We start from the raw sequence: 239,595 nt of genomic DNA on the forward strand, positions 1-239,595 counted from the left end.
CATATACGGTTAATACAACCATGTGATTTTTTTTTCCATAAATATTACATTCAACTCCATATTATTACAGATTTAGTTTAGATAGACCGCCTCTAACTAAACTTAATCTATACATTATGTAAATATATTATTATTAGGCAGTAAAATATCAGATAAGCACACCGGGTTTCTAATTCGATTCACAACGAGCTGGATCAAAAGTTATATTATTTATTGATTTTTCAATACAGTTATTTTTCAATTCGATGCAGAGACGTCCATAGGCAAAGTGCCGCCCTTAAGCAGACTTAAAATCCCTATTTAGCTGCATACCTACTTATTTTATTCTTATTTTTGTTATCTTCAAAAACCATCACGCCACACAGTGTTCTCTGCATGACATACACAATAATAATATCATCAACTGAGGATTAGAGCATTTTTACGAAACCTACTCTCAAACAGACTGCTGATGCCCTTTGTGAAAACTAAAATGTTGGTACTTTCTAACAAAGCGACCGCATCATCTGCTTCATGGAAAACCACGACTCCTTCCAAAAGTTGTAATGGTCGCATTCTTTCCTTCGTTTTCCGTCCCTAAGTAACGCATGATATGTCTACTCTCACGGGACTTTACTGATTCGATGCATCCGAATATAGGTTTGGGGTGCAAAATAATCCCATAAAATGTTCCTAGGTATATGAGTACTTTTAAACTAATGTATTTTTTTTATTTGTTTCAGGTAACTACTGATTTACGCGTCAAACAATGTTCATCAAGTTGATAACAGGAGTTACCTATACACATTTCAAGTTGGTAAGGTTGCTGATAATTAAATAGTGAAGAGCTTTCACATAATTACTTTTAAAAAAATCAAAATCTTCGTTCACAATAAAAAAAATGAATTTTCATCAAGCAGTCTCAGTCCATAGTATTCATTTTATATAAGAGGCGATTATATCCATAAACCTATAAGTCCACATATGATTATTGAGGTTAATAGTTTAAAAGTCGGTCACCACCATATTCCATCATTTTGAGATAATTAAAAAAAAAACTGTCAAGCACATTTAGCACTGCAAATCGAATATTTTATTTTTGCAAACATACTTATGAATAACTATTAAAAGCGAATTAAAATTTTTTCGAATTAAATTATTTAAAGTCGGTCGAAATTAAGGCTTATGTATAATATAATCAACCTCTAGTTTAATACTATTTTATTGACAAATAGAGCTGAACTGTATAGTTTAAGTACTTCTAGAACCATAATCAAGAAAAATATAAAAATTGAGGCTACTGACTTTGAACCCAATAGCCTCATATGGTTAAAATCTAACACAGATGAAATTTCACATAATATTTACAATGATCTATAACTTTCAAACCCCGGTAAAAGTATACGATTTTTTAAACATAATAACTTAATTAAATCGATTAATAAAAATGTTATAAATATTTTTAATTTTATTTTGCGTTTAAGTGTTTGCAATAAAAGGTTTATTGGCTTATACAATAGAAAATGGAAACGCAATCGGTTTTTGAAAATTTACTCTTCAATTAACTCTTTATTTAGGCTATGTATGGCCTTGTTGGAATCTTTCATGATATAAATAATTAACTGCAATTTTTCATCATTATGTATATATATATATATATATCGTTGAACAAGCATTTATCTTCATTGGAATATACATAATATTGAAAATAATCCATTTGATTTACATCTTTGTCACTTTGATTTTATTATTATATCAATCAAAATGATGCAAAAAATATCATTCTATATTAACGTATGTATTTAACCCACATACCTTGTAAAACAAACTATTTAAACGTATCAACCAGAGTATTTGTCAAAATACCTTTGTAGCTAAAATTACCACAAATGAGCTCGTACTTTTTCAAGTATTTAAATTTTAATTACACAAGCAACGAAATAAATCGCCAGACCAACCTCGCCCAAGATATCTGAAAAACGAGGGACTCTCAATAAAAACTAAAACAATATAATTTAAAACTTTAATGCGCCCAGTATTTACGTATGTACTAGAATGTTTGGCACTTTTGAAGTTTGAAGATCGACGTATAATGAAAAGCCATACATATTTTATGGAAGCAAACAAATCTGGTACCTAGTTAGTATATAAAAATGCAGATACTGCGAAGTGCCACGTGCATAGAATGCCGGTGTAGTTACCACCAGACTGCACCACAATATATTTAAGAATGCTCTGCAACTGGAGAATGTTGGCACTAGGTCATCCAAGATAGAGGAAGTTTTTGAAAGAGGTCAAGACCGCTAATAGTTGTAGTGTCATGGATTATGATCCGGCATAGTACATAATATTAGTTTAATGTTTCAAAGGTAAAATTTTCATAAAACCGCATAAGGACTCATGATAATGGATGCATATTCAAGAATACTCCATACCAACGACACGTAGAGTATACATAAAACATTTAGATTCTTGAATAGCTTAGCTTGTATCATTATGATGGGCATGTGGTGTGAAAATCCATCCTACAATCGACCCATTCGACATACTTGCTCTACACAATAGCGTATAATATCAAAAATATTGGCTGCAGACCAATTAACTTAAAAAGTTTATTAGCGGATGTAAGCATTTTACCATTGTAAACTTATTTCAGCGCAGCCATTCTATACACAAGGCGTCTATCGACGGTAGTTTATCATATTTATGTATTGAGGCGATTAATTGTTACAATAAGTTAACCACACAGGACAGATAAAAAATAGAATACCGATAGGCTATTTTCAAGACGCCGCATGCTGATGCAGGCTTTTGAATGTGTGAGTGTCCTACGAAAATGAAGCACACATAAATAGAATTATGCACGTCCAATAGTGTGTGTAATACACCAACATTAAATGGGCGTAAATGCATAAACCGGGAGCAGTTTTCAGTATTCGACGTAAAACGTATTCTTGACACGTGTGTAAGTTTAACACGGATTCTTCCTTTACTCGAGTCGGTTACCTGCTATCACCTTACCCGTTATGTATTTCAGTTCCCATGATTTCTGAGTTCCCTGGATAATCGTCAAAAAAACTATATTTGAACAGCCTATCGTTTAGAGCGAGATAGAAAGTTTTGACAGTTTAGAAGGTTAACTTATTGTAACAATTAACCACCTCAATACATAAATATGACAAAGTGATAATATTTATCACGTTAACCGTCGATAGCCGCCTTGTGTACAGAATAACTACACAAGAACCAAGTAATTATTAGAAAGTTTAGTCTCGTGTTTCGTTCAGTAAATAGGTTGCAATTAACGACACGACGGGTTGTGTAGGTAGTGATAGGTATGGGTTTACGTAGGGTGTTGATTTATACTTTTCCACTTATTAAAAACACGGATTCAGGGACATTAAGTTATTATTAACTTATTAACTCTGTCGATTGGAGGATTCTTGATAGGGGATTTAGGCATTATGATATTTGATATCAGTAGATACTATAGAAACATAGACTATAAACACGTAAATTTTCCGTGGAGAAATACCTAGATGTCAATGATTTTTTTAAAGGTTTTTTGATTATATATGTTTCCAAGTTATATATTCGATCTAATTTTCATACCCACCTATATATCTTTCAATAAATAATAACGTGATTTATTCACATAATAAATTAATACACAAAGTTTATCGCTCACATCTGTTGGATTTGTCTGAGCATCTTTGTCATACTGTCATGATTGATAGTAATTTTTCATTTACAATCTATTTGTAACAATATTTTGAATGGGCGGCTGATCTCGTAAATTGAGATGTAATACAACCTGTCAATATTCCGCGTGGGAGATTTAATATGCAATTAAATAATACTGTTCGTAGGTATGACTTTATTAAGACATCAAGCTGTCACTGATATATTATATATTTAATTAATATTTGAAACTCTCACTTAATAATGTCGTTTTCAATTTATATGTATATTTTATATCCGAGCTGATTGAAACCAGAAACAATGTCGTTTTTATTACGAGAACCTACCATAGTGAATTTATTAACAGTACTTAACTTTGGTCCACCTGCTACTTCGACGGTTTTTTTTAATATGTGGGCCAGTTACGCCTATTAAAATACATTTAAATTTTGGATTATTTATCCCTATCTAACCTTCCCTATTCTGTCATGTCAATTCACGTTACACATATTCTTAATAATATGTTATAATTTAGATAAAGTATTCTCCACCCCTTTATATTTTAGCTATTCCTAAATTTTTGATAAAACAGATAACAAATAGTGATAAAAGATTACTTAATAAAATATACTAGTTACCCGGAAATGTTGTGGTGTGAGATTTTCTAATAAAAAATAAAATTGGTATAGTGGAAATTAATAATTTGTTTATAATATAACATCAAAGTTAAATAATTTAAATTATTTTTTAATATAGTTTAGCTTGCCCATTTCACACGCATTTTTATTAGACAGCAGTTATATTTCTACTGGCCAAATAACTGAATATAAATGTAAGAATATAAGTCGACACGGAAAGTAAATTTAAAACTTTCGGTGGGCACCCAAGTTATTTTTCTGAACTAATGACACCATCTCATGCCTGCAGCTAGGTCCAATCACTTCGATATAATTGTATATTATGCTGATGTAGGGCATTTGATTTTCATTGAAGCAGCTTGTTTATCTTCACCCACCCCACATGCAATTTTGTTAGATAAACAATAATTCTTAGATCTATTTAAGCTCGGAAAAAAACTGAGTGAAAATTTATCATTATTAGACTAAGTAGAGAAGTAGAAAATACTCATTATTATGGAGTTCAACCACATAAAAAACAGTTAAATATATAATATATATTTAACTGGTTAATTAACTTTTCTTGGTCGGTGCATTATTTGAATTCTCACTACTGTGATGTGATACCGACCATAATATATTCTTATGTACCTATATCTAGTCGAAATTATATGTACGTTCTAGTAACATAATATTCTATCTATGATCACTGATTATAAATATAACTATCGCTTCCAAATGAGAAGTCGATTTGATAATAAGTATAAATTTAATATTGTCTTTCGCAATATCACGTTATCTACATGCAATCAGTTACCTCCGAAATTGGCAAAGTGAGTATGTCCGTTTGGCAAGTTACCGTACCATATACAGTAACGACGTTTTAAAATACCACGTTCAAACTAGTTTTGTCCAAAAGTTATATGTATGAAGCATAAAAGTACAAAATTTACAGTCAAAGCGTCTATAAGAGTATAATATAATCAATATAAAACACTAAATAACTAACATAAGCCGATAAGTTCTTATAGCTCAGGGGTAGCCAAATTGTGAATCACCATTTTACTTGAAATACTGAGAATTTTCTAACCATAATAAATCCACGAATAGTGCAAATTTATATACATATATTGTTAAACTCAAAAAAACCGTTTTTATGTAAAATAAAAAAAATTTTGAATTCTATAGTACTTACCTATTCTCGAATATCTACCTTTGTGTAAGATTCTTGCAACACATAACATGTATAAACGTTTCATGGTTTTTAATGGTAAAGAATGGATACTTACATAATACCTAATATATTAAACTATCAGAGTAAATTACAAAATCATATGAAAATGTTACAAATTATATTTTCTATATTTTTTTTATTTAATATTCAAATTGAACAATATATTATAGTAAACGTGTTGACATATTAATAAATTGAGAAAGTGTTTTAACGATGGATTTATTCTCAATTTTAATACGACGACGTTTATTTACTTTATGGTATTAATAATATATGTCTCTTCTTCTTCGGCCATATCCTCCCCTTAGGTCCGTTTCAGACGGGACACCTGTGTCGCGCTCGTATATAATAAGGAGGCATTTGTAGTATGTTTATGAATGCTCCAGAGCTAAGGAGTCAACGCGTATCGGGTACACTTGTCTGTCGGCCGCTACATTCTCAAGCCGCCGATACACTTTTTTTATTACCGCAGCCAGTTTTATGCTCTAATTTATAACGCGAAATTATGCATCGACTCATTAGCTCTGGGCGTTCATAAACATAATTCAAATGCCTTCCATATTATATACGAGCGCGACACCGGTGTCCCGTCTGAAACGGCTCTTATTTGGAGCATGTGGACACCACACGGTGCCTCTAAGAATCCCTGTTACACGCCAGTCTACGTCATTCCATATTGTCATACCAGTTCCACCGTATAAATGCTATAGATAGATAGTAGTTCATGGTTTTACAGGACGCCATGATTCAGTTAGCTTGAAGAACAGGAAAGCCATGTTGAGGTTCTCTTCTGGTATCCGCAGGCACGTGACCGAGTCAGGTCCAAAGTTGCCTCTTCACTCTCAATATATTTATGTGATCATAAATAATATTAACTGTTCAGATTAGAAAAGACTGGGAATCATAATGGCATATACAGCCTTCATACAATGTCTACAGATTATTAAGGCTTAACTCCAAAAGTTATTTACAAAAAAAACCTTTCACGGCACCTAGGCTCTTAATGACAAAAGACACCAAGAAATTCACAATAACATTTTTTGTTAATTTTCTTATTATGAACAAAAAATGTCAAGTATAAGATTATATTCGAACAACTGTGAAAGGTTAATGTCCGAAGCCGCCGCCATCTTGGATTTAAGACGTCAGTAACAATCAATATGCCTCGATAAAATTACAAAAAAATAATGGTACAAGCAGGGTTCGAAATGGACCGGAGCGCACCGGAGCGTCGTTCCTGTTCGTGAAATCGGTAAAATTATCGTTCCGTCTCGTGGATGAAATAATTTGACTCATATAATAAAAAATCTAACTCACTTATTTTAATGAAATACACATACAATTTGATAACTAAGTAAGTAAATTTTAATATCTTCAGAAAACTGTCGAGCGCTCCGGTTCGTAAACTTTTCCATTTCGAGCACTGGGTACAAGTCTGTTTACTGGAAGCCAGGCTGGAAAAGCGGCAATTTCCATAGCCAATTTCGGCGAGAATTTATGAAATCAAGAATTTTAACCTTACCTAACCTAACAAATTATCCAATATATCAGATATTTTTAAATATTGTTGGCACCAAAAAAACTTATGATAGACGTATTATACACGTTGATCACGGCTGCAAATGTGTATATTATTATAATCGTTTCTCGTTGACCTCTGTTCAACAAGCAGTTTTTGCTACTGCTAAACAATTTCTAAAACAATAAAATATTATTACCGACTGCACTATTATTAGCGAGTTTCGTTTACTTAGCGACCCCTGCTATACAGTGCATTGAATAGAAAGTATATCTAATGCACTCTTGCGGTTAAAAGCTAAAACTGGTGAATGATAATTTATCGCCAATGCCATAAAATCTCTTTAATTACATGCCAATCCCTACTATAAGAACGATAACATTACTAATTGGGTACATACTTACTATTTTATAACATGTAAGTAACTAATTCAAGAACACTTATGGCTACTCAATAAAATGTGCTTTGTACGTTTGTTTTTTAATCATTATAACAAGTTATTATAATCGAAATAGCGTAGTTGAGGCCAACAATCTCAATTGAAGTTTATTTTTTGATTTTTACAACTTAAAAAATTGTAGATATTATATTAAAGTGTAATTGGTGGATAATTTTGGAGAAGAAACGGTTACTAAAACACTAAAAATATATGATATATGTAATTATTATTATTGTATAGGGTTATCAAATAAGAGATATATTTTTTTATAAATTCAGCAAAATTTCTATGCACCAAATCGTCACTCGGCTTAAGTTCTTGTATTTTATACGTCTTCATGTACTCATAGTTGCCATAAGAAAGTCCAAGTTCTCGAGAACGATGTGTAATTGATTGTTCTGGATTTTCATCCACACTTTGATTCACAACATTGATATTTTCAGCAGTACGTTAACGTTTTTGACGGGTTGGATTCTTAACGTCGGAAACATTACCATTTTACTTGAATTTTCTAATTAAATTACGAACAGTAAACTCTGTAGATCGAATATTTTGACCATAAATATATACCTATATACCCGAAATGTACCTCGAATATATTGAAAATCACAACCAAATATCATTCTATGTCACCTCTGTATCATTTTGAGTAAATCTATTTTTAAAGTTCCAAACTCTGAATACCTAATTGTTACAATTAATCTTTTACTATAATTTTTAAATGATTTTTATTTGTTATTATATTGCATAATAGGACATTTACTTAAAAATATTATATTTCCTGTTTCTGAAAAAAAAATCTTTTTCCAGTCAAGTCATTTTTTTGTTCCGTGTGGTGTTGTTGTGGTCAGATCACTAAGAAGAGTAAATTTATTATTATAAATCCTAAACTTCTTAATTTGCAGATCAAAATAATAGATAATCATGTCTAGATGTACCTTCTTTATTTCAAAAGTGTATTTATATATAAAAATCTATTTATTATGTAAAGTAAAAAAGTTCACATTGGTCAAAAAATACTATATATTAATATTGTTTATTATTCAATTATTATATTTTATTGAGACACAATAATATTATTATTATGATACATTAATCTTCATCAATTAATATTAGGTGACATGAAAATGTGATTAATATACACTTCCATATATTATATATAAGCATATCCGGCTGTTTGTAGTCCGCATGCGAAAATAATATTATCTATACAAAAAAAGTGTCTCAAACCGTTGTAGTATTCATAATATTTTTCTTCCATAAGTTGCCGCTCCCTAAAATGTGCCGCCCATTAACAACACGTGATCTGCATGCCCCTACAAGACTTCACTGTTGGCAAAGACAATTTAAAAATTAAGCCGCACAAAATATTATCAGTTTTATTACAACATTATTAAAATAAGTCGTTTTTTAGTTCTGTCATCGCTATGCTATTGAAATTACTGGTTAGTTTGATAACAGGTAAAATGGGAAATAATAAATTAGCAGTTATTGCTAAACATTGAATGCATTTTATGGCATTTTTTTAAAGTAAGCAGTGTTGCGAAAAATGAGGCCGGTGTCGATTGTGCAATAGTTCTTTTACGATCGTCGCGTCAGCAGTGGCAAAATTGAATCTACGAAAAAAATCTTCAATTAAAATAGAAAGCAATAATTACTCCAAATATAGATTGACTTTCTTTTATTGCAGGCATTATCAATTAATTGCCAAAAAATTTAGGTATGTGAACACCACAGCTGAAATAATAACTACCTGTAATTAAAAAATACATACGTAGCTACACACAAACTATTTGTGTTACTTTTACCACATTTTTTTACAATTCGTTTTATCGATTCAAGCTTGGGAGTGGGTCTATTGTTTGGCCACCGCATCATCGAAGTACGGCCTTATGGTGGAAAGAGTATAAAAGAACTTCACTTTTGGCTGTATGGATACTATCCGTAATTTTATACCACTGACGTACCGTTGGGTATGCTTATATACTGCAATTTAAAAGTCATCAGATAAAAGAAATCAGATAATATATTTGACTACGTACTTGTTTCGACTTATACGCGGTTTAAATGTGAACTCTGACATTATTCGTAATTTTTACCTGTATGTCCAATGAACATCAATTATTTGTTCTCCAAAGGAGCAGAACTAACATGTCATTGGTAATTCCAATTAGACTGCCAATAACTATGTTTAACCAAATCGCTTCGGATATTGATATATTCCACCTACGTGACTAGAGTTTATGTGGTTGTTGCTTTATACATTCCTAAAATAGGACCTACTTAGCTCATTAGTTGTACTTCCATGAACGTTATAACTTTTATGGCTACCTACTCTGTATACCAACTCTTTTTTAACTGCCACAAAAAAATGATTAAAATTCATTTGACACAAAAATATGGATATAATTTTCAAATTGTACTAATATCTCATTTATGCACATTTTAGAAATAGAGAAAGGTGGAAAAAAATAATAAAATCTTCATCAGAAAATGTATTTAATTGAATGTTAATATTAAAAGTAGATAGACACATATACCTACTATTTATGATGTAAAATCCAAAAATTGAATTTCATGAATCATTATCATAATATATAATTTAATCTACCGACATTTCAAATGGGAGGTGGGGTTACTCGCTGGGCTTTTTCATACGGGGGCTATTTACACTAAAGGTTATTGTCCGGGGGATCATTGATAATTTCCAAGTGGTTTTGTCCAAGGGATAATTGACCTGTTATCATAAACAACTTTATATTAGAAAGTTTCTTTTCTTTGAAAGTGAAAATTATCATCAATCAGTGGAAATTCACTCTCAGTGTTGTTACTATAGAAAACTTTCAACAAGAATGATTAGTAATACAAAAATCGATACGTTTCAAACGTTAATATGTATCTACCTACTACTATTCAAATCCCATATTACAATACAGATAATTTTCTTGGAAGTCTTGTATGGTACGCGTTTCGCAGAACTATACAATCAGCTGAACATCTTTATGTCTGCAAAGTGTAAGCTATCACTGAAATCATTTTCCAATGATGCTTTCTTGTCACGAATACGTACGCATCGATATTCGTGTTAAATTATTTTCAATCGTCAAAATAATGTTTGATTTATCGGTTCAACAACCGCATACGGGATATGGCTTACCTACTCTTAACTACCCGATCATATTGATAGATATAATTTGCAGTTTTACAGTGACTACTTTTAATCTCTATATATATAAAAATCTCGTGTCACGATGTTTGTGGTCGAACTCCTCCGAAATGGCTCGACCGATTTTTATGATTTTTTTTATGTATATTTGTTAGGTATGAGAATAGGTCAACAAGTATATTTCATACCGCTAGGTGATTAGGGTATCTCTATCCAGAAAAATTTTCTTTTATTTTTTTGACAATTTTTTTTTTGTATTTTTTTTATTATTTGGCATAAAAAAATACCTATAACCCCAAATTTTCACCCTCCTACCCCCACTCTCCCATTTTTTAATCGCGATTTTATTATTTTTGTATGAACAAATTTAACAGCCGTTCGTATTTCAAACAGAAGGAAATTATTTATGTTGTTGAATGACAGATGGCGCTACGTCCGAGAAGAATTCAAGAGAAACGTCGCGTCATTTTGACATTTCATTCGGCATATCACAACGCAGTGCGTGCAAAATTTTGTACGATTTATTTTAATTTATCTATTTTTATGTGCGTGTATTACAGTGCATAATGCCAGCAAGACGCAAGGGGGGCCATTTGGGCCGTCGAACGAATAAAGCAACAAACATGCAAAATAGTAGAGCATAAAAAACAGACGAACAAATCCAACAAGATAACAAAAACGTGCGTGTAAGCATGTCGCAATTGCGTGCATCTCAATCACAAGAGGCACGAGCTGAACGAAATCAACAACGACAATTGGAACGGAGCCAAACGCGCCGGTTTGTAGTCAACACACGCAGAGCAAATGACCGACAACGCCAACAAGTACATCGAACATTTACATCCGCTTCGTTCCTTCGTCTCGCATTCGAGTACGAGCCAGATATTGAATATTCCGCTCATCCGAAAATGCTGATTGGTGCTATGGACAAAGAATATCCCCATTGTCATGCGCTCAAATTCAAACATGAGTCAGCCGGGATGTGTTGCGCATCAGGAAAAGTGCAACTACCAGAAATTGAGATACCACCAGAACCATTGAACGGCTTGCTCATCGGCACGGTTCCAGATTCAAACCTGTTCCTGAAGTCCATTCGCACATTCAATTCATGCTTCCAAATGACTTCGTCCGGAGCAATAGAAATAGTTCACAATACTGCGGCAAATGGTCAACAATTCTATTCTACATTCAAAATCAAAGGCGATGTATACCACAAAGTAGGCTCATTGCTGCCAATGCCAAACGAACCACATACATTTTTACAAATCTACTTCATGGGTGCAGCGGTGAGGACATCAATCATGTGGATGCACGTTGCGGCTACAATAGCCTCAATTCGCCTAATACCAGGCGCATCGTCGGCGAACTGGACGCCCTGTTGAATGAGCACAATGAATTATTGAAATTCTTCAAAGCACACATGCACGAATTGCAAAGTGACAATCACGCTATTGTCATCAATCCTGATAAAACACCAGCTGGAGAGCACGTACGTCGATTCAATGCGACTGTTGTTGACGACATTGCTGGAATCATGGTTGGCGACCGCACATCGACGCGAAAAATCGTGATTCGAAGAAGAAACAATAATCTGGAGTTCATCGCTGACACACACCGTTCATACGACGCTCTCCAATATCCGCTAATTTTCTGGAAGGGACAAGACGGATATTGCATAAACATTAAACAACGAGATCCTGTCACAGGTAATTCATTCATTATGAACATCATTACTCATTTTGAATTGAGAAAATGATTGGTTGATGTTTTTTTGTTTTTATCGGCGGTCATCGTCTACAGCGCTCTATTCCTCTTTCTGTCATAGATCCCATCCCCACACACTTACGATACATTCGTTATTTTTTATTTAACAACCAAAATATTCACTAGAAACAGCGCTCGAAATGGAAAAATTTACGAACCGGAGCGCTCGACAGTTTTCTGAAGATTTTTACATAGTAAAGTTATCAAAGTTTATGTGTTTTTTTCATAAAAATAAGTGTTAGATTTTCTATTATATGGCCTATCTAGCTCAGACGGTCAAATTATCTATTCCACGAAACGGAGCGAAAATTTTACCGATTTCACGAATAGGAACGGCGCTATGGTGCGTTCCGGTTCATTTCGAGCCCTGACTAGAAATAATTTATATGGCAGAACAACGTTTGCCGGGTCAGCTAGTTATTAATATAAATCATTTGATTAATAATTATTTTGTATGTGTGTTTGAGACAAAGCCGATTATATTCACGCCGTGGCACTGAAATGCGAATTACGATGATAGTGCTAGTTATTGATTCTTTTCGAATGCAATGCGGTAATTTGTTTGCAATAAATTAAGTTTATACCTCAGTTGAGGCATGGTCTAAAAAGATCGTGGCTACGCGATGCGCGGATTGTGCAAATAACGCGTGCCGAACGAAATATAATTTGTCATATAAACCCAACATGCGTCCATTTTGTCTGTTTATTGTTCTATTCGTAACAATAATAATATATTCATTGACATGTTTTCTTTTTCAAGTAAATGGGTAACGTTTTTTAGTCATCTTTACACGATTTAAGAATTAATACCCCCGTCGCCACCACGAAACAAATTGACGTGTTCACATCTCGACGTTCGCTTTCCGATTGCCAGCGAGTCCAAAATTTCGACGCACCTATAGTTGAAAATTATTTGCCGTTTCACTGAAGTACCGTCTTAAGGTTTTCTATGGAAATTTAGACAATCATTTTGTTTCAAATAATCATTTTTGGTGTACTAAATCTAAATTAAATCTACTTATTTTAGTGTCACTTCCGTGCTGACACAACTATTGATCATAGCCAACGTATTTTTTGGGTATGCATAAAATAAAGTTTTCGATCAACTAAGCAATAAAATTCGACATGAAATGACAGTTAGGCCTTGTCCATATGGCGCGTGTCTCGCTGCGATTCGCCGCGAGAGCGTGTGGACACCTCAATGAGGTCACCTGTACCTCGACCGCGCGCGACAGTCGTCATGATGCGAGTTCTTGTGGACGGCTCAATAAGGTCACATGTACCTGGAATGCTATCGTCTTATTATCGATATCGATTATATCGAATATTAGTATTAGTCCTTGTCCAGATGGCGCGATTTGACTCGCGCGTAAAAACTCTCGCGCATTCCAGGCACATATGAACTCATTGAGCCGTTCACATGTAATCCCCGCGTGTCACTTCTCGCGCACGATTGAGGTACATGTGACCTCATTGAGCCGTCCACATGCATTCGCGGCGTATCGCAGCGAGACACGCATCATCTGAACAAGCTCTTACTTCGTTTGATTAATCATTACGCAATCATTCAGTGGAGCAAAAAATAATGCAGTCATATTTCAATTAATAATGTCAGCGATTAAATTTCAAAACGAATCCAAAAACAAAATAGTTAGCTATATAAACAATGCACACTTTTGATATGGCTTCTAAAAAATATATAAACATTGTATGATGATTAAACAAAAATTTAATTTTATTAAAAATCATATTTTATTTTATATATTATACGAAAAAGTATCTACGCAATATTTTCATTCCACAATTTATTATGATGATGTAATCAAATGAATTTACGGAATTTAAAGTCAGGTAAGTGCAATTTAAATAATCAATTCCATTTATTAAATGCATATAAATGGTCTTCAAAATAAATGAATGAAAAAAACTATTAGAATTCTACAATAATAATTACAATTACGTATGGGTCATCGTATTTTTTAGAATGACATTCACAACAGATATTTATTTGACATTCTAAAAATATGACGATTGTCATTCGTAAAGAATTTAATTTTACAATGATGTAATAATGTTAAATTAGACAATGACCAGGTGATAAGATAAATTTTAATTCATGGGCATTGTTTACATATTCTTTTAGATATATTGGCATTAGTGATCCTCTTTTGGTGATTACTGAATTAGGCATATCAAAATAGTATGAATGATAAAATTATTTTGGCAATATCTTTTGATATATTTTATTATAATAGGTGGATACACAAATAACTTTTGACATTTTTCCTTATGTGATGGTTGAACATTTACCACACAAATACGAATAAAATCATTATTATTAATTTCCTTGTTTTTTTTTTAATTAAATATTTCGATTTACGACAGGAAAAAACATCGTATCCAAAAATGTTTAATCATTTGTATCCAAGTGAAACTTTCTGTTGTTTCCTTATATAAAATCACTGGAGCATGTTCCAGTTTTTCGTATGTTTACTATTTTTGAGATATCAATGAAGATTAGTGGTGCTATAGATCCTTTATTATTTAGGCGTCATTTCTATAAAATAAGGTTGGTTTCAATATATTTTTTGTATCTTCCACACAGTGATGTCCCTACATAAAATGCCGCCCATATGCAACGGCGAAATGCCGCCCCTTTTTATATAGTATTTTTATCATCATTTCATGATGTCCAATATCTAAGAAATATATTGTATGAATACATTACTAACAAAATATCAGATTGCAATTATTTGAAAATCTGCACGTGTCGTTTCTGGTCACCAAGGACGTCAAAGGGCAACGGAAGTAAACTAGATATCGCAAACCCGACAAAATTAGTGAGTTGATTTTTTTAATTTGAAGATATTTTCGTTATTAATAAGTTTAGATAGCTATTTCTATATATTCCAAATGATTCTTCTCGATTTGCCGCCCTTCGGGTAACTGCCACCCCCAAGCAACGCTCAATCTGCCTACCTCCACGGGACGTCACTGCTTCCACGTAAAATTCAAATTCAAACACCAGAAAACATTGAATACCTGAAATATGTAAAGCACTAAGTGCCATAGAATTGAGATTGAATATAAGATTTTAATTATTGAAAATTAAGAAATAGGTATAATAAGTTAATTGAAACCCGTTTCTTCATTTTTTACAAGCGATCAGAGGACCCGGCACTATTTTATTGAGAATTTCATCATTGTAAATATAATCTTCTACAAAATACAGATAATCTTAAATGCCTTTTTAACCATGCAGATAGTCAAACTAGGAATATTACACACTATATTACTCTAATCACAATCAATTACCTAGTACAGTTCTTCCTAGGACACTTCCACCATAACTTTTAAATACTCACTCGTTATGCCACTGTATACACCCGATAAGGTGCGTAGCGGGTGGTATATTGTATAGGAATATGGCTTACATTACAATAACTTATACCTAGTGTACTTATGCATAACAATGAGAGGTTGCGTGAAGTTTTGAAAAAATTCAAGGAGTGCAATGCACTCGCATGATGTTGTAGCAGCCACCACTGGTGGAGAGAAAGCACGATTTTCACCTACACCCGTTAAACAACATGTGATTTTTACACAGTCACAGAATATGAGCCATTTTGTTTCTATTTTTAGACGCTACGATTTTAAAACAAAATCTTTTATTCACGTCAATTAACCTAATGTCTCATGTACCAAATGAGACGTGAAATCGAAACAGATTACATGGACTTATGACTTCTTATAATCATTATAAAACGATTATAGACATTTTGACGTTGTTTATTCAAAAAAATCAATGACGCAAAAGAGACTTACAGCGTGATTAATGTTGATCTATGGACGGTTGATTATTATTTTTAACACCTAGAAATATACATATTTTCAGATGATTTTTCAAAATCAATAAACGTCAAATTCATCGTGATCTATGCATTGTATTATACAACTACTGCGAATTAGCATAAACATTCTATTTATTTAAATAATATTTTAAAAAATTCGAAATTTGAATAAAAGTAAGTCTTTATCGTTTAAAAAAAACAAAATGTATTAATATTTATAATAAAAGCAGCATATTAAAAATGCAATAGTTATTTATGTTGGTAGGTATCTGAATAGTTTATTAGATTTATGACCGAGCTCATTGCGAATTGTGAGAAATTGTTGGCGTTGTTTGAATTCCTGGAGATTCAAGAGAGAATTTAAAAGTCTTCTATAAATCACGGATTACATACTTTATAGTTTATCCGATTTAACCTGACTAGATTAAAATCGAAATGAATTCTAGGGTGGTTCAGATATCCCAGAGCTTTAATTTTTTTTTTATTTAATTTCGCGATATTCTTTATTTGCCATTTGATTTTTAATGCATCAATTTGATGATCTGTTTATCATTCTTTTTTTTTCTCCTACAATAATAATTGTCCAAATGATTTACTTATGAAGAAGTTTTATCTAGTGTACAACATGTTTTCGGTCATATTTTAGACCATAATATTAGTGTCCTAAACACATATGAAAAAAGAGAAAAATGCAAACCCACCTACCAATTGAGAAAATAATTTAATAAACTATTTCTTTTATTTAACGAATAATTCACAAAATTTGAGGATGTATCATTCTATATATTGGACATCTCATGCATATTATACCCACTAGAAAAAATGTGTTGTAGAAAAAAAATACTTTATTAACACAATTTGATTACCATTTCATGTAAAAACTACTAGTTAAAATCGTCGTTATTAAGTAAGATGACAATAGCTTAATTTGGAAAAGCACACTGGCGCGAATCTAGTGGTTACAGAATTCAAGTCCCGTCGGGTGTCGTATTGTTTTCTAAAAAAGTGAACTCTAGGTACCTGCATTGTACAAAGGATCAATTTCTAAGCTACGTTAATTTATATAATAAGTCAAGTTTATCGTTCTTACTTTTATTTACATTAAAAAAATAGATATTGAAATATTATGAGATATTTTTTTAAGAGAATTGTTATAAATATAATATATTGTATACCTATACATAAAACTGAACTCTCTGAAATCTATATTGCTAAAAGAGTAATTTTTGAATATTTTTGTCTAATGTCTATAACCTCTTCTGGGAAAAGTAGTTTGATTTATTCTGTATGGAATAGTATATCCTGTATATATATATATCCTGTATATATATATATATATATATATATATATATATATCAATGACCAGGACATGGAAAAATTACAAATATACCAATTGTATTGATAAGGAGGCAGATCACTGTGATAAAGGTTGTCCTACTTACTTCACCCTGTCACGCCCCAGCAATAGGGCAAGATCAAATTCGCGCCACTTCCCTCGGTCCACCACCAACTCTAAAAACTAATATAATGGAAATTAACAGTTAACTGCATCTATAAATGGTCGAGTTTGGTGGAATTACGTGTAGCAAAAAAAAATAGAGACCAAGAAGAATAGAAGGATCTATGGAAAAGCCTTCATCCAGCAGTAAATCCACTTCGGTTGATCATGATGATGATGATATAAATAAAAAAGTACTAATAGTTAAACCAAAGACAAAATTACATTACCTTATTATAGTAATGGATATTAGAATTAATTTACCATTTAATAATATAAAATATTCTTCTGGTAGTAATCCTCGGTACAGTTAATTAAGTATAAAAAAATGTGAGTTGATAGAAAAAATTACCCGATAAATAGCAGGTAGTGAAAATAAACAATATAATTTAATTACAATAATATTAATTTTGAATCCCCCCCTAAAGCTATACACCAATGCATGTGACAGCAATAAATCAATGCAGCCAACAGCAGCGGTGCATTTCCAAGACTTTGAGACCTGCAAGTCCTACCGCCGACCACACCCACTCTTGCTTATCTCTCCCCAAGAAGTGGGTCAGCTATGCCAAAAGTCCATGGTAAACTTGCTGACGTGTAAAATTGTGCAGGTTTTTTTGCAAGTGCAAAAGCATTCTATCTACTTATATTGTTGAGCGTTTTGTCTCAGATGCAACATACGGTGTGTCAAGGCTATGCAATACGTTGGGAAACTAGTCAATGTAAGCGACGAAATAGTACATACGAGTGTATAAAAACTAGTCTAGTTTGTATGATAATTAGGGTTGCCAAAATTAAATTAACTTAGGTACATTATAGTTACATATTATTGACATACCTTGTTTTAATCATCATCGTTTAATGTAATTTAATCATTGATATTATCACAAAACGATCACCAAGTTATTTAATTATGTAAATCAGCAGATCTATTCCAACTACGTAACCCCATATCAAACAATAACACCGTCGCGTTATACTTCTGAATTCCGAGATAACCCCAATATGTTCAGGATGTATTCTGTGTGCAAAACGTGGTTATCTAAAACGCTAATAATATTTGAGTTGGTTCGTCATTCGTTCAATATTGTGCATGCTTCGTATTTCCTTCGACCGAGGTCATGCGATGTCGCTTTTGCGCGTAAATCTTCACAGAATATTAATATGTCTATGCAATAATACATCACCTTTAATGGGTCTGGTTACAGTTCAACCCCTTTGTACGGAACAGATATTATATGAGAAGTGTTAGAAAATAATTTTACCATGGTGTCTATTACGTACTATCGAATCCGGGACTGAAAACACATAAAATCAGTGGCGTCCCTAGATAAAATGCCGCCCTTAGGCAGCGCCAAAAAGCCGCCTCATTTTGTTTATACAGTATTTTATCATCATTTTATGAGTTCAATATCTAAGAAATGTTTTGTATGGATACATTACTAACAAAATATCAGACTAATTATTCGCAAATCTGCACGTGTCGTTTCTGGTCACCAAGCAGTCGTCGAAGGGCAACGGAAGGAAACTAGATATCGCGAACCCGATAAAACCAGTGAGATGATTTTTTAAATGGAGAGATATTTTCGTTATTACTAAGTTTAGGTAGCTATTTCTATATATTCCAAATGATTCTCCTCGATTTGCCGCCCTTCGAGTAACTGCCGCCCCCAAGCGACGCTCAATCTGCCTACCCCCACGGGACGTCACTGCATAAACTTTAACCATGCCATTGGCGCGGTCATAAAACGGATTATCTCAATTAAAAAAAAAATATTCAGCAATGTGTTCAGCATTGTCAACTATTGGAATTGGTTAAAAAAATTTGAGAAACTATTTAGTAGTGTTTGTATAATTATTATATTATATAAACAATCAATCTATTTATTTTACTAAATCTCGGGCACTAGTTTTAATTCGTGTGTAAACGTCGCTGTATAACTATATATTTTAGAAACCTTTTACTTTCATACATCCTGTGATAATAATTAGAAGTAATGATTCGGAAAAATATATACCGAGGGACCGATTTATGTTTGGCACTATATTATCACACCACTTTCCTTTCCGGCCGGATAGAATACCAACGCCTCTTTCCTGTACCAAAAGGCGTGGTCAATAGTGACTAACTACAAAACGCTTTCATACAATATCATACATTAGCATTTCTATAATACTTAGTGAATCGATAAACCAACAAAACGTGGCACTTAGGACCTATATTCTGTAAAGGACGTTATTCACATGTCGACTTACTGGGTTTTAATACATTTAAAATATGATTATATTCCCAATGGCGGCTCGACGACTTTCTAGGTGGTGGGGTTTAGCCATTAATTATTATCAAATAATACATATCTACCTACCTACATTCTCATATTATTAACTTATAAGAATAATGAGTAATTTTTCAGAATAAATAATATGATTATGTGAGTCGTAAAATCGTGCTTAAAAATATTATCTTAATTAAAATCTATTAACAATTATTATAGATTTACCATTATCAGTTTTGAACAACAACATACAACGAGCGTTTTTACTAACCTATGGGGTCATTTGATCGGTCCCTAGTATGCGTATAGTAACGCTAATGCATTCACATACTTTGTAGAAAGAGATTTGTACCGCAGCGACGGGATAGGACTGAGTCACCCCAATTAGCTAAAAATAAACGCCATAGCTTTCTTAATTTGTACATAGGTGTCACCGGGAAACAGGGCGTATTTAATTTAATAAGTTATGTTAATACCTCGTAATCAACATTGTGTTATCACATAATTCACAATTATTGCTTTATTTATTTGCATAATAATAATATATATCCCTCTAAAATTGCAACAGGTTTAGATAGATGAAATAAATTAAATAATTCATTTAATGATAAACACGTGACAAACACATGATAACGATGTGGGGATGGGATGGTCCCTTTGAACCTTTAAGGTAGAGCCGTCTCTGTATATTCCATTGTTCTTTCAAATTATTGATGTTTTACAACGGATCAGCTGTCGAGCTGTCAAACAAAACAATACATTTTTTTTAAGTTTGCATCACAAGTATCACATACCATTTCGCCGTAGCACTTTTCACCGTAAGCAGTGTTTTAACGGAAAGACGTATAGCATTGACATCAAAAAATGACCCATTATTCGTGGACCACTGCAGACAGTAATGTTCCAATTTTATTAGATTGATTGTATCACCTCCGAAGAAAAGGGAGGAAGCTTAGGTACTCCATCTCGCTTGGTGTTACTGTCAGATAACATCGTCTGCTGTTTGTGTATTTCGGGTGATAAAGACAAATATAATTATTATATTTTTGCTTTGACAATTGCTGCCTCGTAGTCAACCATGCTCACATTTCTATGAGTCTGCCCGATATTGAGTCCGGTCTCTCTAGGGTTCAATGGAATTAGATCCTTAGGGGATGACTGGATGAGTCATCAGTTGACAAGCCTGGCAAAACCGGTCCTGATTATTATTTAACTGAGTAGAATAATTACTACACATTATGTTTTATTTTAATTAATACACTTTATTATTAAATATCATCATTAGCCGGGGTCAGTCCACTGCTGGATAAAGGCCTCCTCCAGCTCACTCCACTCTTCTCGATCCCTAGTTCGTTGCTGCCACGTACATCCACCGAACTTTATGAGTTCGTCTATTCAGTGACTTCAAAAGTAACGAAATTTCAAAAGCCGATATAAAACTGAGTTATGAATTTACATTGTTTATAACTGAATACAACACGGAATAGATTAATAAATAGAATTCCGATAGGCTATATACCGATACAGTAAATTTTGGCGCAGGGTTTTGAATGTGTGAGTGTCCTACGAAAATGAACCACGCATTATAGACGTGCAATAGTGTGTGTAATACACCAATATTAAACGAGCGTAAATTCATAAACTGAGAGCAGTTGTCAGTATTCTTGACACGTGTTTAAATTTATTCCGTATTCTTCCTTAGACGAGATAGGTTGCCTGCTTCTCCTTACCCGTTAGGTATTTCAGTTCCCATCATTTCTAAGTTCCCTGGAATAAATGTATGTCATCGGTGGCAAAGTAAAATATGCGATTGTAAATTATTATACATAACGGTTTTTACCATTATGTAAATTAGTCTTATTCAATCACTTAATTCTCAGCAACTAATTAATGGATGACAATAACAATTTTTAATAAGTTTTGGTCGAATCGTCTGATTAGCTGTACCGATTAATTAAAATACAATAAAAAGTAAATTTATAGTAAATTAATTGTATTTAATTGCATGTTTCGTAATTCCATCACCGGATGCCCCTGTTAGCGTGAGAGGGGAAGGGGTCTGATATAATATGATGATTTGGAACAAAGGGTGTAGGGGCCAAGGTCTGAACAAAAACCAGTGACGTCTCGTGGGGGTAGGCAGATTGAGCGTCGCTTGGGGGCGGCAGTCAGTCGAAGGGCGGCAAATCGTGGAGAATCATTTGGTATAATATGTAAAAATAGGCACCTAAACTTAGCAATAACGAAAATATCTTTCCACTAAAAAAATTAGCTCAGTGGTTGGCAACAAAATGTATTAATTATTGACATAAAAGGTTTAACAGTTGTCAGGTGTATCTTTTAAGGACCTCAAGTGTCTAACTTAGTTATATTATATTTATGCGCTTTTAATATCTAAATTTAATTTTGTATGTTTTAGTGGTATTATTTTGTTAGTAATGTATACATACAACATATTTTTTAGATACTGGAGTCGTGAATGTATGGTAAAAAATTGGGCGGAATCTTGGCGCTGCCTAGGGGCGACATTTTGTTTAGGGACGTCACTGACAAAAACTAACCTTAAGTGCGAGTGAGAAAGCATTCGGCAGACGTATAATCTTCACAATATGCGTTGGAGTAATATATCGAATATATAGTTTTTTTTATGCGAAATATTAAGTAAGTAGTCAATATTTTGTGTTTATTTAGTAGATCATAATATATGGTTACTTAAATATGTTATATTTAAATTTATTAGCCGTACTGAGAAGCAAGATAAGGAATAACGTTTCATATTATGTAAGTTATTAATAATAAAATTGACGTTCTACTGTGCATCATACACAAAGAAAACGGCTTCATATAGCCGGACAATACCCTCTCTCTTTAGTATAATTGCTCTGAGGTAAAGGTTGTATAAAATGTGTTACAAAACTGACAAAAAATAGAATATTTTCGTTTTCAAGAATAAAATATTCCATAATAATTGTATACTTAACTAAATAGTTTTCATGTGACGTAGTTTATTTAGATAGGGGGTAATAGATTTTGTGACGAAGTTGACAATGGGGAGAAGGAGGGTCTAAACCAGGCATGGGCAACCTGCGGACCAAGTCCCATTTGAAGTTTTCAGCTCTCTCTATTTTGCATTTTGGTATTCATATGAAATAGATATAAAATCCTTCGTAACAAAACTCAAACTTTATGAAAATCAATTACGGTCAAATAATTCAATTCATTTTCCATTATTGAATGACTTTAATAGTGACCGTAAAGATTTTTTAAAATATTCTAATGAAGTCACAAAATTAATTAAAAAATTCGATACCAGATTCGTATTTATGCAAGAGTATAAGAAAATGTTCAAAATATTCTTAACTCCATTTAACGTGGAGGTAGAATCAGCGCCTCCAAATTTACAAATGGAGCTCTAATAGAACTGCAATCAAACATAGAGTTAAAGTGGATGTTCGAAGGGAATAAGCTTGAGTTTTATCAGAAATATATCCTCGAAGATAAATTTCCAAAATTAAAACTACTGACAATTTGCATTAGAGCAGCATTTGGGACTACATATCGCTACGAATCGTTCTTTTCGAAATTAAATGTAGTAAAAACGAAGTTTTAGTGTCCCAGCAAGTTGCTCGATGAAAACATGACCAATCAACTGCGATGCGCGTCGGCTAAATTACCAATCGATATGAAAAAGATATCAAACAAGTGTCACATTAATTATAGGGTAATAAAAAATTTGAATAAGTTCTTTGTTTTATTTTTTTATCTAAGCTCAGTAATATTTTTTTTGGCCCATCAAACGATTTGGGTTTTTTTTTAAATTCAAATTCAAATTTATTTATTTTACATATAATGAACATAACAAATTATAAATTTAAAGCGTTCACGACATGACATAAAATAAGTGTTAACAATTTTTAAAATAAAAATACAGAGAAATGTGAGTTAATAATATAAGTAATAAAATAAGAAATAAAATAAAATAACAAAAATAAAAGTATATGGAAGTTACACAGAGTGAACTTTGATAGACCCCATCTTAAAAACTTATAAAACAACGTCCACCTAAATTCACCCTCACGTAAGTGGAATATATCAATATCCGAAGCGATTTCATTAAACATGGTTATTGCCCTCCCAATTGGCATTACTAATGGCAGGTTAGCTCTGCACCTTGGGAGAACAATCAACGGATGCCCTCGATTCTTAAGGTACCTAGGTGGGTTGGGCACCCCTGGTCTAAACATACTGAAAATCGTATGAAGGCATTTATGAATTCTTTTATTATCTCTTGAATTATCTCAAAAAGACATTTTAAGAAACTGTTTTCTTATCGTGATCAGTGGGTCTATTCTATACTTATCGAACACTAAATTGATAAATAGTATCAAACTTAGGGTAGGTTTGTATCATAAATATATATGCGATATTTTAACAGCAGCAAGATAGGTGCTGTTAAAATATATCACTTATTGCAACAATAAAAACCAACTTCGTGTAATTGTTACAATAAGTGCTAATATTTTGATACAAACCTACCCTAAGTTTGATAATATTTATCACTTTATCACTTTAGCGGTCGATAAGCATAGAATAGACCCACAGGATCACGTCATAAAATTAAATTTATACTTCTCTTATCAATTGAAGTAGTTAGAAGATATTTAATGTAGATATTATGCGATATGAAAAAATATACCGTATTTATCTACAAAAAAAAAACAATAATCATCTGTTTGTTTTCAACTATGAAGATGTTAAACCGGTAAGATGGCGCTACGATTATTGTATAGAAGACGATTTGTCGACACGCAATGGAACAAAGTTGTTTGTTATTCCAGTCACAAAAAGATTTCCATGAAATTCAACTTCCGATTTTCGTTACTACGAATCTAATGTAGGGCTGCGAAAAATGTATTGCGACATGATTTTCCGTTATTAATTCTATAGTTGCAGAGTAAACGTTCGTAATGCGTCAATGACATTGAGCTAATTTAAAAGCTGATTGTTGGCGAATTTAAAAGCGGGCGATTCAGCTACTGCGATTGTGATGATGACACACAAAACTTTCCATTCGCTGAAAAGCCAACAAGCTAGTGACTATTTTGACAAAACGTAGTTCGTTTTTTACCGGGAGGTTGCTACTACGCTCTACTGCGCAGACGCAGTAGGCCCACACGCCGGCGTGTAGCGTGTGAAGTTGACCGGCTTTCAACTTTTCTCGGTATATTGTTTACAATCAGCTTGTTAGCTTGTTCGATGATGACACTGGGCGACTTTACAGGCAGATTGTCAATTCGCCAACAAGCAGCTCGTAAAGTAGCTCAATGTCATTGACGCTTCAGTCGCGTTTTTACGAGATTTTAATGCCAATGTGTGTAAAGAATTATGCTCTTTTTTGTGTACGATATATTTTGTCACATGAAATCAAAATAAATAGATATTTTAATTATTTATAGAAATAGTTTAAATCAGGGGTTCACAAAGTGTGTCCCGCGAGATTTATGTTAAATTTTGTTAATTTCAACATTTTTCAAGTTCCCTTTTCATGTAACCCGGACGCTGTTCCCGTAAATATACAGTTTGAATAAATAGATTTGAAAGATAACGTGGAAGCAAAAGCACCTCATCGTGATAAGAATTTAATTGGATTCTACAAAGGACTTTCACTTGAGCTATGTCCAAATATAGTTAAACATGTTCATCAAATGGCTTCTTTATTTGGAAGTACCTATATTAAATGTGAAAAAACGTTTTCTGCAATGACTATTAATAAATCAAACTTAAGACCAAAATTAACAGACAACCATATCGCATCTGTTTTGCGTATTCACACCACAAAATTTGAGCCTATATTGCAGGATTTAGTTTCAAACAAACGATAATTGCATATATCACAAAATATTATTTTTTAGTATATTAATAAGAGTAATAATAATATATGTTTAGTTAAAAATATAAGTTAACACAATAAAATAAAAAAAATATTGCCTTATGTTTTTTAAAAAACAGAAAATATTTACAAAAGAAAGGGAGGCCCGCCAAATATATTTGATTTCAAAATTGTCCCTTTGACGGAAAAGTTTGTGAACCCCTGGTTTAAATTGAGAAAAATATTTTTAAGTAAAAGTACTTTTCACAATTTCAAAAATTTTAATTATTAGTACATAAATAATATATAAGAAATAAAGAAAAGATACACCAATTAACTTCTAAGCAAGAGAATTTTGAAAACTGTAATTTATTTTAAAACCGAATATCTGAGCTGCGACAAAACTGACTTAAGCATTATTAAAAGCATATATTTTAGTCTCAATAGTTACGAGAGAATAATAGTCACGGAATGGTATGGGGTCACGACCGGAGTCAGACAATCTTGTATCCTTACTCCGTTTCTCTTCATCATCCTCTTTGACGTCATACTACATGAAAAACAATACTACCTGATCCAGGCATACCTATTGCTCCCACTGTGAAGCTATGCGACCTGGAATACGCCGATGATGCTGTCATATTCGACAACTCAATCAAGGGGTTTCAAGAAATAATCATGACAACTTATCTCGCGTTGGTCTGAAAATCAACCAAAGTTTTGTGGAATAGCACCTGTCCCGATCCAGATTTCCCTGTGATTAGCGAACGGCCATCGTCAGCGTCGACAGCTTTCAATACCTACGGAGCTAAGGGATGCTGGTATGACATGGAACGTCGCAAGAAGATTAGCTAGCTACAGAGATCCTTGAAGGCGCCATGTGTTTTCCACATGCTCCAGATAAGGGGCGAATATGACCGAAGAAGAAGAAGTTATGAAAGAAGCAAGTGGACTGTATGCCAATATATATTACCAATATTGAATGCATTTTTTGTTTACGTGACAAACTTTAATCCATATAATATGTATGTATCATTGATACATACGTAACTATTAAAATCAACATATGTTGAATTTAACCCCATAGTTCTGCATACTCAATAGTAATAAAATTGTACCTTCATACAGCCATAATCAGAAGGTAACTCAGTTCCCTTATTTTGGTGTTCCCTGAATACGATTATAATGTTAACCTTCACCTTCACTGTACACTGAAGGTCGATAACCCATTATAATTAACGACTCTATCACTCTAATCACTTTTCTAACCTCTCTAATCATTGTTCGTATAGTACAACCATCGACAGCTAATGGATCCACTGCAATTAATTCTATAACATGTTTTAAATTAAAGAACAAACTTTAAAAACTCACTCTAAGTCTCAAATGCGATAATTTTAATTACCCAATAATTTGTATTTAGATTCGAAAACCATGTCATGTACCTGTAGACATGGCCCCCACAAGGGGGACTGGCAGGGCTCTAGCCTGGGGCGCGGGCTCAGGGGGGGGCCGGCGTGTCGCGTCTATCTTATAAGTAAGATAAACACACGTCACAAATTTTCTCTAATGGTAAAAAAGTTGCCTGCGGCGCTATTTTACTCCGTCAGCATTAACATTTTAAAATATGCGGTTGTGTGATGCAATTTTCGACAACTGCATAATTAATGCGAATGCATTCAAGAATACAAAAACTCGCTAAATATCCAGTGGATCACTAGGTACCCCTTAATTTTACCTGGAACACCATTTGGAAACGCTTCTGAAGAGTGTCACACTGCCTTTAATCCTGCGATAGGTAGGGGGGCCCGCCAAATATCCTGGTCTAGGGGCCCGCTTCAGTATATGGGGGCCATGCCTGTAGATGTCAAATAATATAATACCATATAATTTTGAAATTATTCAATAAGATTATAGGAAATAATTCCTTCAAACCAATATTTCCGTGTTGTTTTATTACGTCATCATTATCGTTCTTCGGGTTTATTTATTCAATTACATGTTAACAAAAATTGGGCTGATCGATTATAAAATTTCCCGGGTTGATCACCACAGATCACCAATCCAATTCTGATGGAAACACTAAGTTTGTAGTACCGATTAGCCTTTGAATTTTAATACAATGAATTTCCATCGGGTTGGTAGGTGTGTAAAAGATTTAATGTACCTATCAGGTTTTTAATAGAAAGGGAGTGGCTAAAAATAGATACATATGTGTCGTTCATGTACAACTGACGAGATAATATGTGAGTCAAAGTAATGTTATGGCATATACATCCAGCCTACTTTTTCGTGAATGCTCCTGAAGATAGTAGCGTATCATTTCGTAAACACTGTGAAGGCAGGAGAGGATCAAAGTGTTATTAATGAACGCGTTGAAGATAGAAACTCTGAGCATTCTCAGTAAATGCGTTCGATGAGAATTTTTGGTCTTCGTGATTCAAATGACGAGACGTGACATGTAATTGACGCGAAGACTTCGATGTTCAATTTAATACAAGTGTCTTGTTTCCCATGACTGATAAAAATGTCATTGGTAGTTTAAACGGAAAGATTAATATACAGTATTATCTTGAGCCTGAGCAAATGTAATAAATAAATAAATAATTACAAGATAAAAAGAACTTTTTATATACGACGTTTTTAAATTTTCTGTTGAATCATATAAACTTGACAATTCTATGTATTAATAATTTAGGATAAATAAGGCAATTGTCAACTAATCATTTTTTTTGCTATTTTGCAACAAACAAACAAATATAGAATACTGAAATGTCATTTTGATTTCCATAGTAACGCACGTATATATTAATAATTTAGTTGCTAGGACCACCCCCTTAGCAACCAATAATAGTGGATTGGATTACGGATTTCTTCCGAAATAACTTTTCATACAAAACAGAATTAAATGAAAATGAATTCAATTCTACTTAAAGAGGGCTAAAAGTATTAAAAGAATGCATTGGCATCGTGTTCTGATATATTCTAAAAGTTTCAGATGTCTAGCTAGTCGGGAAGTTAGTTAAAAATCGATTGCAAGATTTATACTGGATAAAGAACCACCGGACAAACAAGAATACGAGCTAAGAAAAACGTGGTAATATTACTGAAAATAAGACAATACAGTATCAAATTTAAAAAAAAAGCTAAATAGGTATAGCACTACTGTATTGTTAAGTATATTATTTCAGTGGTTTTCTCATGCCCACACTATCGTTAGCCTCACTATAAAATGGTATACAAACGATTTTATGCGTTTAACTATTATACTACGGTTACAGCTTACTTACTATCAAGTTTACTTTATCGACAGGTTTAATGTGTTCATGAAAGTTTACAAGTTAACTACCTATTGATTTTAACTTTCGATAATAACGATTTTATTAAATACATATAAGCTACTTTAGGAAGCTTTTAATTAACAATAAAAATATACCTTCTACGTATATCATAAGCAAAGCCATATAGAGTAACAATATTTACAACTAAAGAACGCGTAGATTTAAATACCGGATAATAATGTAGATTAGTATATATTTATTTCGAAAATTCCAGTGTATTTTACGTGAGTTTCTTTGATAGTGTATTAAAACAGTTTTTTTTATTTATATAAAAATAACGAAACGTTAATGCAATACACTGAAAGAGTTAAGAAGCGTGTGGGCATATACGTGTAACGTGACTAGCCGATAAAGTGCAGCGCGCATGATAGGGATACGTCGTGTGTGTTCTATTTATGCGATCGTGCAACAAAGACGCAAACTCTTTAGAGTATTTTTTCTGGATATAAAATCATTTAAATTTTACATTTTATATTCGCAATATATAATACTTACCCAATAGGGAGCACTTTTCGAAATAAGCTAAAATCGTAATGGTTTTACTTTAAAAGAAAGAAATGAGTGGCCTGCGGCACTAATTTCGTATTATCTATCTTTGTTATGGTGCCTCCAATTTAAAACGCCTACCACAGAAAATTCATTTATTATTTCAAGTGGCAACTGCTAAATTTTTTTAACTCCGCCACTTTAAAAGTCAATAAAAAAATATTATAAACATTTTTTTCAAAATGAACCTTTTCCCCAAACCATATTTCTGTGTGCGAGCCTGTATCCATGCAACTGATACTATCGCAAAATTAATGTCACCGATAACCTTTCATACCAACCATATTAATTTGCATGCTAATAGTTGGTCATACAATAACAGCTCCATAATGCGACAATCATGAATTATTAATGCATTATAAAATTGTCTTTATATAGACTCCCAACTGATGCCATATTGTGTCTAAAACAAAATAATATTTGGCGATCAATAATTTAATAAATATTTAAATTTATCACATCTTTCCTACATATTTCACATTATATATTTTATATCAACACTAATATGAGCCAGTGACGTAGATAGAGGCTTGTTAGGTATTTGACGATTATTTAAATATTGTTTTTTTTTTTAAATAAAAAACAGTGGTATTCAACCTATTCGCTGCGGCGCCACGAGTAACTCTCGGGGGTAGGGAATCCAATCCCGAGCCAAAATTCTGATCCCGGAATTTCGGGATTACGATTTGACAATCCCGGGATCCCGGGACTGGTCCCGGGATTGGCATTTTGTTCCATTGATAATATAATTTTTTTATATTTACAAATAAAATCGTTCAAAAATAAATCTAGTATAATTTATACTATTTAAGACATTTATTGTTAATATTATATACGTTCAATCTTGGAAATACACAAGTTTAATGGAGTAAATAATATTGTAATATAAATAATAATGTGAATTTAACACGAGACTGCTGTTTCGGATAGTAAAGAATAATGAATGGATTAGCGAGATTTAAAATAGTAAAGCAAATAATCATGGCGTACTTATGGCCTTTCCGCTTCATAAATCTAATTAGTCAGCCAAATATGAAACTGCCGTAAAACGTATGATATCATGGTGGAATTACTTTGTTAAAAGTGCGAACCATTGTTTTTTTCTAATCTTTCTCATTTTTAATAATTTATGTGAAAAAATAAAATGAATCGGCAACCTACACATACATGGGTATAAATCAAACTTCATTCAAACTCAGTTTATTTCTAATGTACCTAGTTATTTTTTATTAAAAGTATTTTTTCTGTTATACGTTCGCTTTTATTTTATTTTCCATAAAAATTGATAAAAAAATCAATCCCGAAATCCCGGGATTATGTTTTCAATCCCGAGATTCATAGATATCGAAAATAGCTCGGGATCCCGGGATTGGAATCCCTACTCGGGGGCAACGCAGACTAATTTAATAAATTACAGACATGGGTAATTCAATGCGCTGATACTCACCACATGACAAAAATATTTATTGTTTACCGCGCCTCTTGCTGTTGGAAACCTGCAGCGCGTAGATAGCGTTGGTATCATTGCTATGCTACAAGATGAAGCATGGTCAGTCACGCTAACGAAATTCATGCCGCTATATATTTCACATATTTCATACGAGTAATCTATTTCACTTTAAGGGATCATCAATAAACGACATCACACGAGTTTCGGCCATTTTTGACTCACCCTCCTCATCATCGCATTTCGTCGTTCACTATACATTTTTCAGCTCTGTCTAAATAATTAAGTTAATATTTTTGAATATTATTTTCGACATCCCCAATAACCGTTACGTCACAAAGTGTCACATTATCATAATTATATATCAGCCCCTTGCCACCTCGAGGCATGGCATTATATATAGATAACCTTGATAAACCAATGGTGATTCAAATAGGTCCACCAAATATATAAATAATATGTGGGCTAAAATGCAGCAATCTAGCGCATGGACCCGATTAGCTGACCATGTTTACATGGGACACATGGGCAGTAACCATGTTTAATGAAATCGCTTAGGATATTGATATATTCCACTTACGTGAAGGTGAATTTAGGTGGACGTTGTTTTATAAGTTTTTAAGATAGGGTCTATCAAAGTTCACTCTGTGTGCTTCCATCTACTTTTATTTTGTTACTTTTTTTATTTATTTTCTTATTTTATTTCTTATTTTATTACCTATTCTATGTATTTTTATTTTTAAAAATTATTAACACTTATTTTATGTCATGTCGTGAACGCTTTGAATTTATATTTTTTTTATCTTCATTATAATATGTAAAATAAATAAATTTGATTTGATTTGACCAGTTATGTGCTCTCCCTAGATTGGTAATGGAGATTGGAAGGCCAATAATTGTATTCAAATAAGTCGCTTCGGATATTGATGTATTCCACTTGTGTGAGATGAGTTTGGGAGGATGTTATTTTATAAATTCCTACAATTACACATTATTAACGTTTAGGAAAGAGAGACACACCAGAAATGTATCCCCATTTTTCCTAAATTACTCCCATAAAAATTAAATTGTTTATTTTATCTGCAAGCTAAGTATCAAAATGTACGTTTTTCGAGATGCTGAATTTAAAAAAATGTCTCCCCGTAAAAATTATAATGGAATTCTGTTTATTATTTTTCGGCTTATTAGGCAACCTTTTTGACATATTTTAAGTAAGGGATGACTCCTAGTGATAGGATGTACAAAATGAGATGGCGGCCATTTTTATAGAAACGGTACTTAAAAAAAATATTGTTTTAATTGAAATAAGTAGGTATGGTATCATTACTATACAGTTATAATAAGCAAATTCAATGCGGGCATGAACACAAGCAATCCAGCGCATGAACTCGATTAGTTGCTCAATACTTGCATTATGTACGTTAAAATACTCGTTTATTGATCGTTTTTCTATGAGAAGTGATAATCTACGTTCGCTTGAAACCAAATACTATAATTCTGTCAGTGATTATTAATTCTTTCTGATAACAACTGTGTATTGATTATACCGTATGGACCGGAAATGCAATCATCTAAATAACTATTATCATTATCGAAATATAAAGTTCGATGATAACTTTTGCTTTCGCGTTTCAATTGTGTCAGACGGACGATAAAAAAATCAATAATCGAAATGCAATCCCGTCATTTCTTTGGAAGCGGTTTTATGTTTTATTGACCTCTGTACAAGATAATATGTTGGCAGTCACCACCCATTTCATAAAACCAGTGCGGTCCTTATAACATTTCATCGATTTACATAAATAAATAAATAATAATCAGATGTCCTCATTACTGTACTATTTTTGTAACAAATTTTAAACGGTTTAAATAATAATCACAAAGGAATACAATTTTATTGATAACAAAATGTGATGGGACAACAATAAAAATGTTAGTTTAATAAGCTGATAAAAATATATCGCCGTAAACAGGTTTTTTTTAATTATCTACCTGCTTACTACTTCAGTATATTTTATTGGAGATTAAAACAAACACGACCGTTATGATTAATGAAGGACATTTTCTTATCATAGAGAGATAATACAATTTAAAATACTCTTAAAGAATAAACCTAATCTTTTCTACGTAATTCTAATTTATTTAAATACTATAATATTATAATATGACGCTTTTCACAATAATATTTTCATCCGTTTAAATGAATCGGTGGAGTTTTTTTCACTCGTCCACGATACAGTAATCATGAATTACTTGGTATAGGTACTTCCTATGAATGATAAAAAATCCAGGAAATGTAACATTTTTTACAACACTACTGAGTAAAAAAGGGGTAGAAAAATACCTTTCTTTATTGAAAATACATTATAATAAAGAATTAAACATTCTTAAATGAATAAAAAAAATAAAAATAAATAAAAATATCAATTACCATTTTTATTAACTTTTCTTATGTGTAAATTAAGCCTTAACTACATGTAATTTAAATATCATTGTTTAATCACATAAAATATATTTGTACATATATTAACAAAAAATGTTTTCACACCTTTGAAGACAACCATTGGCGATTTTCCAAGAATCGGATAAAGTATGAGAATCTTAAAATGGTGTTTATTTTTTTACAATCTGACACTTAATAAAAGTTTATGAATATCAAAGGCAATTTATCGCATAGGAACAACTTTCGAAAGTAGGTCTCCAAACCTGTAAGCGACTCGGACCTCTACATGAGTAAAGCCACCGCTGATCATTTCAGGGAACACAGAAATAATGGGAAGTGGGTTGCGTTGTAGATGAGGCTGTAACGAACTTTAAATCTTGATTGTGGATAAATATGGGATAAACTTAAATGTAACTTAAATAATATAATGTTTTCAATAATTTAATCACATTATTATACATGAAAGTTTGTCGCATAAGGGAAACGCGCATTCAATGCCCATGTAATATTTTATTACACTCGACGCCTTATAATATGTTTCTTGCGATTTATGGTGTTATAGCCCCACAATCCGAGCTTATTACAACGTTTTTATTCGGTCGTATTCTAATTTGTCCGGTGGTTGTTTGTCCGATGGTTGTTTATCCGGTACAAATCTTGCAATCGATTTTTTACTAACTTCCCGACTAGCTAGATATTTTAAACTTTTAGAATATATCAGAACACGATGCCAATGTATTATTTTAATACTTTTAGCCGTTTTTAAGTAGAATTAAATTCATTTTTAGTTAATTCTGTTTTCTATGAAAAGTTATTTCGGAAGAAATCCGAAATCCAATCCACTATTATTGGTTGCTAAGTGGGTGGTCCTAGCAACTAAATTATTAATATATACGTGCGTTACTATGGAAATCAATATGAGTGTCACAATGACATTTCAGTATTATTTCTATCAAATACAATTTTTTGATCGTTTAAGCTAGTCAAGTCAAGTTTATATGGTTCAACAAATAATTTAAAAACGTAGATAAAAAGTTCTTTTTATCTTGTAATTATTTTTATATTATTCTTTTCGAATGTTAATAAGCAGTAGGTACAATGAATGTCTCGCAATGTATTTGATAACGATTTGGTTTATTGCCTATTATTTTAAACTTCCTTCCAACGATGTCGTTGTCTGAGAATTCCATACATCATATCAATGATTGTTTTATAATAGGGGAAGAGCTACAATTATTGGCCAGTTAAGGATTTTTTCAACTTTGTTAATTTTTTGTGGACAGATATCATTAGGAAGGTGAAATAAAAAAATATTGTGTGTTAAATTGTTTATTTATTTATAATAATCAATTATCAGAACATTTAAAAAAAAATATTTTACATCTTAAAAAAAATAATCAAAAAAAAAGGCAGAAATCTACAATTATTGGCCACTTTTTTCAATTATTGGCCACCAAAAGATGCAATTATTGGCCACCCCGAAATTGCTGTAATAACATTATTTAAACAAAAATTAAAAAATAGTTTATGTAATATTATGATCACACATCATTATTAAGTGTTCAATCAAGTACCTAATGCAACTTTATCGTCATTTTATTAGACATACGTAACATATTACTTAAAAATACAAAGAACACGTTCACATTGAGTTACAGTGAGATAGGCATATTTAATTAAATACGCAGAGCTTGTTGAAAATTGATTTCAAAAATTCAAAAGAAATCTAATACCTAGCTAATAGAAATAACAAACATCTTGACGTAGCATAAAGGATAAATGAGAATCATTCAAGTTTCAGTTGAGGATTTTTGCGGAAGGAATTTTAGTTTTGAATTTTAGTGTGCTTCTTGGTATTTCAAATCTTCTTGTTACTGAACGCAAAGACTCTTCACTATGGTCTTTCATATACTCTATTGCTTCTTTAATTCTTCAGTTCTTGACTATATTTCATTCGTTTATTTTGATGCATTTTTATTCTGGAACAATCAAGAAAAAAGTTTCTATTATCGGCCATCAAAGCTACAATTATGGGCCAGGTGGCCAATATTTATCTACGAATGTCGGAGAAATATAATAAAAACAAAGATGATTAATAATACTCTTAAAACACTATTTACCTAATAAAAATAAATGTAATACTTTACTAATTAGTCACATATTCTATTATTAGCAAGGCCGGCCGATAAAGGAAAATCGACGTATTTTGGAATCAGTTATTGGCCACCATCATAATATACCTACCCACATATTTTTTCCAAAATATATGTCTAATGATGTATACATAAATCAAATACATAGATACTTGTCAATTGGATTAGCATTTTGTATGATATTAAATGTTTAACATACCTTTTAACAGAAGTCATATCCTTGTACAATTTACAACAAATCGCACTTATTTCACGGTTTCGCTCGAACTGTCAGATACAAATGCGGTTTTGAGGTTGTTTTATAATGCTAAAAGTAACAATTATCTGTTTTACCAACGGATGAATAATTGACGAGATTTTTTAATAACTTAACAGATGGCAATGTTGATTTAATATCTTAAAAAACTAGATTTTATCTGCAAGTGGCCAATAATTGAAGCTGGCCCATAATAGTAGCTCTTACCCTATACATACTTAATCAAAATAGCTTTACAATTATTCTTTATTCAGTTTTAATCCAATCTTAGAGAAAGACACATAGTCTGCATTCACTATTAAACCATACTGTAACAAGTTGTCTAAAATGTAATGTGCTTTATATATTATATTAGGTACTTAATTAGCTTCAAATAAAATTAGTTTAAATATTAAAGGTGTTTATATGAAAATGATCCCTCCGTTCCATAACAATGGCCTGACTAATAAACCGAGCCTGGCTTTAAAACCTTCGTCCATGGCGACTGGTTATTACATGTATTATTATGGGGACAACACCAATAAATTCGGACAACGAATAAATGTGATCAATAAAATTAAAACACTTCAACAACATTGTTATTTTATTAGGTTGATCTGTGTGATTATATTACAGTGTTTTCGCCACATTCTCGTTGATTCCTCCGTCATCGGAGTGCCACTGAATTGTACTTTCTTCTCTTCAAAAATAAAAATGCCTGCGTCGGACATTTCTATGTATCTTTGTTCGTTGTGTAACGCGATGAATGAAGATGAAATTGCGCTGCCTTCACTTCTCACGATTCAATGTACGACCGTCTAATATCTTTTTTTTTCTTTTCTTTGCAGCGCCGTCAGTTATCAGCCGACCACTAGCGCGATAGGGCCTCAGGTGAAACAGCAAGAGAGAAACGGATAATCGCAATCGACAAATCTACCGCTCTCTGTCTACGCGGAGAGACGTCATTATAAAAACCCCTCCATTTGGCGAAGGGTCATTGGACGCACTTCACTGAAGATTACAATGATAACGTAAAAACTTCAGATCGGTTGTGATTTTGTTTATTTTCAAATATAGAACAAATTACGCTTTGCTCTGAATTAAATTTTAATAATATCTAGTGACATTTCAAACAAAATAGTTCGACGTTTAAATTAATAAATGTTAGTGTGTTCGAAGATGTAATTTATTTGTGTCAGTTTTATCTGTGTTCTATAAATAAATGTAAATTATATTTTCCATGACATTTTTTTTATCTCTCGTGTCGTCATTATAAATTGCAGTATTGTGTAGTCTGGTGTAGTAAAAATAATAATAATATGTGTTTGTTTTAAATAGACCGCCATTTTTTCAGATAGTGTTTGATTTGTTTTTTATTATTATTTAAAAATAAGTGATGGTTTTCTGATATGATGAGACCTAACGGGGGGAATGCCGAGAAGTTGGCAGAGAAGAGATTCTCGAGGAACAACTTCAACAACTACCGTTCAAATGACATGGGTAAGCCATTTTATTTTCATTAAAATATATACATATGTAAAACATCTTATAATACTTATATCGCTCTACAACAAGCTATAAAATATATAAAGTATCAAAGATTCCTTCATTTTGTGTATCCGAAAAGAGGGGGAGAAATAGGTCAAAATTGCACCCGCTACATCAGGGTCAGACTCGCTTATAAGAAACGACTGCCAAGAAAAATATACAATATCCTATTGTATTTATTGAAAGTTTACCGGGATGTAAATCGATACATTTTATTGGGGTGCATAATTTATTAGTATGCATGGAAGACACAAATATAATTATTATTTCGTCGTTTTTTTATATCTCATTCCAGAATATGCAGATATATTATATAACATTACTGTTTTTCGTTCGTTCACAATGCCACGTACAACTAATACGTTCTTCCTTTCTGAATACCTATATGTCTTAATAAAGCCGCGTTGACACGGTCCAAGTACGATCCAAGTACACTTGGACCGAGTGCCATCCAAGCGACATCTTCATACTAATTACTCCTATCCAAGCTAACTTGGATGAGTAGGACGCGGTCCGAGTAGCTTGGATAAGAATAATTAATATGAATATGTCGCTTGGATGGCACTCGGTCCAAGTGTACTTGGATCGTACTTGGACCGTATCAACGCGCTTTTTAGTACAGAAAATCGTAGTCTTCTTATTGTTATGTAATTCTTACCGTGCTCACAATTATAGAATTGTCACTGGGCTTTGCTTGAAGGATTGCCTATATCAATGAAAACCGGGATACATACGCAAGTAAAACAGGCGCGTACAAGAGGAGGGGGTGTAGTTCAGGACCCCCACCCCTAAATAACCAAGAAAATACAATTTATTTAGGTGCATATAATATTACTTATTATTTTTCTTTGTCGGGACAGGATGATTTGGCTATCGAACAACCTTCTCAACGTGTTGACCCTTTTCCCATTTGCCGAGGTATCTTAAGGTTTAATATTCTGACGCAACATGTTTAAAATACAAGACAGCGCAGACGATATAAACGGACACTAATGATCATAATAAGTATGACCGTTAGGCCACGCGTATTTGATAACCACTCGTAGATTCAACAGATTGCAATAACTCGTAGATAAGCACCTGCAGTTATAGCTGCATGCTATGTATTCATTGGTAAACTCAAAAACAAAGTGTCTCGGTATGATAAATGTACACGGAAAAGTTCGAGGGTCCGCGTTTCAAGAACGAGAATCATTTAGTTGAAAGCGGGGTGAATTTGGAAATCAATGGTACCAGCTGCTAGATTATATTAACACTGCCGCTCATAACATAACACTGTCGCCTTAAAAACTTATAAATTATTAAGTATGAATATTTTTTCAAAGTCAAATTCTTAGTTTGATCATCCCAGCGGTGATTTTTTCTTTACAATTTACGCTACCTATCATGACCAGTCGCCCAAAGGTATCACCTTTATAGTAATAGATTTTTGGGTTTCCACCGTGTGTACTTCTTTCCTCGACGTATCGGGCTCGTTGCAGGGGTCATTATCAACGAATCAAATAGGGCAACGTTTACATTCACATACCTACACTACACTTCATGATAAAATATATTAGGTATCATCTCTGGATAATGGTCTCTGCAACGAACCGTCGAGGAAAGAAAGAAGAAGTACACGCGGTGGAAACCCAAAAATCTATTACGATAAAAAAAAAACAACCATGAAAACCTCACATTATGTATCACCTCTACCCCTAAGTAATTTGGCTGTTAGATGACTAAATGAGTTTCGAGTCGTAACATAGGCTTAAATTAAACATATTTTATTCATTTATACGTATGTATGTAAAATATGTGAATTTACGGACACGGGAGTACCTATCAATATCTAATATTGGAACTAACGTAAAATAAGCCAGATTTTTGTTCCAATAATCAAAGGAGAAGTGACGCCAGATATGGCATAAATGCATGGCGTATTCGTCGGTCTGGCGTGCCAGTAATATTTGGGATACCCGTATAGAAACTATTATTCCCCAACTTGCCACAGTAAAATGACAATTTCAAACATTTCAGTCATTACTTAATATAACTAGGTAGTCAACAGAGATAATTAATGTGTAATTAAATACCACACATATTTTTTATCATCTTAATAATGAAATATTGTTGCCAAATTGGCACAATCTAACTGAATGCACAGGTGTAGTAACATCCTTTTAAAGCCGTTATTACATAAACACATTTTTCTTCTTGCTTCGCTCATTTTTCGGTATTTTTTTATATTACGCTTTCAGTTTCACCATTGCCCAGCCATGAAATTATTATTTACAATAAATTAATTTAATGATTATGCATGCCCAAAGAGAAAAAACCATTCTCAACTCTAATTTGGTAGCTATGCTAGTAACTGTTACTTTTTTTGTAGCATATCAATGCAGCTATATATTTAGCTTTACATGTATTTTAACACATTCCAGCTCCAAGAGCCGTGTCTAAATATGCGAATTTACTGCAAGACTGCAATATATATTTTTTAATTTAAATAATTTATTATTATTTAAATTTAGAGTGTTGCCTGTCAACAATAAAATGTGTAATTATCGTACTTTTTTTCGAATAATAGCTACTTAAATTATACATTTTGGTGACTGCTTTTATTATAACGGCTATAGATTTTTAATTTGTCGACAATTTAAAACTAGCTAGGTACAAAATTAAATACATAATAACATATTAGTATTATCACAATATGTGATCTTACATTGTCTATAGGTACCTATAACACTCAACGTAAATTTCACAAATTTAGATAATAGGTTTCAATTGTTTTATTATTTACTTCATATTTTACTAAATAACATTAAATATTTACGAATTCGTTTTGACAGCTAACTAAATTCTAGCCTATTTATGCATTTGACAAGTCTGCTTTACGAATAAAAGACAATATTTTATAATCTTCGAGAAAACCAGACATATATAACTAAGTTAGTGTTTAAACTTAAGCATTTTCAATCATATTTGAAAATTTTCTGCCACCCCCTAACGTAGGGCGGTCTTTGCTTTATCATCTGCTACCCGGAACGAACTGACAAATTAGGGAATGCTGTACTTTTATCCACGCAAACCTTCTAGGTCCTTTCGCATTTGTTTGAGAATAACAGCATTTGTCACCCGGTCAGTCCAGAGAATTTTATGGATGTGACTATACAGAGCATCACACATCTCCTTAATGTCTCTTGGTTTAGCGTCGATACCTTCAGACCATTGAAAATGATTAAGATAACATAAAAGCGACCATACTCGATCCAGATTTAGGCTCTCAAAATACTTTTGTCAAAATTTAATTGTGATCGGATATTTGTTTTTTCTAAAGCTCTACAATATGTATAGGTAAATCATTATATGTATTTGCGTTGTTTACTGCGATGTATTCTGTTTCAATCGAAAACAAAACTACTACAATTTCATGCCGCTTTTACCGTGCGCGTGCACACGGTGCCATTGTATAATGATTTAACTATAATATACTGCTTACTGACAATATCAAAATTAGATACTTTTAACAGATACGTGTTTGTAAAATCCTTCAAGGTTGATGAAATCAGTCCTAATTATTGATATATTAATATTTTAAATACATAATTATGTTGTTTTATTTCAATTAATAACATGTTCAATATTATATCTTCCCTTGTCATAATATTCATCCATGTGGAAAGTTATGATCATTGTTATGTCTAAATCTAAAACTTGAAAAAACCTTGTGTCTCTAACTTAAGTGAGTAGGTACCTCCATATTGTGATTACTGATTAGTGATTACTAATTTTAAATCAAGACATCAACAATGATTAATTGTTTTTCATTTGTATTTATGTCCGCTTCGCTGACTTGACAACTTTCTTCGTCATTAATAATGATGATGAGTGTTTAAAATTATAAACATTTAGATATGTACCAATAATTGTCAGTTTGATGAATTATGTGGTTGCTTAAATTCTAAGTAAATAAATGCCATCGCAGCAATATTAAGTAACATCAACACGTTGTCAAATATTAACTTTATTCTTTTCGACTTGAAATTTTTAATTAGCACAACAGGTTTTTAAAAAACCTGTTCGCTCAAAAGAATGCGCTAAATTAGTTATCAACTAGAAAAATGATCTCGGCTCTGCCAATAATTAAATTATTCAAAATACTTCAGGTTAAAGTCAACTTTTCTTTCTGGCATTACCTAATGATAGCTCATAAATCGACGACAAATCGTAATAGGAAGCCGTTTAACAGCCAGTTATTCATAACAAATAACCTTGTTATACAATTGATTTCATTAAACTTGTCAGATTTTATTTTATACATGGTTTTATAAGCTGTCATATTAGGTTTAACATCACTGGGACTCTTAAACATCATGTGAATTCAACATTATATTTTTATATTGTTTTAAATAAACTATAAATTAAATTTAACGCATTTCTGTTTTTATTGAGACTCCCCAACTTGCATAATTTCAAGTTTATCTCCTAGTAACAAATATAATCATGTAAAAAATACCCAATGAAATAATAAGTATATTAAATAGGTGTCTATTTAAAATAATATACATTAAGAAAATCAAGTATGTGCCCCAAGGTGGCTTAGTTGATGGAGCTCACGACTCTGATTAGTCATGTATTTATGCTCGATCCAGCAAGTAATAAAAATATCGCATGTTGTTTTTTTCAATATGTGTTCAATCCAAAGAAAGGGTACATAATAAAGTGGACGAATATCTAACAACTATCCATCATAAATAAATATGTTAATATAACCTCCGTTCTCCACTCTCCTGAGGTCCCCGCTTAGGAACGATAATGGTAATGACTAATGATATTTTGTAATGTAGTCTAAAACATATTTTATTTATTTCCTTGGTATCATTGTAGATTGGTACATATCGATTCCTGTGAGCCAGTGAATCGTATGTCTATAAATAACACTTCCGGAAAAATGCAATTTAAAGATCTTCAGTAGCTTAATGTCTAATGACATTGTGGCATTATAGTTATGAGAATTTCATGTTTATGATATGAATAGAGTCTAAAGATGAATAATTCATTGGTTGTGATTATTTTAGATCGGTACAAGATCTGTACTTAATTGTTAAAAATTGGACTTAAGACACATTAGCACTGAGGTACATTTTTTTCTTTAAGAATTTCAGGTTTCCGTTATGAATAGACTCCGAATTGACTGAGGTAGAGATATAGTATATTTTAATAAATCTTAGATAATAAATTTCAATTAAAAGCCATTTCATGTTAATATACTGTTTACTACGTGTATATCCAGTTTTATAACTTCATTTCATTTTCAAAATAGATACATTTACCTTGTCAAGATTGAATGTAATTAATAAGAATCATAACATGTACGTCCAACTTAATACATTATGAAAGTGTCAACCACAGATCTCGGTTAGTTGTTGAATAGTGTTAAAATTATCTAATACCATAGCTATATAAATTAGCTCTTCGCGAAATATTGCCACAAACTAATATATTATGCAGATACTACCTAAGAGATAGTGTGCCTCGAATCTGATCTTTACTACGAATTATTCAAATACAGATTTCGTACCTACGTGAATTGTTATTATTAATTATAGTATTTCCAAATGAATTGTGTTTTCCCCAAAGTGTTCTTTATACTGTAGTAGATTTTTGTGTTTCCACCGTGTGTCTTCTAAGCATCTACTACGATAAAAAACAACCGTGAAAGCCTCAAACATTGTTCTTTTTACACTGATCTATAAAATATTTTGCAACTTTATTTTTCTCTCATTATGCCCTTTGTCAATAATGAATACTATTTTTTTTTATAAATATGTGGTGTGAGTAAAAAAAATATTTAATGATGATCAATATCAGTTTCATACGCTTTAATAAGACATTCTCACATTGAAACGAGTGATAATCATTGGTAAATAACGCATTATATTATTGTGTTTTATTTTAATTAATACAATACCTTTCTACCAAGAATTAACGATAAACACCAGTTTTTAGTTTTATAAATCGATGAATTATGTTTAACATTTTTTTTCAGTTCAGTCATATTTTTTATTGTATGTAAATGGATTTTTTACAACAATAGAAATACACATGTTTTATAGGTATTGGAAAAATAATAATCCCGTATTTCCGTTATTAAAGTCCTATCCATGACTAAAATCCCTAATTTATTTTTCATTATAAATGCTAAAGTGTGATAATACCATAATATATTACCAAATAATTAATTACTGATATACTTCAATACTACAATACCTGTTAAGACATTTTAAGTCCCGCATACTATCTCGCCGAACTAAAAGCACTCTTTACAAGACACTTGTAAAGCCAGTGCTCGCCTGCGCATCGGAAACCTGGACATTAACTATGCGAAATGAACGAGCGCCGAACATTTTTGAAAGAAAAATTCTCCGCCGTATATATGGACCGATCAGGGACGGCACCAATTGAAGGAGAAGATATAATGCTGACCTCTACGGGCTGTACGAAGATTGCAGCGCAGTTCAATCAATTAAGATTGGGAGACTGCGATGGCTAGGTCATGTGCACCATATGAATGACAATGAACCGGCAAAGAGAGTGATGTCCAACAATCCAATAGGGCGTAGAAGAAGAGGCAGGCCAAAGATTCGCTGGTTGGATGGAGCTGCCAGTGACTGCCGTATTCTGGGGGTACCGAATTGGAAAGCGGCCGCACTGGATAGGGACAGATGGAGGGATCTGTTGGGGGAGGCCAAGACCCACACCGGGTTGTCGCTTCCCTGATGATGATGATACTTTAATGATAATAATAATGACACAATAGTAATTTTTTATAACAAATATACTAATTACAAAATTAGGAAATTTTACGCACTTCTCTGATTTAGTAGGCTGCTTTCTTTTGTCTTGATTTTAATTGATGATAATATCTGATTAGTGATTACACATTACCTAAATAGTGACCTATTTCTGTCTATAACATATTTATTGTGAATAGATCGTAAACAGTAATAACAGCTGTCAACTGTGAAACAAATAAGATATTTTTTATACACAAAGGAGACAACTTGCAAAATTAAATGCGATTGTTTGTCAATCTTTATTTTTATCTAGTATCTGCGTATTAATATTGCACGTTATAATGACAGCACAATGTGGCAGCACGCCATTATTGTATTGGATTAATTTCCGGTATCATTGCGACGATCATCCGGTGATTATTTTTAAATTATATTGTTACAATATTAATTATTATTTATTATTTGTTAATATTATTATATATATATATATATGAATAGACATTCTTATTGTTTTATTTATTTACTTATTTAGAAAAAAAATGTGTTATGGCATTACAGAGATTGGCCAATGCGCCGTAATACATAGTAAATACAAGAACTTTTTATATACAACGTTTTTAAATTTTCTGTTGAATTATTATGTTCAATATGCTCAAACTTGTACTTGATATGAAGTAAATAAAAAACAAACAAATATAGAATACTGAAATGTCATTTTGACATTTCATTTTGATTTCCATAGTAACGCACGTATATACGAGGGTGGGTCAATAATTCCTTAGAAAAAAGCATTAAAACAGTTTTGATTTTTGTATTTTTTTTTATTTCTCAACATAATCTCCTTGGAGCTCAATACACTTGGTTAGACGTTTCTCAATTTTTTTTAAACCGTCAGAAAAATAAGTTTTCGGAAGGTCCTCAAAATAAGCATTTGTCCGATCGATGACTTCTTCATTTGAAAAAAAACGTTGTCCACTTAGCCATTTTTTTAAGTTTGGGAAAAGGAAAAAGTCACTGGGGGCTAAATCTGGCGAATACGGTGGGTGGTCGACCAATTTGAACTTCAATTCTTCAATTTTAGCCATTGATCGTAAACATGTGTGAACACGGGCATTGTCCTGATGAAAGAGGATTTTTTTCCTGTTTAAATGAGGCCGTTTTTCTTCAATTTTGTTTTTTAGCTGGTCCAATAAAGATGCATAATAATTCCCTGTTATTGTTTTTCCTTTTTCCAAATAGTCAACGAAAATAATTTCACGTGCATCCCAAAATACAGTAGCCATAACCTTACCAGCCAATTTTACGGTTTTCGCCTTCTTTGGACATGGTTTGCCTTCGCAATCCACTGCTTTGACTGTTCTTTCGTCTCGGGAGTATAGTGGTGTATCCAAGTTTCATCTACAGTCACAAAGCGACGAAAAAATTTATCCTGATTGCGTTGCATGAGCGACAACAGGGCTTTAGAGGCCACCACCCTATTGCGTTTATTGTCGACTGTGAGCAAACGCGGCACCCATCTTGCAGAAATATTTTTCATGCCCAATTTGTCATGTAAAATAGAAATGACGCTACCTTTTGAGATCCCTGTAACCTCAATTATCTCACTCAACTTTAATCTTCGGTCACTTAACACCATATCGTGGATTTTATTGTTCATTTCTGGTGTAGTCACCTCTACAGGACGTCCTGAGCGTGGTTCATCCTTTGTTGATGTACGACCACGTTTAAATTCATTTAACCAGTTATAAATAGTTGCAAGTGAAGGAGCAGATATGCCGTGAACTAAATCCAACTCATTTTTTATTTCCTTTGCTGTTAACCCTTTTATATTAAAATGTTTAATAACAGCTCTAAACTCAATTTTCTCCATTTTCCATTTTTCCATTTTCCACAAGCAAAATTTTTTTTTAAATGTACGAGAAACACACAACAACCCGACCAATCTGATTGAAACTTCGCAGCATACTGAATCGGTAGTGCCGCTGCATGAAAACAAACCGCTTACAGTACTAGTCGCGCCACCTGTCGGCTTTTCTAAGGACTTATTGACCCACCCTCGTATTAATAATTTAGTTGCTACGACCACCCCCTTAGCAAACAATAATAGTCTTTTACTTTTTACGGATTTTTCTGAAATAACTTTCCATACAAAACAGAATTAACTGAAAATGAATTCAATTCTGCTTAAAAATGGCTAAAAGTATTAAAAGAATGCATTGGCATCGTGTTCTATATTCTAAAAGTTTCAAATGTCTAGCTAGTCGGGAAGTTAGTTAAAAATCGATTGCAAGATTTGTACTGGACAAACAAGAATACGAGCTAATAAAAACGTTGTAAAAATGATTTAATTCTAAATAACAACCAACATAATAAAGTAGATGAGAAAGTAAGATTCTTATATAAATATTAAAGTAAAATGATAAAAACAGAATTACCTAACATATTTAAGTATTTAACACATCCACGAATATTATATACTTAGTTTTAAAAAAATCAACATGTACGGTGCCATCAAACAGGTTAATCGCACGATACACAGCTTCATGAAACATCACATCCGTCCTGTGACGGGGTATGAAGACCACAGAGTTACGAGTGATATATTGGTGAGAACATTAAATTTGCCAATATGGACGGATTGTAAATGAACCCACAAAGCAGTAAAAAGAAATGCTTTAAAAGAGCAATCGCTCTTCGGGTGGACAAGTATTGCATTGATTTTGTTTTCCTTTCATGATTGTCTAGTTATAGTGGGGAATATTTAATAATATATAATACATTTGCTTTTTTTTTTGAAAATTGAACTGTACTGACATTAGGGCTGGTCCTAAAGAGTGCGAGGCACGTATATTATATTTCCTTGGTGGGTATGTATTTACATTGACTTAAATTTAAATAATCCCACCAAACGACGTCCAGTCTTAATCAGACGTATCACGTGACCCTATGGTTGGCTGGGAAGCATCAGTATTTTTTTATGACTGTGGATATCTCAGGAGCAGTTACCCAAGACTGAGGTTACCGTGCACTCAATTTACATGAGGCGAGAGGAGCACCTAGAGGCAAAATATTTTTTTACAAACACTAATACAAAACTGCCAATAAATCTAAGTGAAGAGATCATTACGTTGATAGTATGACATCGGAATTTTTATAAAAGCAATAAACTTTGTTTTTATGGTGACCAGGTTGGATGGTCCGATGGGCCAAAAACCTGACTGAACCGAGTTAAGTAGCTCTTCCAATTGCGTGCACGGTTTAGGACATTCCAATTTGGTTTGCATCCTGTATGTCCACAATATGCGTTAGAGTGAAATAAAATTTCTACGGCTGAATTAAATATTTGTTTGTAAACGTCGCCGGTAAATATAGATTTGAATGATTACGTTCATTTAAAAACTGCGAGAACGTACTGCTGATAATTATTGTTTTTGCGTTAAATATAAAGTTAGTGGCAATTATTTTTACTTATTACCTATAGTAGAAACTATGTTGGGTTAAATTTGGTAGCCTTACTGAGAAGCAACATGATTGTATAACGCTTCATATTTAAGTTGATAATAATAAAGTCGCGGTTCTACTCTACGTTATATGCATAAAACACAGCTTCATTTTGCCGAACAATATCCGCTCTCTATATATATTATTACTCCTGTCCTGGAATGTAGAGTCGAGAAAGAAGAAAATTATATTCTGAATGTGATCTGATAAAGTAGGTATCATTATGATAATTTGAAACAATGACGAATTATCCCAGTATAATATAAATATATACTTCATAATAAATTATTATGATTAAACGATTAATAAATAATAATGAATACATAATATTACAATTTAACAAGCCTTCTATCTTTATGTGAACATTAGTTATATTTTAATACAATTTCCAAAGATATATGTAAAGCATTAGCCCCAAAGCTAGAAAACAATACATTTTGAGCTTTTAATCGTGCGTAGGTGTTGGATATAATCACAAAAATCTACAAGTAATCTCCAAGTTAAATTTTTGATGGTCATTTTAAAGTCGTAAATGAGTTGAGAGGCGTTACAAGGTTAGCCTCTCTTGTGTATTTTTAAATTCATAAAAAAATGTTTTATTGCAAGTTTATTTCTTTTTCGTGCCATTATGATAATATTAAAAAAGATACGGCAACTTGTGTTGCCGTCATAATTTTCCTTAACTGGAAAAATCATGTTTTTTTATATATTATATTTCTCTTGTTACACAGTAAATATAATAAAAAGTATACTAAAATTATACAGAAAACACGATAAAAACATGTAAGGAAATAATAATTACTGCCTACATGTAAATTTAAAAGAAAATTATCCATAATAGGAACTGCACAATGTATATATATGTAAGCGAGGATTTCTCTTTGTGAAAAATCAATAACTTCGCTGATTTTCCGCCGAATCAATGGCGCGATATGTATTATCAAAGTTCCTATTAAACAATATAGGTACTTCATGGAGTTGCTTACTAAACAGATTCTTTGGAGCAGATACTACCGAAAAAGAATATCCATCCAATAGGAAGAGGAGAGTGTAGAGAGAAAAATATCTAAATTCTTGTTAATTATTAGTAACTTTATGCTGATATATATAATTTATGAACGTTCTTTATCTAAAATAGCAGAATAAAGTCCCCCTCCCCTATAAAGTTGATACCTAAACCATATCATTTTTACCATAGCCAAGGAAAATGTATTGCATATTATGTAAACGTATTATATTATTTCTTTGATTGATAATTACAATAGAACCTCCATTACCCGGACTAATTAGGGGCGAAGATAGTCCAAGATATCTTTTACTTTCAGAATGAAATATTTTTGAAAATTCATTTTTTTTTTATTACTAATTTTGCAATATTTTGAATTTTATCTTTTTTTTTCGAATTGAATAATCAAAAATCCAGATAATCGAGATCCGGATGGCCAGAATGTCTCCCAATAAATCTTTTCCATGATTTGAAAAATATTCCCCATTATTTTAAAGAAGCACTACATTAATATAATATGTATAGCACTTAATATGCGTGTATAATTTTATTAATAACTATTTTTCAAGTGCATAATGCGAATGACGACTGTTTTCACCTCTCATTGACTGCAAAATAATATTTTTAAATTAGACTGCACAGAAGGTTAACATTTTTGGGAATACGTAAAATTATATATAAGATTATCCGTACCACGATGTAGATAAACGTATCCCCTTGTTGTTAATATCAGGTTTAACCCGGTCATACCCTCAATATGTGTAATGAGGAGAGGGCCTCGTTAACTGCATTCCGGCGGCCATGTTATGCGTAGTAAGTCCGTGAAATCCCACCGTTGTACATTGTACTTTATGAACTGTCCATTAATTCAATAACAGTAGCTTACAATCAAAACTGGACATGTCTCATATATACCGAAAAATAATTATTATCGAAATATAATTATATCTGTGACTTTCAATTAAGTCAAAGAATATCTATTTCGTATTGGAAAGAGGCTTTAAAAATCGGTTGACTTTGAAATCGGGACATATCCAACGTTACTGACATTCACATTTCAGCCAATTACGTAAGCGTATAGCCACTATAATGTATGTATGTAAAATTGGTAAGTATATACGTTTATAATGTGTAGATAATTTATATTAAACATTTCTTTTATTACATCATTGCAGGCAAATCGAATTACAGAAAAGTTCATTTATTTCAGAAGGGTAAATAGTGGACATGCCAAGTTTTGATTGTAAACTTTCTATAAATTAGTAAACAAAATAAAATTCAAAGCCTTCGCCCAGAACCGCATTCGCTGATAAAACTTGGTTCTACGAGTACGTCCACAATCTCTCCATCTACATTAGCTAGTGAAACAGCCGGAAAAAAATAGTGAGATCGATACACTCCTGTTCTAGTCATTACTTACCAAATTTGATGTTCGGTAAACAAGAAACATGTTTTGTATTACAGAGTAATCAAATGGCTGTTTGACGTTAAATTTCACGTATATACGTATATGTTTATGTTTATACAAAACCGGCTTCGTGTGTACCAATGAATAATACACATTATGTATACACTGTGGGAAGGTCAAATAATACGCGGTGCATTATGACAGATTATGTAACCAGTTCTGACTGTGTAATGTAGGCGTTAGATCATCGCTATTTAATATTCGTACTGATCAATATGCAGTAAAACTTATCGGCAGGAACACAAATTAATTGCTCGTCAAGTAATGAATGATACAGAGAGGCTGTTTACAAATTATACATATTAATCGAAAGGTGTATGTCAATAAATTGTTTAATTGAAGTTGTTTAAGTGCGCATATTGTATTATATTAAATTATATATATTTTATTCGACCATGTCCGATCCTAATAAAATCACACGGGCCTCCACAGAGTAGAGGTTCGTATTAACAGATTTTGTTTTTACGAGAAATGGATGTCAGCCACTTGCTCAACCTATTAGGTCCATACTCTGACTCATACACAAATTGAGAAACAATATGTGTACTTGACAGGCCCAGGATTCGAACCTGGACCCACGACATGATAGGACACGCGGCCATCGTGGGTGTTAAGACTGCACATATACCAGTGTAGGCCCTTTGGCCTTAGGCCGATATGATAAAGATTTTTTATTTTATTAGCACTAGCATTAGATTTTTAAAAGCACATTTTTATAAAATGTTAGAGGTCATAATATTATTAGGTATCTACACTAAAGAAAAGCTTAATTTAAAAAAAAATACAGATAATCTATGTCAACTTATACGTTTAAGTTTTGTATGGTGAATATTATAATATTATATAGTAAGTATTTCATATGTTTCGTATCTTACAATCAATTCCAATAATAAGATTCAAATATGATACATTTGGAATCAAGTAAAATGCTGTGTGTATGAGCCTTAGGAGAGCGTTTAGTTAACACCAGTAACTTCCAATATATTTATTATTTAAAGTGGTTTTTCAATATGGTAAATGTCGATTGTATGATATTATTCGTTAAATAATTCTAGCTAAAATTCTATAAAAAACAACCGCCAATTTGATAGGTTATAAATTCGGGGTATTAGAGCTGTGATTCACCTATTTTTATGGAGGGTTCTTGAGTCAAAGCTTTGCCAAAAAAATAACTTATGTTTAGGTCGTATATATCTGACACGTAATAAAACTATTTCCCGAGACGGAAAAAAGTAATGGTTGGTCAAACTTCTTAATACTACTCCTATCGTAACAAATTATAAATGAAGATAAACAACATTAAGCCATCTTCTCAAGATGAGTTAGGTATCTATTTAAAAGCACTTCCTTGCATCAATATCTCTGATAATGCAAGGGTTACATATAAACTGTACATAAAACATTTCACCGTGACACAGTTCGCCGTGAGCTTTCTATCGGAAAGACATAACCGTATACTATACGATCTCCAATTTTATCAGATTCAATTTAATTTCCATAGCTGATTTTGGTAAAATTCATGAATTCAAGAATGAAAACCTAACCTAACAAATAATACAGTGTATCGACTATTTTTAAAAATTGTTTGCTGCTTGCTTCCTGTAAAGTGTAAACCGACAAGAACCGTGTTTTATTTACACATGACTTTTTTGTCAGTACTATACGACCCAAAGAGGTTGGACGGTCTTTAATATACGGCCATATATTTCCGATACAACATTTCACGATGAAGTGTGATACGGCGAACTGCATACGTACAAGTTTCCGGATACGGAATGCAAGAGGTTCATACTCGTCATGTAGCATTGTAAACAGATTGTGTCAGATAACAAAATATGCAGCTCTATTCGTTTTCAGATAAACTTTGTGGCAGTAAAAAATAATATTAGGTTTCAAACTTTGGTCGAAAATAACACGTCGATTTGTCATCTTGCATCGTCGGAAAAATACTAGTAAAACTTTTTTATCTTCCGTCAGATAGATGTCCGTTTATCTTTATAGGCAATCTTCTAAAACACAATATAATATTATATTCATAGATTCACAGGGGCGGATTTAACTATTAACATTCATATTTATATTTAAAACATCATTTAAATACATAAATATGTCGTGATATCCCATTTATCTTAAATAAACATAATCAATATCCTCTGACTAGATAAATTCTCTATTTTAAATTTGCTCTACCAATATTACACAATGACATAGGTACCTATAATTTAATATTTTCTGGTCTCCAATTGCATACTCAATGTATCAGAGATTGTATTCTATAGTGAGCCTTGTTGCAGACTGTTAATTATTGCTTCCACAGTATTTTTTTGTTTCCCATTTGGGTATCATTAAGTATCTTTTTATGTTTTATTGCACTTTGTATTTTGAATATTATTCGAAATAATCTATCTATTCTTGGTCCCTCTCTCATGGCCGAGGATCGTGACTACCTTGAAATTCCATCATCTTATAAGCGAAGAAGACTTTCCACCCCTCTCGATCGTCTGCTTCTCTCATGGCAGAGCGAAGGCTGCCCCCAATAAGCTCCTGCATTTACTCGCTCTAACATGCCGACACTCTTTATCTGCTTCACCTTCCTTGGAGGCTACCCAAAACCACCAGTCACTCCAGGTTATACCGTCCATGCCGAAAAATATGTCCAGAAAACAATAATTTTTGGGAGCTGTTCCTTTACCTATGGTGTCTGAATGATTGACCGGTTCGTCCTATGATCTGTTCCAAGAAATACGAAACATTCGGCACCACATTTTGAATGCATCATTTGCCTTCCGCTCCCTTGCTCCAAGGTCCGTGACTCAATATCATAAAAAATATAGAGGACATTAATGTTTTCACAAGCATAATTTTCGCTGCAATTTAAATTCTCCGATCCTTCCACATAGTGGTAAGACGTGTCATTGCATTTTTCGTAATCTATGTGCGTCTTCTTATCTCTGCTTCACATCCGCCTTTTCCACTATTGGTCGATCCTAGGTATACAAACTCGTCCACAGATTATCAATAAACTTTGTTAAAAACATTACATCCTTCCCAATAACCAAAAAATCTTCTTAACTTAAAGAACTCTTTCTTAAAAAACTTCAAAAAATACGCCAATATTTCATTAAATAGTTCTTTCAAATTCACAATAAATAAATTACAAAAATAACTATAAAAGTGCCAATTTCAACCACAGGACAAAAAGCATGTCGCACGCAGTAATGTTCCAATGACTTTCACACTCATTAAACTAAAAATTTGATAATACTTTACAACCAGCATTTTAATATTTTTCAAAAAAGGAATTTTCAATGATTTCGCAATATTGTTTGAGAATTTTGAGTTGGTTCCCCTTGCCAGTGACGTGCCCTACTCCCTGCGTGTACTTATAACACATAAATCCGCATAGATAAGCCTTATTTTCTCCAAAACTCCATATTATTTCAACTGCATGTCATTATGTAATAAAAAAAAACGAATTTCCAAATTTTAATACTCGAATCATTACTTGTAGATAACCTGGTAATAATTATTACCTACAACTAACTTTTTTTACAATAGTTTTAAAAAAGAGAATAATAAAAATACATTATAAATACAAAATAATTTATTATATCTAATAATAAGTCATTAATTATTTTAATATCAATATTATTCTAGTTTATTGATACTTTACCTGTATTTCAGAATGCAAATAAATCTTTAATCGTATACAATGTTACCGGATTAGTGAGGTTATATTGATATTAAAGTCATTGTAGGGTGGCCACTTTGCATTTAATATGATACATATTTGTTTTAAAAATAAATAATATGTTATTCTCAAATATTCGACTTCAATAACGAGCAATAATTTGCTTATCAAAAATATTATGCCCAGTGAAAATATGGCATCGTCATAGATGAGGTGTGCTTCTATTTTCATTGCATTAATGTTGACTAAATGTTATGATACGTACTTTCTGATTTGAATTAATTAAATACATGTATCTATAAAACTCCTAAAGTTCGGTGGATGTACGTGGCAGCAAATAACTATGGACGGAGAAGAGTAGGGGATTATGATGATGATGACCCATTATTTTTACGCGGACAGATTCACAAACTTTTTCAAAAACACTATTACCTAGTGCTTACTTACAGCTCCGTGGTATTAAACACTTTATCACATTTTCTTTCAAATCCATATTATGAAATGTTATTTGATTGGACTGTCCGATGTATATTTTAGTATCTGGTAAATTTTGATTCCCTACCAGTAAAAGTACGATTGAAAGCATTTTGTTAATTAAGTAATAAAAGGTTTAACTAGACTTTTTTTTTCAATGCAACATTTTGGAAATTTACCTTTTTAAGGGGAAATGTTATCGCAACAAAAAACGAATGAATAAATAATTACAAGATAAAAAGAACTTTTTATATACAACTCTTTAAATTTTCTGTTGAATTATTATGCTCAATATTCTCAAACTTGTACTTGATATGAAGTAAATAAAAAACAAACAAAACAAACAAATATAGAATATTGAAATGTCATTTTAACGTTTCATTTTGATTTCCATAGTAACGCAAGTATATATTAATAATTTAGTTGCTAGGACCACCCCCTTAGCAACCGATAATAGTCTTTTACTTTTTACGGATTTTTCTGAAATAACTTTCCATGCAAAACAGAATTAACTGAAAATGAATTCAATTCTGCTTAAAGATGGCTAAAAGTATTAAAAGAATGCATTAGCATCGTGTTCTGATATATTCTAAAAGTTTCAAATATCTAGCTAGTCGGGAAGTTAGTTAAAAATCGATTGCAATATTTGTACCGGACAAACAACCACCGGACAAACAAGAATACGAGCTAATAAAAACGTTGTAAAATTGAAGAAACTGAACATCATCGCTTACAAAATGCACAATACCTTTTGTTTAATGTGTCAAAGCGTTTAAAATCTTGCACGTCGTTATAATTATGGCAAAATATCGATTTATTGCGGTGGGCAGGTACTACATATTTATCTTTAAATGTGCTTTATATAATATATAGACTTGTCTATTAGATTTAGAAAATGTAGAAATATTTTTACTCATGAACTAAATATTATCAGATTTTTTTTTATTCCGTAGAAATTGCAAAAATCAGTATTTTTAAATTGACTGCAAGCAACATGCTTATAGGATTTAGGTACACAATTTTTGCCGTTTATCCTGTTGGACCTTTACATTATCGCATTGTCACAATTAAGTAGGGGCTCCTCATGATTTTACAAAGTGTTTTAAGGGCTCCGCTAATCAAAAATATATAGGAATCACTGGTGTTAGTAATTAAGATAGTTACATAACTGGATTTACCTTTCCTGTGTTAATTGTTTATGATGGCAAATTTTGCGTGAACTTCTATATCGTATATTAAAGATGATAGAAAATAATTATAATACAAATATATTATTACATTCTATTATTATCTATGGATTTGTTTATTGACACTTGGTCACATTATAAAGTGTCAAGTCTCCATCTTGTTTAATTGATGTCAAAACCAATCAAATGATTACTTAATCTAGTTCGTCATTCATGTTTTGCAGCAATTAAAAATGTTTCACATGATTTATCTACCTTAATGCCTACGTAATAAAATATATTGTAATCGATATTTAACTACTTTAGTATTAACTGCTGCCGTAATAATATTTAACTATGCGTGTATACACAGTTTAAATTAATATGTACTTACCTACAATTATTTGTCAAATAAGGTGTTCGTTAATTATAGTTTCAACATTAAGTATCACTTATCTAGATTGATAATCTATTTAGATTAATAACAGTGAAGTTAACAGTTACGTAAACACAATTTCTGAAGGAATAAACGATCTGTGATCGTGAAACGTTTAGTTAATTGAAAGACTAATTACCAGACTTAACCGGCAATTAAAACAGTATTAATTGAATGGATTTAATAAATAAAATACAATACTTGCAAAGCAATGGAAAGTTTTAGGGATATTTTATTAGTTGGTATTACTGGTTTGAGAGTGTGACGATTTTTTTGGGTATCGCATCATTTAAAGTAAAACCTTGTGGTGAAGAGGGTTCAGAGAAAAAAACTTAAACTTTTCTAAGCTTCTAGGTTTAAACTTAATTGGCTAGCTGCTAGTCAAACGGAGTGTAGGAAGATTACGACTTCAGTGTTTGAGAGTGCTGGAGGTAATTGACTAGAGAAGAAAGGCGGAGGACCATGCGACGTGGAGGAGTCTCACTGAGGCGAATAAGATCCACTCAGGACTGTAGTGCTATGGTAAAAGAAGAAGAGATCTTTTATTGGGAACAAAAGAACTCTGCCATTCTTACTAAATGTCTGAAAATCGGAAGCATCACATCTTGTTTCTTCTCCCAATATACAGAACTAACAATATGTTATTGGGTATGCTTATTGGGAGGCCAGTAGCTGTATGTTACACGTGGTATGTATATATTATCTATTTCACTTGCGTAAGCGTCAGTTTTAATAAATGTAAGGTCAGTAACTTTCTTATATTATTACTCGATGTCTCATTGTATTTCAATAATCTCACTTGTTTTCTCATGCTATATTGAGAATTTGTGCGTAATGTATTGGTTTCTGGTCAGGTTCGATTCCCAGTGAGGTCACAATACATTTATGTGATTTTCTCAAAACATGGGTGCTGTGTGATTGTTTCACTTCTACTACTGCAATATTCTATTTCACTACACTACTATCATACATTTTATATGGAGTCATTTAAACACAAGTCAATAGGCAGCACTCTAGTCACGTCGTGTTCCATAAACCATATTGTGCGCTAATCTTTGGGAATCTAATCACTAAAAAGATTAAGAGAATGTGGTAGCACAATCACCATATGCTACGCCTGCAAACAAATTAGAAAAAATATTAGTATTATAACATGAATCAAAGTAACGTTGTGATTAAATTTACTTTCGTTGGTTTTAACTAGATTTAAGATGCTTATTTCATTTTCGATGATTGTGACACAATGTTTTATAACACGTTTCGAAATGGCCAACTCTGCTAAAAAGTCGTCAGGCTTCGTCAATTTGATTCCGGACGGTTTCATAGGTAAGTACATACTAACTTGCTAATGATCTCAGGTAAATAAAGCATACCTGACTACTTAGAACTTATTTTAAGAATAATAGTGAACTCATCTTCAATAACGTCATCTCTATTCAAGAAGTTACTTATTATACTGAACGTAGAGGTATAAAATAATTTTAAGGAGACAAGTTCACAATAAGCACTACTACTAAGAATTTGTGGATCCGGGAGGTAAAGTGACTTGAATGAAAAAATATTTTTAAAAGCAATCTCATTTAAAATGCTTTCGCTAATATTTGAGCTAAATTTTATTGTTACAATATATAAAAATTTTAATAGCCAAATAAATGAATGGCGACCTTCACACTGAACCTTACGAGTACTTCTCGAGTCTAGATTTAGATATTAACATGGTTCCCGTTCTAATTTCAAAGTTAAACATACTTTAAACCTATACTGACTATAGCAGACATGTCCAGCTTGTCGATTGCAATCGACCGTTCGATCTCGAGATAGTTTCGTCGACATATGAATTTAGTCGTGGAAATATAAAAAATCATGTAGGTTCAGTTGTAATGGATTTTATTGATATTTTGAAAGGGAAGTATTAACCATTCATATTACTATATCGTTTTCAAAATATCTATGAGGAAGCTCGCGTGATCTCATCGCAGGAGTGAGAGAAAGAGATGATGTGAATTCACGTGCTTTAAACTGAGACATAGTTTAAGCTCACAGTCTCGCAGTAAGATCTTTACACAGGAGAAGAATTGTTTGATAATTATTAAAATAAAACCAAACCCTTCATTTTACTAACAAATTAGAAATTAAATATTTTTTACTGACGGTAAAAATCAAGTGTTATTTAATTTGTAACATTTTAGTGTCCTCATCCAAATAAAATTCGTTTGTTCAAACTGAAGAATGACAATGTGAAAGTGTATTAGATCACTATCGGTTTTGATACTAGATCACAGCCTACTTGTAATCGGACATGCTTGCACTATAATAATATAATGATTTGTAAATATAGCACTACAATGCCCTAAATATGAACTTCACAGAGTACAGCTGTGAATTGCGGATATCTATGAGAATGTCAACGAATTGAAAGGTGTCCTGGCGGTGGTTGAGACGGAAAAGCTAGGCCAAATTGTAAAGTTATTTAACAGAAAAGGAGTGAGGACCTGATCGGCGGATCCCCTTCTAGAAGAGAAGAGGCGATATGACAGCGAGTCGCAGTCAAAGCCTCGGTAAAATCGCAAAAAAAAATATAATGATTGTATGGAAGCTATACAGCTTGCAGTTCGTTTTGGTGGAGGGTAGCAGTTCCTATCATTAGTAAGTTGAGTAAGTCACATTATACACGACAACGGATAGTCTTTAATAATTGTTCAAACCATGTGGATATTGGATCCTAACTGCACAATGACAAATATTACCTGAACAAAACCCCAGGACATAAAAAATAACCGTTAAAAAATAAAATATTTGACAATATAAACATGCGTTAGCTCCCTGTCTTCCCAGGAGTATAACTTTAATAATGACACATAATATTAAATGATCCTGGAATATGGATTACTCAACACAGCAACACTCTACTGCGTTTACTAAGTCCATTTTACCACAGTTTTATCATTAGCATACCGGCAAAAACTTGTAAATTTTATTGGCTCATCATCTTTACGATGACCATTTTTATGCCCATGTGAGCCATAATATTAAAAAATGAGTTTCTAAATTTCAACATACCACTGACCAACTAAAAAATATTTCCTAACTTCTTGCTTTTTATACTAAAACCGTCCGATACATACGAGTATCATGTACACTACCGATAATTGAATATTGCCATATAAATAAAATAAAATATTTTGACATACGTGGGTGTAAGTTTATTGGAATACCTATAGATAAGCCTTGCACGATTCGTATCTCCTATTAAATGAAGTATTTTATTAGACAAGTAAACCTAGTCAATGAATGCAAGTTTTTATGTGGGAATAATAATATATTATAACCAAATTGAAAAATTGAAATTATATATAAAAATTTAACATGTTAAAAACATTAATGTTGCTGCATCGCTTTGTATGGCTATCAAAGATATTTTTACACATTTTTTTTGAAAAATATCTTAGTAAATCGTTTACAGTGTAATAGTCCATATTTTTGTAAAATATTGACTATAGAAAGGAAAAGGGGCATAACCTTCAGTTTTTTTTAATAGGTTTTATTGCACAATAACGTTGTACACGCTTAAATACACGTTACGTCCAAAGGATGTAAGCTGCAAATGCCGATCTATTATCTAAATTTAGCTAGCAATTAAGGATTAGGAAGTGACTGGGGAAAAACGACTTAACCATCATTTTTGTTGGTTTTTATTTAATTAACTCAATAATTAGTATCAGATTAAAGGTATACAAACCAAATTATCAATTATCATGAACTTCAAGGATATGTCTATTTTGTATTTTAACTTCGACCGAAAACCACAACAAAAACGTTTTTGTGCCTCCTGTAAAATTTGATTTGTGTGGATTGCGCCCTTTTTCCTTTCCAAAGTCGATATGTTTTTCATAAAAGATAATAAATAGCAAGACGTTATCGTTTATCAATAATTAGTGAATACAATGTGTTAAATATCCCAAATAAATCATTATATGCACAAATGATGAATGAGTTATGCGTCAATGACATTGACCTACTTTACGAGCTGCTTGTTTGCGAATTTACAATCTGCCTGTAAAGTCGCCCAGTGTCATCATCGAACAAGCTAACAAGCAGATTGTAAACAATCTACCGAGAAAAGCTGAAAGCCGGTCAACTTTACACGCTACACGCCGGCGTGTGGGCCTACTGCGTCTGCGCAGTAGAGCGTAGTAACGACCTTCCGGTAAAAAACGAACTACGTTCTGTCAAAATAGTCGCTAGCTTGTTGGCTTCTCAGCGAATGGAAAGTTTTGTGTGTCATCATCACAATCGCAGTAGCTGAATCGCCAGCTCGTAAAGTAGCTCAATCTAATTGACCCATTAGATGAACACCGCTGAATAATTAAATTATACACAGAAACATTGGTGTTCCCATACAAAATGGTCCAATAATCAATCTTCTTTTAGCTCTCATGAAAAGTAGTGATTTTCCGCATCAAAATTCAGTAAGTAGATTGAAAAAATATATATAATCAATGATTTTAGCTACTTGATTAAAAATAGATTTAAGATCTTCAAAGCGTGCTATTGTTACCTATAATCTCACAATTAATGTCTTCTAAAAATCACGTAAATTTAAATCTGTAATCGATAATAATGGCCCCTCAAAAGGGTTGGAGGGGTGAACAAGTCTGTAAACATAAACTTACAAGCCAACATACATTCGTTATACCAAAAAAACTTAACTTTTATAAAATATTTTAAGCGATGTAATATAACCTCCTATGTTTTATAAAATAAATGCTATAAAACAGTTGATAAAATATCTTTAATACTCTAACATTGGCTTTAGGCGGCATGTGCAATCTTTTTAACTCTATATGACCCGTCGTGTTTAGATATATTGTAACTTAGTAAAGTATAAATCGATGGGTTTTAATAATTGTGTTATAAAATATCCATACTTTACAGAAAACAAGCTATTATAGTTATTATACGTACACAAAACGCCCATCTGCATCACACATTCGTGCTGTATAAGATATTGTACGTGAATTTTTCTATTTGATAAAGCACATAAAAAACTTAATAAATATGTCATAAGTATTTCGCCTTCGATTTTAAAGCGATTTAAATTTGACATACGACATCTGTGCACTAATCCTATCGAAATAATATTATTAATACCTAACAATAAGGGTAGAGGGAATCATTTATATAAATAATAATATGGAGGTTGTGGATTTTTAATATTATTAAGCGTTAGTATATTGCGTCATCGGTCCCAGGTTCGAATCCTGGGTCTGACAAGTACACATATTATTTTTCAATTTGTGTATGAGTCAGAGTATGGACCTAATAGGTTGAGCAAGTGGCTGACATCCATTTCTCGTAAAAACAAAAATCTGTCAATACAAACCTCCACTCTGTAGAGGCCCATATGATCCTATTAGGATCGGACATGGTCGAAAGAAGAAGAAAGAAGAGGCAGGAAAATGTTTATTTTTAGTGTTATATTTTTAATGGGGAGATCACAAGTATAGCGTAATTAGGATTTAAAACTATATAAATAATTTTCAATGTTTTATTCTTGTTAATTTTTTTTTATTACTACTTATTAAACTAAACCATTATTTCAAACCGTTATATTTAATATTTTTTATTTTTTTTATTATAACTAGGATGTCTAAACCATTATTCTAAACCGTTAAACTGTTGCTCCTAATTTTGTTTCCATGGTGTCTTCATTAAACATTCCTCCCTCTCTACTCAATTGAAATAATTTAAATTTGATAATTTTCTAGCTGTTCTTTATAATATAAACTCAAACGTAAAATCTTTGTACCCACTTACACTTTATTAAGACTTGCACTATGTGAACGAATCACGTATCATATTATATTATATATTTTCTAAGTGTAGTTAACATCAGTTATAACGAATTGTCAAATTGCCAAACACCTCTTGATAAGAAGCCTATTATTTAGACAAAGTCATCAATTTTTAGATGCAACCTTTGGGAATTTATTAAAACCTCGTCGAATAATAGGGATGTTTAGTCCTTATAAAAATATTGATTCGTTTAATATAGGTACTTTATATGGAAAACGATTTTTTGAAAAATAATAAATATAAGTAAGTGTTTATTTTAAATAGTAAGTAGTCACAGAATTGATTCCAAAACGTTATACCTCTCTAAAAACGGTTAAAATATGGATATATTATCAATGATCATCACCAAAGGCGTTGAAGAGAACCAAAGTCAAAAAAGATTTCTGAGATCTCTTATTTTCATAATATATATACGGTTATCCAGCTTGGTGTCACTTTCTTCCATATAAAATGGAACTCACATAATTACGTTAAACTAACACGTACGTATATCCATTAAAGGCTCCATCAAGAAGAAGATTCAGCATGTTTGATAATCAATTTATCCTAATAATCCTAAAAGTATCATTGTAAGAGGAATTCAAATATCGTTATTCATTTTCGATTCTCTTTTCAAATAAAATCGATGAAATCGATAATATAATAAAGAATCGTTTCAAATACCGATTAAATTAATACTAAATAACATCTCCGCGCACAACTCTACTAAATATCGATTTATTTTTTCGTAATCATGTGGATTTTTTTTATAGGATCTTTATTTATTAGCCTGATGCCTTTTGTATTATATTCTTTTTGTGTAACTCTTGATTTATTGCATAGAATTAACACGGTGAACAAGTGTGAGTCATCGGAATATATACATAATTTATTGGGTGTGTTTTCACATAGTATGTTGTGTGTAGTAACAACAACTAGGCATGTAACATTGTAACCCAAATTGATAAAAATGGCAATAAAAAAACATGTGTCGCGCATACAAGGTTGTACGCTCATAAAAGTAGATACATCTCCATGTTTATTTTGTAACTATTTTTTTATTTGCACATAGTTGTTTTATAACAAGCAAGTAATGAAATGATCGGGATTCATCAAGCATATTCGTGTATATTTAATGCGTAAAAATCTCTATTCTCTCTCTCTCTCTCTCTCTCTCATGATCATAATTTATTTTATATTTTTAGTTGTCAAAAATCTACCGACACTATTAGTTTAAATTATATTAAATTCAAACTGAATTATCTCGGGTGTGATTTATGGTATTTAATATTTGACAGACGCGCGTGCGTTGTTGTTTCATTATTATTTAAATTAATTTTATCTCTTTTGAGATATAAAATAAAGAAATATTGTAAGCCAACAATTATCTCGAAAAATAAATAGACGACACTCAAGTTTTTTTGCATTTTTATCTGAAAACCGACCGCAAGGAATATATCAGTGAATAATTCAGATTGATTTCGTAATTGAAAAAAGTGTTTTTAGAAGATGGTTGCATTTGTTTACATAATTAATAAAGAGTTTTTTTTAAAGATTCCAAGCCATACCTAAAACTCCGAACGTTTCACTAGTTTTAGAATATTAACTGATTGATATCAGAATTCCAGCAATTTTTTAATTAATTACCTTCATTCTATGGTACCTACTCCATTAATGAGACATAAACTAAGCAAATCACCAAGTTGAGTACATCATCATATTGTGTTAACCATTTAGTACGTAGATAGCAGTGGCGAAGACTCCATACTAGGCGATTATTTAAAGCATACCTTCTTTAAAAAAAAGTATTATTCATTGCATATTTGACGTGCCAATAATAATCACTTTATTTTATAAAAATAATTTAATTTGCCAACGACATCTGTCGTATATGTTGGAAATTAGGAATGTATTATAAAGAAAGGTTTAAAAAAATATGCAACAGCATGACATATGTCTAACTATTTGCCGTGGATAGTGATATTATTTTTATATGAACTTTATGTCACGTGACCTCAGAATGTTTGGAGTAGTCTACAAAACGATATGCTTTAATGCGTAAGCCTAAAATATTTACGTATAATATATTAATAATTAGACTTTTTTTAAATGTGTCATTCAATCACATATAACTAATTAATATTCTTTTTTATTTTTTTAAATAAAAAATAATTTTGATTAATCTAATGATTTTTGATGTGTGAAAATGTTTAGGAAAATACATAATTTAAACTCATCGCTCAATTTTATGTCGTCAGCGAGTTATTGAAATTTAATCGAATCAAGTGTGTATCTCATCTGTACTCCGTAGAAATATCGTATTATCTTATTATTTCCCGAAAGTATACCTGACAAGTGTGTACTTTTTCTCTGATCTCCACAGCCTACCTCCACCCCTCGATACTGGTAGATACCAAGTTCAGCGCTTACATCGCTGCAGATTGAAGGTGGTTCAGTCATGACTAGGGAATCCAATCCCGAGCCAAAATTCTGATCCCGGGATTTCGGGATTACAATTTGACAATCCCGGGATCCCGGGACTGGTCCCGGGATTGGCATTTTTTTCGATTGTTAATATAAATTTTTTATATTCACAAATAACATTGATAAAATCGGTCAAAAATAAATCTAGTATAATTTATACTATTTAAGACATTTATTGTTAATATTGTATACGTTCAATCTTGGAAATACATAAGTTTAATGGAGTAAATAATATTCTAATATAAATAATAATGTGAATTTAATATGAGATTGCTGTTTCTGATAATAAAGACTAATCGAATGGATTAGCGAGATTTAAAATAGTAAAGCAAATAATCATGGCGTACTTATGGCCTTTCCGCTTCATAAATCTAATTAGTCATCCAAATATGAAACTGCCGTAAAACGTATGAGATCATGGTGGAATTACTTTGTTAAAAGTGCGAAGCATTGTTTTTTTCAATCTTTCTCATTTTTAATAATTTATGTGAAAAAATAAAATAAATCGGCAACTTACCTACACATGGGTATAAATCAAACTTCACTCAAACTCAGTTTATTTCTAATGTAGTTATTTTTTATTATAAGTATTTTTTCTGTTACATTTTTGCTTTTATTTTATGTTCCATAAAAATTGATAAAAAATCAATCCCGAAATCCCGGGATTATGTTTATCAATCCCGGGGTTCATAGGTATCGAAAATAGCTCGGGATCCCGGGATTGGAATCCCTAGTCATGACGACGAAACACGTACTGTATTAAATTTAAGCTTAATATGTATATAAAAAAAATCACATTACATCTTTGATTCTTAGTCCCGTTTCAGACGGGACACAGGTGTCACGCTCGAATATAATAAGGAAGCCTTTGTATTTGAATAAAGTGGCCTTTGTATTATGCTTATGAACGCCCCAGAGCTAATGAGTCAACGCGTGTCCGGTACACTTTTCCGTCGGCCGCTACATTCTCAAGCCGCCGATACACTTGTTTTTATTACCGCGGCCAGTTTTATGTTCTAATTTATAACGCGAAATTATGCGTTGACTCATTAGCTCTAGGGCGTTCATAAACATAATACAAAGGCCTCCTATGGTATATTGAGCGCGACACCGGTGTCCCGTCTGAAACGAGCCTTAAACATATAAAATCTGTAAATATTATAAAGGACATTCATCACCGTAACAAAGTTGAATCTGATGTTGGAAAGAGTCCTCTCCGAGCCGATTGAATTCATTATAATATAACGTAACATAATAATACAATACTGAGATAAGTAATACGATTTAGACACCCTCGTATCACTGTCATAGAAGAGTTTATTTTGAATTAGGAATTGTTTATTTTCTCAGTTCATAGATGTCTCATGAGAAATATTTTTTTAGTAATGAAAGCGACATGTCAATAATATGAAGGTATGATTTTTATTTTTTTCAGACTGTTTTCTACAGCAGCTAACAAAAGATTAAAAAAAAAATACAACTAATAAAATTTGATTGATTGATTGATTGGTAGATTGACCGACGAATGAGTGACCATACCCGCATGAAATGAATCGTGACAAAACAATTTAATATTATTTTAACCAATAAAAAAACAGATGCCAAATTTCATCTGTTAGAAAGTAAGAGTTATTTTTTAAGAATTGTTTTTAATTTTTAAGGCTACTTATTACAAATTATCAAATTAATATTATGACCAAAAGGTAGATCGAATTTATATTATTAATTGAGATATCACTTTTCTGGTAGACCCCCATTTTAAAATATCATATTTTTATAGTTGTTTCGATCAAGTTTCCATCAAGAATAAAAAAATAACTATTTTTCTACTGGTGATATTTAGTGACGGAATTTACGAAAGATACGAAATTACGATAGAGAAAGAAATAATTTCTTATAATTTACTGAAAATTTCCCGCAAAGTATTTAATTAGATAATTCTATCTAAAAACATCAAGGAAATTTATTTATTTTGTAAAATTCAAAGAAACTTTACAGAATGAGTGTTCTTTGAAGGCTTTAAACAGATAATTAATAAGTTCTATCGAGAGAGTAAAATAGATTTTTTAATATTAAATTTCATCGTTTATTTTATTTTAAGAATAACATATTATTTTCTAAAAAATAGAAATGTATGTAACTTGAAATCTTATTTATTTAGATCGAATCAAGCTTCAATACTGTGACAGTTATTTAACTACTATATGTACGTAGATTATAACCAAAGAATATGGACTAAATATAGAAGGAGTCTTTATAAATTCGAAATTATTTTGCAAGTACATGTACCACGGTTATGTTGGTCTCTTCTTAGCCGTTCCCTCGTGGAAAATTCAATCATCTTTTGGGCGATAAAGTCTTTCCACCCCTCTCAGTCCTCTGTTTCTCTCAGGGCTGAGTGAAGGCTGCGCTCAGTAAGCTCCTTCACTTGGTCGCTTCAGCGCGCCGATGCTCTTCCTCTACTTTGCCTTCCTGTAGGCTACCCAAAACGACCTGTCTCTCCAGGTTATCCGGTCCGCGCCGGATAATATTCTGAATGCGTCTCAGAAATAATGCCAACGTGTATTGGCTGCTTATCTATCTACTCATCGTGACGAATTGTCTTTTTATACGCTTTTCAAATTGACAAATATATGTCATTGTGACATGTTATCTATAATAAGTGTAACGTTGTCTGCAAGTGAACGTGTAATGCGAATTCACTTGTAGCTAACTTAATCAGTTAATTTTATTAAATTTCATATATTTAAGCTCCATCTCTATAGCTATAGAAGAATATTTTCTGAACATAATTGATTATAACACATTTATCTAGGCTTGAGTGTGAATTTTCATTCTTTTTATATTTCGTTATAATCGTTTGTATCCAACTAGCAGTTTTCGCCACTGGTTCTTGATGTATCGAAACACTTGGTTTTCGTCCACGATGTTATTTCGATACTAAGTGACAATTTTATGTGTTGGCCTTCTTCACCTTTCACAAAAAGTACTATACATATCAACAATAATCACTATGCACTTATTCTTGAAAGTGAGCTATGACACACTGCGAATATAAAGTAGGCAGGCAGTTAACAAGCAGACATACATTTTTTTAAACGCTTAGAATGTGCTAATCCAAATTTCCGGTTGGTCGTACTTTCACTTACGTCCGATTCTCTTCTCTTATCTTTTATCAATCACTTCGTTTTATACCTACCTACTTCAGCGTCATCACTTCAGTCGCTTTCGATCCACTGCTGGATGACGACCTGTCCATGCTCTTCTTCGTCGCCTTTTATGTAGGTATGCATATGTATAACAACGTATGTATAACAACTCCAATCACTGGATGATCAGATTTGTCCAGCGACGTGGCCTGCCAATCTCGACCTCAAAGACTCAACATTTTGTATCATGTCCAATAGTTTTGCATATCTTCTGCATACAATGTTATGTTACTATGTGTTTTTAAACCCCTTTTGAATTTATCAACAAAGTACACATACATTACTAATTGAAGAATACATTTTAAGGTGCAGAACCAACCTGCCACTGGTAATGCCAATTGGAAGGGCGATAACTATGTTCAACCAAATTGCTTCGGGTGTTGATATATTCCACTTGCGAGAGTGTGAGATTAGGTGGACGCTATTTTATTATATTTATTATAATTATATTATATTCGTGCCAGTATGCTTTTCCAATTAAGCTACGGGTATTTCAGTTAACTACGACGATTTTAACTAGTACCAGCAGATACAGGTTCAAGTCCTGTCGGGTGTAGTATTTTTTCTACAAAATATTTTTTTCTAGTGTGTATATGCATGAGATGTTTTCAAATTATGTATAATCAATATATAGAATATTACATTCTGAAATCTTGTGTCTTATTGGTTGAATAAAAAAAATAGTTTATTAAAATTATTAGCAAGTCTAAGTACGTTATGAAAACTAAATAATGGAATAATCCGCGACTTCGTTTAGTAATTAAGGAATTAATTAATACCTACCTTAATTTAATATACTAAAACCGATAGTCAATATTATAACGCAATTTGATAAGCAAGCATTTCACGTAACAACTACTAGTTAAAATCGTCGTAATAAACTAAGATGCCGGTAACTTAATTGAAAAAAGATACTGGCGCGAATCCAGCAGATGCAGGTTCAAGTCCCTTCGGGTGTCGTATTTTTTCTACAAAATGATTTTTCTAGTGTGTATATGCATGAGATGTTTTCAAAGTATGTATATTTGAAGAATACATTGCTTAAATACGATGCTTTGTGGATAGTGAAAGATCACTAATTGAGACATACAAAATATGTATTCCATTCCAGCTTTGATATCCGGGAAATTATTTAAGAAATCTCTCCATAAATTTGCATTTGATATCCGAGATAATATATACTTATATATAACTTATTCGAACTCTGTCTAAATAAACAGTTAAAGCAGAAGTCAATGAAATTGAAAATTTATAGGGTAATGAACCTTCGATTAACATATAAATAAAACTTCACAAAATGTGTTATTTAATAACTGAAACGAATCATGGACCAATTCATTAGTTTATAAATTTGGAATTAAATTCACACTAAATACCCTACCCTACTGAAATTATGTTGCGCTCTCATTCTACCAACAGAAGTTTTGTAATGGTTTATAAAAGCTGCTTTCTAATTACAAATTAATACTTAATTGTTTTAAGTTAAAATCGTGCCTCGTCCAATGTTATTTGCTCTACTTGAAAACAGATTTCGTTTAATTTAATCAAACCTATCATTCTGTCAAATATGCGCCATGGGGGATAATCCGACCGCTTATAATAATATTTATTTTTTTATTTATTGCGAAATTTAACTTAGTAATCATGCTTTGTTTGTTTTTCTGAACCACATATCAGTTTAATATAAACAAAATATAATTATATTTCATATTGGGTAAATTTCACCAAATACTTCTTAATTTTTTTGTTTACAATAGCATCGTAATGTATGACATGATTTTTTCGCCAATAAAAATGTTTATGCTATTAATATTATATTATATTTTTCTGTGTCTATTACAACAGTCATCGTAAATTATTTAATTGGTAACATTAACTTGTTATCTCATTGAAGGCAATTTGATTGAAAATATGTATACACTGGTTCTAATCAATGAATACAATATGTTAATACTAACAAACTGTAATAGAATATTTTTAATTAGGCTTACTATATTTTTTTAAGTTTTCTAAATCGGGATAATATGTTGGACGTTTTTTGCTTTCTTTATTTAAAAAAAAAAACGTAATTACGAACGGCTTTCCTCCTAAAAAAATCTGTTCAAATTAAAATTTGAGAGTGTTTTTTGACTGACTTACCTCCCAAAAGAAAGTTTTCCATATATGTATATTCAAAGTCGCGAGCTTTTTTAGCTTTCCTACCGAACAAAGTTTTCCATCCAAATAGCATGATTTTTTTTAAAACCACCATTTGCTCAAGGTGCTTTCACGAAATGCAATGTCGACTATATTCAGACCGTGACACTGAATTGCAAACTACGATGGTAGTGCTAGCTACTGATTATCTTCGAATGCAATACGATAACTTGTTCGCAATTAATGAAGATTTTCGATTTCATAGTTCGTCCAAATTAATACCATTTATTTAAATATGCAACAGTCATTATTATCTACAAACAGTTTACCATATTGTATCATGAACTACCATACATGCTTACAGTTTCATGTCATGGCCTGACTATAGTGTCTATAAATATGAAATGGCTAGTAGATAACACTAAAGATATCGAATATCCTTACAATTTTCGATGAGTTGATTGAAATGTGTGCTAAATTTCAAACTGGGGCCAAATAAAAAACCGATCGGAAGTTTAGGACGGTCCCCCAAACTGAAACAATCAAACAATGTGAACCATGACGTATGGCAAGTCTTTTTTAAGCATACAAAACTATTACCAGTTGCTATCGAGTGACAACGGTATAATATTGATGTAAAAATATACGAATATTTTCGCAAACTTAAAATAAAATAAACAGTAGCTTGATAATAACCAATATAAACAATATACTTACATAATTTAAAATACCTCGCAAATATTGGTACGCAGCGGGACATGAACTTACATTCGTTGGATTCTGGCCAACGTGTTTTGCCAATTAAATACGTTGTGCATTACTGCTATGCGACTAAAGTGTTATCAATTTTCCCGACACATATTTTTTTTAATTAAAAACAGTTTAAATAATAATATCTAATATAAACAATATTGTTTTATTTAATAATTAAAAGCGTCCTTCCTTTTTACTGGCTATATAATAATTAATTAATAAAGATGTTTTCAGTGATTAGCTAATGGTTTTCCTTGTACCACTTTGATGTACATAAGTATTCTACAAGAAAGCTTTGTACTTAAATCACTTGCAGTGAATTCAAAGCGACTTTATAACCCCCGGAGTAATATGCCTTTTTAAGGGTTATTATTATTTAACCCTAGCTGGTACGATTTATGGGCGCCGGCGCGTCGCGTCGACTAGGAACGGCGCTATCTATCGGCACATGGATATGGTTAGTGTTGCTAGATCTTGAGAATTTTCCTTCAAATAGGAAAATGTTTAGTTAACAAAAATAATATAGAGTAATTGTGTCAATAAACTATTAACATGTGAGAACAACGATTTATACTATCATTAATAATTACTAATATTCACATGTTTCAGACAAAGTATATGACCGTAACAAAGACTCGATAATAAGCGATTATTGAACGTTTACCGTAACTCATATAAATAATTTAAATACTTACGATAATTTCTAAATATGCTTTCAAGGATATTGCAACGATTGATGAAATTTATGTAAATTATTCCATAATATTATGTTAATAATGAAGTGTTAAAAAAGCGGGAAGATTATTGGGTTTGTACTCGTTGAAAATGTTTGTATGAACATATTATGTAATTTACGCCGCACTTTAGCGACATAAAAAATCATTTTAATAATATCTAAAAATATATTTAAAATTAACAGAAAAGATTCAGTAAAATTACAATTATATTAGTTTCTAAATGTGAATTGTTATTATAGTTTGTTATAATCGCGCTATTCCATCCAACAGGTAATCTACGCGACTAATATAATAAGTGATTAGTGATAACGATAACATAGTCAATTGAGCTTTGTGCAGCAATTATTTTTGCATGTGTGTTCCGTGCTTTCGATTTTGTAAGATGATTGGTTAAATCAGATGTCCAGTATATATTCGATTTGTCAAATTATTTGTTCAACTAGCAACCAAAATTTATAATTTTATTGTTTTTTTTTTTTTAACATATTGTGGACATTGCAAATTATAAGTTTAAGACGTTCACAACATGACATGCAACATTATTATAAAGAAGAAAGAAAAAAAGAAAAGTAATAAAAGGGATAAAAATGAAAATATTAAAAGAGAACATAATATAAACATACAACAGCAAAAGCAATCTTGATGATATGATACATTTAACAATCATCTATTCATTTTTATTACCACGTTTTTATTAGATCGTATTCTTGTTTATCGAGTACAATTTTTTTCTTGTTTATCCAATACAAATCTTGTTTAACTAACTTCCCAACTAGCTAGATATTTGAAACTTTTAGAATATTATATAGAATATTAGAACACGATGAAAATGCATTTTTTTAATACTTTTAGCCATCTTTAAGCAGAATTGAATTCATTTTCAGTTAATTCTGTTTTGTATGGAAAGTTATTTCGGAAAATATCGTAAAAAGTAAAACACTATTATTGGTTGCTAAAGGGGTCCTAGCAACTAAATTCTTAATATATACGTGCGTTACTATGGAAATCAATATGAAATGTCAAAATGACATTTCAGTATTCTATATTTTATTACCAGTATTTCTATTAAGTACAAAGAAAAGTATTTATTAATACATAGAATTGTCAAGTTTATATGATTCAACAGAAAATATAAAAACGTGGTATATAAAAAGTTCTTTTTATCTTGTAATTATTTACAATGAATTCAACATTATTTATTGTGATGGAAAATGTATTATTTGTAAAACCAAAATAACTTCTTCATGTCGAATGCGCAATTACTAATAATATTATGCTCATGATTGCTTTACATTTGAATAATCAGAAAGCGTTTTAATACAGTAAAAATAATGCGTTATTAAAATTACCCCTTTATGTGAGAAAGTTCATAGCGCCGCGTGGGAAAATTTATGAATGATTGCAACTGGCAATACCGAGCTCAGTTCTGTGCCGGTCGTTGCCTCCGACGCGCCGGGGGAAAACTCGGGAAAACTGTGCCAATGTTCCTTATTCAAATCTGACGTTTAACTTGTAAAAAATCAAATGTTAAATCTTGCCGTCTTTTACAATGTAAAATGAAATCACCTCTACTGATAAAGCGTGTAATTAATATAGATTATGTTGTTTTTGTGATTTGCAGTGTATTTTTTTATTATTAGTGATACTATATTTTGTGTTAAACATAACCTTGTTTTTGTACTATCTGCTATTGTTGTGTTTTTTGCTGTTTAAAATTGGTGTTATTTTCTTCACTGCGTTTCTTGCGTCGATATTTTTATAGGCAGTGCTTATAATAGTGTAGATTATTGATCCTTGTCTGTTGAACTAGGCTAAGCCTAGACTAAGCTAGTATTACATATAATAATATAGGCTAACGTTTCTAACTAAGACAGAGAATATTAATTACTATGAAGGACTGTTTCTTCGAATAGTTGGAATGTATTAAAGAAAGTATTCTTAGAATGCATATAACATTATATTTAAATTATTGTTGACTAATTTAATGTTGGTGGATAATAAACGCCTGCAATGTACTAATGGCAAAATGTCCACTTGTAAAACCGTGGGTCGTGGGTTCGAATCGCTTGTCTGATAAGTTTAGAAGGTTTTTTCTTATCTATTATTGGATACAGATGATTAACCTAATACGTTCGGCAAATTGTTAAGTTAAGTTAGTTTCACATATTGAAACTATCACCGACCCACTGTGGCTTGTAGATAGAGCGACCGTTGGTAAAGCTATGGGTCGCGGGTCCGATCCCGGGGCTGGCAAAAATGCGTGTTATTCTTGTTTGATTAAGCGGAATATCTCAAAGGGTTAGGCGAAAGGCGAACAACCATTTTATGTACCTTTTTTTACTTTATTGTACCTAAATATAAAAAAAACACAATAGATAATATAGTACTTATTTCAATAATTGGCGACCCGCGTAGTTTAGTGCGTACGGCGCTGGACTTTCATTCGGGGGCTCCGGGTTTGATTCCCGGTGATGTTACTATATATTTATGTGATTTTCTCAACGTCTAGGTGTTTGTGCTTGTTTCACTTCTATTAATTGCTGACTACACTACTGTCACTGTGCCGCATGGCCCATTGTAGTGTTAAAAAGAATATGTATAGGTATATATATATATGTATATACGTATAATTCTCATCAGTGAATCTATGCTATACGCAAGGTAGCTATCGACAGCTAAAGTGATAAATATTATTACTTTATCATAGTATGTATTGAAACGGTTAATTTTTACAACAAGTTAACCGTCTAAACTGTCAAAATTGTCTATCTAGCTCTATAAGTTGACACAGCCAAGAGAGAGGCTGTTAAAACATAGCACCTGTTAACAGTTTAGACGGTTAACTTATTGTAACAATTAACCGCCTCAATACGTAAACATGATAAACTACCGTCGATAGCAGCCATGTGTATGCAATAGCTTCGCATGACCGATTTTGGAGTATGTCAACTGAAATAAAAATAGCTGTAAGATTGTAAATTTTGTATTAGTTGATAATGTTCCATTGGAGCGGGCGAACTTTTAAATTTTTAAATTTCGAATTTTATATACATATAATCTATTTAAATCTAAAATTTGTCGGTTTTTACTGTCTCCCGGAAAAATTGTTTTGGGTTTACGTGGTTTACAAGATATACCGAATTCAATATAAAAAAATCTAATGTTTAATACAACTAAAAGCAGGCGATACTGTCTTGATAATGTTGTGTTATAAAGCAGTGTTGTTACTATATCCACTTGCAACGAGAACTAATATAAATTATCGATCGGCTGTCATTTTTTCAACCATACATACATGTTACAATTTCTCCAACACATAATGATAATAATATTAATAATTTGACCAAATCACTTGAACGTGTTCGCGGATATTAGTTTTTTTATTACTAATATTACATTCTAAAATGACCAGATGCAAAAATGTATTACACGTAATATTAAAAAACCATTTAGCTCTTATGATAGTCTTGGTCCGTAATTACAATATTATCCTCGGTTACAAAAATGTTACAATGTGAGTGAGGTTAGAAAACTCATTCATCATAATTGAGGAAAGTTCAGTGTAATATAGTCAGTGGCGTACATTTTTACGTTCTGTATTATGCACATAAAAACAATTAATATTAATTCGCTAAACTATCATTAAAACTCTCATCTTGTGCATTCTATTGCATGCCAATATAAGTTGGTTCTATATTTTTGTCTTTATAATAATATGTATTAGGTATAAATGTTTAAATAAAATGTGTCAGTCGCAATTTTGATGTGTACATTACTTTTATCTGCAAATGCAGTTAATTTTTGCGGCTGAATTTTCAATTACAATCATTTGTAGATATCTAAAAACAAGAAACATATTTTACCACGTAGGTGCTGTTTAACTCATTCGACGCGGATGACACGGCTGCCGTGTCCCCGTTAAGCGGCCGATCGATCCAATTAACATGTTATTTAAATACGGTAATTAAAAAGTAATTAAAAGTTACGCAGCGATTGTGTTAATCTAACATTTGTGTTAAGGCTAATACACACGGTTGCAGTAAATTAAAGATACATGTCAACCGGCAGCATCGTGTGTTTATAAGTTGTTCGCTTTTTGTTTTACCCAAATCTCTTAAGATGCCTACACTATTTAAAATCAATATTTTTCGTTAACACAAGAAAATCTTTATAATTTGTAATTGTAAGTCGCTAGTCTTTCATCCGGGGACCCCAAGTGCGACTCGGTGAAGTCACAATATATTTATGACGTACACGCGAAATTAAATGTATGGCACCCAATGGGACACTTATCATGCAATATTTACATATATTATGTAAATCGAACAATTCAACCCAGTTTTCCATCTAAAAATATACGAAACTGTATCGTTGTTATTATGCATTACAAAAATAATTAAATATTGATAAATTTATTGTAAAAAATCTTTTTTTTATATAAATTATTGTCTTGCTAAATAATTCTAATGGTTATTACCCCATTAACCTTAAACGCAGCTTGGTTAGAAAAATATATATTATTAAATAATATTTTTATTTAAAATAAAACTTTCTAAAATATAATATCCAGCTTTGTGCAGCCACTGTGCCGTATATTAGTGCCATAACACCCCGCTCGACCTCAACCGAAGTAAATTCGATTAGCGTCGATCGTTTGGCTAGAAGAACCGATGCTAAGGACATAAACACTAATGCAACCCTTACTTAAACTAACCCCATACCAAGTATCGACTCGAAGTTCAAGTAAATGATAGAACTACACGCAATTACTGTGTTACGTTAATAGCAAACACCTTTGATTACACTCCATTATGAAAGCCATGATAATAGAATCATTAAAAGTGTTTTTTTTATTATATCTGGAAATAACATATTTTAAATAATATATTATTATATGTAAGTACGCTTTAATTTCAACTTTTCCACGGTTTTCCACAGCAGACATGTTCAAGAAAGCATTTATATATCTAAAATTGAATTTGAAAAGGGGCTATAAAGAGAAAATTAGTACTATTGGCAATTGCACGCCATAAATATTATCACTTTATCATATTATTTATATATGAGGTATTTATACTTGCTACAATAATCTTCCGTCTAAACTGTCAAAACTGTCTATCTCACTATAAAAGTTAACACAGCCAAGAGAGAGGCTGTTAAAACATAGCACTTAGCATAGAGTTTAGACGGTTACTTATTATAACAATTAACCACCTTAATACATAAATATGGTAAACTACTGTCGATAACCGCCTTGTGTATAGAATAGCTTTGATGGAACCTAAAAGATTTGTAGACTTCTTTACGAAAATTTTACCTGTACGAAAAACTACCATTGAATTTTTAAACATAGCAATAGTCAAGTTGTCAAAATCTTTTATTTGTTTTGCTACTTCCTGACCAACTAACTGCCTCAATTTCTCCGTGGAAAACCGCCGTTAAGATTAAACATGGCAATCATTTCAGACTTATGCGCCATGTTCAACTTTTAGTTGTTATAATAGTGCCGCAAGTATTTAAGAAAATATATTTTTCTAGTTCGGCCATATCCGCCCCTTAGTTGGAGCATATGGACACCACGCGGCGCCTCCAAACATCTCTGTCTTGCATCGTTCCAGGTCATACCAGCATCCCATAGCTGTGCCGTATACACTATATAGATAGTATTTAACGGCCTTCCAGAACGCCGGAATCCGGTTGGCTTGAAGAACATGCAAGAAATGTTGAGGTTCTCTTCTGGCATCTCAGCATGATCAGAGGCTGCTTGCTGCGTTCTCTTATAAAGTCATAATCTGTCACAAATATCTGTTCTCGATGCTCAATACACGGTTGCCTTGAGCCTTGATCGCTACCATAAAGCAGTACCGTCAGAATGCAAGCGTCGAATAGGCAGCATTTGATTTTGACTGAGTACAATCGTACTCCGCATCGAGTTGAATATTGCTCCAGACATTCCTATTCAGATAGTAAGCTCTATTTAAATTCCATCTTCTGTGATGTGAACTCCCAGGTATTTGAAACTATCGACGCTCTCGATATTTTTCCCAACGCTAATCAGACAAAAATCTATATCAGGACTAGTACTTAATAATTTTAACCTATAATTCAGTTTTCGCAATTGAATGTTATATATTTTTTAAACAAGTTAATAAAAAAAATATGTTTTTTGGCTCCCTGAATCCTACCGCCCGGGTACTGTGTACCCTCAACACCCCCGATTGGCGCGTCCTTCCTTTCTTCAATCATTGTATACATATTGAATACAATTTAATTGTCAGACATCACCTGTGCTCGTTAATAAACACCGTCGCTACCTTCCTCACCCATTTGCTACAATAATTGCCTGTCCATAGCAATGTATTATAATTCTAATAAATATAACAACCATGATATTATTATAAATTAAAACATGGAGTTATCACGAATGGCGTGCTGGGTTGTTCGTGGTAATGTTACCTCAAATACTTAAACTCATAATTCCTGATTTCTCGCTCACGTCATGTTCTTGAACTTAAACTAACGCTCAATACTGAGGTGGAAAATGCTCGGAAAAGCACATTGTGGGGTAGTTTTATTTTATTAGGTTCCGCCTACTAGTAGGTGGATAAGGAAATCGTTGCTCAAGTAAATGCTATTCGATGTATGCGTCTGAAAATAATAGGCATAATGTGAATATTTTTTCTGTTGTGACTTGTTAAAAGTGAGTAAATTATCAATGTATAGACCTCCATAGAGTGAAGGTTTTATTAAATTACTAAAATAATACATCCAGCTTCTTGCTCTAAGTTAAAGAGACACTTAACAGTGTGTATTTTTTTCCAAACAATAATTAAAATAGCACAGTGCTTTTCTCAAAATAATCAACCTTTTAGCAATCGAGATCTCAACCTAGACCTCAGACTGTGTATGGTTTGCTGTTATATCCTTGCAATCCTGTTCTGTGGCGTGGACGCTAAACTAGAATATATCAAGGAGCGGCTTTCAAAATGTGTATAAATTTATCCTCTAAAATTCCTTGGACTGGCAGGGTGACAAGTGTCCTCAAACTAATAGGAAAAGTATCAAACTCAGAATACTACAATATCTGACAAAAATATAACGTTCCCCAACTTTTTATCCAAGAAAGGTCAACGGTAAACTTAGCAAAGAATGACGTCGCATTTCATGGCTAAATGACTTACGTCTGACGTGATTCAGCATAGCTCCATCTAGGTATATGTAGCAGAAGATAAACCAATGATCGCCGTTTTCTTCACGTATCTCTAATAGGGGATGTTACGACATTGTTTTTCAGGCGCGGGGTTGAACCCTCACTCACGATTTCTGATGCGCTACCGACTACGTTAACGTGGTTCTGGTTAAAAATGGTCGAACAATACTAACAATATCAAGAATCTACTTCTTACTTCACCCTGTCACGTTCCGATCAGCCTTGAAGCTTAGAGCATAGGCCAAGTAGAAGGTCACGCCATCTTTCTCCTACCCAGAGCGCTTAGTAGTTAATTCACACAATGAAATGTCATTCAGGACAGGCTTCTTCTGCTCAAACGCACATTGTTAACTTATCAGGTCTGGTCGATATCCAGTTATATGAATTAATTACTAAACATTTTGTTTACTAAACAAATGACATTTAACACCGCATTAAAAATATGAAAATATATTTTACCAAAGAGCCGGAACCCGGACAAGAAATTTTTAGCTATGTCAGGTATCGAATAGCGTTAAATTTAATGACATAATAACATTCCAGGTGTATTCTTTACGCGCTAGCGGTTTAATCCAAAGTGCTGGTTCTGGCAAGAAAAACGTTAAGTAGCTACAAGGATTACAATCCATTATATCACTCAATAATTATTATTAAAATGGAAGAGACAAGAAAGATAATAAACATGATATGTCCTTCATACTTTGTCCTCAATATCTATTATTATCAACTACTCATATTATTTTGTTTCTCGCAGAACAAAGTGTAAGCTACTTCCAATAAGCTTGAACACTCAGTTGCTTTACGTGTCCAAAGCTTTTCCTCTGATTCACCTCCTCTGAGGCCACACTAAATCACAAAATTTTTGAGATTTTCCAGTTAACTACAATCGACAATATGTCTGCAAAATTGTGAAATGCGTCACAGATATACTGTCAACAGCCGTTCCTTTATTATGAGTCTTTGTGTGACTGATCGGTTCGTTTCGTACTTACTTTGTACAAGGAATTCGAGACATTCGATGCCAACACCATAATCGAAATATATGAATGACCTTGCACTCTCTTGCTATCAGGCCACACAAATTAACACCATACTTTTGTGAAAATTTGCAATAAAATTCTTCAATTTTCCATATACAATATATGAGTTCGTATTGTATTATTTATTTATTTCATTATAATGCATTGTTAACCGAAATTTAAAAAAAATGTAATTTTATGAAAAAAATCTAATAAAAAATATATCAGTTATCTTCGAATTTCCTCCTAGATAACCGTGAGAAGAAACTGAAATAGTTAATTGCATAAAACTTAAATTACACTGGCATACTTTCAATCCGATCGTCTGCGCCGTTTACCCCCGATCGGGGAAAACTGTCATATTGGATTGTTTCCTGCTATCGGCGGTTATCGAGGGTAGTTTATCATATTTTTGTATTGAGATATTACAATAAGTTAGCCGTATAAACAGTCAAAACTGTCTCTCTCTCTCAAATTTAGCACACCCAAGAGAGGTGCTGTTAAAACATAGCACTTATTGTAACAGTTACAACTTCTTCTTCTTCTTGTACCATCCCCGAGCGGAAGTCGGCCACCATCAAGGCGATCTTATCTTTGTCGTCTGCTACCCGGAACAGTTCAGTGGAGCTGCACTCGTACCAATCACGGAGGTTCTTAAGCCACGAAATGCGGCGCCGTCCTCTGCTACGCTTCCCATTGACCTTTCCTTGAATGACAAGTTGGGGAATGCTGTATTTTTGTCCTCTCATAATGTGGCCGAGGTACTGTAGTTTCCTGGTTTTGATGCTACGTAGAACTTCTCGGTCCTTCCCCATTCGATTGAGAACTTCAACATTTGTCACCCGGTCAGTCCAATGAATTTTGAGGATGCGCCTATACAGCCACATCTCGAAAGCTTCAAGTCTCCGTGACATCTACAGTTACAACTAACTTATTGTAAACATTATAATATTTCAATACAAAAATATGAAAAACCACCCTAGATAGCCGCCGGTAGCGGTCTTGTGTATAGAATAGATGCGCTGGTGTCGTGGTTGAAATATAATAATTCCTGTTTTTCACGCATGATTCAGTCGACGATCGGTGACAATTGGTCCGATAATTACCGATAACGTACGATAATTGGCATGAGAGTCAGAGTATAATTTGATGTTAAAATTTACCAAATACGTAAAAGTGCGGCCACACCGGCAACAAGTCGCGCGACAACTCGTTAAATTTTACGATAATTATCATAATTGCTTAAGAAATTTTACGATAATTATCATGCTTATCGTAAAATTTAACGAGTTGTCGCGCGACTTGTTTTCGGTGTGGACCCGGCATAATACAATTATCGTTTCAACACTTTGACTGTATCATATATGCTAACACGTCGATCGCGTAATGGACGTTGGTGGATCGCACCATAACCCCATAAAATTAAACCGTGAAAATGCAAAAGGCGTGTACATTCAGTTGTAATATAATATGATTTCATTCGGATTTTGTAGGGGAAGCATTAACCATTCCTATGTTGAGATCATTAACCCGATTATGTAAAAGTCGTTTTAAAATTAACCATGAGGAAGTACGCGTAATCTCGTCTAATCACTTAATTCGTGTTTCACCAGTCACAGCCTGACGCAGGAGTAAGAGAAAGAGAAGACGTGAGTCACGGCGCTTTAAACTGAGGCGTAATTTCCACTTATCAAAGCGCAGTAGGAAAATAGTTTGACGATCAAAGATTAGATCAAAACTTCTTTGGGATTGTGAACCACAAGACGTGTTGTTGTCTATTTGTAATGTATCAGTACCTATCTTCAATTAAATATAATACGTTTGATTAAGTTGGTGAATAATAATGCGTATTTAGAATGGGTCTTTATACTGGATAGGAAATCAAAGCCTACTTGATGTTTGACATGCTGTTGTAAACCTATAGAAACATTCTCAATAGTGGCTAAAGGTCATAGAAAGTATAGGCTCTTGATTATTAAATATAAATATTGGTTTTCGTTATAATTTATAATATATATATGCACAACAATGTAATAAAGTAATGACGAATCTGATAAAAATAAACCTAACCCAACAAGGCACGGCATATATTATCCCACTGAAACATTATGAAGTACGTGGGCGGCCATAACAATAAAATAATTGAGTGGTCCACACCGACAGTTTAATTCACGAATGACATTCCGGTCACACCAGTGGACAGGTGAAATCATAATGCAGAATTCATTAATTTTATATTAATTAAAATAACAAGGTGAAAAATTAGGCTAGATTCTTTTCATTTTGAGCTCGCATACCGACCGTGAGCTGCATTTCAAATAATGCGACAAAAGAGGCCGCGTAAGGAAAAATTATTACTTAAATGAAAAACTATATGTGCCAAAAAACGATAAAACAAACTAGTGTTGAAAGTTTCACGCCAATACTTCAACAACTGAGGAGCTTTAAGTCTATGATATGTTTTTATATTAAAGGTACTAGGATATGCCACCTTACATCACTCACATTTTTTATTAAAATATGCAGTGGCGGCTCGTGGATAAGATATATGGGTGTGCTGCGGTTGATTAAAAATAAAAATAAATGTTTATTTGGATTATATTTTACTACATCAAAATTAAATATAAATAATTAATTATATTAATAAGTAATTAAAATAAAGAATTTTGCATAAATTGCTTGCAGAAATTAATTTTAACAATGTTAATAAATCATTAAAACTATATTTCTTTCCTCCGCATGCGCGCGGGCTCACGTACGAACGCAAATACGGCGACACACTGTCGAGCCTGCAGTACCGATCAAGCTCCCAGCTGCGTTTCCCGCTCCCCGCACCCCTCCTGCTCCTATTCGAGCATATTCGTTTGAAAACGGTACTGCAGTACCGTGGTATATGATAATTATTGGATATATCGGTGCGCGGGTGAGCTTAATTCACGCTTAAATAATATTGATATACTCATACAAAATACGTCAATTATTACAGATTTACTTTTCCAATAAAGTGATTATTTACGTCTTGAAAACTCTATTTCTCAATTTAACTGTTATCGCATATAGTTCTTTAATTAACGATTTTTAATTGCGATTAAGTGCTAACTGCCAATTAATGTAATCTAGATGTGTTTTCATTATTGCAATAGGGGGGTGTTATAAATCTAACTAATAATTACTTATTCTACTACTTTACTATATTCGATTCTTAGAGAATCTGCTAATACAACTTCCACTCTGTGGAGGCCCACAGAGTGGAAGTTGTATTAACAGATTTTGTTTTTACGAGAAATAGATGTTAGCCACTTGCTCAACCTATTAGGTGCATATTCGGACTCCAAACTCGATTGAAAAACAATATGTGTACTTGCCAGACCTACTATTCGAACCTGGGATCCGCGACGTTATAAGCCGTGATCATTTTTTTAGGATTACCAATTAATACTTGCAGGTTTTGTTCTTTTAAGAAAAATAGCTATTTTTATAATATATTAAACACAGAAGATGAAACTACGCTTAACGAAGCTTACTTAAAAGAACATTCTTGGTATCATGCGTTGTTAAAAATTCATATATATATTTTAATGGGCATTATCCATTGAGAATCTTGGTCACCTCACGAGGAAGTTCTTAAATGTATTTTTTTTAAATAATAAATGTAAAACTATGTAAGTTTGTCAGACACGGATTCGACCCAACGACTTCAGCCGCACAGCTTCAAAAGCAGATATTCTGCCACTCAACTGTTTTTTTATACTTACATATTCACTGTTGAAAATGCGTGTTAATATTAATCAATACACGTATGTAGTAATAAGGCAATGTTAGAATTTATTATTGTGTTGTGTTTTACACCTAATCTAGCTTTAGTTAGCAATATAATTTTAAAAATTGTAGGTTTATGAAATAAATAAGCATTAACTCGTACCTTTTAGAAAATAGTGATAGGTACCAACTAATTTTTTGGACACTTCTGAAAGCTAAATCATCAAAAATATGTTAAATGAATTTTATAAACACACCATATCAACGAATAATTTAATGCAATGAAAATAGTGATAAACACTGTTTAAAACGCAATACAATGTAGACCAAACAAACTAAATGATAAGTGTGTTTAATTAATTGAAATAGGGGTGAAAATCAGTGATACCCGAGTGCCTAAACAAACAAGTGTTAAAATTAATAATTTGTCATATTGTAAACAAACAAAAGTAAAATGAACGGGGGAGACAGTTTAAGCTCGAGTGCGTGCGGGGACGAACCTTCACCGTCGCAGAGCAGCCCTCCGGATACGATGGGTGACGTCTATGCGGCCTGGCGTAAGTGCTCTTGGCAGTTAAAGGGTTACTAATTAAAAATGAAACCCAATGTTCAAAAACAAATTATTTCTCTCTGTTTTGTTTTTAATTGAATGTAGGTATTTTAATTGCTGTGAATTGTTGAAAAATCAATCTTCATACGGCCTGTTCTACATTCACTGCAGGACTTAGACCTCTTCATGTTCTTCACCCATTCCGGTCCCATGCTGTTGTATGCAATAAATATATCCTAGTATGTATTATTGAGACCGGGCAATTAAGGCGAGTCCCGAGGTCCAATAAAATGTGAGCGGAGAACGTTGTTTATTTAAGAAGCTGAGTAAAATACAGCATATTTATTACGGTGAAGATTATAGTCAAGCATTTATATAATGTGTAAAGGTATGAGTCCAAGTGACTCGGCCAGGACACAGGTAATGTCCGAATGTCAGTTTGCTCTTGATTTTATATCGCATCAGTACAAAACCGCTCTAGCTAGGTAATTTTTGCTAGTTAAAGTTAACACACAAAAATAAACTTATGCCAACAATTTGTAGTCAACTCAGTTTAATTACTAGCCAAACGCTGGTTCTTGTTTTTTTTACAGGACACCCGAAATATTGGTAACTACCACCAGTGTTAAAAAATCATACTTATTGACAACAATTATAATCCAACAAAATAAGACACATAACCATTTGTGGCATATTATAATAGTATATATTATATACCCTCTGTTATATTCTTTTTTGTGCATGATGTATAATAATAAACCTTGGTGAATGTCATGTGAATAATACGTAAAGAAACAATAAGTACAAGTGTATAATACATTGTATTGTTTATTGAGTTTTATTTACTGAATACTAGTGGCGAAAAGTGCCCGTTGGAGCCATATAAGCCAGTGTCTGCCAAACTTTACTGAGTGCCGCAAGAAGTCTCAAGATGTGCCGCGAAGGAAGAAACCTCAAAACTCTTCATTTTAAATAATGCCAATTCATTCATTCAAGAAGTGCAGAGGACATTAGAACTTCTTTCTGCATCATTTTCCAAGTATTTTCCATCACTTGATTATCAAATGTACCGGTGGGTCATCAATCCATTCGCAAGATTTGACGGTACACACCTGATACTAACAGAAGAGGAAATTTTAATAGATCTAAAAAATGATCCTGTCCACAAAGCCTCATTTTCTGAGCTAGAGTTAGTTGTCAGCATTTTGGATGTCGCTTTGGAGTCAATATCCTCGATTGGCTACAACAACAACTAAATCTCTGTTGCCGTTTGGATCGTCGTATCTTTGCGAATTTAGTTTGTCAGCACTCGTGGAAATGAAATCAAAAAATCGAGAGCGGCTACAGATTGTAGACGAGGAGTTACGTGTTTGTTTATCTAATTCAGAGTCGCGTTTTGACAGAATTCTTTCTAAAAATCAATTGCATCCTTTTCACTAATAAAATTATCACCACCTATGTACATATATGTTGATAGAATATTAAAATATTAAAAATTGTTACCTACACTATGATTTCCTTTATTCAAATTAATAAGGTACATTTCGTTTCTTAAGGTGATGCATCAGTGAAACGCCAAATAATTTTCAACTGTACGCGCGACGAAATTTTGGACTCGCTGCCATTCACTGAGAGAATGTTGACCCGGGAACACGTCACTTTGCTGCGTGATGGCGACGGGTCAATTAATTCTAAAATCGTGTAAAGATGACTAAAAACGTTACCCATTTACTTTAAAATGAAAGCATGTCAATGAATATATTATTATTGTTACTAATAGAACAATAAACATAACATAAAATTGACGTATGTTGGATTTATATGACAATTAATATTTCGTTTGACAGGCGTCATTTTCACCCGCCACCCGCAATCCGCGCATCGCCTAGCGACGATATTTTTAGACTGTGCCTCAACTAATGCATGGCCTTAAGGCATTTTATATTTTAAGTAAAAAATGGCAGACACTGATATAAGCAATAGGTAACTGAAAAGAATATTACACACTTGAAAATCAGTCATACATTCGAAACTTTGTTTTACTAATTAGTTAGATAATACTAATACAATTTTGTTACATTTGATACATTCATGACTTCAAAATTACACAATGAACTTTAATTGTGCATTTTTTAAATAGCTATTTTTTCGACCATGTCCGATCCTAATAAGGTCATATGGACCTGCACATAACATCATTGGCCTCCACAGAGTGGAGTTTTGTATTAACAGATTCTGTTTTTACGAGAAACGGATGTCAGCCACTTGCTCAACCTAGTAGGTCCATATTCTGAATTATACACAAATTGAAAAACAATATGTCGACTTGCCAGATCCAGGATTCGAACCTGGAACCCACGACTCTATAGATTCTATATATTTTGAGTAATAAAAATACCCTAGTATTGACGAACATGAATTTATTGTCCACGTATTAAAACTGTGAACTAACAATCCCCTCCATGGCTCGCACTTCCGTTTTCAAATGCCCCCAAATTTCTCATTTCATTTTACGCTCCCGTCGTGTACGGATCTATCAATTTACGTAATAATTTAAAGCTTTTTATAATAAAAATATGTCTAAAATTATCAGGAGTGATGTTAGAATTAATATCTAATAGTAATTTTTTGGTTTATTGTGAAGAAGAAAAGGAGTCGCATCTAAAAAGAGAACAGACACATTATTTAAACGCCGTGCGCGCGTTGCTGCCGTGATAGGTACTTCACTGAGAAGTCTTCTATATGCGATTACAGCGATTTCCTGTTATCGTCGATTTTTTATTGTCGGAATATAGGTAGTCACACCTATTTACTATCGGTTATAGAATATAGCTGGTTCTATGCCATTTATTTAAAATTTCTGATTATACGATTTTCTTCAGCTGTAAAATAACCGTTTAATTGTGCGCTGCATTGATAATAATATCCGATAGATGGTATCGTCATTTTCCATGCAAAATATTTTCTCAATAATTACATACAGAAATATCACTCGATTTGCAGCGGCTATTATATTACAACGTTTTTCTTAGCTCGTATTATTATTTGTCCGGTGGTTCTTTGTCCGGTAAAAATCTTGCAATCGATTTTTAACTAACTTCCCGACTAGCTAGACATCTGAAACTTAGAATATATCAGAACACGATGCCAATGCATTTTTTAATACTTTTAGCCATCTTTAAGTAGAATTGAATTCATTTTCAGTTAATTCTGTTTTGTATGAAAAGTTATTTCGACACCACTATTGGTTGCTAGGGGTCTGGGGTCCTAGCATCTAAATTATTATTATATACGTGCGTTACTATGGCAATCAATATGACATGTCAAAATGACATTTCAGTATTATTTCTATCAAGTACAAATTTTTTTGATCGTTTAAGTTCTAGTTAAGTCTATATGATTCAACAGAAAATTTAAAAACGTTGTATATAAAAAGTTCTCTTTATCTTGTAATTAATGTTATATAAGTTATACATGTCACTAATTATACCTGTCACTTAAAGCGTTCCTAATTATTATAATTTATTTTTGTTTTAAAATAATTTTATTCTACGTTAATGTTTTACGTTGATGTTAAATTGAAACACTGAATAATCATATTTTAGCGAAGATGTTTCGCCACTGCTGTGTATACTAAACTCTAAAAAATAACGATATAGGAAATAAATTATTTACCTTTCGTTATTTTATTTATTTTTCTGAATGCCTTGTCATTGTGACAGTGACAGCTGTAGCGAAAAACACTCCACATGACGTATAATGCGTTCAACCGTTTTCCCTTTCGGTAGAGTTTCTTCCACTCTCATGGATGGATACAGAAGCGAAATAATGATCCTATTAGGATGGAATGATATATTTAATGGGGGAGAACGAAATAAATAATACACAACTCTTTCAAAGTTCCTCGCAGTATGGAATACTGTAGGTATTGATTTGCTCTCCTACAATGAATAAATATCGGTTAACTCCTTTTTTTGTCAAAATGGAGTTTGCAGAACTGTATTAAAGCTTTGAAAACCAAACCATTTTCAGGCCGGTATTAGACGCTAAAAGATTTTTGATAAATATCTGTTATGAAGAATATTTCATAAAATGATCTTTTATAATAGATAATAAAGTTTATACTGGGGCTAAGAACAGGGCACACGATGGACAAAAGATTTGATGTCCTCGTGGGAAGAAGCGAATCGCAGCTCTGCGATGAATGTCATGTTTTAGAGGACATTGTACATACTTATAGCACTGCAATGCCCCAAATATGAAATTCACAGAGTACAGCTGCGAATTGCGGATATCTATGAGAATGTCGACGAATTGAAGGGTGTCCTGGCGGTGGGTAAGACGGAAGAGCTAGGCAAAAGGCTAGGTTATTTAACAGAATATGAATGAGGACCTGATCGACGGATCCCCTTCTAGAAGAGAAGTGGCGATATGACAGCGAGTCGCAGTCAAAGCCTCGGTAAAATCACAAAATTTCATCATTGGTATTTTCTTAAAATAGTTTTTTTATTTATTAAAATTACGCATAATGAGAGGGATACAACGTGCGTATTATGTTTATGCGATCGCGCAACAAAGGCGAAAACTCTTTAGCATGAAAATTTACATAGTCAGAGAGAGAGATAACTTAAGCGTTACAGACAGGTAGATCAAGACAAATATACAATCACAATCGTGTCCGGAAATTTGTACGTATGCAGTTCGCCGTATCACACTGTTAACCGTAAAATATTCGATCAGAAATATATGGTCGTTTATTAAAGACCGTCCAACCTCTTTGGGTCATATAGTACTGAGAAAAAAATCGTCTAAATATAACACGGTTCTTTTCGTTATACAGGAAGCCAGCGGCTAACATTTTTTTTTAAATATCCGATATACTGGATTATTAAATTTGTTAGGTTAGGTTATGTTTACATTCTTGATGGAACATTATTGTCCGCAATGCTCCACGAACAACGCATAATTTTGACATCTTGGTGCTATAGAGATGACTGTATAGTACCTATATGGTCATCTCTTTCCGATAAGAAAGCTCACGGTGAACTGTGCAGCGATGAAATGTAATACGTACAACTTACATGTAACCAATCACAATATGTCAAAGTGACTAGACTTAAAAAAAATATATGGAATGAAAACTGAAACAAGTGCAATTTATTAATAACAAGCCACTGACAGAGCTTCATATATCTACCTTTCTCTTCAATTACAAACAGTTTTTCTTCTTCTATCAAAATATATTTTGGACGGCTTTCAATTCTGGTCGGGTCGGTATTTCGACTACAGGTTACCTGTGGTATTATTTATGCATGTCTTGTAGTTGTGTACCTGAAATAGATTGGCCAGGTCGTAAGGTGTTCATAATATATTTCGCTCGATGCAATGACTCGCCAGACGTGTGCGGGAGGTTAAATCGACCCAAATGGAAAACTCCTCACCAAAATGAACGAGAAACGACAGTACGAAATTTTCTGACAAAATATTACAAAATAATCAAATGTATACAAAAAGTTACCAACTGCTTTTTATTAAGTAAAATGTTTTCACGCCCGATATAATGAACTACGCTGATGTGTAATGCAAAAAAAGTCGTCACAGCAAACGGACAACTTGAAGTTAATGGCCCCACCAAACCACACTTGGTCTTAATCGGGCGTATCACGGGACCATACGTTTGGTGTTAAGCATCATTTTTTGATGACTTGGAATGTCTCAGGGGCGGTTACCCAAGATTCAGGTCACCATGCACTCAAATGTACTTTGACTGAATTTACGTGAATTAAGTTGAGTACCCATGGGAGAGATGAGCACGTAGAGGCAATATTAAATAATTACAAGATATAACGAACTTTTTATATACGTTTTTAAATTTTCTGTTGAATTATTATGCGCAATATGCTCAAACTTGTACTTGATATGAAGTAAATAAAAAACAAACAAACCGTTTATACAGAATACTGAAATGTCATTTTTACATTTCATTTTGATTTCCATAGTAACGCACGTATATATTAATAATTTAGTTGCTAAGACCACCCCCTTAGCAACCAATAATAGTCTTTTACTTTTTACGGATTATTTTAAAAATAAATTTCCATACAAAACAGATCTAACAGAAAATGAATTCAATTCTGCTTAAAGATGGCTAAAAGTATTAAAACAATACATTGGCATCGTGTTCTGATATATTCTAAAAGTTTCAAATGTCTAGCTAGTCGGGAAGTTAGTTAAAAATCGATTGCAAGATTTGTACTGGACAAACAACCACTGAACAAACAAGAATAGGTACGAGCTAATAAAAACGTTGTAAAATTGTAGCAATTAACATAAGGTAATACAAGAAACGGACAACTCTCGGGCATCAGCGGTAAGCTGCCGGACATTCCTGACAAGGCACGCATGCGGAATGCAACCCGCGTTACTACCTCTATGCAGTCCGCCGTATTTCAGTTCACCATAAGCTGTTGTATCGAAACAGATGACCGTATAGCATTGATATCGCATTGTTATTTATACTAACAAATTTACAGATTAAAACTATTTGTTGTAGAACACAGATGAATAGAACTAATTAAAGTTTTAAAAAAAGTAAAAAAGCACTAACTAAATTATACCGGTCCTGGTTATTATTATATGGTGTGAAATTAACGCTAGCAGTGGCGTGCGGTGACTTTTGCTTGCGGGGATGCAGTTGAGAAACTACATAATATATAGTCACTAATAATTGTTATATAAGGTTTTGTATCAATTTCAGTGTTGGCATGCGGACGATGTAGTATTGAAGTAGTATAGTGTGTAGAATTGCAGATGGCTAGGTCTACGATATTCTAAAAATATCAACTTAATATTACTAAATACTATAGAACCATTGGTGGAAGTATTGAGTATTAAGTATTATTTACGACAGAATCACACAATATAGGTGTAATTTTATAACATAGTTCTTTATAGATTATTTATGGGGATGCTCTGTATTTAGAGCATCTATGATCCGCACGCCGCTGAATGCTAAATATATATTATTGTACCTAATTAATACAATATTTTCTCACCAATTACTTTAGTTAATGTAACATACGTAGGTATAACTTTCACTAGGGTGCAAATCTCCACGAAAAACGCGATCTCAATACTATACGGCCGTCTATTCCCGGTACAACTGCTCACGGTTAACTGTGATACGATGAACTGCATAAGTACAATTCCGGACACGAGCAAAACTACATTATACTGAAATCAGCCACACAACGATCAAAAGAGTATCGCGAAAGAAAAGTAGACGATAGCGTGTACGGAAAAAAATAAATACAAAACCAAATCATTTCGCCGATAGATGATCTATCAGAAAGATATAAGAAAATATTTTAAAGGTACTTAAACAATATTTAAGATTTGTGGATGTAATGAAGGTTCATTGTTTCCCGTATGGGATTTGAACACAAATCTTTCATTTTTCGGTCGGGTGCTCTTTAAAACCCACATACCTTAATCAATGTATGTGTATAATGATGTCAACCAGTGACATACCTAGACAAAGTACCGCCTAAAGCAGACATAGAATACCGGCCCCTTTTATGTTTAGTTTCAAATTGTACTTACCTATTTTATTATTTATTTTCGGCCATCTTAAACAGGCAAATACTCCAAAGATCTCTAAATTGACATGCACATCATAAATTAATAATCAGAGTATTTCCACGAAACCTACTCTCAAACAGTGATGATTTTAGATACGTGAAAGCACCCTTCTGAAAATTTTGTAATAAACCGCCAATACAATAAATTAATACTATGTAGGTATTACAATGTGTATTATAAAACAACAATTAATTAATATTATGTTGTCAGCATTTTTGTGCTTATTTTTATTTTATTATTTTTAAACTAAAATGTCAATACTTTCTAATGAAGTGCCATCATCGTCTGATTCATTGAAAATCACCACTTCTTTCGAAAGTCGTAATATTTGTATTCGTTCCTTCATTCGCTGTCATTTAAGTTGTGATTATATTGAGATTCACATCGCGTGCTAACACGTCACGTCACATTAAGCTGCCGCTACAGGGAAAAAAGTGTGTAATGTCGCTTTTCTTGGTGTTGCTGCTCCCATCCTGTAGCACATTTTGAACCTTTAAACGAGCATTGTCAATTAGCAAAATCTGCCGAAATCACCAGAACAACAATGAGGTCAACTCACGTTGAACCGCACTGCGTCGACACCTGCATGACTCAATGAATGTTTTTTATCATTTTCTACATGCGTACACATTTTCGACTCATGTCAAAATCGCGTGTTTTTGTTTTTAGCGGTTGGCACTATGGGCGTAATGCTCAATTCGTACTTACCACAAACTTACAGTAAAATTGGTAAGTAGCCGAAATCCATCTGTTAACTATAGATTATAGAGATAAGGAATCCTTAACCATAGACTACTTTTGTTATGAACTCGCCCCCTTGCCCCCCTTCTGTATTACCATTTACCACTGACAGCTCCTGTCAAAATAAATTTACGTGTCTATAAAACGGCCCATACGCTCAAATTCATTTAACAATTGATCTCAATATGGGTATTGAACAACTATTAAATATCCGTGACATTTAATACGATATATTTTCCTTTACTTTCGTTGATTCTGTACATGTCTTAATTTAGTAAAGCCGATTATCGAATTGAAATGTCAGTGTCAATGAATTATGAATTAACTTTTCTTATTCGGATTTAGATATTTATGTAATATTAAACCAATAGATAGGTAGTTGAAATATATAAGTAATTAGTTACCTACACACCAACATGGTAATATTAGTTTTAATCACTCAATATAATTATTCACATCATGGCATATTTGTAATAATTGTAAATGACAAAATCTGACATTTCAACGGAAAGTGATACCGTATCGGGAAAAACATGGGTCAAAAAATAACTTATATTATTCACTAATTGCGGAGACATTTAATCATTTTAATTAAATATTAATTGTGTATTTATAGTTATTGAATTTATTTTATATATTTTTCATATTTTTGTCATCGTTTAACAATTACAAAATAATTTACCTAAATTATGAAAAAGAGAATTTTTATATATGGTATTATTTTCAATATAAAAACAGAACGAAGCTATTGCAGATCTGGTGGACCATAGACAACTCGATCATAACTATGAAAGGCTTTCTGGATAGTGTTTTGTTGTAATTAAATTTTAGTTATGACAGACGATTGTGCATAGGGCTCTAAGTGTTTTCTATAAGAATGTTATCTATTATCTATGGTCTGCAGGTTGGGTTCCGTTCAAATATTATCTATGGATACAATAACGCACACGTAGAAACTGTTAAAATTAATTGAAATTAGCATGAATAATGAATAATAATTCAAAATACTAATACATCAGAGTTGTGCATTCTCCATCATTGAATTTACAGAGATAGTGATCGTTCAAAATATTCTGCAAAATGACAAAACCATAGACTAAATTTGTCGCCGTGACAGCGTCACAGTACGCCACGTGCATCTCAATATAATCACAACTTTATAACGTATCGCTCCTGGGCAACGCATGACCTGCCTACCCACACGAGGCGTCACTGATGTCAACCCCAGTCAGGCCATTAATGAACTGCATAATTTTTTATAAGATGCACACTGTATTTTCATAAATTACAATATTTTTCTGCCAGGCAATAATAATTGTTTGAATAATCTATAATACAACAATACGTGGATAAGCGTTGTCATGATTTTTTTGAACAATACTGTATTTTCGGAATCAAAATCTGTCTTATAATAATTAAATTAATTGGCTATACAATCACTGTATTACATTCATTTGCTCGTATTGATTCACCCTTGGCACAGTATTACGATTACAAAACACTTCCATAACAAGTGATTGGTCGTCATTTTTTATATACTAAATTAAATTTAAATTTGATAGTTTAATAAAATTATTATATTTCGGAATATGCTCTAATAATACACATTCTGTTATCATAATTATTATTAACTTGATGTCAAATTTATTCGTACACAGTGTCCGCGAGAGTGTGTCCACTTTACGGTGTAAAATTATTATTCTGTAGAACAACAGGATACAATAATAATTATTAAATAGCAATCAATTGGATTATTATACTATATTCAATTATTTAATCCAATCGTGTTTTTATTGTTGTGTTTTAATTAAAGTTTATTCTTTTAAGAATTCGGGGTTTAGTTAATTAATTAATTTGTAATTGCAAAATAATTATTGCAATATTAGTTAGTGGTCGGTAGATGCCTGTCGCAATGAGTCTGTACAGAAAGGCGCTGCAAAATGTGCATTTGGCAAACGTCCTCAGTAGGTTTTCTTTTTTAATTATAATTACTATTTTATTGTCTTTGGTTACAATTTTGTAATCAACATTGTCCGATTTCAAAAAAGGAATAAGTGAACGACAATACTTTAACGAAAATTTCGTTTTGTAAGAAATTGTCACATACTTTAGACCTCGACTCGTAAACTTCAGCTGATAGAAAAAAAGTTTCCTTTGCTAAAAGTGTTATTTCATGCGATTTCATTTCAGAATCCATCAATCATTATTTTCAATTTGAAATTGACACTTTTCTTGTAAAATATAACGATGTTTGTATCAGTAAAATTCTACCCTAATAAAACGAAAAGCCTTAACTCACCTTTTTGTCAAAATGGAATTACGGTTTTGACGTTGACTGTTTTATATATTATGTTTATACCTAAGTATTATCAAGTTGAGTTATTGTTTACTAAGTTTACTTAATAGGAATCCATTTACAAAATTACTACATACATTATAAATAAAATTATCTAATTGTACACGGTTGTTTGTGTATTAGTCTGCAGCCATTTCGGTTGTGACATCATTATCAAGAATTAAATATTTCATACCAATATACTTATAATAGTATAATTATTCAAAATTGATCAAATAATTAGACCGATTTGACACTAATATTTGATTGTGAATTTCATAATAAATTTAATGAATTCAATTTAGTCTTTATTTCCTCTCTGTGTTTGAAATACTTACACATGGTATGAAATACTTACACAACTGAAATAAATGTCAAATAATAAGCCAACCTGTATAATTTATATAGGTAGGTAATCATTTTATTTACAGTATGGTTACCTCTTTTATTAATATTACGCGCGTTTTTACTGATTTTTTTTTTTAACTATTTGTGTAAATAACTGTTAGCCTCTTTCTATGCATATTTATCAAATTATGTGAATTACGTACTATGTAATGTTATTGATATAAAGTATTATTGAATAATATAATCTTACTGTATATTGAATATATATATATTATAGGTTTTAAAATTGGAATTCTGCTTATTCAATGAATAATAGTGGTGTATTGGAAAAAAAATTACCATTATCTTAATATGTCGAAAACTTTAAACCCCTATACCTACATGTTTCCTAATCACCAGTTTGAAATTATGCTCATATATTTTAATAAGGCATAATATACGTAAACATAGATCATATGAAGACAAAAAATATATTACTGGTGTGATCTTTTTCTAAACCTAAACCTTCAAATTCGCCATGTTATGATACCACTGGGAGCCATTTCGTGTCACATTACCAAGAATAAAAAGTCCATTTACCACCAAAAAATGTTTTCTAGTTAATATCAAAATAATGAATTTATAGCTACTTTAAAAAAAGAATATTTTCCGGTTTCTTTTTACTTATAGTTTTTTTTTTTTGTTTATATGACTTTTCTATTCAAAGTCATTTTTAATTGTATATTAAGATTATTGGTGCCTACCTAAGCATGTATATCATATTGGCGTAATCAGATTAGAAGACTATTGTTTGTTTTAGATCGGTTACAGATCAACTGAAACTTGTCAATTAACAATGCGCTGCTTGTATATAACAGAATCCTTTCGCGACTTGTCAGTAGGTACTGTTACCTCATGAAAAACCGATAAGCATTGACGCATCGTCTGAAGCTAGCTTTACACCGCATATTGTTGAAACACCCATTGATTATGATACCTATAAGGAGTTATGTTAGGTTTATATTTTACTTTTAGGATGTCAATATATTGTGCCTGTTGTCTTTTTATTAGTGAAACATCTATTATAAAAAAATCAACATATCATTTTATGTTCTGTAAGTTGTATCAATGATTTGCGTTACTCCATCTAAACCGCAATTTTTGCACGGTTGTCTTCCATGATGCTATAAACATGTCAGAATGAAAATATTTTAGTGCCACACTTCCTTGTCCAGAAACGAAGCTGCACGGGACTGATATAGCAACCATGTGCCTTGGTGCATAAAGAATGAGTTTAGAAAATCAAAAAATAATCTTGATTTGCTCTGCAGTCATTTATCTTTAGTCACATGAAGTGTCATCTGTACCCGTGTACTGAATCTCTGTCGAAACAGAAGAACCAGGAGTAAAAAATGACAAATCTGAACGGAATTATTCCGTCGTCCATATGACGCCTTAAATTTTTTAAATGCCTCAAAGTTGGCCTTAGTTGATATCAATTCGGCGTTGCCAATTGAGCCCGTGTGTGGACGGACCCTAGCAAAAAGCTCCGCTCGGACGGATTCCATCATCAGGCAGTCCCAGAGGACGTGTTCAGCGTCTTGATGGTCATGCCCTCATTTGCATTCCGTCCCATGTCCTATCAAACTAAAACCGTACTAGTCAGGGACTCGCTTACCCAGTGTAAATTGCATCAGTAAAATACCAAAAATAAAACCGAATTCGTGTTTTAGACTTTTTCGTAAGAATCCTTTTTCAGTTACCTACCTATTACAGCCAGCCTTCCTTCAACAGGTACCCTTCGTCACTAATTTACATATGTAATAATACTTACACGTTTCCGTAATTATTATGTTATAAACAACTATTATGTTACTAACGTACGAACAGTTTCAATTGGCCATCTAAATGATGTGTTTGTGAAAAAATAATATCATGTATTTACCTGTATCTTATTGTTCCTATTGTACCTATTGCATACACTATAATGTTATCTTTAATGTGTTTAAATGTATAATTTCAGATGAGATGTTGGAGTCGGAGGGCGAAGGCTTGCCCATCCGCGTCGGAGCTTTGGAGAGGAAGGCCCTGGAGCAAGGCGAACAGCTGCTCTGCATGAGATCTTCACTCGCAGACGCCCTCAGAAGACTGGCCATCCTAGAAAGTTCACATCACCAGTCACCCAACAGATGTAACAATATATTATTTAAACTACTACATCATAAACTAAAATATTCTTAATATTTACAACATATCTACCCAGTATCGAGTACCTAACTGACTAACCAAAGAATCGGACCAATTATTTATGGTTACTCGAATAAACTGCAGATTTTGTCGTTTAATAGAACTTTAAATTCAAGTAAATTCAGTTTTTCTTCTACTGTCATCCTAAGCGGAAGTCTGCCATAATCAGAGTGATCGTTGCTCTATCGTCTACTACACGAAAAGTTTGGTGAAGATGGATTTATAACAATCACTGAGGCTGTTTAAACCACGAAATGCGGCGTCATCCTCTGATACGTTTATCATTGATCTTTCCTTAGATAATGAGTTATGAAATGATACAATCTTTTCCTCTCTAATGTAGGCGAAGTTTTCTGGTTTTCACACTAGGTACTTTAATTCGAGGATTTATATAAAATTGAAAAATAATTCATTTTGAGTATTTTTAACAAAACTAATGTCATATATATTATAATAAACGTGAATATAGAGATACTTCATTGTCACACGCTGATTAGAAAACCATCACGTTAAAATAATATAATATGTTTTGAATATTGAATGCAATAACATTGCATTTTGTTAATACTGCCCTCATAAGGAAAAAGGCAGCTTTTCGACAAAAATCACAAATTGAGTTAGTGTACAGATAATGCTCTGCGTAAAATTTTGAACCATTTGACATAAAGTCAAAAGCGGTATAGAATTTATTTCAGTATAATAATCGACATATTGTTTTACGTTTTTTTCACAAAACGGTAGTTATTCTAAACAAAAATACATTATAAAGAGTTTCATAAGCAAAAACACAGCATCGATTGAAAATATACTGGTTTTTGCTTATACCATATAAATCAAATGATTCATCCACATTATTTAAAAAAAATATTAAGAAAAGTTGTAAAAATGTTAATGTCTCATTATCTCAAAATGTGACTTTGGCAAATAGCTGCCTTTTTGCTTATGGGGGCAGAATACGTATGACTTGCTCCATGCAAAAATCATGCATTATTGAATGTGACTATACGTTATTATTTCACAATAAAACGTGAGCAAGACTATCGTTATATGTTGTGCTACTTTTGCACGAAAAAGAATGCAAAAAGAGTGTATTAAAGTGTAGTCACCTTGATACCTTACCCTCTTGGGCATTCTTCGAAGATGACAGGTTGAAGATACATAATATTATTGAATTGAAACACAAAAGGTTGATATAAAGTGGCTGCACACCACACGTTTATTGAGTTATTAATTATTATACTTAGGTTAAAAAAAAATACTTTACAAACATTATTATGGCTAAAAGTGGTGGCATCACGATGCTTCGCGGCATCGGCTATATATTTGCATGCACTAATGACTAAAACAACTGGTAAATCCAGTTTTAAAACGCAAACTTTTCTAAAACTGTCATTTACATAATTGTGTACATTGACACACTATGCATATAATATACATAAATATGTTATGATTTAATATTAAACGTTTTTCAATTCTTTCATTGTTACCAAATACTGTCAAATGCTCTTCTCAATACGCATTATTTAAAGAAGTAATATTCTTGCACTAAGCATACATTGTTTGCTTATGGATAGAGTATTAAAAATATTATTGTATTTTCGTTTTTGCATCTAAAAATTAGATCACATAACCAAGCAGTCACGCGTTTGGGGAGGGTTATTTTTTTTTTAAATATCCTTACTATTTTTTTATTAATTCGAGGCGACGGGAAGGGGCTGGGTTAACAAAATCTTGCAGATGCCACTGACCTTCACATTAAATTTACTCCTCCTACATTCTCCATACACAGACTCTCAATACTTTGAATCTAGAGATAAGAACCTGACCTGCAGTTATAACTACTGGTTATAATTCACTTACACGTTATTGCGAGCTGTCGCATCCACAAGTGTATATCGGATGGGCATGTCATAACACCCACAACTGTCATAATTATTAGGATCGTTCAGTATCCATTTGTGTCATCCGCGACATCTTGTCTTGTAGTAATGCCAAATCGGAATATTAGATATAATAATATTATGTCCATCTTCGTCCGGAACCGGAAATATCTCTACAGTTAGTTTAAAAAAATCGAATGAGTCATATCATGCTAAGATAAAAATGAAATGATTAATTTTATATGGATTTGTATGAGAAAGAATGTGATCAACTCAAATTCAACATAGGAAGTATTTTATCACATAAGCAGTTTTAGTACCTATATTATATCTAACTATATTGCACTCGATATATTCACCTTTCCAGGATATTGCTTGTTCATTCAAATAATCACCATAGGTACTTGATTTATTATATATTTTATATAACAATAAACGGAAATTAATAGCTACATAAGAACAAACCGCAAATTTACAGTTTTATAGCAACGTTTTTTACTATCATTTTTTATTTATAATATTATGTATTGCGAATAGTTGTGGTTTGAAAAAATTATTTTAATGTTTTCCGTTTAAGATTATTTTAGTGAATTTCATATTTTACTTTGTAAGAAGTGGGTAATTTATTTTAGATGTTAAAAATATAACATTCACTTAGGTATTAGGCCCTCGTAGTGATAGATTACCGCATTCCGTTAGAAGTTAAGCAATAATAATTATAACCACCATCTTCTTCTTTAATCATGTCGGCCTTTCATTCACTTATGTCTTATATGGACCTTTACACTATGAAGGTATCTAAACCCATGTACATATGGAGAAAAAATTGACAACTTTATTTCTATGAAAATAATCATGATTTATATGTTTAAACGGCTTATTGCGATAACAAATTTAATGTGAGAATCGAGTTAAGTTGACGTTTTCATGATATTGTCAAGTTGTGTGTGAACACTCTTCAATAGACCGTTTAGATGTATTTTTTATTAGAAATTCGCTCAACATTGAAGAAACAACGTGTAAATTTTATCCAGATACATCGTCTAACACTCGTAATCTGCCGACAATGGTCCTACCGTCTTAACAAAATAGTATTATAATTTTCCGAAAGTGATGACTAATAAATTGTTTGTATTTTCAGCGACAACACCTTCACAGAGCAAAGAACCCCGCATCCGCCAGCCAGTCTACAGAACCCCAGATAGCACAACTCAAAATTCCTCCAGAAGAACCACAGTTCATGGAACCCCAAATTCTGCTAATTTACCACAAAGGTGTGTTTATTTACTATTTTTATATCCGACATATTTATTCAAAACATATCAATGGTTGTTTTTTTTTCAAAATTTTAAATTTTAAACCATCGCAGGTCAGTAACATTGGTAGGTATATTACGATAGTACTGATCTGGATCTTATTAGCCATACCACTCACCATTGTAATTGCGGTAAATACACCAAATTGGGCTGTCTTAAATGTTTTCTTGAATTACGAATGACAAAACCTAATATTCAGGAATCTGTAAGGCATAGAAAGATTTGACGGATTATTCGTTATATTTTCTGTGAGAATCGAATTTTATTCAACAACTTACAGTTCTCTGCAATAGAGAAAGTGTGCTGACAAAGCAGTTATAGTTTTTATTCACAGATGTCACTATTAATTAATAATAATAATACACATTAAATGTGATTGATTAGAAAAGTAATATGTACCTACATTAAAGGATTACCATCATGCATTTAAGGGTCAATAATTTGAGTTTAGAAATTATTTATTTTAATTTTCTTTGCCAAACATAAAAATAAGTGAATATTTTTGATGGGTTTTCATTTTTAAAATTAAATAATGTAAATTTCGTTTATCAATATTTTCGGTTTTCCACAAATTTGAGCCAAGTTGGCCAGTTAAAAATAAATTATTAGTGTGCTCTTCCATTTCCAATTAATTAATTTTAAGTGGATTTCTACTGAAAAAAACTCGTGTCTTGAAATTTGCACGTATACAGTTCGCCGTGTCGCAGTTCACCGCGAGCCGTTGTATGGCATTGAACTCAAATTCATGTCCAAATAAATCACAAAAATACGCATTAAAAATCATCGGATTTTTTTATATTATCTATATAGAGTCCTAAATGATTCAAAAGTAGGTTAACAAGTTGATGCTCGTGAAATGCTCTACGAACAACTCGTGGTTTTTTGAAATCATAATTCTATATGGCTATCTATTTTTCGTACAACAGCTCACGTGGAACTAACTGCATATATGTACAATTTACATCTAAATAAAAAAAAATACGACACCTGAACTACCTTTTGGTAGGCGAACAAAATCTTGCTTATAAGTAATTTAGTCTATCGATTTAAAATTAATACTATTAAAATTGCATGTTTACTTCCAGACGAGGAGTCCATTACCAGTCGACGGGATCCCTTCACTCGGAAAGTCCAAACAGTTCATCGAGTCTGTCCCCCGCCCCCTCGCCTTCACCTCGTGCCACCCCCCAGCCACAACCCCCTGCGCAGAGGTATTCATTGTATGTAGACGTTTGATTATAATTTTGTTTATTTCAACCTTAATTTATTTATTTATTATTTTAAGACGTTTAAGTAATGTTAAAATGGTAACTCTAACTTCAACAGAAGTATCACACTACCCCCCAGTCCGTTCGTATAATAAACTCTATAGAATTTTAATATCTCTTTACGAAAAATAATATAATATCATAGAGTCGGAGTTGGGGGTGTTTCCGGTTTTTGATAATACCTAAGTACAATATTTGATATCAGGGCATTGTTTATACCAGAGTAACTTAGATGCTGTCTTTGGAGTATAACTGATTTTTGTACGTTTGTCAGCTGAATGCAGAACTAATCTAACTCACATTTGAAATATTTTACAGAAGAGTTTTTTGAAACAGCCCACTTCAGTTATTTATTATTTATAAAGACAAGTGTATGCACCATTTTTTTCATCAATAATCCTACTAAAATAAACGATGCATTCATTTATCCATAAAAATAATAAATAATTTTAGTAAGTTGTTTCAAATGTAAGTTAGAATAGTTCCACATTCAGCTGACGCGTTGTTTTCATGGTTATAATTATTAGAGTAGAAAACATTTATTCACAACGTTCGGTTGTTGAAAAGGGTAGCAGTGATTTTTCCGCTTCCACATTTGCAACTTTAAAAGCCGTTGCTGGCATTTTTACGTTTTTATTAGGTCGTATTCTTATTTGTCCGGTGGTTGTTTATCCAGTACAAATCTTGCAATCGATTTTAAACTAACTTCCCAACTGGCTAGACATTTGAAACTTTTAGAATACATCAGAACACGATGCCAATACATTTTTTAAATACTTTTAGCCATCTTTAAGTAGAATTGAATTCATTTTCAGTCAATTCTGTTTTGTATGAAAAGTTATTTCGGAAAAAATCCGTAATCCAATCCACTATTATTGGTTGCTAGGGGTCTGGGGTCCTAGAAACTAAATTATTAATATATACGGACGTTAATATGGAAATCAATATGAAATGTAAAAATGTTTTTGATCGTTTAAGTTAGTCAAGTCAAGTTTATATTATGATTCAACAGAAAATTTAAAAACGTTGTATATAAAAAGTTCTTTTTATCTTGTAATTATTCATCACACGATTTTGCGATCAAAAAATCGAGCGTGATCTCAGGATTACAAACCCAAATACGCATCGTAGTTTTTTTTAAATGATATCAGCAAGTTGACATGATTATTTTCAAAAACCGATATCTACAGTTTACAAAAAAACAAATTATCAGAAACATACACATATTATTCTAGTGTAATTTCACACAATAGGTATGGAATGATGTATATCGTTCAAAACACACTAAAAGTATACGATTTTTTATACTAACGACTTACAGAAAGAAACAGATACAAATAAATGTCGGTGTGAGTAAATTTATTATGCTTAGAATTATATATTTATAATAAAGGAATTTCCGACTAAAAATGGCATATTAATCTAATTTGAACGCATACTAATTATATAAGCAGTATTGATGTGATCGTTTTATCCGTGGTACTTCCGAATATAAGCCCAGATAATCAAGATTTAAGAGTATGCTGTTTGATGTAGGGTGTTACCCAAATATGATGTTATTAAAATTACCAAAGTCTCCAATATGGAACACGTACAGATGTGTTAAAAGATTTTTTGCCAGGAAAATTATTAGTCATTTCCTTAGCCCAATTGGTATATTATGATATATATGCCAATTTGATCCAGCCGCAGGATCAAAACCTGTCACCCACAAATTTAGTAGCAGTCGTCATGTCAACTACTCAGTTGTGAATATTATGCGTTTACTTAATCTGCTTTTTTGTATTTAGATCAAGAAACAATTCAACTTCAAGTAACCAGAGTGGACCCGGAGGAAGAGTGTCGCCAGGATCCGGAAACCTCACCAAAAGATGGAGCTCGACTGGTGATTTCAATGCTCCCCAAGGAGGCATTGCTAACAATAGGTAACTACCATAAATTATTTATTATATTAATACTGTATATAGAAGATCAAATGGAAATGTCAGCTGCAATTGATATTTTTGTAAGTAGCTTCTAAAATTTACGTAAGTAGAAAATGCAAACTTTTTTTATGACATACACAATATATATTAACTGCTTTTACTACACATAGTATATAAGATTTTGAACACGTCCGTGTCTTAAATATATTTTAAAATATATATCACATACTTAAAGGAGATAAAACATAGTGCTAATAAGGGCATCTAGTGACAGTATATTATAAAAGATACAATTGAATACATTTTAAAGTGTTTTAAATAACTAATACGTACACTTGATTACAATTAACTTTTTTCACCAAAAAGTAGTTTAATGCGTTGTCTTCAATGTGCCAGATTTTTTTTGAATAAATCGTAGTTTTAATGTACCTACTTATTTTTTTATTTAATTTAAAAACATCGATTTCTATAAAATAAAAAATGTTTTCAGGTTGATATTTGAATTTTGAGTTATCCATCAATAATCATTGTTAAGAAATTTTTAACTAAATGTGATTTAGAAAACGTCGGAAAGTCGGAGAGGGAAGTTGATAAGAATTTTTAAAAACAACAACCCGGCCCCTCTGTTTAGCACCACACCACTGAAATTAACTAATATTCAAATAAATGCTTGACGGACTTTTTTTAGATTTTTTAGGTAATTTTCTTATTTATAATATGCTGCTGACCGTATTTATCTCATTTGACAGATTTTAACTAATATTTTGCAAGAAAATTTTATATTGTTTGCTTCTTTATATATTATCACATTTCCACCTAAAAACCTTCATGTAAAAAAAATCATTAGTGTTATCTTTGTAAAAAACTATTCACTTAATTAAGTCATAATTAGTTGGTTATTATGTTTATTTATTTAAATATTTTATTTTATTTTATTTACTTATTTATATCATTGCTTACTGCTGTTTGTTTTTTTTTTTTTTTTAATTTTGTTTTATATTTTATTTTAATCCCTCCAGATTTTCGACTAAATCCATGTTGAATTTGTATTCGAAACCTGCCCAAAATGGTCCAGTTTTAAAGCATGGGTGAGTTTTATTATAATATTCCTTTTCCTTTACATATTTTACATTATTTTAATTTCCTTCTATTTTATACTGTTTGTATGTGTTTACCTGCTGACTAATCTTGATATACAATAATACTATAATAATTATTAATTAAAACAATAATATATTATAACCTAGGCTAAATCACATGTTTAATAAATATTTAGTTATTAATTTATTAGAGAACCTAACCTACATAACATTGCAATTCCAACACACACACCAAACTATATTTTTCGGTTAATCTTTAAAATTCTATAACACTTTATAGTCCTTAATGTCCTTACTATTTACTGACCACGTTACTATTTCGTATAGATATTAATGTTATTTATTTAATAAAATAAAAATAACGTCCATCTTTGTACTCTGACATTTTCACAGAAGAAAAATTATAAGTATAAGTACTGAAAGGAAAACGATAAATTGTTGCGCATAAATTTACGTATTAACCTAATTTATTATACACCTACCAATTTTAATACGGCTCTTCTCGCAAAGATGGCACTCCATGCTAAAATTTTCAATTACAATAGACTAGGTATCGAATCAATTTAATATTATTATTATTAATTAAATATTTGTTAAAGTCATTATCTAATATGATTAATACTGATCAGATCCGGATTAGTTTGATTTAAAATTCCATTAACTTAATTATAAAATGTCGTCTATACATCTGCTAACTCTGTTATTATTTCATTAGAATACCTTTGGCTAATAATTTACAGCAATCATAATTATATTTCCAAAATCCGATATGTCCACAATTATATATCTGTGGTGAACTACTTTTTGTGTCGCAAATTACAACAATATTCACATTTTTGTTAGTCGATAAATCTTGACATTAATAATAATGTTATATATATCGGGATTATCTTTTAATTTATCTGTTTTTATATCTAATTGTATCTGTGTTGTTTTGTAGTAGGTCATTGATTTTTTTCTAACAATTTTTCGTGTGGTGGGGTTTTGAAGTTATAGATTATTACATATTTGTTCTATATATTTTCATTCTATATAGACTTATCGGTTTTTGGAAATAGAATAGTCTTATATAATCATTTATCTTCACTATTTTCTTCTTTAAAAAATTAAAAACAGTTACTTAACAATGTTTATTCAAATCAGCGACTACCAATGTGTACGACAATCCGATTTGTATTTGCGATTACTGCTAACTACACTACTGTCATTGGGCTTCATAGCCTGTTGTAGTGTTAAAAAAAGAATATTTTTTATATATCTTTAAAAAAAGATTTCGATACCTCAGGGTTTTCACTTGTGAGTCGTGTTTATCATTTTTAGAATATTTTAAATTCATAACAATAGTTCAGGTTTATACTTATAACAAGGCTCATAGCATTTAAAATGTTATTCGCCAGTATGTATAATTCTATATGTTTTCAAGTGATAATACGTGTGAGATAAAATCTCATTTTATCGGTTTATGAAATACCAACATATGTAATTTTATGATTTTAATGTGGTGATATGTTCTCCAAATATCATTGAGCTTTTTTATTATAATTTAATTGTCACTATCAAATTTTGTGACGTCGTGGGAATGGGATGATGATGTACAATATTATGTTCAAAAAGGGATCGGAACTATCGATAACTAACTACACTTCAATAATATTTGTGTTGTTAATCAAATATTATTCAGTTTTATTTTATAGTTACTAACCCATTTAAAACATTTCTGGTTTCCATGAGATCATTTCAACTCCATTATATTGTATATCATTCAAGTCTTAACACTTTGCAGTTTTGATAATAATATGGACATGTTTACTATGTATTCCCTTCTCGGGCCTCTCTGTAATTGAGCTATTGAGAAGTGATAAACATTTAGCAGTAAAGTATTTTTTTGTAACTTAGTGCAGATGCTGACTAGACTTTCGTATACATAATATTATGGTAGTCGCAGTTTCTTTATGATTCAGGACTCAAACAAATGTAAATTTGCATTCTTCCTGATATAATAATATATTGTCTATATGAATTATATATTATGCAAAGCTTTACGGCCGATGACGTTCGATATTTACGTATATTTACCTATCTGTATATCAGACGCATTAAATAAGCTTCTACGCAAATATGGGGAAAAATTCACACGCAATTTTTTGAACCCTTAAGTAGAGTTTGGGTACAAGCTCCAAAACAATTCCATGTTGTATCCAAGTTTTCGACTAAATAACAAGTTTCTTCCGATCTTAATAAACAATGGAAATGCAACATACTATATAGTAGGCAGGGGTGGCCACACTTTTGTTTTCTAGGATCGACTAGTTGAAAAAAATATTTATGGCGATCGACTGATATCACTTGTAATTATATCATGCGAGAACAATTAAACCCCATTTTTTATAATTCAAATATGTATTTTGAAAACAAATATTGTATACATATAAAAAATAACGATACATAAACGAGACAATAATATAGGTACTTAAGTAATATTATTATGTCTTTCACTTCTAAAAAAATTAAGTAGGTACACATTAACTGTAATTTCGACATAGTTACACAATTTACCTGTATATCGAATATAAGAAATTTTGTAGTAGCCAAGATTCAATCCTTCGCCAGGAAACATAGTTAAATAAATTCTATACAATATGAATTATCATTTAAGTACATCAATAATCATATCACATCAAATTGCATCGCACAGCCATGTATTTTAAAATTCAAATATTTCTTGAGGAAAATAGCGCCGCAGGCGACTTTTTTACTGTTCGAGAAAATTTAAGGCTTGTGTTTTTCTTACTTAACTGATCAACCCACTACGCCGGGCTCCCCTCAGGCTAGAACCCTGTCAGACCCCCTTGTGGGAGCCATGCCTGCTGGTGTAGGTATAATGCGATGATAACTGATAAAAGTGGGTACTGTTGCCTCATTTTTACATAAAGTAATAAACCCAACATGATTCCCAACCATAGCAGTAACTCCATCAGTCGTTACGCATTTTAACCCATTTTTCGCCAACAAGTACTTTCACGATTAATCAAACTATTATTTTTTTCATATGTTTGTGCTTCCCAAACTTTTTTATAGAACGGCTTTCAAAATCTGAAAAAATAATTCCTGACCCATTCCTACAGAAAAGCAAACCGTCATGAAGTAGTCTTCATATATATCAAAAACTATTAAATTTGAGCAATTTGTTATATTAGTAGATTCATGAAGCTGAATTTCAAAGAACTTGCTTCTGTTTAATTCGAAATATTAATTGACTTTTAATATTCTATCCCATGCATTCAATTTCATTTGATAGTATTATTTTCAGTCAATATAGATATTTTAATTCAAAGTTTGCATAATGTGTTCTTAACTGACATATTGAAATATATACACCTTTATAATTGTAAAATATATTAAATATAAGAAATACTTGCAGTTCTACTAAAAAATTTCACGACCCATGAGTTTGGGAATCACAGCATAATATTATGATATTAACATCAGCTAGAGACTTCACACACAATATAAATCAAAGTGTGTATGTCACGATACAATGCATACGAAATTGACGCAAATACGCAGTGGCATTAAAAGATTAAGGCCCGTTTCAAACGGGACACCGGTATCGCGCTCGATATAATATAGGAGGCCTTTGTGTTCGAATAAAGGAGCCATTGTATTATGTCTATGAACGCCCCAGAGCTAATGAGTCAACGCATAATTTTGCGTTATAAATTAGAACATAAAACTGGCTGCGGTAATAAAAATAGGTGTATCGGTGGCTTGAGAATGTAGCGGCCGACGGAAAAGTGTACAGGACACGCGTTGACTCATTAGCTCTGGGGCGTTCATAAATATAATACAAATGTCCCTTTATTCGAATACAAAGGCCTCCTATATTATATTGAGCGCGACACCGGTGTCCCGTCTCAAACGGGCCTAAGTTAAGGAGAGAAGTGGATCCAGGACCACTTCCGTGGCTGGCACCATGAGTTTCGGGTATACTATCGTCTCAGGTAAATGAATTACAAAAGATACCGCGTCTCATACTATGTATACTAATATATATTCAGCACCTGGTCCAAGTCTGACTTACCGGAAAATTGTTTTTTGTTTTCAATGCCAAAACGAATGATTCATCACGGAAATCCTCAAAATACGATTTGTATCGTTTCCCTTCTGTGGTGCGAAAAATACGCAGAAGCACTTTGTACTTGAAATTATAAATAATTTAAAATCATAATAATAATAATAGGTAATTGTTAAAATAATTACCTATATAAAAATTGCTTTGTCAGAGGTCGCGAAGTAAACACATTGCAAATAATATACATATACAATATGCCGGAATAATCCTTTAAAATATACATTTGGAACTATAATATAGGTTACACTGTGAACTGGAAACATTCTACAGTGGCACCATAGGTACGGCAAAAACCATTTATAATTGTAGTGGTATTATTTTCTAAACAAAATTCTGAAATCAAATATATTAACTTTCAGTGTTAAAATAATAAAATAATATACATGTTATTCATCAGCTGTCAAAGTCAGACTAGTCCTTAGTCCAAAAACCGGTGGTAATATCAATTTCCAAAAAATATGTAGCATTGATCCATGCATTACATTTGTAGAAGGTGTATTAATGCTACCTAGTGTATTATTTATCATTTAACTCATCTATCCAAATCAAACCATTCCCTGTGTCAAGACAGCTGGAAATATCGATTTGTAATAGATTTTTAATACTCATATTTTTATTAGCAGTATATCTATATATTATGAATAGTGTAGGAATATGTTTTTTGAACATAGAATGGCTTATAATGAATGAAACTGAAATCAAGTAAATCAAACGTTTGAAAATTCTATCTTCAAATTCTCTTATTATACTTATATGGGCGGAAAGGTAGGACCAGTCGTGAATGTATTGGCTTTCTCTTCAGTCGGAAATGGAATTGCCCATGGTGTCTCTTTAGAATGATTTCAGTATAGACTATAGGCTATTACTTAGAATTAGGGAATCCAATCCCGAGCCAAAATTCTGATCCCGGGATTTCGGGATTACAATTTGACAATCCCGGGACTGGTCCCGGGATTGGCATTTTTTTCGATTGTTAATATAAAGTTTTTATATTCACAAATAACATTGACAAAATCGGTCAAAAATAAATCTAGTATAATTTATACTATTTAAGACATTTATTGTTAATATTGTATACGTTCAATCTTGGATATACATAAGTTTAATGGAGTAAATAATATTCTAATATAAATAATAATGTGAATTTAATATGAGATTGCTGTTTCTGATAATAAAGACTAATCGAATGGATTAGCGAGATTTAAAATAGTAAAGCAAATAATCATGGCGTACTTATGGCCTTTCCGCTTCATAAATCTAATTAGTCAGCCTAATATGAAACTGCCGTAAAACGTATGAGATCATGGTGGAATTACTTTGTTAAAAGTGCGAAGCATTGTTTTTTCAATCTTTCTCATTTTTAATAATTTATGTGAAAAAATAAAATAAATCGGCAACTTACCTACACATGGGTATAAATCAAACTTCACTCAAACTCAGTTTATTTCTAATGTAGTTATTTTTTATTATAAGTATTTTTTCTGTTATATTTTTGCTTTTATTTTATGTTCCATAAAAATTGATAAAAAATCAATCCCAAAATCCCGGGATTATGTTTATCAATCCCGGGATTCATAGGTATCGAAAATAGCTCGGGATCCCGGGATTCGGGATCCCGGGATTGGAATCCCTACTTAGAATATTACGTATTTGTTATTACCTCGTGTCTAAGGATCGTTACCTGAAACAGCTTCTCCTCTTGGCATTCTACGGCAGGCAAAGTCTGTATCAATTGAATCCGTGCAACCATCTGAGGCATCCAATTTTTGCTTTAATACCCTGACGTAGTATGTCTAAAATACAACGCAGTGCGGACGACCCAAATTGACACTAATGACTCTAATACGTATGCCTGTTCGATTGTCATTCGATAACTACTTGTGGAGGAGACAGGTCGCAATGACTCGTAGGTGACCACACGTAGTAATAGCTGTAGACTAGGTGTTAATCGCTAGACCCAAAAATCGTATGATGTATCTATCCGGAAAAGTGAAAAGGAGATCCGCGGTTGTAGCTATAAGTAAGTAAGCGGGATATATACGGAAGTCAGTGCCACCTGGTTGATTTTGTTAGTGACTCAGTTAGACTCTAACAGTTAGTGACTCTCAGTTGAGGACACTCGAACCATTCTTCTGTGGACCCACATTTCCAATGCTTTAAACCATGCCTCAATCCCATATATATGATCCCTGAATTTCCCAAATGGTGTGATGCAAGATTTCATCATATTTCCTTTATTAAGAATGTAAGTTATTCTGATATAAAAAAAACGTAAGTACATAAAAAAAACTCACCAGCGCAATTTTCTTTGCTGTTTATTGACACTTTTTTCATTTGTATTTATTGTTTATTGGTAGTCTATCGCTTTTTGTTTGTTAATTTGGTTTTTTGTTTATAATTCACTGTTTTTTTTACGAGAGATGATTAAATATACCTTATTTGGCAACCTATGTAATATGATAAATAGATTACATGCAGCATTATGAAATTGCAGCTATGATGGTTTTACAGGATTAATTCCACCCAATAATTGATCATACCTAATTCAAAGATCAATCACTTTTAACATAACCACTGGGCTACGTTTGTAACAAAATAATTATAATCTGGTGATAGACTCAATAACGAATTTAATGATAACCCATTGATAGACCAATAAAACAGCTATCAAACACTACTTATATAGTTTTCTAATAGTTATTTTTTACGTTAATTATCGCCAATATGCCCATCAGACATCGTATTTCTTTTTGGATTGTCGATCTCTGATCAGATTATCCAATGTACCTATTTGTACTTCAGTGGCGTTCTTAGATATGTATATAATTATGTTGCGTGCAGTGCCTAATATGCTACAAAGGGCCAATCCACCTGTTGACACTCGGCGACAGAAGACAATAACGGAAGACAGTTAGGTTTATGAAATTGATTTATTTATTAGAAAATAGTAATTTAAAATTACAGTTATTTGCCAATGCGCCATAATACATAATAGAATACAATACAAAATTATAAACAGTCAAGAAATGAAGAAAAAGACAACTAGGTACTAATAACAATCAATATAAAACACGAAATAAAAGGAGAAAGAAAATTTTAATGTAAATAAATAAAAAAAATCAACCTTTATGGTGCTATAAAATACGTTGATCGCACGATACACAGCATCATGAAACATCACATCCGCCCTGCGACGGGGTATCATGAAGATCGCAGAGTTACATTTAGTGATATTGGCGGGAACATGGAAATTATTACTTGTCAGTATATAGATATTAAAGTAGTGTCATGATAAAACGAGTGTCACCAGGTTCAAACGGCTAACTTTACGATGACTTGATTTCACTTATACTGGAATCATTCTGCAATGTCACCATGGGCGATTCTCAGATGTATTGGGATCAGTGGCGCACCCAGAAATTATTTTTGGGGGGGGCCCAAGGAGGAGAATGTAAATTAGTCCCATAGGCTCATTTTCTTCTTCATATAAATATTTTTACATATTTTCACAATACATGGCGATATACATAACTAGTTGAAAATGTCCCTCTGAGGCGGACGAAACAGGTCCTAATCTATTTAATAAAAGTGGAATAAGTACTAAAAAAAAATTGCGTTTTATTAAATTAAAACAACAATACAATATTTATTCCGAATTCCACCGAAAAAAATGTTCTTTTGATTTACACCACCGTAGTGGGTGTAGTCGTTCTTTTCGCAGAATGTTTATCGCAGATTTTTCGTTTTTTAATATTGAGGTTCCAACATATTAATTGAAAATGGACAAAAAAAGTATTATTGCATTTAAATTATACACAACCTACTCAATACAACACAGCCTTATATCTCGTTTATCGGTCTTTTGTCTATTGCACTCTTTGTACCTACACCATGGCCCCCACATCCTGAAACGGGCCCTCAGGCTAGGGCAGTGGTCAGCAAACTGCGGCTCTTTGGCCCCTTGAGTGCGGCTCTGCTACAGATGCTCTCTGTCATATTTGACATGGCTACAAAGAAGGAGCAAAGAAAATGGAAGAGGATAACCGTAAATGTAATGTTGAAGAGACCGAGACTTCACGTTTATTCAAAACTTAAATGGCTTCCCGACCTGTATTTATGTGTCGGGAAAAATTGGCGCACTCAAATTTAGAGAGATCTACAACTAAAAACTCGTAATTTTGTGCTAAATATTCTGTCGATGATGCAAGGAAGAAAGCAGCTGAGGAGAAGTTCTGTATTTAATTAGGTACTGAATAAAATCTTTCAACAATGTTAATATTGCAAGTTTCGTGGTTAGTAAAAAGATTTCCAAGAGAGGAAATCAAGAGTAAATTGAGAAATCGATTTATTGATGAGAACCTGGAATCTTTAAATGGAACCTGGAAGCTTAAAATTAAATCAACAACATACGAACCTGACTTACCCAAACTTTACAAGGATATGCAAGGCCATTATTCACATTGAGTATGTCAGTCATTGTCATGATTCAATTTTATGGATACCTTACTTACAATTTAATTTTTATTAATAAATAAGATCATTATTACGTATGATATTCAGTTTTATTCAGTGTACCTACCTATAAGTTAATTAGGACTTTAACTAAAGTTTATTAAGTAAATTAGCAGTGTACCTACTTACTACCTACGTATATAATTTAAGTTTAAGAAATTTGGCTCTCAAAAGAAATCTCAACCGTTGTACTGTTGATATTTTTGGCTGTATTGACTAATGAGTTTGCCGACCACTGGGCTCGGGTATAAGACGGGCCCCCTATTCACCGCTTAGATTAAAGACAGTGTGAAAAACTACATCAACGTTTTTCAAATTGTGTTTTAGTTCAAATTGAGGGTACTTATACAGTGAATTATTGGCGATTTTCAATACATCTACTTTAATAATCGAGCTGTCGAGTATCGACACATAATAATCAGAAAATATATTGGACATTTATATAAATTAAAATGTTCATAGTCATTAAGTATAATAGCGCCGCAGGCGATTTTTTTTACTAATAAAGCTAATTTATGATGTGTGTTTATCTCACTTATCTGGTCAACCCGACACGCCGGGCCCCCCACAGCCCGGGCCCCCAGGCTAGATCCCTGTCAACCCTTCCCAGCCATGACCTATACCACTCCGGAATTCGGGTGGACACCGAGAATTTCATTAGGAAACGGGTTTCTAAAAAAACCTGACATTAGTGTTTCGAAATTTTTGTATTAGAAATTAAAATCTAAGAAATATTACTAAAAAGGGTGCTGGAGAATAACAAATCATTTTTTGCCGTGTTGTTTGTCTAAGCCCAAGGTATAGTTTATTGACTTTCGATTTCAATATGTAAAACCATTCTGATGATTTTCATATTATGGGGGGGGCCAAGGCCCCCTGCCCCCCCCCCCCCCTGGGTGCGCTACTGATTGGGATTGTTTATCAAGCAATACAAATACAACTGCGAATCGCTTTTGCCATATCCACGATGTCACTGTAAAATGATTTACCTATACATAGCGATATTATGCCACAACCGGTCGCTATTTTTAGGCGAGACGTCATCACGGTCTCCTCTTCCACGTACATCTCTATGCCCTGCTTACTACACAAATCCCCCATTTTCTCAATCAAATCATTTTTTCAGGGCATCGATATTTACATTTTTCTCTCTTTCATCGATTAACAACCAATTCTCGTAAAAAAATAGTGCTTCACGTGTATTTTTGACTGATAACAGTGGAGATAAAGAAACAAACTCAAGCAAGCTTTTCCCCAAACCATATTGTCCAGATCATTATTAAATTATGTAAATATATACCTAACTACTGTACAACAACATTATTTAGGCGACAACAGGAAGTCGCCCTTGTCGCGTATTGAATATTTCTCAGTGTTGTCATTTTTTGAGAAAAGAAATCCCGCGAAATTAGGTTTTAAGTTTATATCAATTCTATTCTCAGTAAGTTTATAAGTAAATTCATTTATACGTTTTTTTGAACGTCATTTCGTATTGTTTTAGAATCTTTCTTCTTTATTTAAAAATCTTCAAATTACGTAAATTGATAGATGCGTCCAATACGAAGTGTCAAAAATGTAATGAATAATTTGGGGCGTTCCTTATTTGAAACCGGAAGTTCGATTAGCTGTACTGGAGGGGATTGTAGTTCACAGATTTGCCACGTAGCCAAGATGAAGTTGCCGGACAATACTATATATTTTATTTGAAGTACCTAATTTGATGTATTTTTATCAAGAATTGACAGCTTATTACGAAATACTTGATGATAATCTGGAATACCCGTTACAATTAATGCTTAAAATCAAAAAATAAATTCCTAATTAATATATTCGTTCTCGCTCTGGAACCAGATTAAAATATTATAATACAATGGTTTTGTAATCGTGTAATCAAAGTCAACACTGTCAACATACTTACACCATCTGCGATGCAATCTAAGCACGCCACTGCTCCACAACTCGTGAGTATTATATTATTATTATTGTATAGATATTTTCTACGGTTGGTGATTCTACGGAAGGCGATTGACTTGATTAGAAGATGGTTTTTTTGTTGTAAACACAGCCAACAATCAAACTGGAACGTAAATTGTACAATAATTGTTACTAATAAACTTAAAACTCGTGCGTTGATAAAAATTATGGGTAAATACTTTTATTGACTTGAGCATACATGCTAATATATATTATATATACGAAGTCTGAAAAGATTTATTTTAATATTTGTTTTTTTTAATTGAATCTACAATCAGGTGTGGGGTGGTGTCAGGTAGCTGCCTCCTGAAGAAGTATTCTTTTTCACACCGTACCGTACAGTGGCGAAGGGTGGAGGTAGGCTGTTAAGATCCGACATGAAATTGCACATTAAACTTTGGCAGTAAAATGTACTGTCTAACAAGAACTTCTTGTCCACATGTTAAAACTGTGAACTAACAATCCCCTCCAGTGCAGCTATCACACTTCCGATTTCAAATGAGAAACGCCCCCAAATTTATTATTTCAATTTACGCTCCCGTGGTGTACGGATCTGTCAATTTACGTAATTTAAAGCTTTTTAAAATGAAAGTATCTTTAAAACTATCAGGAGTGGTGTTAGAATTATTATTAGTAAACTTTTGGTTTATTGCGAAGAAGAAAAAGAGAAATATCTAAAAAGAGAGCGATACATTATTTAAACATGCCTCTAGCATGCGTTGCCGCCATGACAGGTACGTCACTAGAAGTCTTCTATAGATATACCATCATAAATCGTCAGGTGCTCAAATTTAGAACTAAGTTCATGACAGTATGAAAAGTATTGAATGATATATCAAATGTTAGCATGTGGCGTCCTCACTCAGCTGATAACTTATACTGGTGGATCTATACATGCGATTACAGTAACTTCCTGTTATCGCCAATTTCCTGTTGTCGAACAATATTTGTTTTCATTGGTGTAGAAAGTGTTTGTTAGTTTATAAAATTTAATTAAACTCTGCCCAATCCAAGACATTCTAGAATCTAGATAATTGTAAAAAAATATTCGTTTATTTATAAAATATTTATTAGCCATTATGAAACCATACATCATTTTAGATAATATGCTATAGATAGAAGAATATTTTTAATGATTTGAGATAGGCAGGGCTTAATGAATTATAAAAACTAACCAACAGCATCTGTAATTTGTATTTTGAATTTAACGAAAACAAAGAAGTATAACTGAAAAAGTTTGCACTATTTTGGTCGGATCGCCCATAACATACCTAAACCATTATGGTTTGGTTTAGGCAGGACCTAATTGAATTTTGAAAACTAACCAGTACAATCTGCAAATTATATTCTCAGTTCAATGAATACAAATTAGTATGATTGACAAAGTGTAATGTGCACTATTAATGTCGAATCTTAATAGCCTACCTCCACCCCTTTTCCACTGGCACCATATCACTTTGGTCATCTTTTTCTACGTGCCTAATAAGTAAATGAATATTTCGAATAATATCACTTTCCAATAATTATCATCAGCTATAAATAGCCAATCGTAGTATTAAAGCACAAAGCCCACTGGCAGCGGAGAGGTGTGGGAGTCAAGAAAAGTTTTATAAGGCGCACACATAGCAAATTGGCTCGTAAACCCGCTCGCGATAACTACACCTCGCCACTCTACTGCCAGTGGGCTTTGTGTATATGATCTTAATACCACGCCCCGCTTGTAAAATTTATACTACAACAGCTACTATAATATTCCCGAAGCGAAAGCAATCCATATCATACATAATCTTCTTTTAGCCACCAATCCTTGGAAGAAGTAATTATTCCCGAATCTATATAATTCTGGGTTTATCATTACGGATCGCTTAAATGAATATTTATTGTCATAACTGGTATATTGTGAACTATTTTTAGTTTATGAATCGTACAATTTTAAAACAAACGATTCAATGTTATCATGTTGGCAATCAAATAATATGATAACACTGATAACAGTGATAACTGAGGACATAGATATGAATCATTTTTTTGATAAAAAGGCAAGACAATAAACCTGAGGCGGCTCTCGTTGTGTAGTGGGTAAAGCGCTGGCCATCCATCCGGGAGCTCTTGATTTGATCCTGGTGAAGACACAATATATCTGGGTATTTGTGATTGTTCAAAATTACTTACAACTGCCTTGTACAAGAGGACATGGTTATTAATAATAAATATAAACCTGATTATTTTAGTAATATTATTAATTATCAAACGTCAAACAGTAAAGTTTATTTATCTATTCACACTACGACCCCCTCCCCTCAGTCCAATTCAACAATTTTGAAGACGGATTAAATTTTTGCCCTATACCTAGAGACATTGTTCTAATGAGACCTCACACTTACCTATTAATATCGATCCTGCCTCCATTTACATGTTTTTTAAACAGCTACATATAATTTACAATCACATATTAACTTGAACGCTGTTTCACTTGTAATCATTCAATCCTCAGTTTCGATTATATTATCATAACCAGGGAACACAAAATTATTGGTAACCGACTTACCCTACTGGGTTTGGTATAACATGCTACATAATATCGCTAGTGTGTAAAAATATGGGATAAACTTGAACACGTGTTAAAGAATATATTATTTTCATTACTTACGTCTGTATCATAATAATAATATGCGTTAAAGTTTGTCACGTAAATGTATCATGACTGATCATTTTAAAGTACCCTGGTTATTGGTCCATGGCAATGGCTTTTACATTTCTATTTTATTAATCTGTTATGTGATCATAACATAAAAATCGCTACGTTTACATGATAAAAAATGATAATAAGCCTCTTCGAAATCATTTTGATGGTTATTTTAATCTTAAATACAACGACATTTATTATATCTCTATAAACGGTTCTGCGTTGATATGTGCATTTACATAATTGTTGCATTAACGTGATTCAGAGAAAGGTGATCTCATTTTCGTCGTGTCAACGTTAGGCAATCTTGTGATTTTATTAACATTACGTAAAAAAATAACATTCAGGTATTGTCATTATGTCGGTCACGAATTCATTTCTCTTTTTGCTCGAATTTCGTCGTTGCGCTTAAAATCCGTTCATTGGTTAATTTTTAAAGAATAAAAATGTTCTTTTTAATGAAATAACAACTTAAATAAATCGGCGCACACTCTTTTTATAAGTCGTCCTTGTTAGTTTTTTACCATTCGCGTCGCATCGTTTGACATCGCGATTTTGTATCTACTCCACCACATCTCGCTGGAACTAACATAAGTACACTGTAATATTACAGTGGCGTCTGGAAGGTCGATTGTGGGATCTTTTTTCGGTCAGTTGCGAGTAATCATCTCATTATTAGGAATGCGAACTCGAGATGAATTCTGCCCAGTGTCATCTCCAACTGTACGCTTGTGTGCACACACAAATGTTTTTAAGTGGTGATTTTACTTTTATGATGATCGCATTGTGTTTGAAGGCTCGGAATTTATTTACGTAAAATCTTGTACAAATTAATTATTATAGGTCTAAACCTAAACAAAGTTTTCTAAAATGTTGTATTAAAAAATATAATATTTAAGAATAGTTTTTTCAGAAATTATACCTATAAGAAAGAAATAAAATTAACTTGCCAACCTTTTACAAGAATAGAAACTACTGTTTTTGTTTTCAACGTTTTTTGTACCTACTCAAATGCGACTGCTGAATTAAATGTAAATATATAAAATAATAATAAAAAATAAATTATTTCAAAATCAAAACGATTCGATGAGCAATTGCATTATAATGCATGCACCTGCAATGCGATCATCGCATAATAGCCCGTTTACACGTGCATGGCTTTACTACTGACAGTACGTTTTATCGCAGCCATAACAAGAAAATGCACATGTTAACACGTATTACAGTAAAAATCGGAATTTTCTTCTGCGATATCTGCGCCTGCGAACGATAGTTGCGAACCTGCCGGGGTAAAGTACGAACTACACCGCGCAGTATTTTGACGTTTACCAATCTTCACGACCTATCAAATAGTACCATACAATGACAACAACGTGTCTCGTTTACGCTTGAAGAATGACATTGGTGAGACAGACAACCAATTATTATCGCGATAGTTTAATTTATACACTATTGGTGCCAGTAAATCCATGCACGTGTTCAGGCGCTATACATTAAATCCCTGATCTGAATGTACTTCAATTTTGATAGAAATTCAAATTTAAATGTCATGCGTTAATCGGATCAGTAAAATCACCACTTTAAGGAGCGCGCATGATAAATTGATTGCCGCATAGTAAAGATTTCAATCCCAGGATTTCGAAATTGATATTCTAATATTATGTTGAATACATTATTAAATTTAGCAAAAAAAAAGATTTTATTAATAAACTTATCTTAGTCTGTGCAATGAGTCTTATCAGATATCATGCGCTTTGTTGTGACGAAGCTGAATTTAAGCGAATTTTAAAATTGATGAAACATGTTATTTTTAGCAATAAACAACATGTAAGATATGGAGTATGCCCGAAAATTACAGTGCGCTTTGGTGCTTTAAATCAAGGTCCACTATTATAAACAGGCCATGACACGAAAATGTAAACTTCGACGGCAGTGCTAGTTATTCCTCATACTTCGAATGCACTGTGATAAACGGTTTGTAGAAATTTCCAGCATCTTATTGCAGCCGTAAAGATCTCACGTAGTTTCGTATGCCCGTATTATTTAAGCTTTGTTTTTTATACAACTATATATTTATTAATTATAAAAATACCACATAAGCGTGAAGTTCGATAGTTTTGACAGAAAATATTACGTAGTTAGAGTGACGCCGAGCGAAAGAAAACAATGCAATAGGCTTCATGTAAGAGCAGTCAGAAATAACATTATCAATAATTAAAATTACCCTATGTAATTCGTACGCAGTAGAAGAAATCGCAATCTGCGCCATTTCAAGGTTAAGTTGTTCCGCTATAGAATTATTTATTAGCTCACCTTGCTCCTCTCCCCCATATTAGAAAGTGTCTGTAAACTCGATTAAAGACCACAGTCTTGGGTATCTTCTCCCGAGACATTCCCAGGCGTAAAAAAAACTCCTGATGCTTTACAATCAAACGTAGGGTTGGTTTGGAGGGGTCTGTGTTTATGTTTATGGAAAATGATAATTGTTGCGTACCTATTTAAATAAATGGTAATAATTTGAACGAAATATGGAATCGAAAACTTACATTTATTGCGAACAGGTTAACGGATTCTGATAACTAGTACTATCATTGTAATCGCAAATCAGTGCCATGGCCTGAATATAGTTCGCATTGTTACAAATACATTGATTTGGAAATTAAACATAAGAATATCAGGTAATTTTTTACTTTCATTGAATATAATACGAGTATATAACGTCTCCTTCGGAGTGATTTTAAAATTAGATGGCAATGAAAATACAGCTGAAATGTAAATATTATGCAAATATTGCTGGACACCACTGGCATTATTACTCAGTTTTCGTACAGAATTAAATAATATAATTTGTAGACAGTCAGTCAGTGGAGCGGACTCCCGCGAGCGAGTCATTTCAGATTTCACATTTTTATCATTGGGTGTGTACCGTGTACCTGTTTGCCTACCTCTAGTGTTCATACATTGTGAAATAATATTCGCGAAAGTTAATTTTGTACTTTAATTATCGTGATACCGTGAAATTCCCCGAAATCAGTGAAACTAACTGCATTTATTCCGTTCAATTTCGGTGCATTTGTTTCGGAATAATGGGTAGCAAGTGAGTTGATTAAATTTATAGTTGTTTTTGTTGTTTTTTTTTTCATATAAATTGCTTCACACATACATAATGTTCTCATAAAATAACAACAATTGAAAAAAAGAGAGGAAGTTTGTTTTGTAATTAAATTTATACACTGTAGACATGAAAACGTCACATTTAATATAAATGTTATTTGATATTACCTGTATCTAATTAATACCCTAAATAATATTTAAATATAGGTAAATGTAGGTTCAACTTTAATGTATGTATGATTTTTAATTAATTTCTAGTGTAGTATAGGTATTTAAAACAGAAAAAAGGGAATCTTATTCATTTCAATATTAATAAAGAATCCATGGGTTTGAAAGTAAAAGTTGGATTAAGTCGTTTCTGCAACTTAACAATTTGGATTAATCTGCCTATGAAACCAAATGACATATCACTAAAATGTTAGTCACATGACCCAAAAGCAGACCTGCTATTGGCTAACGTGGATCGAGCCGTCTTTGAAACTAAATAATAATATGGAATAAGCCACATTTGAGCCTACTGTCTAAAAGTGTATTTTTTTTACAATTTTGCTAATTTTTCAACAATTTTGGAACGAGCCGTGTTCACAAATATGTTCACAAATAACCTCAATTATTATAGAATATGACAATGATGACACAAAATAATATTAGTATATGTCTGAATGGTTATGTAGTTATAGGCCTCTTTGATAATCATTGCAGAGATTTTATAATGCTTTTAATGTTAATACGTCATACTTATACTAAATTTGTGAAAAATACATTTTTTTAATTGTGTCAAATTTAATAGGTATGTTATTGTATGACTGAGTTGAACACAGCGAAACATCGGCCCCCTTTTTTAAAATTCTGTCGAACGTATTACGTCGTTTCCGTAAAATAAAATCGTCGCTTCATACAGTTTACCTTACCGTTTATGCGGTTGTGGTTTTTTGTGACCTAAAAACAATCAATAAAAGGTAATATTGGTTTTATTTGAAGTCGTTCTGTCCATAAACACACCTACGTCATATTCTTTATCATTAATTCGCTTCAAACAATATATCGATATATAAATGCCAATTACAATGGTGTCAAAATATACATAATATTATATTGTATAATATTTTGAGTAATTTATTTTAGTTTATAAATAGATTGATATAATTCTCATTAGCATTCTAACCGATTTTTATTATACTATGGAAAGTATCTGGCTAGATGATTCAGAAAATATTTAATTTGAAACGTAGTTCATAAAAAAATACATCAACTTAATAATATGTAAAAATAGCTGATTGAAAATATCAGTGGCTTAGGAATAATTATTGTTTGATAGTTTATAGTTAGGTGTAATAGTTTTGGTGTTATTACTCTATCATGGTTATATGTCTAATCTAATTTTGTTGTTTGTTTTTTAAGTAATATAATAATTTATAATGGGCCCTTTATTTATGACACCTACAGCCTTGACCAATATTGTTATGTTTTTACGAAGTATTTTATAATTATAATTTTTTATTAGTAAATTTTATTTGCTCTGCTGAAGTTCTCAGCTAACTAGTTTACAGTAATAATTATTAAATCAATAACGACGCAATCATTGTTTTTATTAATTTATTTTTACTATAGGTGGGTACTATTTCCACCCAATGGGTTAACCCAGGGGTCGGCAAACCGCGGCTCGCGAGCCGCATGTGGCTCTTTGGGTATGTGCGTGCGGCTCTTTGCCAAATTCCCAATTTTTACAAAAAGCTTTGCAAAATTCACAATTTTTTTTATCATTGATTTGTACACTTATTATAATATTATATAATGACAATATCGCGAGCCAAATTTTTCCTGCGTCATAATGGTTGATGCAAAAAGGTATGATTGTTGTTGTTTTTAATCTGCCCATTGCAAAAGTCGACAAATCAATTTTTTCCCCATTTGATATAATTGACACGAGCACTTGTGAAATAGAATTTTATTAGTGGATAGCAAGGTAACAAGCAAATAATTATGGAGCTCAAAATTTGTAGGTTTTGCCACCAAAATTGAGGATTTGGAGAGAGAAAAATGCAATTTAATTTCACAACACAAGTGGGACGCTCTAAAAGATCTACATAGAGTAGATACTACGATTTTTAATACATATTATGGAATCGCTTTCCGAACTCATATTCGAGTCTACATAATAATATGTATGTGAACAATCATTTTCAAACATGAACAATATAAATAGCATTTAGAGACGCCAAAAATAACCGATGAGAATTTTTTGGAGTCGGGCCTGAAATTAAAAACTACAAGTTACATACCAAACATACACACTCTCCAAAGAAATGAAAGAAAGGTCATTGTTCACATTAGTTTTAATGAATGCGTAAAAATTGTATGTAATTCATAATCTGTAAAAATTATATTTATAATGTCAACAATAAAAACATATAATATTAAGTATTTACGTTAGTTTTATTCGGGAAATCTTCTTCACTTATTAAATAAACAATTATAAAATGTAATTAATTCATTTAATTAAATCATATTTATAAAAATATACGTATGGCTCTCGATTTTTTTTAAACCGTTGTGTCACTCATATTTGGCTCTTTTAGTTCAAGAGTTTGCCGACCCCTGGGTTAACCCATACTTAGTTGACTGGGTAGTGTTTAAGATCAGCTCACCCCCACCCCTTCAACCTGCTCTATAGGAATTGAAAAATTATACATTTCAAATTTAATTTTAAAAAACTCTTTTTAAAATTACACTTAAAATCACACATTACAAGAAAAACATCATATAAATGAGATGCTTGTTCTTATATAATCAGAAATATCACAACTTATGTAACATAAAATAACACAATATGTTGAAGAAATTTATTTAAATGCAATTTTTGTCATTTTACAAGCGTAAACACTCATGAATTCAAAACATATAGAACGTTTTACACTGGTGAAAACCCTGTTGTATTGAATTGTATTTTTTTTCCCTTTTGAGTGGCCTGGCACTCGATAGTGATCCATTTAACACTTTGGAAACTTTGGAGTCTAGATATTATAAATGAAACTGGTAGCTGTATATTTTTTTATATTCATGATAAGAGAATATTTTTTGTAAAATACAGTAATTTTTTCTTCAAGAACTCAAAATAGCATTTATAAAGGGTCTAGGACGATTTAGCACCGGACAACTGGACGCCACGGAATTCGAAAATAAATGGACGTTAGGTACTTATAGGTACTTAAAAAAAAATATTCAATATTATTATTTATACTACAATGATTATATTATGATTTAATAGTTGGTAAGAATGTAAATATGCAGACGTAAACAATGATTTAATCGTGCATATGTTTAAGTTCCAACGAAAAAAGAGTTTTTTATTTAATATAAAGCCTTAGGCATGGTAATTCTCAATCTGCGATAAAGAATACGTTATGTTAAGAGTAAAATGAATTCAAACTACAAAGTAGTAGATAGAAACTGATTAAAACACCTCGTCTACACGTGTCTACGACAGTGCGGCGTCCAATTGTCCGGAGGCCAGTCGTCCCATTCCCTTTATAAAAGTATGACCCTAAGATAGGCTTAAGAATCTTATGATGCATCAACATCGTAGTGGTCATATTAAATGATATGTCTGGATTCCCAAATTATCCATATTGAAAATAAACGGTAACTGGACAAAACAGAACATGATATAACTGGACATAAATAAACAGAACATGAAGAAAGAGAACGGTGAAAAAACAGAACAGTGATAAACAAAACTATGACAATTCAGAGCTATAAAAATTCAGAACAGAATCATATTCAAATAATTAAATTTCCGTTTTTTATCTTCACAGAATTATTAAACTCATTATTTCATTGTAGTAACCCAAGCATTTTGAACATTTTAAATTGATTTATACGAGATAAGCTTGCCGGCAATACCGAGTTCAGTCCCGTTTAATTGAGGCTTTCCAGCGATTAGGAATGCACAAACTAGAGTCTGTATTCTATAAGCTGGCCTTCATGTCACGTTGTTCGCAGACGGAGAGCATTGTGCCATCGCGTTCGACAGTTGCAAGTTTTCAATGGGAGGGAACGAGAGGGAATGCAGTGCTGAATGCTGAAGCGGGGGGGGGGGGGGGAACCGCACACCAGCTTATAGAAGACAGACTCTATATCTCTATATTATAGAGATACGACAATTTCAATATTAAATGTTATTATTTTTCCTCTATTCTGAATTGTCATAGTTCTGCTTATCGCTGATCTGTTTTGTCACCGTTCTGTTTATTAATGGAACCAAAATAAACGTATTGTATTATTCATAATAGTCAAATTAATCATCATCTCATAACACAATAATAATACAGGAAGAAACTAAATATTCTGTATATTGTGATCATTCCCTTTTTATATTTATGTTTATGTTTTTTGTTACAGTACACACACGTGCCAGTACAACGATGAAGATGGAACTGTGCGTATGTTTTTACGTGGCCGGCCAGTCGTTCTACACGCACCATCCGCCGTGCAGGACACGTACGACCTTAATAAAGTCGCTCCCCCTCCACACACCAAACTAAAACTAGATTGGGTTTATGGATACAGGTAAATATATCTTTTAGCCAAGACTCAAACCCAAAATAAGTAGATATTGAAATAATAAAAAACTAACCCCGTAAAAATTCTGGTAAGATCGAAATGAAATTTACAGTCGAGCCTGAATTAAAAGCTGATTAAAATAATATCTTATGGAAACCAATTTCCAACAGCCGATCAATACAACTGAAGATTGAACGAACAGTAGTAACTTGTCTCTCTCTCTGCTGTGATATGGTGTTTGCAATGACGTCATGTAGAATTCTATTAGGCCAAGTTGACAGTGAAACCACCACGACGAGCTAAAAACTGGAAAGTATATTGGTTATTAATTATGCTCACTATCAATTCACTATATACGCCAGACTGATCAAGAAAAGCTTTCAGTTAATTTCAAGCATTCGAGTAGTAAATCGCATCTCAAGCGGTGTCGTGTCTAGATTCGGTCAGATTTTTATAGATAGAATTTGTCTGCTGTCGCCCCTCTAGATTTCCTTGACGCCCCCTAATTTTCTTTGAGCCTTCTACTGCCCCCCTGAAAGCCTCCAGCGTCCACAAGGGGGCGTTATTGCCCACTTTGAGAAAGACTGATCTAGATTATAGGTATAATGTGAAAAATAATAGATCTTCAATTTATTGAAATACTAGTTACAGAACTCTATGATTGACTCCATATGCATGTGACAGCCATACCAATAGCAGCCTATGACAATACGTAAACAGTGATATCCTTAGGCTAAGTGCTGCCCTTAAGCAGAATGCCGTCATCTTTTATTTTTTTAGGTTCAAATTGTCTGCAAATTCATTAAGATAGGTTAGCTCAACCTGTTTTATTTTTGGCTGGCTTAAATAGACAAATACACCATAAATCTTGACATACACACCATTTATAGAGAATTAGATCATTTCCACGAAGCCTACTCTCAAACAATGGTGGTTTTGGCAATGTTCAGGCCTGTGATACTACCAGGTTTGCAGGTAGCCTTGTAAAATGCTGTCAAACAGCCATTACAATAATATATAATACAATGGATATCTAATAAAAATACAGCATCGTCTTCTTCATGGAACACCCTCAAAAATTTTAATATTTATATTCCTTCATTCGCCGCTCCTATGAATCGCATGACCTGCCTACCCCTACGGGACATCACTGTATGTAGAAGTTACTTACTTTGCATTTGTAGTAATTTGTTGAGGACGCATAGTCATATAAAAATTGTCCTATAACTGACTGTTGTCCTTTGATAACATTGAAATATTATTTTTTGTCATCCTGTGTACTGCCGTACTAAGCACAGAGGCCGTATCTGCATTTTAGGCAAGTGGGAGATCTGAGCTTTCATATTATTTTACTTTTCCTGCTAATACTGGGGAACTTTTTATTTATTTTATTTGCCTATAATAGTTAATTTTGGTTTAAGATTTGTTTACATACCTTGAAAATTTGATTTATGTTATTATTATTATTATGTATTGATATTAGCCATATATATGTCAGATACGGCTAATATGCCTTAGTAAATGATAGTTACAACCAAATCGCTTAGTATTTATCGAGTTTATTTCTCAAACTCCGTAGATACGGCTATTAAAACCCTTGATTTCTCCGTAACTATAGCAGTTACGGCTTGGATTTATTCACCGATCTTATACAAAAACTCTGCAGAATCCAAATATCTAAAAACATGAAAATACCTAAATACGTCAGTTACGGCCTCTGTGTTTAGTACGGCAGTGTAAAGGCACTCACCTTTTTCCGCATAAATGCATTATCAGATTTCTTATCTGACAGATAAGTGTGATTCATTATTTTCTATGTAAACAGTGAGATATGTTTAAAGTAAATAATAAATACATGTTATAATATGTTGAAACAATGTTGAAAAATATTTAATGTGTTAATATCCCATTCATCTGTTATGGGCTTTAATGCTTTTGATAGGTAATTGTTGGGCAAACCATTAGTGCCCACTTAAATGAAAAATTGGTCATACTCAATAATAGCCAATTGGTGATGGTACCTAGTTGTTTATTACACCACTCCTACAGTCATGTTATTTAGTATTAGATAAATAGATGCCATGTTGAATGAATACCTGTCATTAAATTGTTGCTACAATGCCTAAATTACCATCATTAACTGTGACCAAAGTCATCATTCATATAACACCTAATTGTAAACGCTAATAATATAAATTATCATCCAAGATCTGAATTAATTATCTAACCTGAAGGTTTTTGTCAATTTGTATTAATTAGCATCGGTTTCTATAATATGCTGAGGTCTATAATAAACTACACATGAATAGTTTGTTCCTCTACATTCTACAAGATGAACAAATCATATTATAAAATAACATGATGCAAATAATTTCTATGTTCACATAAACCGTTTAATATTTTTATATCGTTCTATAGATACATAAATAATCTTATATGAATAATAGCGCCTGTACACTTGTATGCATTTACATTTTTCATTGAGAGAAAATTTCAGTACATAGCAACATTGTTGGCAGTTTTGATTTATGGCTATGTTACAGTCGAGACAATTTTGTATTATGGGCTTACGTTTGGCTGAAGTGTGAGCATAAAGGAAGAAATCTGCATGCAAGAAATAGCCCAATATCTTATTGTGTTGATTTTGATACAGATTCAGAACATTCATGATTTGGGAGAACATTATGATTTAAATATGTGCAAAAAAACTGCATAAATAAAGAAAGTGGTTATAAATTGTATGCATAATGTACAATTCCTTCCTCATTGACCTTTGATCTATTTTCATATTTGATATTATATTATTATGTTTGCTTCAATACAGTTACAAAAAAGAAAGTAAATTATATTACAATGTTTACTATTGTCAATGCTTCTAAAAGCAAGGAGTGCCATTCATTCTCAGCTTGATAAACAAGATAGGTACTATAACTACAGCTGTCTTTATAATATGCCCATAACTCCATTCCAAATTTGGCTCACTTGTCACTTTCTAACAATGAATGTACTTACCCACTGACCAAGTATTGTTTACAGTCACACTCTCACTTTGTGCATGTATAGTTTTATATCTATATGATACAGTAGACTCCCAATTACCAGGGCTAATGGTGGGGAGTGGCGGCACTACATATCGATTGCCCAATCATGAGCCTAACACTACAAGGTTCTAAGTGTTCGTCCTTGAAAAAACAAACACTACAAAGAAGTAGTATTCTAAGCAAGCCTCATTGTTTTTGTTTCTCCAAGGACAAACACTTAGAACCTTGTAGTTCTCCACTCGCGCAATGTCAATATCCCATAAGTGACTTTTTACAAATTGTGCAGGAAGCTAAAAAAACTAAATATTTAATATCCCGTATCTGACTGTTAATAGTTCACACATGCTGTAACTACATAGCATGCCAATAAACCGTTACATAAAAATGGTAAAGCAAAGCACATAACGCCTAATATAATGATAACATCCAATAAAATGTGAGATAATATATATAAAAATAAACATCCAAATTTGTTATATTACTTACTGTTTTACCTTTTACATAATTCGAAAGTGACATTTTGAAGCTGAATTCAACACACGTCATGCTCATGCAACACGCTTGACAGCTTAGAGCCGGGCTATTACAGGTTTATTTCTGCAATGTTCAAATACGAGAAATTACTAAAATGGCTGTATCATTTTTGTTGAAATAACTACTGATATGGGAATTTCGCAGTCGATGGGCAGTATTTTTGGTGTTTTTAGTACATCAAAAAGTCATTTTCGTCATATAGCTCAGATACAGGGTATTGACATTAGACCATCGATATTATTATTAGTACATTTCTAAAGCAGATAATTATTTTAACATGTTTAATACTCATTATTTATTAAGAAAATCGGTGATATATGTGATTATAAATATTTTTTTCTTATTAACGCTCCAAGCCTTCATCGATGTTTGTCCAAATTCGCTTCCCTCAAATTTTGGACGCTTAAGGTCTCGACATTAACCTTCTATTTGTACAAGGTCAATTAGGTCTTCGCTTGTCTACCTACTGGCTTCACAAATGTTAGTTTCTTTATCATGAGTGATTCATCTATGTTGTATACACAGCCTAAGGCGGTCCGGTTTGATGTTTGCAGAAAGTAATATTCCAGTTTTATTAGATTCAATTAGAGCATTAATTAAATTTGATATGGATTGGTATCACACATCTGATATTAACACTGCCATTATTATTAGATATGATTTGATACTTAAAAGTATCTACCATAATTTTATTTATATAGTTTCATCTATTTTTCCCTCATATTCCGGTGGTTTTATTCTGTATTTTTTAAGTATTTTATTTAGACAGTACTCGAAATGGAAAATTTTATGAACCGGAGCGCTCGATAATTTTACGAAAATGTTTACATAGATAAATATATAAATAAGTACATAGTTTTCTTATTTTATGAGTATTTAACATACATAATTTTGAAAACACTTCTGAAAAAATGTATTAAGTATAAAAGTATAAATTATAACCAATTGAAAAAATCTTTATAAAAATAAGTGTGTTAAATTATTTGTTATATGGCTTATCTACCTCAGACAGTATTAAATATTTTTCCACAAGACGGAGCAATACTTTTGGGAATATTATGAACCGGAACGGCGCTCCGGTCATTCTGAGCCCTGTATTTGGAGATGAATTTGATCCCGATCTTATACGGCCATCTATTTTCCATAAATCTCACGGTGAACTGTGATACCGTTATCTGCATACGTATAAATTTCTGGACACGAGGCAATCCATTTCTATGGATTGTAGATTGTGTTGACTCCTATACAAAGCGGACAGCATTGTTAATTGAAATTATTTTAGGATTAATTTGACGTCAACAGTTTTTATAATAATTTAATGAAGTAGAAAATAGAGTTAAACTATTTTTCATTTAGAAGATCGGATCTAATAATAATAAACAGATTTTTACTTGCATTATATTATTTATAAAGAACCACTTACTGACCATATTATAATATATTATATTGTTATTGTTACTCCCATGTATTGTCTACTGGCCATAGAATTGCATTAAATTTAGTTGTAAGGCATTGAAAATTTGTGTTTACAAAAGCAAATAAGCCAAACATAATGGTATTGTCATAAATTGCTGTTAACATAATTGACGTGAGAACTGTTTTTTTTTCAGAGGCCGGGATTGCAGAAACAACCTCTACCTCCTGCCGACCGGCGAGTTGGTCTACTTTGTGGCCTCCGTAGTCGTTCTATTCAATGTGGATGAACAATGCCAGAGGCATTATTTGGGTCACACAGATGACGTCAAATGCCTCGCGATACATCCCAACAAGCTCATTGTGGCCACTGGGCAGGTCGCTGGCCACGACAGGGTCGATGCCAGGGTGAGCATAATTACTTAGTAATTTATTAAACTATGTTTCTCAAATCTTATATTATAATTAGATATTTTCCAAAAATGAAACTGCGAAATGTGCATAAATCTTCTGCAGGTTCCAATTTTAAAATCGATGATAGACAAACCAAATAAATGAAAATTGTGTTGCTGTCATTCGCATTAGGCACTGAAGAAATGGTAGTTATTAATTAAATTATATGTTTATAATATATTATAAATTGCGGTAGCTTTTAAAATAACGGGGAACTGTGTGCAAAGCATGGAAAAGATTGATTGGAAGGTTTCATAAAACTTGTTGAGGTAAAAATGATAATACGATTGGGTACCTACCAACTGTACAAGGTGACTTTCTTCTTTCGACCATGTCCGATCCTGATAGGATCATATGGGCCTCCACAGAATAGAGGTTTGTATGGACAGATTTTGTTTTTTACGAGAAATGTATGTCAGCCACTTACTCAACCTATTAGGTCCATACCCTGACACACACAAATTGAAAAACAATATGTGTACTTGCCAGACCCAGGATTCGAACCTGGGACCCACGGCTTTATAGTCGAACGCTTAAGCCGCGCGGCCACTGTGGGCGTATGACTGTGGTGATATGCGGTGACTTTAGCCAATCTTTTCTATTGTTTTACACGAATCACGTTACTAAATTAAAAATGCCAGCAAAAAAGTTCCTAATAATTAACAAGAATTTAGATATTTTTTCGCACATCTTTGGATGGGCTTTGTACCTAGTAATAAATAAATTAATAACATAAATGACACAATGTTACTTGAACTTATCTCCAATTAATACGGTAAACTAACCTAACCTAACAGGCATCGTAGCTAGGGTTGCCAACTATATTTAAAACAATACTGTGACATGAATTCTACTTACCGAACTATTTAAAACTGGGCTCTCCATGGTATTGTGACCGGTTGACACTAATAATAGATCAATTGAAATGTTGGAATTTTTCTCTTTAGCCCAAGTTTCTGTGAAACACCCTTACAACAGCTTGATTACATTTGAAATGTTTTCTTAAGCAGGCATTACACATTCAATTCATCAATCCATAAATCTGGATCCTGATCATGGATTAAACTAGCTCGATCGCGATCCAGTTTGAACATGTAATGCCTGCATTAGGCTACGTATTTTATATCATTTTATGGTATTGTACATTCTGCAACTTATTAGTCTCATTGTACCCTTATAATTTTAAAAGCGTGATTGTTTTTATAATAACTATAATTACTGTGTAGATAAGTACTCAAATGTTTTTAAAAATAGGAAAAATTTTCTATTATGACCAAAATTGACTGATCATAACACATTAATCTCAATTACACAGCTGTAATTATTTGGCGTTAATTACATAAAACAATAATTTGGCTGTTCTTAGAAAATTTGTCCCTCAATTACATAATTATTATCTCTGTATGTCATAGAATAAATGGATGGTATGTACCCCGGTAATACTTAGATTAAAATCAATTAAATATAGATCATGTTAATGAACATGTTTGGTGGAGTATTTTTGCACTATAGCACGTTTACATACGCGTGGATTTACTGCTGACAGTACGAATTGTCGCAACCATAACAAAAAATGCAAATGTATACACTTATTGTCTTGCAAGTTGCAACACTGCATGATTTTTGAATTTCCACACGATAATTAGATATGTACATGCACTGTAGAGCGTGATTGTAGTAACCCTCGCAACAAATATACAAAATACACCTCATAGCAAACTAAACATGCAAGCAACAACAGCAAACGCAGTAATCACCGCGCAAATAAAATTTGTAAATCTATGCACTTGCACAGGCGCTATTAAGTATTATTTGATAAAACGACCTTATTTACAGAATTTTGAAAACAGTTATGTAGAAGTTACAGTTACATATTTAACTCTCATGTCGATTTACTACACTTGTATTGATTTAATCGTCAGCACGCCGATTGAATCAAAAGACCTGCAAGATCTATACTTCTTTATGCATATTATCAATGAATATTATTGATTTTAATTATGTTATGGTAATTTTAATATTGTTTTGGTGCTTTGTTGAAAGTGGCTAAGCCAGGTGCGTAGGTTACAATAATATTCTTAAATAAATAAAATGATTATATTATTGTTTTCATGTTGCTTACAGCCCCACATTCGCGTGTGGAACTCGGTGTCACTGGCAACTCTTGCAATCATTGGCGCTAGTGAAATGGAAAGAGGAGTATCTTGCATCTCCTTCTCACGTGCCGATGGTGGAACTCTGCTCTGTGCCGTCGATGAAGGAACCGAACACACCATTTCAGTTTGGGAATGGCAAAGAGGCGAGCGGGGAAGCAAAATAACTGAAACCAAGGTAAATAGACATTTGTTTAAGATATTACTTAACACAATCACTGCTGACCTGCTAATTAATATTTAATTACCACATTTAAATATCATGTTAATTATGTCTAATGGCCAGTCGCGCAACCGAGTCAATCACGGTGTCAGCACCACTAAATGAGTTTAATTTCGATTTTACCTTTTCTATGCCGCAAGGTAATTACTATGGCGGTACCTGGCAGGCTATAATATTTTTTTTCGGCACTTATGTCATATATTGCTGTAAGCAATTGCTGGCTAAAATTCACTTGTTTATTTTTAATCAATGTGAGTATTTGAATCCGGAACATCGACCATCGAAATACCTGCACATAGTACTTAAGCATTTTTATCCATTTTTGAACAGAAATGGTAATGAGTTTGGACTATAACTAAACGAATTTGTATGAACTTTTGTATTACAACACCTTATGGTTTATATTCTAAAAGTAGTTATTTAGTGTGCCTGGATTGGTGAAAACTAATACCTATTCTACTCTGCCCTGCTAAGTAAAAAGACAGTGTTTTTGATTTTAGTGAAATGAGAACCCAAGTTTTAAACCACCTTTTCTCTTATATTATGTAAAATTATTGGATTGTTTTTACATAATTTCTAAGTAGATAGTTCTCACTTCACTAAAACCAAAAACACTGTTTTTTTTTTATTTAGCGGGGCAGTATTCCGTTTTTAACATTTTTAGTTATGTACATATTACCTGTGTATGTATGTGATGTTATCGAAGATTGGTCATCTAAATATTGTAAATAATGATGGTCCATTATATAAAAAAAATCCTTTACGCTCGTAGTGCTAATTCAAAGTGTTCTCATCTCATCCCTGGCGAATGAATAAAAACTCAAAAAAATTGTTTGCTCTAAAAATGAATCTATAATGCGAAATGACCATTTGAATCATTAGCCGTAGTAGCATTATATTAAGGCACTGTCTCCTTAGAAAAGGGTTTAGTATAAATCTAGTTGTTATTTGAAATTGTAATTTTATTATAAATATTAAATACTAATATTATATTATTTATTTTTTAGTGCTCAATAGATACAGTGATTGGTGCGGAGTTTCACCCACTCGATAGAAATCAAATCGTGACTTGCGGAAAGAATCACGTAGCTTTCTGGTCACTCGATCAGGGCGGCACGCTCTACAAAAGAATGGGAATATTCGACAACAGAGACAAACCAAAATATGTCACCTGCCTGGCCTTCAACCACAACGGTAAATATAGTTCTTTTATTAATATCTACCACACATTTAAATATTTAGGGGCGTTCATTATAATATTAAATAATGAGTACATTGGAAGGACTCCATGCATATTGGAACTTGTCATATATTATTGGTCATGCATGTACAGTTTCAGTTCACCTTGATTTTATTTTTATATAGACACATAATCCGCTGTAAACTCGAAATACCTAAATTATTGACTTACCAACTTTTGGTAGCAACCCCACGAATGTCAAATATTTACAATTATTCATAAACTTGTCATTGGTTATTTTGATTTCTTAAAGTTACTAGGAAAGGATAATTTTATAGAAATATACAATGTCTTATAGACCAGCGCCCGGCAACCTATGCCACATTCTATACCTATGTCACAATCCTTTCGCGTGCCACCTAGTGGCACACGAAAGGATTTTTGGTGGCACTCCTCGAAAATGACGGTTTATTAAAATTTCCGGTACTTTAATAACTGTACCTTAATATTATGTGATGATACACTTTTGAACACGAGTATGTTGATTTAGAGTTAATCGAATTAAACAATTCTGAATTTTAAAAATTAAACTTCAAAACTGCCAGAGATGATATTATGAAAAACGAAGACAATTATCTTGACATGATAATCAAAACGTGGAATGAACTCCCAGACAGATTTCATTGTATGAAAAAAGTCACACTCACTATTAAGTGTTTTCGGTACAACCTACTACTGCCAGCAAACATTCTCAGTAATGAAAAAATATATTATAAACCCGTAAACTGAAGAAAATTCGGAAATGTGCATAAAATTAAAAACTTCAAACTATGAACCAAATATTGAGGTGTTAGCGTCCAAAATCGAACCTCAAGGGAGTCACTAATGTTTAAATATTGTAATTTTTATGATGTTTTTATGTAGCGTGTATTATTGGAGTCAAATACAACAAAATTGTCTTACAATAGATTTATTAGTTTTATGTCAGTGGCACGCTGAGTGTCCAGTACTTTGAATTACCTGTTTTGTGACACGCCAATGCATTTGGGTTGCAAACCGCTGTTATAGACCAATACCTAAGAAATAATAATACAACTTGTCTTTAAAAATATGTATGTACTTACGTCATATTATTATTGAATTTCAGGTGACGTCATTTCGGGAGATTCAAACGGAAACATAATCGTTTGGGGCCGAGGTACGAATACAATAACTAAATTCATTAGAGGAGTCCACACAGGAAGTATATTCTCCATCTGCGTGTTGAAAGACGGCTCTGTCATCTCGGGCGGAGGCAAAGACAACAGAATTGTCCAATTAGATGCCGATCTAACGCCAACCGGGATGGAAGGATCTGTGAGTGTTATCATTTGATATTTCATGGACTGGTGGTGGAATTAAGCAAGGGTATTTTTATACCAACAAGAAGTTAAGTATGATAAAATGAAATAGATGGAGGTTATCTACTATTTGTTATAATATACAATTTGAAATTAAGGGGGCCAAAAATTATTAACCATCAACTACAGCGAGGTTATTCTAACATATCACTTAACATCCATTTCTTTTTATATTTATACCACGATGGCCGCGCGGCTTAAGCATCGTGGGTCCCAGGTTCGAATCCTGGGTCTGACAAGTACACGTATTGATTTCCAATTTGTGTATGAGTCAGATTATGGACCTAATAGGTTGAGCAAATGGCTAACATCCATTTCTCGTAAAAACAAAATCTGTTAATACAGACCTCCACTCTTTGTAGGCCCATATGATCCTATTAGGATCGGACATGATCGAATTGAATTACTTGACAACGAGGTTATTCTAAAATATCACTTAACATCCAGAGCTACATGTATAAATATATAACTTTATGTATTCAGGCAGTTAATTATTATAATAAGTTAACCAAACGTCAAAAAGTGCTATCTTATAACAGCTCCTCTCTCGGCTGTATTGACTTAAAAACTGAGAAAATAAAGTTGTTTTTTTGCGTCTCCTGAAAATTTGTGGTTTTTGAAATACGCGGTTGTAGAAAATTACCGACGTTATGAAACTGTCATTAGTTAGACGTGTTCCCATTGATAATACACTAATGTAGTATTCCTTTAAAGAATGTCTAAGATGTCGTCAGCCAGCTCTTTTTCATTCTGATTCTGTCACATTGTAATAATTGAGGCGTCTAATAACAAAAAGCGACAAGTCCACAATTCAATATTTTCGGGAAACAACGTTTTTATGTTTCTAGCTTCAATTATTTGTTTTAACGTGAGATTTTTTTCCCCGTTGTATTCCATATCGCAATTAGAATCAAATGGCAATTTGTTTCAGCCGATAAACTCTTAAATGTAATAAATATAGGCAAAATAAAATTGGACTTAGCGCTACTTGTACTTCATTTTTTAATTTATCCCGCATAAGGCACATATTTGCGTGGCACTGTCATAAGTTTAACAGATGCTACAGCATGGGAGACGCCCTTTTCAATATTGAACGTTCCCTTATTGGTGGACTTAAACACGCGCGAAATCAACCAGGCTTTAAATAATATGAAAAACGGACTTGGCGATAATTGTAATAAAACGAGACTTAAAATATTTTTTTTCGTAGGGTTATGTCGCGTTTTGAATTTATAAATCAATACATATTGTGTAAAATTTTACAAAGAACACGTGCGTATTTTTTTCTCGATTTTGACCAAATGTGGACTCATCGCTTTTTGGAATTAGACGCCTCAATTATACTTACTTTCATTTTCTATGGTTTCAGATTGAAGGCCATTTCGGTGGAATTAGGGTATTAGCAGAGGGTCGTGGATCTCAAATTCTGATAGGAACAACAAAGAACTGCATTTTACAAGGAGATCTCGTTCTTGGATTCTCTCCCGCAGTTTTAGGTAAGATATTTTTCACTACATTTACAATAAAGCAGCCAATAATGAAGATTATACCAAATACATATGTCATGTTGTACTTGTTTATAGAAGTGATTATATTTGACAGGTCATCTGGATGAACTATGGGGACTAGCTTGTCATCCTTCCCTCCCTCAATTTGTGACGGCCGGCTGGGACAGCCTGTTGCAAATGTGGGATGCTCTTTCTCATTCTACCGTCTGGAGTAAAGATATTGGGGTAAACAATTTCATTCATATTTTTAATAAATTTGGAATTGAATAAAAAACTAACCTTATAATAATGTTGCATTAAACTGATTCAAAAAGCAAATAAACAATATTCATCTGTATTATAACACACTAACGACGTGGATCTTGGCTGCCCACTGAAAAAGTTTCTACAATAGATTTTTTACTAGAAACGATTGTTAGACATTTGCTCAACTTTAGCCAAATGCCGTGCCCATGCCCTCCACATCTTGAAGCGGGCCCTCAGTCTAGAAGCTTTGGTAGGCCCCCCTACCTATCGCTAGGGTTAAAGGCAGTGTGACGATCTACAGTTGTGTATTCCAAATAGTGTTCGAAGTAAAATTTTGGATATTTTATATTGATTTTTTGTATTTTAATACACCCACTTGAAATATGGAGTTGTCGAATATCGACAAACAATAATCAAAAATTGCATCGCATAACCACATATTTTTTAAACGTTAGTATGCTTGAAGTAAAATAGCGCTGCAGGCGACATTTTTTTACTCTCAGTGCAATTTTGTGTTTATCTCACTTGGCTGGTTGATCCACCATGCCGGGCCCCCCTTAAGCCCGGGCCTCCAGGCTAGAGCCCTGTCAGCCCTCCCCTTGTGGGGGCCATGGCCGTGACCCACAGTTTCAAAAGTGGACTTTCTGCCTGTCATCCATGGTGGGTGCATTAATCATTAGTTTGCTTTCAAACTGTACATAAATGCATTGATTCAATGAGCAAATATTTCTCTCAGTAACTTCAACGGTCTCTCCCTACAAAACAAAGTAATGAGCATGCTCTTCATATTATACAGTAAAATTTGTCTTCAGCAATATTCCATGCCACATAAATACCATTAAACAGCGTTCAAAGATCATTAATATGTGCTTTAAGTAATATTGTTTATAGATAATGTGTAAGAGAACATTAGATAATGAATGTCAATTTATTATTTTTTATTTTACAGGAGCGAGCGCAGAGTTGTGCATTTTCTAAAGATGGCACAGTGGTCGCTGTCGGCTGTTTAACTGGAAAGTGGATGGTATTTGACTCCGTCACAAGAGAATTAGTTGCCCAAAATACTGACGGGTCAGTTGTTTTCTTTTAGAAAAAAATCATTCAAAGATCTATGCGAATTTGTACGCTTGTGCACAATATTCAAACATGACCATCTCTCGTTTATGAAGTACGTCCATTACTATATAGCAGGCATATCCAACGTGTCGATCAAGGGATGGATTTTGGTTGATCGCACTGAATCTATGGTAGAAACTGAGTTGTAAAAATGTTAACAAAGTGTGCACACTCAGTTGTATTATAATTTCATTGCGATTTTGAAGGGGAAGCATTAAGCATTCCTAATTTTATTTCCTTAACCAGCTTACGTAACCGGCACTCAACACTTACATTTAACAAATCGCTTGATAGGTATTGCATCACTTACCATCTGTCACAAGAGTGAGAGAAGGAGAATATGTAAATCCCCACTCTGTAAACTGAGGCGTAGCTTAACCTTACTGTCGTGCAATAAGCTCTTTGTACAGTATAGGAATAGTTTGACAATGAGTGCAATAGGGGTACCGAAAAGAAGACCAAAACTTCAGAAAATGAGTATTTCTTTGTGTTAGTGAATAACCTGTTGTTCAATTTGCAATGTCTCAGTGGACTCAGCCAAATAATATAATACGTTATAAGTACATATGTCTGCCATCTAATATATAGATACAAAGCGTGCAGACAAAATTTATTAAAAATTTAAATTTTCGCAGCATGGTATGATAGATGCATGTTGGATATATTGCGCCGGGATTGCAATTAAAATGAGCGGTTGAGACAGTAAACTGGTGGTGATGTTCTCCCATCATCCAATGGTATCCAAGAGATTCTGAAACATCCAAAGACAACCAAGAATTAGCAGAATTCATACAATACCTAATCAGGTTTGGTGTAACACGTTGAAAAGAATGGCGCAGAGATGGAGAAAACTGCATTAAATGGAAATAACAAAAAAAATATATGTGGAAACAAGGCTCTGTAGGCTTTCCGAAATTTCACTCTAAAGAGTATTGTCTTATTCAATATCTATATAATATAAACATATTTTATTGCAGTGCGGAGCCCATACAATGCATCAAGTTTTCTCCGAATGGAAATTACGTAGCATTTGGATCCCGTGATAACTTCATCTATGTTTACCAGCTGGATGAAGAATGCAGAAGATACAGCCGTATCGGGAAATGCATGGTTAGTATTTTATATCTTTGCAGATAACTACATATTATACGTTTTATAATAACGAAGTCAATATTATAATCTCATTGCATTAACTTGATCACCAGTAATCACTTAGGTACCCGATTTGATTATGTATAATAGAATATTCATTTCTTGATTAATACTGTTTATGATAATGAAATTTTTTTATAATATCTGTTTTATGTTGTGCATTATTTGTTTTAACTTTTTGCTTTCAAAAGGGAACAGAAAAGAAAAGGAGAATGGTAATTAACACATTTAATATATTAATTTACACTTTAAACAAGACAGATATTAATAATTTATACAACAGAATCAATAGTTTATACATATGTTTTATACCTGTGTTAATTTTGTCACTAAAATATTTTTACTTCATCTATTATGATTTTTTAACAATGTCATGTCAGTAAAACAAAAGCTTTCGAAGAAAATTCCATTTTATTCAAATCATTCTTTCTGTAGTTATTCCTGCTAACATCTCAATGTGGGGAATAAATTTATTAAAGACTCCTCTACTTAGAGGAGGGTACACAAGTGACTTTTAATCTTATCTGTCAATATTGTCTGCGTTCGTGCTGTCAAAATAACTGTTTTCTTTATTTTCCAGGGTCATTCAAGTTATATTAATCACATTGATTGGTCTGCTGACAGTCAATTTTTGAGAAGTAACTCGGAGATTATGAACTGTTATATTGTAAGTACTAATTTATTAAATGCATAGGTAGTCATAAAAAATGGATATTACACATAAAGACCGACAACACTATAACTTGAGGTGCGGCAATTAAAAAAAAACTACCTAGTAATAGCTGACAATACATTGCGACACTGGCCCCAAGCCTGGAGGCTTCTACCTACCAGAGGCACCTAGCGGAAAAATACGAAGCTTGCAATTTGAGGCATTTTTTTGATAATTTACATTTATTTCAACTGTATTAATTAATAAATATGTATCTGAAAACGTTGAAAAATATTTTTTATTTTAAGTCAAAGATATACCTACTTACAATTTTGTAAAAAAATGTGAATTTGTTACATATTTATGTACACTTTCAATTTCTCCTCCTACAGATTTTTGACTAATTCATAGTTTTAATATTTTTTATATTTATTTTAAAAAATATCGATTTTTATAAAAATATAAATGTGTATAACTTGAATTCCTTTTTATTTATATCAAATCGAGCTTAAATGTTGGGGACCATACCTAAATAAGATTGAAATTGTAAATTATCAAAAAAATGTCTCAAATTGCCAGCTTTGTATTTTTCTGCTAGGTGCCTCTGGTAGAAGCCTCTCCTTAAGTTATAGTTGTCGGTTTTACATTACCTTAATTTATTAATCCCTTAATTTGTACTACAAAGTCTAATACAGAGTATTAAGTGGCATTGCTCCGTTTGGTATACATTTGTACTAAGTAAAGCATATGGGTTTCCAGAGAGGTTATATGTATTAAGAAACTTTTTATGGGTAATAGTTGTTAGCAATTCGCCCAACCCATTGGATCTTTGCTCTGGATCAATCGTGTATTGAAGAATAAAAAGTAATTTTTGCCAGATGTGGAATTCAAACACACACCCATGGCCTCAAAAGCGTGCTGTGCTCTCTATCAACTACTCTACTGTGCAGCACAATAAGAAAAATGACATTATAAAATTATAAATGTAAGGATATGGAAACATAGTAGATAATAAGAAAGAAGTATTTGTATGGTATAATTGTAATCAATTGTCATGGAAAACTTAGGATTGTTATATTATTTGGATTGATAATCAAATTGATCATTGAAGACACTGATGTGTCGCTTGCTTTCCTTCACCATCAAGTAACAAAACTGTGTAAGCAGCTTTATTCTATACTTACTTTTTTTTAACTGTTTCTCCAGGGAACCCGTCCACCTGCCGCCAAATAACTACCCCGTCCACGTTGAAGGACATAGAATGGGACACAAATACTTGCACTCTCACATTCCAAACGGTAGGCATCTGGCCTGAGAATGCCGATGGCACCGACATCAACTCGTGCGAGTCCACGCATGACGGCAAGCTTATGTGCACGGGAGACGACTTCGGAAAAGTCAAACTGTTTGCGTACCCTGTCACGCAGCCTAAGGTAACTTTTACATAAATTATTATGCAGTATTCTAATAATTACGAAGGCTTTTACAGATCACATCACAGACAGTGTGGTGTACAAATACCTCGATTTTTGCTACAGTCACTATCGGTTTTTGTGTTTTAATAAATCAAGGAATATGAATTACCTTAATTACTAACCGATGTCCGGCTCTCGCCAATATTTTAGTTATAACGTCTACTTGAACTTGCTAACAATTTTTAATAAACCATTTCTTTTATTCAACGAATAATTCACAAGATTTGAGAATTAACATTCCATAATATATTGAACATACATAACTTAAACTTAATAATGCAATTGGATAAGCATTTCATGTCGGACCTACTAGTTCGCAATTAGATAAGAGGCTCGTAGCATAATTGGTTAAAGCATATTGGCGCGATACCAGTCGATATACAGGTTCAAATCCCATCGAGCATCGTATTTTTATCAAATGTAATGTTTTCAAGTTATGTATGTTCAATATATAGAATGATACATTCTCAAATCTTTTGAATTATTTGTTGAATAAAAGAAATGAGTCGTATAATTCCTATATACGATAAGTCCACTTTGATAAAATGTTGGCAAACTAAATATTTTCATTTAAAACTACTTCTTCTTATGAAAACCTATGATTGAATTTATATTATGGTGGTGTGTTGTTTTTATACAAATATTCACAATAAAATTAATCATTTTCGTAGCAGTAAAGGAGAAATTGACAAAACAGTGATGGATTTATCGGCATTTGGAACTAACTGTCAAATTTATCGTATTTAGGAACCCAGTAGGTGTGACTTATCGGTCTTTGTTTCTCAACGCTAACGATAAGTGGTTGACAAGTATAGGGTAAATAAAAAACAATCATTATTTCAATAAATACAAAAATAATTTGTTAGAATGATTTCATTCATTGGTGATCTGAGAATTTTCGTCAGTAAAATAAAAATCGTATTTTTTTTTAATTTATTTGTAATCATAAAACATTACAACGAATCGAACATAAGTTTTGTCATCTCTTCATCTAATAGACATATGATTAGTAAAATAAAATCAAAAAAATATAACATGGTTAGGTAACTTAAAAAGATTTTTTAGGTAAGTGATAGTATAAAAAGATACACAAATGTAATTATCGTCTTCGCTCCTAAGCAGAGCATATGAACCTCCACAGAGTGAAGGTTATATTAAGAGACCCTTTTTTTCGAGGAATGGTTGTTAGCCATTCGCCCAACCAAGGATCAAGCATACATTGAAAAAATAACATGCACTTTTACACAATGTACCAATTATGTATAATGTTGACACTTTTTTACTATCAAAAATGTAATCACAATATTTTTTTTTTAAATAAACGTATTCCGAGTAATTTTTAACAGAAAAAAATGTTATAAAAGAATCTTATTAAAAAACCATTATTTGAAACGAGGGAAGTTTACATTCACACAGATTTTATTTTGTGCAGGTAGAACAATTACAAAAAAGTACGGAAATAACTAAAATAAAAACAATTGTTTAATTCGAGAGAAATTCTCAATCACCCAGTATTTGCCAACATTTAATGCAAAATAGTCTTATTTTAAATACCTTTCCCGATGATCCACGTTCTTTTTCCATAATTCCTAATTGATGAATCGTTTCCTTGATGTATTTCCTTCCACTTTAGCAACATTCTGGGTAAGATCAAACATTATTTCGTTGTATTTCTACTAAAAACTTGAGACACTTTTGATAACGCGAACTGCTACAACGGCCATGTTGATTTTAGCAAATGCTCGATGCTAATTGGCTGTCTACAAGGTCGCATGGATTTATCGGCCTTAGGAACCAACCGCACCGTGGATTTATCGCCGATAGGAATTCATCGTGATTTTGAAACTCTCTTTTCATATGAATTTATAGCTTTAAAATTGTGGAGCGCTGGCGGTAGAAAAAAATGTCATCATTATCTCAATTTTGACCAAAAGTGCACTTATATAAGTTAAAATTCATTGTATTCGTTGTCAGTGTGTATTTACCTTTGGGTGAGTGCACATAGTGCCTGAAGATGTTGAAAGGCAAAACCCGGGTCGACTAAAAACAACTCAAACGGAATAGTACAAAACTTAAATCCATTAGAATAAAATAATAATCAAAAAAATGTTAATCTAATTGAAATCTTTTTTTGTTACAGTCATTATGTCATCAGTACGGCGGTCATTCCAGCCACGTTACGAGCGTCACCTTCCTCCACGATGACACAAGACTCATATCCACAGGAGGGATGGACACAAGTGTTATGCAGTGGGCTTTGGTCTAATTTATTCTAGGGAAAACCTCTTTTTGAGAACAATATTTAGGTACAATGATTCAAGTGAATACAAATAAGTGTTAAATTTAACTTAATATTTTGTTTTTCTTTCAGATATGTGAAGTGTTTGATTTTACTTAGATTTTTTTAAGTTAATGCTTGCGAATACGAAGTAAACACTTATTTTTATTTACTTGACCAAACTATTATTATCGTTTGTTACAAATTATTATGGGAAAAAATGAATAACTTGCTTCCCCTAAGTCGAAGAAAGCCATCCATTTTTAATTCTACTTGCTTACTTTAGTCAGTTTGAATAATTGATTTTATTGTCAGAAAGGTATGTTTAATTTGTAAATACTTAAAATAATTCTAGAAATTATTATTATTTTGAAATTTGAATATGGTACAAAATGTTCAAGAAAATATATTATGTATCGAGCTTTATGCAACGATTTTATAAAATAGGAGGGTAGGCAACATTGGTTCCATCATTTACTAAAATTTGTGAACAAAAAATGGCTGGGTTTTGTTAACAAGCTGCAACTGGCCAAAAAACTACATTTTAAACTTTTATACATAAATAAACAACCACACCACAGCCTAATTACTTTTAAAGCCGTAACAGATTTTGTAAAAATTCTTTCTATCCTCTTATTTTCTATAAAGAGTTGGATTTATATGTTTACACATGCACAGTTTTATTGCTGGCAGTACATATTGTCTCAACCATAACAATAAAATGCAAATATAAACACGTATTATCGTGCAAGTTGCAAGACTGTATGCATAGATGAAAACAGCTTCCAAATCCTCCCGCGATATTTGCAACTTGCGCGACATGTGCGTCTGTGCAATAGAATGACAGTGGTGAACCTAGCGGAAAAAATACCAAATACAAATAGCACCACACAATAACAACGCGTCTCGCTTACGCTTGAAGAATGACAGTGGTGAACCTAGCGGAAAAAATACCAAATACAAGTAGCACCACACAATAACAACGCGTCTCGCTTACGCTTGAAGAATGAAATTGGAGACATTAAGCACAGTGTGTAAACAGTTATTGTCGTGATAGTTTAATTTACACACTATTCCTGGCAGTAAATCTATGCATGTGTACAGGCGCTATTATCTTAATCTGCATTATTTAATTGAATACCAATTTAAACATTTTTAATAATCACAATGAAATTTAATTACAATCTTTTAAAAATTCCATAATAATTAAATAGTTATCAAAATTTGTATTGTATTAGTTATATTATAATGAAATTTACTTCAAAAATGATTAGCAAATTACAGATACATATAGGTGTATACATATGTCTTTAGCAATTTGATTCATGTTCATAAAATAGAGCAAAAAATTATAATATTATCGCACCCCCAGTAAAATACTGTAGTAAGTCAAAAATTGGCATTTTGCAGGAGAGCCATTTGAAGTTTCAAATATTCTTTGTAAATACAGGAAAAGTCTGAATGTAAAAATTATTACTCATTTTTATGGAAAAACATGATCTATTTTCAACTGTATTCATCATTTTTCTCTAAAACATATATAAACGGAGATATTTGAATATTTCTGAGTTACGACTGTATTTTATTAGGATATTTGACAATTTTATGTTAAAATTTGAATCAACTCAATACTTTCTATGTAAATTTCCCTACCATCACTCTAATAATTTCAACTAATTTGTTGGGCACTGTAAAGGAAGGTTTTCAAAATATTAAGTTATGGTACAATCTTTAAAGATTTATTGAAAAAAAAAGAAAAATACAATTATTAGTTCAAAACAACAAAAAAATACTTAATTATTTAATTTAATGGGAAAATAATTTTTTTACATACGATTTTTAATTTTTAAACATCACTTGGAAGAGAAGCAAAAAATCATAATAAAATTCACGATGTTTAGCGGTGCAGAGGAAAGCAAATCCTTCTTTTTAATTGTCGTTATTTTTGGCCACTCTTGATATGCTTTGGATATATTGAGACCATCCATTGGTAACGGTTTGCCTATTTGCTGTTGTCGAACATTCAATTTCCTACATTCTTCATGATAAGTGGTTTTAAAAAAAATAATGTATGGATAGTCTCTGTCTACTTTTATAACTTTAATCTTCTGCCACAAAATTTTTTCTCCATTTTCATCCGTGTTGTAATTTTTACCGATTTCATCTGCTAGTTTTTTCATGTTGAGAAAATTATTTGTCGTCATGGGTTTAACTATGTATGGTTGTCCTGTTTTCTTACTTGTTTGTACAATGGTAATCATTTGGCTGGGCACAAATATTGGTCCACTTTTTAGAGCCCTGGTTTTCTGCTGCTCAATTGTAGAATGGACGATATCGCCTTCATTTTGTTTATGCCCGGTGACCAAAAACTTATGAGAGATCGTTGTATTTTTTTGTGAATTCCCGGTGGCATATAAATACATTGCAGCAATGTATTTATTTTTATTCTGCCCGGCACAATTGTCACTGTAAAAAATAAAATGCTCATTGTGGTGATATTTTTTACATGCATTGTAATCGAGTACACAGCTACCAATTTTATTGGATCCTCATGCAGCTTGACTCTCGTCCCACATGTATCAGTTTGCAATATTTTCAGTGATATTATAGACTGTACGATTGTACATTGCCAAACTTTCGTTTATAATAGAAAGTTGACACATTTCCGCAAGGAAGCGGTAAAACAGCCTGAAAATCATATACAGCTACATTAATGACGCTATTTTGGCCATTAGTTCGGGACTCTGCTACGTCTTTGATCTTTTCATCCCTTGCCTCTTTTTTCCAGGTTGATGTGTCTCATATTTTTCTTGAAGTTGTTTTTTTTCATCTGGTGGTGAAGAATTATTGTATAGGTCGCATTCAACGCACAAATCTTTTTTTAGGCTTAAAGAAGCCAATATTAAATTCGTCATTAAATATAGATGCGTATAATAGTGTTCTTTTCCAAATGGCATATTGCTGTCAGCTTGTTGTTTTTTGTATAACCGATACATTTCAGCAATTGTTAATTTACCATCTAAATACAATTTGGACGTCTGTGCACGCAAATAATGTTACTCGATCACTGGGAAAGACTTAATGTGAGCTCTTATATAATTTTTTTAAACATCACTAATTTTTTTGTGATTTTTGTGATGTCTTTGTTCTGGAATTGGCGTTCCGGAAAGAAGATCTCTTGTTTTCCATGCAGTGGAGCAGTACCTTTCACTCACCCCAAATGTGTTGATAAAGTATTTTTTGCATACTTCTTGTATTTTACTTCCATTTAGTTGTTGATAACAAAAATTGTTGCCTCTGCTGCTTCCAGTTTTTTTTTGTTTGAATACTTTAGAACAATAATATCCATGCAATTAGTGAGAAAATTACGCTGTATCTCAAGATTTTCCTGTAGTAACAGAGTTACAACAGTATTTTTTTGAAAAGTATTGTTTTAGTTTTTTAGAAAGCTTCTTGTAAAATACTGTCGTAACTTAGTTACAACACTATTTTATTATCTATTCAACAGTTTTCGGAAAGTAATGTACTGTATTAAGTGCTTTCTCTCCGACACTATTTGAGTTTGAGATACGATAGTATTTTATTAAAATAGCAAAAAAAAATACGAATCCAACCACATCCATAACTCGAAAACGCCCATTTCAGACTTACGACAGTATTTTACTGGGGGTGCGTTATGCAGCTGAATAATTATTTAAATGGTACGCTTATAATCCTTACATACTATGTAGTACATAGCACAATATTCATAATGCAACTGTCCATATATTATATTATTTTAAGTTATTTGATAATGTATACTCATTTATAATGTAATGACATCAAGAATTAATTAATCATTAGAAATATATTTATAAGTTTTATAAAAAAAAATGGATCTGATTTCATACACATTTTTGTTTAAAACCAAATATACATTCATCCATTTTTTTGTGTTTGTTTATCCAAAGTTTCCCAAAGTTTTCCTGCGATGGAAAATTTCGCAAATCCTGAAGTTTTAACGGATTTTGTAGGGTAAAAGTATATGAATATATAAATATTTTTAAAATATATATGAATGAAGTTCTTAATAACGTCGACTATTTTGGGTCCTTGAATTGCAATCTTCTTGATTACAGGCACAATATTAGAAAGTTGAATTCTTATATTATCTGGTGCGGCATCGAGTCTGTTCCTGGACTTTGAATTTGTTGCAGGATAATAATAAAATCACGCTTCGCATAAATATGTCGTAATAAACAAAAGTAAAATAATGATAGCATGATTTGTTAAACTGGGGGGGGGTACTCTTCTGATAAATTCGTGGTGTATAACTGTTCACGTTCGGTGGAACATAGTTAGGGTAACCCTGCAGTAGTCCATTACATATTAATATTGCATTACATAAAGTTGAGAGTCCCCAAGGGAGCCTCAAGACCTAAATGAGAAAATGTGATATTGTCATTTGAATAAATGTAATTCAGCAAAATGGCGACTGCCTTTTCTGACATGTTTGGTTGAAATATATTTGAAGCAATTCGAAAACAAAGCTCTGGCTTTGTTCACTATCGAAAATTAGTCACATTTTAGAAGCCTTTTTAACAATTTTTAACCATATGTAAACAAAAAGGAAATTCTACACCAGTACAGCATCCATGGTGACATAGAAGGTAGAGCACCCATCTATGAAACAGTGGGTCGCGAGTTCGATCATGTCGCTGGCAAAAATAGATATTATTTAATCTAATTGATTCCAGAGGACCCAATTCATTAATATGGTGGAGTGTAGCCGAAAGCATGAGATATTCAAACAAACATAATGGAGTTCTACCATGTAAATGTCAACAAAACTACAATCGCTATAAACATACCTACCAAATAAGTGTGAAGTTCCATACTTTGACAGAAAATATGACATAGTTAGAGTGACGCCGAGTGAGAGAAAACAATGTAAGAGCAGTCAGAAATAGTATCGGCAACAATAATTAAAATAGCTGTGTATTTCATGCGTATTAGTAAAAATTCATTGCACAAGTTCAGGGTTAAATTTTTCCACTAACACAACATCACATTATCAAGACAACAGCACTAGAGGAGGCACCGTGCCAGTGTGTTTTAACTCATTCGCTGCTGACTAGATAATAACTTTTTAATTACCACCTTTAAAATGCACGTAAATTACATCGATCGGCCGCCTGGTCATTACGCGCCAGGTGCGTCTTCAGTGTCCAAAGTATTAATCAGCTTGGTGGATAGCAAAGTCCCAGGGAAAGCATACATGGTATATATAGGTCAGAACATGTTCAGTAGTTTAGATTTCTTGTTGCTCTCATAAAGAAGAAGGAATTAAGCCATCTTATAAGCATATCAGGAATATCCACAGCATATGCGGCTTAAGCCTACAATGTAAATAAACCCTGCCGAAACCGGAAGATATGACTGACTATCTTTGGTTCCATTTTGATGCCAATTTAAATACCACTGGGTGATTATAATTCTGAAGCTGTTCACCGAATCCTTTCAACCATAGTGCGCTACAACAATACTTTACAGGTTTCTTTATGATGGCGTAACGTGATACCATTGATGAAGAGTGGAGGAATTTAATGGCATAATTTTAGATATTTTATAGACACAAATATTAGGCAGGATTTCATTGAACTTTAAAAACTAACCAGCAATTTTTACTACTTGTTCAATGAAAACAAATAAGTATGACTGACAAAGTTTTGTGAGTACTATTTCTGTCGAATATTAACAGTTTGCCACCACCCCTCGCCACTGCCTGATACACTGAATCCCAATGAGTTGGATGAATGGCAAAACCATTCCTCGTAAAAAAGTCTGTTAATATAATCTGTTCCTTAGTAGCAAAAATGGTAACTGCACAATAACATCCAACTAAAACAAGTCGACCACCACAGATTATCTTGGACCATAACAGGTGAAGTAAAAAATTAACACTATATAATTTTTGTTAACCATAATTTATTAAATTTATAACACAGTTCTATAAAGTAAATTAACAACAGTAATTAAAATAATATAAAAAGGCATTTTAATAAAGCTTATGGTTACTTTCATCAAAACAAACGGAAATACTTACCTATATATATTTTATAAATCATTTCCAGTCAAATGATACCATTCGTAAAATAAATACATATTCGAGATAATAGGCATGTCTTCTATAATTATATTCAACATTATTATACATCAAGTTACATATTTTATCCCTTTGATAATAATATATTATACAATACATACGAATTTACGAATATTGAAGATTCACAGTTAAATCACTTTCATTCAAACTATTAACTTAATTCGTAATTCAAAATTTTATAATTCGTAATTCGAAATAATCTTTGAGCCAGTGAAAATTTTTCAATGAAATCTGTTGAGTGTGCAACAATATCTGTGTTGTAAATCAACTCAATAGAAAAAAAATCTAAATATTCACATACTGCAATTCGTAAATCAAAATTATGATTTTCAGGTATTTATTTATACATTCATTGAAGCGACTCATAAAATATAATATAGTACCTAATATCCCGTTTACACATGCATGGATTTACTGTTGACAGTAAGTATTATCGCGGCCATAACAAGAAAATGTATGGGTAATGTATGGGCTTGCATGTATGAATCAAAAAAGTTTGGAAGCTTCTGAATTTTCATGCAACAGTAGGGATTTTTTCCATCTGCGCCTGCGCAGTAGAACGATAATGGTGAACCTGCGGGTAAAAAAACCAACTTCGAACAAATTTTGAGGTTAACCGATTTTCACTACCTGTCAAATAGTAGCAATAGTACCATAAAATGACAACATCGCGTCTCGATCACTCTTGAAGAATGAGATTGGAGAGAGTCAGGACTTTTACGTGTAAACAGTTATTGTCACGATAGTTTAAAATACACACTATTGCTGCCAGTAAATCCATGCACGTGTACAGGCGCTATAATGTTTATTTGCATACTAATGTTTTAAGTCGCCTGCTTTAAAATAATAATAAATGCAGTACAAGACTTTCCAAGAGCCACGCTACTGTGATTACTATACTACCCAAATTTTAAATTAAATGCATTTATACATAATATATGTACACACATGAATTTAATCATAACAATTATTGTTCTGAATCGTTAAAACTAATTTTGTTACATGATAAATTACATTATCTGTCATATTGACTCGAATCTTAAACAATATTTTACAATTTTTTTTAACGTCACAAGACCCAACAGTAGCGTAGTATTGTACGACAACATCTTCTTGGCTACGCTTCTAGGCGCTGTTGTCTACTAAATGGGAGGAGCTTGTTAGTTTATAATAGAGTGCAGTTAAAAATGGGCGGAGCATGTTAGTTCACAGTTTTAACACGTAGCCAAAAAGATGTTGTCATACTATAGTACCCAGGCTTTAAGAAAATCACATTAAAATATTGTGACCTCATCGTGAATTGAACCCGGATGACTGCCAGTGCCATACACACTGGACTATGAGGGCACGTCACATGCTATATTTATTGTATACAAAACCCTTTTAGGTACTGAGAATCATCAACTTCCATACCCCATACCCTACGTGGACAACTACACGCATGGATGGATTTGCAAGTTTATTTGAAAAACTATTACTCACTGCTGTATTGAAGATTCATTTTAGCAAGCAACACACGTGTGGATTCATTTATTTTTTAAGTTTCTCCTTAGTTTCTTTTTTTTTTGACCATGTCCAATCCTAATAAGATAATATGGGCCTCCACAGAGTAGAGGTTTGTAATAACAGATTTTGTTTTTTTAAGAGAAATGGATGTCAGCCACTTGCTCAACCTATTAGGTCCATACCCTGACTCACACACAAATCGAAAAACAATATGTGTACAGACCCAGGATTCGAACCTGGGACCCACGGTGTTAGAGTCCAACGCTTAAGCCGCGCGGCCACCGTATGCACACCTATGCCTTAGTTTAGTCAGTACAAACCAAAAAAAGTTTTTTTTTGTATGCTTAATGTATCATGCAGTTGCGAGGAGTGGAGGTAGACTGTTTACGTCCAACATAAATATTGCACACTACACATTGTAAGTTTATTGACTCAAACTAATGCAAAACATCACTATGAGGCTTCCATTTTGTTTTTCATTTACAAACAATGCGTTCAATACTGCCAATAAAGAGAATATTAATTTGTCTAGAGTCACCAATTGAACGATACTAAATTTTTCCATAATCTATCAATTGCGATAATACAAAAAGTTTGTATTATACCCTCTTTTATAGTAGTTCAATATAATAGAACCCACTTCGTACCACAATCGGTCTTAATCTGGTGTATCATGAAGCACAATAAGTGAAGAGGGGCTTTTGCAGTTTTTAGGCCTGGGAATGTATCAGGAGCAACTAAACTACCCAAGATGCACTCAAGCGTGCTTTTCCTGATATTATTTTCACAAAGACTCATGGTAGGGCAATGAAAAGCTATTGTGCTGATGTATATACTAAAATAGTTCAATCCCATTATTCTGTGTTCCAGAACACAGGGTCATAGCCCACCTTTTTTTTTCTCAGGAATTAAATGTCATTACATTAATTGAATAGTGACCATATTGTCTGACTAAATTAAAAATAAATATTGTTTCATATATTTCAAGCTTTACAAACGACATGCATTAGTCGGGGATGCACCTTCTATATATCTGAAATTTACCGGGGGTTTGAAAATATTTTTTTCCTGTGACACATTTTGAAATAAAATCTCGCTTTACATTCGGGTCAATATGGTAACTGTCAACGAATAGAAACAATAAAAAACATCTAACAATATAACTATTATTTACAGCTTAAGGGCCAGATGCATAGACGACGATATGCAAGAAAACTGCTGCCTAAAATGAATGCTACTGAAAATTGCTGCCATCTTAATATTTTGATTTTCTAAAAAAAATAAGTATAAACTCACAATTTATTATTAATCCCACACTTTGAATAATTTAAAGGTTGTATTATCAGTAATTCCATTAAATAAAATGCACATACATATAGAGTGACCTAAGGCCCACTATATTCAGGCCACAGCACGAAACTGTGCTCGATTGTAGTGCTAGTTATTGTTTATACTTCAAATATGGTTGGTAACTGTTTATAGAAAATGATAATTGTTCCATATTAAAAAAATGGCAATACATTAATTATTAATATAAATGAAATATGCAATAAAAAATTATCATTTACTGCGAACACGGTTACCACATTGTATTCGAAGTTACGTAACAACTAGCACTACCATCAGAACTCATCATTTAGTGCCCCGGCCTGACTATAAACAGCCTTGGAGTAACCCTTGCATTCTGAGCATAATAATTTGGTTAGCTGTCATTCATTATGCACATTACAATATTGATATTGTCCATTGACAACAAACATTTAAAAATAGCTACATAGAATGCATTTCCATCAATAATCGGTACTTGATAAAATTTTACTTTGTCACAACTAATTATTCTTTTTCTGTGTATGATATTGCCGAATACTCTAACATATGTCACTTGTGCATCTCTTTCCAATCAATTCTGCCATTAAATGTCACAGTACTGGCAATTAAACAACTGACATCTTTTAAGGCCACTTAAGCATTCATATATGACTTTGCATCTGACCCTAAGAAGAGAGTTAACTAGACAAGTTGCTCTGTACTGTTAGCAGATAATTCGAGCAATCTCCACGCCGCGTTCGGGTTCAATTCCAGAGGATCTCGGCACAGAACCCAAACATAAGTAACACGCATCACTTTGTCGGGGTCTCCCTCGATTATGTTGTGTTTTGAGTCTCTCACGCACATAATTTGCTGCGACTGGAATGTTATAACCAGGACCGGCCCCTGGTCCATCACTTTCCCCATAACTAAATCTACATTTTCAATATCTAATATCTTAGAATCCAAATAATATCCTAATTGCCTGGCTTGCTTGAGCGGCGTTGCGATTATGCTGTATGCACTCTCGTAACACCAGTCTTGTAAAATTTCTAAATTGCCTTGCACCATCGCCTCTAATATGTTGGGAATAATATCATTTTCGCAGTCCTTCAGGAATTGTTTTTGCTCAAAGTTGGGGTCGATTTTGCAGATTTCCGTCATAGTTTCGGAGAGTTCTGTCTTTTGAAACATGCCTCCAAAGAGATCACTCATTTTCTCGGTTAGCAGTCGAGACGCTCGGAATACTGGATTTTCTGATTCTTCATATTTTATTTTCCAATCTAAAACCTATAAATAGAAAATAAATTAACGAAATAAGTAGTGCATTCACATATTTCTTGTATGTATATATCACAATACATTAAAAATAACAAAGTGAAATTGAATTATTATAAAGATCCTTTCCGAGGGATTAATTCAGCTTAGTGGTAATTTTAATATTTTTTAACCCATAAATCCATGGTATTGCCTTTCAGCAAAGAAATCTGTATTATGTATTCATTGTATTTTTTTGGGAGAATGAAACTACTTTTACTCCCGCCTTATTCAGTTTAGTATAATATGCGAAAACTGCCATTCATTTTTTGAAAGAAAATCATTGATTCGGTTCATTTAAAATAAATACGTTTCAAAAATTTTAAACTTTTTTATATTTTGCTCGAATGGTGTGTAGAGTAATGAGAGTTGATAATATTGAGATATTACATTAATAAAACAAAAGAAAAAAACAATGTAAAACAATGTTTGAACAACAAAACGAGTGTGAAAACATTTTTTTTTACTTATAATTGATAATCACATTCTCTAGTATAATCTATTCTTACTTACTAACAGAAACTCACATTTATATGATAGTTTATTTATAAAATAGAAACACATCCGGTTTTAGTATTTATTCAGGGTTCACAGAGATTAATCAATAATAACAGATAATACTTCAAACAGTACACGAAATGGATTAACAAGATAAGATGACTTGCTCGACCAAATAACCAGATGAACTTGCCAAAGAATTAATTCAGTTCAGGTAGGTATCACATTTGACAACTAGATAACAACACTTAACACTAGAAACGAATCTCAATAGTGTAAGGTGCTTAGTTTCAAAATAGAGGACCTGTATGATCAAAAGGGTCAGAGCTAATAAGACTAAGCTGAATGGCTGTAAGATTGTGAGTAAAAATTACGGAGTCAACATACATTTTATTACTTTTCTATGCTATGGATATTTTTTAAAAATTCAACAAAAGAGGACGATCCTGACGCTGTCTAGCAATCAAGGTAAGTTTCTATTATTGGTATATAATTTGATTCAAAACCAGAATAGTCAGTCGCCAATATTAGTGAAATTTATAAAGCGCTTCAGTTGCACGACGGTTCAAGTCTTGTCCGGTGCCATATTTTTTTCAAGATTTTTTGTAATGAATGTTTCTGAGGTGTATGTTTCCAATATGGATGTTTAATAAAGAATGTCACATTCGCAAAGCTTGTGAATTATTTGTTGAAATAAAAAGTTTATTATACCTATAGAGCATTATAGCGCCTGTACACGTGCATGGATTTACTGGCAGCAAAATGTGCATATTTTAAACTATCGTGACAACTGTTTACACGTAAAAATTCTGACTGTCTCTCCAATCTCATTCTTCAAGAGTAAGCTAGACGCAATGTTGTCATTTTATGGTATTATTTGAGAGGTAGTGAAAATCGGTTAACCACAAAATGAGTATAGTTCGTTTTTTTTCCCGGCAGGTTCGCCACTATGTTCTTCTGCGCAGGCGCACATCGAAAAAATTCCTACTGTCGCATGAAAATTCAGAAGCTTCCAAACTTTTTTGATTCATTCATGCAAGCTTGCAACTGCAGGATAATACATGTTTACCCATACAATTTCTCGTTATGGCCGCAATAATACTTACTGTCAACAGTAAATCCATGCACGTGCATATTTACTAATTTCAACAGCTAACCATGTTTATTAATCGTCCAGCAAAAAATAGTGTTTACACAATACGGACTGTACTATTTGCCTTGTCACCTATAAGACAATATAAAGCAAACATCATTTTAGTGGCTTCATGCCTGTAGCTATTTTAAACATCGAAATGTACTCTATCTTACTTCAACACATATTTCTGAGATTAAGAATGTACCATATGCTTTCTCTAAATCAGGCTTCAGTAAAATTTGGTGCATACAATTGAGTGAATAAAACCAAAAAATATACGTATTGTAATATGTTAATTGACTTATATGAATGCTGATTATATTTACACAGTAAAGGTACGGATACAGTAAACATTCTCGTACAATCTTTCGAATGGCAAATACAAAATATTGAACTTACTTTATTGACATACTGATTGTTATCTTTGAACTCTTGCCACTGCTGATAAAACTTGGAATCCTTGTGCAATTGAACACCCATAGCCTCCGTGTTGGGCTGGACAATCTTCTCGTCCATTCCTGTCGTGTCGATTCGCTTTCTCAGCTGGTTCGGAGATACATAAACTCGCCCTTCAATTCCTCGGGTGTTTATTTCACTTTTGACAGCCTCCGTTGCCTACCAAACAATGAAATTAGTATGGTAAAAAATTTAATGAATAAGTTTCATTCGTAACCAACTAGACTGTTACACTAAATAAATTAAATTTTAAACTGTTTTTCAATGAGTTTGTACACCAAAAACTTTTGACATTTTTTTTTAATTTAAATTTGTTAAGCTGTGGCCATCAAATAGATAATTTTATTCTCCACGTGATAAAACAGGTCACTGATTGCTTACTTATAAAATATGATGAAGGATTTGAGGTTTTAGTGAGATAATATTGAATCGCTAAATCCAAAAATACTATCAAAAATATACCTGCCTCAGCCTAGTGATTAATTTCATCAAGGACAACTTAATTACCTGTGATATAGTTTTAAATGCTTCAGTTTTTCCTAGTCTTTGGCTCTTTTCAGATATAGTATCGGAGACTCCTTTTGCTGATTTTCCTATTTCTTCTGATATTTGACCTGCAAGAAATATATAAAAAGTGTTAATGATGATACACTGATAGAGGTCAAAGACACCCTCTTCCACTTAGCCTTCACGCCACAATATTCATAAAATCATTAACGGCAAAAATTTTGATTAAAACCTAAGATGGCTGTCAATATACCTGCTCCAAAATGGTCAGATATTAATTTAAAAAATCTATCAATTATAATGCAAATCTATAACAAAAATACCAGTTCAATCACCATGATTATGTAGGTATGTAATGCTTTTTGATGGCCTTTTTACATAACAGAAGCATTTTTGTTATATGACAGCTTGTTTCGAGCTTTCATCATCATTGGAATAATCAATCGCTGTCAACATTCCCAATGCAAAAGTGTAGAATTGACAAACACAATATTTCTCAGCTTAATGGACTTGTACATGCCAAACATCAGTTGAAACAATAAAATATTATATTATGTAGCTATGTACATCCGTTTCAAACCAAGCATCTGACAAAATTCACATGTTGTTTTATTGAATGTACCTACGTCAGATCCAGAGCAAATACCCAATGTGTTGGGCTAATGACTACTGACCATTCATCATAAAAATACTTCATTTATCGACAAAAATTGAAAAATCGTTATCCACCTTTTTTAATTACTTCATAACTGTATACCTGCTTTTTTGGCAATGTCAGATTTCCCCGCCTCCTCTAACACTTCCTGCATTTTTCCTTTCAATCCTTCGAACTTTTCTTTGAGCACATCGCTGCCTTTGGACGCCTCCGACTCTACTGAGTGGAACTTTTGCCGTGCCGCTTTCAACGCATCGGAATGTTCTAATTTGTCGGCTTCTTCTCTGAACTTCTTGAGGTTATCTTTCATTTCTTTATTCTTCGATATGTCTTGCTTGATGTTGTCGATGAATGATGAAAAAAAGCCGGGACGTCTCGTAGAATACTGTGATGCCTAAAATAAATAATTATTTTGCAAGAAGTCACATTTCAAAATAAATGATACAGCATTTAGAAGAGTACTTAACTTTCTAACATGAGTATTGTTATAACTCAAAAACTACTTAATGAATATTGATGAAACTTGATATATAAAATTGAAATATTTCTATTCTAGCGACGACTCCAGGAACCATGACATTTCACAATTATTGGGGCAGACAGTCGACGTGAGTCGGTGGATCTGTGACTTTGTTCGTATAATTTGCACTTTACAATGAATAAAAATACCGAAACATTTTGTCTGTCATTGTCAGATCATCTAATTTTATTAAAATATGTTATCCAAATCTTTGGACCTGCCATTCTAACTCTTCTTTCAGAAATTTACTACACATCTAGGTGTGTTTTAAAATCCTCGTTCTCCTATAATATTGAATTCATATATTATTATATTTTTAGACTTCTAACTGTAAATGGACCAAACATTTTAAAGTACTTACTGCAGTATGCGTGGTTGGTATGAATTTCCCAAGGCTGGGTAGTTTGGACGTATATATTCCATAGCGTCTAATGACGCTCTGATATGACTGCTGAAAATTAGAATAAACCAATTTTATAAAACCTTATTTTAGAGGTGAAATTTTGACATAACCAAACTTTTTAGGTTATTTTTTAAATGACGTAATCATTTGTACAATATACTATTTGAAAAAGAGTAGCAACAATTCAACATTTAATTATTTTATAATTGTATAGCTCACCATTTTCAATGAGTTTAATTTTCAATCATAAATATTTTAATTTCAAACAATGCTGTCAGATTATTTCATTGGGAACCGGCCTTTATACTTAATATATTGCCCTCACAGACAGTTTCATTTTCCCCATATATTTTCAATAATAATTTTCTATTAGGTTTCGAAAAAAAAATATTTCTGTAAATCTTCACAATGATAATATAAATTTTATAAAACTTACTTTTTAAAAATTAATTATGAATTTATGCATGATATCCCAAGTTAGAGAACATCGACAGTACCTACAATATCATTTTATTCTTTCTAACATAAAATTACATTTTATGACGTTTATTGTTCTTTTTTAATTAAATATATGAATATATCTGGAGTTAATTCAGCAAGTTGTGGCAATCTAAAGTCACAATGTTACTAGTAGAAAAAATAGTCTGCGCCATATTTCGCTCAAAATTAAAATTTAATTTATAAAATATCAATAGGTACCTAGGTATTTTATTCGTTATTTTCTATACCCTGTTTTTTAGTAGTGCCATAATTATTGAAATTTTAAATCTACCTTAAAAAAAACTAATTACTGTACATTGTAAAACATTAATTTGTTTTGTTTTTGCGTGTGTGAAACGAAAAGAAAACAAATTATCAGCAAGACTAGTAATGGCGCCTTAATAGCATTAATATTCAAAACAGAATCTGCTGGTTTGTGATTTTTTTATTAAATTATAACTGAAAAAGTAAGTGCAAATAATTTTGGTTATGTAATTACTATTTTCGCGGTTTTATTTTTAAAATCCTCAAACAAATTCAGTTCAAATTGCATACATTTACAATAGGCATTATTTGTTTTGTACGTTGCGGGCGCCGTTTCTAATGCGCTATAAATTTGATATTATTGTCGGTCATTGAATTATGGTCATTGTCATTAATGAAAAATACAGGTAAGGTATGAACACCTGGTGCCGAGCTGACAGCAGTATTATTTACTATCTCCGACCTCTCGCTCATATTCAAATACGTCAAGATAGGCTATTTCACTCACACGCGTTCAAACAAAGCCATAACAACACCGCAGACGGTAGAACAGAGCAGAGAAACAGTCTATGGAAACAGTATTTCTGCGGCAAGCGGCAATTACAACAGGTGTGCGAACTGCGAATGCTCTGTGACGGCATTATAGCGTTATCTCGAATCTTTACTCGGTGTCGGTGTTACTTTCCAGTGATAAAGTTCTCTTATGGGATTCACGTAATAAAGGTTAAACTTTCGCAAACTCAGCTCCAATGAGAAATATCGAAATGGAACAGGTACGTACGCACAGCGGAATTATTACTTTTTTACAATTTACAATCATAGGTAGCGTGCTAATTTCAAACATACCATTGTTCAAACAGCATTCTCTGATCTACTTACGGTTCATTCGGATTAAGATAATAATCTGAAAAATGTACGTTCATTTTTATCAGTAGGCAAATTCGGGCGTAATGATTTACATGAATAACTTTTTAAAAGTTTTCTTTTTAACCGTATATCGCGTTCCGCATTTCATTACCGACTGAAAGTGAGAGATTGTTTATTTAACATAATACTAAAATTAACATTTTTTTCCTTTCCAGTCAAATATAAAGGATGACCCTCTTACTAGAATCCAACGAGAAATTATCGAAGTGACGGAAAGAGAGAACGAGTTCAGAAAAGTTCACCCAACTTACAATAGACATGTTTCCGAATCGCATATTTCTTACAATCACACGAATGGATCCAACGGATCGGAAGACGAGAGTCCTCCGAAAACTTTATCGCGAGCTGTATCTCAAAACCATCTGTTAGGATCCTCTCCAAAAGCAGAATCTACGTCAACAAACGGAATCAGCAGAAGATACAAGCCGCACTCAACCCAGAAAGGAATCATGCAAAGGTTTATAGCGTCGAAAGGTCGTCTGTCGATGTCTTCCATCGCAACCGGCGGATCTTCACCGATATCCAATAAAATGTTCATGTCTTCACCTGGAATAACTCCTGCAGTCGTGCCCAAACAGCAAGAAGGAAAACCTATTCGAAAAGGTTTCGTACCGGTGGAAGAAAAAATTCAAAAAGAACTTAAAGACCTCAAGGACAGAGAATCGGAACTGAAGCGACAGCGAAAACGGAGTCTGTCTTCGTACCAGCTAGACTTCAATTCATTGGATTTGAGCGATAAGGAAAGTGACCAAGAATCTGACGATGATATTCCGATGCCCGGAAAGTTGAGAGTGGCAAAGTCAATCGGTGAGCTGTATGAAGCGTTAGGAGAAGGACGGTCTCCGTCCCCTCCCGTCGGAGCGTCTGGACCTGAATCATATGGATCGTTAAAACCTGCTAAGTCTTTAGCTCAATTGTGCGATTTGGGTCCTGATGAAGAAGCTTTAGCTCCCAGCTCCACAAAGTTGATAGCAAAATGGGAATCGTTAATTCAACAAAAGCAGGAGTCTGGAGCCGCTTAAATTTAATATTCCAGTTCTACAATGTTCCAAAGCTTTATAATATTTGAAGTAAGATAATACATTAACGTACAGATCGTATTTAATTTTGCTTCATGTGTACCGTCCAGTTTTGATTCATCGCTATCATCGCATGGCGGCTGTTTATGTTGTGTTTTTTATTTATGGATTTTGGTTGCAGATAGATTCTGTGAACGGCTAAAATGTTTTTAATGCATTTCTAGTCGGTATAATACCTACGTTGGATTTATTTTTCAACTGCAAGTGTGTGCAATAGAAATGTGGTCATCGTCTAATTCTCGTCAACATATTGTTATTTTTCTACCTAATAATCTATGCAATACATCAACCGTTGACATATTGTATGTCATTTGCATTTCAGTGTTGTCAAAATTTAATTATGTGTTATTTATTTTCTTAGAATCAACAGAAAAAATAGTAGCGGGTCAACGACCCCTTTAACACAGTGTATGTATATGTACTTTTGTCATCACCCAGATATCTCATAATTAAATTTACATAACTTTGTAAAGAACCATTGTTGTAAACTGGATCACAGTTCGGTTTCCAATTTTCTGCAACTGTAAATTCCCAATCTTGGCATCCAGTGTTGATTATTTATGAAATTTGCTTTGATTTTTTTTTTATTAAGCAGTCAATTGTCTTACAAACTTGTGGTTGGCAAATCTACGGTTGTCGAGAATTGTTTTTTTTATACTGTTCATACTGGGGGTAGATTTAGGAAGTTGTTAACCCATGGATATCATATTTTTTTCTTGGTTAGGCATGCACCAATTACAAAAGAACCTTAGAATATTATAACAGACATTATTTTGTAAACCAAATGAATTGAGTATGTAATAAATGTCACTTTCTTATAATAATTGCATTAATCTAAATTCAAGCAATCAGTAATAATTATTGTAACTGCGTTTATCTAACGTCCATTATAAATAATTATCCACTTTTGCATTGATAATGGAGGAAAAAAAGTACAATTGGCAACAAATCTATAATATTATCAGCTAATACTGACTCACTTTTATCAGACTATAATACTTATGTAGGTACCCAGTGAAATTATTTTTATATTACATACCTCACATAGTATGAAATTTACTAATCCAATATACCTACCTACTTACCTATTTGTAATTTGTATTGTACATTATAAAAGATTTAATGAAAAAGAATACTTAATCCATATGCAACTAATGAACAAGCCCATTCATATATTGTTATGCAATGTGTGTTGCACATTATTTATTATAATTTCACAGATAAATAAATACCTATCAAAATATTAAGCACTGTAGAACATTGTATAGCGAACTTTGTATTTATGTGTATATCTTATCTATTACTTTAGTCATTCATTGAATAGCCGTATTGTGCGGTGATTTAAAATTTGAAAATTAAATTTTCAAAGGCTATTATAATATATCCTTGTTATTAACTATTTCTAAGTCCTCGTTTTTATCAATTCAATTTCATAAGAAAACAGACATCCTAAATTATTTGTAAAAATATGTACTTATTAATAACTTATTCGATTGCTTTTTAAGTTAACTTTTAGTGTATAAACAAAATTATTGTAAATGAAGAAATATAACATTCACTAAAGGCGATGAGATTATGATCATATTATCATACATCAGTACATTATATTATCTCGTTTCAATTCTTAAGTATTAGATAAAATTACTTAATATGAACATAGAAGAAATTTTATATTAGCGAAATTTTTACATTTATAGCAATTCATTTTCATACTTTTATGAACATGTCGTGCAGCACGTTATTAATTTTACAGCTTGTTTGATAAATTAAGTTACAGTACCTATTGATTATTTTGCTGTTATAAACACTTGGCCCAATCATTTTGTCAAACTACTCGTAAAATCAGATGAATATAATATTTTTAATATCCATGGAAGTATTTATTCAAGATACGGATCCATCGATGTAACAATTATAGCCCCTTTAATTAGAAATGAGTAGGTACATACAATGTTTGATACCAGCCATTTTATTTGACTTTCCTAGTGACTGCTTATGTTAAAAAAACATCGGTGCTGCACTGTTAATAATTCCATGATGTTAAGTCCGTAAATATGTAGAAAAACCTATTTATTTAAATATGTGTTATACTTATAAATTTCTGTCCCAACCACTAAGGCCATGTGCACACATGACCACTAGGTACAGCCACCTGTGGTTGCCACATGCTTATGGACCCATTTATCGTATTGTTTGACTGTGACGTTCGCACACACAGTATCGTTATAATGAACATGTGCATCTTGCTACTTTAGTTATTTAGTTCGCAGCTCCACCGCGCCTAAACACTCATCGCTGTGAGAAGAGCGGCGAACATGAGGGCTGCAGCTACATGTGACTTGTAGCTGCCCCTGGTGGAGACACTCAGTCACATTTGGTCGTGTCTATCTTAGGCCTACAACAAAAACAGATAACTGTCTTAGTGGATGGTACTGTAAACTTCACAGTGAGAATTTTTAGTGAAAACCATAGCTTTGCCTAATAAGCGCTTACATTGCTAGCACCATTTTATCATAGTGAACTATTGAGGTGGCTAACTTGCAGTTCCATTGTGGATTTGAGTTTTATCGTGGTCACATTTTGTTCCTGCTTGCATATCCCAGCTATTTATTTACAATCATTATGCAAGTTAACAAAATATGCTTTAGATTGGCAATGCTATAAAGCTAGTGCCTATGGATAAACCACACCTGGATATTTCATTACCGAGCATTAAAGATAGATCAATTACATTAAACCAACACAATTATGAAAATTCTGATATTCATAATGACTAATGTGTAATCATTACATTATATTTTGATTTACTGTCACTAAAATTATGAGTGACACTGGTCCATATATGCTGTATACGTGGAGCATCCGTAGAAGTACATGATAGAGTTCTATATAATGTTATTATGTATGAATTGCTCCATTGTTTTATAAAGCATCTAGATTATTAAATTAACTACTCCACATTATAACTACTTAATTGATTGCCTGCCAGTAGCAGTAAATATATAATCATCAACAGCATCCCCAAAACTAAAGTCACTGCACACCAATGCCGGTTAGCTATTAGGTATACTCACTAACTGTGGATACCAACTATTTTTAAATAAAATTCTAGAGTTGATACTAATCTACTAATATTTATTGATTGTTATAATAATTTAAGTATAGTGAGGGCTTGCCATTTGTTTTAGGGTGAATGTAATTAGTAATATTGTTAACCATTACCGCGTAAAACTAGAGTGGAATATTAAAAACACATCAAGGTATTTTGAAATGTAGAAAATTTAACGGTGTCGGTCTAACATTATTTTCTTTTAATAATAATTCAAATTATACAGGTGCTTCAAATTCATAGACAAAGTCAATATTTACTTGCCCTTTCTGACTAATTTATAATGAATATTTAATTTATTACATATGGTAATGTTCACATGTCAGCAAATATTTATTGTAATTTAAAATAAGTATAAAGAGACCAAAAAATTGCCCATATGTGTTTACATTGCCTTATTAGAAATGTATGTTAATAATATAATAGTATGAATTCATGTTCCATAATATTTATTAGTGTATAGCCGAGAAGCATAGAATGTCGACGTTACGTTAAATTAAAATTTTGTCGAAAGCCATGCGTGTACCAAAATAGAATGACAGGTGCAAAAATTTAACTAGAATGGCAATGTCGCGTTCCAAAATCAAAATTGTTGCCATTTTTTATATTCCAAATAGGTAGGTACCCAATGATTATTAAAATATTTTTTTAATTGGTATCAATAATACTGCACAGTCTAAATTGAATAATAACTATAAATCAATAATTAATATAAGCTTTAAATAATATGAAATGGTTGTTTTATCAGTGAATAATTGAATAAGTGGAAGCATCACAGACAATGTATACTTACCTACATTGTCATTCATTTATTTTTTTATTGACATGTCAATGAAATTCGTATGTAAGATGGCATCTGTTAACATAGTGGATTTCAACAGTGAAAGTAATATAATCAGAATTTAATACTGCTAGTCTTTCTTGTTTGCATGTGTAATCGATTCTCAAAATGATTGTCATTTGTTGGAAAGTCGGAACATTAAAAATTGTTTATTTAATTTTTGTTTAAAATAAAACAGCTGTCAAATTTGCAGACTATCTACCAATATCGTTTGTATACTTTTGTACGCAACTAGAATACGCACATTTGTTATATATTAAACACTATTTCCTTGAAAACGGCTAATTAGTGACATTCTATGCATCCCGGCCTAAGTCTTGTAAGGCTTACTCGGTGATAAAAATTAATTCATATGATTAGTAGTTATACTGACCTAGAGCAGAAAATAAAAATCAAAATATCCACAATGCAAAATATTTATTTTTAATGTAAAATAGTTTTAAAAAGGCCTTAAAAATATCTGCGATTCATAAATACCTTTATATTATCTATGAACAAGGAATGGTATATAAAGACTTTTAGATAGAAAACGTTTCATCATTTCTTTTATTATTATCATTAATAATTGAGGAGGTAGATAGAAGAGGCGCCTAAGTAAAATTGGGATGTTATGCTGTGACAATGTGTTTTAGAATAATCGCTTCATTCTTTACCATGTCACCAAAAATCATCTGAATCTGATGACTACATGATATACCGCTGGCTGGATTAACCCAGTGTTCTCAAAGTACTTTAGTACTTATAACTCTCTTCTACCACGCTCCTCAATCACTATATGTTGAGATTATTAAAGCCTCGTATTGGTTTTGTCCATACTAAAAAGACTGTTACATTTTGATGTATCCCAATTTATATAGAAATATCGGTAAAATATGTGTTTGTGTTGGTGATTTAGAATAATCATGCATCAAAAAAGACAACTTGAGCAGTAGTGGTTTTCTATAAAACAGATGAGTCAGTCACTTTATCAAAAAGTATTGAAATCTGTGCATAAAATCTATCAAAGTGTAAAATCCTCGAAATATAACTCGCTGTATGATAATACTCAATGGCAGTTTATGGTGTAGACAATATTTCTTCTTCAAACATGTCAACGCCTCAAGCTTCCACGTAGTTACCTAAAATTGCCACTGGATCTCAGACAATGATTATCGTTTCCTTTGAATATCTACGGATAAGAAGACTACACGGGGCAGCCGATTGTTTTAAGGCCCACACCTACAAAATCCAAAACTACCAGAAATGCTAGTTTTTATTCACAGTATTTAATATTATTGGCTCAGATACAATAAACACAGTTTTTGCACCGAATCCACTTTGTTATATTAAATAATTGTACCGGTTTCGTCCAGCTCAGAGGGACATTTTCAACCTCTGAGGTTCAGTACAAAAAATTGTGTTTTATTAAAATTATTAATACAATGCATTTCCACCATGAATTTGCAGTTAATACAATTAAAGACATCAATAATTATTCATCAAAAGTTGTTCACGAATTATTCGGAATAAACAAAAGTATTGTGTAATTTCTCCAGTCTTTTTAGTCACTCCTGGCTAATTGTTGATTTTCTATCCTCAGTGGGTAGGTAGGTACGCTCTACGCTAAATTATATGTCTCACACTCTTGACATAGAAAAAATCAAAGTGCAATAATAATTATTAAACACTGCATATGTGTTAATCGACATTTGTAAAACAATGACGTTCATTAAATGCATTGTAAATAAGTTGAGGTCCAGGGCAAACTGCCTCCCTTCTCTGAAGTGACCTTATAATCACATGTATTTTAAAGTCACCAATACAAACGATCATTAATTAATAAATTTGTTGGTAAATATTATATAATATTATAATCTGCAAATACAAAATCATATATTTAAAGCAATGTTCTGTTTAGCATTGTTTTACAATAATTTACTGTTGAAATTTTTTCATGTACCAATTTATACTAAAATATATTATGGAGGTCATTACTGAAAGAAGTATTTTTATAGATTTATTTATTAAAATGTTAGTAATAAACTTTGTAAATTGTTTTTCCTGTCGTTTCATTTGCTGTACCGCCACCTGTCTATCATATATTTTTGGATATTGATCCAAAGGACTTATTTCATACTGCTTTTATTTATATATTACTGATAACACACTTTGTTTTACCCTTGAAATATAATATATGTTCAGGTGAATGCGGTGTATCCACACTCATACGTCATATTAATTGACACGTCATATTACTTTTGCTAATAAAATAAATAGGTGGACACTTTATCACGTAAGCTTGATAAAAATTAGATAATTATAGACACCCTGTTCATTGTTGGCAACTGCCATTCACAAAAATATGCCAGATAGGGTAACAAAATCTAGCTTGATTGCAGAGCAAATCATTTTTTTAACTATGTCATAATCAATACCTATCATTGTTTCTCCAAGATCAAAGATTGAAGAAGAATTTCTTGTTTTAAATCTAATAAAAATAATTAATTAAAATGAAAAGTGATCGCAGGTAAGAAATTTAGTCATCATTTTTTATGTACCTAATAATTAGTTTATTTATAAATTGGTTACAAAATCCAGAATAGTGATTTTCAAGCAATTCTGATGTTGAATTCTATCTTTATTATGAGAAGTTTTAAGCTATTTGCGGTGTCAAAAAAACTCTAGATTTAATGCCGCGCGCCAGATGCATATTTTGCAAACTAGATGTCTACTCAAAAATGCTAGAGATCTGGCAAGAAAAACGCTAATTTGGCATTGTGAACCCTGCTGGTCTTCCACATGTATATAGAGACAGCATATTGAATAAAAAATATCAATACTGATATCGGTGTTGTATTGAAAGAAAGTATATTGTATTGATACTAATGTGAGTAAGGAAAGTATCTATGCTTGCATTTATAAATATCAAATGATCCTTTTTTCCATGAGAGATTTTTTATGTCTACTTCAAATTAAAGAAAATCATAAAAAAGTATCATAGCATAAGAAAAGGTATAGATATTTTTTTGACATCCCTATTTACTACCCAGACTCTTCTTACTTCACTGTCCATTATACTAAATACAGCGCTGCAAAATCGCAGCATGTTCGTTGAATAAAATTAGTAAGTAACTTCTGTTTTATCCATTAGGAAAACAATGTAGCCCAATGCGTAAGACAGTGGCTTCTCATCCTGGTGAGGTCACAGTACCTACTTGTACATACAGTCGAACTCGGTTATTACCGTCACGGAAATAGTGAGATCTCGGATGTAATGAGGCAACCTTAGACTATAGATACATATAGACGCCACCCGTTGCATTGCTAAATGAAGCCGCGTGCCTTGCGTTCGGTTTGTGAGCGAGCGAACGCATTCGTCTACAAATGTTCGAGACCATAGACCATTTCGGTAGTGCTCGCCCAAAGTGCTCGCACTAGACGCTCAGAATTAAAATATAATTTTCTATTTTTTTACGTTATATTGTATTTTTAAGCGGTCAAAATGCAACCATTAGATAAAGATATCCATAATTTAAGTTATTTTAAAGAAACACTAGGTCACTGATATTAAAATATATAACAAAATACAAATAAATTATCACGAACATGTATCAACTTACTTATGAAACGTAATACCATCTTCTTGCTTATCAGTACGGCTACCACATTTTAAGACAACGCACAGAACCATCTTTTCTACTTAATTAACCAAAAATATTTACCACTGACTTTATGTTTAACACAAAAAATATCAATTTTAGCAACACGAGCTCGCAAGTTATCGACGCTATGTGAAGCGTTTCGCCCCGATTTGATGGCGATACTTTTGGAAACTGGCTTGTAGCTAGTAGACCTTTTATCTTACTCTAGCGCGTGTCGCAGAGATTGTAAGGGTGCCGAATACTTTCTCACTCGCACTCATGCATCGTTTTTGTTCAGGCCTTGGAGGCAACATTCATTGACATTTTAGTTTATGATTTATTCCATACATTTATTCACTTGAGCAAAAATATCGTCAAAAATTTTCTTAAAACTGTTAATGTGTCGATTGTTTAAAAATATTTTCGACCCTAAGCAATAAAATCCGACCGGGCAGGATGCCGCCGGGATCGGATTACGTTTATGACACTTATAACTAGTTAAGTGTCTATGTACCTCATTGGTGTTTTCGCCGACAACCACAGGGATATTAATTAGAATGAAGATGTCTCATACGAGTGCATTTGGATGGCAGTCGGTCCAAATGTAGGTACTTGGACCGTGTCAACGCGCTTTTAGGAAATAGGTAATACCTACTGAAACTTATTATTTTTAAACTTTCAAGTTAAATTAATAAAATCAGAAAAAGAATATCGTTCAAAAACCAGTTGATGTTATCCCTATTACCTATCTCTATAAATATTCATATCAAAGAGGTTTTCTTTGTTGCATTTAGGAACATAGTCGAATGAAAAATGTGTTGCCGAAAAACTGAAATGCCAAGCGAACAAACGATGTGACATTTTTATTATTTGTCTGTCAATTTTGGTAGTCTATTCTAATTTGACAATATTATAGTGTTACAGTCGCCATTATTGAACATTAAAGTCCTGAAGGACTAGAAATGTCATCTAATGCCAATTCTTCAGAGCAGGCCAAAAGAAAGCAGTACGATAAATTCGGATTTTTGGTTGCGGCGTATTCAGATAAAACGATCGACGGCGGTTCACCATCCGACCTACAAAAGCGGTCATCCTTTGAGTTTTCAATAACAACTCTCGATGGTAAAGAATCCAGAATGGACGGACAGGATCGCAAGCGGCGTAATTTCAGTCCGGAGATGGAAGGCTTCACCGGCAATCGATCAAACAACAGAAACGATTATGTCGATTGTCGCCCTGACAATTGGGACGCAACTTTTAACCATCCCCAACCTGCAACTGACATCGGTGCTCCTTCAGACTCGACCTATATGATTGACGTAAGTCTTTTGCCATTTATGTACATGTTTTTGTAGTGTTTTATCTTATCATTTACCAATATTCGGGGGATTAGAAATCTATTAAAAATGAACATTAACACAATCACTGCCTACCTTTTAATTAATTACCCCAATGTAATATTACCAATAATCTTAGTTTGTGATAATACTGATAATGATTCATCAAAATGTATGAAAATTTCAAATTTTAAATTAACCATTATTGGATTGAAAAGCCTATGCGCCGACAGAAAAAAGTATTTATTATAATTTCGTTAAAAAAAAATTATAAAAGCTCGTGGCGGCATCTGCGTCACAATTACCTTAACATTTATCAGTTATTAGTATTAGCTACAAGTACATGGTCGTTTATAGCACAATTCTTGGCCTCCTTTAAAAACTCCAGCGCCGAGACTCTCCAGTTGCTTTGACCAGGCATTTTTAAATCTCATGTAGCGCAGTCCAGCCATCGCAGTTTCGGCCGTACAGGTTTTCTCTTGCTTTCGGGGGTTGCATACATAGTCCGCCTTGCTTGCATTCTATGCACGTGGCTGATCCAGCGCAGTCTGCATTTACATATGCCATGTGATCTTTTCGCCCCCATAAAGTGGTGTGTACAGCTCCTCATTATAGCTTGACCTCCAAATGCCATCTTCTTGAACAGCCTTAAAGATTCTTCTCAATACTTCCTCCTCTCAAAGATATCATAAATTATTAAATGTGCAGATGTTACTAAGAAAAACCTTGAAACTTGAGTTTGGTATGAATGGATGATAATATCTTATTTATTACTATCTAATATGTTGACTATTTTGAACATTAAACATGGGCGACTTGTACTGAAACCAAAACGTTGACATCATAATTTAAATGTGGCTATAACTTACTGCCTGTTACAGAATAGTTAATTATTGTACATATTTCATGTGTAGAAAGATAATGAAAGCGTCATGTTTAAGATAATATCTAGATAAACAATCACAAAAATCGCATATTTCATATGTTAAATAAATGAATGTCAAAGCAGCTGTTAAAGATGGCGGCTATAAGTAACTGTTTATAGCTGCAATATTTCAATGCGCCAATGCACGGATTATATTTTTGTACGACAATGAATCAACCACACTAAAACATCGAAGAATTGTCATTCAAACGTTATACAACCAAAAATCTAGTAACTAAGACTCCCGCTTGTTGTACATTGTGACTTCAATATCAAGTCTTCTACACCACTACGGTCGTTTCTAGAACTAAAACCTTCCCCCCGCATTTACTTTCCTTGTATTCTTTACATTCCCCGCGCCAATAATTCAATGTGTTCGTTATCGCGTGGAGTTTTATTTACATTACAATGCCTAAACCTTTGCGGAAGCAGACAAAGAGCATTCTTTTGGGTGTAGAAGTATTGTGAGGAGGAGAAACAGGAAAGAAAGCTTTTAACTCCTCCCAATAGTGCCAGATGGAGTATCAGCTATGACATGTCAACGCGCAAAGTGCATGTGACATAATAATATCAGCGTCCATAAACCACATGACATAACAGTGTTAGCATATGAAGCGCTGTGACGTAGGAGACTTGATGTAGAAGTTGGTCTAGAGCCGAATACTTCTTCGTTATATATATTAAATTGCCCAAAGGTCTGTTGGCCTCCGTGTCAGATGCTGTGGGGCATTGTGTGTTACCAGCTGCTGTATAGTTAGAGCGATACTGATGTATACTGAGGCGTTTATGGTGTAGAACTCCATTATAATGGTTTTGTTATAAAATTGTTATACGGTAATATAATAATTATATATTATAATAAATGTTAGATAAGGGCACTCTTTGATGAATGGCAAATGGGCTGGACATATTGCTCTGTGAGTGGATAACAAAGTTTCCACTTTATCAAGTGATAATATCGGAAGTACCACTCGGGTATGTCAAACTTTAAAGTGCCCAATAGCTATTTAAAGCTTAGAGTGCTACTGCATTCCACAATTCCACTTTTATTAGTCATGTGAATAGCATTGACATATATCGGACATTTTGTGACACTTAAGCGCGACCCAAATTGAGGTGCATGTTGCCTACTGTCACGGGCTGTCGCTACGGGAAAAAAGTGTGTAATGTCGTTGTTCTTGGTGTTTAAAATGTTATGAGACTGATGCTCCCATCCCGTAGCACATTTTGAAGCTTTAAACGAACATTGTCAGTTGGCAAAATCTGCCGTAATCACTAAAACGACAATGAGGTCACCTCATTGTCGCCAGTCTGTCTCGCTAGGTCTTGCAGACGGCTTGGCGGTGTTGGATTTTAATATAATTGTGAAGTATGCATAGATGGCGCCATAGGTTTCCCTTCGGGATGGGTTCTTTATTCACGTCAGACAGTTTGACATTTCGCTGATAGTAGTAGAATGAGGTTGCGGAATCCTTCATCCAGCAGTGGATTGATCCTAGTTGATGATGATGATGATAACGATATGAGTATGTAGATAAATATAATATCACCAATTTTGATAAATACAGCAATTCAAATAACAGAAAGGAGTAGAATATGGGTAGGGAGGCGTTTATCCAGCAGTGGATTGGATCAGGTCGATGGTGATGATGACAATATTATTTTTTTTTTTTTTTTTTTTTTTCGACCATGTCCGATCCTGATAGGATCATATGGGCCTCCACAGAGTGGAGGTTTGTATTGACAGATTTTTGTTTTTTACGAGAAATGGATGTCAGCCACTTGCTCAACCTATTAGGTCCATACCCTGACAAACACAAATTGAAAAACAATATGTGTACTTGCCAGACCCAGGATTCGAACCTGGGACCCACGGCTTTATAGTCCAACGCTTATGCCGCGCGGCCACCGTGGATGTAGATAAATATAATATCACCGATTTTGATAAATACAGCAATTCAAATGACAGAAAGGAATAGAATCAGGCTAGGGAACCCTTCATCCAGCAGTGGATTGATCCTAGTTGATGATGATGATGATAACGATATGAATATGTAGATAAATATAATTTCACCGATTTTGATAAATACAGCAATTCAAAAGACAGAAAGGAGTAGAATCAGGCTAGAGAGGCCTTTATCCAGCAGTGGATTGGTTCAGGTCGATGATGATAATGAAAATATGAATATGTAGATAAATATAATATCACCGATTTTGATAAATACAGCAATTAAAATGCAGAAAGGAATAGAATCAGGCTAGGGAGGCCTTAATCCAACAGTGGATTGGTTCAGGTTGATGTTGATAAGGATGATATAAATAGGTATAGTATCACAAATTCGTTTAACTGCTAGTAGTAGAATCAGGTTGCGGAACCCTTCATCCAGCAGTGGATTGATCCTAGTTGATGATGATGATGATAACGATACGAATATGTAGATAAATATAATATCACCGATTTTGATAAATACAGCAATTCAAATGACAGAAAGGAGTAGAATCAGGGTAGGGAGGCCTTTATCCAGCAGTGGATTGGTTCAGGTCGATGATTATGATGAAGATATGAATATGAGGATAAATATAATATCACCGATTTTGATAAATACAGGAATTCAAATGACAGAAAGGAATAGAATCAGGCTAGGGAGGCCTTTATCCAGCAGTGGATTGATCCTGGTTGATAATGATTAAAATAATATGTATAACACCAATTATTGTTGAATACCTTTTAAATATTTTTGGGTTATATGAGCTAATTGAATGTATATAAGCTTCATTGGTTTAAAAAATTATCATTTGACAGCCATAGAAAAAATGTTACGTTATCAAATTTTGAAATAATATTTTATGGTTGATCCGTTGATCGCATAGTCAGTGTTGCCATGACTACTGAAATTTCAGTAGATCTACTGAAATTTTTGTCAGGAAAAGAAGAAATTATGATTATGAGAAGACACTTGTGAGATTATGTCAATATGCACGCTTTCACCAAACACAATCGTTGAATTTCGTACATTTTTGTCAATCTACTATTTTGAAGAAAAAATCAAAAAATCTACTGAACTTTGAAAATTTTAGTTGGCAACACTAGTTGATACCTTTTAAATATTTTTGGGTTATAATGAGCTAATTAAATGTATATAAGTTTCATTGGTTCAAAAAAAAATTCATTCAACAACCTTGCAAAAGAAAAACAAAAGTGACATCAAATTTTGAAATATTATTCTTTGCGTTGAAATGATGATACGTGCGCGAACGCAGTGAAATAAAATAAACATTTTTAATGTGAATTCGTATAAATGTTATTGTTTATTTTAATAATTATAGTTATCTATAGGTACTTGCTATAAATGTGAGTTATTATATAGTGATGTGCATCTTTAAAATCATTATAAGACGTTAATAATCTCAGCTAAAAATTCGTAATGATACGATGACGGATGATAGTTTGTAAAAGTGATTTTTTTGTGACTGTGTTGAGTTTTATAAAATTGTGCTCACTTCGAATTATAGGCACTCGAATGGATCCAATAAGTAAAAATGTGGTGAGTAAATTGGAATAATGTAGTTAAGTATACATAGCGTGATAAATACGCAGTGTCAAAAGACTTCCTTTCCGTCAGAGGTGTAGAAACTTAACTAAAAACAAAGAACTTAATTCATAAAAATTTAAATAAACCAGTTTTAATATGTTTATCGGTTTATCTTATTATGATTAGTTTGTGAAAATTGATTGTATATATCGGTTAAAACGCATTTTAAATTTAAAGCGGCCATCTTTGGTTAGTTGGTTTGAGTGTTGCAAACATTGTGAAAAAATAAATTCCCGACATAATCAGTTGTCAATAAAGTGGCATGTCGCTGGAAAATGTATCGGGAAATGAATAAAAATCACCGACTTCGAGTGGAATTTCGTCAAACGGCTGTCAACTATGGAAAACCTATTTTAAACGATCCGAGAACCGATTTTTTTTAACCCATCGGACATGACGAATAAGGCACACAATCGCTCGCCAAACACCGGGAAAGCTGTAGGATAATAATATATAGGAGATAATTGAAATTACTAATGCATTATAGTAGGCACTCTTCATCAGTGTCATTCTTCAGTAAATTTACGGAGAAGGTGCACGTTCAAAATATTCTGCAAAATGACAAAACCATATCTTGAAATTTTGAAAAACTTAGTTTGTATTAGATACCTGCTAGAAATCACCGCGACTATATCTAATTATAATGAAAAGATAAAATTTCGCATTTATTAATCTCACCTATATTTTTCTTTTTTTATTACCTACCTACTTTTTACTATATACTGATGGTGGAAATCCGCCTCTTGGCCACCTCCGGCAAGCATAACCGCATTAGTGGGCTCCACACCCCATCAGAGGGCTTGGGTGCGGTCTGTTAATGGCTTTATAACTCTTCTATGTATTATTGGATGACTAAATTTGTCCAGCGATTGTTTTTACTTTGAACTATATGACTGCAGACAATTGGACTTCTTAGAGGGTCGGACCGACTGGTCGGCCATTGCGACTTGGTATCTACGATGGAAAATTTCTCAACCTCTATAAAGTTTGCGGCATTTTACGGCGAGTGAGAAGGTCTTTTCTCATCGAGAATTGACCGTAACACATTATATCGAAATAGGAATCACGCACATTCTAGTGCACATCAACCAGGGTCTTAGGAAGTTGCTTAGTTGCTGAGCGCCTAATATTTATTACGTCTGCATAACGGGTGTGGAAACGTGGCGGTTGGTGGAGGGAAAAGCAAATACCCCGAACGAATCACTGGTCTATGTGATGTTGTAAAAGTGTTATAGCCACAGTAGTTACTCATCAAACACATTCTAATAAATTTTCTTCCTATTCTTATCTTCAACACTTGAATTATTTCCATGAAATATCTACCTTTTATAAACAACAAAACTGATTAACAATTACTTAAGTTATTTGCTGATGTGTTTTATTTAATTGTATGAATTTGTTTTCCACTTATCTTCTGATTGAATAAATACTATTGACTTAATACGCTTTATCTTTGAAAGAGTAGACCAGTGATTCCCAACCGGGTACCGAGACAATTTGCAAATAGTTTCAGTTAGATATTCGCTTGACGGGTAATATTGAACAACTCCTAATATTTTTTTACTACAAAAGCAATTGATGGGAATTTTGGAATGATTTTAGTGTGATTGAATTATTATCACCTATGGAAAATTAATCTTTTCTAAGTTGGCAGCCATGTTGACATAATACTTAATATATTTTATCTATGTATGATACATCTTTTTTATCAGCGTTTATCTAATTACTGTGTATTTAACTGTATGTGTATAATAATTGATGCGGTCTAAGCTTTCACTAGAGTTATATCGCTGTATATTATTCTATAGTTACAGTTAAATCAGCGTTATAATGTGAATTCTTTGGTTTGGTACAAGTCTACCATGTTTTATTATTTGCTTTATGCTTTATAATTTTTGTACGTATTTACTCTTTATACTGTTTTTCTAATACCGCATAATATATTTCTTTGTTTTTTCAAAATGTCATGCTGTGAATGTCTTAAATTTATAATAAGAAAAGTATAATTAATGTAAAAAATAAATAAATTTGAATTTGAATTAATAAAACAATACCTTATGTAAGGTCGTGACAATTTCAAGTTTGGGTTTATGCACATTCCACATAATTTATGCATTTTTATATTTGCAGTTTTTTTATAAATTTAGATGATAATATTTGTTACAAATGAAATGATTTGCATAGGTTTTCTTCAATGTCTTTCACAAACTCTATAAAAAAAAAAACATGCAAAATCATTACAAAATAATATAATACAATGTTTGTTGGCTTCCTCCAACCGAAAAAGGTTGACAAAAACTACATTAGTCACTTGCCCATTTTTAATCGGAGATTGGAATTTTAAAAGGATTTTTATGATGACAGATTATTTTGGTTTTCATGTTTTACCAGTGTCATAGGTATGTCGACCTGGAATAATATGTGGTAAACATAGAAATGGTCATTTGAGACTTGCACGTCCTGTTAAGGTCGAAAATTAAGAATCTGGGGTATAGCACCCTTAAAAGTTATGCTTTTATCAATCCAAGCTTTCATTTTATTAATATTTAACATTATACCTAAGTATAGTGAAATATATTCAAAAAAATTTCTATTGGACTTTGCAATTGACGTGTAATTATAACGTTTTGGTTTTTTATTTACTATGCTATAAGGTTACCAAACAAGAAATATAAATTTTTAATTTATCTCAATAAGTTTATTGTGTATCAAGCTGTATGGCACGTTGTACCATCTTGTTGAAACCAAATATCGTCCAGATCAAAATCATCTAATTCATTCAAGAAAAAATCAGTAATTATGTTTCTGTTGCGTTCCCCATTGACAATAACTGCATTGCCAATTTCGTTTTCAATAAAATACTGTCCAATTACACCTCCAAAACCAAACTATTAATTTTTTGTGGATATAGTGTTTGTGTTTCAAGAATATTCATTACTCCAAATGCAACAATTATGCTGATTTATAAAGCCGCTTAACCAAAATGAGCTTCATCGATGAAGATGATTTTTTCATGATATAATGGGTCTGTTTCAAGTTGCTCTAAAGCCCGATCAGCAAAATTTCGACGCACCAAATGGTCACTCGGTCTAAGTTCTCGTTATAACTATTTAATATGCTTTCAAATTCAAATCTTTATGAAGAATATTCCATGTAGTGCCATAAGAAAGACCAAGTTATCGAGAACGATGTGTAATTGATTGTTCTGGATTTTCATACACACTTTGATTCACAACATCGATTTCAGCAGTAGGTTTACGTTTTTGACGAGTCTGATTCTTAACATCGTAAATATTACCATTTGACTCAAATTTTCCAATTAATTTATAAACAGCTCTGTCGGTCAATTATTTTAACCATAAATTTCACGTATTGCCCAAAACGTATCTCGAATAGATTCATTGTTGTTGTAATAAATTCTAACAATTTGTATACGCTGTACAACTTTTTTGTGTCTCTTTCATGATGATTTGCCAAACAATACTGAACACAAATAACAATTTTGGTGGGAATCAAAAAAAAATTACTGCTATGACGTTTTAAAAATCTATAGTAGTAATTTGATAACCCTTTACCTTTACATGATTGTATTATCATATATAATAATTTAAGTTTAATTAGTGAGAGAAATTGTAAGGTATTTGAAGGATCATTATTATTATAAATACTCATAGTGAAACATATTGAAACATGGAATAATTGTTTGTTTTGTTTCACAGTTTCGTGTCTTCTTTTATGACTTACTCGTTTTTTTAAGTAACCAATTTACCTGTAATGTTTTTGTCTTGATATTTCAGCCAATGAATACCCCGTACCCAGTGACAAACGCGTACGGCCAGTTCACCCCAGCCCAGTATGCTAATTTCTTAGATATCCCTCCTCCGTCCCTGGTGCCCGTCGCCAACACCATGAACATCCCTCCCCTGCACCAGCCCGTCCCTCAGCAGCTCATGGTGCCCTCTTGGGGACAGCCGCAGCCGCCGCCGCAGCCCCTTCTCATGCCCGCCGCTGATGACCCGCTCAAGAGAGAAGGTAATTTTATTGTCGTTCACCATAAAGATACTTCTCAACACTCAATTACTCTTTGAATACGAGTGCATTCTATTGAAAGCTCAACTTTGTCTTGGATAAAACTGATTCAAATACTTCATGAAGTTGTTAAAATAATAGTTTGATTGCTTCGTAAGTATATAATAGCTACTGCACTCCTTTTTTTATTAATGTGATTGAATACATGAAAATAGTGATCATGGCTCTCACATCCTGAAGCGGGTCCCGACGTTATTACCTTTGACGGGCCCCCTTACCTATCGTTAAAATTAAAGGCAGTGTGATGCTCTACAGTGGCGTTTTATAAATGGTGTTCATGGTAAAATTAAGGGTATTAAGTCTATTTTCAATACGTTCATCCACTTGAGTTATCGAGTGATAATTTCACAATTTAAAATTGCATTGCACAACCATATATTTTTAAATACAACCACTGAAGACAAATAGCGCCTTTTTTTATTATTAGAGCAAATTTGTGATCTGTGTTTATCTCACTTATCTGGTCGACTCGTCACGCCAGGGCCCCAGGGTAGAGCCCTGTCAGCCGTCCCCTTGTGGGGGGCCATGATTGTGATATTCATATTATGCTCTACCTGGTAAAATATTTTGAAAAATAGTACATACAGTATAACCCCTATTTTACGTTTTTTAAGGGACTGAAAAAAAAAAAACCTAATTGGAGGGAAAATGTAAAAGGGGGTTATTGAAAAAAAGAACATTTAAATTTTATGTTCTAAAAAAATAACGTTTTTTTAAAAAACAACATTCAATTAAAATTTTTATTGAAAAATCGGGCCAATCACAGCGTTGCTCGCCGACCAATCACCCTGCGCCGTTCTAAAGATACGGAGTTTTCCCTCCAAACACCTTACGCTGTTCGAATGTCACGACTCAATCATTGTCAAGTGCGCGTAACTCGCATATTTTGAATATATCCGACGTAAATCGCGGGAAAGAAAAACGTAAATGCGGGTATTAAATGTACTGAAATACATCGGGACTGAAAAAATTACATGCAATTGCCGGGAAAATGTGAATTCCGGACACGTAAAAACCAGGTTATACTGTATACACAATTACTTTCTAGTTTTAAAATTAAAATTAAATATTCATAATAATATATCTATAACTAGGTAGGTAGGTAAGTTTAATGGTTTTTTCGAAGACCTGGAACTGAACCCCCGGAATCCGGGTTCTGATTTTAAATTTTATAGAACAAAACCTTTAAAAAATATTGAGAGGTTCAAACAGCTCTGGTTGTAAAACGGTGTCGGTTTATCGAAATATACTATAATATAATATATATAATTACGGTGTTGTGCATTTGTAACAATGTTTTTATATTCCTGGAAAGTGATATAATTAGTTTTAAATATAGTTTTTTTCTTACATTTGTACGCAATCAATGCAATGACTTTTAATTCAAAACTTTAATGTCATATGAATCAAAATTTTCTTTATTTAAATTGAAGGCTTTGCCACCAGTCGGTATTCATATTCATTCATATTTCTTAATTCGTTTATGCATATGGGACAATTATTGTTTACGGTCGCTACCTATTCAGCGTTGCGGGTTCACGGATCCTGGTATACTGGCTGCTTCCAGTGATAACGACTGAAAACTGCTATAATCGATAATACATACATAATTAGCTATGCTATTTTCAATTTTACAACTAATTTTCGTCGGTCAAGGTACCTAGATGTTATGATCGATAGTGAACTTGTTTTGGAGTTATTGTAAACGGCAAGCTTTTATTTAAAACTATAAGTTACTGTAATATTATTTATGAATTGTTTATCCCTAATAAAATAAATTCAATTGAGCGTTCATTTACAATTTTGAAAGAATTCACAGTCCTTCATAGTATTAGATTTTTTATCTGTATCGTAAAATTCGTAATTTTTTTACTCAGTCAACATTAATCGAATGGCTTCGGTGTTGTTATATATTAATATATTTTTTAAAGAATTTAATTTATCATCTGACATGATGCAAATTGTATTTACATAACATTATATAAATATTTTGTATTTGAAGTTTGTGATGCATATTACAATTTGAGACAATTGATAGCTAAAATGAATTACTTCTGCTACTTACTTCAAGGAAAAATTACAGGTAAATACCATTGTCAATTGTTTACACCTGCCGAAAGAGTGAAATTTATGTTTGAATATTCTTTATTGGTAATGGAAATCTATCTGACCAATGAAAGAATTAATTGTTTGTTTTTCAAAATATATTTTATGAATTGCTTCAATTGAAACAATGAAACATTCATATAACCGTTAATATATTGAATAAATTAAGTAAAATCCATAATTTATAATAGAATAATTCAAACATAAAATTTATTTCTAATCATAAATATTTAAACAGCATTATATTAGAACAATTTTCATAATACATTGTAATTTTTTCAGATGATTCCTTCGATATTGATTTTATTGACATTTGATTTAGGAAGCGATAGGTAAAAAAAAAACCGAAATTTTCTTGAATAAATGGAGAATTCATTATGCCAAAAAAAATATTAGAAAACTCTTTCTTACTAAAATACATAAGTTTGTTTGCTTTTTACACTATATTTAATCACTTTTGAGTAATCGTTTGTAATGCGGGATGTTAATTTGTGTTCGGTTAGCGATTGCATCTGAGATGCGAAACCAGCGCGCCACGCTCGCCAATCAGAAGGACGGCTATGTCCAAAAGGCGAAGGTGCTCAAGAGAGAACTGGAGTCGTTGAAGGCGCAGCGGACCGAGCTGCGAGGCGACTCCAGGCGATCGCCGAGTCCCGACAGTCAAAGGTTCTTGAAAGAGAACGCCAAACTTCAGGTGTGTCACGTTAATTAGAGTTGTTCTTTTATGTTACAGCTTTTACTGATCACAAATTAATTAAAGCTATCGGGTAATTACTTATAACATTATTTATATCAAAGCATCGTTTCGTGATTCAACAATGAATTTACTACATATTTTGTGAACCTAATTCGTAATTCATAATTCTTTCAGTGAACTTTCACTTTTATTGTAGGATAAGAGGTAAAAGAAAAAGTTTTTGAATAATGTGTTCTTTAAGATTTAAAACAATTAAAATACTAGTTTGCTGTATCAATTATGTCAGAAAAACGCCAGTGATGGAAGAGCGGTAATGTTTCGGGTTCGAATCCCGGGCTTGGAAATTTCAATCTGTGTTTGGATCCAGAGCATAGACCTGACAAGTTGAGCAACTGAAAACACCCGTTTCTTGTAAAGAATTCTGTTGAGAAACACATTGAATTGTGCCAAATAAAAAATAATATATGTTGGAAAGCTCATAATCTTAATGTTTTCTTTCGGTTCATTGGTTCGAATCCAACGAGCTAGGTCGGATAATATTTACATTGTTTTTCATTCAATTGAGATTTAGATACCTATTATATAGTGTGGAGATCCGTATGCTTTGTCTGTCGTTTTAAATGGACATGGAAATTTAGATGTCGACACATTTGTTTTAAATTTAAGTTTATTTTTTAATCCAGCTAACTTTTATCAACTGTTTCAGATGATAATAAATTTTATATTGATTGTGATATTACAATTATAGCCACTCATATCGTATAGACAAATATTATTACCATAATCGCAAGGAGCAAATTGCAAGGCAAACATTTGGATGAGTGATCCTGCTTACATCTTAAACGGCGGTGTGATATCTGCAGAGAAGAGAACCGGTTAATATCAGTCGCCGTCCTATCGGATAAGTCCAGTCATAGTTTCTACAGAAAATAATTTATTCAGCTGCCTTTTGTCGGGGGTTCGATTTAATCTTTTTCTATTCGATCGTCAATATCTTGCAGGCGGAGATCCAAAACAAACTGAAGACGATGAACAACGTGATCGACATGTTGAATGGGATTATCGGCGAGAAGTCGACGTCTCTGGAGCCGAAGGAGAAGTCGAAAGGTCGCAAGCCCGCCAAAAGTAATTCGTCTTCTCAGTCGGATTCGTCGTCTCGGAGCTCATCCGTTGAAAATGATAAGCACTCTTCCACTCGGAGTAAGCACAAATCAAGGTATTTCATATTCTGTATTTTTTTTAAATTATTTTTTTTAATTTTTTAATATTTATCGTGTAAGACAGATATGAAATTAAAATTTTGATATTGTCATTATGTTGTACATTGGGCAATATTTTTTAATATTCATTATAAAGTTAATGCAGAATGGAAATGATTTGATCGCTAATGGTACAAGTGAACTATAGTGTGTATAATTTGGTATCAAAATCCAAATTAATACGAATTCACATAATATACCTACATTTCTTTTAATGGAATAACATGTTTTATTGACAAAAAACATAATATGGTTATTAAAACTCAAAATTATTGTATTTATGAATATCTAATCAACTGCTAATTTAATGGAAAGAGGGAATTTTATGTTACTTTAATTAAACCATTGACTTGATCTTTTGCATCTTTTTAGCATTGATTTAACATGTTTAAAAATTGGTAAATTACCACTTTCTCTCCAAGCCAGAGTACAATATACTCATCAACATAGTAGAGGTTGGTTCAGCTGATCTGTTTTTATGATGGGTATTCGTTATCAATTCATACAACGCATCGAGACCATGTTCCGGTTTCTACATATAATGTACAAAAATTTACATGTAAATTTAAGTGTCATGGGATTCAAACCGATGGACTTAGAGGGGGACATTTGGTCCGGTACTCAGATAATTATAAAATATAGTGTGTTTTATATAGATTTCACTGCTATTTTATATTCAGCAGTATGAGCAAAGATGTGAAAGACAAATATTATATTGGAAGAAAGTAATATTGTTTGATATGAATACACAACACAATCGCACTAACAGTATGACATCTTTTCTTCTGGAGGTGTAATTAGAATTAAAACCAATTATGTCCAATTGCAAAAATGATTATTTACCAATCAAAACCATGTATGTGGTCATCAATAAATTTAATGTGTGTATCGTGGAGCAATTTATTTATACAATATCGTTTTAATAATAAATTGTATTTTAAATACATGTGATTTTCTTTTTCATAGCATTGTATATTATATAATAATATGTATTCAAGGTGTTGACATGAAATGTTAATTAAATGTTTGTTCTTTTTTGTATTCTTCGATTAGTTAAAAAAATATTAGTTTTATGAAATATCTATTTCAGCTTTTCGGTGAAAGTGATAACGAACGACTTATGAAGAAATTATGTGATTTGGTGTAAAATTATTATATTTAAATTTATTTATTCTAAATATATATAATGTTTGTTCTTGAAATGTTAAAGTAGTTGTGAATAATTAAATGTATCTATGATTGAAAAAAATACATGAAAATAAAAAATGAAAATGGTTTACCTATTTTTACATAAATCGTATGTGGCGAATGATGATGTTTCTGTCTTTTATTTCTAGGAAATAAGTTGACCTTTAAATATGTTTTAAACACCCGTTTACCTAAAATGAAGGAAGTTCAATCACTATTAAATTCGGTTATGAAAATGTATTGTTAAAATAAGAAATCTTGTCATTATAAATAATATAATAATAAATAATAATATGTCGTCATATTAAATATTTGTTTTTTTATTCATAATTTATTTCATAACAAAATATTTTCTTCATTTTAATGAACAGTAGTCTTGATTATTGAGATTGTTGATAATCGAACGATGGTTGTAATGTTAAAAAATTATGTATCACACTGATTTGGGGAACAAGATTCATTGCTAAACTGAAAAATTTTTAATTTAAAGCCTGCAATCATAATATTATTCATTAATTTTCTCATATCACAGAAGGTAACAACATAAATAATTATGATTTTTCTATGCCTCACGATATTACTATGGCAGTATCTGACAGACTACAGATTTTTAATGACACATTGTATGTAGCACGAAGCTCTTACTACGATTGCTGTAATACCGATATATTGTGGCTTAGTATTTCATAATTATTCTAACAGATGTCACGGTGTGTTTCATTTTTTAGATTATGCAAATCAATCGATAGTGGCTAGTAATTTGAGTTTAAAGTCAGGCGAGATAACTCACAAAATTAACATGAAACATAACGTAAACACGGTTCTTGTCGGTTTACACTTTACAGGAAGCCAGCAACAAACAAATTTTGAAAATAGCCGATATACTGGATTATTTGTTGGTTAGGTTAGGTTAGGTTTTCATTTTTGAATTTTGCCAAAATCAGCTATGAAAATTGAATTAATGTTCGTATTGAATCTATTAAAACTAGAGACCGTATAGTATAAGGTCATCTCTGAACTGAGCGAACTGTGCTGCAGTGAAATGTTTTATCTACAATTTACATGTAACCATCTCGCTAAGGCATAGAACCGGTTAAATTGTTTCAGTATTTATGTTTGTATCATGGTAATGTAATATTATATAAACAACTTATACATACACTGGAATATATTGTATTGTCATATGAAATCTACAATTAAATTTTTATGAATATGTAAACTTCAATCAGTTTATAATGTATCGCATTTGTAGATGTATCTTTTTCAGGTTATCGTGAATCTGCAGCATTATAAAAATAATTTACAGTAAGGCAATCGTAAAAAATTATTAACTATTTACTGTTATCAAAATGCTTGGAGTCAATTATATATCGGTCTTATATATTATAGTACGGTTTGCAGGTCGATACCTCGGTCGGACTCCAGTGACAAGAAGTTCAACTATGTGTATTACGACCCCGAGATGCACTGGTGCCGTCTCTGCAATGAATTTCCCAGCTCTGCTAAAGAGTATTTGAACCATCTGCATACACCACACCATCACAAGTAAGAAATTTGTCTTCAAGTCCTGCGCTTAACATTTCTTGCTACAGTACCACAAACTTATCTGTAGAATTTAATTGATAAGTCATCGTCGCCTAACTGAACAGAATCTGACAGTAGAATCAAATATTATTCAGTATGGCGCTATGGGGATGTGAATAAGAACGAGGGTAGGTAAGGTTGCAATGATAAGACTCGGATAGGATGCGTGTGTTTACGAGAAATACCCAGTTTCTTCTTTGACCATGTCCGATCCTAATAGGATCATATGGGCCTCGACAGAGTGGAGGTTTGTATTAACAGATTTAATTTTTATGAGAAATGGATGTCAGCCTCTTGCTCAACCTATTAGGTCCATACAAATTGAAAAACAATATGTGTACTTGCCAGACCCAGGATCCGAACCTGGGACCCTCGACACTATAGGCCGGCGCTTAAGCCACGCGGCCATCGAGGGTAGTAATTATGAGAAATACCCAGTTTATACCCTCATAAAAAATACAAATTTTATGACAATGTAAAATACTATGATTACGACAGTGGATCAAATTACGTAGTTAAGAAATACTACTGCTAGTAGTAAGATAGTAAATGACAATGCGAATTTATAAGTATTACGTAAAAAAGTGACATCGGATGTGCTTCTACTGAAATGCTTGGTAAGAGTGTGTTTGAGTTTCTGAGTCCATTATTTATTGACTGAAAATTTGCTGCGTGTGTTACTATTTTGCAATGACACTGAAATGCATGTTTGGGTACTGTTCGGTTATACCGGAGGCAGCGGAAAACGCATTTTGAAAATAGTCGATAAACTGGATTATTTGTTAGTTTGGGTTAGTTTAGGTTCGGTTAGGTTGGGTTAGGTTAGGTTAGGTTTGGTTAGGTTAACCTAACAAATAATCCAGTTTATCGGCTATTTTCAAAATGCGTTTTCCGCTGCCTCCGGTATAACCGAACAGTACCCATGTTTGATTATTAGTTGCTTAGTCAGGTGTGTTTTTGGTTTGTAAATTCTAAATAAATATTGTAATTTTCTAGATAATGGCTTTGTTTCACAAGTATCGTTTTTGCGATTTTGAACAATATGATGTTGCGATATACATTTTAGTTATGAAGTAATGGTTTTATCAAGTCATGCTGGATGGTAGGGTATCCAATTCCTACAGCGTCAATAGACTCCTTATTTACCTAATACCACTTATACCGATAAGTTTGTGGGATTGTACTTAACTATTTTATCAATCTATTCTAAAGAAAATAGATTATGTTAAAGGGACTTTTTTTTAATGTTTTGGTAATGAACTTCAATATTCTCATTATCGTTGGCTCTTCAATCCTGTGTGGATCTCAGCAACCTCCAAGATATCTCGCCATGCCTGGCCATTGTGAACTCTCTTACTATCGTAAGTTCTCTGGTTTTGAAGACCCAGTGCGTATGTATTAATACAGTCAAGCCATCTATCTCAATTTGAGTCTGTCAATTTTTCTTGTTCTCTCCGGGTTTGTTGTCAGTATTTTTGAGTAATTATTTCCTACATGCTTGCAACATAATCCACCCGTCGTAAGTATACCACCTTTACAAGTTACATTATTCTTGGCTCCGCAAACATGTGATGGAGCTCAGTATCGTATCTTGTTTGTCAGATGCCATTTTTTATTGCTCCGAACAATGGGTTTGAAGAGTATCTTGTATAACCTATGTTTTAATCCACTTAATTAATTTTCAGAGCTGCAGCGGTCCACATGGAAGCTCCTTGGCACAAAGGTCCTAATGTCAATGAAGGCATGCCCAACTACCCTGGTGCTCCTACGAAAAGGACGCCGATCAAAGGTACACGTATACTCCAATGTCTTTTAATTAAATCAATGTACATCCCGCCTGTGACACCAACAGACATGTATCACTGCTTGCTTTATTATAGTTAACTTTGTAAGGGTATGGCATATTTTTGACTTCGATAGCAGCTACCAAATTGATCACCACACCAAGAGGATTCAATAAATGCCACTGCAAATTATTAGTTATCTAGTTTTGGGCAATAATAAAAGGATAAACCAACAAAAATACTGTCATAAGCTTGTCTTGTGTGATATTTTGTGTTGTAGTATTTTCACCACAGGGTGGGTGTCATGTGTTATTGACATACTGCCGCCATATGAATGAATGACTATCAAGCTGAGATCTGGATGTGAGTGTGCAATAAAATATGACAAAATGTGGTCTATGGTCTATGATAAGTGCAATTGAAGTAATGATGGTATTTGAGTGTTAGTTTGGCTACTGGAAAAATAAAACACAATGTTTATAAACTTCACCATGATACAATTACATTTTAATTGTGTCTTGTTTGGTTTGAGTACATTTACTTTACAAAGTGGAGTTGGTAGAGCAGCCGATAATGAAGCCGTGGCGTGGATCGCAGGTTTGATCGTGTAGTTGGTCAAATGGATTAAATGTTGTTTTTCTTTTATAAAATATCTATTTTAAAAAAGTGAAACAATATTTTTATTTTCAATTCAATACTAAATATGAAACAATAGTCAACTTTCAAGTCCAGTAAGTATGGCTGTCCTAGCAGACACGCTTAGCCACTGCAATACAAATATATAATATTATTGGTTGTCGTGTAGGTCTGCAATTCTTTGTTCCGTCAACTGCGTGGTACTGCAAACTGTGTGATCAGTGGATTGGAGACCTCCATTGCGCTTCTGCCCATCTGAAGTCGTTGCTGCATTCTCAAAACTATACCGTGAGTATTAGAACAATTAGAATTTCGTTAATAATGCTGATCTGACCATAGTAGCTATTGTGAAGCCGAAAAAATGAATTATGCCTTGTTTACGGAGATGACCACATGATTTTTTAACTTTGCCAACAGCATGGTTACTGTTTTTGATTCAGATGACACTTATTTTGAATTTTTTTTATGTATTACATGCAGGGCTTGCATCAGTAGATAACCCGTGGCATTCTTGTTTTAGTTTGTCTATCTGGAGGGAGTTCTGGCTCGTTCTCTCTGACCTTTGACTCATTCTCATCCTGCTTGCGAAATTTCTAGAATCATAGAACTCATTAAATACTGATATTCTTGGAATAACAGAATGTGGTGATTGATATATGAAAATGTTATATTTTTTTTTATCTCTAGTTACAGTCATATGTTTTCAAATCTTCCTGCTGAGGATTTTTTTTACTTTGTTTATCTAGAATTTTGCCGAGCTGAATCCTCACTGGGAGATGGACTGGATGTCGGACAGGCAGAAGTATTTTGAGAAAAACCGCAAGCAAGCCGACGCAGCGCCCCCTCCTGCGCCCGCCCCCCCTCCTGTCACTTCCGTCTCCGCTACTGTGTCTAACCCCATCGCCGTCCCGCCGGAAGAACAATACGCCCCCCACACCATCTCCTTCCAGGCAGACGGCATTCATACCAAGCGCAAGAAGACTGAACCGCCTTCTGTGAGTATACATATCAACTAAAATGTGTATAATAACTTCCAAAATGGAAAAACTAACTCTCTCCCAAAACCAAACTAATGACGTTAATTAACACAACTTTACTTCACCCGCCGGCACTTCAAATTAATTTAATTTTTATAGAAGAGTTCATGGAACCATTCTTAAATATATTTGATTAAAACCCTAAATATCCCTTTTATTTGATTTTATTTATACATATTTTTACCCGTTAGTGCGTCACTGTATTGTGTTTATATTATGACCGCTGCCAGATTTACAAATTTTTAATACAGGTATTCTTAGGAAAGAACATTGAATGTATTGCAACATTATGTATATTTTAAATTTCTCAGGAAGAAGCAAAGGCTGCGGTGAACCCGAAACAGAGCAAAAGAAAGAATGACAAAAAGAAGAAAGCTAAGAAAAGGAAGCAGCAGTCTTCCAGCGAGTCAAGTGACTCCTCCGACTCCTCGGACAGCAGCGTAGAAAAAAAGAAAAGTAAAAATGACAAAGGTAGACAGTATTTCACTTATTATGTTTGTTTAGCATGCAACAACGTCAGGAAACCTTTTTACAATCAATGTTTTGACGACATTTGATTTTAAATCGGCTGTTATTTTGGTTAGTGCTCATATTCCTATGGCATTTCACATGTGCGCAGACTGCATAAGCCATAACGACTAATTAGTCTAATAATAATAATAAATAAAGAATAACTGATAACTTCCGAAAAAGGTACAGACTCTTTATGTCAAAATATTGACTTCATTGATTTTAATTTACGTTTCATGATGGAAAGATACTTACTGTAATGATCTCGCCGTGGGAGCATTATTTAAAATAGGTGTATATAACAGAATGCAGTTTAATTATTGGTCTTTGTCGAAGCAGAAAGTTAATATTCAAAATACATATTCTTTTTTGTAGATATAAAGAAATCTGGGCATAGAGCTACTCCGGTTGGTGGAAGTGGGGAACGAGAGCGGGGCTCTGACGACCGGATGTTGTCGCAGTGGATGTCCTCGCAGGACAGCACTCTCACTGACCACGACAGAAAGATATTGGAAGACCTGAAGATTAGGTAATAATATATACTATTTATTATTAGTAATTAATGAGGCTCTCAATTTGTGCAGCAAACGCTTGTAATTAACTCATGATGTGGTGATTTTTGACGAAACTGCTGCAATTCGTCCATTGCATTCATTCCATTACGCAATGACATTTTTTATGACATTCGCTAATAAGCAGATCAACCGTTATTTCATGTAATGTAATTCATGTAATGTAGTTCTTCAGTAATGTTACGTTTCATGCATACGGCTCTAAGAATTTGGATTGTAGCAAGAAGGAGTCTTTCACGCGATGGCAATTCTGTTACGTTTTTAATCTGGTGGAGCCACAGAAAAATAACTAATTTGTATGTTGGCCATCTTTATCTTGAGCAGTATTCGTTTCAGTAATATACATATGACATACTCTATTTTGTTGATTATTAATCTAAATAAGTCTGTTACAGGCAGTTATAGCAAATTGACCATGTTTCGTGTTGAAAATGATCAATGCATGTACAGTAAAACCTCGTTAGTAAGAACACTGATAATTCGAAATTTTCGCAAAAAAAAAGTCCCTTGAACATTATTTTCATAAAAAACCAATTCGAAATGATTTCAGAGTCCTGGCATAGAAAAATATTCAATAAATCGTAATAAAGTACACTATTTCATGAGCCAGTCATTGAAAATTGTGAGAGACTTTAGAGGCACAACTGCACTCCACTCAAAGGAAAAACAATAACTCACATGTTTCAGGGCTGTAGGTATTTAATTGTTGATTGTTTATTGGATTTTCACATAGTTTTACTGAGAACCAGTGCCAAACAATTGTGTTGACAAATTGGAAAAATTAAAAATATTTCGTATTTTTCTATAATTCTAGTATAAAAGTATGTAATATTATATAGAGATGCATTTTTCTTGCTTGTTTTTCGTGTTTTTATCGTCTGACAAATTTTGGGGACTTAGGAGTGAACAAATAACACACCGGTATTGTGGTCAGAAACGGCGAGGTTTATTACATTAATATTACTATAAGACTACATATTTGTAAAATTATTTTAGAGCCGCGGTATGAACATGTTTACTGTTCGATGATAAATCGATTCTCCTCTTTCAAAATGGCTGCTTTGGCGCATGCGCGCCAAGATCGTTGGTCTTTAAACCCTGCCGCTGCAATCATTTGGCGCTACGAGCTGTCTCACATCGCTTTTAAGCGATGATTTTTACGCTAAAAGCATTTGACAAAAATGCGGCGTTGCCGTTATTGAATTCTAAAAAATTCTTAAATTCAATTTATCGATTAATGACACATGGTATTTGCACAGATTTTAATTTGAAAGAATTGTATCAGAAATTTGGTAGGCACATCTATGGATCCAAAACAAAATTAATGAAAATCCAAAAAAAAAAAAAAAATTTTTGAAAATTTTTATATTTTTCTCCCATACATTTCGTAATTCGAATTTTTTTTCGATTTTCGGTCCTATGGAATTCGTATTAATGAGGTTCTACTCTAGTAATAAATTAACACAACAATACAGTATTATGAGGTTACATGTAAATTGTATGTAAAACATTTCACCGTAGCACAGTTCGCCGTGAGCTTTCTTATAGGAAAGAGATGACCGTATATCCTACGGTCTCCAATTTTATTAGATTCAATATGAACATTAATTCAATTTTCTTAGTTGATGTTGGCAAAATTCATGAATTCAAGAATGAAAACCTAAACTAACAAATAATCCAGTATATCGGCTATTTTCAAAATTTGTTTGCTGCTGGCTTTTTATAAAGTGTAAACCGACAAGAACCGTGTTTTATTTAGACATGAATTTTATGCCAGTAGGTACTATACGACCCAAAGAGGTTGGACGGTCTTTAATATACGTCCATATATTTCCGATACAACATTTCACGGTGAAGTGTGCTACGGCGAACTTCATACGTACAAGTTTCCGGACACGGTATTATGAATGGTCGTGACAAATTCATAGGGACCATACAATAATTTACGGAGTCAACTGTTTCAATGAATGTGAAATTGTGTTGATATGCTTGCGGTTTTGACATATATTATAAGCAAGAATATTTGCAATGCGGAATTACTTAAAGCTTCTTTTATTATTAAGGGGGGACATGCTCGTCGAAGGTCAAAATTGAGTTTTTATTGTATTTTCAAACCATGATCCTGGACACTCCTTAAACGTTGTAGATAATCTATTTATATAATTTTGAAGCCTTATTATCCTTTATAGTTATTTTAAACATTTTATGACTGCATAAAGTATTTTTGTTACATAAAATAGTATTCTTTTAAACCTCTCGCTCTAATGTTTTAGAATATGGTCATATTTCGGTACATAACTGTGCAGTGGTGTTAAGATTTTTTACATTTATTAATTTTTAAATGCATTTATAAAACTATTAGTATAATTTATTACGAGATAATTTTTGTAAAATATTCACGATAAAAAATTATATTGATAATCTCTGTGATCCCAAATTTGACAAGAATTAGGCATTTTATTATTCAAAAATCGGCAAGATTAACACATTTGAAGATGATTCTAAAGATACTTATTATAAGCTATGTCTTTGACCATTCAAGTGTGATAAACATCTTATGAATAATGATTGCTTTATAATAATTATTGACCTAAGAATAAGGTAGTGTTTTTTTGAAATACGCCATTTCTTTTGTCATTCCCCAGTGGTTAAGCTACAACATACGGCCGTAGCCATAAATTGACAAACTATAATTAAAGTAGGGAGTAAAATTATGTTAACGCGCGTGTTTGAACATGTACCTAACCGAATTTTTTTTTATTTTTTTTTAAACGGTACATGTTCAAACACGCGCGTCAATATAATTTTACTCCTTACTTCAATTATAGTTTGTCAATTTATGGCTACGGCCGTATGTTGTAGCTTAACCACTGGGGAATGACAAAAGAAATGGTGTATTCCAAAAAAACACTACCTTATTCTTAGGTCAATAATTATTATAAAGCAATCATTATTCATAAGATGTTTATCACACTTGAATGATCAAAGACATAGCTTATAATAAGTATCTTTAGAATCATCTTCAAATGTGTTAATCTTGCCGATTTTTTGAATAATAAAATGCCTAATTCTTGTCAAATTTGGGATCACAGAGATTATCAATATAATTTTTTATCGTGAATATTTTACAAAAATTATCTCGTAATAAATTATACTAATAGTTTTATAAATGCGTTTAAAAATTAATAAATGTAAGAAATCTTAACACCACTGCACAATTATGTACCGAAATATGACTATATTCTAAAACATTAGAGCGAGAGGTTTAAAAGAATACTATTTTATGTAACAAAAATACTTTATGCAGTCATCAAATGTTTAAAATAACTATAAAGGATAATAAGGCTTCAAAATTATATAAAAAGATTATCTACAACGTTTAAGGAGTGTCCAGGATCATGGTTTGAAAATACAATAAAAACTCAATTTTGACCTACGACGAGCACGTGGGCCGTTAAGTATCACTACTCTTTTTCAGCTACAATTTCATATATTTATGGTGTCTTTTAACTAATAATAAAATAAAAAAAATTTGCTTTTCGGTTGAAGGGTAAAAAGTCGAGCTGGAGAGAAGTCAGAGCAGCGAGTGGACGGGAGGGTGGTTTCACGAGAAAGAGAGGCGAGAGAGCTTCTCAACATCAGAGCCGAGAAGGAGAGAGAGAGCAAGAAATTGGAGAAACGCTGGGACAGCGAAAAGAAGGCCAGGAATAATTATGAAGACGTGAACAAGATGAAACCTTTCCAGAAAGTTCCTCCTCTGGAGTCGAGGGACTTCAAGCCATATTCAAGCGTTCGGCGGGAGAGAGAGAAGGAACAAGATGCGAACGAGACCCACTTTGACAAGCAAGTAGTGGAGAAAAGCAAGAAACCACCCACTACAGGCATTCAGATTGACTCCAAGAAGATGCCTTTTATTGGTTAGTAAATCTTATGTTTTTGTCCATTTCATCTCAGTCTGTCCCAGTGAACTTAAATTTTGGGTGCCCTTTTGTAAACAAGCTTAGAACCTGCATTTGGCATACAAATATAAAGGGTTAGCTGCAAATTTCTAATATTAAGTTTAATTTTTTGTATGTAAACTAACTTTGAGATTCGTAACTATCTGCCTAGAGCAGTGGTCGGCAAACCACGGCTCGCTAGCCACACGTGGCTCTTTGGCCCCTTGCGTGTGGCTCTTCCACAAATGACCACGTACGGACTAAAACAGTGAAAGATAAAACAGTCAAAATATCTTCGAATATAACCAACCAGCAAATCGAAGATCTTAAATTGGTTTCAGCTTTATTAATAGTAGTTGACGAGTTTTGTGACATAAATGATACAGTACAAATTTGTATGATTTATTTCATCTACAGGTAATAAAGAACTTTTAGGATTATTGCCACTCAAAGGTCAAACATGTGGAGAGGATATTGTAAATGCTGTAATTGAGTGCATGGAAAAATATCATATTCTATTCTATAAAATTGTGCCAATTTCAACAGATAGGGCGAAAAGTATGACCGGTGTAGGAAAAGGGAAAAAAATAAGCACATTGCATCATTCGTCAAAAAGCGCTTTGTGCACAGACATTTCCAAAGGAAATTTGAAAAGTTATCTCTTAATTATCGCCAATTAAACTGCAGGGGAAGGAAACACATTTTTTCGATGTTAGAAGAAGTTATTTCATTCGAAAACAAATTATCCATTTTTGCTTAAGATTTCGAAAGAGAATCTTCGATTCACTTTCAAAGCTTGCTGAAACATCGCTACAAAAATAATTCTGATATTGACATTTGCTATTTAAAAACAACAATTTTAAATATGAGAGAGGCTTTTGTCAACAGGTTTCAGGAGTTCAGAAACAGCAAAGCGACGTTAGTCTTTGTTAAAAAAACCTCTTAATGCTACGGTAACAGAATTAATTTTTTCTCCCTTTAATGTTGACATTGGCAACTTTGAAATTTGGAAATGCAATTGTTGGATTTAAAAAATTAAGAATTATGGAGCTCTAAATTTCAACGTCTCTGTGCTGATTTGGACATGTCAGAGAAAAACAAATATGAATATGGTTCATAGCACAAGTAGTCTACTTTGAAAGACATGGAGAAGGAAGACATGATGATTTTAAAACACCTGGAATAGTATTCCTGACTCATAATATGATCAATTGAAAAAACTAGCGTTTGCTGTTCTTTCCCTTTCCGGTTCCTACACATTCATGCGAACAATCTTTTGCAAGCATGAACCTTATGAAGAGTAAATTGAGAAGTCGTCTTATTGATGATAACCTGGAATCGTGCCTAAAATTAAAAACAACTACAATCCTGACTTACCCAAACTTTTCAAGGAGATGGATGGCAATTATTAATTTAAAGAGAATAATTGATGTAATTTAAATCTCTATAGACTTTTATATACTTAATTGATTTAATTTTATGGATACCTTACTTACAATTTAATTTTTATCAATAAATAATATTATTAAGTTAGACATCAAGTTTTTTTCAGTGTACCTACCTATAGTTTAATTAAGACTTAAAACTTTAATTAAAGTTTATTAAGTTAATAATCAGTGTACCTACATCTACAGTTTGAGTTTAAGAAATTTGGCTCTTCAAAGAAATCGCAATCGTTGTACTGTTGATATTTGGCTCTCTTGACTAATGAGTTTGCCGACCACTGGCCTAGAGCGTGGCTGCCCAATTCTGGGAAGGCAGACTAGACAACTCGAAATTAAAGAAATTCACCTTTTCAAGCAGTTGTGTGTATTAAATGTTCTTAAAAAAATTCACGACTTTATTGGTGCATTTGGTAGTGTGCTTGACTGTCAACTAAAATGTTGGTGGTTCAATGTTGACTGTGGGCGTTTTTCAAATCATAGAATCAACTATGTCTATTCATCATTGCAAATCAATCTTATTGTGTCACTTGTAAAAAAAAATCACTTCAATAAAATAAGCATCATTCACTGTACTGTTCAAATGCCTGAATGGAAGTGTTGAACATGTTAATGGATAAAATATTAGGAAGAATTTAATATATAAGATATATTAAATCGATAAATGTAATATTCACAGGAAAGATGCCTCTGTACAAATCACTGACAGTGAAGCCCCTCCCGGCTAAGGTTGAGGTGGAGAAACTAGCGATGCACAACTTCATGGAGAATTACGAGATCGCTAAGAAAAAGCGCGATGAGATCAATGCACAGATACAAAAGTCTGTCACCGAGTTTAAAGAGAAACTCAAGACGTCGCTGACAACGGGGACAGACAAGGACAAGATACAGCTCCCGGCTCCTGGCCTGGTGCACCCCGTCGCCCTCAGCTCTAACCTCAGTGCCGCTTCTGCTGCACCACCTCCTTCTCCATTGCCGAATATGACTTCCTCTTCGCAGTTCAGCTCGAATGCAGTTCTCAAAGCGCCCCCACTCAAAAATATTATACCTATCAAGACCTTTCCGCAGACTATTCATCGGTAATTTTATATCTTTGTATTAATTTTGTGAGAATATGTCAGATTATGAGATAGATCCGAGCAAAATGTCGAGCTTTTTTTTAAATAGTTTTGATGTAATTTGATCAGTATGTGCATTTGTTTATTAGCGCTGTCAAATGTCTGGATAAATCGGACCATCAATTTTATTTTTGCATGTTATATCAACGTTCAGGCGAATAGACTTTTATACAATTTGCTATTTCATACATTTCTTCAAATTTCAATTTTTTGTTTATGTATGCGTAAATATTTCGCCTATATATACTTAGCAGTGTTGATACGGACAAAAAGAAATAAATGACTCATAAACTTCATGCGATCGAGACTAAGATAGAATTAGGCATTCTGAAGGCGGCGAATCTTTTGCTTCAATCGGCCGTTCGTACAACTTAGGCCGGTGTACGATATTTTCAATTTTCTAAAACAAAAATTATGTATAATTGAATATGTTCAAAATTGTGGAAAAATATCTTCAAAGACACAGCATAGTGACAGATGAAATGGAGAGATCTTTGTCTAGATTGCACTACTTTTGAACATTCAACATTCGTACACATTTTCGGGAACCAATTATGTACGAAAGTTGAGGACCACCGGTATTGAAGGTTTTTGCAAGACATATATAGTTGCCAACCAAAAATTAATTGAAGTACATTGCGGTATATTGATTAATTTGTATAATATTACACAACATCCCTGCGATTCAGTGCAATACAATATTGGATTGTAAAGTCACACTATTGACAAAAGTCTTTGCAATAACCATAAACGTGGCCCCCACAAGGGTGGGGGGGGGGGGGCTGACAGGGCTCTTAACCTGGGGGCCGTGCATGCCAGGTTGACCAGTTAAGTGACACAAATTTGCTCTAATAGTAAAAAAGTCGCGTGTGGTGCTATTTTACTTGAAAACAATTAACATTTCCAAATATGTGGTGCAGTTCGATTGATATAATTAATTGATAATTAACGTGTAGATATTCATTTAAATTATTTTTAGTGTGTTTCCAAACTAATAAAAATGGCTATTTATCAAATATATTGAAGGGCACTTGTTACTTGGCTACCATAAAAAGGGATTGCGATCAGTGCTTTATAATAGAATGCCGAGTGCCGCCAACTCAATAATTCAAGTGGATTTATATATACTAAGAATGCATGAAACGCCTTTAATTTAACCTTGGGGAATCCTGAGGTTCCATTATGGAATACCATTTAAGGGACACTAGTGCAGAACATCACACTGCCCCTAACCTTAGTGATAGGTATGGGGGCCCGCTTCAGGATTTGGGGGTCATGACCATAAACCTCACTTTATTATAGGCACATAGTTTGTATTTAGACTTGCCCGTTTACACGATGTTTCAAACTGTAATGTACATGTATTTCTTTGCACATTTCATTCATCTGTGCGGCGCACTGTTATACATTCTCCTGGTGTCTAGTCAGCAGTGCTGAATTGTCCTATACCATAAAGTTGCTTTGATCGATTTTGATTTTATATTTACGATATTTTCAAAACCGACTAGGAATAGACTGAAAAATAATGTAAATATTGCATTATAAATACCAACCAAATAATACATTATATTGACATTTTAACGAATACGTGTGAAAATAAAATGTACCCGATCAAAGTCACACCATTACTTCGATACCTATTTTTTTTCTGCTTTTTTTAGTTTATATGTGGGATTTCAAACCCATCCCTACTGATAGGGTATCAAAGTCACCCCGTGAGTTAGTCAATAAAATAAAAATATGAAAACGTATTCTCAATCAAAAAAATAAACAAAAAAATTTACAGGTTTGTATTATAACATTAATTATTCATCATGTTATCAAAAAAGTACAGGGTAAACAACAAAGAACTAGGAACATTTTTATACGAGACCAAAATTACAATACAAAATAACATAAAACATAAAATAAAATAATTTAAACTTCTTTGATATCAGTGTGCTGATCAAAGCGATACACAACAGTATTTATATCAAGGTAAATTATTTCAGGGTCGGGTAAAAATTTTATAATATCGTCTTTACAAATAATGGAAACATTATTTTCTACAGCAATAAACACGTTCCTTCCACCTTTACTTTTATATCCCATAACTAACTAAATAACTATCAGACTAAGTCGATTCTATTTAAAATTTCTTTGACGACGCATACATATTGATACAATTTGTCACGTTTCAATAAAAAATTTCCAAGAATATAATCTCCAATTTTTAGTGTAGATGGTTTTGATGTAGTCTGAGGATTTATAGTGTTGTCAGTCTGATCAGGATTGATAATAGTCACTGTTTGTTATGAGACACTGCTTCCCGAGACCGCTTTATATTGGCGGCTAGTCGCTGTGACAACACGGATATTTATGTCTCTTCAATAGCGATAAGGCCCAATCCTTTCCAGGTATATTATTTCTAAAAACAGGTACTGTTCTACCTTGCTGTTCTAAATAATATTTCACGAACATTTGTAAATCTTGAATTTTTAAGGGAAATCCCCAGTCGCCACATTTAGTAGCTGCTCTATGAGTGCATCGTCTTCTGTGTCGGTAAAAATTGTAACACTCCCAACTTTCCTTGTGTGTTTTCCATTTAATTTATTGTGGAGGATTCCAAAAGAGATTTTATACTGCCGAGAAGTTACCTTGATAGATAAAGTTTTGTTTTTTATTTTTAAAACCGCTTCTTCCAATGTGTCATTCGTGTAGTTTTGGTAAGCTCTCAAACCTAGTTTTCTTTTGTACTGTCGCACCATCTTATTCTGAAATTGAAAACATGGAAATTAAAAAAAAATTCACAAGAATATTCTTAAAATTTAGCAACAACAACATCTTCAGTATTAAGTGTGGGGGCGACTTTGATACCCCGTATCAATGACGCCCCACAACCTAAATCAGCATATCACACAAAAGTGTACGTAATCTCAATAAATTAGAATTTTAAATATGAAAAAGAAATAGTGATGTCACTATTGTATTTAAATAATCATTGGATTAATATGATAATATTAAAAGGATACTCACATTTTATAACTCTTCAAATAAGACACCAAATTCACCTTGATGTTTACAGATACCGATATACAACAAATAGGACACTTAATTACCGTATTTGTAGTTTGACAGGTAGACCATAGATTTTTCTTTTAAAATAACTTATAATCATACCATTACGGTAGGTACTATATTGTCAATTTCAAAAACATGTTCAAAGTATCAAAGTAGCCCCTCGATTTCAATGACGCCCGATTTGACGGCATTCAATTTAATGCATTCATAATTTTTGACATTTTACGTAACGCAATTGCGGTTGTTTATCAGTCGTCCTATTGATATGGGACAGTGCAGCCAATGAAGTTTTATATCACTGTCGTCGACAGTGGGGTCTGTACAATTTCTCATCTCTATAAGCGGCAGTGACATAATTTCCAGTTAATATGGAGTGATAAAAAGAAATACGAGGAATCTATGCTCTTGACACAATCAATTCCAATAGGTACTACTTTTGTTATGGTTGGATATTCTTGATTTGCCTTCTCCAAAATAATGCAATGCTTCTTTCATTAAATTTCACTTCAATGGATCTTACGATATAATATCAATCAATTTGTCTTTAACTATTCTACGTGATAATATGATCATATCATGTCAAGGATTTAGCAAGTGCTATTCTTATCCAATCATATTTTTGGTGCTATAATAAGTTTGGGAAATGTTTTGCACCCATGTTTGAGACTGTTTTAAAACATTTTACTACAAAATGTAATTGTATTATAGATCTATCTTTATTAATCCCTAATAATTTCGTTAATTGTGTTTAGTTTTTTATCAGTTTTATATAAGAATCATTTCTGCGGAGTGCTGAACCGCCCACCCCCCTTGGATCCCTTTGACATATCTGCGGAAGCTTTACTTTTGGACATTCCCCGAGCGACCGACATTTCCGATTGCCCGCCCACGCACACCGAGATAAAATCGGCTGTGAAAAGGCTCAAGAACGGAAAGGCACCGGGGGGAGACGGGATTCATCCTGAATTCCTCAAGTACAGCTTGAGCGCAATCCTGCACCCTATGTTTCATCTGATGACAAAGGTGTGGGAAGAAGAGCGCTGCCCAAGGGACTGGGTGAACGGTGAAATCATCACACTTCTTAAAAAAGGTGACCCTCTAAGCTGCGACAATTACCGAGGCATTACGCTACTCAGTGTTCCGGGAAAGATTTTGGCAAACATCATTTTGATGAGAATAAGGGACCCAATAATGCACGTCCTCAGGAAAAACCAAGCCGGGTTTCTACCTGGTCGAGCGTGTGCAGACCAAATCCACAACCTTCGATGTCTTCTCCAGCAGAGCCATGAGTTGAACAGTCCGATGGCCTGCTGTTTTGTGGATTATGAGAAGGCTTTCGACAGTCCGCACCGCCCCTCCCTCTGGATGATACTGGGAGCATACGGGATCCCTCCCAAGATCATTGCCATAATCAAAAGCCTGCACGAGAATAGCGAATGCTGTGTCAGAATTGGAGACACTGTCACGGAATGGTTCGGGGTCACGACCGGAGTCAGACAGGGTTGTGTCCTTGCACCGTTTCTCTTTATCATTCTCTTTGACTTCATACTACGGAAGTCAATACCACCCGACCGAGGCATACCTGTTACCCCCACGGTGAAGCTATGCGACCTGGAATACGCCGATGATGCTGTCCTATTCGACAACTCAATCGAGGGCATTCAAGAGACAATCGACAGGTTGCATAACAACTCCTCTCGCGTTGGTTTGAAAATCAACGCGAAGAAAACCAACGTCTTGTGCAATAGCACCTGTCCTGATCCAGATTTCCCTCTGATTAGCGATGGACAGAGCATCGAGAGCGTCGACAGCTTCAAGTACCTGGGGGTACACATCACGGGAGATGGCATTTTGCAGAAAGAGCTCGCTATCCGAATGGGAATGGCTGGAGCAACATTCAACTCGATGCGAAATGTCTGGGACTCACGATTGTACTCGGTCAAAACCAAATGCCGCCTATTCGACGCTTGCATTCTGACGGTGCTGCTTTACGGTAGCGAATCATGGCACCTTACGAAGGCTCAGAGCAACCGTATACTGAGCTTCGAAAACAGATGTTTGCGACGAATACTGGGTGTGCGGTGGTATGACTTTAGGAGCAACGAGGAGATAAGAGAACGTACCAAGCAGCCTCTCATCACGCTGAAAGTGAAGAGGCGACGTTGGACCTGGCTTGGCCACGTGCTGCGGATGCCAGAAGAGAACTTTAACCTGGCTTGCCTGTTCTTCAAGCCGACCGGATTCCGGCGTCCTGGAAGGCCGCTAAATACAATCTACAGAGTGTATACGGCGGAGCTACGGGATGCTGGTTTGACCTGGAACGAAGCAAGAAGACTGGCGAGCGACAGGGATTCTTGGAGGCGCCGCGTGGTGTCCATATGCTCCAGTTAAGGGGCGGATATGGGCAAAGAAAGAAGAAGAAGAAGAAGTTTTTTGTACTGAATCCACTTTTTTATATTAAATAATTGTACCGGTTTCGTCCACCTCACAGGGACATTTTCAACTGATATGAAGTAAAATAGACATTTAAAATAACCAAATTAAAAAAAAACAAGATACAAAACATTCACAAATACATTAAGTAGCCTATACAACAATATTGTATACTTAAATTTAGTAATTAAAATGAATAAATTGAATTCCAAACTGGTACAATTATTTAATATAAAAAAGTTGATTCAGTTTTATTAAGGCGAATTCTTTGCCTCAATTTACGATCAAATGTGACTTCAACGCCATCTAAAGGCATCTACAGGCATCTACCATGAATTTCTAAAAATGTATTACTAAAAACTTTCGTCGATCGCAACCAGATGGCAATAAAATATAAAATAAAATATTGTGTGTCGCCACATATTAAAAATCATAAGTTTGATAAAAATGCATTTAAATTTATTATATATTTACTTACCTATGTAAAAATATTTACAATTAATATTTCCCCATAAAATATTTACAATTCTAACATGTCGATTTGATTTAAAGTGTTTATGATTTTTACATTTTGTTTACCGTAGTTATTTTTACAGTGGCAATACAAGGTATCCTGTCCAGCCAATGAACCAGATTTTTTTACGTTGTCAATACGAATTAATATAAATATTTTTCTACAGTAAAATTCATTTATAGTAGTAAATGAACATTTAAGTACAAATGTTTATAAGATTGAGTTTAATCTTGTACAATTGACAATTACATCGAATTTCTAGTATAGGTGGAATAAAAGAATGATATGAAATGAATAGCAAAACAAATGCCATTCGAATTATTATTAAACAAAATAAGGAATATACAGTTGTACTTGGTTATTACTAGGAAGGTTGGACCGGCTGAATTTGCTCGTTATATCAGAGAATAGGTATTTTTATTGTCGGCGAAAACAACAATTAGACACTTAACTAGTGTCATAAACGTAATCTGTCCCCGGCGGCATCCTGTCCGATCGGATTTTATTGCTTAGGGTCGAAATGTCTTTAAACGATCAACACATTACCAGTATTTTAGCTCGGTATATCCGATAAGTATCTCGTTATAACAGTGAATAAAAATGTATGGAGAAAATCATATACAAAATGTCAACGACTGTTTCCTCATTACATCCGAGATCTCGCTATGTCCGAGATTGTAATAACCGAGTTCGACTGTAGTTATAATTATGACAATGTCGATATTATATAGACATCCCAATTCATTTCGTTTCAACCATGTCCGATCCTAATGTACTATATATGCTACCAGGTCACACTGCAGATGAATATTACCTACTCTATAAACTTAGGGAAGGTAAAGAAAACAACTTGTCATAGGAATGGTCAATTTTAATAGAACATTACACAATAAAAACAATACAAAAACATTATAAATAGGATAATTAAATATATTTACACTTAAAATTAGTTAAAATTATGAAATAAAACCCTAAATATCTACTTTAAAATTGCTTTGAACTGCATCCTATACTGTGTGATACAGCTCAAAGCAAAATTTTGTGCACACGTATATATTGCATTTTATGTAAATATACCTGGTGCGGGACTTGCATCCAGGGTATCTGCACACGGATGCTGAATGGTGGCCAACGCTGTCCAAACGTACCTCAGCGATCGGTTGGGGGAAAACCGTTCTCCTGCGAGCTGGTGGCTCTGTGTCTACCTGCGATGTCGACATGTTTCTTGGCCGACCTCGTGCTGGCAGTGTTAAAATGTTGGCTACCCGATCTTCATACCGAATCATAGCTTTCGCTAATCTGATTCAGTACGACAACAGTCCCATAATATCCTTTCGGGGTACATTTTCTAGTTTACAATTCCGCATATACATTAGCCAACAGTTTACTACCGCCAAGTCCACAAAGTGGTTAAAAACCCTCACAGGCCATTTGCATGTCTTCATCGCAGTCCTGTAATAAGCAATTACCCGATCGCAAAGATCAATGCCACCCATCGACATATTGTAGTGCTTTACAATGGCCGGCTGAGTGGCACTGATCTTCCTCATTACTTCCTTCGATCATCGCATGCAGGTACCAACAGGAGTACTGCCGACAGCAGTGTAAAATAATAACACGGATTTATTATCTTTCCACTTGACTACACAGACTTTGTCATCCTACCGAACCTTCTCATCCCAATCTCCCCTCTGCATTGCCTTATCGTTTTTTTAATTTCTTAATCACATCGCCGATTCTATTACTTCTGACAGTTCCAGTTAAGAATATTTTGTCTTGAAGTAACGAATCGGCGAGCTTCAAACTAGTGAAAAACGATCAGTATAGACAATGCAGGAGGATTGGGGAGAGTCCGGCAGAGTAACTTGACCACACTTGCGCCCAGACCGAACTGCTTCATATCTCCATCTGATACCGTTCCCTTCCCTACATATATGTGAAAATCTATCACTAATCCATCTCTGGCTGCGAGAACAAAATTTTTAAGGCCTACAGGATTTGGCTTGTTAAGCACAAATTGCCTGTGTCTACAGCGGCCAGTGAACGGCATCATTTGCTCGTCGATGGAGTTATGAGCAGGTCTGGGCAAAGTATGGCATTTTTTTAGAACCTCACTTAAAAAGGGACTAATCTTCCAAAGTTTATCTGTGCAGCCCATGCGGTCAGCAGTGTTATCTGCAAAATGAAAGTGATTCCGCAGTTCGAAGTACCCGTCTCTGGGCATTGCTTGATTAATGATTGGAATGCTTAGATCATAAACACCAGTACATTCGAGTCTGCGGAAACCTTAATGTACCCATCATAATTTGGATGACGGTGAATACGAATTTCGAATTCGTATTCACCGACCACAAGTCCCTTTTTTGTGCTGAATATAAATTTGTCTGCTCAGCTATTTTTTCGAAGAGAGCGATTTTGAAGTATTCGAAAAAGGAGCTGAGTACATTGTCAGCAACATGCCCTCTCGCCAACAAATCTTCCTCCAATTCCGGACCAGCATTCGGCATACTGAAACAATAGGAAAAAATATTATTACATAATCCATATTTCCTCATTAATTCAAGTATTTAGCAGTAAAAATACAAATAATGATGGGCAATAATATGTTTTGATTGAAGTTTACTATTCAAACCATCAACTCCTCATTCGAGACAATCGCTACATCATGTGTACAAGATGTAATGAATTCTTGTTTTTATGCCAAAGCATGAATGAATCTAATGTATGACTGGATGGTATATAAAACCAATAAATATATTATTAAGAAAATTGTAAACCTACCATTTTGTGAGCCAGGGAAGAACCCTGGATTGTGATGTCGAAGGTTGTAAATGTCGAATGTAAATGTCGTCGCTGTTGTCGGACTCGTAACCGTCGCCGACTTCGCAGTCACTGTCGTCCAATATTTCGTCGAGTTCATCAGTATTAAAAGATTTATCTATATGTAAACAAAAAAACATATCCTCATTATATTCATATACTCGTGTTAAACTTATCACTGTAGATAACGTTTTCAATTTACGATTATGTTGTATTAAAAACACGGACACGTGTTTGAAAGCACATAAAATATTTGATTTTCTACAATCATATTATGCGAATGAAAGAAATTCACTATCTATTAGATAATTTACAAAACGTACAAGATAGGCTCGATGACATTTGTCATAAACATAACCTCAAACTGACGTAAAGTATTTATAATTTTACGAAAACGATGAGTATACGCCTAAAATAATATATATTGATGATAAATGCATGATGGTGATTGAAAATACAGTATATGTAACTCTTTTAAATAATTTTTGAATGTTTGTTTGACAATCAAAACTGCGTGACATAGTTTGTCATTTTGATGTACGATAATAATATTATTTATTATACACTGAAAAGTTTACTTACTTGACAAAAATGTTACTGATGAGAAGTATCTTATCTATGCTGATGAGTCGATTCCTTCCTGTTTTCAAACAATATAATAATGGCAAAAAAATAAAGAAGAATTGTTATAAACCCGATATTCGATGTCTGTGTATTCGATCGAGAGCACGAATGCTACCATATGTTAAAATGCGAGATTTGTTTATTTTGTTGATTATTTTTATCATAAATAATGATAAAAAACAGTTTTAATTTAAGCAAATACTAATTGCAAATAATTCGCAGTTTCAAATTTTGAATATAGGCAGGTTCCTACGTATATTAAGTAAATATTGTAATTTTAATTATAAAGTTATTTTTATTCATATGGCAATTTCGCGTCGAAGTTTTACCACAAACTGATCCTAGCGAAAATGAAGCAGAAAAATGTTATTTTGTCTTGTCTATGTGTGAGTTTCATTTTCAATGTCATGTTGTTGCATGTGTGTGTATTTTGTATATGTGTATTGTTTCGAAATAGTTCCACGGTGGCAGCACCGGACAGCTAAACATCGGTTGAATTTGGGCAATTATTATTGTTTCGATTTCTATCGATTCGTTAATATACAAAAATACAAGATTAAATTCAAATTACTGCCGTAAAAATTAATAAATAATATTTTTAATAGAAACGCTAAGCGTTTATCGCGATAAATTGCGTCTAAGCCGAGGTTTTTCGATTTTAATTGCGTGCTTTCTAACCTCTAAATCGATGTTTTTTAAATTTGAAAAACAAGATATAAGGATATAATAAATTCCAATTTTCGTTTAGCGTTTCCCTGGGTAATAGATTTACGTACATTTTTATCGTAATTTTGATAATAAATCTTATGTCATTCATTCTTACCACCCGATAGAAATGTACCGAATTTGACACGTATTTTTGGTATATAGAACTCCATGATACTTCTTAATTTTTTATTTTATTTTTCTCATTACTTTTGAATATATATTTACCGATTAATAAACTTTTCTAGCTATTTTTCGATAACAACTTTACCTAGAGACATCACCTTAACATTAATAATACTTCCTAATAAAATTTAAATTTTCCTACTTATAGGATGATGTGTTCTGTGACCTACTTTTTAAACTATTTTTCAAATGTAAACAATAATAATATAATAACTGTTTGTTTTATCTTTTTAGAATTTCATCAGCATACGAGGCGATGGAAACGCCACCCCCTCCAGTGATAGGATCTAACACGTCTATCGTGGGAGCATCTCTTCAGGCGAAGAGAGGCGGTAAACCTCAGGCGGCGGGCTCCTCTTCCGGAAAGTCCGATGCCCTCCATAAGGATTTTCAAGACGCTCTAGACATCATATTCCCCTCGGAGAATGTCCAAAAAAATGAGCAAGACAATCGAAATATTCCAAACCAACAGGACAACAATTATATACCGGTGGATGCCAATATGCACATGATGCCGCAGCATATGCCGCCGCCTAATATGATGGGCGGATTCCCGAACGTTCAAGGCCCCATGCCTCCGGGATTTCCCCATCCGTTCATGGCGCCGAATATGATGGATCCTAACATGGGACCGAACATGATGGGTCCCAATATGGGACCGAACATGATGGGTCCCAATATGGATCCGAATATGGGACCGAGCATGATGGGTCACAATATGGACCCTAATATGGGACCCAGAATGATGGGGCCTAATATGGGACATAATATGGAGCCGAACCACATGGGAATGATGCCGCCCGGATCCATGATGGGCTTTAGTAATTACGCCGGAGGGATATATCCGCCCGGTGAAATGTGCGACATGCCCCTGCAATCCGAGAAGTCTCTCAATAATCAACCCGCAAAGATAAAGAAGAAGAAGGCGACTCAAGAAATGGAGGATATGGCTATGCTCGGAATCGATGCAGAAGATGTCGGAGCCAGTGGATTTTAATCAAAATATTTACAATAAATAGTCTTACCGATGAGAGTTATAAAAGAAAATAAAAATGTTGTGTTTTAAGTATTTCAAATAATTTGTATTCCTCGTGGATCGTGAATATTTAACATTTTTATTAGTCATGGGAAAATCTATCACCTTGCTGTGTCAGCATCAGTGAATCAAAATTAATATCTCGCCTTTACTTTTATTGACATATTATTTACAATGTAGTATGTTTGGAGTAGGGATTGCAATACCAAATGAAAATATCAATACCGGTTTTTCGGTATTACTTATTGAATACCGGTATTCGTTAAAACATAAACAGAAGTAAGTACTTCACCCACCTACATTTATTATGTTGACAAATATGTATCTATTGATCATAATATTGTAGAATTAGTGATTTTTACAAATAAATTGATAATTTTGACTAGAACCCTCAAAAAGGTTCAGTAAATGCAAATAAGTGCGGCTGCAAGAAAAGCTTCTTCAATTCAGCGATTGTAGACTTCAATAATTTTATTATAGAATAATTGAACATTTGTCACGGATGTTTTCTATTTCGAAATAATATTATGTTAATTTAACTCTATCGAATTTTGATGGATTTTGTTTTATTATTATTTCACCTCTGTCGTTTCCAGTCAATATATTTGCATTTTAGCAGCACATAACTTATACACTCAATTAAATAGGCAATACAGTACAAACTAATGAAGAAATATTATTAAATTCATCTTCAAAAACGTAAACGAGTGTTACTGAAAATTCCAGTATTTTGGATTTTTAAAACCGGTATATCGGTATACTGGAATACCGGTATTGCAATCCCTAGTTTGGAGTAAGAGAGACGAACGTTAAACGATTTAAATTAATTACATGTACATACTTATTTTGTTAATTCGTGTCATTGCTTTATTTGAACTATTATTTCATAATAATTCAGCTCTGTGGAGGTAAACTGACATACATTTGTAAATATCGGAGACATGGGCGTTTCAAAATGGTATGTCTTCTCTGTAATATTTTTACACAATGCCTTCCGTAAATTATACAGTAAAACCTCGTCAATACGAATTCCTGAAATGTATGGTGGAAAAATATAAAAATTTTGAAATTTTTTGTTTTTGTTGTTTTTCATTAATTTTGTTTCCGATCATAGATGTGGCTACTGAATTTCCGATACAATTCTTACAAATTAAAATCTGTGCCAATACCATTTGTCATTAATTGATAAATTGAAGTTACCAAGTAGCTAGAATTACGAAATTCGAATTAAAGATATATGAAAATAATGTTCAAGGGACTTTTTTTTGCGAAAACTTAGAATTTCGGCGAATTTCGAATTATCAGTGTTCTTACTAACGAGGTTTTACTGTAATATTTTTCAATAGAAAGATCAAATCTTTGATCTTCTTACCATCTTCCAATTTGGTATTTTTAAAAGTCGTTGAATATACAAGTAGATCAGTTCACCTCTCTGGCGTCAGTTTAATAAAAAGCATGTTGCATTTTAATATGTTAATTGTTATAATTAAATTATAGTTATAGCTCACAATTTTTGGTCAAATTCAATTGTCAAAATCTTAAATACAATACATAGGTACATATTTTAGTAGTATATACTGAAAATAAGAAAAACCAACAAAATTGATCTTTAAATTCTAATTGATTTGAGTTTTGTACTAGTTTATTTATATTACGGTAGGTGTATTTAGTGACATTTCTCATTAGCTGATTTTATTAAATTCCCGAGACTTAACCTAGTTCCACTGTCAACGAGTGATAGTATTTTAATGTGCCTACTGAATGAATAACATATATAAGTCATTTACTATGGTGTTTTATACAAACCTAATCCTCATTGTATTAAATTGCTATATAAACAATAATTAACTGTATTCGTTGTCAGTGTGTATTTGCCTTTGGTGAGTACGCATGGTGCCTGAAGATGCCGAAAGTCGAAACCCGGGTCGCAAAAATTGACTCAAATGAAATAGTACAAAAATCAAATCAATTAGAATTTAAATTTAAATTCCATTAAGTACCCTTGGTCGATAGTATTCATTTTTTTTTTAAATTAGTTTATATTTCTTTTATTATCTACCTAATTAAAACAGCTTTTACATATTAATTACAAAAAATCTGTAATATTGTTAGATAGAAATAATATGATGAATCTTTGATAATATTATAAGAAATTTACTTTTTCTACTTTTAGTTATCCTAACCTCACAATGGATTTCTAGGATATTCAAATCGTTTTTTTAAGTGCAAAGAATCTTTAGTTTAGTATTTATACAGCGAATGGGAAATAGTTTTTTGTATTTTTTTTAATTTTTTTTTTAATGAGGATAGAATTGTGTGTAATTAACTATAGATTATTATGTGTCTCATTCCATATCATTTATATTATATTTGTACAACATGTCAAATCTATGTAATACATAATAATTATATGTATTTTTTTTTTAATAAAATACTTCAAACTCTTAATTTTCGGATTAATATTAACATTCAACGTGGTAAAAAATATCTCCTTAGTTACGGAGACATCATTTTTATCTATAAACATAACTGTCTCCACCAAAGATGTAAAATAAACCTTATACTATAAAAGATAGAGCCCAAATGTATGAATTTGAAGCAAATTAAGTATGACATTAGCTACAAGTCAATCTTGCAATTTTTCCAAACAGGAGCCGACATAAAGAGTCCATGTTTGAAAATGTTCTGCAAACCTAAATGGAGTTCTTTTAATACTCTCAGGTTAAGGGGGAGAGGCATAGAAATTCATTATCAAATTAATGCTTTAAACATATTTCAATCGATCAATACCTATCTAAATATAAAGGGATAAATAAAATATATTTTTTTATTTCAAAGAGAAAGCGACAAATAAGAAAAAACGGCTAAAAATAAGGGTTTTACTACTACTGTACCACAACATTATTTAGGCGACAACAGGAAGTCGCTCTTGTCGCGTATAGAATATTTCTCAGTGCAAACAAATCCTGCGAAAAAAATGTCTAAACGTAAGTATGTCCGAAATTACGGTGGCCAGACAGTTTTTTAAGTCACTGTCCTGATGAAGGTTGTCAGGACACTTTAGTGTTTTTATAATTCATACTAATTTAAAATGCTGGAAAGAAAGTGTACCTCCATATTTACACAAAAGAATTTGAAGATAATTGGCATTTTATGACTCGTTCCTCATTAATATTTGCCATCGTTGTCGTAATCGTTGAGCTGTTAAAACCTCTAATGTGACAGAACTGATAATTTATAAGAGACAAAACCTGCTTTACAGTAAGAATTCTCTGAATAATTCGAACTATCAAAAAATAATAGGTAGCGGGGAAGCATGCCATCACTGAACGTTTGCTAGCTCTGATGTGATGACTACGTACATTGAAGGTAATATGGTCTTATTAAAAAGATACAATGTGTTATATTGGAAATTTCTATAATTATTAACATTGTAATTTTGGTCGTGTGTATGGCATGAATATGTTAATCAAGTCTAAAAATATCAATTCTCAGGTCAGTTATTTGAACATTTCGCGTTCTGTGGTAAATCAGATTATACAGTCGAACTTGGTTATTATGATCACGGAAATAGCGAGATCTCGGATGTAAAGAGGAAACATTCGTTGACATTTTAGTTTATGATTTTCTCCATACATTTATTTACTTTTATAACGAGCTACTTCTCGGGTGTACCGAGCAAACCGGGCAGTTAAGTAGACTAGACCGATGCCGCCGGGATCGGATTACATTTATGACACTAGTACCTAATTGGTGTTTTCGTTGACAACGTTGAAAAAGTATCCACGCTTGTGGTTGGAATTGCATCTAAACAATCCAAGCTTTGTGAAGTCAGTAGGTATATACCAGCTCCGGCGGCTCAGCACTTCAAACATTCCTGATTTTTCACAGAAAACCAACCTCACAAATAGCCAATCTGAGAATTGATGTTTTTAGACTTGTCAACATATTCACACCATACACGGATATATAGAATATTGAGTTTTATCTATGTTATCTAATTTAAATGAACAATTAATATTAAAATATTAAAGATTGTGATATTGGAGATTTAACAGTTCAATGAAGATAATAATGCTGTCTATTATAGAATATGAAAATATATTTCTACCGAAAATGTCCCATATTTGCATTTACTAAATCTGGCCACCCTAATCATAATGTTAAAATTAATCTCATAGGATATTATATACCTATGTTCCGTCAATCAAAAATAAGTAATGAGTAGAAATTGGTAAGTAGCTATACAGTATAACCTCGTTTTTACGTGCCCGGAATTCACATTTTCCCGGCAATTGCGTGTAATTTTTTCAGTCCCGATGAATTTCAGTACATTTAATACCCGCATTTACGTTTTTCTTTCCCGCGATTTACGTCGGAAATATTCAAAATATGCGAGTTACGCGTGGGTCGTGACATTCGAACGGCGTAAGGTGTTTGGAGGGAAAACTCTGTGTCTTTAGAACGGTGCACGGTGATTGGTCGGCGAGCGACGCTGTGATTGGCCGGGTTTGGAGGTTCATCGAGGGCTTAAAAACCTACTTTACAAGCTTAAATGTTCTTTTTTTCAATACCTCCCTTTTACATTTTCCCTCCAATTAGGTTTTTTTTTTCAGTCCCTTAAAAAACGTAAAATAGGGGTTATACTGTATTATGTTTATGTAAAAAATCATGATCATCCAATATGGTTGATAAAACTATTTCATCATTTGCAATGGGGGCCACAAAAAGTTATTTGTTTACCTAAGAATAATATTGGCTGTTGGTATTAAAAGATAGGTAAGTAATAAAAGATCACAGCAGGCGAATAATGCTTACTTCTTTCTTCTTCTTTGGCCATATCCGCCCCTTAACTGGAGCATATGGACACCACGCGGCGCCTCCAAGAATCCCTGTCGCTCGCCAGTCTTCTTGCTTCATTCAAGTTCTAGCCGTCATACCCCACCGCACACCCAGTACTGATTATATTATTTTCAACAGTTTCATTCTTTGTCGCGTAAACAAAACGTGTATTCAATATTTGAGGATAGTCGGCACGCTGTGTCCTTTGAGTTTTATGACCTTTAGGCCCTAAAGCAGGGGGGGGCAAACTGCGGGCCGCATGTGGCCCGCCGGGTATTTTTTTGCGGCCCACCATCATTAATTGTACTTCTTATTACGAATAAATTTTTTATATATTTTTTAAAAAATATTGACAATAGATTAAAATTTGAAGAATTTGTTGTTTCGTAAATGTATTATCACAGTACGTCTTCCTTGCGTCTCGTCTCATACTATGTAACCACTATTTTCTACGTTGAACATCGATTTCAATAGATATTGATAGTGTGCCGACAGAGCTACAACTTGAGATTATTGATCTGCGGTGTGACACTAATTTAAGAGAATTGCATCTTCGTGAAGAAATCTCCAAATTTTACAATGCCCTTAATTCAGACAAATTGGACCAACTTGAAGATTATGCAAGAAAAATGTTCGTTATTTTTGGATCAACCTATATGTGAACAATCATTTTTGATCATGAACCTCAATAAAAATTCTTTATGTTCAAATATCTCCGATGCCCATTTACAAGCAGTTTTGAGAATATCAACTACAAAATTAACACCTGAAAAAAAATGTTCATTTTTCTCATTATTTTTTTGTAATGTTTATTTTTCGTGATAATAAATAGTGTATATCTAAAAATGGTATTTTACTTGTTCTTGAATTTGGCCCTCCATCCAAAAAGTTTGCCCCCCCCTGCCCTAAAGTAATAAAGTGAACTCTGCTTCTAAACCTTGGTCCATGGCGTTGGCTTTCACATACATCTGTCATTAATCTGTTCTTTGGTTACTACACTAAAATAAACTACAGCAATTTGTCACGTAAACAAAACGTGTATTCAATATTTGAGGACAGTCGGCGCGCTTTGTCCTTTGAGTTTTATGACCTTTAGGCCCTAAAGTAATAAAGCAAACTCTGCTTCTCAAATCAAATTTATTTATTTTTACATATAATGAACATAACAAATTATAAATTCAAAGCGTTCACGACATGACATAAAATAAGTGTTAACAATTTTTAAAATAAAAATACAGAGAAATGTGGGTTAATAATACAATAAGTAATAAAATAAGAAAAGAAATAAAATAAAAAAATAAAAGTAGATGGAAGCACACAGAGTGAACTTTGATAGACCCTATCTTAAAAACTTATAAAACAACGTCCACCTAAATTCACCTCACATAAGTGGAATATATCAATATCCGAAGCAATTTCATTAAACATGGTTATTGCCATTACTAATGGCAGGGTAGTTCTGCACCTCGGGAGAACAAACAACGGATGCCCTCGATTCCTAAGGTAATTATCAGAGACACACAAGCCAACACCACCAAAAATGGCAGACTTCACATTTACGCCGCGTATAAGTCTGAAAAAATATGTAAGTAGCTAAATAAAGATCCCTTTTAAATTTTAAGCTACAGTATGTAAGCATACCTAAAAACCGTGGCGCACTCAGGATTTAATATTGGGGGGGCCCAAGGAGGAGAATATAAATTAGTCCCATAGGCTCTTTTCCTTCTTCATATAATTATTTTTACATATTTTCACAATACACGGCGGTATATTTTTACAGTTTCTCCTAGTTTTTACTAAATTGGAGGCATAGTGGCGGTAACCGCTGAGCGTGTCATCAGCGACTGGCGGATTGGAAGTGACTAAGTGCTCGGCCGTAGTGATTTGGCGGGCGCGGCGCAGCGGCGTCTTGCGAAACTCAAACGTATAACCGTGTATACATACTATGCCCCAAAAAGACACTCTCTACGAACATTTTACACACGGTTATATGTTTGAGTTTCGCAAGACGCCGCCGCGCCGCCCTCGCGCGACCACTACGTTCTTGCACTAACAGCGACCATGCTGGACATGTGCGCCTAGTATGCTAAAACATTACTCAAATAATATCGGCTGTGCTACCTCTACTCGCCTAGAGAACTACAATATTTATTTATACCGAATTCCACTGAAAAAAAAATCTTCTTTTGATTTACACCACCACCGACTGTAGTGGGTGTAATCGTTCTTTTTGCGGAATGTTTATCGTCGATTTTTGGTAAGTATTTTTATTGAGGTTCCAAAATATGAATTGAAAATGGACAAAAAAAGTATTATTGCACACAAACCAACACAACACAGCCTAATTTCTCGTTTATCGGTCCTTTGTCTATTGCACTCGGTGTACCTACACCATGACCCCCACATCCTGAAACGGGCCCTCAGGCTAGGATATTTGGCGTGCCCCCTACCTACCGCTGAAACACTACATTAACGTTTTTCAAATTGTGTTTAATTTTTTATTTTATTTTTATTATAATGAACATAACAAATTATAAATTCAAAGCGTTCACGACATGACATAAAATAAGTGTTAATAATTAAAAAAAATAAAAATGAGTTAATAATACAATAAGTAATAAAATAAGAAAAGAAATAAAATTAAATAAAATAACAAAAATAAAAGTATATGGAAGCACACAGAGTGAACTTTGATAGACCCTATATGAAAAACTTATAAAACAACGTCCACCCAAATTCACCCTCACGTAAGTGGAATATATCAATATCCGTAGCGATTTCATTAAATATGGTTATTGCCCTCCCAATTAGCATTACTAATGGCAGGTTAGTTCTGCACCTTGGGAGAACAAACAAGGGATGCCCTCGATTCCTAAGGTAGTTATCAGAGACACACAAGCCAACACCACCAAGAATGGCAGAGAACACATTTACGCCGCGTATAAGTCTGAAAAAATATGTAGCTAAATAAAGATCCCTTCTAAATTGTAAGCTACAGTATGTCAGTATAGGCTAAGAGAAAATCAGTCGGATAGAGATACGGATAATAGGTATCCATACAGCCGAAAGTAAAGGAGTCTCAAAAATTTCTTTTGGACTCTCCACCATAAGGCCGTACTTCAACTGATGCAGGGTCCAAATGATAGACCCACTCTCGAGTCTGCTTCTAACTAAGGAGTTATGAAGAATTTTTAGTACTGAATATTAGAAAAACATTAGTCGTGAGCAGCGCTCGAAATGGAAAAGTTTTCGAACCGGAGCGCTCGACAATTTTCTGAAGATATTAACATAGTTATAAATTTTTATGTGTAAAATTTTTAAAATTTTATAAAAATAAGTGTTAGTTTTTTTGTTATGTGACTTATCTAGCTCAGACGGTCAAATTATTTTCTCCACGAGACGGAGCGATAATTTTATCTATTTTACGCACCGGAATGGCGCTCCGGTGCGTTCCGGTCCATTTCGAGCCCTGCTCGTGAGGCTTTAGTAAACGATAAAACATGGCATTTATCAATATAGAAGTCCAGTTTGTTACGCCTGCCCCAATCTAATATATTATTATCTATATATCAAGTTGGAGTTGACGACAATCGTCCAAGGTGACAGCTTCCATGAATGAAGAGTTTCAAGTCATCAGCAAACAACAAAAACATAGCATTTTTAATAAAATTACCAATGCTATATAGGTACCTATGTCATTTGTAAAAATCGTGAACAGCAATGGCCCCAAGTTTGAGCCCTGAAACCAGCGCTCGGAATGGAGCAGAACGCCCCGGAGCGCCGTTCCGGTTCATGAATTCCTCGACAATTCCGTTCCGTCTCGTGGAATCCTCGAATCTACCGTTCCTTCTCGTGGAATCCTGATAGCGAGATGTCTTGTAAAATTCTCGAGCCTCATCAGAATATTTAATATGGCGTTCCGGTTCAGAATGTGTTGAAATCAGCGCTCGGAATGGAGCGGAACGCCCCGGAGCGCCGTTCCGGTTCGTGAATTCCTTGACAATTCCGTTCCGTCTCGTGGAATCCTCGAATCTACCGTTCCTTCTCGTGGAATCCTGATAGCGAGATGTCTCGTAAAATTCTTGAGCCTCATCTGAATATTCAATATGGCGTTCCGGTTCAGATTGTGTTGAAATTGAAGAATATGAATCGGTTTATAAATATATTTAAAAAAAAAATCTTTTTATTAAACAATGATTTTACTTGTTGACTACCCCTGATTTTTAATAATTCGTACATGTCGATACAAATGGGTGCCACAGTCAGCCAAATTTTTTCTTAGAAATGCATCTAGGTATATTTTTTCCTAACAATGCATTTCTAGACAACCCATGCCTGATAATAAAAAATACAGTTTTTATTGAAGAAAGCACCCTTACATGACTGTATTGCTCTCTTCCATTTTCTTTAAGACAATGTGAGATAATAGTATATTATTCTATTCTTTAGCTATTCAACAAGTTTTTTTTGCTTGCAGACAAAATCACAAAATACATCATTTATTTAGGGTAGGTACCTACTACCGATATCGATAATAACGTTAAATTATTACGTACCTTTTTTTGATTTTCAATTAAAAACATGAAATATCTACATAGGTATTGTGAAAAATAATTCATTTGTTAATTAATGTTTTATGAATAAATAAACTACCTCTGTGTAGGTATCTACCAAGGCTTGGATTTTCGACACTTTGGTATGAACCACAGGGCTTAGTTGACTCGGGTAAGAGTGTAAATCGCGGGTTCCCAAACAGTTATGATTTTGAGTACATTAAATTTGTGATCAATACGGGAGTGGAAGTCACAATATTTTATGGAATGAAACGGGAGAGAAATGAATGGGAGAAACAAAACCATAACTGTCCGATTGACGATTGCGTAAAATATAGGATATAGGATAGCTAACTTTAGGTACTAGGTAGGCTTAACGCATTCATAGTTTTGACAATACATCATAAGACAACCGAGGCCGTTCATTAGTCGACCTGTTGATATTAGATGGTATGCAACCAACGAGGTGTCTTCCCATCGGTATGGAGCGATATACATTCGAGGAGGTTTAATATCGCTATTGTGCAAGTAAATCAGTGGTCTCTGTACAATTTTTGCGTGTATGGGCATCTTCATCAGGGGCAACGAACAAATTTAAACGTTCATAGTATTACCCATATCATGCTGGGCTAGGTACATATTCTTATTTTTTTATTTCGGTTTTAGTTCGGCAGAAATAATTTGCAGTGAAAAAATACTCGTAGGTAGGTTCCTACCTAAACTCTTTACCTATCCTTCATGTTATACAGAAAATAAAGCTGATGGAAAAAATATATTGTTGAGGACATTAAAATAACCATAGTAATACGGTCCTTTGAAATAAATCAATATAGGTAGGTACCTACTTAGTTCATATTTTTTGTTTCACAAAACTTCTACGTAGCAAGCAAAGCTGTTTACTATTCAATAATAATACAATGAATCCTACCTAAATTGTGCATTGAAAAAAATATTGTCGGTGAAGATTTATTGCTTTCAAATCCACAGAGTAACAAAGAGATTTTTTTCTCTCAAAAAAGGTTTTATAAACAATAACTAATAGCACATGTAATTTTTGATTTGAGGGCTTTGAAAGAATAAATTTTCTTACAAAATATTAGTTTAAACAGCAATCCTCGACCAGCAAGAGGTCGTGGTCGTTTATTACGTTTATCATCGTAGTATTTATTTATAAAACCATAATAATTATAAAAAAGTACATACCCACCTAAATCAAGTAGGTACTATAATAATTATTGTGTCTTGATTGTGAGGTTTTGTTGGTGTTTTGAATTATTGTTTGTCTTGTGATTGGAGAAACTTGTCGCATACTATGCAAACCACAAACATAGTGGTACTATGATAGTACTAAAGATTTGTATATAGGTACCTACTGTACAATAATAGCAGAGTACAAATGAGTAAAAATAACAAAACTGTGTAGGTATTGCCAAGTGGTAACGACGAAATCTTAGAACAATGTATTTTGAGTTGTTTCCCTATAGAAGTTGGGTACCGAATAGGACCTTACACTCCGGTGACTTGGGTAAGTGTCTAAACTCTTATACCTAGTAACATAAAAAGCGAATAAATATTATGTATTAGTTATTAATTTCATATACCTATTATCGCAAAGGTCCTTTTTGTTATATATTCATAGAACAGATTCCTTATTACAGAGGTATTTGAGTCATCGTAGGGAGATTTAAAATACTGTAGAAAAATTGACGCGGCATTTTGTTTAGGAACATCACTGTGTGACGTGTTTCTTCTCACCCTCATATGCACACATATATTATATAATACATAACATATAGATTGCATTGAGCAAATAATAAACTGCGAAAACTCATGCGATAGATGTTGACGAAATAAAAGAGGTAGCATACATTTAAATAAAATCATAGAGGAATCCAATGGGAATTTACTTACATAATAATTAATAGTTTCAACAACATCAGAAACCCATTAGAATAAAATTATCCCACATGCCCACATAGTGTAAATATTTGAATATTTTTTTCTAATATCTACAAGTCTGGGGTTGTTTAAAATTATGCATATTTAATGATGAATGCTAAATTCGTAAAAATTGTGTATTCATTAAGTACTTAATTTTATTAAATTAATTTATTATGAACCATACTCCTGCTTTTTCGTACATGATGGATTTTGATGTGATTAAAAAATAGTTTAATCAAAATATTTCCAATTTAGGTACTAGCTTTAAATAAAGTAGCATGTAACTTGGTTTAACCAATGTACTTATCTTCTGTTTGAGACTTTCACGGTTGTTTGTCATCGTAATTGATTTTTGGGTTTTCACCGTGTGTAATTCTTCATTCTTTGCTCGACGTTTCGGGCTTGTTGCAGAGGCCATTATCAAGAGATATTATATGATATCGAGGAAAGAAGGAAGAAGTACACGTGGTGAAAACCCAAAAATCAATCACGATAAGGTATCTTCACTCATGTTTCCATTTACACTTAGTTACATGTTTTTATTCAAACTACTGACGAAACAAATGGACAATAATTGTATTGGTTAGTCCATTATTTCATATATTTTTATGTTCCCTACTCCAATAAGATTCATATACTTACATTTAGGTGTACATATTTGTATAATTATTATTATTATTATGAATGATGTATTTTTTAGTAAACTTATATTATGATATATTTTTTATGTTACAAACAACTGATTCGGGTGAAGGTAATGATGAAAATGTTTTATAAAGTACATTATGTAAAACTAAGATATTTTTTTTATATTATAGATATTATATCTAATACTGCACATTTTTGAAAAATTATTGAGCGTTCCTGTTCGTCAAATTTTCCATTTCGAGCACTGCTTTCGACAGATAACCGACTACCCCTTCCGTAGGTCTTCGGTTAACAGTTAGGATTCAAGCTGAAGACCTCTATTCTTGCGAATAGTCCCACAGACTAATGTTTTTCACCAGCAGCTCCTCAGCCAACCCGACGCTATTATAATAATTATCCATATAGCAGTGGTATCCTTGGCCGACGTAATTACGCAAGAGCGTATTTACAGTGTGTCCCAACGGACTTGGCTTCACATAGCATGAGGACCAGTATGCCGTATTTATGAATTTTGTCAGGGTTGTACGTTCGGATGTTCAGTAACCCCCGCCAAGATACCACTGCTTCATCGAGAGAGAGTTCCTGCTGTGTCCAGTTTATACTGTATCGCATTTGTAGATCTATCTTTTTCAGGTTATCGTGAATCTGCAGCGAGATAAAAATTATTTACAGTAACAATCGTAAAAAAACAATTAACTATTTACTGTTATCAAAATGCGTGGAATCGATTATATATCGGTCTGTTATATTATAGTACGGTTTGCAGGTCGATACCTCGGTCAGACTCGAGTGACAAGAAGTGCAACTACGTGTATTACGACCCCAAGATGCACTGGTCTCAGTGGCGCACCCAGAGGGGGGGGGGCAAGGTGCCCTAGCACATTCAAATTCGGCGAAAAGAACGACTACACCCACCACCACATGGCCCATGGCTGACATGGCCACCATGGGCTGACAGGGCTACAGCCTGGGGGCCCGGGCTTAAGAGGGTCCGGCATGGCGGCTCATTCAATTGTGAGATAAACACACACAAGAAATTTGTTATATCATAAAAAAATCGCATGTGGCGTTATACTACTTCATCAAAATTAACATAAAAAATATGTAGTATGATGAAAATATAATATACGTAACTACCTACATGATAATTCACGTGTATCATTTTATATTACAATTATTTTTAGTGTTTCTAGAAAAATAAAAATGGTTATTTTATCCAATATCAAAGTAGCTATCACAAGAGGGGGTCGCGACCAGTGGTTCATAGTATGATAACGATCGATAATATGATATGAGGTCCGACAAATCAATAATTCAAGGGGATTATTTAAAAATATAGATAAATCCACGGAATACCATTTGGGAACACTACTGTAGAACATCACATTGCCTTTAACCCTGGTGATAGGTAAGGGGCCCGCCAAACATCCTGGCCTAAGAGCCCGATTCATGATGTGGGGGCCATGCCCACCACAGTCAGTGGTGGTGTAAATTAAAAAAACATATTTTTCGGTCGAATTCGGCATAAATATTGTAGCTCTAGACCAGTGGTTCTTAACCAGTGCACCGCTGGCTTGTTGCAAGTGCACCGCGCAAAGTGAAAACCGAAAAAGTCCTTCGTGAAATTATGAAAGCCGACGAAAGATCTAATGTGATTTCGATGTTGCCAAATTGATCGCACGCATTTTCCGTTGGCCTCACAGGTTTTCGTTTCATAAATGAAAACAAAATTGTGAATGCTCCAAAGAACTCACCGAGCGTACGACATGACAAGATGTTTTTGATTCTATTTCTTCATATTATTTAGAACAATTTAAAATATCATGGAGGAATATGTATGGATGGTGCTCCGTTATTCCTAAGCTCATTTATTTTAGAGGATGTTTTACCCTCGCAAAAACAAGAAACCCTAATATTATATCTACGCACTGTTTTTTTAACACAGGGAATCTATAGTTTCGAAAACATTATTGCAGCACTAAAACAATTTCATCAAATCCAGACCTTTAAAAACAGGCATTTTTAAAAAACTTTGCATTTCTGTGGAAGCTAAGTACCAATGTTTGCTTTTTCACACTGAAGTGAGATGGTTATCTAGGGGTTAAATTTTATGCCAATTCATAGAACTTAAGAATGAATTGTTAATCTTTTTCCCAAAATTAAGGATGGATAACAAAGTATGGATGATTTTGTAAAACGTCTTCAGAATGATGATGATTGGTGTGCTAAAATGGCATATTTAACAGATACTTTTAATTAAGTACTTAAATAACATTAACATAAGCATTCAAGGGAAAAAAATGATTTTGGTGCACCGCTTTTTTTTCTTATGGTCAAAAGTGCACCGTGACTTCGAATAGGTTAAGAACCACTGCTCTAGACCAAGCGGGTAGCACAGCTGATATTATTTGAGTAATGGTTTAGCATGCTAGGCACACATGTCCAGCATGGTTGCTGTTAGTCACTTCCAATCCGCCAGTCGCTGATGACACGCTCAACGGTTACCGCCACTATGCCTCCAATTTAATAAAAATGTTTTTCAATCCTTGCCGACGAAACTTGTGACATTTCGAAAACGCAACAATTTTCCTTGTGTAACGTAAACGATGAAAATAACAACAAAGTTCCTGTAACAAGCACCACAGGAGAAAGCTTATCTGACAAAATATTGGAAAGTTTCCATAATTATGGAATCGATTTGTCATATTTACATGGATAAGGTTACGACGGTGCCATACTAATGAGCGGGAAGTTTAATGGAGTCCAATCTCATATATCCGCCATATATCCATAAGTTTTATATGTTCATTGTGCATCACACAGTTTGAATTTGACAATTGCGATGAAGCGTGTGAACTACATCGAAACAAACATTGAGGTGGAATGTTCCAGCTGATTCAGTAGAAGAGTATTTCAGAAGAACTATCTTTGTTCCATTTATTGACCAAATATTAAATCAGCTCAATGAATGTTTCATGCGACACCGCGAAGTACTGAAGTAGTTCATAACTCTTCTACCAAACGGAAAAGATGCTCCAACCGAAAGTGCATTGCAAGAATTTCGTGAGCTGTGCGAATTTTATGACCGTGATATGCCTTATACAAATCTTGCAATTTTAAATGCCGAATTGAAAATAATATGGTAAGTACCTATAATAAGTTCGATAAATCAAATGCAGTCACTCCATGCAGAAATGCTGTTGATGCCATATCAAAATGCGACAAAACGATTTACCCCAACATCTTTTAAAATATGTGAAACACTTCCCGTCACAACATGCGTCAGTGAAAGATCATTTTTAACCTTACGCCTTTTAAAAACATACGTAAAACAAACATTATATAAGGTGTACATGGTGACATACCATGACGTAGTCAAGATTAAATGGACTGGCCTTACTTTATATACACAGAGATATTAAAACACATTGACTGACTAGATAAAAACTTTTTAATTACCACATTTAAATAACATGCTAATTATATCGAATGACCACATTAATCGTTACGCGATGGGCGCGTCTTTAGCGTCCAATGTATTAAAGTAACCACCGGCCGAAGTAATTCAAGAGCTTTGTAAAAAGAAAGGAAAACTTGATTTTGTTCTGTAAATAAAATTTTCAAATCCTACTAAATGGTTTTTTTTTCATTTGCATGAAAATTATATTTAACCCGCCTACTTGGCCCCCCAATAATAAATCCTGGGTGCGCCACTGACTGGTGCCGTCTCTGCAATAAATTTTCCAGCTCTGCTAAAGAGTATTTGACCCATATGCATACACCACACCATCTCAAGTAAGAGATTTGTCTTCAAGTCTTGCGCTTAACATTTCTTCACTATGCTGCAGTGCCACAAGCTTATCCTTAGGCATAAAGCCCACCAAGACGGACACGCGGGCGCAGTCGGCGTAAGAAGCGTATATTCATAACCATAATCACACGCTTCTTGCCGCGCATTACCCTTCACCTATGTAATAAGGGGCCCAAGAAGCACAAAATAATTATTATTACAGCGCCTCTCATAACAAAGCAATAAAAATATTATATTATTTCTCGGGGCTTGTAATTAAATATCGGACACGCAATAACTAAACAAAGCGTACACTGTTCTTAATAATGGCTTCTCGCCCGTCTTATCGACGACGCTTCGAGCAGCGTGATTTTGCTTGCTGTGTTCAATGAATGGACTCCGTTGTATTTTCGTTAAATCGTATCGCTGAGAAGCGAAAAACGGTGACTCATGCGGCAGGCGGGGCACAAGGCATCGTCAAATCCAGTGTGCGCTGGCATATTTGATTACGTTGTATTTACGATGATTTACGCGCCACTTGTAGAAATTTTGCGCGAGCGCCGCACTCGCTGCATCAATGGATAAGTCATAGTTGCGTTACTGAACAAAATCTGACAGTATGTCGCTCTTGGATTATATTGTCCAAAGCGACAATATGTGAAATGTTCAGGAGACGAAAAACAAAGTTCATTACCTTATATTTCAATGCTAGAAGATCTTTCAATTATTTTTTTTTACATAGTGAGAGATACATTATATTAGAACGAGCGACGGCTTATCTAATACCATGCAAGTGCTACTACCAATGACATTAATATGGACGAAGCATCTGGAAATTAAAATGACACTCACTTTGTGTCGGGTCTGCCGGATGGCGAAATTCATATTTTAATATCGGTATCCTACGCTCAAATGAACATTCTGCTTGCAAGCGGTCTGGCGACACCGCTGGGTCTGCCCATACAATCTACAACGTCTAATCTCCGAGAAGTCGTAAGTAACCTAGAATCTGTTTCTAACGCAATGAGTAATGGCACTAATACGCCATTACAATAAAGGTTATATTACTATAAATTCTCGAAGCTTGTATCGCATAATGGAAATGGATACGTCATATGGTCACGTGACGTCTACCTATACATCTGTGAATGACTTTCATGCACAATTTCTCGTGCGCGCCGATATGAAGTGAGTCGTCCATTTACGAGAGTCCACGAGCGACGGCTCATCTAATACCATGCAAGTGCTACTACGCACTGCCTGAATTTTGTTAGTTCAACTTTTCATTATTATTCATATGTGTATCACTCACTTCGCGAAGTAGAACATGTAGCACTAATGAACAATACTCCTTTCATGCACGCAAAGCGATGGCGATCTATATTCATATTTCATTGTACAGATTGTGTATCAAGATTTGAGGCTATATTTATGAGTAAAATTATATATCAATAAATAAATAAATTTTGTGAATGTTGAGTTGGTAAATACTGAATTCAAAAAATATATTAAAATTTGATATTTTATTAATCATGGCCACTTCTGAATCGATTGTAACTGCTGCATGGCAAAGATGAGTTTTGGTCCAATACAATAAATTACATTACAATTATCATGTGCTATATGAGACACAGATGAATCGCGTACGTTTTCATCAACCGAATCCACTGTAATATTAATAGACTCAGGTAACGGATTATTTTGTTTTGTTACGTCAAAGAAGTATAACTTCTAACGCGCGTACATAAGTACACACACCGATTTTTTTTAATGTTTTGGGTTTTGGTAATGAATTTCAATATTCTCATTATCGCTTACTCTTCAATCCTGTGTGGATCTCGGCACCCTCCAGGATATCTCGCCATGCCTGGCCATTGTGAACTCTCTTACTATCGTAAGTTCTCCGGTTTTGAAGACTCAGCGTGCCTCTACTCGTTGGACGTGGACGACACGGCTGCCGTGTCCCCCGTTAAACGGCCATTAGATGTAATTAGCATTTTATTTAAATGTGGTAATTAAAATTTTATGAAAAGGTACGCAGTGATTGTGTTAATACAGTCGAGCCATCTCAACTTTGGTCATTCAATTTTTCTTCTTCTCTCCGGGTTTGTTGTCAGTATTTTTGAGCACTGCATTATTTTCTCCATGCTTGCAACATGATCCACCCGTCGTAAGCATCCCACCTTTACAAGTTATATTATTCTTGGCTCCGCAAACATGTGATAGAGCTCAGTGTCGTACCTTGTTTATCAGATGCAATTTTTTTATGGCTCCGAACAATTGGTCTGATGTGTCTTGTATACCTAACCTAACTTTTAATCCTCTTAATTAATTTCCAGAACTGCAGCGGTCTACATGGAAGCTCCTTGGCACAAAGATCCTAATGTAAATGAAGGCATCCCCAACCAACCTGGTGCTCCTACGAAAATGACGCCGATCAAAGGTACATGTATAATACCCCAATGTCTTTTAAGTAAATCAATGTACATCTCGCTTGCGACACCAACAAACATGTGTCACTGCTTGCTTTATAATAGTTAACTTTGCAAAGGTATGGCATATTTTTGACTTGGATGGCAGCTATGCCGCTAAAAATGGGACTGCAGATTATTAGATCTCCTGGTTTTAGCATGTAGTTTAAGTTGTAGTGTTCTCATCACGGGTGCTGTTGTGTCAATGACAGACTGCCGCCATATGAATGAATGTCTATCAAGCTGAGATCTAGATGCGAATTTGCAATACATGACAACATAATTCTGTGGTCTATAAATGGTGTAATTGAAGTAATGATGCTTAGTTTTATGGCGATATTACATATTATTACAAATTGAATTAAGTAATAGGCATTTCCATTGTAGGTATCAAGTTATAGCAAACTTTGTAAGTCAATGACTGCGACAATAATCTTTGTATATCTGTTCTCACTTATTACATAATAAGTATTAATGAGTATTAATTATTTGATAATGCGATTTCGCAAAGAGTCATTTTTCCATGAATTGTTTACCAGGGCATGAACTCTGCATCGGTCATGCAGTAAACAATGACATGCATCTCCAGGTCCTTCGCCCCAAGCTAGCATAGCATTTCCTTTGTCTCAAATCACTATAAAAACCAAGGGAGCGAGAGACCTAGTAACACAAGTAATCAAGTCATTCTAACATTCAGTCGAGTCCACGGTCTAACGATTAATAATTTTCTGACAACGCATCTCCGCAATTATTAACTGTACAAATCACTTAAATATCATAGTACATGTCTGTATTAAAATTGTATCATTTATGGTTAAGGGAAATATTTTGGGTAGTACTTTATCACGCACAATCCTTCTATTCATTGGAATCAACCTACCCATCATCCATCCCTTACCATAGGCCTCTAAATAATCACTAAGTAAGGAGTCTTCACTACTGCTGTATTATATTAATTTTCTGATCTTTAGTCAGTGCAAAACAGATTTTTTTGAAGCTTTATCTTCAAGAAAAAAAAACTGCAATGGTAAATTATATAAAACTGTAGGTGTCGTCGATGTGAGGGCCAATGGTGTTGAGACGAGGAGAGATGAGAAGTCATTGTCGTGATTATAAAAGTTTATTTGTATTCTATAAGTACAGGAGTACAATTGTTACAATAATGTGAATCACAGCACAGACCGATGTGCTTCAGTCGAAAACTTACAATCGAATAATTCTCTTTCACTCAATCGTGATGTACTAATTATTATTTTATCAACTTATAATTATTATGAATTATGCCACAGAAAATAAATCTCTATTGTAAAATATCTATAATTATTTGAGCGATAAGACTTTGTGGCATGATACATATCGATTTATAGAAAAAACCTACATTCAAATGTCAAAAATTGTAAAGTTGGCGCTTGAGCTTTTTTGGCACTCGGCGCCTCATATGACATACTCTATTTCGTTGATTATTAATCTAAATATTATGAATAATAGATGTTTTATGTATTTGGGTAATATAAGATAATTGACAGTCTGTTACAGGCAAATTGACCATGTTTCGTGTTCGAAATGATCAATGCATGTAGTAATAAATTAATACAATACAGTATTATGAGGTTACATGTAAATTGTGCATAAAACATTTCACCGTGGCACAGTTCGTTTCACGTTTCAGGGTGGTTTCGCGGGAAAGAGAGGCGATTAGAGCCGAGAAGGAGAGAGAGAGAGCAAGAAACTGGAGAAACGCTGGGACAGCGAGAAGAAGGCCAGGAATAATTATGAAGACGTGAACAAGTTGAAACCTATCCAGAAAGTTCCTCCAAATAAAAGGGATTAGCTGCAAATTTTTTCCAATGAAGTACCTTCGGTCGATAGTATTAATATTATACAATAATAATTATGTTGTATTTGTGCTTTCAACCAAACATACATATCGGATTATAATATTCTTTTAATAATTCAGATGGTATCGAAATTGGAGATTTCCTATCTGAGTCCGCTAAAACCTGCAACCAAACTGACTGCGATATTTGGAAAACCTATTCATCTATTCCCCTTTTCGTCAACACTAAGCAGATAGTGACATATATAATGCTCGAAGATTAAAACAATCTGCCAATTTCAAAATATATGATACAATTTAATTAATTTAATTTAATCATGACAAAACGATTCAAAAAGAGAGTATATGGAAATAGTAAGTACATATATATTATCACCGGCCTTCTGCGCGCTCTTAAGCGGAGATGGCAGGCCGTGATAACGTCAAGGCCAAAGCGGGGGTGGGAGACAGAAACGCACGGTGATAGTGTTGAGGCTGGTTTATTTATCGTAGATACAGGTTATTGTCGTGGCGGTGGGTTGGTCATTGGCGCTTTGGCGGACTGCAAACGTGGTGTCGCGGCTGGGCTGCTGATTGATGCTTGGCATCCGAGGCGAGAGTCAGTGCTTGCGGCTTGGCGATGCAGTCTTTTTGGCGGGAAATTGCAGATGCTGGCTGGGCTGCAGACGCATGTTGCTCCGTGTCCGAGGCGAGAGAAGAGCTCCTGGCTGGTCGACGTCTGATACGAGAGAGCTTTTTTTTTAAACAGTACATGTTCAAACACGCGCGTCAATATCATTTTACTGCCTACTTCAATTATAGTTTGTCAATTTATGGCTACGGCCGTATGCTGTAGCTTAACCAGTGGGGAATGCCAAAAGAAATGGCGTATTTCAAAAAATCACTACCTTTGGGTCTATTCTATGCTTATCGACCGCTAAAGTGATAAAGTGATAAATATTATCAAACTTAGGGTAGGTTTGTATCAAAATATTAGCACTTATTGTAACAATTACACGAAGTTGGTTTTTATTGTTGCAATAAGTGTTATATTTTAACAGCACATATCTTGCTGCTGTTAAAATATCGCACTTATTGCAACAATAAAAACCAGCTTCGGTAATTGTTACAATAAGTGCTAATATTTTGATACAAACCTACCCTAAGTTTGATACTATTTATCAATTTAGTGTTCGATAAGTATAGAATAGACCCACTTATTCTTAGGTCAATAATTATTATAAAGCAATCATTATTCGTAGGATGTTTATCACACTTGAATAGTCAAAGACATAGCTTATAATGAGTATCTTTAGAATTATTTTCAAATGTGTTAATCTTGCCCATTTTTTGAATAATAAAATGCCTAATTCTTGTCAAATTTGGGATCACAGAGATTATCAATATAATTTTTTATCGTGAATATTTTACTAAAATTATCTCGTCATAAATTATACTAATGGTTTTATAAATGCGTTTAAAAATTAATAAACGTAAAAAATCTTAACACCACTGCACAGTTATGTACCGAAATATGACTATATTCTAAAACATTAGAGCGAGAGGTTTAAAAGAATACTATTTTATGTAATAAAAATACTTTATGCAGTCATCAAATGTTTAAAATAAATATAAAGGATAATAAGGCTTCAAAATCATACAAATAGATTATCTACAACGTTTAAGGTATGTCCAGGATCATGCTTTGAAAATAGAAAAAATGTTCCATTTTGACCCACGCTGAGCACGTCCGCCCTTAATGTAAAAAAAAAATGTGGAGATTTTCCCATGACTAATAAAAATATTAGATATTCACAATCCACGAGGAATACAAAATTATACTCAAGGGACTTATGCAGGGTAGGGTATCTAAACAATATAAAAAAAACACATCTTTTTTTCAAAAAAGTTATATTATAATACTATAATAATTTACAAGGAATATATTACATTAGTTTCTATCTATTATCAATAATGTAATTAAGTAAACATGGGAAATTGTATCATTCAATTCACACTTTGAATGATTATATTATTTTTAATAAATACCTAGCTTTAGAGGACTGCTACTCGTAACAGCTATTCTTTCATCGGAACAAAATAATTTTATTAAAATGTCTAAACGAAAGTACAGTAATTCCTCGACTAATTCGTCCCGAAGGTTTTCGTGTAAGTCGAATAAAACTTAAAATCACGCAATTTTTTTAATAATATATTATGTTAGTTTCAAAGGATGTGAAAATAAAATGGACCTACATACATACACATTTAAGAAAACATCATTGATTGATGAAGTGGTTTGATTTTGCAATCCCCAGCAGCATTTCCACCAAGTAAAAGGGTTAGTATCTTTAGACACATTGAAACCTGGCATAGATTTTTCTAGTTGGGATATATTAATGTCAGATTTAGCATTTTTTCCAATAAGCCCAGTTTCATCCACATTAAAATTTTGTTGTGGCAGGTAATCCTCATTTTTATGATTTCTGCTAGACTCTTGATGAAATTCATAAACTTCCTCCGTATCTGCACAACTTGGCAGCCTCACCTGTTCCTTCGATGTTGTGTAGTTTATTACGGCTTTTAAATTCTTAAAACCGTCCGTGGCTTTCAGTGAATGTATTATTATCAACACTATCATCATTTTTACACTTTATGTCTTAAAAACGACTCAAGACTTTACCCTGTATGAGTATAAGGCTTATTGGAATTTGTTGTTGCTGCATATCTTCCATTCATATAACCAACATTTTTTATTTCTTCTATTATTATTCCTCTTTTCTTGGTAATTATCGTAGATTGCATTACTACTATTTTTTTTACATGATCCTTACTATATCATCGCTATAGGATTGGTTTGTCGAATATCCGTTTTTGTCGAAATCGACCATTTACTGCAGAATGTTTTTTTGTATCTAAATGGACTAGAACCATCCTTTTCTGTAAATTATTTTGTAATGGTAACAGTGTTGCCATCTTTTTCTATGCTGATTATAGTACAAAGGCGTAAAAATTATAGTATTTTTAAAATATTTTTAAAAAATATATAGTACAGGAACATTTTTCGTCTTAAATCCTTTAAAATTATAGTATTTTGGTATATTTGGCGTAAAATTATAGTATTTTACATTTTTCGCAGAATTAAAATTATAGTATTGTACTATAATTATAGTACGGTTGGCATCACTGAATGGTAATGAATACATCATTCATATGCTGTAAAAATAACAATTTAAATATAGGATTATGAAATTTGTTTTTCGTCTCCTGGTCTATTCGACAAACCAATCCTACAGCGACGAATTATGACATAATATTGTATGTAAACACAAGCGCAGAAAAACAAATTGCAGCAAAAAAAAACATATTTTTAAAAATGGCGTAAGTTCACGAATTCACGTAAGTCGAATTCGTGTAAGTCGAGGACTTACTGTATGTCCGTAATTACGGTGGCCAGACAATTTTTTAACAGTCACACTGTCCTGACGAAGGTTTTCAGGACACTTTAGTGTTTTTATAATTCTTACTAATTTATAATGCTGAAAAGAAAGTGACCCTTCATATTTACAGAAAAGAATTGGAAGATAATTAGCATTTTATGACTCATTTCTCATTAATATTTGCCACCGACTCAGTAATATTCGTCGTTGAGCTGTTAAAACCTCTAGATGTGACAGAACTGATAACAAAATTTATAAGAGACAAAACCTGCTTTACGGTAGACTTTCAATTTTTTGTAATTCTCTGAATAAAAAATAATATGTAGTGGGGGGCTTGTCATCACTGAGCGTTTGCTAGCTCTGGATGTGATGACTACATACATTGACGGTATTATGGTCTTATTCAAAAGATACATGTTATATTAGAAATTTCTATAATTATTAGTGTTGTAATTTTGTTTGTGTATGTATGTGTATTACGTGAATATGTTGGTCAAGTCTAAAAACATCAATTTTCAGGTCAGTTATTTGAACGTTTGGCGTTCTGTGGTAAAAACATTCATGATTTACCACAGAAAAACAACCTCACAAATAGCTGCCTTGAGAATTGATGTTTGAGAAGTGATGTTTTAGACTTATCAACATATTCACGCCATACATGGATATATAGAATATTGAGAGCTTTATGTATATAAACTATGTTGTCTAATATAAATGAACAAATAATATTAAAAAAAAAAAAACTATTTTGACAAGATTGTCACATTGGAGATTAAACAGTTCTACGTAGATAATATCGACACCTCCTACGTATAAGTCCGTACTGCAAAATGGTACTTTTCAGTAGTACGATTTTAATAAATTTTAATGACACCACAACGTTAATTTTTAATGCTGGAATTGTAATTTTTTAGTTGATTGATATAATATTATATTGATTGAATTTTTGTTTTTTTTTTCGATTATTATTGTTATTGTAATGTAATGTAATTATCTTTGAAATTATTTAATAAAGGGCAATCGAGTCAAAATATCCAAAAGCGCAGTTACGGCCTTTTTACATAGGATGTGTCGATATGCTGTATATTATAGAATGTGAAAATATATTTCTACCGAAAATGTCCCATATTTGCAATTACTAAATCTGGCCACCCTAATCATAATGTTAAAATTAATCTCATAGGATATACCTATGTTCCGTCAATCAAAAATAAGTAATGAATAGAAATTGGTAAGTAGCTATTATATATAATATGTAAAAAACCATGATCATTCAATACGGTTGATAAAACTATTTCATCATTTCCAATGGGGGCCACGGCCACAAAAAGGTATTTGTTTATCTACGAATTAATATTGGCTGCTGGTATTAAAAGATAGGTAAGTAATAAAAGATCACAACAGGCGAATAATGCTTACTGGTATCTATTATGTCTTTTAAACGATAGGATTAGCCACAGCATATGACATGGTGGGGTATTAATAACAAAGATTTGTGACGAGGAATGTTCATAAAATTATTGTAAAATGGTCACAGCAGATAACACTTGATTTGAGGTTGAAAGAATGACCTACAGATCTATTCCAACTATGTAACACCATAACAACTTTGTCCTAAGGTATATATCGTCACCGTTCAGGCAAAAGTCACCAACCCTGAAAATGGCAGTTTTGAGTTGAGTATGTCACTCGAAGCGTAAAATTATGTTCTTTAAGATGCAAAACTCACCTCGGTACATTAGTTAGTAAAATTTTGCTTAAATCCGAATTATTTGTTTTTCACTAAATGACTTTCGATAAAATCTTAACAAGCAAAAGTCATTATAGGTGAATAGACATTATTGACTCTATAAAAAAAAAATCCTTCGTTATAAATATACAAGCAAAAGTCACTATACTATGGATGGTGAGTTTTACTGATGCTTCTTTTGGCTAACATTGTTCAGATTATTAACAAGCAAAAGTCACCAAAACATAATTTGAGCTATCTTGCCTCCTTTAAAACCTTCCAGATGTTTTAATTAGCATCAAAAAGTAAAAGTACCTTAAAGAAATTATTAAGAAGACATGAGAAAATAATGTAATGTAGATAAAACCTTAAAAACATTAAAATCTGATTTTTCCTGCATTTTCAAACTTTCAAATTGCGATATCTCAAAACTATGTTTTTAGGGTTGGTGACTTTTGCCTGAACGGTGACGATATTATATTCAGTGTACAAGGGTTATTATCTAAATCGCAAGGTAATTAACATCAATCAATTCAGTTATTACTAGGGAAAACAAAAGTAATTGGAACTGGCTTACCCTACTGGGTGTGGTATTATAACAGGGTAGCAATCTCGATTTTAGAGAAATATGAAATAAACTTTAATATATTTTAAAGATTGTTATTTTCAATAATTACATCTGTATCATAAACTTTGTCACGTAAGCGAAACGTGTATTCAATATTTGAGGGCAGTCGGCACGCTGTGTCCGTTGAGTTTTATGAGCTTTAGGGCCTATACTAATAAAGCGAACCCTGTTTCTAAACCTTGGTCCATGGCATTGTCTTTCACAATTACCTGTCATCAATCTGTTCTTTGGATATTACACTAAACTTACCACAGCAATTTTGCGATATGGATATAATTCCACATAATTACATCCATACATCATTCTGATGCATTGTGTAATAATTATAGCTAAATATTTTGCGTAAAATGACAACTTGCAAATTGATTGCAATTGAATAAATGCTAATTTTGATGTTTCAAATCCCGAGATACTAAACGTAACGCTTGGAATACAACACAGTATATTATTATCCTAAGTTTTAATGATTTCGGAGTTGGGTGTTATGTTGGAATAGATCTGCTGAAAGATTCTTGGTTTTTTTTAAGTGTAAAAAGATAAATTATCTATAGTGACCTCTCAACATACACATTAATTGGATGAGGAACTACATACTTGTATGATGGTATGGTTTTAAGGCAATAGAAAACACAATGATATATTAAAATTTGATGTCAAACAACTACAATAAATTGTGACAAATCTTCTCTATTACGTTTCTTCTTCGATTCACTGGCTACATTGGCTAATTTATTTATTGCTATATGAATATATTACTCAAAAAATTCAGAATAACTCACGGAAATATAAATTGAAAAATATTACAGGTCAATCATTGTATCTATCGTTTTCGTTGCAATATTTTTTAATGTAAAAAAATATATATGTATATATATATATATAATTTAGAAGTATAACCACACTGAGAGAATGGGTTAAAGAAAATTGAATTCCAAATTCATGTACATGTCTGTCAATTTAATTCGACTAAAAATGTAGTTGGTGTAACAATGGTTCAGACAAAAAAAAACAGATCCGAGGTGCTGAGGATTAAATAAGTACAGGTAATGTGTAATTAACACGATGGCCGCACGGCTTAAGCGTCGGCCTATAGCGTCGTGGGTTCCCGGTTCGAATCCTGGGTCTGACAAGTACACATATTGTTTTTCAATTTGTGTATGAGTCAGAGTATAGACCTAATAGGTTGAGCAAGTGGCTGACATCCATTTTGCGTAAAAACAAAATCTGTTACTACAAACCTCCACTCTGCGGATGCCCATATGATCTCATTAGGATCAGACATGGTTGAAAAAAAAATGTGTAATTAAAAAAATGAGTTAGGAGCAATTGTCACATCACCACTTACATATTTGTGAGTGAAACGGAATTCAACATTTAACTGATTTGTTTGAAAACTATTTTATTCTTGACATAGTGTAAAAATTACTACTAATGTAGAACTTATCTCATAATCACATCACATAACAAAATTTAAGTCGATTTACTTAACTCGGTGACCAGGTGTCAGTGGCGAAGAGTGCAGGTAAGCTGTGGATCGACAAAAATAGTGCACGATTTCTCAATCACTTATTTGTTTTCATTGGACTAAGAATACAAATTGCAGATGATGCTGTTTTTCAAATTCAATAATTAAACCCTACCCAAATGAAACCATATTTTTTTTTTACCTTTGACCAATCCTTAGAAGATGGGGACTTCCAATAAGTGGAGGTTCGTATTAACAGATTTTTGTTTTTTTACGAGAAATGAATGTTAGCCACTTGCTAATTATTAGGTCCATACTCTCGACTCCAAACACACATTGAAAAATAATGAGTATTTGCCAAACCCAGGATTCGAACCTCCCACGACATTATAAGCTGACGTGTTAGTCGCTCGATCATCGTGTATGTGGACTATGTATATACAAATAAGTATGAGTGACAAAGTGTGCACTATTTTTGTCAGATCTCCACATTTTACCTCCCGCCCTTCGCCGCTGCCAGGTGCACTTGTATTTATTCTATTCTCAGCACCTCAATTAATGTAATAATATGTTTGTAACAAAAAGAGAAAAGGAAATAAGATATTTTATAAAATTAATAAAACTAATTTTGAGATATTTTTCATTTGTTCAAAATTTTCATGCGACTCCTAAAGCGGCCAATAAATTATTACATTATTGTGTATTACTTTTCTTACAAAAATCTTACGTGGCTAGCAATTAATGATAAAAAAATACTCTAGACTAGAAGATGCGATACATTTTAATGTCTTATTTGATTAATATCAATGGTATGATTTAATCCAGTGGATTAAAAATAATTACTAATGATACCTACAACTCACATAAAAAAATCTTTTACCGCACTAAGTGTGCTTTCTATTATTGTTTACTTGTACATCATGTTTAAGAAATTACATGGTTACATCATATTATATATACAATAATTTGTCTCAACTTCTATATGACTTCGCTAAATGCGAAATTTCATCCAAACTCTCTTGAAATCAAACAAAAAAAACAAAGATACAGTAATTCTTCGTTAATTCAAATTTACATAATTAAAATTTTTAAACCCACGAAATTATATTCAATGAACTTGTTATTGAATTATACATAATTTAGAGCACTTCAGGTACCATAAAAAAAATATTTTTACAGAGCGGAACATGAACCTACAACTATCAGATTCCAATGTGCTAAGAAGTAACCAGTGCAGCACAAATAACACCAATATCTACCAACAACTATGAGTTGATAATACATTGATCAAAACCACAAAGTTACTGATATTAATGAAATTTGAGATAACACCACATAAAGCGCATTGGCCGAAATCTAACTGATGAAATTAGAGTTCCACTCGGTACAAATATTTTTTCTAATAGATATGTTTCTGAGGTGCCAAATTATGTGTACTATTATTTTTATTAAATAAATATTCGATAAAATCTGGCATTTTATGTCACATTTAGGGTTTTATTTTTTATTAATATCTCTATTTTGAACGTATTCAAATATTTTGTTTGTCGTATTCCTGCGGAAACACCTAATCAATAAAAAATGCCACTATTTTTGTAACAATCCACAGCACAATTATTTTGACTGATAAGTGTTCCATTACATATTTACAATAAAATTACTTAGGTACATTCGGTTTTCAATATTTTCTTTTAAAATTCTGATCTGTTCAATTTTGAATTAACGAAGTTTGACTGTTGAGCATAAAGCTTATAATTATAAATACATATTTTTTAATAAAAATAAATACAAAACTAACGAAATATTTGCAAATATGTCACAAGACTTACTGGCATTTAAAGAATGAATAACATTACGTTAAGGACTTAACACATCAGTTTAAATGGACTTGCAGGGTTTTCCCCCGGTAATTAGAATGAGAAATGGACGATATGTTAAATAATTTAAGTAACTCGACTACATCAATATAAACAAATTATAGAAAACCACATGAACTGCTTTTCGACAAATACATCAATGAAGACTTTTTGAGGTGGCTCCTGAATACCTGAAGAATTCTAACGATTTCCAATCAAGATATGTATAGGTATGTATAAAAAAACACACACACAAATGTTTACTGAATCTAGAAAAATAAATAAAATGTGTATGAGAAGCAAACGTAAAGAAATAATTCAAATTCAAAACATTCTAAATGAAAATTACAATAAAAATGCGAATCTAAAGATGTCATCCATTTTGAGATCTCATTTCGTCTCGAATTATTACAAAAAAAAACAAGATTAAGGCTACCCTAGCATCATCACTACACAGATAACACAATTCAAGCATCCAAATGACATGGCCCTTCGCAACAAATGCATAAATATATATGATATTAAAAGAAAGATTCTGTAATTATAAATAACATCATTTCAACAATGTGATTTTTACAGATGTAGAAGTTATTCTTAAGACTTGGCAGCCCCGCACGTACGAGCTCGTCGACTTTGTTTATGTGATTTAGTTGAGATTCACATAACACATGTAACTTAATTTACTCACACACGGAATCAACACAACATTGTCCACTGAACAAATGCATATCACTAAAATGTTTAGTTCAAAAAGTCACAACCACCATGCACAGGATCCATACTATTCATAGCGCTCGAGTCACTTTCAGTTACATGGTACAAAATTGAAAATTGACAGCGATCATAATAAAATGACATTTCAGGTTACGAAATATCCTTTTGACAATTGAAACAATACATATATTTCTAATTGATGAATGTACATAATATTTATGCCAATCTCCATTTTTTTAGCTTCAATACAAAATCATTGTCGGGGTACAATGTCGTGTTTGTGTGTCGAATTTTTTGGCATTTCGCAAGTGTTAAGTCGAATGTCCATAAGCAGGAGGGTACCTTAGAGGCTTCATACTTTTCTGTTGTTTTTTCGTTACATGTTACAAAGCTTTAAATTGCAGAGGTCCATTTTAGGATAGCCTTAATACTTAAGCTATAAAACAATATTATACAGAAATAAATGCCCAAAATTATCAATACCTACACTAAAATGCACTAAAAAACTGTAACGCTAAAATAATCGGCAGAATATTAATTTAAGAAATAATGTCTAAACACAGTAATTTGAGTTGTCGCAAAACATATACACAGTACCAGATTATCGGTATTTCGAAACACACTACCCTAAGTAAATTAAACATAAACAAAGTCTAAGCTAATAAATCATTGCACAAAAACTCATATGTATTGCAGAAAATCATCGCCAACCGATAAACCTATTGACCAAGGTAACATTTATTCGGAAAATAACCATTTTATAATAGTAAAACATTCATCCTGTTGTCTGAATTTTTGAGTATGAAACCTTCAACTGACAAAAAATTACAATTTCGTTCAGAGTTGCCAACAACTAGGGATTCCAATCCCGGGATCCCGAATCCCGGGATCCCGAGCTATTTTCGATACCTATGAATCCCGGGATTTATAAACATAATCCCGGGATTTCGGGATTGATTTTTTTATCAATTTTATGGAAAATAAAATAAAAGCGAAAATATAACAGAAAAAATACTTTTAATAAAAAATGACTACATTAGAAATAAACTGAGTTTGAATGAAGTTTGATTTATACCCATGTGTAGGTTGCCGATTCATTTTATTTTTTCACGTAAATTATTAAAAATGAAAAGATTGGAAAAAAACAATGCTTCGCACTTTTAACAAAGTAATTCCACCATGATATCATACGTTTTACGGCAGTTTCAAATTTGTCTGACTAATTAGATTTATGAAGCGGAAAGGCCATAAGTACGCCATGATTATTTGCTTTAATATTTTTTTTTTCCGACCATGTCCAATCCTGATGGATCATATGGGCCTCCACCGAG

The 239,595-nt window shown here is 33.0% G+C and overlaps 4 protein-coding genes across 6 annotated transcripts; 3 read left to right on the top strand and 1 right to left on the bottom strand.

Annotated features, from left to right (window-relative positions):
* The first annotated feature begins 83,564 nt into the window (after positions 1–83,564).
* On the top strand, positions 83,565–148,335 carry LOC147070926 (echinoderm microtubule-associated protein-like 2). Its single transcript, XM_085949019.1, is given in 19 exon segments — positions 83,565–83,830; positions 96,891–97,058; positions 100,136–100,268; positions 101,396–101,521; positions 103,369–103,503; positions 104,523–104,591; positions 125,423–125,590; positions 130,770–130,980; positions 133,150–133,356; positions 134,409–134,595; positions 135,729–135,937; positions 137,351–137,477; positions 137,584–137,714; positions 138,685–138,806; positions 139,829–139,961; positions 140,584–140,644; positions 140,647–140,670; positions 141,862–142,088; positions 144,271–148,335. Coding segments are annotated over 19 exon segments (2,667 nt in total). The 5' UTR covers positions 83,565–83,727; the 3' UTR covers positions 144,397–148,335.
* A 3,785-nt stretch (positions 148,336–152,120) lies between these two features.
* On the bottom strand, positions 152,121–159,181 carry LOC147070927 (mitochondrial import inner membrane translocase subunit TIM44). Its single transcript, XM_085949020.1, has 6 exons — positions 159,078–159,181; positions 158,817–158,906; positions 158,038–158,329; positions 157,281–157,387; positions 156,717–156,932; positions 152,121–154,657 (listed from the first exon to the last, which is right to left on the bottom strand). Exons 1-6 carry the CDS (start codon positions 159,078–159,080, stop codon positions 154,070–154,072), a joined length of 1,296 nt encoding a protein of 431 aa, XP_085805146.1. The 5' UTR covers positions 159,081–159,181; the 3' UTR covers positions 152,121–154,069.
* Positions 159,182–160,108: 927 nt separating this feature from the next.
* mdu (mitotic spindle positioning protein meduse) lies at positions 160,109–163,215 on the top strand. The gene is made up of 2 exons (XM_085949025.1): positions 160,109–160,375; positions 160,685–163,215. The coding sequence occupies exons 1-2, from the start codon at positions 160,352–160,354 to the stop codon at positions 161,549–161,551; spliced, it is 891 nt and encodes a 296-aa protein (XP_085805151.1). The 5' UTR covers positions 160,109–160,351; the 3' UTR covers positions 161,552–163,215.
* A 2,342-nt stretch (positions 163,216–165,557) lies between these two features.
* Positions 165,558–209,431, top strand: LOC147070929 (uncharacterized). 3 transcript variants are annotated; one of them, XM_085949024.1, is made up of 14 exons: positions 165,558–165,767; positions 170,095–170,497; positions 178,831–179,065; positions 181,732–181,922; positions 182,927–183,141; positions 185,774–185,917; positions 187,642–187,745; positions 188,546–188,664; positions 189,123–189,371; positions 189,725–189,884; positions 190,299–190,452; positions 194,045–194,412; positions 196,555–196,954; positions 207,570–209,431. In XM_085949024.1, exons 2-14 carry the CDS (start codon positions 170,141–170,143, stop codon positions 208,330–208,332), a joined length of 3,459 nt encoding a protein of 1,152 aa, XP_085805150.1. In that variant the 5' UTR covers positions 165,558–165,767; positions 170,095–170,140; the 3' UTR covers positions 208,333–209,431. The 3 variants fall into 3 exon arrangements, with proteins under 3 accessions (XP_085805150.1, XP_085805148.1, XP_085805149.1); XM_085949022.1 differs by lacking the exon at positions 165,558–165,767 and having other exon boundaries at positions 169,996–170,497; positions 185,762–185,917; XM_085949023.1 differs by lacking the exon at positions 165,558–165,767 and having other exon boundaries at positions 169,996–170,497.
* Positions 209,432–239,595: the final 30,164 nt, after the last annotated feature.

The sequence above is a fragment of the Rhyacophila brunnea genome, unplaced genomic scaffold (genome assembly GCF_057557595.1).
Source record: "Rhyacophila brunnea isolate RB1 unplaced genomic scaffold, BYU_Rbru_1.0 scaffold_21, whole genome shotgun sequence".
Lineage (NCBI taxonomy): Eukaryota > Metazoa > Arthropoda > Insecta > Trichoptera > Rhyacophilidae > Rhyacophila > Rhyacophila brunnea.

Bases quoted from the DNA above. Each gene is read 5' to 3' on its own strand.
- LOC147070927 (XM_085949020.1), bottom strand. The intron at 157,388-158,037 runs GTATACAGTTAT...TATTTCTTGCAG, and splicing joins TGACATTGCCAAAAAAGCAG to GTCAAATATCAGAAGAAATA. The intron at 156,933-157,280 runs GTAATTAAGTTG...ATTGTTTGGTAG, and splicing joins CATTTAAAACTATATCACAG to GCAACGGAGGCTGTCAAAAG.
- LOC147070929 (XM_085949022.1), top strand. From the start codon at position 170,141: ATGTCATCTAATGCCAATTCTTCAGAGCAGGCCAAAAGAAAGCAGTAC. The intron at 183,142-185,761 runs GTATTTCATATT...TATATATTATAG, and splicing joins CGGAGTAAGCACAAATCAAG to TACGGTTTGCAGGTCGATAC. The intron at 187,746-188,545 runs GTACACGTATAC...GTTGTCGTGTAG, and splicing joins GAAAAGGACGCCGATCAAAG to GTCTGCAATTCTTTGTTCCG.
- mdu (XM_085949025.1), top strand. From the start codon at position 160,352: ATGAGAAATATCGAAATGGAACAG. The intron at 160,376-160,684 runs GTACGTACGCAC...TTTCCTTTCCAG, and splicing joins GAAATATCGAAATGGAACAG to TCAAATATAAAGGATGACCC.